Genomic DNA, 246,918 nt, shown 5'->3' on the forward strand with positions numbered 1-246,918 from the left:
GACCAGAAAAGACGCGTGTGACGTCATGGTAACATGACTCCCGATTGTTAAAATGAGTCTCAAAGTAACGAGAAACTTTAACAACAGAGACACACGTACGCACTACACAGGTACACAGTGTATTTGTCGCGCTGCTCTTGTTGTTTAATAAACGGACCGCTCCAGTTCGACTGTGGCCGCGCATTTAATGGCGCTAAAGGAGCTAACGGTGCCTGGACTCGAGTACTCACCGATATGGTGTAGGAATCGGAACAACTCTAGGTAAAAGGAAAGATGAGTGAGACACAGCGTTGGAGCAACTTACTTAGTTGATTCACAACACTACAACTAAACGGATTCTCACTCTGCGTGTGTCGCGCTGGAGTATGTTTTGGACATTATTTAAAGACGAACAAAAATTTTAGAATAACAACATTTATTACTCAAAGTTTTCGGGGTGCTGAGCTTCGCCCATGGTTCATATTAATATTGCCAAGATACTGTTAAACAAAATTATGTTTACATAGACGTGTTTGCTAATTAATGCATTAATTAGCTTAATTATTGATTAACATTTGCAGTGCTCGTAATGTTTAATGTCTAATGATGATCATCATAGCAGGGCAGAAGGAGCTCAAGGGAATCTTGTTGCATCTTTACTATTTTTTTGTTAAATATAAATTCTCATATTCAGGTGCAGAAGTAGAAGGCAGAGTTGACAGGAAAACCAGCCAGGTCCAGATGCTTAACTTCACTTAGCTACCCTGTAAAGTTCAGCATCACTGGCAGTGCCCTAAAACTGCACAACCATATGCATAATTCATAGGAATGGATCTGCAATATGTGTAAATACATTCCTACATACATACACGGACACAGATATGAGCAGTGGCAGCTTATGTAGGATATATCAAATCCAACCCAGGGCTGAGGCAAAGTTTCTCCTTAATTCCAGACTTGTGTTAACAGCACATTCTCACCTCAAGGTGGCAATACTGCCAAAAATGGTAATCCAAGTTTTCCTGGGTAAAAATAAGACCACCAGGATCTGACAAGAAAATAAATAAACCCTTGCCTTTTAAAATGTTGATCTCATACATATGTTCATATATTGTGTTTATTGGCATAATGTACAGTGGTTACTGGTATTCTTTGCAGTTGGTTACTTATCACTATGTATGCTATTTTTATGTAAGGCCTGAGGGGGGAGAAATAAAAAAGAAAGAGGCTTTCAGCAATGTTAATACCTCAATAAACAAGAGGGAAGATTGTAGTGAGTAATACTCAGGTGCAGAGGTAAGTAGAGAAAATATACGTGTAGAAACAAGAATTGATGCTGTTTCTTTGGTTTGGTTGTTCTAAAACCATTATGGCCTATAATGGTCTGTTATGTTACACTCCTAATTATCTGGCTTATGATTGCCACATTTGTTATTTAATTAGGCCCATTAACAGACAATAATGCCTCTTGATTGCAGAAGAATGACTATCTAGTTGTGTTGATTGGTAAAATACTGAGAAAACCTTTTCCAAAATTAAAGAAAGTAGTTTTTAGCACTTGGTGATATGGAGGTTACATTTACAGTTAACCATGATGTCTAGCGCATGTGCACGGAACTGTGATTACAGCGTAGGAGGAATGGACTGGAAACTTTTTATAAGCATCCTGAATTAAACTTTGAATGAATGTTGTTATCTCTCTGTGATTGCATTCGTACTGAGTTCTCCACTTAAGACATGCAGTATCTGGAGTCAATAAATTGCCCATAAGTGCAGTTGGTAGAGTTTATTTTAGTATGTTAGGGAGTTACTTTTTCCATTTGGAGAGGTTTTGTAAAATACCTCTCTAATACGTTTACTGTATATTCCAACTGTGGAACAGGGATTGACATAAATGCTACACCAGTCTCACTACCACCAAGACTTTGATGGCTCAGCTGATAAACAAATCCAACAGCCCCAGCAGGAGATTCAGGGATAAAAGCAGTAAGTTGAAGCACGTTAAGTCAGAGTTGGAGAGCTGGGCAAATGAAATTAGACACATGCTGTGATGCTACTGCCTAAGTTTCAATCAGCCAGTAAAATCTACCATACAGACAACATGAGAATTACAGAATTCACTGAATTAACTTTGATTTCAGGATTTAAACAATGTGTTGCTTGTCAAGTTATGTACTTATTATTTATATATTTATAGCAATATCAATCAATGTGAGTAGATGAAACATGTTGAATCCAGTGTGAAAGTGCCTCAAGCTGAAGTTCCTCTGATGCCCCTAGGCTCAAAGAAAAATACTATTAAATCTAAAAATCCTTTTAACTTTTCCATTGAAATATAGAGTCAGAAAACAAAACACGCATGGTATTATCATCGATTCACAACATTATGTCTGCAGAATAGAGGAGTTTACAATGCTTTGAGCACAACAAAGTACAGGTCATTCACTGATATTGGTAGCAGATCTCAAATCCTCTGCAAAAAAAGAAGAAAAAAAACTCTTCGTGCCTCACAACATACATCAGGAACATTAAATTAAACTTAAAGTTGGGTTTATTGTGCTTGTGTTTCTAGTGATCAGAACAGAAACAACAATGGTGTGCCCAAATTATAATTTTGCTTCACATATTTCCTACAGTAACTCAGCTGACTCAAGATATCCTTCTAAAACATCCAATGCAATGGCTTGTCTTCAGTGCATGTATAAATAGGTTTCACTTGATTTAAAAGTAGTAAAGATAAATAGTTTCAGGTCAAAGATAGAGTGAACTGAACGCTACTGTCATCTCACAAATGAAAGGAGTTTAAAGTTTTAGCACTGCTCCTTATTCTGTTCTCTGAACTGTGGACTTTTTGGTGCTATGGCTAACATTGCCATGCACCAAGGAGATGTGTCAACAACTTGCAGGCCTGTATCTCAGTGTTTACAACCCAACATTATAAAGCACAATGCCAGCATTGCACTCGGTCGCCCCAATTCTACCCAAGGGTGAAATTGCCTTTTCATAATTTCCATTATACTTGGTCGTTGAAAAATGGCTCTTACAATCTTGCGGTAAGATAGAGGAAGTTATTTTTCTTTCAAAGTGCGTTTTGATGATGTGCTGTTTGATGGAGTGTCTCAGCCATGCTTTCCAAAATGCTGGTAAGAGTGCTTTGTTTTTGTGTTTCATTTCTATGCTAGGTGGATGATGAATGAAGGATCTTATTATGAAAAGGCCTTGCTTGGGGACACCTGAGCCCCATGATCTGCAAAAGAAGCACAATGAAGAGACTGTGCCTACTGACAGGATTTTTGTACAGCAAAGTGAAAAATAAAGTATCTGAATGCTCGTTAAAGGCACCAGATAACTATTTGGATCATGTGTTTGCAACTAGAAAAAGAAAGGGCTTTGAATGAGTGACGGTACTTATTCATGCAGCCGTCTTTATTGAAAGCATTTACAACAAACTATTGTGGCTACTGAATAAATTTGGCAGTTGCACATAATTGATTTGAAAAGATTAAGTGCTTTCTCCTGTAAGATTCCATCTTTGAAAAAGCATCCCACAGCATACATCTCTTGATATAATATCTTGATCTAAGCCCCAGCCACTATTCCAAGCCACACTAGGGAAACACTTATCACCAAGATCTTATTTGTGTGCAGTAAAGAAAAGGTTTGCTTTTTACCAAATTACTTGCAGGGGAGTATGGGTGATATTGATTAATCAAAGGCCCAACAGAATAGAAACAACACATTTCATCATCAAGTCAAGGTAAGTTGGTATAAGTCATATCCTCCAAGAGCAAGCAAGTTGTAAAAATCTTGGATTGAAAAGAGGATGGAAGCAAGTGTCAATGACAATGACTGCGTCCGTTTCCTAATAGAACAGTGAAGAGACACAGGAAAGCAATCTGATTATATGTTTTATCCAGTTACAGGGCATATCAGTGCCAATTATAGCCTTTCATGCTGATTCTATCAGTTGAGTTTTAAGATAGTGTCGCCATTGTTTGGAAAGTTAAAGAAGCACTTTATTAGCATTTTATTGTTAATCCAGTAAAAGTACAAATTTAGACACAAAATCGTCAACGTTATCATAATTTCTTTTGAAGTGTTTTTACTTTCAGACATCTTTTGAATTCTGTCTTTGAGTGTTTCATTCGAGACACTAAATTATCTCCCTGGTCTTGTAATATAAAGGCTCATATTAATTTAGCTGTCTGAGGAATCTGGTGAAATGGTTAAAAAATAGTCTCTGACAAGGACATTTTACTGATGTTTTACAGGTCACAATTTGGTTAAAACTCCTCTAACACAGAGCTGAAAGCTTTTGGATTGTCAAGTGTACTGCATGTTGGTGTGTATACTGTCAAGGCATTCAAGCCCCTGAAGCACTGAGCTAAGGCAGTTTAGAGGATAGTAGTGTCTGCACATTGCAGTGCAGCCATATGTTCACATTTTGATTTGGACCTCTGGCAGGAAGGAGTGTGCCAAATAAATGAGAAAATACTTTGCTGTAGGTCTGTTGTCTGACAGAGCTGAATCCGTGTGAGAGAGAAAGAGTGATTGAGGTCATGTTGAAGTATGAACTAATGTGGTGGTGAGTTCTCCCTGCCAAATACATTATGGTCTTGAGTAATATACCACAATCAGAGGGCTCATATCTCTATCCTGAGTTAGCCTGCATACTTTTCTCTATTTTTTCTACCCACATGGTAGTTAGGCCAGGCCTGTTAGTCTGGGAAATTTTAGAAACTGTTTGGGCAGTGGAAAGAAGTGAGGGTCAAGTGGTGGTGGACCCTGTTTTCATGTTCCTGTTGGGAATCCTTTCGCAGTGTTCCTGGCAGACACGATTTAAGTGGCGAGCGCTTCAGACGACCAGAGGCTTGGTATGAACCCCATAAGTCTGCCTCATTTAAAGGGGAATGGGGACTCGTTCACTGGGAATAGTTTAATAATTTAGCATGGCCTTAAACTAATCTATTTCAAGCACCCAGATGGTATTTATATTGAGCAAATGCTCAGATAATTGAATGGAATAATTTACTCACTACTGTTGCTCAGTGTCAGAGAAACCCACACTGCACCAACCCTGGAAAAGACATAAAGTGAACCACTAAACCAAATCACCGGGAAAGTGTTTTCATGTGCTGCCATGAAATCAAAGCAATTGAAAAATCATATTGAACAGCATAGAAATCTGGTTGCAATCAGCCTATAGCTCCGGCTGTGTATTGGCCTGGACTGGATTTGTATGATTTATTAGTGTGTGTGTATTGCTGAAATTCATTCACATGTGCATGCTTTTGTGTGTGTTGTGTGCTTATTAATGCTGCCTGTCTTATGGGTATGATGGCTATCAAGGAGAGCTATGGGCCATCTGTCCGGTGCTTTTCCCTCCTGTGGGCATGACTAAGCAACCACCTGGGGAGCTGGAATGAGCTGGAGCATGGTGGAAACAAGACGGCTGCTCTGACCCTTCGGTATATATGTTTGCATGAGAGAGACAGAGGAGGTAGAGAGACGGTAGGATAAATGAGAGAGGAAGGGGTATAAAGAGAGGAGATAGACAGAGCAATGGAGGGGGAGAAAGAGGGATAGAGTAAGAGAGGAATACAAAGAGATAGAGGGGGAACGGGCGGCTGCTGATTTTTAACAGGCGTGTCCCTCCATCTCTGATCAAAGCGTCCTATCAGCCTTAGGGGCATCTCCACTGAGTGCCTCCCATAGCTGCTAAAAATTCTCCCTGCCTAGGAATCATTTTAGCACCTCTCCTCTCATATTTGTCCATTCATAGGCAATAGCACACGCATCATACCTGCTGCACATGAAAGCACCTGGACATGTCTCCATGTACCCACTGGTCCCACTGAATATATGCTAGAACTTTTGTTAATGAAAGAGAATGGAAGATGATTTGCAGTAGGTGGGTTGTCTGTTCTCACAGTCCAGCTCTACTAAAGTTAGAAATGTGACTGGCAGCTGGACATCAAAGCCAATGCTAAACTATGAAAGATGATACATTTCTTGTCTCAACCCTTTATTCTGGAGCATGATCTACAGTAATGGTAGTGCAGGGATATAGATATAGCTTAATAAATATAATAGAATAAATTTACAATTCCATATACACTGATCAGCCATAACATTATGACCACCTGGGTGGTTATACTATTATGCGGCCAAATATGCAACAAACTGATGCACTGTGTGTTCTGACACCTTTCTGTCAGAACCAGCATGAACTTTTTCAGCAATTTGAGCTACAGTAGCTCGTCTGTTGGATCGGACAACACAGACCAACCTTCACTCCCCACGTGCCTCCAGTTCACCATTTTCCTTTCTACCACTTTTGAACTTTTGATAGGTACTGACCACTGCAGACCGGTAACACCCTACAAAAGATGCTCTGACCCAGTCGTCTAGCCATCATAATTTGGCCCTTGTCAAAGTCGCTCAAATCCTCACGCTGCCCATTTTTCCTGCTTCTAACACATCAAATTTGAGGACAAAATGGTCACTTGCTGCCTAATATATCCCACCCACTGACAGGTGCCATGATAATGAGATAATCAGTGTTATTCACGTCACCTGTCAGTGTCATTATGTTATAGCTGATTGGTGTATATAGTACCTCACATAAAAACAGGACTTTAAGGCTCTCAATCACACCACAGGATTTACAGGACTTAAAAGATGAATACATTTGAATGGTACAATGGCACATACCCCTGACCATTTTTATTCACTTGCCATGTGTATCACAGGCTGTGGACACACTGCTTCACATTGTTCAGCTGACCACTTTGCAGCTGGCTTTGTGATGTCTGAATATCACAAGGTTTGCTATGCCACTGGGGATATCCAGCTGCATTTTCTTTCCACTGTGTCTCCATCAAAGATGGGAAATCAAACAATAGTATTCCGTATTGCACCAAGCCCAGAATTTCCCTGATCCCTGCCTGGGTCATTGTTCCAGAGCTGTCAACGAGTCTTTTAATCTGTCATGAACCTTTCAGGGCCTTGCCTCCTGAGTCAACCATGGGCAATACCACAGGATACTGGGGCCAGGACAAGGAAACCCCAGCAGCCACATAATCCAGAAGGAATGGACGGGATCATATCCCTGCCCTCCACAAGAATAACATTTTCCAAAAACGTATCAGTAATATTTTCTTACAAGCTAGTCCAGCAGGTGACAAGAGAATCTCTATGTCTTGATAGACCATTCTGACACAGAGGAGGTCCCTGGTGGCATATAAAGAGGGAATAATTTAATAGTTTTTATAAAGATTGGTACCACACTCAGTGGGTTTACTTTTTACCCTTTGCACCTTTACTCTCTTTCTTTTCTCAGTATAATTTGCATTAATGGGAAGTGAAGACAGGAATGTGAAGCCCAAACTGCGACCAAATCAGTTCAAGAAGAGAGATACAGAGAGAGACATAGAGAAACAGACAAGAGCAAGAAACAGAGAGACACACACACACATACAGAGAGACACAGAGAGAGAGATCCCTAATGATTTTAGTGTATGGGACATGCCTGGCATCCCAATGGGTAATGAAAGCATCATTATCAGAAGAGCACGATGACTGGGCCCCTTAGAATATGCTTACAGACAACTTAGAGCGATGCCGCCTGTCTCCCCTACTTTCTTTTACTGCCATTAGACCCAGGCTGTCTGGCTGTTTACTACTCCCTGGGCTTGAGTTTATTTGAGTATTTTGAATACAGTAATATGAGATGACATAATGAAGCACCCTACACACAGTCAGTGGCAAGCCTCAATGGGAGTTTGGCAGATAGATGCTGTTTTGAGGAAATAAGGGCTCCCATTGCTCCCAGCTCCTAAAACTTCTGCTGACAGATTTTGATAACTGCAGTCCATGTGTTTGTGTTGGGCAGTTCCTGTTTTAAAAATGGCTACTCGAGACATGTGCTCTGAAATGTGTGTTTGTTTGTGTGAATGATGAGTTAAATTTCACTTCTTAAATGAAAATGAGCATGTGTAGTACCTATAAACTGTAAAGATGGGATTAATTCAGTAATTCAATTCCACTGCCTTATAACAGACAAGAAAACCTTTGAGCTTACAAATATTTCTTGAAATACAAATTTAAATTTAGATTCTATCATCACGGTTGAATGGAATCCAGATTTTCGAACAGGACCGCCGCAAGGCACCCTGAATGATTCAAAGGTAACAAGACTTGGAAATATTTCTTTTTATCTGTTTTTGAACTGTTACTAAACGTCCTGTTTTTAAAAACACTTTTCAGCATTGTCACTGTACATTAGTCGTTTGGCAAATGCTCCATTAGTGGCCTTAACAATGAGCAATGTGTGTGCTTGAAACTCTGCCAAAGCCATTCTGAAAAATGTCCACTACTTAAAATCGCTGGCAGAATTCTGAAAACTGCAGCAAAAACCTTTGTTTTAAGAAACCTTTGGCAGTGTTTGTGAACCTGTTTTTCTTTTTTTTTTTTCTTTTTGCAGCATTTACAAAAACTATCCTGAGCAAATAATGCTCTTTTCTAATTATTATACTGTTATTGCAGGTATAAGAAATCCTCACACTATCATTTTCTACTCACAGGAAATGATGCAATACATTGCATGCCCCATTGGACGTCAATTTAAATGCAACTTTAATAAGCTACTGACAGTTAAACTTTACAAAGAGAAAAAAATAACTTTTTCTCGAGATTTAATATTAAATGTTTTTATATTAAAAATTGTTTCTGGGGCTGAAATGTATTTTTTTTTTCTGTTGTAAGTAGCACCCAAGCCCCCAGGAAGACCATTATTACAGAAATGGTGTCCATTACGTGATGCACACTGGCCTCAAAAGACCAATGAGCTTGCATAGTGAAAGAAGTGCTGTAAAATTGTTTATACATGTTTTGGTGCATCAAAATTCTGCAAAATGACATGTTTCCCTTTTGGAATTTGAAAATTCATTCCAGTAACATTTGGAAAGTCTTTTAATTGAGTTGAAGTCAGGGGAGGGCTAAACCGGAAGTCTCCAGTGCAGTGTTTCTCAAATGGGGGTACGCATACTTTAGAGCAGCGGTCCCCAACCTTTTTTGCACCACGGACAGGTTTCATGGAAGACAATATTTATACAACGAAATAAAATGATACGACCGACATAAAAGCAAATATAAAGTGCATTAAAATACAACTGACCATTACGCTGAATTAGTGGGAGCCCTGCGCTTGTTTCTCCACAACGAGCCAGTCCCATCTAGGGGTAATGGGAGACAATGCCACCCGAAGTGTGTTCCTTATGTCCAGTCTATTCCTTGATTTTGTTTGGTTGCTGTCACTGCAGAAAACCCCGCTTCACAAAGATAGGATGTTAGAAAGGGAAGCAGGGTTTTCAGTGCTTTTGCGGCGATCTCAGGACTTCTCAGGACGTTTGTTTTTTACTCATTTTAGCTAGCTTGAGGGCTTAACTGGGGTAACATATCCTGTGACCGAGACAAACGTCTTGACCTGTCTTAACCTGTGTCAAGAGGCACAGATGGATGTAATTGGGAGAGAATCCGGTTATTTATCAAAATAAAACATCTTTCAGACTCTGATCATCAATAAAATATTTATTAATCTATTTTTCTGTGCGGACCGGTTCCGGTCCGAGGCCCAGTGGTTGGGGACCGCTGCTTTAGAGTACTGCAAGTGGTATGTGAGATGTTAATTTAAAAATATCAGTCATGCATAATTCCTAAAATAATTATAATAAGTTCAATTAAAAATGTAAATATACATTTAATAAACCTAATTTTATATTTAATATTCAGATTTTTCCATGCCATTGTTACCTGCCAAACTGTCAACTGCCCTGAAACCTCTGGAAAAGAGTTTAATCACTGTAGTTACCTCTGTGCCACTGAAAATGAATGACTAAGATCCTGCACAAGCCCAAGATGCATTTTCATGCAACTCATGCTGTCTAGTATTATTGTATGATGACAAAAAATTGGTTTACCATAAATTTAGTGATGGATTCTAAAGTAAATTTAAAAAAAACTGTGGTACTAGGACACACTTTTGTATGGCAATCTATCTATCTATCTATCTATCTATCTATCTATCTATCTATCTATCTATCTATCTATCTATCTATCTATCTATCTATCTATCTATCTATCTATCAGCACAGCACAGGTTGCATTTATGACTCTAATGATGGCTGTGTTCCATTTAGGTATGAAACTTCTAAGACCCTCTGGTAGTCTGTCAACTGGCTCACTCGCATGGCTTATTGGGAGACTGAAACAGAACTGAGCCATCGTTAATGTTATTAGTTACACCTGTGCTTTACCTGCTACCTCAAGTCAAAATGCCTGTTGTGAAAAAGGTCTAGAGCCACGAGTGCAAATCAAAACAATTTCAGAGATTACTGGTGCACACTTTAACCTCGAGTTGTTTCCCTTTCTGCTGCTGATAAAAACAGAAGTCGTTTGGATGGGTCAACACAATGCCTGTACATCTGTCACCAAAGATAAGCAGAGAGAAACAAATGATAACAGGCACGAAAAGCTGACTACTGAGTGAGTGAGCATGTTTTCATATTTGTCCAACAACATAATTATAATGTCATCTCACGGGTTTAACGTTAATGATTGATAACCTAGCTTAGTGGTAGATGCTGACAGCAGCTAGTTTGCCGAGCTAATGTGTTCTAACTAACTGTTATCTGACACATAGTTAACTATACTTAAATGTACCCGTTGTGTTGTTGTGGTGTTTGTGTTGTTTAACTATGTATGGGTCAGATTGCAGTTTTTGATTGATTTATGTGAATTGTAGGAAAGAATGAAAAAAAAAAAAAACACAATTTGACCATAAGTAAAAAATATCTTATATTATAAAAAAAACTTTACTTAACATAATTGTACTGTCAGCATTACTGCTCAACAAGAAAAATCATATACAAAGTTGTATCTACATCACAGAGCAGTTCAGTACTTAACCTATTTATGAACAAAAACTGCTCTATCAATGCCTAAAGCTACAGCTAAGCTTAAAGCATAGATTGCTTTGATCTAACGTTATGCAAGGACACTGCACTAAATAAAACTTTTGCATTTTTTGGGGGCTTTTTATGTTTTATAGTGGCAGCTAATGGTAGACAGGAAAGAGGGGCTGACATGCAACAAAGCACTGAGACATTGAATTGAACCCGTGTGCAATCAGCGCTCATTTTCATAGCCCATATAATTGTGCATGGCAACAAGGTTATTAGGTAACCAAGTAATAGGTACACAGGTAATATCAAAATAGAGTAACAGATTGAATGAAGAACGGTTCAAATACAATAAAAGGGGGTACATTAGAACTAACAAAGGGTTAAATAAATATAAATAAACAAAATAACAATTATGTTGATAGCAAAACTAAATGAGTTGACCAGAGATCCCCTCCCCTCCTTCTCGTCCTCCCTACCACCCTCGTACCCTTCTCCCACCTCCTCCCTACTGCTCTTCCCTTACTCTCCATCACCCCACCAACCTGCCTCCCCGTACTGAATCATATATAGTTTCTTTACCAATAAAATCAATATCTCAGACATATGGTATGAAAATTACGTCAATAATTATAATGAAGGAAATTTGCATTCCCAATCATATTATTCTGATTGATTATCTGACTTTTTAGTAAATTTAGATTTTTTTGTGTGTTTTGGGCCATGTGATGAAGGCTCAACAGTACAGCATGAACTGTCCAAAGGCACTGGAAAACCATGTTTAAACAGTGAAATTCTGAACTTCTGCCCTTTAGCCGTGTAGTACCTCTGTTGTTTTTTCTTAAGAAATGCCACGAAGGGATACAGAAGGGCTTCAAACATTTCAAAGCAAGTATAACAAGTCCATGTCTGCATAGGGAGGAACTGCGCTGTAAAATCATCAATCAAAGATCATGCTGTTGGTCTTTTTCAAAAAATACAGATGTACTGCAGGACTGGACTTCTGCGTCCATGTTCAATTTTTCTTTCTACTTTTAGTACCTGGAAGAAAATGGCTTTTTTTTCATTAGCATTCCAAATGTAACACTTCCCTGAAACAAAACAAAAATGAGCAGTTATTTATTGATGGAAAGAAAGTCAAACAGACAGTAATAACTGCACTAAGAACTTGAATAATTTTGTTTTGGATGCAGTATCTGCATTTCCAGTGCTCAATAAAAAAGCATGATGCTTAAAGGTCTAGTGTGTAACATTTAAGAGGATCTGTTGGCAGAAATGGAGTATAAGCATAACTATGTTTTCATGAGTGCATAAATAATAACTGGAAATAGGAATCGTGATGTATTTAACCAGGTTAATCATTTCAGCTGCTTACCAGGGAGTCCTGGGTACATATACACTTCATTAGTCAACAGAGAACTATGCTTAAAGTGACGCTGTAAACCAACAAAACTGCAAAATAGTTTCTAATATTGCAATTTTGAAAATTTCATATAAATATTATAAAGACTGACTTACAAGTTGAAAAGCGCTGTTTCTCTGAAGACTTCTGGCTGAGATTATAAAGGCTGTCAATCTAAAACAGCTCAGTGTCCTAAGGAAGTTCATCTTTAGCAGCTCTGCAGCACTTAATTTACATGCATGCCGACATCCATTACGGCTGCAGAGGTGTTTAGTACATGTATGAACAAATCTTTGATAGATCTTCAGACTGAACTGACTACAGACTCCCCCTTGTCACTGAACAAATCAGTAGCTTTCAGCAGTGGAGCTCCCCTCACTGGTAACTGAGAGCACAGTTGTCAGCTCAGCTGTGATTAACAGTATTTATTACATGGTTAAAAGCTTACTAAAAGCTACAGAAGTGATTGTGAAGCGATAACTCTGTTGCAAATAGGTGGCTGCTGAGCTTTTAAAAGTGCTTGTATATGCCAGAACTGAATGCACTGCTGAACTGAAGACATTCAGAATGAACACTGACACCAGTGCTTGTACTGCCATCATAGTCAGTGACTACAACAGAACTGAACTTAAGGACATGCTTTGAATCAGCAAAGTGATTCATAATTTCCACCTCTAACACAATAGCATTACAGATGAAGAGTGTCATGTATGTGGCCATGGGAACAGTAAGCTAGAGGAGGAATAAAACTACATTTCCTGCTGCTAGGAGCTAGCACTTAGTTAGAAGTGCATTTCTTCCATACAAATCAGTCTTACAACAACAAGATGTGGACTTACTGTATTTTGCGTGATTTGTTTCACTGTATTCTAAATATTGCAAGGGGGAAAAGTACAAACAGAAACAGCCAGAGTGTGCTGGTGGATGAAGAGATTCAGATGACAGGCTGTACTTGGGTGTGTGTGCACCAGCACGTCTTCAACACATCGTCAAGGTAAACAACGCCTTTTAGCTGCTGCCCTGTGTAAACCATGCGCACTGTGCCAGCATGGCTTGAATAGTTACAGTTGCTCATGGCTCAGCTCAGTGCAAATATACCCACACCTATCCAAAAATGGCATTTTTTTAAACCATGACCACTACTCTTAACCGTGCCTTATCCCTACATTACCATTCGCCCTAACCACAACTTTTGTGCCAAGCCTTGACCAAGTCAGCCTTAACCTTAGCTAACCACTCTGTAGCTGCTTGGTATGGATATTGCAGGAATAAATCCAATTTTGCACAATCATCATATCATTATTCTGACGGGTGAAAGAGTTGTTCTGACATTACCACATAAACCTTCTCTGGGCCACACACACACACACACACACACACACACACACACACACACACACACACACACACACACAGCACACACAGACCGACAGAGTCAGAGAGAGACCTGCCAGTCACAGCATTTAACAGGACAAAAATCATAACCATGTCACAGAGCCTATCAGGAAAAAAAAGCAATGTGGATAGGGGTGTTGGAGCTCATCCTTGGGACTGAGGGACTGGGATGAGAGAGGTGGTAAAATGCCTGGATGTCACACAGAGGAAATTGGCTGAGCAGCCGCCCACTAATGCAGAGTCATACTCTTTTTGATAGGATTAGACCCCATTGGCTCACTAAGCAGATATGGAGACCAGTCTGCCAATCAGAGACAGCAGAATATAAAGGTCATTAGTAGCTCAAAAGGCCAGGCAGAAAAACCAGCCTCCATATTATTCAGTTTTTTTTTTTTATATGGTTTTATGTAGCCACAAGACACAGGCACATAAACTGCTAATGGTAAGAGCTTGTATTGCACTGCATCCACACAGATGCAAGGTAATACTCGGACATGGCCTTGTCAACCCTTTTTAGTCAGAAACATTTTTTTGGCAAAAGAAGCTCAGTTCAAAGAGAGCGAAGTTCTGTTTTTTGTGAGACATTTGAATTCACACTGAAAACCTTTTGAAGTGACCTTTGTTCAACTTTTCTTTTGATGAAACTCCTCTTTTACAGTCTCAAAGACAGTATTAGATTTGTTGAAAAAGGCAGGCTGGGTATTTGTGAGTTCATCAAATAAAAGCCGGTGAAACAAACCTGTGTGATAATCAAAGTCCAGCAGTATTAATTGCATACCTACAAACAGAAAACTGCTTCTGAACATTCCCTGACTTAGTTAATAAATGTCATACAAATGATCAAGGCCTACCAAGAGATACAACAGCTCCCACAAAACAGGGTCAACATCCACATACAGTTCTGTATTCATATAAAGTCTTCACATTTCAGCCAAATATAAACTAAAATAAACTTTAATTAGTGAGGTAGACAGTGGCGGTTGCACACTGTAGCCTTCAAGTCTGAACACTTAATCGAAAACAAATAATTAAAAATTCCATTTGACCACAAAAATCTACTAGTCTTATTATCTTATCATACAGGGACAAGCTTAAGAACCCATCAATTTGATGCACTGCTGTTCTGATTTTCTTTTTCTTTGTACAGAGTTAAATAAGTAGTCTGATCAAAAGATTAAAGAATGCTGTCCTATTTGTTCACTTGTGCTGATCATCTGCAGACTATGTGGAATAGGCCTACCTACTGCATCTGTAGCTACTCTGTTATTCTAAGTTTGTCTAAATGAAACCGTGTAGAATTTTGAAATCATAGTAATGGAAAGGTTTCAGTGCCCCGCACGTCTGCACGATTAGTTAACTGTCGAAATCTAATAATGAACATATCAGATGTTGAAGCTACATGCTTGTAAAGCAGTGTTGGAAGTTTGACGGCTAATGAGTTTGCCATACATTTGCGCATAGAGACCGGGAAATTATGGTTTACCGAGCCTTTCATTTGCAACCATACAACTAAAGAGAGGGGTATAAAATACCGGGGTCCTCTTAAAGACGTCAGAGGTGTGGTTGTTTGATCCAAAGCTCCAACCGAGTGTTTCTTTAAGTGCGTGTGTGGAGTTTTCCTGCACCGGGTGATAGGAGGGGTTGGAGAGTGACGCTGGCTGCGCCTTAGTGCTGAGCGGAGCGCTCACCTGCAGATGAGAGAGCCGGGGAAAGTCGGGGCAGAGCTGCAGCACACTCGCGGAGCGCAGGGAGGGACGTAACGGACAGTCTAACCAAGAAAAGGGGGGGATTTACACAATTATTGGAGAAGAATTACGAATCGACCCTCTTTTACTGGTTCCTCGTCCAGGCAGCCCTGGCTCGCTTGTTCGCCACGATGAGAACTGACTTCGCTCTGGTCCTGACAGCAGCCCTTCTTCTTGACACATTCTGGGTGAGATTTCTCTCTCTTTTTTTATTCTTTATGTTTTTTTAGTACAGCTTGATCTGTGTAGAGGAGTTATGAGAGTACGAGACGCAGCGTTTTGAAAGCAATAGCGCATAAGCTTGAATAAAGTCATGTAGTCGGATGGAGTCCAGTGTCAGTCCAGTGTGCTGCTGCAGCAGCGCAGCGCCGGGTCGTTATTTCCCTACAAGTGCGCTAATTGGTTCCCTAATGAATTCCACTGTGTAACGGGGGGGTACAAATAAAGAAGAACGTAAGAGTTAACGATCCAGTATTGTCCACTCTGATCCTCGTCAGGTTTCCTCTGGTTCTCTACGGGGTTCACCACCGGGCTGCAATATCCTACACAAGTTAAAATGACTGCACAATTTAATCGCCAAGGGTGATACCTCTTTATTCTTCATCAAACTATCATCATCTCGCTTATTATAGCAGCGCCTTCCTCCACAAATGCTTCTCCGACCAAAAAGTAATAGACTGCAATAAGTTCAACTTTAGTTATAGTAAGGTGCTTTTCAACCTTTTCTCGTCATTTAATCAATAAAAGGCTGAATTAAGTCGGCGGCTGTGGGCTACTCTGAACGGCGCACCGAGTGGCTCTGCTGAATCTTTCTCTCTGCGCTTTTGTGACTAAAGCCACGGCTCTCATATTTAGAAAAAAATTGGCTATTACTCAAAGATATTATACTCCTGTGTTATTCTCTTCCACTTGCGTGCGTTGAGCCTCCTGTTAATTCTCCAGCCAGCGTTGGCATCGGTGTTTGTGTGTGTGTGTGTGTGTGAGCCCGCGATGGCTCGTTTACTTGTGCTGTAGTGGGTCACATCTTTCAGTTTAACCATGTTAGGTGCAAAGTTTTCTGCAGAGCGTTTGAGTAGTGTACACATACACCCACACCCACACACACACACACACACACACACACACACACACACACACACACACACACACTTTGTACACTGCTCAGTTGCTCAGTTCCTCCTTAGCTCTCCGAAGCCTCTGCTAGTGTAAGTCTCACAGTCAATGAGAAAATTCTGCTGCATTCATGCAGTTTTCCTTTTCACTTAAAAACGGTCCTCGTTTCATCATGGCCTGGTTTCTTTAGGGAGCAAGTTGTGCTGCACATTTTATCAGACATTGTCATACAGCGATTAAACAATATTCAACTTGTTGAATATATTTCTGTTAACTGCTGCAACATATGCAGCTTTTCTCCAAGGCTCGGGTCCACAGACAAGCAAGATATCAATGCAATCCATGTTTATAGATGTTTTACATTGTATTCTCTTCCTTCCAGAGGAATAATGGGGAGCACGCTTCCAAAGGTCCCTGTCGAGCTGGCTTCTCACAAAGCTTCTACTCTGTGCTGATTTCAAGGGATGTACTGCAAGGCCAGGGCATACTTAAAGGTAAGACCTTTAATTGGTGGGTCAGTGCTTTTAAGTTTTGTCAAGAAGATTTACAGTGTGAGAAAAAGAATCCCCTCTTTGCATTAAGGCCATTGAAATGAAAAGTGTGTGGTGAGGAGTTTTCTTTTCAATGTGAGGTCATGTATGTCAATTTCAGATTAATGAAGTTGCAGTTATGCATCTGAATAAATTGATGTAGAAGGTAAAAGACTGAATTCTGTATTTTGATTCAAGTGTTTGAAGCTGAGGATGATTACAACTGTAGCTGTGAATTACAGGAGCAGCTTTAAGGTCACTACATTGGTCTGCTGTTGTAATGTGGTGTTGCAATGTAATAACTGAGGGCTTCAGACAAAGCACCACACAAACATGTTGTGAACAGTTTTATGTAAAAATGCATGTGGGTTTGATACATGCTTTTTATTCCACTCCAAATGCTTGTGTGTTACTTTTTGCATATGAGTGCTAGAAATGTTTTTGACATTGCTCAACCCTCTTCAAAATTATTATTATTATTATTATTATTATTATTATCGCCATCTTCATCCTCATCATCACCTTCACACTACGGCGTCTTACCCAGTTGTATGTGTGTTGCTCCAATTACACAGTGAGCCTACCAAGTTTGAGGGCCCGATAGTGCAGGAAATGGAATCGACATCCTGTGTCTAATCTGGCACTGCTCCTGCCAATGTGGGCTAATTGCAATTCTCTATTGATCCCAATGGTTTTTTTCTCATAGCTCAGCTAAGCTGTATTGTTTTGCTGTGGGCGCACAATAGCTCTTTTGTGGGTCGACTGTGTCTTCGGCAGCTGCACAGTATATATTTCTCACTCTCCTTAGCAGAGAGAGACCTGGCGAGGATACAGCTGTCTAGACTCTCTCTCTTGAGTGTGCGCGTGCACACAGACACTCACACACAGGCGTTTTAGACAAAGGATATACAGTACAGTATAGGGTTCAGTATATTATTTTTTGGTTGTTTTCTCTCTTGTGTTTATATTTGTGTTTGTCCTTTGCTGCAGTGTTATAAGTCTGGAGGAAGGTATCAGCTTTATTTTAGTGTTTCATTAACTCCAGTATATTGTAGCCTGGCAGGAAGTGGGATTGGATATGGGACATTGTCGCTGGTAGTGAGCTTGCTCTCCGTGTGGTAGTGATGTCTTCAGCCCAGCAGGGGGTGTCAACACAATCACAAACAATCACAGAATGAGCCATCACGGCTGCACAGGAGCCATTTATTTCAGAGAGCATTATTTATCTGGTTTGGTCTTGGGGAGATGAAATTGTCTCTGTGTCTCCTTTCAAACAGAAACTAATCTTTAGTGGTCTAACGGGGTTGTTTTTAGTTTCAGGAATTCAATTTACCACTAACAATAGTTGCTTTAGTGTGATTTTACTGCACACTTTTTTTTTCCTAATGTAAGCCACACAACACACGTCTCAAACATTGCTGTGTTATCAGACCAAACAAACAGTCTCCACTCATAAAACATGCAGACTTGTAATTCATTCATAGTATTCCCTTAAATCACATTCAAAGCATCTGCTTTAATTTAACATTTATCATTTGTTTCCTCTGTGTTGTTTGAAAGGAAGTAACATGTGACACGCTCACAGCTGCAATGTCGTCTTCATGTGCGTCTGAGAGCACAGCTGCAGTGGTCAGACACACACATATCTGCACACACACACACACACACACACACACACACACACACACACACACACATCGTATGTGATTTACAGGGCTCAGGCAGTTGATTTATAGTTGGTAAGGGTGTCACTGGAGGCAGGCAGGAAGCTACTCTGGAAAGGCTTTAATAATAACATTGTTTAACCCAAAACCGTCAGATGGGGGCAGGAGTAATGACACACTCACGCACACGCACACTAACGCACACACATACACACGCACAAACATATATATATTCATGTTAGCCACGAGGGTAATAATGGGAAGGACAGAACTAGGACCTTGGTCATGATGGGGAGGATGCCTGGGTCTAGACAGGAGGTCAGTAGGGAGGAGGAGGGTGTTACATTTCACATTTTATCATTTGAGTCAATCTGAAATACCAAATTGCCTAAAATGAATAATAACAAAAAAAATAAAACTTCTCCATTGAAACGGTCACAGCAAAAACGATAACAAAGCCACAACTAAATCTTTGCTACATTGCAATTGTTATGATACTATCTTAGATATATTCTCCAAAGTGTATAGATTTTGTTCAGCTCTTGCATTGCATCTATATGTAAATCTACTCCTCACTTTTTAATAATTCCTTCAGCTTCTCTGTTTGTTAGTCATTTTTATTTTCAGCCTTGTCATGAGTCATTTTCAGCTTTTCACGACTTTGATTAATCTTCCTTTAATGAGCAGCATTTAGATCACTTCCCAAAAATTGTGGGTGTTCAGGCCAACTGAGGCCTTCCATTGATAAACACAGTTGGTCCAATAAACATTTAGGAGTATAAATTCTACACCCTGCATTGTTCCTGCTCAGTGAATTGATTCACTCTCCATTTATATGGAAAACCCCTGCCTGTTACCAAAGTCAATGGCTGAAACGCACATAAAAACAGGACACTGCCTAGTTTGTGCTGGCATATTATTAAGTTGGATTGTAAAGTGGACATTTAATGATAACATTTGACTTGCATATGCACATTATGAGTTGAGTGTTGATTATGTAAGGTCAGATGGTAGTAGTTCTAGCAGCAAATTGATTACTGTTTCCCTAAAAAAAGCCTTTACATGGACAGCAGAGAAACAGCAGTCGGGGTGTGTGTGCATATGTACATGTACTGTATGTATGACACAGTCAGTGCTGAGGACGTCTGCTGTCTTTTATGCCTAGTTTTTATTAGAGTTATGACAGCTTCTTTACCCCTCACACTCTGGGCACCATTAGAGGTAAAGCTCTGCCTGGCCTGGTTAATGTTACACACTGAATGACTGACACACACACACACACACACACACTCTCTCTCACACACACACACACACACACACACACACAGACACACACACGTGTAACAACATTTCTGTTTTGTGGAGTCTGATTCAGCTGTGCAGAAAAGGACTCCGTTGTAAAAATAATTTGAAGGTTTGATATTTGGATCAACAATAATCACGATGTGTTTTGTATCCCACAGACGAGAGAGTATGAGTTGGGCCCTGGCCAGACTCACTCAAATAAACAGAGCCAGCTAACGTAACCTCATCCCATGTGTCCCTACATCCCTCTGCTGATTCTGTTCCTGGTAATGAAAGCCAGGGTTGGTGGTTTCAGCTCTGTGAGCCCACTCTGCTGACCTTGGACTTTGTTTGGGTTACTGGTGGTTTTGGGCAGCCCTCAATTTCTGTGTGTGTGTGTGTGTGTGTGTGTGTGTGTGTGTGTGTGTGTGTGGTGTGTGTGTTAGAGAGTGAGAGTGAGAGGTAATGGGGATTTTGGTCAATTCTGATGTGTGCATGCACTTCTTTTGGACATGTCAGTATCTGAGCTATAACGATGCTGACGTCCCCTGTGTAGCTTCGCAAAGGGATCTGGAGATTTTCTCTACAGTCATCACTTTGTTTTTAGAAACTTCACCGATGCTTGGCTCTATTTTGAAAATTAGATCCATCCAGTAACTCATCAGCCAGACTGAATGGCGTGAATGTCTGTATTAAGGTGACCATATCCGTCCGTAACCCTCCTGGCAAGGCTCAGGATTGCTATTGTACTCTTAAGTACATTTTCTGATGTGCTTTTCACTGTAAGCACTCTTTCTCTCTCTCACCCTTACATACACATACATACACACTCCCTACCCCTCTTACACACACATATACTCACACACTCAGTGTATATTGCACTGTGTTTATACTGTATGCTGCCATTCAGAGCTTCACCGTGCATTTGATGGCATTTAAATCTATGCCTTGCCTCTCTGACCCAGATCCCTACTCTCTCCCTTCATTGCCACCTTGTTTCTGTCATTCTCATAGCATATTCTGGCTGTCGCCCACTAGGAGGATAACCAGGAGAAATCGGTGAGAGAGCTTTGCATTCTGAATAAAACAAATTGTTCAGAGCTGTAATTTTCTCCAGGATATTATTTCCAAAAACCTCCTCCAGCGGGCATCCAGAAGGCCCCGGGTGATGAGTCTCACTTGCCTCGGTTGGTGAAGCTTTCTTGTGAGGAATTTTTCAAAATCCAATAGCCTGGCTGTTACTTCGCTCTAGGCTTTGTATTCTGAACATCATTTTGCAACTTGAAGCGCAGCAGTTGATATACAGTAAGTATCAATTTCACCCCCAGTTTAATGCACATAACTATTTTCATAGGAAAAAATTTCTCAATATCAAATAACCTTACAGAATCCTCTGCCTTAGATATTAATAATACACTGAGAATTTGAGTCAAATAACTTTCCCCTCTGCCCAACATCAGAGCTGACACACACTCTTCAGTGGTTCAGAGTGCTGGTGATGTGTGGACAGACGTCCTCTTCGAAGGAGTGAGTCATAGGAGCCTTAACAAAGGATACCATTACTTTTCACATGCTATGTAGGGATGGACAATACATCCATTTTCTCTTTCCCTTCAACCTCAAACAGAATTAGATTGTTTTGATTTCCTGTTTACCTTTTGCCCCAAATCTCATGATACACAGCCTGCAGTGTTATCTGGGTCGATAGCAGACAGGCGTCCTCATGGAGATTAGACATTGTTGGAATATAGCCTCCTTTGTTTCTTTCTGTTTCTGCCTAAATCACTCATTGTTTTCTCTCATTATTAGTTTTGAATGATGGTATCTTACTTCATTCTAATCTTTTGCGAAATCCTATCTCTCTTTGATTTTCTCTTTTTATTTTTTTGATTCATTCATGTTTTGTCTTTGCAACCCTCTCCGTATAACCATCTAATCTCTGTTATAATGCAAAATAACAACACAAATCCTTATTCTCTCTCTGCCATCTGTTTGAAATATTACATGGTTTATGGCTAATTTTTGTGAGGATGTTCAGTCATGGAGACAGGCGCAGACAACATCCGTTTTCCATGGTTATTAATTACAGAAACGCATGAGGCTGACATTTGTTGGATGTCTTGTGAAGCTGTGAAGACACTGCAGACATACTGAGGTGCTGGTTTATGCTCTTCAGGCCAAAGGCTAATCTGGCCTCAGGGAGATATTATAAATAGCCAGTTGACACATGTATTTACTTAACGTGTAACCTCAGGCCTGATGTATGTGTTCAATAGTTTTAAAGAACTGAGTGAGGATTTTCCAGAGAGGCTCATATAGATGATTTAGCCACATGGTTGAGTGTTTCTTTCCCTGTTAAGGTCTAGACATGAGTGGTTTATGAGACAAGCAAAGGGGGGCAGGAGTTACACCTGCAGGAGTTCCTTTTGATTAATACTGTTAGGCTTGGGAACCCATGCTGTAGAACAGTTAGTGCTTTTGTGTGTGCGTTCTGTGGCTAAATGCGCTGTGTACACTGAGGTAGTTGTTGCACTGTGCATGGTGGGTATCCTCCAGATTTTTCCAAGCTGGCCATTAGAAAGGCAAGCAGGAGAGAATGAGAAAAGAAAGAAAGCAGGTGGAGGCCATTATTTTTTAATGAGATTTTTGACATCTTCTCCCTTTGTTTTGAGAGCAGGGACAAAGGAGACGGGGAGGGAGGGAAGAGGAGAGTGGACGAACAAATGTGGGAGACTTCCTGCAGATTGAGTTACTCTGCGGTGTGTGTGAACTCTGCATCCTTGTCATCTGTTCGGTACATTAAGAGACCTCCTGCCTTGGTATGATGGGCCTTCTGGGGTCCTACAGGACCAAGGTTATGGCCCTCCTGAAGACATTAAACCCGTTTAAATACTTTGCTTGGACTCCAGCTCTTTAATGCACAGATGGTCTGTATGGGCTGTGGAGGCTGTGAGATGACAAGGGGACACTACTAGCTCTCTCTCTCTCGCTTTGTATCTCACACACACACGCGTGCACACACCTACACACACACACATGCACACACATACACACATACATTTTTTTTGTTGGTGGTGTCAGATTAAGACTCACCAGCGGCTGTTGTAAGGTGTCCCTGCTGTCTTTGGGAAAATAGTTTGTCATGAGGAGCAAGACCGATGCAAGGCGCTCCCAGGGCTGTTCTTTTGCTGGGATGTGGTGGACAGGGATTACACCAGCAGGATAACGATAAGCCTACAAGGCTTTTTCTCTTTGCTCAAGAGTCACACTGACCATTTCCTTCAGCTATGCTACTGTCAGAGGGAGGGTGAAATAGAGGGTGGAGTGGAGGGAGAGAGACACTTTGCTCTCAACAGGGTTGGAAAGGAAGTATAAGATAAGGCTCTGTACCCTAAAGCAGCTTGCACATCATATACTGTGCTGCTCACTGTTATTTCAGAATTCATGCAAACACACTCACATACACAAAGAAACACAAAAACCCATTATGGCTCTCTGAAACAAATGCGATCCAGATTCTCCTCCCCACCCACTACTCCAGTATAGTTTTGGCCTGGGCCCAAATACTGTGGTGTCCTCTGCCCACTCATTCCTAACTCCTCCATTGTCTCTGTTTGTCTATGGCAGCATTTTAATTACAGCCTAATTGATTAAGTTAGAAATGAAGCCACTGTGAAGGCAACCGATAAAGTGATGATTCAGCTATCACAGCTCCATCAGTTTATATTTTGTTGTAGGATGGGTGATATGGACAAAATCTTGTATCACGATAAGTCTAATTTTTCACGATAACGGTACGGGAAATGTCTGCCTTCTCTCGAATATAGTGGAACTAAATGATGGAACTGCTTGTGGTGCTCAAAGTGCCAAAAAATACATTTGAAAACTCAACAGCGATGTTTATTTCCAGTAATCATAACTCAATATAATCAACAGACATTATTGTGAGCAGTTTCATGTAGGAACTATTTTCTTTAGACACTATGGAGATAGCTCTCATCGTGGAAACTATATTGCCAAATCTCTACCGAGGGACACATTTCTACTGTCGTGTGGTTGTACAGTCTTATCGCCCAACCCTTTTTTATTGGTGTGCTGTGATAAAGAAAGTCAGTGGTAGTGGAAACGACATGGGTTTCAGCATTTATCAGTTGAAGTCTTGTTTTGTCTAGCTATTTCAACTTTCAGTTTCTATTCTGTTTAAGTGCTGAGGAAATTAAAAATGCATGAGCTGAGTTTGGATAATTCTCCTCTTCTCCTCAAAACTCGAAACTAAAACAAAACATAATTAAAGAGAAGTGGACTAAAAGCTAATTTGCAGCCATTTTTATGAAAACTCCTCATAACAGTGATATAAAAAAAGAACATGAAAAATGGTTCAGCGTTTTCACCTCTAACCCGGTCCTCAATTATTTCTCCACCCTGCCTAGTTTCCCCAAACTGAGATCAGATTGTTATTGTTAATTAAAGAGACTTCTGTCCATTTCTCACACTTTTCTAATCAACCACCAGAAGTGTATGATCTTTCTGAGAATGTGGGCAGGACAAATCCAAGAGCATTACAGCCTCATATGCTATTCCTTTTGCTTGAAGATCCCTCGTCTTTGTTAAGGGAGGATGAAACGAAGGATGGAAGCCCTCAGAAGACATGGCTGTCTGGTAATCACTAATTGTGTCCTGAACTCCCTGTGAATCTTCCCCATTAAGTTCTTAAGTTCAGCACACAGTCGAATCATCGCCTCTGAACAAGGAAGCCGTGCAGGAACACAGGGGACAGAAGGAGAAAAGGAGAGAGGAGTCAGGGGTCGACAAACAAGAGTGCCAGTAATGTTAATTAATCAGAAGACAATGATGAGTCCCATGGTGTCTTGGCCTGCGTTATTCAACAGGCTAAAAGCTAATACGGGGCTAACAAAGGCGCTTTCAGAGGAGCACTGGTCTTTGCAAACAGTGTCTGATGATTCATGTCAAGATAGATGGTGGCTTTTTCTGACAGACTTTATTGATTTCCCCAAAGGGGGAATCCTTATATCTCCCTGTGGTTTGGGGCAGAGTTGGCTGGCTAGTTAGGCCCTTTGAGGTTGTGGTTGAAGTTTGAATTGTTGCTCAAGGACATTTTGGCAGGGTTGGATGCAGGAGCAATTAAATGGGGACCTTCAAAATAATAGCTTTTTGATTAAGGGCATCAAGTGTCAGTTATTTTTTTCCAATTAACAAATTGAAATTTAACAAAATGGGGAAAAGTTACCATCACAAGTTTTGTGAGCCTGCACTGATGTCTAACCAAAAACTAAACAGATCTTTAAATAATTTTAATATAAAACAGATCTTCGAAGCTAAGTACTCCAGTAAATAATTAAGTGAAGACTCAAAAGATGAATTAATCATCAAAATTCTTGTCCTTCCTAGTGGTTCCAAAGCTACATGTTACATCAGGAGTCCTTATTTGATAAATATGATATTGTTTGATATAGTTTACCTATCCCTTTGTTGATAGAATTGTGTCTTGCATACTAATGCAAATAATTGAAATATCTCTATATGTGAGTGTGTATGTGTCATAGCTTGCATCCAGAAAAAAGCAAAGCATGCTTGTGCATTGCCAAAAATCAATGAACATGGTAAGCGGCACATAAAAGGCTATAGGTGGTATGTTTGTGGAGTCTGTGGACAATTTTTTTATCATTAAATGATGATTCTACTTTTAATTGACATCGCTGTCATTAAAGTGGAGGCTGCTGTAGAATTATACTGAATTTTCAAAACACGGTTAGAGTAAAAAAGTAACTTCTAAACTAAAACACTATGTGTGGCTGATTAATTATATGTGAAGCTATATGTCAGTGGAGATGGTGGCCAACTTCTTGTTCAATGGGTTTTTAATGCGAGGCAGCAGGGAATGTTAAGAAATCACATATTTTAAGTGTGAAACTCAGTAGTATACATATTTCACAATAAAAAAGTGTGATAGATCATTGAACTGTGGCAACAGTTGTCATGGCGTGTTAATAACTTGCACATACTTAATTACTCCGTTAACATTTGCACTCCATTGAGCAATGAATACATGCACTTATAAATTGATGATGACTATTGAATTAAGGGTTACAATGCAATCCACAGTGCAGACAGTGTATTGAGTCTGCAGTGGCCACAGTAGTGTAGTCATTTAAAATGTAGTACTGTGCTGCAAATATAAAGCCCATTCCATTTGGTGTCCAAAAAGTTCAATTATTTTAACACTTAATTAGCAGGATACAGATTTTTCAACAATCTGAGTGTGAACAGTAATTTGTTGTGGCGTTTCACTACGTGCCTTGAAGAACTTGAAGAATCAGAGGCATGAAGAATAATTAATACGTAACCTGTTTTTCATTTCAATATGAATATATCAATATGAAGGCTACATACTTATTCTAATATACAGTGGATGACTGCTGTGGAGAGCTGTAATTACGGTTTTTATGATATTTTATACAATTTTGAGCCAGGTGCTGAATGCTGAAGATTGGTATGTGACACTGCAGCATTTCTATGTCTGTAAGGCTAAAAAGGCTTTGTAATACTCTTGGTCAGACCATGAGTAAATGTAGTCTAGAGAACCAGTCGTTTCAAGCCTTGGGACCAACACACTTTTAAAAGCACACTGGCCAGAATCTCTTTCTTCTCCCTCTCCCTATCTGTCTATTGTCTTTTTCAGCACATCAGAGGAAGAGGCAAAGAGCGAGGGTAATAAAAGGCCCCGCTTTCCTCCTCTGGGCCTCGGAGAATGTAGAGAAGCAGATAAGTTGTCGAGCTCTGAATCTGAGAATGATCAAAAACAAAGTGAATCCTGTGGCCGCAGAGGGAACAGGCTCCTGTGAGGGAGCGGGGGAAAGAGGAGAAGGGGAGGGAGGGAGGGAGGGAGGAGAGCCAGAGGAGAAGGCGAAGGGCTAGAGGAGAAGCAAAAGAGAAGACAGTGTTTGCTCATCTCTGAGGTAGAAAGGGACAAGGAGCTGCAGACAGGTTGGCAAGCTCTCGCAGGGCTACTTTCTCTGCTCTAAGCTAGGACTTGAATGGGCAGAAAGTTGAGTTCACTCTGTACCATTCAGTGGTTTATGAACTATGTAGTTAGTGTTGGTGGTCTTGCATGATGATTGGCATATTGTTGGCCTCGGTGTACAGTGGAGATAATGAATGTTTTATTGCCCTGGCTTCGGGAAAGGTTAGTCACACATAGTTAAATATTGCACATGCATGAGCATTTTAATGCACTCAAGCAACTGTCATTGTTGACTGTCCCTAGAGGCAGTAGGCAAGGCCCTGGTCGGGGGGGATTATTATCTTCAACACAGGAATGAAAGGATTACAAAGCGGCGGTGTAATCCAGCTGTCAATCACACCTCATTAGCAAACATAGCTTTCAAAACCAGCGAAAGGTAGAAAGGGAGAAGAGGGGCAGGGAGTGGATAAGGGGTAATAGGTGAGGGATAGAAATAGTTGGTGGGAGGGGAGCTAAACTAAGTAAGGGAGGGATGACAAGGATATAAGAGAGTGGGAGAGAGAAAAAAAAAGAGAAAACCAAAAAAGGGAATGGAGGAGGAGTAGAGGTAACAACCTCGCTATTCTGCTCAGGGGCGCTCTGCGGAGAGTTTTTATTAAGCTTTCATCTGCCTTTCCTCTCCTCCTTTACCGCTCTGCTTCCCCACCCCAGCAGCACTAACAAAAGCAGATGCAGGGAGCACTAGCCATGTCAGTCACGTCTCAAACCCACAGTTCTGCTTGTAATTCCCCGATTAATTAAGAACAGTGATTTGTTAATTTAATTGTAGGTGTTGGGTCGTGTTTTTTTCATTCCCCTCTCTCTTGCTTTCTTTTGCTGCTTGCTCCCTCTCATCCTCTTGGCAGGCTAATTTGCCCTGCAGCTTTGAGGAGGGGAAATGAAAGGTATCGCAGCGGAAGCCTTCAGATGGTTTATTAAGAATTGATTTGCCATGGTGGCAGAGAGACAGACCATAGGGAGATACACGCTGACGTGCCTCCCAGGCAGACACCCCCAGGCTGTAGTGGAGAAAGAAAGAGGGCATGGGAGCGAAAAGAGATTATTGTTATGTTGTCTGGGTATCTTCACTGGGTGCATTTCAGACCCACTGCTGACCAACCACCTAGACCACAAAAAAAAAAAAGAAATCTGGATTCACTGAAAACTCTCAGCAGTGTTGATCCTTCAGCTTGTGGTCAGTGCCTTCTACATGATAAAGTAGTTGGCAGCCTTTTTACAGTGCGCAGTGTTAAATGAAAACACACTCTGTAAAAAAATAAACGTCAGCACACACCGCTGTGAAACATTTGATCTCTGTTGTTTCTAAACGCATATGCCTCAGATGCCTTTGGCAGGGGTAATCTGGACAAAATGACAAGCCTTGCACAGCAGCCAGCTAATATTTCACTGTCACATCAGAACCAAGTTCTTTAATGAATTTACATTAGCATAGTCTGACTTTTCCAAAAGATGGGCCTGGCCACCTTTCCCACTGTGCGTTGGCTGCCGTGCTGTCACATCGTCCTGCTCATAAGCAGACATGCACTGGACAGCATGGGAGGCAAGAGATAGATGACAGATCAGAGGCATTAGAGCTTCAAAGCTCCGGAGAGAACAGAGAAACAGAATCCCCCCAGCAAGGAGAGACGCTAAGGAGGCAGTGCATCTTATCTTTAGCGGCACATCTCCCTATGCCAACACAGAAGCCCCTGCCCCTTCGTTTACAGCTGGTCAGACACCAGAGCCGAGGAGGCTTATTGACTCTCCAGTCAGGTTTTTCATCCCTGCATGTTTCTTATGTCAGGTGAGGTTGTTGATTCTATTTCCAATCTTCATGAGTTGATTGGCCACTGCTGCGTTCCATTTCCTCTCATCACAGAAGCGTGGCATTTCTCATTATCCCTTCACTTAATTTATGCACAAATTATTCATAGTTTGGTAAATCACAAAGTTTAGCGACAGCAATTTGACAGTTCCTGTTGTGTTTTAAGAAAATACGTTTGGAATCAGGGATGTGTTCTTTGTTTGTTTCTTCACACGTCACAGTGTGTGCGTCTGTTTGTTTGTGTGCAAATGGCTGCAAGTGCATGCGTGTGTTAAAATGGGAGGTGCTGGTTGGTGAAGATTGAGAAAGGTTGTTTTTTCTCTTCCTCCAAATGAGATGAACAGAAGAAATTGAAATCGAAAAGCAGAATAAAGACACTCAGTTGGACAATGATAAAAGACTTGCTACAGCTCCTCGCAACAACAACATTGTTGGTATCTATGATGAAAAGGATTTACGGAACAAAAGCATAGCGTAATAGCACAGTCTCAGCCATGTGACAGGCAACATGTATGAGCTTGAATTTGCTGTCAGTCAGAGAGGCTTTATATAGCTTCACACATTCTCATCCTCATTACTGATGAACACCCTATTAGATATGTAGCAATGTAAACACTGACTGAACACACACTTGTCTCAGCCTCAGTAAAAGCATAGATGGTGTTTTCTTTAAATCAGGACCATCATTGAATTACCAGGACTGGTAAAGATGTGAGTTCAAATGACTATACTATGATTAAAATACTTTTGAATTGCTTCTTGCTGGCTGATTCTAGCTTTTACTATAACGTATTGTGGTTGACATGCTTCAGTATAATGACTCTGTTAAGTAAATAAGCATCTTAGTGGTTTGGTTCCTACCAAGCAACAGGCAACTTGTTGGCAACCTTGGTCCAGAATTTTGAATATATGTGGTCTTCTACCTTAACAGTAATCTCTTCTCTGGCCAGAAAAGCCCTAGAGGAGGGTTTGTCTCTCAGAGGAGGGTGTGTGGAAATGCTGAGTTGGCTCTGATACCCACTGGACAGAGAAAATAGAGATAAATGATACTGCATTGAAGGGCACAACTCTGTTCTGTTATAGCTAAAGTGGTTGAATATTCTTCATAGACATTTGCTACTTCTTAAAGAGAAGAGGTGGAAACATCTTTCATCCATTTGATCCATATTTCCACTCAAGCAGAGGAGAGACTAAGGCGCTCGGAATGTAACTGTGCCATAGAGGAAAAAAGCAATTTTTCTTTGAAGCACATATACATTTGCATATACGTGATTGCTGCAGTGTGCATTGCAGCACTACTTTACCATGTAGAGAGTTAGAGGGTGAGCCATTGCACGGTAAACAATTCATAAAGTTAAATATGATGTCACATCGAATTTATCAAATCAAGTATTTTCAGTGTTGTTTATCTCATGTCAATAGCTCGCTGCAAGTTTTACTTGGCATGATCTTGCTTGCGTGTGTGTTGCTTTTGTATGTCAGCATAGAAGTGATTTGTCCTGCAGATGCAGACTAATGAATCAGGCGTCCTGCTCGTGGGCTGATATTAGCCTGGGTAGCAGTTCCTTTGATGTGATTAGCTCCATGCACTCTCTTGACAAATTGGGCTGTCCTTTCCTCACAGCTGAAGCACTAATCTATGCCAAAACACAAAGAATCTCCTTCCGCTTAACAGAACATGTAACGCTGTATGTGTATATGTGTGTGTGTGAATAAGGTTACGATACATAGATACATAGTGAGTCTGGGCTAAACAGCCCCTTATGCATTAAGAATGTTTGTACCAAATATCATGACAATCCATCCAGTAGTTTAGATAATTCACTCTGGACGAAAGGGTGATCCACACAGCTATGCCCGCTAGCATAGCAAAGCAAATCCACGATGGGAAATCTCTCATTGTCATGTTCTGACACATGCATTATGCTGATAGATAATTCACACACTATATAAGCATCTTTCAAGCATCTTTTTTTTTTTAAAGATGAGAAATTAGTCTGGTCAACGTCAACTGATAATTGATGCAACCTGGCAGCAGCAGCCAGGCCAGTGAGCGAGCTTTGGGGAGGTTTAGCTGATGATAACAAGTAAAGCTGAGCATTGACCTTCCTCCTTGATGTTGCTGTTTTTTCCTGTTTAAAAAGCTGAAGAAAAACCCAAGGGCAGACCAGCTAGTTGGGCATTTGTCCAGTCAGGTGCAGGAAGTATTCATGTTGATGTTTCTGTGAGGGAGAGCTGAGATAAAGCCTGGCCTTATTGCCAGTTTGTAGATGAGTCATTTTCATCTTCACATTGACAGGGCCACTAAGCCAAGCCAATGCCTGAGTCTTGTCAGGCCACAATAAGCAAAGCAAAATGTGTGAACTCACTGTGTGAGGCTATCAACAGCTGCCCAGCTGACTAAAGTAAGGAACTGGATGCAATTAGCATTATTGATGGAAGGAATCGATGACTGATCCCCATTAGTTTTGCCAGCATCTTTTTTCACTACCCTCTGTGTCTAGAGGGTTTAGACTCTACACATTGACAGATTTGGCTCCTTTTACCAACTGGTTCAGCCATTGTGACTGTTCTTAGTCCAGTCCTTGTTGCATTCAAACACTCGGATCACCTTTATAGTCTTCTGAAATGTTGACAGGAGTCTCTGTCCTGTTGAAAATCCACCATCACGTTCTGATGGTGGATGTGTGGTGTGTGTGTGTGTGTGTGTGTGTGTGTGTGTGTGTGTGTGTGTGTGTGTGTGTGTGTGTGAACTGTGTCAGCCTTTGAATATGAACATGTACAAGCATGCTTTTTTTCCTAACCACTGAATGTTTGGACAGAGAACACCACAGTGCTCAGGAAATTCAGAACAGACTCACTGCAAATTATTTTCTTCTTCATCTGTTTGCAGTCAGATTTATCTTGGAAATGAACACATAAAACATCTAGCCCCATCCCTCTAGCAGCTTTAGGGAGATTTTCTAAATATTTAACTTTAATTTAGATACCACTGCTCAGAGGTAATTGTATTGGAGGACTCGCTCTGAAACTTTTTGAATAATAGAAGTCCATCAGTTCAACCACTTAAGATAGCGTTTAATGAATTAAGCAGGGCCTGGATGGGTGACCTGAGGTGGAAGACAAAGAGGTTGTATATATTACACCTATCTGATGGAATGTCTGCACATTAAGCATAAACTATTCTCATGTCATCATCAGGGGAAAAGGGATTTGCTTATCTTGGACTTGGAGGAATGTGCTCCTTTTCTCTTTGTCGCCTATTACTCGGCCACAGAGAACTGTGTGTTTGAACATTCAGGAAAATAAAGATGTGTTTACAACACTGGGTCTCATGCAGTGACATTATGATACTATGCATTGTTAATGGTTGTTGCAGAGATGAAAAACATGCTCCTACCCACACCAGGTTCAACACAAGTCAGACTCTCAGCATCACACTCCTCTCCGTATTCCCCTTTAGTCTGCCCCCAACTCCAGCCTCCTCAGCCTGTGCCCCCCCCCCCTACCTCAGTCCTTTACTGTGGCAAGTGGAGACTCTTATCATTGATTTTCTCTTTTCTCTTTTCTCCTCTGTTCATTCACTGCAGCGCCTCCCAACTTATCTGGCTCTGACAGAACAATGCTGCAGTAGGAGGGCACTCAAGGACAGATTAGATTGTTTGGGGATTCTCATTCCTCATTTCATACTTCTCGGCCTATGTGTTCCTATTCTGTAGTACATTCCTACCCCTGTGATATTGTTTATCCACCTCTATCACTTGCAATTGCAAATACTTCTACTCTTTTTCTGGCTTTTGGGCTGAAGAATAATCTCTGCCTTGTTATTATATCTTTTTTCTTTGTGTGCCTGTGTGCATTAGTTAAAAATGTAGTTCAGGTTAACATGTGTGTCAGCCTAGTTGTGTGTTTGTTTTTGTGCCACCACGGTACTGAGTGTTTGTGGTGGTAGCGCCTCCTCTGTCTGAGCCATGGTAATTACTGTGCTTCACTGCCTCTGTAGAAGTCAATGAAGCTGAACTCATTGTCTCTCTCTACATGGAAGTCAACAATTGTGTGAATTCCCTGGCGACATCGCAGCCACTGCTAAACCAGCTTCCTGCATTTTTTATCAGTCTCAATGTGTCTCAGTTTGTCCTTTGTCTCTCTTTTTCTCTCTCTCTGCCTCTGTCTCTTTTTTGTTTTTCCACATCCCATCGAGTTCTACCAGGGGTAATTGAGCTTAAGAGTGTTATTTAATTTCTATGTATGTATTTCTGTATTTAATTTTAATCATGCAGTCTATTTAAAGTTGCTAACAGCAGCTTAATCTAATTTCCAAACAACAACAGCTAGAAGGCATCTCAGTGAAATTTTTATGTTTATTTTTCCAGACTAGATTTTAAACATTTATAGTGATATTTCTTTTCAGTGTTAAAGTGCCAACAGTCAGTTTTGTGTCAGCTTATATCTTTAAAAATGGCAACCCACGCCGTACTCAGCCTGCCTTTGGCTGTGTGTACTTCAACTGTGTCCCAGTGCTGCTGAAATGGAGAGGAAATGTTACCATTAACTGTGCTAAAGCCAAAACCACTGTGGCCACAATGGCGACTTAATGGGAGTTTGCCAGTTGTTCTGAAACCCATATTCCCTTTGATAATGTTTAACCCTCACACTGCATTGCAGCCATTACATTCAATAGTGAAAAGGTTAGCCTCAAACCCAGGCAACCTCAATAGAGTGTGAGAGCAGAGTGTAAGGGGAAAGGGGATGGGGATGTGTGTCATAAAAAGGAGGTTAGTTGCATGGAATGTGTAATAGGATGGTGAACCATGGCCAGAGATGCTGGATCTGATTTAGACCGTGGTGGCCTGGGTTAGCTAATTGCTGTTTGGGATAGGATGAGATAAGCCGGAACACGATGGATGGTCTCGGAGCACTAGGATGGAAGTTGGCTCCTTTCTGAATGTGTCTTAAAACCCAGTGAGCGATATATTGCCATAGCAAAAACATCAGCCAGCAGTAGTCATTAATTTCTCCTACCCTTTCTTTGATGAACAGATGCTGTAGGCACTGTATGTAATATATCAATCTATCTATGAGGGAGATAAGGAGAGAAAAGTACGAGGGTATTTAATGTAATAAATATAAAACAGAAGATAGCTAGGGCATTCAAATTTAAACCAATAGTAGACACATAGTGTGCTACTAGTAATGATGGAAAGTCTTACAGTGAAAGGGAGCAGGGTATGGATTGGGGCAGGGAGTACAATGCAGATGTCGTTAATGCCTTTCTATTGTCCAACAAATTGGCTGGAGTATACTTATGCCTGCTAAAACAGCACGCATGCAATTAGTGCAGAGACAGAGAGTAAGAGAGCAAGTGCTTTGCATGCCAGTCGCGTGCTGTGTGAGTCTTTTGGCACCAGTTAGCTTCTGTTGCCATGTTTAGAGTGTATAAATTGGTCTGCAGTTGTGTGTTGGCTCACAAACTGTCTTCCTCTGTGTCCATTTGTTTCCATCGTTATGGCTCCTTAATAGACCAACTGTGGCATCTATCTTAAATAGCCTGCTTTGCAGAGGTTTACTTAAAGCTAAGTAAAAAGATTTTCCCCTTTAAGAGGTCTATTTAACCTCAAGTATGCATAACGCCTGGACAGCCTTTCACCAGTTAATAGTACTGAGAATAGAGCTTACAGGAAAAGTAAAAGGAGACTGGGAATTTCAAGTCAACTCTTGAGTCTGGAATATTGGCAGAAGGACAAAGATGGTTTTTTTGTGCCATACAAAGAGACCTGTAAAGGACAGATTACGATGAGGTTAGCATTTTACCAAAGAAGGTAGAGAATTTGTGTTGGTTCTCCTTGTACAGATGCTTTTGTTTGCAATGGCCTTTACCAAGAAATGTCACACAAAGCATTCAGGCATCAAGGGCCACTCTCAGGGTAGGGCCCAGGCTGCACCAACCAGGATGAACATACTGCATAAATACAAAAACACCCATGATAGTATATGCACTCATACATACATACACAGACAATTACACAGGGATACAAAAGCTTCCTGCTCAGCACAAATTAATGCTTGTTTGAGAAGGTTATAGATAACAAAAACATCTTGCAGTTATAAAAAAAACTTGGTCTTTTTCTCATGAGCACCCACTGTCTTCAATCCGTGGTGAAATGACATCTTAATGATAATTTTTTTCTCAAAACAACCAGTGTCGCCTCAAAAATTACAAATTTGCATGATCAGCAGGTGGCTTAAATGAGACAAACATTGTAGTTTGTTGTTATAATCTCACATGACATTTGACTTATTTTTTTCTGCTTATGTTTGTGTTTTTGCACTGTGGATCTTAGGGGGGAGAGGGGGAATAGCCTGCTGAACTAGGCCAGTGGAGACACTGACATTTAGATTCAAAGGCTAATGGGATGCCTGAGTCTGCCCTGCGCTTGCTGGCTCTTTGTCGGGGGTTCTCAGATCAGGACTGACTAGCTCATGCTCCTTTTCCAGACCGTCTGGAGCCTTAATGCGTTCTCTCTCCAGACGTTGCGTCTTTCAAATGTGCCAACTTTTTCATTCCGTCTCCACGTCTGAATGGTAGTAGCTGAAGTTAGTATGGCTGTCTGTGTGTCTCTCTGGTGGCTGCAGCTGAAGACTCAACTCATCTCACACTGAGAAACGGCCGTGGGGAGGCCACAAAAGAGAATCACATTGTCTCCTCTAATGGAGGCCTGGGACTCATGGAGTTCTGCCCTTACAGTAAAGCAAGGCCTTTTTCAGACCAGTCATTTATTCTGTCTAAAGGCTCATTTATTCTATCCCAAGGCTATGTTGTGAAAAACATCTCTAATGATGATAGTAATACCCAGTGGGTTAAGATGTTGGGGCGATCTTTCATCTCCCGTGAGATGTCTTAGCGTGACCTATTCTTTGACCCTCAGGGCCAATGCTGCCTATTGGAGCCAGAAGACTCATTTGACATAGCTCAAAGGCTGTCTTAACCCCTGTGGTAAAGTCATATATCACCATAGCACATCCTCAGAATACTTTATTTTCACACAGCACTTAAATTATTTTCTGCCACAGACAATTAGACACTGTAGGGTAATGGATACTGTACTTATACTGTAAACTGTAACATGCCTATTACAGTGGAAGAACTTGAAAGTGCAAGATAAATGAAAGATAATACAAAAATTAGGGATAAGCTGTTGATGATATACTTTTCCACATGTGGTTGCATGGAGGGAGGACTGCACACTTTCAGGGACAGTTTCCTGAACTGCTGCGTTGAAATGTGTTACGGTATAGGTGAACATTCGTCAGCTCCATTAGAACGGTTGAAGTTTTACTGCCTTGCCTAGATTCTTTAGGGAATGGTGTGTTTTACTCATTCATTTCCACCCCCTAGAATTTTTCCAGTCAGGTCTGGGGATTTGAGTTTGTGACTCTTAAGATTCATATAGACAGCTGTTTTAACTTTCAGGACATCAGTACCCAAGGATGTGAAAAGACGCCTGTTAGAGGAGTGTTCTTAATGTTAGATTTAAGTGTTAAGTGGTTTAAATGGAATTTCTCTTCTCCCTAAAAAGGCAGTACAATTTTGAATATAAAAACACATTTTCCAGAGAGCAAGGTAGAGAGGGAGGAGAGACAGAGAGTGAACGAGAGACGTTTGTTTTGCTCTTGGAAATATCAGCGTAATTAGGAGTAGCATATCATTTACAAATTAGGCCTGACATTTAGGATGCTGGCGGGTAATAATGGAGAATTGCATTTCACTTGTGTGATGAGAGGAATGTCTTCCTGATTGGAGAGGGGCAACATGTACAGCGCAGCCCTTTTCCCAGGTGTCACAATCAGTCCTGTAGTACCAGATGTTACGTAAGTCACTCTGTCCACTCTGTTCACCCCAGCAGCCCATCTAAGCCTTTGTGTCCTGTTCGAGTTCGAAGGGAAGTTGCAAGCTGAACTCCCACTCAGTCTTGTTGATCCGGATGGAGGTTTTCATCAGTAATGAGTATGATGAAGAGAATAAGTGATTGCTTCCTACTAGCCTGGACTCAGATAATTTGCCTCAGAATCATCTCAGTGACAGTTGAAATCTACAATCTAGATTGTAGATTTAATTATTGCATGAAAGTGAATGTGGAAAGAACACCACCCTTGCCAGAAGATTGACATAATCTTTGACTAAAAGCCACCTTGAACAACTCACAGAGATATTTCCAGTATAACAGTTCATACCTCAGAAATGGTCACCTTTGGCATTTTTGACCTTTCAAGTCTATTTCAGGCCTTTACAGGAAGCGTAGGTAATATAGAGTGAGCCTAGAACCATCTGTTCCAATCATAGCACTTCATCTGTGATCCAGTTAGGCTGTGGCATATTACTAAGAGATGCGTCCCAGATAAAGCATAAAACATCAACGCAACACAGCAGTGTTACATCTCTCCCAGGCATACACAGAGACAGAGTAGAGCAGACAGGCATTTCTTATAAACACTTAGTCAACCAAAGTAAGGGCTATGCTGGATAGGCGAGTGACTTCTGCCTCTGAACATCATGGAAATTGCCTTTGTGAATGAGAGGCACCTTAAGGCCCAAGGTTCACATGAAAAAGATACTGGGTGTATACAGAGCCAGAGCTGTTTATCATCTGCATCTGGGGTTAAATAAGTAGTGCTTACTAGTGGTGGTCCATGATTCACGTGGAAGGTCTGTAGATAACTGACATACATCCTTGCAACTCTCACATAAATGTACCGCTCTTACATTGAGATAAGGAATAAGCATAACCCCTGCAGTGTGTAAGTAATAAATACACATTACACACAATTACTTCTGTGCTTTATAACTTCAGATTTGGTAATAACAGTGCACTGGGTTTTGTCATGCTGTTTTATGATAATTTATGACAGTCTCTCATAGAGTTCTGCAGAGAACTCTACTGTAGCAGTTATATATCTACTCTAGTGTGCTTGCTGAAGGAGACTGCCATACAGCCCCAGAGAGCAATCTTACCTCGATACAAATCTGGCCTGCTTTGCTGCTGGTGATGAATGTCCTCTGATCGTAGGTTGTGAAGGTCTTCACTCTGGGTTAATCTCGGTATAAAAAAATGTGAATAAAAGCTGCAGAGCATGATTTGTTTCCTATTTTAGCTATGCAGCGTGCACTCTGATATCCATACACCTACAGTACTTGACTCATTTAAAACGACAGCTAAAATTGAGCTCACATATTCCTTTCAGTCGAACTGGATTGACAAATTCAGCATTTCTCAGACAGCAATGCTGAACACATTGCCAAGCTGTGATAGGTAATTTCTGAGGAAGCAGCCTTATCTGTCTCTCCTCCCCCTTCCTCACAGAAGAGGAGAGAAGTGGAAGTGTGGACAGGAGATGAGAGTAGTCGAGAGAGGAGGTAGATACATGTAGTGTGATCTGTGGTAGCTGTCTGACAGAGTCTGCTGCTTTGTCCTGCAGAGGCTGAAGCTTCAGACCCACACTGGAAACCCAATTCCACAGCTGCAAACACAAATCCAGTTCACCAATATATATCAAACACAGAGATGTACACTGAACCTTCCTATAGAGATTAGACCTTATTACAAATAATGAACTACTATTTCTCTGTCATAGTGTTTTGGGGAGGAGAGTAGAAAAGAAAATGATGAGGTGAAATATTTTAATGTCTGGGGGGAATAAGTGGCATTGTGGGTTTTGTATTCTCGCTGTCAATTTGTACAGTATAATTGTGTTTATACATTAATTATATATTTCTGTTTATGTCTAAATATAAAGTATTTTGCTAAAATAAAAATAAAAGAGTTGTAAAGTGTTATACAGAGAAAATTATACAGAAAATGAAGAAAAAAAGGATCTAGCTGCCCACACAGCAGCTCAAGTGAACATCTGTCACAGCGTCTTGTTTCTAAATTGTTTGTGAAACCATTCCTACCTTGTTTATGGATCAATTTGGAGGGATGGCTTAGGAGATAGTAAAGCATATTTGTTTAATTTAAATCTATGTTGGGTCTGTTTAAGTGAGAGTGTATTCTGTGACCCACCATGTAACACGCTCAGAATAGATCATTTGCCCTTTTCCTTTTAAAGCTCTGACACAGACATTGCAACAGTATCACTGGTGAAAACTAATGCAGGCAGTTGAGGATGGGCGAACCAATTTGTATGCTCACATTCTTCCTTAGTATTAACAGGGACTGACACTAATCCATTGTCCATTTACATGGCTGTCCATAAAGAATTTGGGCTTTGTTAAAGTTCATCAACCTCAAGACCTGTCATCAGAATCTGTCCTGTACTGTATTAATACAGTACTTAGTACCTGACCACTCAGGCAAGTATAACTGGTATGAAAAAATCCTAAATTACTCATTTTTGCATTTTGAGTGTGTGACATTCAAAATGGAAGGCTGAAAGTGACCTTGTCACTTCACACCTTTCTCTGCTGGAGTGAGATTGGGTTGTAGTATCAGCTGCAGGCGTAGAGCTTTAACAGTTCGACATTTTCCCTCTATTGGGAGGTCATTGTGCCTGAGATGCTCTGATGCCACGAACATTTTATTCAGCTCTGGACAAAAAAATATGTATAAATAGTAAATGGTGTTTTTTTTAACACTCCTCTGTCATTTAGATGGAATCTTACTTCCATTCAATTAGCATAGCATTTATGGGCTGTGCAGTTTCATATGCTTCACCATATGATTCCATCATTGGGGCTTCATCAGCGAGACTCATCAAGCTGAAGAAAGCCTCAGTATCAGCTGGCTAATTTGCATGCCACTCATGGCTCTCTGGCTGTGTAGTTTTGAAAAATTTTGAAAATATCCTTGAAATTATATAAGAATAAATGTATGAATTGATCATCAAAAATAAATCCTGGGCTTGATAATGAACTTTTAATACAACTTTTTAAAATAAAGAGTGGACCTTGTATGCTATGATAGAGGTGTTATGATAAAAGCGGTACCATTTGTTGGTACAAAATGGTTTAAGGGGGCACCACACTCTGTTGGTGGTAATCAATTAATTTTGGCTGTGAAATTCGATTATCAAAGATGATAAATAATAAGTTCCTCTGGTCACCACCCTTAAATAAGGGAAACAAATAATAATGGATCAATTCAGTTTCATAAAATTATACTAAACTATGAAAGGAGGGGGAGGAAGAGTTGCTGGTATACTGCGTCATTTGCTTTAGTTAATATTTCAGATAAAATATATATATAGAATAAGTGTGAAATGGATGTTGGGTGAGCTGTAGTTATAATGCACAGCAGCTGCTGTTTTGATCTGCCCACCAGGTTAAATGTTTGACGCATCCAGGGTGAGGAGTGCAAGGTGGATGGAGCAATAAACTCCACAAGCTCTGCATGTGTGTGTGTGTGTGTGCTGCACTGTGTAGGTCATGGCTAATTGCATAAAATACATCAAGGAAACCAATAATATTGGTGGCCTTAGAAGTATTAAATTACTATATACAAGAGTACAAGAGTCTAGACTTTCATTTGATGTGCAGAAGATGAACCATTTTTTCATTAAGAATACCTTTCATATATTCTTATCACTGTTAATATAATATGCCTTCTTAGCATGAGAAATATATATTTTGTAATACACCAATGTCCCCACACATTAGCTATATAGAGATTTACAATAACACACATTCAAAAGCCTTCTGTCGAGTTGCTTGAGAGAAAAAAGAGACAAGAGGAAACAGATGATGCTGACTGTTCCCTGTTGACTGAGGCGTTTCTGAGAAACTGATAATCTTTTTAGTTGCGAGGAGAGGATCAAAAGGAAGAAAAATGCCGAGAGGGCATTGCTATCTATCCATCTATTTATCTTTCTTTCTTCCCCGTCACTGGATCTATCTCTGCATATCCCCCATGTCCTGCCTTATTCTTTCTGGCCATTCATCATATTCCTGTGTCCAACTGCATTCTGATCGCTTTCTTGCTCTTTTGTCTTCCCATCTTGCTCCTTTCTTCTTTTCTTCACCATCTCCTGTCTTCCTGTCTTATCACACAGGCCTCTGGGCTTCTTTGTCTATCAGTAGAATTTCATACTCATATAATTTCCAGTCTTTCATTCCTCCCCCCTCTCACCTGCCATTCCTACTCACTTTCTCCTAAACTGGCCTGGATGGATACAGCATGAGGTATGCCATGGTTACATCCCATAGCATCAGAGTGGTTTAGATGGTGTGTATCATCCAGTCTCTGTGGCGGTGACCCTGTCAGCCAAGTCATGGATTTTCCTAGAGTGCCAGAAAGTGAAGCCAGCCACAGATATGTGTGGCCAGAAAGTGAAGACCATTGAATCACCATAGAGAATCAGTCTAGAGGGGTCCCCTTCACACAGCTAATTGCCATTCAGAGACAAAGTGTGACACAAGTGAAACCACTAGAGAAGAAGACAAGAAGATTAGAATCAATAGAGGAAGTGTGTGAGGAAGTGTGTGTGGGAGACAGTGAGTTAGTGACATTGGCATAAGAAGCATGTTAGATGTTTCTGTCAGCACTCCAGCTACAGTATTTCCTCAAGAGCTCCTTTCTAGGGTTCATGTCAGACCTTACTCATCATCTCTACAGTCTAACATATTGAAAGAGTTGGAGCAGAGAAAGACATAGAGGAGAGGAAGACAGAGAAAAGAGAGTGGTCATTAATACTAAGGGAATTGATCTACTCAGGTCTCCATGGGTTTGCCTGTCTGCCAGTGATTGTAGTGTGCTCATTATCCATCTCTGCTCCAGGTAATTACTGGCTTGTTTTGATCGGAAAGCTTTTAATTAGTTGCTCATTAGCATTGTTTAATTAAACTCACCCCATGCCTTTTATAACGCAGGAGTGTTCTTTCCTTATTTCATTAGATGTTGTTGAATGGGGTGATAGTGGGATTGAGAGATAATGGGTGGACAGGAGCACTGTATGTTTATGCATAACTAGCATTTAGTAAAGTCAACAGTATTAGACAATTCAGTCATTAATTTCAAACGTGTCCATTCCTGTAGCCCAACTTTTGGAGAAGTAGACTCTACTAAGGTGAACAGGTGAGGAAAAAGAGGAGGGAGGGAGATGCGAGAGCACTCACACATGCGGAAGCTTTCCCCTGTCCTAAAGTGTTGTTGGACAGTCACACACTGAGGAGCTGAGGGGGCAGTAGGGGGTTAAGAAACAGAGAGACAGGGAAAGTAAGATGAAGTGGGAGGAAGTGGAAGAAAATGTTGGAGCCCAATGCGAATGGCTATGTGAGAGGCTTTTGAATTGCGAGCTAGGCTGCACAGTTGAGTAGCTGGACAAGACACAGGCAGGACAGCGAGAAGAATGCCAAATACAAAGACTGATGCTCTTCTTTTTTGTCCATCTTTCTCTTTATTCTTTTCCCTTGTCTGTTGCTCTGACTGTTTCTGAGCTCTCACTCTATTCTCGTTCTTTATATTCCTCCATGTCGCCGTGCATCCTTCATGTTGCCTTCCTCATGAATTCTCTCCTACATATTCAATTCTTTATCTGAGCTTTTTTTTCTCTCTTTCTGTCTGTCTATCTTTTTGCTTCCCTCTCCCACCGTGCAAAAGCTGACACAGTATTCTTCCAGCTGAGTAGTTTACAAAAGAAGCGGTATGTATTTATGTGTGTGTGTGTGTGTGTGTGTGTGTGTGTGTGTGTGTGCATCTGCACGTGGGAAAGGGTATATATATTTGTGCCTACATATGTGTGTCTGTTCGCACATTGGGTGAGCGCTGACTGAACAGTCTTAGTTTTGTTTTCTTAGCACGTCCTGGTGGAGTGTGACAGTGAACAAAGTGTCAGTGTGTGAGGGTAGAATGAAAGCCAGCCCAGAGTGTCATAGCATGCCCCAGATCTGACACTCTGGAGCCCATAGCTGGGGACAGTGGCTAGCTGTCTGCATGATGTGGATGAAACTAAACTCTGTAGCCGTAGGCCTCATGAGGAGCAAGGGGAAAGCTGATAGGGATGTGAGGACAGTAGGTGGTCAGGGTAGACTTAGCTTGTTGGCTGTGAGCACTGTCTGGGCATCACATGGCAGACTGACTGGGCAGACAGACAGAGAGCCACAGAGCTACCACCCCCTGCCTGAGTGTCATCACTGCTGAGCTACTCCACAGAAAACAAATCCGTTCTTAGTTTATGATCCAAACATCTTGGACATCTTTGTTAACAGACCTTTGCTATTCATCCATCACACACAAACACACACACACACACACACACACACACACACACACACACACACACACACAAACACACACACACACACACGACACAAACTTGTAAAATGAAATTCACCAAAAAAAGATACTAATAATAATTAGTAACTAAATGTATGTGATGAACAATACAAAGCTATTGAAAGTAATTTTAAACACAACAATAAATATAACCTTCAAGTTTCACTTCCTAATCTGAAAGGACTTGGCCCTTGTTTATGATATTTATACAACAGATGGTATGTGTCCAGTAATGTCTTTGTTTTTACTTTCTAAACAATAGCTCTTACAAAGAAAAAATCTGGTTCTATTTTCATCTGCTTATCTCTTCCTGTCACAAGAAATCGACTCTTTATGACCCCTACAGCAGCAAACAAACAGCAAGCGTGCGCTGCTTAAGCTTTGGGGCTGTACATTTATACTAGGGTAGTAATATATTGAATTATCTTGTATTACGTCTCTGCTCCTTAGCTTTGAGATGGCCCTGATGATCCCCCATGCAGCAGCTGCCTTTCTCCCCTCATTCCTCTCCTTATAGTGCATTTATATACATTAAGCTGCCATCTCCTCAGAGGTGAATTAAATCTCTGCGCAATTCCACCACTCATTGCTCTCCTCTGCTCCATCCTCCCGCAGCTCAATTCCCAGCGGTGGTTACCACTTCTGCAGCAGAGTTTGTCTCTGTAGGGGGAAATAAGCAGAGAGCCGTCAGCATTGTGAATGCTCCCAGAAAGCTAAGGGGGCTGCTCTTTTTGCACTGGTACACAGGGTCTCTGGCGTGGTGATTTAGAAAGCCCGATCTAGAAACGGGAAGACCCATCAAGCCATTAGGGAGTATGGGAAAGGTGAAGAAATCAGCCTACTAGGCATTGTGGCTAAAGAAGCAGGCTGTACCTCTCCTCAAAGGAAAGAGAGGTAAAAATCTGCATGCCCCATGTGTACACGCAGACACGTGTGTGAAGAAACATACCTATGCACACATACATGCACACAAATACATGTACACATGCCCACATGCTTCCACACACACATTCACATAAACACTGGCACATTGAGGATGCCCTGCTCATCTGCTGGCTCACTGAGTTTAATGGAGAGCCAAACACACTGCCTCTTACAAATTCAGCTGAGCAGAACAGAGAGAGAGAGAGATGGAGAGAGAGAACACAGCCATAAGTCTGCAGGGTGGGATACAGGAGAAGAAGGTGGACAAAAAAGAATCAATGATTTTACTCCTATGTTTGAAAAAGGGAAGTGCATGGTGAGCGTCCGACCTTCAGGTGCCCTGGCGCCTTCCTTTCATGTGCAGAGCAGATTACCAAGTGATTTTCAGTGGGAAAAATGAACTCACTGATGCATTGCGCTAATTTCATTTAACATTTAAAGAAATGAGCGGGTACCAGAGAGTTGCCACGAGCGAGATGGAGGTGGGGAGGGGTTCAGGGAGGGAGAGGAGCTGGGGGAAACATGGTGCAGTCAGCAGTTTGTGTTGAATGGAGTGAGAATGAGAGATAAGCCGGGAGCCATCAATTCATTACTCCACATATTACTCATTTTCAACTATCCCTTTACATCTCTTGAACTCTAGTCCATCAATTCTTCCTTGGTCTTTCGCTAGCCAAACATGGACGGATCCAGAGGAGTGTTACAAATCACACCGAGCGGTTGTTTCCTGCTGCTCATCGACACAGCAGACAGCATGTGCGCTTGTGTGTTTTTGAGTTGAAAGGGCCAGAGCCGAGCGTCATGGAGCAGGTTGAGGATTTTTCTTGCACCATCAGCACAGCTGTGTCAGAGATGCTTCTCAGCGATTTCTGCAACATAAAGAGTTAAGATGGCCGTGCTCTTGACTTCCCCTAATCCTATTACTTGAGAGTGCTGCTCTTAGAGGGCTCCAACCTCACTTTTATTGGAAATCCTTTGCCGTTATAAAGCCTTTTAGCCTTTGGCTGGGCTATTGCTCTCATAAATCTAGTTCCTGGCCTTTGGGCGATTCCCTCATGTTTGTATTATCGCAGTGTTACTTATAGACATTTGTGTACTCACAGAATCCATTGCTCCTATAATTGTCATAGTGCTCTTATCGTTCATCTGCAAGTTTTCAGCTAAGATCAGCCTTGTACAATTTTTTTTTTATCAGTTGCCTTGTAGTTCTACAGTTCCATTTACAGTTTCATTAATGTCATTCGGACCGAAACAACTAAAAGTCAGACAGAAAGAAAGCATGGAAAAAAACAGGGCTGTAATGCTTCTAATTTCCTCCTTAGCTGATCCCTAAATCTTTGTGCTTTGTCACTGCCACTACACCACAGAATAAATGTACTCTTTCACCTCCCTGTGCCTCCTCCTTCCCACTCCCTAATTCATCTCATTTCCGCCTCGTGGTTGATTCAATCCCCACCTCCTTTCAGGGCTGACTCCTCCAGCGTCAGGCCTGCGCTGCTGGCTGCTCCGTATTCTGGGGCCGTTGTGTCTCCGGTGGAGAGTGATTGTGCCGGTGGCAGGGAGGTCAATTGGAAGAAATTGCGTTGCAGCCACCGTGGAGCTGAGGCGAGAGGGAACAAACTGGATATTAGCCCAATCCATGTAGGCTGGCGTGTTTACACCATCTATCCACCCCACCCCTTCTCCCCCACTGCCACCACCTCAACACACACATTTCTTCACTTCAGCAGCTGACTGGAGAAATGGAAGCACGCCGGGGCACGATTAAACATTATCATACATTCGTGCAAATCCAAATTTACATGTGCGAATACACTTGCAGTATTGGTGTGACAAAATACAGATTGTATTTGTAAGAGGCATTTCTGCACTTTCTGCCTTGTGACTTTTCAGCATGTCCCTGCAGCCTTGTTAGCCAGGCCAGTAGAGTAAAGCCACACAGCTCAAGGTTCCTGTGTGTTGGTGCTTAGCTCAGGATTAAAGTGTGAAAATTTCAGTTTCTGGGGGCAAAACTCTTGTTGCCTGCTCACTTTGTTCTCTCCCTTGGTGAAAAACAATGTTTTTCAAAGCGTGTTTGTCAGTACTCTGGTGTTATTCTGTTTATCCCATCTGATGTTGCCAGATGGGTTAAAGGAAGAAATTATTTTTCTAATACAAGTTACCAGACATAACCAGTCAGCCACAGTAAGAATTTATCCATGTCAATAGGTAGGTGAATATTTATGATTATTTACGTGTTTACGGTATCTGTCCATACAAGGATGCATTATGACGTTATATAGTTCTATTATAGTTCTATTATAGTTCTATAATTTTGACTCCAGCATGACGAAGTTCAGAAGCATCACAATCAGAGATAAATGTATATGTACATATATAACTAAATTGTTGTTAGGAACCAAACTAAATAAATGTATCATTTTGTAAATTGTACTGGCAGCAACACCAGTCTTAGCTCTTGGGTGACCTAATATTTGTAGCCTGAAAACAGACAATTTCCTTTCACTTCACTGATTTATATCAACTGATTAAATTCTACTGTATTGGGTTGGTTGCAGAAATCTTTGAAGTGGATATCTTAAAATGTTGGTACATGAAACCAAAACTACCTGTACTAGGGGTTAGTGCGATAAAGTTTTTTGTGATTTATGTAGGTGAACTGATCCTTTTATCCCTACATTCAATTTTTAGCATGCTGCCTTTTACCGGTTTGCCAACTTTGTTGAAGTCCAGTAGTAAATATGAACAATGCCTTTTGACTCTTCAGCATCTCAAAAATGTCTTAAACCTTTCTTCCTGTTCCTCCCAAACATTTTTAAATGTTTGCCTGCCAAAAGTATGTCCACACATGCCAAACACACCAGTTTAGCAATGTGCCCACTGTTACTCTTTTCCTTATTCTGGGTCAACCAGGGAGGTGTGCATAAAATACCTCTCAAACACAAGGTCAACCTTAGCTATTGTAACAGAGTGATTCTTGTTCATTTTCACACAAACTAGGAAATATTTAGCAGATTTGCCCAAGGTAGTGCATCATGTGTACAAATGTACAAATCCCAGACAGTCTCTGGCAAGGAAAAGGAAGACGTGCTGCCACCCATCTGATCTGATAGTGCTATCTGTAAGCTTCATACACATACTAATGGAGGTTGGCATTGGCAATTTCCGGTTGAGACCTTTTGTTGTTGTGATGAGTAATTAACAATGGCCTACAAAGATGTTGGTGTGAATATTTAATAGTGACAAAGCGGGGGAGTGAGCAGACAGTGTTAAAACTACAACTCATGTATAATTCATAGTCACTGACAGTGATTGGACTATCTCGCTTCTCTCTCTTCCCTCTCTTATGTGCCCCCCCACCCCCCAATCCCCTCCCTTCTCCCTCTCTCCCTCCATATCCCAGGGTACATTGGGCTCTCCTTGTATAGAGGAGAATCCAACGTGGAGTGGCACTTCATATCTTGTTAGGCGATTTATTCATGGTAATGAAGGGTTTTAATGTACTGTACAGCACAGAGCTCAGGCTTTGGTTGTAACATACTCAGCAATGATCTGTGGGAAGGATTATTTGAGCACTGCCTTTAATTTAGATTCAATTACAGACTGGTGTTGTAGAATGGGATGTGACCTCCAATGTCTGTCCATGCTGTCTCTGTCTGAGCCTTTACAGCCAAGCACGACAGAGCAACACCGGCTCAAGCCTCACAACTGTTAGACTATATGTCAGGGCTAGACAGCCTGCTTTTCCTCTCAGAATTTCCCAGGTATTCATGCCCACCCCGTACCTCTCTCAGTCTCTCTCTTTTCAACCCCTCCTTTTTCCATTACTTGGTCTGACTTGCTGTTTGCTGTGGCTCTCTTATCTCCTTGCCCTCACCATCTCAGTCTTTCTCAGTCCAGGCTTTCCAGTACAGTCCCTCATTTGTACAACTGTTCACCTCTCCGACACACTTCTCCACACAGGTTTTTTCGAGCACACTAACTGATACAATCACAATCACACACACACACACACACACACACAGACACGCACATGGAAGCACACACATATTCATGCCCACACACCTTTAGATGATGGCTCTACCCCATTCATCCTCCCACTCCTTGCTCTAGAGAATAACACTGGCATTTCGTCTGTAAAGCAGCCTATCACTGGGCAGTATCACCCAGGTCCACAGACCAAGTTTTACCCGATTAGTTTCCACCAGGCTGCTCACATATACCATACAGAATATGCAGCACATAGAGCAAGATGGATGGAGTGATTATGAAAGAACATATGGTTTGACATTTATTAGTTGCTTTTTAGTTCCGATATTTTCTCATTTCCTTGCAGCATTGGACTTATGTTGTTTTTTTTTTTACATCTGAAATTGATTGCCGTGTTACTCAGCATCTCTCTTTTACTCACACACATATTCCCTCTTGCTCTCTTTCATTCTCTTTTTTGTCCCCCGCCAGTTGGAGGGAGTAAATAACTATTGATTTGGACCAACTGAAGCTTGCTAGCTAACATGCTATTGTGCTAAGTGCTCCCTTTGCCTCTTGTCCCCTGTTGTTGGTGTGTAGCACTTGCTATGGTTGGGTGTTGTTTCAATTTTATCAGTTCCGATTCTGCTTATTGAATCCGGTTCTTATCGAATCTAAGCTCCAACTACAGTATTTCTTGGAGAGAAAAAAAGCCCACCTATTATTGGGACATTTATGCTATACCCAGAACAAACTGTCAATTGTCACATGAAGGTTTCTATTTCCCTTCATTTATAAAAATGGTGTTTTCAGACAATTTGTAGACATCATAATTTACCTTCAATATAAAAGACAAGTTCAAAACATTAACTGTATCTGGGGTGTTATAAACATGGTGCATTCCTTCAGATTCATGCCGTGTTGAAGTCAATGCTTCGTCATATTGGACATGCTTCCTTGCACAAAATATCCTTACTGCATGTGTTGCATTTTGCTGTGTTGTTATCATTTTAAGAAAAGCTAAGCCAAACTTTCAACAGCGGTCAGCCATGGTCAAGGATGTAAACAGAAGTATCTCTTCTTTCACATGTTTTGTTGACATACTGCATAACAAATTATGTACAACTTTTATGAACTGTAAAAGGCTCACTATAATTCACTCGGGAGTGTGTCTGGAAAAAAAGCAAAAGTTAGCAACCTATAAGCAGAATCAAAATGGATGTGTCTTATTCTATCAATGGTTCTTGGATATTTGGAACCAACTTGCAACCGGTTCTTGATACCAAACCTTAGCACTCACTTTGTACATATTAGACCTTACAGTTCAGTTCAGTTCAGTTCAGTTTGCAATTTTACAGAGTTTGGATATACCATATAAGTCCATCATCTCTGCAAAGGACACTGAAACAAAATTGCTTCTCTTTTGGTCCTTTTTTATGGTCATCATGCCGATATGTCTTTCTGTAAAGTATTGGCCTTGCCCTTTAACATCCAAAAATATAGGTTTACCAAATTGGTCTCCATCTGAACAGTCATGCATTTTAGTGCAGACGGAGAAAACGCTTTTTACAAAATAGCAACCTAGTCCTGATCTTTTCTAGAGATCTTGACCTTAAACTGACATCTCATAACAGAGAAAAAAGAAAAGAATGACTGAATGCATTGGTTTCACCCACATCCAGTAAGAGGATTCTTTACTCCGACAACATGCAGATGTCTGTGCAGACGCTTTATGGTGAGTGTGCTGATGTGCTTAATGTGCTCATTAAATCAGCAACAGCGACACATGTGTTTCTGCTCATTCTGCCCACATGAGGCAGAGACGTAATTCAATCTGCAGCCTCCCTGGTTAGCCACATGTGCTAATGCCTGCACCAGGCCTTGATACAGCTTGACACTGCCGTGCTGGAGATACAATCTGTATGAAAGCTGTGGTTGCCAGGAGGCTGTAGCGAGATAGTGAGGTATTGGACTGTCTGGCATGGGGAGTGTGTATGTGTGTGCGCGATGTCGGTTGGGGGTTTGAAGGAGGTTAGGGAGTGGGCCACATTTGGACACACTGGGGAAATTTGGTGGCCAGAGAGATATCAGCTTCATTAGAGTTTAATTTTTTTTAAATCAGGCAGTCCAGTGTAGTAAGAGAGCTAAAACAGTTATTAATAGAGACACACACTGTCAACCAGGATCTGAATGTCCTACAGCAGGGACAAAAAAACAAAAAACTAGAGAGGCAATTAAGTTTTTTTCCATGACTTTTTTATTTATTTCACCAGTCAAAACAAATTAACCTAGAGCTAGAAAATGCAAATGGCTGATGTTTTTACGCCTAACTTGAAAGGGTGAGTCATCCTTGTTATTGTGTCATCCCTGTCACCTTTGCTTTGGCGCAGACACAAGACAAATCTGTGTGTGCGTGACCTGGCACTAGCCTCAGTGACACACCAGTGATTGAGACAAGGAGACAATGGGATGAGCAGGTCATCTGCGGGCTCCTGTTAGAAAATAAGCCATCATTAGAAATTGTATTGTATCATTAGAAATTGTGTCACAACTGAGTCACACCGTTTACTCTTCCGGCAATAGAGTAATAGCTGTGGTTCAACATTTCAAATACACTATCCCTTCTTCTCCCGCCCTTCCTCTTTCTTTCCCTCCCTCACCGAGATTCACCGTTACAGTGTAAACCACACTGTTGTATCCTTCTGGATTCTACCAAGTGACCTCAGGCCAAATTCCTTACAGACTATCAGCACCTCCACTGCTCTGTTGCCTGTCACAGCAGGGAAACTGCTGTACTGGAGAGCTTTGTAAGTCCTCTCTGTTTTAAAGGAGCACAGAAAAGCCAGGGAATGCTTTTCTGTATCATTGACTGTTATGTCTTTAATAAAAGGGTCTCTCTTTAGTATTTCCTAGTATGATAAAACAGCAATATCATCATATTTGGTATCTTGTATGTAAACCTGAATTGAAAAGATGTAGTTTAACACTGAATTTTGGAAGATTTGGGAAGTATGTGTGTTTTATGGATTACACAATCCACATGCACAATAATCATAATAGAATATTCTTTAGGTAAAATGATAGTAGTCTATGATAATAAATTAGCATTCTTCAAAGTTTAGTAATTAAAAAAAGCAAACTGTGAAAGTACAGAATGTTTGCACTGAAAATGAATTTGAAACATAATAAAATATGATCTAATTTTCAGGCAATCATAAATCTTTTTATATATTTTTTTGTTGTTGATAAATGTCAGAGGTAAATGCTAATTCATGGATTTTTCTTTTCTTTCTCCAATAAATTTAAAAATTGTTTGATATTCTTGAAGAAAGCCTGGAATGGTTTTATAGTTTGACAGTGAAAGTTCATTCTATCACTGTCAAAGAAAAAGAGAGAAGAAGCAAACATGTAAATTGGTTCAATTTCCTTTTTCTACTCAATGTCAATGAGCATCTGGTCGTGCCTGCGTATGTGACGCTACGTGCATCTGCGCACAGTACAAGTAATGGAGGGTTGAGGATGGATTGCTGTTGAGTGCATACAAGCGGATCTGCACGGTTCAGCTGCCCAGTGTAGGGCTGACTGATGCTCTCCGCCTGGCCGCCACTGCACTTCCAATACACAAACACCAGCATATTTCACAAACAAGCGTTGGCTGGTGTGCATAGCCTCAGCGCCACCTCAGATCAACAATATTAATGCACTCCAAATATTAGTTTTCTCCCTCATTACCAAGCTGGGTGCTCTACGCCTGAACCCACAGCAGTCCTTGAGGATGGAGACAGCAAGATGTGTGTTTGTGTGCACACATCAGGCCAATTACACTGTAATGCCTCTGGTGTCTTTTACTTGAAGAGAATATTTTGTGCCTTTGTGTTTGCTGTTATTTATTCTTATAGACACAAGTAACCATATATTGCTGCTGACGAATTCATATCACTGCACTGAATGCAGTAGAATATGAATGTATTTAGACAAGAGCCATGACAGTCTCACTAAAGAGTTGCTTCGCGCTAAGCCTAAGTGGGAGAATAGTAAATAGAGAACGAGAGGAGAGCTGTGCATCGTGAAATCCCCATCTGCTGTAAAGTGGGGCGCTGACACTTTCAATCTGTTCGGCTTTGCGTTCGTCCCTCCCTCTCAGCTCTCTCTCCCCTCTCCATTATTGCTCTGATCCTTGATCTTCCCTCTGTGTCTGCTTTTGTTTCTCCTGGGCAAAGCCTCCTTGGTCTGTTTTATACAGTAATCACAGATCTATCTCAGTGACAAGGCCTTGGCTTGGGTCCCACAGTGTAGGTACTAGCTGTTAAAAGCAACCTAATGTATTGAATACTTTCTTAATGTTTCATAGTCCTGGCCAGCATAATGCATCCCTAGTGAGAGTCAGCTAACATGGCAAGTAAACATTTGTTTTTTGACCATGCCTTTCATCCCACTGTAATTACTTTGTGGGTGTACCAGTTTTCCTGCGGGGACCGTGGGAAATGTTTTGCACCGTGCGAATGTGATAGAGAGGCCAACATGACCACTTTCTCCTGGGGCACAGGGACAAGTGGTGGGATTATTTTCTGCTCCTTAAATGTTTGCGTCTTTAGCCTTTTTCCATGGTTAGAAGCACTGGGAAAGTTGTGGTACAAACCACTTCAAGTTTTCACATTTCAGTACCATGAGAAGTGGCTTGAGCTATGTTTAGGAATAAAGCACTTATTGTGTAGTATGAATAGATATTGCAACATGTCTGAAACAAATTCACATTCACTTTTCAAATGTGGGACCACAATGTGTGCGCTGTCTTTGGGAGAAAATATTTCCATTTGTGTCCTGTGTTGAGAGAACAGTACATCAATTCATTCAATTATCAGTCTTTTCAAGCTTTAGTTAGGTCAAGAAAACCGTTACATTGGATCCAATCAGTGTGAGGTAGCAGGTGAATTTCTACCCAATTTGCTGGTGTAAATGTGATTTCCACACATACATAGATACATAATACTCCTTGTGGAGATGTATTTCCTTTTTAGATTAACCTAAAAAACAGGAAAATATGTGTGGAATAGAAATATCAGCAGGTCAAGACTACCTGCAATTTGCAAGGAAATTGTCATTTAATTTATTTTTCTGAGTATTAAAAGACATAAAATTTTTTAGACCTTGATTTATCCGTATTAAATTTTGTCATGCACTGCCATTACCTATGTAATGTAGAGACCCCCTAACAAGCTGCATCAGCTGTGGTCTCTGAGTGCTACTAATCCAGATGTGTTTGTGACATATGCTATTCTGGTTAGCCAGAGAATTTCTGTGAAGCTGAAGTGAGAAATGAGGTTGTTGGAGAGAAAGAATGAGAAACTGAGGTACTGCGAGTGAAAGAGGGAGTTGATGGGTGCTAAAAGGGTCACAGAGGCTGGTCTGGAATGCACAACCACTTATTCATTGTTGCCTGGTTTATATATAGGTGTGAAGGTGTGTGCACCTGCTGCTTTTTATCAGGGCAGAGGCGAGTTCAGAGTAGCCACAATGGAAGAAAACTTTTACAGGTGCATTTGCGTATGTATGCTCATCCTCTCTCAGTGCATTTTACCTTATTGTATACAGTAGATCACAAAATATAGGAACAATTGCTTCACAATCTTTGTGAGGTGGAGTGCTTGAGTTGGAGTGGTTGAGTGAGGTAGTCCAACCTTCACTGGACAAAGAATGAGAAACAGAACATAAGGCAGGGTCATGGGAGGCTTGGAAACACCAAATGTATTGGCTTCAACCCTCAGCATTCACTACTGTATTGCTCAGGTGCATGGTGTAAGCACACAGACACACTTGCTCACACTTTTCCTTTGTTGGACATCCCTGAGGGAGGGCTAATTCCCCACGAGACTGTGGCAATAAATGAGGTCGGGATGACTGTAGAATGGGAGAGGATGGAGAAAAAAAAGGGTAGGGAGCAAACAGGAGACACTAATGAAGTATGAAGGGCTGAGCATGGCCGCATGGTTCCTGCCAAGCACCACCAACCCCCCTCTCCCTCCTGTGAGCTCCACCTGCCCCAGGGACACAGAGAGGGAGGTGGGTCACTTTAGCGAGAAAGGACTGTAAAGCCCATGCTGAATTAAAAAGAGCAAAATCTATTTTAACAATTACTCTTCATCTTCTGAGCATTTTCATTATAATTGCACTGCAGTTTTCACACAAGGGGAACATTTAAAGTTTCTCTCTTCTCAGCTTCTCACCCCTTTGTACCTGCCACTTTGTAGAGCTACATAAAAATGGCATTGCAAAAATGTCAAAGCTATTACTGTATCACTCACACAGTCTGCTCTCAACGGTGCTCTTTTCCTGTTATTTAAACATGCCTGTCTCCTTAAGTGCCTACACACTTGTGCATGCACTCAAGTCCACCCATATGTGTGGCAGGACCACGCTGCCACCTTGTCTTTCAAGCACAATTGTTTTGTGAAGAGTGCCGCCTCCACCCTGCCTACCACCTTCTTTACCCCCTTTTAAGTCTATTAATGTATGCTCACCACTTAAGCAGGAAGTGAGCTTATTTAGCTGACAGCACATCATCCGCTACATATCTGCTCCATCCTCTATTCTTGTGTGACTTAGAAATTAATCAGGTCCACCATAACAAGAAAATTCCAATTCCTTAATTCTTCTTGGAGGAGCAAGAACTGAAGATGCTTTCCAGAGGAGGCTTGACCAGGAAAATACAAGAGCATGCTACATGGAAGTGGACATACTCTCCATTAATGAATACTTGCTCCTTATACAGCGGCTTACCAGAACAGGCCAAATAACAGCGTCAATGTATCCGTATATTATTTCCATTTCTTAACATTGCACTTGTATAAGGATTCATTAGCTACATAGAAGCATTTAAAAAGTTGAGCTTTGAATGGCCAGGCCTAAGGGTGATCCAATTGATCGGTCACCGATCGTAATCGGCCAATATTTGCTTTAATTAGTTTGATCGGCAATCTCTATAAAGGCTGATCAGAAGAGCCAATCAGCTGACGCATTTGTTCTAGTCCACAGGAACGTTATTGAGTCTTTGACACACAGATTCACTTGTGTGCGGTTAATTAACGGTGAAGGACTCGTTTTAGCATTTTTTAGCAGAGAAACAGAGAGAGAGACATTATCTGGTGAATGTTTAACAAGCACAAAGCAGGTAAAGCAACAGTTGACATCATTAACAAGCCTCCTCTACTCGCGGCTCACCTGCTGTTGTGTGAATGGAATCGCGGGTGAAAACATTCAAAACATGAGTTGGGGGAGATCAGGCAAAAAGCAAGTGCACAAAGTATTTGTGAGCAAACAATAAAACACTGAATAAGGTGGATAATTAAGTAGATTTAAAAGGGTAAAATCAGAAATGACCTATAGAAATACAAATATACCCCTCCACAATTACACAGTCATTCTGTGGAAAACACTGTTCAGCTCTAAGCTACTTTCAATAACCAGCAACAGTCAATACATACACAGTTGTCAATTCATAATTTATTAATTAACTTTAATATTTAATATACAATGATGTTAAGAATAGTAAATCATAAAAAATAAATAAGGCTACACAATAAACAAACGGTTGTAAATAGATTCAGTGTTCGGTTCGACCAATCCCGCTTCTAGTGATCGGTGATTGGTGACCGGTCAACAGAGGTAGTTTTTAGAGGGCTTCGTATTTTCATGTGGGAGGACATGACTGAAAAAATAAAATATTGCCAACCGTGCACTCTCACTGTTTTGACAGTACATCACATTTATCTGTAAATACAAACCCACTAACAGCTGATCCAGCTGTGCATTCTCATCAGTTACTGACATACAGAGGAAACCTAAGTAGAAAGTATTTCTCATTTCACAAAATGTGTTTCTTCAATTCCTCACTACTCTCACACCTCTTCCATGCATCTCTTCTTTACCTTACCGTAAGTAGAAGAAGGCAGTGTAGTAAATGACAGTAAACACTCATGGAATGGAAAGAGAAGATGTTTTCACTGTGTGTTTGTCAGCAATATGACAAGTCGTGTCCAGTAAGGAAAAAACTATGGGCATTTTCTTTAAAAATGTCCATTGTTGGTAGTGCCAACTGTGTGTATTTGTGTGTGCACTTCAGTGTGTCTGTGTTTTGTCTTGTGCTGCACTACAGTACATACCTGTCAGTGCATATTCTTAATATGCATCAGTGAATCCACATCTGTTGTCATGCCTTTGTTTTGACATGCCCTGAACATGTCAGGAGTATGGTCCCTGCCTGTCACTGGTGTGTCAGCTGCAGGTGACTGACACGATGTTGATGTGTCCCTTTTTTGACCCTTGACTTTACCATTTGAAAAACAAAACAATCGAACAATTCCAGTATTGAGTGATATTTATATTCCAAAGCACACTATGGGTTACTAGAAATTCTAAAAACTGTTTATTAAAATATTATTAATGTGGCTTAAAGGTAGGTATGAAACTTATATTAAATTATCAAAACACCAATATATTTTTGCATTTTTGTGTAAGTGAATATGGTGTGCGTTCCAAGCTTGACAGTGATGGTGGTTTGGAGCTTTAAGAAGCCTGCAGCTTCATCTTGGCTCCATGCCAGACAGCGGGACAAATAAATCTCTAATGGGGACAAACATCCCACTGAGGATATGGTACTAACATCAAACAGCCCACCACACTTTGAATTGAATCCAGGTTCTCCTAAACTGGTCGACTAAGCTGATGACAGAAGTGAAAAATTAAATTAGCTTACACTGCTGACTGCGACGGGTAATCAACTACTGTAACCAAACTTCTTTTTCAAAGATTAAAAAATAGAGAGAACTATCTTGGTATCATGGTAACATCTCATATTTCAAAAGTCAGAATTCTGGTATTGTGACAACATCAGACCATTATGTCCTCAAAAAAGAGGCACAGAGTAAAAGAAATGTTTCTCTAAAAGTTGATCCTTGGGCCAGGACCAAAAACAGAGTAGTTCAGGAAAGATCGCTTGGGCAAGCAGAAAATGCCACTTTTATGCCATCCAAGCAGATGCATCCACCTCCCTGTTAGGACTGCAGACACATGTTGTGCTGTGTGTGTGTGTGTGTGTGACTGCTGAAACATTGTCAAATAAATGAGCTAGTGGTAAAAGGTGGAACAACTGTTTCCCTTGCAGTTTCAGTGCTAACTTGTAATAAGTGCTCTGTGGCCTGTTTTTCTTATCCTACTCATTAAAATGTCCTTAATCGGCATTCCCTTCTTCTCTGCTTCTCCCCCTCTCTCTATCTTTTCTGTGTGTATGTGTGTTTGTATGTATGTGTATTTTTAGGTGTGTGTGTTTATGTGTGTCTATGTGCCTGTGTATGCCAGCTCAGGACTAGGCCCAGGGAGAGATAATAAAATAATAACTCTTATCAAACCACTGCAGACTGAGTGGAGCTCTCTCTTTTGCTCTTATTCTCCTCTCTACTCTTCCTTGTCTTTGCTGCTCTGCCTCAGCACTCGTCTCTCAGGCTGATTTCCTGACTGATTCTTCCTGCCACTCAGATGCTGCTGCCAGTGCTTGTGATGCTGTCGCTGAAGCATACGGTGCTAATCCAGCTCTGGTATACCATGTAGCGAACACTACTGATTCTCATCCCAATGCTTAGTTGTGCTGTGGAGTCGCTTTCGGTGCACACGCATGTGCATATGGAGATACAGTATATAGAGAGACAGATAAAGTTACGCTGAAGCTTTTATTTGGTGATTTTAATGCCAAGATAAGGGGTCTTTAGACTGCGGAAGATGAAAGTCTTCCAAACACTGGCCTCCGCCTCATTATGGATCCAGAGCTGCTCCTCATCCTAGAGATAAATTATTCACAACATGGCCCAAATGAATAATATTCTTCTTACCCTCTCCCTTTATCTCTCCATCCCTCTAACCTGCCTCACCCACTGTGGTGAGGGTGTAGGACGGGGACTGTGGCGAGTATCTGGTGTCAGAACCTTGAATAAAGGACAGTTTGGTGTCTGCCCACTAATGAACAGTGAGTCTTTTATTACCAAAGCTTTAATAGGCTTCCTCTGGTTGCAGCACATCTCATTTGTGCTTCGACACCGGTTTGAATATTGGCTGGCACAATCAAGATGTGCCCCCCCTCCTTCCCTTTCGCTATTTTTTTTTCTTTGTCTCCCTCTGACAATAAAGTTCATAACAGAATAGTTTCTTGTAAGTTAACTTTTTTTGCACATTCTTTAACTTCCCCCTCTGTCTCCAACATTTTCCCGTCTCGCCCCTCTTTTGCCATTTCTCTATTGTCTATTGTCTTTCTCCTCATTCAACTGCCCTTTTCCCACCTCCCTCTATCCCTGTCTGTCTGCAGTGGCCTAACCATTTAAAAAGAACATTAAAAAGAGATGGGAGGGATAAGGTGAGAGACGTTAGAGAAAGAGAGAGCAAGAGAGAGATGAAGGAGAGAAGGTGAAGGAGAAGGAGGAGAAGGCAGAGGGAGGAGCAGAGGTGTGAGGCAGAGAGCAGCGGAAGCACTAAGTGATGCTGACAGGGACACATTTGCTCCAGAGCTGTGGAATTGTGTTGTGTGAAATTGAAACGGCGGAGCATCAGGAGCAGTTATTTGCAATAAATTTCAACTGCTTCAACACTTTGATGGCGCCCCCCTACCACTACCATCCCCACCATTCCTTCTCCCGCACACTTTTCTCTCTCTTATTCCCTTTGTCCCTCTTTCAGTCTCCATCCATCTTTCTTGTCTTTTAGTCTTTTTTTTCTCGCTTTTGTCCTCTGCTTCCTTGTCTCTTTCCCTTCTTCAACTGTCTTTGCACTGCTGGTATCCCTTAGGCCTGCTGAGCATCGTGTCCACGCTTGACAGTTGACGGTCCAGGCTTGGCTTCTCCACCACAGGCCCTTCTCATCCTCATCTCCCCCCCAGCATCACACTAAGCAGCAGTGACAGGCCCCGAGGCTGTGAGCCAGTCAAAGAGCAGAATTAATTTGTTTAATTTCATACCTTTTCATTTAGCCACCAACCCAGTCAAGGCACGGGGTGTCAACGCATCCAATAAATTTTGCACGCACCCTATTTTTTGGAGGCTCTGGCTAGAAGAGGGAGCTGTTTGGAGGGGGTGTCGGAAGGATGCCAGCCAGAAAAGGGAAACAGGATGGGGAAACATTAGCACCTTTTTATACAGTTCAGTTAATATATTTATATCAGGATGTAATGGAGTGTTTCTAATAATAAAAGGCAAGTTCCAAAATCATTTTAGCCAGCTGATTAAAGAAGTCCATTTGAGCTATGGGTGCCTTGTGATAACATTGCCCACAGACCTGTTACATGGGAAATGGGAAGTGACATGAAGTTTAGCACCGTGACCTCATCTGAGCCTGTCAGGTTTTAAAGGGGCTCACAGATGCTGTGATGAAAATATTAATTATTCTGAATTCCTCTAATGGTGTACCCCCCTCCCCCCTTCCCACACACACTTCATCCTTTGTCCACACACAAAAACACACACACACACACACACACACACACACACATAAATGCGCACACATGCTTACAATTGATAGACACAGACACACATGTAACTAAAAAGAATGGAGAAACATTTTGTGCAATTCTAATCAATCCTCTGCACTAAGAATGGCCTCCACACCACTCCAGAGAGCCATTCTGAAAGCAATATCCAATCTAGCCTGTGAATTTATGTACTACTTCCAGCAGCAGACAGTACAGCTAAAGTTGCCCATTGGGGCATAATGACACATTTGAATAAGATGTAATAAATGAGATCTATATTTACTCAAGGGACCTCGTCTCACTTGGCCGTGGTAAGGGGAAGGTTTTCAACAGTGACACAGTTTCCTGCTCGGGGCCTCAGTGCTGAGGCATGGTGCTGGGTGGAGTGTGCATTTCACACAATGATTCCTCTTCATTCAAGTGTCTGGCTGGCTGTAGACATGTTTGACTCGCAGGGAAATAGGGGGTGTGGGGAAAGTTTACCTCCAGTGAAGGAGAATTATAAAAATTATTATTTACCCTGGGAGCGGGGCTTGGGTTGTTAAATTCACTACAAGATAGCTAGAGCCAGTTAGTCAGCTGAAGTCGGGAGTCCCCTGGAGTCCCGTAAACTGTGGCAGGTGCACATATAGTGTAACTATTCTAGTCACTGTTTACAGGAATGTCCTGACTGAAGACAGTGACTGGAGCAGCAAACATTTTCACAATGTAGACATTTTACACATTGTTTAAAAACAAAAATCTGCATTTAATAACTATTTTTTATATATTGCTGAGCCCTATTTTGACACAAATGCAGCTGGGAGGTGCCCACTACTACAATTTTCACAGTTGGCTATTGACTAGCAACACATGAGCAGATAGAGCCTTGTGTTTTATGGGTTGCGCGTCATTTACTTAATCTTAGGTGTTTCTCATGCTAAATATATACACCGATCAGCCATAACATTATCACCACTGACAGGTGAAGTGAATAACACTCATTATGTCGTTATCCTGGCACCTGTCTGTTGGTGGGATATATCAGGCAGCAAGTGAACATTTTGTCTTCAAGTTGATGTGTTAGAAGCAGGCTGATCGGTGTATAATGTCATCACATCACAAAGCGCTTCTTGTCCTCTTATAAGCTTCATATGTATGGCAGTTTGAGTTTTTATTTGCAATTTGCAAACACATACAAGGATGTAGTTTGGATATACAGAAATTAAAATTCATATTTATTTGGAGCGTGTGTGTGTGTGTGTGTGTGTGTGTGTGTGTGTGTGTGTGTGTGTGTGTTTGTCCAAGTGTTTAGACTTAATTACACCACGTTACTAGCCCTGGAAACTCTCCATGGATTCTGTGACTCATACACATTCCTAAGGGGAATGTTAACATGCAATATAAGCTACAGTTTTTATTTCCATTAATTATACCAGGCCACAAAATCACTTGTATCAGCAGGCATTAAAGTTGTGTTAATCCACGCTTCTGTTTTTGTATTAATATTGATGTGTTCATAAAAAGCTGGGCGCTGATTAGTAAGACCTCCAGGCCTTTGATAGAGGGCTGTAGGGATTTCTGAAAAATGCATGAAACATAAAAGTAATATGAAAAGTTTATTAACTCTAAATATCCCAGTGCCAAGTGCACATGTGATTACACAATGTTAATTAAAAAACACTTTTACATCCCTGTGGAATACACTGTTTTATTTTACAAGCTTTTATTATTATTTCCTTTGTTTACCTATTACAGTACATAACATGTGGTGTGACGTTCATAGGTGCTCTGTGACACCTGAATGCATGCATAAAATTTGTGAAAGTGAAATCAACTGAGAAGTCAATTTGCATTTTGTCTCAGCATGCTCACTGGAGTTCTGTCACTTTGTCCTGAGAGACGCTGGGGTGAAGGCAGAGGTGACGCATCCCTGACAGGCTAGCACTAGCAGTTCTCTAAAAGAACTGCACTCGCTCAATGCAGGGAGCTAATGTGTTTGACCCCTCTTTCCCAAAGGAAGTGCTTCCCAGCGCTTGCAGATGAATGAATCAGCATGTTTATAAGAGCTCCTCATCAGTCACACCATTTTCTGCTTTCCGTTGTTTTTAATCTTAGCTTTCTGTCTTCACAATGTCTTGACAAAGTGATACTAAACAGTCATTAGCTGAACTCAATATATTGTCAGGGGAATTTAAGTTAAAGTGATATCATGCTTTTGAGTTCAAAATAAAAAACAAAACAAAACAGTTTGCACATAGCAATGGTAAAATAAGAACAGCAAACGTGCCAACTGGTCTCAGATCTCTGTTAAATAAAAAATAAAGTATTTGGCCTTTTGGATGTTATCAGTATCAGTTTCAAACCTCTTCTTAAGGCAGCTATGAACTGTTTGTCACTATTGTATCCCGTCTGTCTTCTGTCTCTTTAGCACCAGGCACCTGAGGCAGCTGTTTTAATATTTGTCCCATATGGATCTTTCTCTAAGATATTCACAAAAGCCCAGTTTATTCTTAGCATCTGCTCACATAGTGACAATAAGAGTTCATGAAATGTTAACTCTTCAGGCTAACTCGCCCGCTCTCGCACTACACTGCACCCTGATCTCTCTTCTTTTCCAAGACACTCTCCATTTCTATTGTGATCCTTTCCTTTCTGTTCTTGTCACATTTTCATACATATATCATATTCACTGCTCTTATTCATTTCCTCCCTTGGCTATACAGCAGGGAATGGCTTTATAGTATAACCAATGTCATTTCTTCTCTGTTGTGTTTGTTTGAGTCTGTGTTTGTTTGCGGTGGCATGTAGGATTCCAGTGTGCAGTTATTAAAAAATGAAGTCACCTTACAATACAGTGGTCCTGGGGTTGAATCCCCGTTCCAGTCTCTTTAGGTGTGAGGTTTTCAAGCTTTTGCCCCATGTTTGCCTCAGTTTCTTCCTTTTATATTGCAAAGACAATAGTTTAAGTAAAGTGGAAACTCCTACTTTAACCATAGGTGTCAGTCTGATTGTGTATTTCTTCGTATCTTTGTTCACTTGCCTTCCTGTGTGCTGGGATGTAGGCTTTTGAACCAATAAATGGGCCTGGCCAATATATCTGCCAATATTAGATTGTTGCAGATACATCAGCATTAGGGTTAGGTGTCGTTTGGGTTTGCCCAGAGAGAAACTATTTCAGTTGACATGTTGTAATATTGAGGAACAGTCAAGAGAAACTGTGCGAAAGTTAAGCCACATTTAAAGCCAACATATAAACGAGAGTAGTAGCTTGGATGCCGATAGCTTTTCATTTTGTTTTTTTCGAACGCTTAATATACTGCATTAGCTTCGTTGTTATATGGAAGCAAGAACTGGTCACTGCGAGAATACATTTTCTTGGCAATGTTGTGGTACTCTGATTAGCACTCAGCAGCTACCAGGTGGAGTTAACTGTAGTCAATTTAGTAGAAAAAACATGCAGAATAAATTTTCCCATCGACCAATCGATTGGTCAATGAGTAGGTGCTTTTTCAGTTGACCAAGACTTTCTTTGGTTGACTACAATCCTAGAAATGAGATACTGAAATCTGCATTGTGATTCAGTAGATTGCGATCTTATAGGAAATGCTGCCATATTGGCACCGGGTGTCAGCACCCAACACTAGTCAGAAGTGTGAGAGTGTCAGCTGAGAACAAAAAAACAAGAACAACAAGAAATTGCTTTACAGAATGCGAAAATCGTTCAAATACATTGTCTCCATCAGCGAATGTGACAAGTTTATTTTTCAGCTGAAAAATGTCTTCATAAATCTTCAATCATAAAAAAACAAAAACAAACTTAAGGCATCCTTTTCAGCCAATATCTTGACAAAATATCAGAATTTTGAAACTCTCCAATATAGATACCAAAAAGTCTGTATCTGCTGGGGTATAAAATACACCAGAGGGTAGAGAATTGATGGATATGCTGTATATATTTTCATTCCACTGTACATACTGAGCATTCAACTATTTTGGTATTTCGTCCTTGTGTGTCACCATAGAAACTTTATGTGAACAGAGCCTGAAAACCCAGACCTTGTTGAAAGATGTAGACAAGGGCAGTAGTAAAATGACCAGCTCATATGTATAAAAAGGACACAGCTGTGTTTATGCAAGCAGAATTCCTTCAGAATGGCTTCTTCATCATTATTACTAAACATGTGCACATAAAAAAAAACGCACACAGTCGCACACATTTACGTGATGGTCACACAGGCCAGGCAGTGCCCTGAACCTTGTGCGATCCAGAGGTTTTGACTTCTTTGTCCCTCCTCCCTCGCTGGAGCAATGAGTGATGAGGGTCAGTGCTCAGGTTAAATGACCAGGCTGAAAACCCATCGTCCAAGCCACCCGGTAACGGTTGCCATGGAGAGAAGCACAGCCTGTCAAATTCTCCTCTTTACACACACACACACACACACACACACACACACACACACACACACACACACACACGTATATTCATGCACACAGATGGAAAGATAGAAAACAATATCATACACTTAAACAGAGATAGCTAGGGATAGATAGATATATGTGCATGCACATACACATTCAGACAGAAAGGCACATTCAGGCCAGGTAAGTGAGCCTTTTCCCCTGCGGCAGTGACTGAGAGGCTGCTCAGCGATCAGTGAAATGGAGTGTTGCTCAGCTCTGTCTGAGCTTTATTCTCTGGTCTCTCTCCCACTGAGATGGAGCCAGGTCCACCACCAACACCACACAGATCCTCATCCTCTTAGGTGAGCCAGTCCAGTTGACTCAGGTCATAGCAGTTGGTGTTTCTCAGCCTTGATTGTGTGTCCTTGTGATTATCAGCATTAGTAGACACACAGTGAGTGAGTGTACACATTGATGTTGCCCATTGAAAAAAACCTTGTATCCACATTTATCATTTACATAATTTTAGTCATGACATTGGTGTCAGTCTGGTCATGTCTGTTGGTCCAACTTTTCTGTCCATATGGAAATATCTCAGTGGATTGAATAGATTTTGTATACACATTCATGGTCCCCTGAGAATGAAGGTCACTGACAGAGGTGCTGATATTTGATATTTCTTGCTTTTAGCAAAATGTATTGACAACTATTAGATGGATTGCTTTAAAATTTGGCAATGATGATGATGCTAGGGGAAGTACTTCTGGTTTATGACCAAATGCCTGACATTCCCCAATTCCCCAGCCTCTGCTGAGCATTGTGTTTAGTGCTAATTAGCAAATATGTGCATGCCATTATGCTAAAATAAGGTGGTGAGCATGGTAAAAGTTATACCTGCTACACAGTATGTTAGCATTGTTATTTTAAGGATGATGTTGTTAGCATTTAGCTCAAAGTACAGCCTCACAGAGCCACTTGTGTGGCTGTGGACTTTTAGTCTTGTTGGATGAAGTTGAATGATTACATGCTTCTCTGTGATTTGAGAAAATTATCCAACCTCCTTTAAGAAGTGTAAGAAAATGTCAAAAGGCATTTTTTAATCAAGATTTAAAGGAGGTCGTTAAGAGGTGACATTTTGGAGATGCAAGGTTTTCACCTGTCAGCAGTGTATGTCTAAATGTGTCTGCATGCACGTGTTTCTGTCCTGTAAATGTGTGTATCTGTGTGTGTATCTGTGTGTGTGTCTCTGTGTGTGTTGGTGTCAGTATGTGTATCAGTTTGGTCTGTAGCAGAGGGCAGTGTCAGTTCTAATCTGGGACAAAGGAGGGATGGAAAGGTCAACTCTACAGTGAAACACAGAGAGACAGAGACACACACAGAGACACACACACACAATATAGACAGAGACAAGCACACATATAGACATATTGAAAAGCAAGCACACAAAAGAAGATATTTATGGGAAACATGACTCATGTGAAAAGGTCAAGATTCACACTGGGGATTTGCAGGTGTATGCCACCTACCCGTATGTGTGTTCATGGATGTGTGCGTGTGTGTGTGTGTGTGTGTGTGTGTTAGCAGACGCAAGAGTGTAAGCGATGAGAATGGCTCTATGTGCTTTTTGGGAGTCTTGTGATATTCCTCATGGGAGGCAAAAAGACAATGTAACAGTGAAGTGAGGAGCGAAAGGAAGCAGAGAAGAGAGAGAATGGAAGAGGGAGGGAGACGAGAGAGTTGAGTGTGAATTTCCTTAAAGTGCTCCATTTGGTGAGTCATTATTTTCACTAAAGCCGCAAAGAGCATTTTGTTCCCCAAAGGAGTCGCGCCTACCCACTCCTCCCTGCCTGTTCTTCCCCATTCCTGTCTTACAGAATGCCAGCTAGTGTCTATCATTTGTTTGTTTTTCAGATGACTTTTCCTTGGAGCTCAAGGAATGTCTCTGATCTTTTAAGATTTACCTCAAACCTTTCAGTGTATCCCTCATAAATAATACATTGTAAAAAGGAACAAATTAACATTCCATATTCAGCACATGGTCTGCTGCCCCTCTTTGCTTATATTCATTTTTCTCAGTGAGGACTGCTGATCCAAGCTGATAGATTATGTCTGTGAATTCATAGAGCTGTATTGCTTACTCATGCATATCTGTCGTGGCGGTGATTGTGTCCTCTCTGTGGGATCTGGCCACAGCCATACAATCAGCTCACTGTGATAAATAGGAACACAGAGAGAACAAACCTTGCTGTCACTACAAATAAACATCTGTGGGGGCGCCTCAAGGCCAGCAGAGGCTTTCTCTTACACATAAACACACGCGATAACACAGATGCAGAGACGCACAGACACACACATTGACACACAATCCTCCTCCTCCCACCCATTCAGTTGTTCAGAAGGTTACTATCCTCTCCTGCGTATTATTTCGATCTGCAGAAACAAACGCCTTCGCTCCCTCTGGATTTTGAGATAAGCAGATTGGTTTGTCTTTTGGAGAAGACAAAAGGAGCTCAGTCAGCACAAAGGTTTATAAAATGGCACCACCACAGTGGTAGAGAAGAGACGGAGCTCACAGGAGCCTCCAAAGCCTACCTCTAATGCCAGAAAATGTCACATCCCATATCGACAATACAGACATGCAAATTCCTACCCAGGTACTTTTGTCATGGTTTTACATCTGGGTCTCCTGCTCCTCCTGTGACTCACCATGTGACTGTTTCACTGGCTGAATAATTCTGTATTGTTTGCTGGAGTTCTTTATTCATATTTAAAATCCCTGAACTGCTATCTAGATTTTTTTTTCATTTAAGAACAAGACATCAGTTTCTCTCCACTTTAGTTGTTGGATGGCAAACATTTCATTTCAGGTTTAACCTGGTGTCAGCTGTGTTTTGCTCTTCTGCCTCGCTCTCACTATTTCTGAGAACAAGGAGAAGTTCAGCAGACTGTGTGGCTCCACCAAGCGCTTGAAATGCTAATTAGAATTGATCTGGATGGGGATATTAAAAAAACTGGGGTGATTGCTGTCACAGGGCTCAGTGTGGGGCTGATTCAGAGCATCATAAATATTAATGGTGGATGCCCATCAGAGATGGCATGTCACTGACAGTCCCATGATTACCCGCTGAGTGCTGTGCACCGTAACCTGTACAAGTGATTGGTTCAGACACACACACAAAGCCACATACAAAGCATTGGGCGAGTGAGAAGCCTAATTGAAAACATAAACAGTGTTGGTGATGTGTGTAGTGACAGGGTTGATTAGGCAGCACGCTCCTACCTGGTTGAGCTTTATTAGAGAACTAATGGAAGATGTCCAGTCCCTTATTGGCACAGCTAGAAACACTAAGCCCATCTACACACACACACACACACACACACACACACACACACACACACACACACACACACACACACTCACACACACACACACACACCAACCTAGCCGTACATATTATTAACAGAGCAATATTTACAATGAAAATAGCAATATTCAGACAACTTGAAATACAGTTAATAATTTTCAAATATACATTTCTGGATACGTTTTTGATTGCTGCTAGATAGATAGATAGATAGATAGATAGATAGATAGATAGATAGATAGATAAAATAAAACAATAGAATAAAATACTTTGGTAGAAAAGATAAAAAAGATAAATAGGTAGATAAGGTGCAAAGAAGTTGTAGTTGCAAGACGGTGGTAATAGTACTGATGATATGATGGTAATGTTATTGTTAATAAAAGTATATAATAATAATAATAATAATAATAATATGTATATATGATGACTGAACAGATATACATGTATACACATAGATATAATACATTAATATTGATATAATGTAGATATATATTCCGCCTGTGCAAGGTGTGCATACATACATAATGCAATATATATACACAATATATAAATATAATATGTACACATGTATATATATACACAAGATATGATATGATATATAGCATATGTATAATAGATACTTGACTATACAAGAAAGATATACATACAATAAATAATATATTATAAATAGAAATAGAAATATGTAAATAGAAATGTGAAAAAAAATAATATTGTATAAATATGATATATAATATCAACATGGTTTGTATTAACACATATCACATATGATATGTAGTATATGTTTCATAGGTAGATTTAGTCCAGTTCTGTAATTGCCTGTAAACGCCTTAGAGCAGCGGGGTTGAATGAGTCTGTTGCTGAAGCTGCTCTTTAGCTTTGTCAATTGTTGTGTGGAGGGGGTGAGAGGGATTGTCCATGATTGCCAGCAGTTTTGCCAGCATCCTCTCCTCCACCACCTCCTCCAGGGTGACAAGCTTAGAGCCAACAACAGACTCGGCCTTCTTAATGAGTTTGTTCAGTCTGTTGGCGTCCTTTGACTTGATGCCCGCACCCCAGGACACCGCAGCAAAGAAGATGGTGCTCGCCACAACAGACTGATAAAACATACATCCTGTTGCAGACATTGAAGGACCTGAGCCTTCTCAGGAAGTAAAGCCAGCTCAGGCCCTTCTTGTAAATGGCCTCTGAGTTAGCTGACCAGTCCAGTTTATTGTCCAGTGTGACACCCAAGTAGTTATACGCCAACACCATATCCACATCTGTCCCACCGATGCTGACAGGAGAGGGCAGGGGCTTGTTCCTCCTAAATTCCACCACCATCTCCTTTGTCCTTTGTCTTTGCCACACTCAGCTACAGATGGTTCTCCCCACACCACTTCACAAAGTGGTCGACCAGGTCCCTGTACTCAGCCTCCCTCCCGCCCTCAACACACCCCACAATAGCCGTGTCATCAGAGAATTTCTGAAGATGACACGACTCAGTGCAGTACTTAAAGTCTGCAGTGTAGGTGGTAAAGAGGAAGGGAGACAGTACAGTTCCCTGGGGGGCCCCCGATGTTACTAATCAGATGGTCAGACACACAGCTCTTTAATCTCATAATGATTAATTAATTCATTAATTCATGATTGATAATAACAGTAATTGTTAACTTAATATTTACTGTAGTAATAAGCGTAACTGAAGATATATGTAAGGTCTTTTTAGAAATATTACTTTACAAGCTTTTGACAACTTCAGAGAAATAATTATTAACATAAAGTTAAACTTAAATTTAGATATTTAGTTTATTTCAACTGTAAAGCATCGCCTGTTTATATATATAGAGAAATTAATATTATATTTTAGGAATATTACATATATATATATATGTCTTATCTATATACAGGATAAGTGGGATAAGATCTTAAGTAGGTCTTGAGAAAAAAATTTGCAATTGTGGCTAGTTATGTCTTTGTTTACTTCTCCTAGGTGAGAGCAACATCTTGATCGTTGGTTCAACACAGACAAAACTGTTCTCTAGCAAGTGTAACATTGGCTTTTGAACATGTTATCTCTGTCAGTGTTTCTCACTCTTCTCCAATACACATACAACCACACATTTGTCCTTATCAGCCTGAAGACACAGAGTTCCTCATCGACTGCAAACTCGGGGCAAGTAGCATATAAGATGACCCCTGGACACAAACAGGCTCCATCCTCTCCCTTCCACCTTTTGAAGGGTGCCATTGGCTAAGCAAGGCACGTCTGTATTGATGCACATAGTTGGCAGTCTGCAGACAAGATCCACAGAACATCCAGGGCCATGGAGAAAATCAATGGTTCCCATCTATGCTTGCTCCCAACTGATCTGAGGGCAGGGGATAGATCCTGTTTATAACTTCATTATTGGCTCTGTCCAAATTATTCATTGAGGTACACCATCATAATCCACTGCCTCCTCAGGTCAGGTCTTATTGTCCATAGCTCACGTTACCATTAACTGCAAAATGTCTTTTGGCCCACTTTTGGCCTTGGTGATTAAGGTCTTAGCCAAATGTCCACATCTTACCAAGTTCAAGTGATGAAACATTATGATTCCGGTGGAGATGGAAAAATGGAAAAATCTGAGATCTTAAATTTTAGTTTGATGTTATGATTCAACGCCATGACTTGAGAGAAGTTGTACACAAATAATTTGACATGCTGTGCAGTGAGAAAACTTTTATGTGAATGTGTTGGTTCATATGATATGTTTTAGATCTGTCAGCACTCATATTCCAGTGAAGAGAGGCACATTCATTTTGTCAGAGAGTCATTCAATCAGTGATGTTGATGATACTTCTAAAGAAGCCTCCGTAGATGTTGACTTTTCCCACCTGATAATTCTGCAAGTGGCTGACATGTCACCTGCCACAGTAAAGAGAGGATGTATGTGCCCTTCGGCCTCCCCTGCCTTCCCCTCCAGCTGTCAACCCTGGCCCGGTCTAACGATGAGAGGCAAGGCTAATTGAATCCTAAACACTTTCCCCTTCTTCTTATCCCTGTCTTTCATTTCTGCCGCCCCTGAATCTCCCACCTTCACTGCAGGGATTGGTTAAAACCTAGGTTTCCAAAACAACATGACATGATTTTGACTTTTTATTACTCTAATGTTGTTTGTCTCCCCATTTATTACTCTCTCTCTCTTTTTTCCCAAATGTACCTCTCTTCCTCTCATCACTTTTATCTCTAGTGGTTCTGTCTCCCCCATGGCCTAGGGCTTAATTGCTGTTATCCTATTACTGTTTTAATGGTCCGTTAGCACTGAATTTTGTTGATGAAAATGTATGAGCATAACTGTTAGTACTTTCTCTCTGAAAGCTGAGACCGGCATAAACACATGTCAGCACAACTATCGCTCTGTGCTTTTTTTCTCGCTTTTCTTCTTTTGCACATTTAAAGAAAAGTGGGCTTTCAGTGATCGGCTCCAAAGCTGCTGGGGTTGCGATCTCAATCTTGGCACAGCTTGCTGCAGTTTGCTGGGCCTAAAGGCCAAAGCGCTTACTGGAGTAAAATAATTTTCAATAAAATAAAGTACATTAATGAATAAAACAACCACGGTAATTGCACGTCAGCTCCCTCTCAGTGCAAGCAAAGTTAAAACTCTTTGTACTTCTTTTTAGCCTTTTTTCAATAGTGGGCTTTAACCCCTGCTGTAGCAGACAAATAGGAGCTGCCATAAAGAAACCTCTATGAATATCAATCACACTTTGGAGTCAGAGTGAGCACCTGTGCTTTTTAAAGTCAAATACAGCTCCTCAGGCACTGTGATTCAATGGTGAAGGCGGACAAGATTACAATTGATTAAAGCTCTTTGCTCAGAAGGTTTGATCATTTTTATGAAAAACTAAGAAAACTGGGGGAGACCTTTAACTTTGAGTAACAGTTCCTTTGAGAAATGTCTGCATATTAGAGGATAGGAAGGCTTTGGTAGATAGGGAAAGCTTTCGTCCCTCCATCCTGAGGGTCAACTTTTAAGTAATGACAGATGAGCCAAGGCTCCACTCTGTCCCCACACCCTGCGTTCCCTGATATTAATGGCCTCTGATGCTCTGATAGACAGAAGCATGTCCACGGATAAATCATTCAGAGGTCATCGGTGAAGCTGTCACTCATGCACTCTGATGACTGCCTGTCTGATTCTTCTCCAGTTCCCTATCTCATTCTCTTGCTGTGTGTCCATTCTTTTCCTTCTCTTTCATTCTTTCTCTCTGTCTTTTCCAATCTCTGTCTCACTCCTCTTGTTTTGGGCCTCTCTTCATCTAGTCACCCCTCACCACCACTGCCCACTATGCTTGGCGAAAGTCAGGCTTCAACAGGCTACGGTGTCAGATGTAATTGGAACATTTAATTTTATTAAACACACTCACCACTCTGTCCATTGAGAAAACTTTTGTTGTTTTGATATATAAGGATAAATTATTAACAAACAACATTATTCTGGTTGCAGGCTGAAATGCTGATGAATACAAGCACACAAATTGGCACGTGCACACACACATACAGTACATACACATACACAAACAAACACAAGCATACTGCAATTTCCTATCGCAAACACATCTTATAAAATTGATTTGCAGTAATTACTGCTGTCATCCCATATTCCTTTTCTCTTTATTTTCTCCTGGCTGTTGTACGTTTAAGTGGCTGTTCTGTGGAACAAGACAAGCGGTGCTCCATAATGAAGTGTTTAATATTTGATGCCATTGGATTTCACAGCTAATAAAAGCTGCGTGTGTGCCTCCATTAGCCCTCTGTCCAGGCTTGAGAATAGTGCTGCATGGCTGCACAATGTAAATCACAATCTGTCCACTGCCAGCTAATGGGGCAACCCAAAAATCTGTCATGGTAGAAAGTAACAATACATACACTATGCTAGAGTTTTACAATCACAGATTATAAATTATTCACACCAGTACTTGATGGTGTTTTGGTGCATGGCTGTTTGTGCCAGGGGACATGGAGATATTTTGTTGGAGGAGAGCCTCTATGGAGTGTTATCTGTTAAAGAATATTTGAGAGGTGTGAGACCATTCCTGTGTCTGTGTGAGAATCTGTGCATGTAAGCGTGAGAGAGAGAGAGAGAGAGAGAGAGAGAGAGAGAGAGAGAGAGAGAGAGAGAGAGAGAGAGAGAGAATTAAATAAAGTAAGCAAGAGAGATGGAACAAGACAAAAGAGAGAAAACTTAAAATACAGGGCTTGATCTCTTGCAGTATTGATATTGCCAACGTTCAGCTGCCAGTGCAACTTTCAGTAGAGAAAAGAAATATAACAAAACTGAGGCATACCTATATTTATGATTGAATATCCACTGGATACATTTTGACCTCATATGTATGTATATTTTAATGTATTTCTGTATGTGTATAAGCGTATTTCTAACAAAAACTCTTTCTTTTACATGTCTTTCCTCCATTTTTTTGACTTCTCGGACACCAGGTAAGAATAACATTATTTATTTATTTAAAATGAATAGACTCACCTCCCATCCTCCTTGGCCATACCGCTCTTCTTCCTCTTCCCTCACTCTCTCTGCCTCCTATGTCAGTAAGCTCCCCAAAGAAAATGACAAAGGAAGTAAGGGCCAACAAATGTCAGTGCTAACAGCAGTGTAAAGTCATGAGAGCCATTGATTCTGGACTTAGTTGAACTGGTTGAGAGAAACCGTTACTTAGTTGGTTAGGTACACGATGGGCTGAGTCAAGAAGATTGCAAGGCCTTGCTGTGGCTTGTTTTGACAGGCCCCATATACATGTGCATCATTACCTCCAATGAACAAATGAGGGATGTAGTACACAGTGTGTAAGCAGTAATTAATAGCTACCTGAATACTGAAAGGAGTCACATTCATTTATTTATATCCCCTGTTAACCATCATTTTGTTAAAAGTACCTTCTTGTGCACCCTAAGGTGTCGCTCTGTGTGTTCATACAGTATGTGTCTGTGTGTGTGTGCATCACAGCAAACTATAGAGGGGCCTCTCATGAAATAGCAGCAGCAGTCACACTGTTATGATTTAGATGGTCTTTTTATCGGTGGGAGCCACTGAGCTGTACTTAGCCTCAGCTTGCATTTACTAACTATTTGGTATTCACCCATCGCATTCCCATTGCCTTTATCTAAAGCTCCAACAATCCACTCCTCACTACCAGAAGATCTTTGCACCTGTTTCATTAGAGTCACAGAGCGATTCACACAACCAGTGCTTTACATGGTTTTGTACCTGTAACAGTTGTACAATATCGTAGGATTCTGTATTTGTGATGCTGAAATGCTGTTTTATTCTAATCACGCAAAACAAGTATTCATTAATAACTAGTAATCACATGTATCACACACAAATAGCTTTTCAATGAAGATCCAATCCTAGAACCAAGCACACACACACACACACACACACACACACACACACACACACACACACACACACACACACACAAGTTTGCGTTATGAGGTGAGTTGGTGCACCAATCTCCATTCTGTGAGGCAAAGATAAATCTCAGTTCCCTGTATCAGCTAAAAATGTAATCCCGCTCAGCAAGATGCATATTAGTGTAAAAAATAAGTAAAATGTCTATGCCTATCCACAAACAGACTAAAGTGACAAGATCCCACAGTTACTATCACAGCACAACCTGCATTTGAGGCAATGCTGCTCAGATATGCAGGGGGTTTAATTTGAAGATACTAGCTTTAAAGACTCATATTCCCTGCTAAGGAAGTGGTGCTCCCCCTCCAATTATATTTAGATTACAGAGTTGGAACTAGCTGGTGTTAGAGCTATTATTTAGCGAGGAGTAAAGGTTAGAAAGACTCCCTGGAGTAAGCACATTCAGCACAGTCATTTGCTGGGGAGCTAGGGGCATTACAGTGCACGTTTTATTTTCATTTTCCTGCTCTCACTCTTTTACATTCCCTCCTTCTTGTGCACGAGGCAGCGCTGTATGATCATTACTGGAGATGCGGTAATAATTTTCAATAGCAATTCATAACATTTTTGTGCTGAAATTCGAGTTATTTATAGTACTAATCTACTAAGTACTAAAACATGCAGTTGGAATGCCTTGATTTGGCATGTGACACGCCACGCCACAAAAGTATTAGATAAGAGAAACTTGAGTGAAGTGGTGGAAATAACGAGGAATGTCGAGACTTAGGCAAAGAATTTCTCCTGAACTGACAGACCTCTGCTCAAACAATCAACCTTGAAGAAAACATGGTGACAATATGGAAAGCATGGACAGGTGTCCATTTCATCACACATATTGGTTGACACATATAGATACAACCACATTCACACACCCACGGTCAATTTAGAGTCACTAATTAACCAAACTTAGCACTGAGACATTAATTGAAAATAGTAAGTAAACTTTACATCAAATGTGCGCATTGGGCATTTGGGCTAAAGAGGGCACAGAATGAATGTCCCAGCTCGATTGTAGTTCATTTTTCATCGCGTTTACAACACAAAACACAGTGCTTCATGCTGCTTGGGCAAAAAAAGGTAAACGGCCGAAGGATTTATTTGATGAAAATTTTACAACCCAAGTGCTAGGAACAAGGAAGTTAGAAGACAATATCAAGACACGTATTCTTTTCCCTGCCAGACTGAAAATATTCGGGAAGGATTACATGTTCGACATCCTTAAAGCCATAACAGATGGACTACAGGAGTTTGGAAACAACATGGAGATTCCAGTTAAGGAACCAGACTTAGAGTCAACATTGCAGGCAGCTTTGAAAATATACACTTCACGTATGACAAGACTTATAATAATAATTCTGTGTGGTAGGACAGAAACACATAAAATATGGAACTATGTTATATAGAAATAAGTTGACAGTGATAATAAGACAGGCTAAGAATTAACATTATACTTAGGAAATAAGGACAAATTAAAATAAGATTAAAGCTACATGGAAAATTCTTAATAATGTGATTTTGTTCATGATGATAGTACTGGAAAAAAATTAATGAGTTGGCAAATAAAATGTATTATTATAATCTTGTTTATTAAGTCTACTGAGGCATGATATATGCAAATGTGGAACTTGGGGGAGTAAAATACTGCACTAAATGCATCTTGGACATGTATGTTCCAATAAGATTTGCAAAGTAAAGGAAGTAAAAAACATCAGCTGATTGTGATGGGATTGATCATATAAAATAAACTATTGACTGCATTATTAAACTTCTTGCCTACATTTGTAATTTATCATTTCAAACTGGTAGTTTTCCAGACAAGATAATAATAAATTAGCTGAAGTCACCTTGCTTTTTAAAAATGGAGATAAACAAGAGCATACTATAAATGTAGGCCTGCATAATATAGATTTAGAACAAACGTTAATGGAACTGAATTGTAGGTTTACATATTTAAATGTATTTGATACAATAGATCATGACATATAACTTTCTAAACTACAGGTATATGGCATTAGAGACAATGTTCAGAAAAGGTTAATTTGGAAAACAGAGGGAAAATAAGTTAATAAGAATAAGAAAATTAAAACACTCTATATCGTTAAGTAGTTCCCAAGTCTACTTCCTACACTGAGGCTTGCTGTCATGTTTCATATGTGACCAGAAAGCCCCTCTCTCCTTGAATCACCGCTGTCTGTGTGTGTCCAAGAGAGATAACCGGCAGTCTCAAGGGTTTGGCTCATGCCAACGCTCGCAGTAAACAATGACGAGGCGTAACATCAGCTGTCTTGCCAAGCTGTTGTTGAGTCAAAAGTGAGGAAAAGCAATGATAGTCATAGAACTGTGAATCAGTGATAGTAACCTCTTCTGTCAGACAAATTGAGTATTATTAAGTATTATGAATATGTGACTTTACAGAGGGCATGAAGGTTTGTCATTACGTGCTACACTACCCATCCGTCTGCTTATGCTACAGTCACAGCAAATGTCTTGAGCCTTTGACAGAATGCAGGGAGTTACATTTCCAGCATATTTCTCGCCAATGCTGTGACACAAGGACAACAGAGGGGCGGGAGGAGATGGCAAAGCAACTCGCACACATACTGTAGAGTGAAAGGATGTTTATAGTTTAACCTCCGCTATAGCTGACAAAGTGACAGTATGTCCACAGATTCCCTCTTTGATAGAAAATTCTGCTTTTCAAACCTCAGTCCCACAAGCCTTTGCAAAACATCCTTTAAAGAAGAACTGAGCATCCCTGCAAAATCAATATATTGTGCAGAAGTTTGTCAGCTCTTATAAAGAAAGGTGTTGTATTATTTGGTATCACATCAGTGTCAGTTTTAGTATCTTTAGAAGAAACATACATTTTGTCCTAAATCAAATCAAATCAAATGTATTTATATAGCACATTTAAAACAACCAGAGTTGGTCAACTCAAGATACAATTCAAAAAAGAAAAGCCTATCTACCATCAACTGTGACCATCAGGGACCACAGCTCTGTCCAAACACATTACACACTCACTCATACTCACAAGGTTATTGTTGCCTCAGACATCAGAAGCTTCATCATCAGGCCAAGACATATTTTACATCAACTGATGGTTTCAGACTGATGAATGAGATATGTCATCAATGGTAAACAGTTTGATTTATGAAGGTGATTTCACGCTCTACTTTCACTCACACCTCTTCTAACTGCCCTTTATTCTGCTCTAATATTTATATAGATTGGGGATGCATAAAATACTGCTCATGTACAGATTTTTTTCAGCCGTATCTACAGTTAGAAAGGTGACATATCTTCTCTCCTTGGCACTTAAGTTTAATATTTAATACCAGTGCTTGGCTCCTGCATAACAAAGCAGGTAAGCGGGCAATAGAATATGTTAATGTGGAAATAGTTATTCAGCAAAACAGCTCCCTAGGTAACAATGACCAGAGAGAGACAGAGTGAGGAAAAAGAAAAGGGAAGAAAGCATGGGGATCGTTCTACACGGAACAAACATTTTCATTTCTCTGTTTCTACAAGTTGTATTTTCTCCATTTTTTTCATGACTTTTATGTAGTCTGTGCTCAGAACAGAAAGAGTCCTCAAAATCAGAGAAGAAGGAATCCTTGGTATGTTATCTTCTATTGTGAGAGTCAGAAATGAGATGTGAGAGATCTCAGGATACAATTTCTTATGTCAGTGTATGAGTATGAAGAGAAAGCAGGGGTGAAAATTGAAATATTCAATAAGTGGAAAAATATTAAGGGCTGCTATATGAACGATTTCACAGTTTCAGTTATTTATTGGTGGAATTAACCTCAGATTAGATTCAGGGCTTTCCGGTGGTACATAAAACATACAAACCTTCAAACAGGCTTATGTGCCACCATATGTGTAGTATGTGTGATTTAGTGTTTCCGTTATACATGTGTTTGTATCCTCTGGAACAACAGTGTGATTATCTTCTTGGCAACATTTATCTCTGGATTCTAGGAGATGATGACTAATGCCCTTCAGCGGTACATTTGTCGCTGACACATCACTATATGCACATTATAGGATATAATCTAAAAAATCTACAATACATGCACACACACACACACACACACCCACACACATAATCAATTACACACAAACACACAAGGGACAGGTACAGGAAAGGGGTAAGAATATGGGCAGGAAGGAAGGAAGGAAGGACTAGTTATCTAATGCTTTCTAATGAAAATATAAATCAGTATTTGCTCTGAGGGATGAGGAGGACCTAATAGTAATTAACAATTGTCAAGTTCTGTCGAGTTCAACTATTGAACTCAGATTATTTGATAATGAGAAACCCAGTGAGTTGAGAGGAGAAGACGAGTTTCAAGAGAGAACACAAGAATGGCAGATTGTCAGCCATAGCAGCAGTAGCCTGGTTTGATTGATCCCCACATATACTATTTAGAAGTGGAATAAATGCGTGGATGACGCAAAGGCAAGTGTGTTTGCGTCAGTTTTATTTTTGTTTATGTAAGGTATTGTCGGCATGAATTGAGCGTCTGTCTTTGTGTTCACTCAGACTCGTGGGCTGATTTACTAAGCTGACTGCAAATTACCTTCAGAGTCACAAACCTTTGCGTCACCAAATGTTTTCAGTTTAGTGGGCTGTTTACGAATACAGAAGAGGTAAATGGGCACAGCCTGCCTCGAGTTACTTTAAATGCAGTTGCTCTATTGTTAATTAAGAGCTCGGGCTGGACTATTTACAGAAGAGAAAGTGCAGGTTCTCTGCTAGTGAGCTTTAAATATTGGTAGAAGAAAAAACCCATTTGGAACTGCAGTCAGAAGAAAATGGCTGTAAATGAATGCTGCTATTGTAACAAAAACTACTGAACTGAGTTTGAATCCACGAGTTAGAAACATGCAGAATTCCCATCCATCTTTGAAGTACTACAGACCTAATAGGTGCTACTGAATGTGTTTAGAAAGGCCTCCTCCTTAAACATATTAAGAAGGTTTGCCAACTTTCAAGGTTTGGCTGAGGCCTTCCAGAATTATGAAAATTCACTTCAGGGGATTTTTGATGGTTCTTAACTTCTTTAAATTTGTTGGAACAAAATCTCATATTTGCTTGTCCTTCAACAAACTCAGTAAAATAGATAATGAGCTGATTCAATCAGAATATTCAGGATTAGACCCACCGTAATCCACTTAATGCAAGGAAAAATTCTAATTCAAGTTGAAGGCAACAGAGGAACTGTGGTATGGTAAGAAAAATGTCCACGTGAAAAATATTATATATATATAATATTATATATAATACAATATAACACAACAATAACACATGACAGATGACCATTTCTGGTCTTTGTGGTGCCGAACATGCATACACATCTCATGCATGTGCGTATCAGATGTGTGTAGAAGCATGTGTTGGGACTCTCTCCTTGTCTAAATAGTAGAAAGAAAGCAAAGGAGCTCAAAATATAATTAGTCAGAAAAGCCAAGACAGCAGCTGTGAATAATTTAAGATGGCAGTTTATGCAAATGGTTCAAATCTGGGACATGGTGCAGAAGGTGTTAGCATTTTACTGCTGACAGGATGAAACAGAGCTGAGTAGTATATGAGGTGTACAGTCCGTGCACGGCCGAAACACTGCCAGCGTCACTCCATTAGTTTCACATTTGTTTGGGATGGATAATGTATCTTTTCACAAGGATGTGGCTCCTGTGTGCATGGCATTACTGCGATGCCTATAGTGCTAATGATGCATTTAAAAGGCAAAGAAAATACTTTCTCAGAAACACCTAGATGGCCTGTGATCATGCCGAGCTTTTATGACTGATTATGATACATTTAAATAAAATATCTGCCATGAATGTTTAGTTTATTTTGTAGTTTAGTTTTGATAGTCATGAAACACTAAAGTGATGGCAGATCGACAGACTGCTGTTACCTGGGGTCATTCTACATTAGTTATTGCAAGGTCTCTTGATGGCTACAGTCTCTCTTCATGAAACAGAACAAAGCTGGAATTCTTCTTAAATCTGAGCACTCACCTCTAGCACAGAAACATTCAAAGTAAAATTTGATCTAAGGTGAGCTGTTGTCACCATGGCAGCATGGTGAAAGCACCTTTTCTTCTACCTTCAAGTGCCTCGCGGGAGAAAAGTTAGACTAGACTTGCTCAGAGACGATTGCATTAGAGTTTTGAGTAGACTTTATTACCTCTCTAATTAGACTCCAATTATGGAATTTTAATATGCATTATTACATGCAGTACCCGACACACATCACCACCTACTGAATTCATTTGCTGGTGTTTAGCCATGCTCAGAGAGCTGACAGAATGGAATTCAAAATAGGAGTCAGTGAGAGGGAAGGGAATATGTGTGCAAATGTGCAAGATGAAGCAAAGCTACATTTTTATTTGATATTCCAGTATTATCGAGCTGCTGTCTTTTAAATGTGGGAGTTGACAGTTTTTGTAACCAGAGACATGGCGTATTGGCTGGATATGTTCAATAATTATTGCCCTTTAGCAATCAAGAAGAGTGCCGAGCTTTAGCCAGCATAAAAGGGCCATTGTAGCCGTGTCTTAGATGCTGACAACCACATTCATTTGCATGAATCAAGCTTATATATGCCTATGAAGCTCAAACACAGCAATGCTCCCTTAATCTCCTCAATCTTTCTTTCTTTCTTTGTCCTTCTCTGTGTCTTTCTTTTTTTCTCACTGCCTCCCTTTCTCAGTGTTTTACTCCTGCATCTCTCCCTCACTCCCCATCTACGCTTTTGTCTCTTGTGCTGTGCTAGTGGTTTTCTCAGTTTGACATTCAAACAGTATCCATAAAATATGCCTCCGCATCACTGCTTTGCCATTACCCAGGAATGCTATTTTGAATTCTAACATGTCAGCAGAATGAGGTTAAAAACATCAATACCCATAAATCCCCAATATTTGAATATGGATCCAAGTACAAAGAGACTGACCACAGTAATAACAGCAGCAGAGCTAAACTGTAAGCCAAAGCAGAAACCCCCTAACTTAACATTGCGTGCTATTATCTGTGTGTTTCAAAGCAAGCTGGAGCTGAGTAATAGGGTTTTCTCAAGGATAAATGGATTCCAAAGCAAGATCCTTCCTCAGCAAACTGCTGTTGAATTCACTGTTATAAGTATATTCAACGATACTGAAATTCATTTCCACTGTCAAATGTGGGGATGTTTTCCCATGAAAAGGCATGTAAATGAGGGCAGGAGGTAAAGGCAAAGGGAGCGACTGTTCAGGTATAGACTAGAAAGGCAAGGATAGATAGAAGACGGAAGAGAGGGAGGAAAAGTACACATTGTACCTGGCCTCACTATTACTCACACTTGTGGGCACCTTCTCTCTCTCTCTCTCTCTCTCTCTCTCTCTCTCTCTCTCTCTCTCTCTCTCTCTCTGTCTCTCTCTCTGTCTCTCTCTCTCTCTTTCTCTCTCTCTCTCTCTCCTTTGTTTCTCACTCAGCCCTTTCTCTTTATGGCCACTTCAAACTCACAACAGGGGGACTATTTGTTTCTCTGAGTGGATTTGCTTCTCTCAGTGGGCATCTAAGAGAACGGGACCCAGAATGACAGAATGAGTACACACTCGAGCACACACTCTCCCAGAAACACATTTATAGACAAGTAGCAACCAATAAACAGCAAGCCTGATTTACACACACACAAACATGCACAAAAAAACACACGCACACATAATCGTATTACAGGACTCCAGCACTGCCCTATTCAGCTTTAAAATTCTTGAGAAGATGTGAAGAAGCATGACACATCCTGTAGTTTTTAGCGTGATGAAAGGAGTTGAGCTAGAGAAAGACGTGCAAAAAAAATATGGAGAGGGAGCGTAGAGGTGATTCCTTGAAGTGGGTTCATTTAAATTTTTAGTATTTTAAGGATTGTGATACTGTGTGAAGTGTGCGAATGCCAGACAGTCTGTCTGGCTGCCATTCATTCTTTAACAAATCATGTCAGTGCCCCTCTCCTGGAAAACATTAAAACCACCCTCGCTTTCAAGGAACTAAGTAATACTTACATTCATTTGCAGACACTGTTTTGGCTCAGATGTGAATAAAAATCCAAATCTAGCTTTGTAGAAAATTGACTTTTTGAAAATTGATTTCAGAACGTTAAAGCAGTAGACTTTCCCAATTAATAAGAATTATTTGTAGAATCCCTTTACAGTTGTAGAATTACTCTCCATGAAATACTACCCATGAGGAGGGATTTAATTCAATCCAATCTGTATCAAGTTCCAATTTATTTGGATGACAGATACAGATGCAACATTTTGCCTACAGTGGTGCTTCAGCCATGGCCGATAGTGGCTGTGCCCATTTTGCACTTCATTTATGTAAAAGCTACAATATGGGTATTCTTTAAAAAAAACGGTCTCTGTATATTTTGATGAATATCAAGATCAATGTGCAGATAAGTAAGGTCAAGTAGCCAAGGTTGTTTTCTACTATAAAAGACTTTTCTTACCACATTTATCATTTATATCTGGCACTTTTAATGGATTTAGGACTGAAAACGCAGGCAGTGTCTCACTCAAAGACAGCTCAAAAACTGCTATCGATGAAAAGATTGACTGTTGCAGAACTCAAGCTCTAATTTATTACAAATGTAATTTTAATTTACAACACTTCAGACACATAATCTGTAATGGCCACTGTAGTACAGATGTAGGCATCTGCTGTGGTCAGCCAGTTTGAGGCTGCTGTAAGGATTTATAGTTAAAGGATTTATGTAGATATGCCTCTTCTCCCCTGGGCTACTCATTGCACTAATACTTTCAGCCCTGTAACTTTGTTGTAGACATGTTCAAATAGTTTGTACTGTACTGTACACAAACACATACACAAACAAACACACACATACATACCAGTCCTGAGGCAGAGCTCTACATGTTGACCCACTCTACAGTAAGGCTAAGAAGCACATCTCTAGTGCACTGGCTGAGTGGGTAATGGGAAACTAAGGATGGAATGTGTGGCTTTATGTTGTGAGAGTTTGTTCAATTCAGATTAGGAAGGAAGAGCTCTGAGAATATCCCCCCAGGCCTTAAACTATGTAGTGCATGCTAAAAAAGGCAAGAACAGACCATTATAAAATAAGACGCAGCATAGGTTCCTTTCTTTATCATGCTTAAAAAAGTATAGTTCAAATTCTCCCACTCTGCAGAGACTTTCTTAACCTGAGTGACATATTGAGATGAAAAGACCTAGGCAGAAAAACACCTTGAAATAAATTCACTCACTACACTTTAAAATACAAGCATTGCTTCAAAGGTTCCATCACATGATTTGATAAAAATATATATCAATATATATATATATATATAGTTTTTCTCTTTTTATTTGTTTCTTCATTTTTAAATCATGTAACCACTGAGCTAAGGCTGTGGCATACTGAGTCATACAGGCATGGTTTGGCACACAGAGGTGAGATGAACCAGTGAGGTGTAACTCATAGGCCATAATTGTATTTTCTCACTAAATTGCCCAGAGGAGAAGAACAGTGGCTGGTTGGGGATTAATTCAGTATAAACTGATTTAAACCCAGTGCATTTCAGCAGTTGATTAATCATCACCTATGAGCTCTTGATTTTATGTATCCATTAGCTTTTAATATGATTGCCCTGTTTTAGAGACGTAACCTTTTCCAAGATTACATTACTTATCTGAGGCAACATGTTGGGGAAAATGAGAAGGAGCGAGTGAATGTGAGCAGAGATGTGGGGGCTTCGCTTTGTGAGTGCAGTCAAATAAAGGTGAAGCTACAGAATCTGATGCTGTTAATATAATGTTTTATGTGCAACAAGAGTAGAATTTTAAGTAGTTTTCACTAGTTCATGATTCTCTTCAGCACTTTTAAATCTATGAGATTTATGCTGAGGTTGTTTGTGATGAAAGGCCAGTTTTATATTCATCACCATCATGTGTGTTTGTGTTAGTGTCTGGGCTGGAAATGTTCTGGAACACATCCAGCAGAGGCTGGTGTAGACACTTTCTTCCTCTGAATAGTGTGTTCTATAGCCAACTCTCACTGGTTGTGTAACACCCCCAATAAGTATCACTAATAAAACTAGACAGCACTTAGAGAGCATATAATTATACATAATACAAAATGCTTAAAAGTTTAGAAACTACAGCTGGAGCCAGAGATGCATCACAATACAAATAGTGATAGGTACTAAACATGAACAACAATTAAACAAATGTGTAAATTTTTTGACCAGGACTGTTGTTTTTGACCGCAAAGATGTTTTGTAACCTTAACTGAGTAGTCATATCTAACCCTAACCCTAACCCTCTTCCCCTAATGAATTTGTGTTTGTGCCTAAATTCAACCAAACCTTAACCATACTATTATCTTTAAACAGATGTATTTATATTTTAATTTGTAATGAAGTGACAAAAGACATCATCCTGCCCATAGTGGCGTATTTTGTCATTTAATTTGGAGGACTTGTTGGCCAAATTTGGAATGTGCTAGGCAAAAATAAAGCATAATGTAAATATGTAGACATAATGAGAAAAGTGCCTTCTAAATGGCCGCATGATGTTGCTACTAAAATTAGTTACTTCTTCCTGAGCCTTTCCACCAAGTGTTACTGATATTTGCTCAGTTTTAATTTTTTTAGTACGACTGGTAGCTGAGCTGTATTGTTGGAGCTGGGTTAATTGGCCATTTAAGGAAAAAGTAGTTGACGTACAACATTTTACCATTATAAAAAAAGGAATTTTTCAACAAATTCCAAAGAAATGTATGATATCTGAACAGAGTTTAAGAGAGGCAATGCAATCTTATTTCAGCTATTTCTTTTTGTAACCACTATAGTTTTGAATTATAAAGTTTGGTAATGTTCATGCACACAATGTAACATCAACATGAAAAGCTCTTTTATAAGGTTTCTTATACTAGATGTATTGGTCTTTGTATGTAAGTTGCTTTTTCTATTTAGAAGTAGAAAGGTCAAGGAGTTCCCTTTGCTATAGGTAAGATGTAAATGTCATGCACACAGAAATAATATAACTGTATTTTAAACTGAATGACCTTTAGGAATTAGACTAAAGAAAAGGCGTGCCTCAGTGATACATCAAAGGTAAACACATGCTAAGACCTACACCCTATGCAATTCTTTTTATTTTATTTTATTTTCTTAGGTGGTAATACCCTTGAGCTTACAGTAGCTTCCTCCAGTAAAATCTGACCATCTCTAACACTCATATGTGTGCATGTATTTGCTATGACCTAACTAAAGGGGTAGACTACATGCAGTTTTTTTTAATGAATCATTTAAAAAAGAGGTTGAATTATTAAGGTGGAATTATGCTAGTCTGAGTCACCCTTAATTAGCTGACCTTAGTCCACTAATTTACCCTCCATTAGGGGTTCACTGAACAACCTGAACTCTGACCTCCACTAACACTCCATCTCCCTCCTTCTTCCATTTTTTTAATTTCTCAAGTTAAATATGTGAATATTACACATCACATAATAATGAAATAGAAACTCCACTACTCATCTTAATAGAATAAGTGGCTGCAAAATGTCCATTTCATATCATTATCAAGAATCTTTTACAGTTTTTTAATGAGTAATAATGGTACAACATTTAAAGTGTAGACTTAATGACCAACATCAGCAGCAACAGCAGTTGGTTAGTGACAGAAACGGAATAATCTTTTGGTCATTAAATAATAGTGGCCTTGTAGAAGGTTCATGTGTGAGTAGAACAACAGATGTGAGATGGAAGTGAAATCAGAAAGAAGATTGATGGCCGCAAAATCTACAAGAAAGTCATGCTGTATGGCGGCAGAGCCTTTGGCAACATTAAACATTATATAATGGAGAAAAAAAAGTAGATGCCAGTGAAGACTAAAACCTTGCTGCAGAGTTGGGACTAACCTGATGTTGTCAAAGTGTACTGTAGTAAAATCATGATTGAGTTTCTCTTTCATGTGAAAGAGGGTCCATTTAGAGCTTTTACATTAAGAACAGCTGCCTGCTGCAGCTGAAAACAATGAGATTGGTGAGAGTACACCAAAACAGCAAGTTACAGGCCAGACAGCTAAACATTGACCTGGCACTCACTATAAAGCTCCATAAAGCACCAAGTCGATACCAAAATTCTGAAAAGAAAGAAAACCCAGTACTTGTTTTTTTTTACAGTACCATAGGTACCGCGGATGTAATTCTCCCGGACCCGACGGTGCAGCATACAAGCCTACAAATATTCTAGACTGCCATTAAATGCCACGGGAAGAAGAACATGTTGAAGACTGCGCCAACTACAGGGTTTACAAGTGATTCACTTGCAATTTCGTGTACATTGCTCCGTCATCAACTCTCTCCTGTGTGTCTCTGTCGCTGTGTGTGTGTGCAGGAGCTCAGCCCCACCCACAATGAAAAACCGCTGCAAGTGGGGCTGAGCTCCTGGTCAGAGGCGAACAGAGGTGGGAATAAGTCACACATGTGCAAGTCTCAAGCAAGTCTCAAGTCTTAACCTTCAAGTCTCAAGCAAGTCCCAAGTCATTTTTGTGAGAGTGAAGTCAAGTCATAGCTTAGGTCAAGCAAGTCACAAGTCAAGTCATAGAAATATAATAAGCTAGATGACAACCGTCTTAAAGTGCTGGTAGCGCATGTTTTCATTGCATAGTATTCCATTAAATACATAGGTAACATTGTAATAAAAATATTTTTAAATCAAAATCAATTAAAGATTTGAAAATGTTGTTCATGCTTTTCTACTAAGGTGTCATCTCTAATTTCTCATTAAATATACAGCCCCTCACTGTTATCTGGACACAGTATGTGGTAAAGTAAAACCACCAGTCTATATTAGGCTAAATTAGTGCATGAATAATGCAAAATGTTTTATCACAGTGTAATACCTAATACCAATTATTACTGTTTTTTTCATTGATTAAATATCTTACAAATTAATTATTAATCCCAATAATAGTGCATCCAAATCATAGATACACTGACATGAAGTGGAGCTTAACTATTCAGTGTAATATCAAATTCATTACATTACTGACGTGTACTGATTTAATATCCTAGACATGAATTATTATTGATATCGTCGCTGTTCTAGAGAAACCTCTTATTTGGCTAATGTAACTTTTGATTCTACTGGTCACCTTTCAAGTGTTATAAGAGTAGCGTAATTCCCTTGGGGAACAAACTGTGCGTAAAATGTGTGTATGTGCGTAAGGTGTGAGTGGACGGAAGGAGAGTGAGCGAGCGGGCGGGAGCGGGCGAGAGAGAGAGAGAGTATGCGCACACGGATGCAGGAGCTGCAGGTTAGAAAAGTCTCTGAAACCAAATTTTCTAATTTTGGGAACAGCTGCTGTGCCAGCAGCGCCTTCCAGTTCTATCTTCCAAGTGCTCCGCTCCAGCCTCTCTACAACCGCTGCAGTCAGTGATGGGTGCGTCACTTGGTTAGATTACAGGTTGCCAGGTTCGCCCACATGCAACAGGAAACATCCGATCGAAATAAAAATATATTTTTGATAATTCACATATTAATAAAGCCAGCAATGACTTGTCGAGTCATTTCATGCAAGTCTAAGTCAAGTCTCAAGTCATGACTAGCAAGTCAAAGTCAAGTCAAGTCTTTTATCACTGTTAATCAAGCAAGTCACAAGTCCTCAATCTGGTGACTTAAGTCTGACTCGAGTCGAGTGACTTCCCCATCTCTGGAGGCGAGACAGTGGGCGGTGGAGAGCTGAATGCTCACTACGCCAATGCAAGTGCAACTAAAGTCCCACAAACAAAAAAAGGGATACTTTATATTTTCGGTATCAAACATTCACCTTCTCCACAGTAGGCTTGACAAATAACTAGTTTTTTCATTCATAGAGAATTGAGAGTGTGCTCAGCTTCGATTCAAAGCAGTAATTGTATAATGGATTTCACCAAACACTGCCAAACCTCAAGACACTGACACATAAGTAACAGCGACGGTAGGATCTGCTTTATCTCGGAAGGAAGAAGAACTGTGTTAGCAGGATCCTTCGTAACACACAAAAAAACTGCTGTAGTAGACAACCTTGCTGAGAGGACCCCTTTAACAAGGTGCTGAGCTCTATACCCTGAACTGAACTACTGCAAATCTAGCCAAGCCTTACCTAAACCTACATTGCATACCCATTTGTCACATTAAAGAGACTTTAGTTAAATCCCAACAACATTAAAAGATGTAGATGTAGATAGAATAAAATGTTTTTATATTTAGATTTAGAGATGGAAGGAGAGATGGCTTTACTTTGTGGTAGGAGAAGTCTCTGTTGGATTTGATCGTCTTTCATACTTTGGAACCAGATTGACATCTATTTATGTGATTGTATCTGTAAGTGCACTTTAGTACTAACAGTGTTCTCTCATTTTGATTTCATCTTGAAGCATGAGGTTATGAATTATAAAGCTTGTATACACATAAATAATTGAAATGGCTGTCCCTGGAAACCGACTGATCCTAAATGCCACCTGCCACCTCAGTTGCTGTTGCAGTCCGTAGAAAAACTTACAACAATCATGACAATAATGACAGATGCCATTACCATGTTACAAAAGCAAAAAGTTATGTTGCAAATACAAATTAAGTCGTCAAAGAACAGTTAAAAATATATAAAAAAGAATATAAAACAGATACATATCTTATTTTCAAATACTATCTTTCTTTTTCAAACACAACTGTTTGCAGGATGCATAGAGATGAGGTAATGCATCTATTTGTGGCTTTGTAAGATTAATAACTGTAATACACTATGAAGATGGTGTAACAAGTACAGTTCATACACCTAGGTTACACGTAAGCCTACAAATTGGCAACACACCAAAGATTTAGTTCTCGGTAATAGTAATTTTATTGAAAAAGCTAAAGTTGCCAATATTTCCTAGTCATATGTCTTCATAATGATAATATATTTTAATCTATCTATTGCTGTTAACAGATACAACATCTGTCTTCAGTCATGGGTCAGACCTCCATCCTCTTGTGACACTTAACCTCACATTCCTTTCGAACGCTTAAGTTACAATGGGGGGGTGGTAGAATGACCTCCTGGGTGACATCTCCATGCTCTGTATGTGGAGGCATTAATGCTCGATGCTCAGTAATATATTTGTACAGTATGTGAAGCATTATTCAGTAACACTGACCTTTGGAGGATTTTGTTTCACAATCTTAATTCAGAAACCCATACATTGAGACATACAAACATCCCCACTAGTAGTATTAGTGTCATGTTATGGCTCGGTTCACTATGAGAGTCATTACAGTTTGGCTTGATATGATTGTCTTTAAACACAAAGACTGACAACAGCTACTTGGTGCCCAGCTGTGCTGTGATGCTTCTTTGGAGCTTTCATCAATTGCAGCTTAAAATGTGCAGTGGCTGGAGAAAGCAAAAGCCTCGGTTAGACATCAGCCACTGCTAGGTTGTCCAACTGTTCTGTCTTTATCCCAACTGTTGCTCAAGAAGTGAGACTCTTTTAACTCTTTGCTGTAGCTCTCACATCGTCCTCCTTTTGAGGACTCATCCTGCCGCCTCCTCTTAAACCTAACTTGACCAGTTGTTTATTTATACAGACTTTAACTGAGGACTCATTGGGAATAGACGTTACCACCTGCTCCGTGATCTCTCCTTACAAAAGACAGACATTCAGTGCTGGGTAGTTACCTCATTTATGACCAGTGGCATAAAGCAATTTCTTTTGTTTCACTTCAATGACAGTTGACCATTTCCGATGCTTATTGTGCTTTACACTACCCATAGGAGAAGTAATTACTAATCAGTTTTTGTTAGCCCAATTTACTGCATCTGTAGTGTTCAGTGTTGTGACTACAGCTGTCTTTGTTGTGTACAGTTACTATTGTTACCTGTGTTGTTCTCGTCTATCGCAAGGTTAGAGGAAAAGGCACTATTTAGTTGACACACATAGTATCCATGTCACTCAGGCTAGATGCTATGGCTGACTCTCCTCAGTAAATCCAGTTATCATTTCCCAATTCTGGCTGTTTGAATGAAACCACTCTCCCTCTGTTGTTTCTGCTCACCGAGAATTACCCCAGCTTCCTGTTCTCTCCACTGAAGAGCGGCAGAGCATTCAGAAGCTGGATTTACTCACTTGTTCAATAGAATACTGCTCATTGTCTGGGTTTAGAATGAACGGAGAAGCTAAAACATTGGATAATGTAGTGATATTTCTTCAGCGAACATTGAGATTGAGAGTAGATGGTTGACTGCCAACATGAATCCTGGAACTTACTCATTCCTTCCGATAACAACACAAAAGATAGCCGACTGAACATGATGTTAGCATTACATCCCCAGCAATTGGTAATGTGACATTAGCTTGCCTTCAATCTATCAATTATCAGTAGTTTTGTTGCCACTCACTGTCTATTTCTCCCCGGACTGTAGATTAATTTAGTCCATAAATTGACAGACAGAGACATAATGTTACTGAATGCAAGATCCTTCTCATTACATTTATTGATTGGTGCAACTGGTCAAGCTGCTAAATCAACTTCTGAATGAGCAATATTTTTGGGCAACGGAGAAAACGATTTCACCAATCAGGGCCTAGGGTACAGTATGTGATTCACACAGGTTGTTGAATAAGACTTTGCATCAAAACAGTAATAAGTAAATTTTTCTGTCTGTCATATTATTGAGTAGTTTTTATTCGTTATACATTTCATTATGCAGTTGCAGGTGGCATATTTCCTCAGGAAGTCAGCAATACGTCTGTTGCCCTTGGAGAGAACAAGAACATTTCGTCGTACTTTTCCTGTTAGTCCTTCAGTGTGAATGGAGAGCCAGAATAAGGTGGCTTTCATAAAGAGATGGGCCAGTTATGGATCTTGAAGTGTTCATGTGCTTGTTGTAAATGTCTCAAGGTTCTGGCTAGAGGACACTGACTGACTTCTTGTCAAGAGGCAGTCTCTTGCTAGATGAGAATGGGGTGGACCCCATCTGGACTCTGTTTGGGAAAGTGGAAGATCTGTTTGCCACAAGATAAAACAGAAACTATATGCTGTGGTTCTTGTAAGGCCTTGGGACCACTTACCCTTAGAGGGTGATCAGGATGGTGACATACTTTTTTTCTTACTTTCTGTCACATTTGTTTTCTACTGACAAGAGATATATTTGGCATACAATTTGTCAAATTGCTGTCAATGTGCTCAGCTAGTGAATGATTATTCACACTGTAAGTACCAAAAATGGCCAGTATACTTTGTGATACTGAAAATCTTTTGGGAAGGTGTCCACGTTTTACACCCCACTGAATTTTCATGAAATTAGTCATAGGGGATAGAGGTACAGGTGGTGTTCCTTGTGAACCTGGGGATCCTTTTCATTTGCCGACACAGTATTCAGCAGCAGAGAAATACACTTGTTTTTGGCACAATACATCTTCATTCTTATAAAGATAAAAAAAAACATCTGATTGGCATGGCTGGTTGCACTATGACAGGCTTAGACAAAGATGCTACTCTAAATAAGGTTTGCCTCAGTTTCCTCGTTTATTGATTTGTACTTTTATCTGCTTCCATCTTCTGTCTGGGGTTTCTGTCAAATTGTACAGCAGCAATATCGCACTCCCTGTGTCACCTCAGTTTTCACAGTTTACAGTTAGACAAGCAAAAACCCATTTCAGTTTACATTTTCTTTCAGAACATGTTCAATTCAACAAAAGGTGTAAAATCCAAAACATTGTACTTGAATCTAAATGGGAAAAAAAATGCAAAAGCAACGATGGGAAGTATCATACTTTAAATGTTTTCAACATTTACTGCTTTATAAATCTAATGCAGTTTATTCTCAATTCTTGAATTCTATTAGTGGGTGGACTAAGGAGAAAATGATATATTATATACATTCAGCAATGATTGATATGCATAGCTAGTTGATTGTTGTGTTTTCATTATTATTTTTTGTGATTAATTACTGTTTGAGTGTGCCATATTGGCCACATCAATATTCCCCTCTCAGTATTGCTTGTCAGTATATCTATATTCTTCAACTCTGCTGCAAAACCAATGGATGTCAGAGCTTGGCCGCTGTCACATAAGCTTCATGTGAATCTTGCCATTATTTTAAAATTAGCTTCCACTGATCACAGCCTCAGGTATATAGAGGAGGCATGTCTTTATCGTGTTTTTACACAGTGGCCCCAACGAACTCCAGGGTGTTTTTGAGGATTAACTACAGATTGAGCTTTGCTTACTTAAAGCTAACAGCAGTATGTCTTGTTGTGTCAGAATGCAACTGAGCTCATCCCCATCTAGTCCTATATTCTGCAGTATCGTGCCTGAATTTATATGCATGTCTGAGTATGAGGTTGGGTATATATTTGTTGCATTTCCATGCCTATCACTCATTCTTCCATGGTATACTAAAAGCACAAAAGCCTTTGTCCTAGACCAATGCTATCTCAGTGTCATATCGCTAGTATGCATCACTGTGGAAAAAAGCTAAACGAATCTCCCCAGCTAACGGAATAATTAATTTTCTTTCAAAGGAGATCACACCATCAAGGGGTTAAAAGAGGCGAGCTTGTGTTAATGTCGTTCATGACTTGAAATTATGCATTATAGGCAAGAGCAGAATGGAGACTCAAAACATAATTGCATTGATTTCTCACTGATGGCTACAAATAATGACATTTCTCTTGATCCAGTGGAAGAACAGGATGGGTAGTGAGGCCCAAGGGCACGCACACAGGCTCTTACATGCGCTTAGACTCTAGCTCATGATGCCTTTTAAAAACATTATATCACACAGACATACCCACATACACACACCAAAACATTTCCCTACATACACATTCAGGCCATCATCTTCTCCCATCTAGCCCAGATACAGACTAGATACGCACTGGCATGCATGCAGAACACAAACACAAAAATCCACGTGGACACACACAGACCCGCACACAGACTTATTGCTTCATCTCTTCCCTAGCTCTTAGTTTCCCCTGGAGGGTTCAGTTTAGATGAAATGTCAGTTTTAATGGAAATGGGAATGGAATAACAAAAAGCATGTTTTCTTGTATTGCATTCTAGTGAAGAGGGAGAAGGTGTTTCTGCTAGATGGCACAACTCGGGCATTTACTAGTGGCTCATATGGTATGTGGCATTAAATTCCGCCCAAGGCAAAGGACATTGCTTTTATAGCTGTCATTTCACAGTGGAGAGTGAAGTTAGACTGTTTTTCTGAGGTGCACTAAATTATGTAGAAATGGGGAGAGAGGTTAAAGTGTTGCAGAAATAGAACACACAAATAAACTAAAGAGTTGGCTTTGGCAGACCAATCCACTTGTACAGGCCATCCTGTTCACTTTATAGTCGTGGTCCCATATCTTTTCTTGCATAGACAGCAAAGAACACTACCGAGACGCCTGGAAGTGAAAGATCAAGAACAGAGAGGATAGAAATGGACAGGTGTGTCAGTCTTCTTAGATACTATTGAACAGATAGATGTCCTCACAGAGACACAGGCACTCGTGTTTGAAAAGGGGGCTATCTTCCCTGTACACCCGCTATCGCCACACACATATCTCCGCTCTCTCTTTGGACGACTGCTGTATCTCTGCATCTTCAGAAACACATTTCTCTTTGAGAGAAGATATCTCAGGGGCTGCCCTTATCGTTTCATCACTCATCATCACAGCTTCAAAGGCCCAATCACATGTTGAGGACATAAGGGGATGCACTTTATAAGGAGACACACGTTTCACTAGTGGGCTTTTGACATGTTCACTCTTAACCAGCCGCTCCCTATGAGACTGCATCCTAAAATGTCTCATTGATCTCAGACTTTTCTATTTCCTTCCATGCTCAACCCTTTGTTTCAACCTTCCTTTTCCTCTTGTTCCCCTTTCTTTCCTCATTCTCATGACCCACAGCACCTATTGTGCGTCACTCCAAGTGGCAGGTGTGTATGTTTGTGCGTGTATGAGTGTGTAACACCAACTCGCCTTTCTGTCTGTGCTCCATTAACTCCCTTTTCTAGTCTTTAGCTTTGTTTGGATTGGTGTCATGCCCCTAATCCCCACAGTGCATGAAAATGGATCCCCCCCCCAACCAATTCCCCTATGCTCCGCTATGCTTTGCGCTTTTCCCCTGTTTCTTTTAGCCCCACTTGTCCCAGTCTATCACTTTCTCTTTTTTTTTGCAATCTTTATTTTCCCCAATGTGCTCATTCCACAAAAAAAAGATTTGAAAAGATTATGAAATCACAAAGATAAATGTAAATTTCTCTGTAAATACAACTCCCCTTGTGTTTTTTAATTAGGTGTCATTTATTTGAATATTTGCCTTGGGATATTTACGGTTGTTTTGTAGGAAGAAAATCTGAAATCAATTGTTTTTTTGAGCATTCAAAACAGGTGGAATTATCACAGCCCATTTGGCAGGAATGTTTCACTCCTCTTAATTAACATAGGATTTACGACATATTTAAATATGTATGTGAGACTAAATGAGTCGTTAAGGTGGACAGTGCATTCCCTCTCTCTCCTCACTTCCTCTTTCTGCTCCACTAACCACTTTAACTCACAGCCCTGCTCCCTGCTCTCATCTGACAGTATCTGCTGAGGAGGGTGAAAGTTGGAGAGAGGGACAGAGACCCTTCAATCTCTCTGTCTGTCCACTCTGCCCTCCTTATTCTTTTCTTTGTTCTCTTCATTTTTGTCTGCACAGTTTGATCATATAGCTCTGCTGCAATGCTCTTCATTAGACATAGGCAGAAACATGTCATATTAAATTGACAGGTAGCCAGCATTGTTTAAGACATAACATCCCATACTCATTCTGGCAACCTGGAGGTAAGGTGTTTGGTGTGTTTGGCCTCTCACTGCAGTGTATCACCCCTCTTGTCTTCCTCTGAAATCCTTGTCTCTGTGAGTGTCTTCCTTTACTTTTCTGCCTGTGTGTCTGTCTTTGCCATTTTCACTAGCTGTCTTTTCTCTCTCTCTCTCTCTCTCTCTCTCTCTCTCTCTCTCTCTCTCTCTCTCTCTCTCTTCCTTTGTCTGTCTTTCTATCTCACTACTTCTTTCTGCATCCTTGTCGCTGAGAATGAGCAGGAATCCCCCAGTTAGCCAGTCAGGTTGTCCCAGTGCTCTGTGTTCAGTACCAGGACAGACACAGCCCAAGGTGACTGTATGTAGAACACTCCTCAGGAGATGGGGAACACCTGCTCGGACACACAGACACACAGACAGGCACACACACACACACACACACACACACACACACACACACACACACACACACACACACACACACACACACACACACACACACACGGACACACACACATGCATCAACACAATATTGTCCAGTCTGTTCTCAATCAAAACCTCTACAATGAAAAGATAAATTGTCATTGTGGGCAAAGCATTTAGGTTACTTTAGTTGTTTATTTAGGCGTTTATACAAAGAGACAGGTCAGACATGATTAACCCTGTCCTTTTTTTGTTTGACCATATTTTGAGCTCTGATCTTTATCTCCATATACCTTGATAAGGTCAATATGGGCTATGATAACCGGTATATGCAACATTGATTTGCTATTGAGCCTGATTGTTGCCAGACGGCGCCCAGCAGGTGGCCTTGAGGCATAATCAATTTATCAGCAACTTTAATCGACAAGGACCTCTGCAATAAAGACAGACAGTGTGTCCTCAGGTAATCCAATAGAGCCAGCCTTTGACACACACTGTCTGTGTGTGTGTGTGTGTGTGTGTGTGTGTGTGTGTGTGTGTGTGTGTGTGTGTGTGTGTGTGTGTGTGTGTGTGTGTTTGTTTGTGTAGGTGAATTTTAACATTTGTGTGAGTCTGTGCCTCTACTAGCTGTGTTTGTGTGTCTGTTTTTTTCTTCCCTTTTTTCTGTCTCCATGAGAAACAGTGAGTAAAATGTGCACTCAATTTCATGCAAAAACCAGCATTGATAGTATTCAAGCAATGGCACCAATGATCCTCTTCTCCACTATCTCTCCCTTTATTCTTTCCACTTTCTGTCTTCTCTCTCCACCTCCACATTCACCCTCCATATCTTGTTGTGTAGGTGAAGATGAGTTATAGTGGTCACAGCGATGCCGCTGATAGATGAAGGTGAACTCAGCTCTGGCCTACAACAGGAGACTTTAGAGGACACAGAGGCTGCCATCCATCCTCCTAGCCACCTACATACCCCTAAACTTTCACTGCACACTCTAGTGCATACTGGAGTTTGTACTGTGTACTGTTTAGTTTTGTGAAGTGTCTAGGTACTCAGCCACACTGTAGCATCCTGATATACCTTACACTGAGAATTTTCAGAATTATCTATAATTTGGTGCGTCTGACTGTCAAGACAATGTATCATTGTGTCTCCTTTAAATGTTACGTGTTGGCAGGATAAAAACCATATAGGTTTACTCAGTGTACACTATCTAGGATATCATTGCCACACTCTATGCATTGAAAAATATTTATAAGTTTGCTATATACAACATGCTTTTAAACATCGCCTCTACAGAATCTCGTGTAGCCATACCGAACCTCATAAGATTACAGTTTATTTCCCCATTCAACCCCAGTCAATGGTTGCTCTAATCAACCCAGCAACTGTTAACTCAACATATCCCAGCTTCAGTGTTCGGGCAGTTCATCTTGTCATGGTTTAAAGGACACCCCTTCTGCTACTATTATCAGTATCCTACTTCAGTGCCACACCTGCTCCTTTATCAAACACATGATAGCAGGGACGGTGAGCAGTGCCCCTGAGAGAGCCCCGAGTCCCACTTGCTTATCCTGCGCGCCCAGGTGTGGCCCTCTCCCACATCCGCTATCGGCAGGAAATTACACGCACCTTAAGCCCATTACCACTTCAAAAGGAACAGGCACAGGGAAGTGGAGTGGAGTCTTCTCGTTAGAGCCCTGCAGCATGCAGTTGTGCTGTACCTGTTCCCACTCTCAAGAAATAATTAATAATGGCAAATTCATTAGGCTGGCAACAAATAGCATATAGGTCGTCCAGGGGTCTGTTGGTATAGGTGAAGAAAGGTGCTGCATGTAAATGTTAATATGTCTTACAGCATTCACCATATTGAGCTCTAAATCTATTTTAACAGAACAGGAGTATGAGAAAAATCCTTCTCGGGATTTATTGCTTCCCTTGCAAGAGCTACGGATTAGAATTATTTATTGCTGTGCATGTTGCGTTTTTGACTCATGAGTAGACTCCATTTTCCTGTCACCTGCAGTTTTGATTGCACACCAGAAAGCCTGATGATTATACTCTTGCCTGTAACTAGATATTTTACCACTGGCTGACATGCGCTGCAGTTCAGTATGTAAAATGCATATCCATCAGTGCTAGAAATGTTTACATGTAAATGAATGGATGTGTGAAATGAGAAAATGGCGGTAGGGAGAGGGAGTTTGTGGCTCAGGAGGAGAAAGTTATCACTGCTGTCAGCAGAGTTGATCTGCGTGTCATCATGGCTGCTACGTTAGTTTAGAATCCATCACTGCAGAGGAAATGTTCTGTCGCAGTCACTATGGAAACAGAATCAGGAAGTAGAGACAGTGCGGCCCCAAAGTAGACAGAGTAGTGGTGGGCACACACATAAAATTGAAATTTCTTCCAAGTGAAGAAAAGAAATAGAAAAAGAGATGGAGAGATATGCTTGGTTGGACAAGCAATGCAATGCTTGACTGAAATTATTAAATTGTAACTGGCGGCTGAAGTATGTGTGTATGTGTGTGTGTGTGTGTGTGTGTGTGTGTGTGTATGTGTGTGTGGGTGTGTGTGTGTGGGTGTCTATGTGTGTTTGTATGAGCACATATGCTTCCATGTGTGAGTGTTTATATTTTGTGTGAGTCAGAGCAGAGGAGATGAAAGCATCCTTGGGTGTCATAAAACATTAAGGTCTTGTACTTATCTGGCTCTCATCTCTCTCTGTGTCCCAGCTAAACTGACTTGCCCCTGGGAGAGCCCTAATGCAACACACATGCTCAACCCGCTAAATATTTTCAGTGAGAAAGTTGATACATGTTGGCATAAGATCCAGTCTGACAAAGGTGACACACTTGGCTTGTCATCATTAGGCAGTAAAAATTTAATTAAGAACCCCTGACAATGAAGGAAGGATATCCGGACCAGATCTAACATATGGCTCTTCCATCTTCTTGCAATCCCCCCCCCCATCAAACACAGACACGTGTAAAAACTTGAATCAGAGAACTTTCCAGTACAGTGTTTAAAAATAAAACCTCATTTCCTGTGGGTGTATAAACAGAGCAGTCAATCTTTTTCATTAGTGCCATCATGTTTCTTGATTGTTTAATGTCTATGAAGGCAAGAGATGGTAATAAGACTGCTGGCCTCTGCACTGATCAGGCACTTTCCCTCTGAATGCAACTGCAGATAAGGTTCATTCTGTGGAATAGCCAAATGACTTAAAGTTTTGTGAGGAACGTACAGGAAGGGTGAATGGAAAATCAAAATAGTCACAACAGTCATTTATTCAAATTGTATTTGTGGTTGGTAAAATTGGCTCTCACAAGATGAACTTACCGACATTTCGATATTAAAAGAATGTAAAAGTATCTCTAACTGTATCTTAAGATTAGTTTGGCTGTGGAAGTAACCAGTGATGAGTCATTTCAAATCTTAATCTATTTACCACCAGCTTGTGCAGTTGTGTTTTCCCTCACACATTTTTTATGCATAAAAAAAGCATTTTGATGTCTTCTTACATTCAGACTATGAGGATACTACTTTTGAAGGTCAGGTTCAACAATTGGTTGTAACTGCTGGATTCATTTTGCATTAATGGTTGTAAAGCTTCATGTACAGTAACTATAATGGAAGAGCTGTATGGTATGGCTGCCATGATTCCTATGTGACAGTTCCGTCAGTGGAGCATTGCTATTCACTGTTGAGTGTGTTTACATGTGGTGGCAGATGGTTATACACCAGTGATACTGATGGGCTCTTATCCCTCATATTCTTTGTTGGAAGGGTTTGCATGCTGCTGGACTCAGTATGGCTTGAGCTCTCATGGCTAAAGACTCAGATTTCCAATTTCTGGGACTTACAGAGTATTAGCAGTGAGCAAAGCACATCCCTACTCTTGTATTTTGTATAAGTTTTTCCAAGAATGTGTTGTCTTTGGGTCCTTCTGAGTCAGCATTATACTCATACTCACTATACATAATGCTCTTCAAACAAAGCTACTGTTTTGTTTAAACGTCTCTTATGCCCTTCAAGGTTTTGAATGAATCTGGTGTCAGATTTAACAAATTCTATGAAGTTTTGGTTCAAATATATCAACAATATGTCAACAATGGGGGAGAAAATAAGTAAAATTATATATATTATAAATTATTATACGGTATTTTTTAACACAAAGAAAGAGACTTTGTATTTGTTTTGTAAGGATACAGCAACAAGTCAAGCATTGTGTTTCCACACCTTACAGAACCAAGTAGGACTCTCATAAATTGAAAAAACAGAAACAAAAAGGAGAGTGCTCCTGTATCTTGTCAGAACCACACTGAATTCATTATATCAGGTACAGCAAAAGTACATTTACATACTCAAAATCAATATATATTCTATATCTAGAAACATTTTATTAGTAGTAGTATGATAACAGTCTTTTATGCCACTGGTTCTTAACTTGGGGGTCCCGACCCCCACTAGGAGTCGCTAAAGCTTCACAGGGGGTTATGAGGCTGTCTTGATTTTAAGAAGTGTAAGACACATTTTTTTTCTTTTAAATATATACACAATATATACCTATATCTCAGGCCTGAACAAAAGCTGTATTCTCAGAGCCTTCACTCTCTACTAAACAGCCTGGTCCTGCTTTAGAAGAAAGGGGGAAAGGAAACACTGAATTTGTCAGAAGGAGGCCTATTAAGTATGACTGTTAAAATTAATGAAAGGATACATAATACAGAGAGCTGTATAAAAGTTCCTAAAATATCAGGAAAACTAATCTCTGATGCAATGTTCACTGGAAATGATCTGCTCAAAATTCCTCCAAAACATTCGTTTTACACAAACTTCCAGTAGTTAATTGCATTCACCATTTGGGTCCATTGTACAGTTTATCAGTTGTTCTGCACTGTTATTGTCATGGAATGAATATAATATGTAAGGGGTTGTCAGTTTACTCAATGATAGAAAAGGAGTTTTTTTCTGCAGTACAATACCACATCTATCACAAATGTTTGGTTGAATCAGTTTGCATATGATTTGGTGATTGAAGGAATGATTGACGATTGTTTTTTCCAACACCAATATTAAGGTGATTTAACTAACTTATTATCAGAACGAAGATGCCATAAAAATATGTGTAGAACCTGCGGCCTACTGTGCATATAGAGATGGCGGAGCAGCATGTCTGCCCGCTGAGCCCCGTTAATCAACACGAGTGACTCTTTTCTGTACATCTGACCCGCCGCATCTCTGTTTTCCATACTCCTGCTCGAAACTTTGCTCTGCGCTCATAAGAGTAATATTAGTTAACATAATGGATAGGATTTGGACTTAAACATAATTAAACAGGATGCTGTGAAATGCTGTCACCCTTAAAAGGGAGACATTGGTATTGTGTGCAGATTAATTAGTTGTCTGTCCTTCATGGTCACATATCTTCTGCATAGCTTGCAGATAGGCTGGTTAATATCCTTACCCGTGGTTTACACCGCCCGCATCTGCATCACATCTTATTTCAGCACCCATATTAAGAGATTAGAGCTGTCTCAGCTGCTGTAGTGACGTTTGCCTAGAGAGTTGAGGTCTTGCCTATTTTTACCGTGCGCGTCTTCCAGCAAAAGAGGACAGTGAAAAGGATCTATTAATAAGTCATATTCACATATTTCATTTCATTACAGGTAACAATTTTCAAAGTAAAAGCACTGTAGCTAACACTACTTCAATTGTTAAAAAGATTTCTGGAAGTGAACCGGTTAAAGGGCAGCATCGTTCCACTGCACTGCTTTCTTGTTACCACTCTTTACATTTACATTTAAACTACATAAAAATATATATATTTAACATCTGGGTAAAACCCATAATATTCCCACATGACACTAAGACTAAGTCTTCTATATTGGCATTTCACTGCCATGCTGTAACGTGACTACACCCTCGTCCTATATTCTTCCCCTGATAATTGGATCGGTTATCGGCAATCTTGTCTAACTACGATTGAATGATATGAAAATATAAACAGTTGCATTAATGAAATATATATATATATATATATATATATATATATATATATATATATATATATATATCAGGACTATCTCATTTTACAAAGCCATTGTTAATATACCTCTTATTGATGCTGAAAGACCCCTGAACATGTATAATATTCTGTCCTCTTTCTTCAGGTGTTGGCCACGCACACAAGCCTAGCATTATCAGTTACGACTACTTCCATTTGCAGTCATATTCATGCAGCACTCTAGCACTTATGTTCCACTCAAATTGTGCAAACCTGTCCCCATTCGTTTTATGGAACTGCCTCTCATTTCCTCAATTAGGAGGGGGGGATCAGCATCTTTCAGTTGGTCTGCGGGGCTCATTTAAAGGGCCTAGGGCACAAGATGCCTCATTTCTCCACAAGCTATGCTTCCTGCTGGTAATTATCCTCCGGGCTTTGCACGACAATCCAACATCTTCTGCTCAACAGTGTGTCGTCTGTGGATTCTCCATGATTCTTGTGTCTTTAGGGGATTATATGGAGGGTGTTTCAGTATCTGCCTGCAGAAGAGGATGCATTAAAATGGGCTGTAGATGAGGTTAGCCACATCTACATCAGCATTATCCCAACTGCCAAACTAATCTATTGTACATTTCCTAGAGAAAAACAGATCAACACTCTAAGTAAGCACGATATAGTACACATTTCTTTCACCGTATGAGCTTTGTTTATTGTAGAGAGACGGGTAAATTGATTGAAGTAATGTGCTGATGTCCCCGTGTTTTTATCTGGCAGTAGATGCAGTCTATGATGAGATGATCTTGCTTTGTTATCACATGCTAATTTTCTGTGTAATTTATTGTTTCTGGCACACATTGTTTTGCACACTTAGGTGTCTTGGCAGAGAATCTCTATCATTGGGCAAATGTTTGTTGCTTTATTTCCCAAACAAAATAAAATTTGAGCTTATGTTTTTGTCTGTATTTGGAGATTCCAGCTACTGTATGTTCTGCAGGCCTGTCATTCATGCAAAATCTTTTTCAAATTCTTAAATCTTGAATCCTACATTTTAATTTGTGACTCCATTTTGATTTGTGTGTATGTATAGCAGGTAGGCTTGGTCTCGTGATGTAATTTTACTACCACATAGATTTGTACCCAGAATATCACCAATCCTGTACCACTAGACCCCTACCCAGGGCTTCAGTGGCAGATCTTTAATAAAGAGTGAGCCTCCTGGAGTGTTAGTTATGTTTTAGAGAGGAGAGATTGGAGGTTTGAGGGTGTTGTAACAAACAGTCGTCTCTCTCCTTGCTCTCAGTGGGAGCTAAGCAGTGTGATGGATTAGGCATGAGGAGTGTCCGCTGGTTTAATGGCAGGTCCAAGGCAGCCTGAGGAGATGGTTTTAATCATATTTGCCTCCTCATTACCCTCCCGTCTGCTGCCTTAGTGCTGCACTGGGATATCAGTGGCAGCCAACTGCCCCCCCAATACAAGAACACAACGCCAAACACTAACACTCCTTATGAACTGGTGCCATTTCAGATAGCTTTTCTATGTTTACAGATGCTGACAAATAAAGGCAGCCACACTGAGGAAAGAATTCCCTCGATAAATTTGAGTAGAAATACTGTGTAAATGGTGCTGAATTATGTAAAGTGTTAATAACTACACCCATGAGATCTCCCTTGTTATTGCTGATGTAAACAATGGCTGTTTTGTGTTGTCGAAGGAAACAGCCATGTTATAATTCTTTACAATAACCCAGATTTTAAAGATTTTTTGGGTCACAAAGATATTTTTAAGCCACAAAAAGGAAGTAGTTATGTATTACATTACAAGAAGAGTTTTGTGATTCAGAATTAGCTTTGAGGAGTGATGGCTTTTCCATAATAAGCACAGTAGTGACCTTGACAACAGTGTATTGGGGATAGACAGCTGGTTCTTATCTCCAAGGAGACCTGCTGGAAGTCTGCTGTGTGACAGTGATGCCTATCATTCATTTAGCCACGACCTCATCCTCCTTCACTAACATCTAAACAAATGCAGTCTTACAACATCTAAAATCTGGATGAGAAAAAGACCTTTCAATGCCTAAATATATTTACACGACAGTTGTGCCTCTGTGAATGTCAAATGTGATTAGTAGCCTTGTCTGTCTGTCTGCGTCTGTGTTCCTATAGTCTTCCTCATACTTTAATTGTCAGTCAGCGTCTAGCACCTTCATTTCCTTTTTTTTTTGGTCTTGGCTCAAACAACCTTGTGTGTTCACAATTGATTATTGCAACTCAGGACCTAGATGATGTTTTGTTGTTGGAGCTAATCAAAGAGTTTGTTGTGCTTCTGCGTTGAGGTTTGGGGGCAAGGGGATTTAGCTCTAGCACCACACCCGAGTAAAATTAATAGTTAACTGGTGGCTATTGAAGGTTGTTCTCTCCCCTTTCATATCGCAGTTGTCAGTTTGCACTTACTGTATCTCCCCTAAAATGTATTCTGTCTCTCTATTATCTTTTTTTTTCATTTTCATGCAGTGAATCATTCTTTCAGGCCCCTTTGTCATTTTTCTGCAGTCTTGTTTCATTGAAACGTCTCCCTGCTTGTTGCCGTGAGCAGTGTGAGGGGGCTAATTGCATTTCCAGCAACCTTGTTAATGACAACGTTGTAATGGCTTTCAGCTATTATTGAATTGACTTTCAACATTGCCATTTTAGTTTACACAACTGCCATTTGCTTAAAAGCTTTGCCTCTGTACTTCTGGACAAGCTGGCATGGTTTAATATGTGCATGTGATAACAGGTTTAATGCTGTGAATATAATGAGTTTCCAGAAGACTCCATGGGGGCAAATTTTTCAAGTGTGTTTTGGCATTGTTGCAGTGTATATTATTTTATGAAGTGTGCAGGTGTCACTGTTGTTTGTCAATAGAAATTGTACTTAGGGGGGATGAAAACCTAAAAGTACCAAAGGTCTGTTAGAAGAGGTTTGTGTTTACTGCTTCACAGCTCATGTTAAATTGACTTTATTTATGAAGTAATGCAGTGACTTTTCCTGGATACAACTTTGTTTATGATCTGCAACAAATATTGTTTATCCTTTGTAAGTCATAGTTGATGCAATTTATAATTCTAAAGTGTTAATTTGTTTTCATCCTATTGAACTAAATGTATAAATATAAGGTGGATATTACAATGTTCTATGTTTCTGTGCCCACCATCATTAACCTTACTTGCTTTACACTCTGTCTTACTAATACACACATGCACATTAGATCCACCTTTTTTGTTGTTTGTGTTTGTTGGTGCACGGACATGCACACAAGTGAGGACTCAAAACAACTTGTATTATCAAATGTATGACTAAAGTTCAATGCAGTAAACCATAAAAAGAAGCAGGGAGAAAACTGTTAATGACTACTTTTATCACTGTGACTTTTTCAAGACAATCTTTGATCGTTCTGAAAGACGCAGTTCGTGTTCTTAACCCTCTCCCACACTGTTCCTCATTCTCTGTTTCCTTCAGTAATTGATGAAAGAAAACAGTTCATACTGATGATACTTGCACAGTTAATACATATCTGCATTTCACCTTTTTACTTGGATTAAGAAAAGATGTGTTATCCTTTCATACGGTCACTCTTTGGAATGTGCATATAAAAGATAAACCTAAAAACGGCTATCAGTGTATTATTTTCTTTTTTACTGGATATGAGCATTTGATGTATTTGTTTATTATTATACACATTGGGTATTTATACACACCTATGTGTATGTGCATTTTTGTATGCATGCTGCGTGGGTGTTTTTGTGTGGGTGTACTATTCCTTTTGGTGTTAAGTTTGTGTGTGTGTGTGTGTGTGTGTGTGTGTGTGTGATTGGCAGTTGTGCCTTTTGGGTGTGACAGAGTGTGCTGATCCCTCAGCTGGCCCTGCATCACCACATTTCCCCCACTTCACTCCCTTCATCTTCAACTCTGTATTTATCTTACTTTTCATTCCACGGAGCAAATATGTCTGGGTTGTCTTAACTTCCTGTCTTTTTGTTGTCCTCAAAGTGTTTTATCGCTATTAGCCATCTCGGTCTAGTCCTTCTCCCTCATTCCTTGTCACCATGGGAGTGCTACAGTTCTCCCTGCAGAGGCCAGCAGAGAGAGCAGATAGTCTGCATAGAACAGCTGTGGTGGGATAGTTTTACCCTCTTTAACCTTGTACATTGGTTTTGTACCTGAGTGAAGATAGAGAGAATAGTAAAGACAAACATGTGATTGTTGGAGCCAAAAAACACTAGGAGGTCCATCAGATCAACCAATATTGCATCTGAGCTTCAGCAGGACTCATTCACTTGATCGGTTGTCTGTTGAGCTGTTGTCTGCTCTTGTCTGGCTCTTTCTTTCCAACTGACTAACCATTCTTTTCACACGCTGTGCGATTTAAGGCTTCACTGATAAGATGATGGGCCTCAGGTGTGTCTAGGTCTAAAGCTGGATTTATTCTTTTCAATCAGGGTGTTACAGAGGCTCCTGGAGGTACTGTCTGATCTGACATACACCTCAGAAAAAATAACAATCATGCTATACAGTAACCACATCTTGAAGAAAGGCTCAGTAATTGCCTGTTTTAGTAATGTTAAACAAATGTATGTTTTGTGATCTTCCAAAGCTGTTTTCAGTGTGAACTGTAAACATGATTATTTCAGAATAAGTCCTGATGGTTTATTTGGTCCCATCTCATTCCTTCCAATAGATCCAATACCTATATTTACCTAAATAATACAGCTTCCAAATTCAGACTTGAGCTACAACCTGAAAATAAGATAAGATAACAACTGCATTCATGAAATCAAAAACAATTCATCTGATATGCATGAGTGGGGTAATGCAAACAATGGAAGTGATGTGATCAGCTAGACCTATCACTCTGTTTTGGAGCTTCAAAATGAAAGAGTGGAATTTTTTCCCTCAGAAATGAGCTGACAGTAGCCAAGTTTAATGTTGGTAAGGACAGTAGCTTTGCACCAGTAGCAGAGGACAGTAAAGAAAGCCATTTCGAGTTCAGACCTTCTCACCGAGAGAATGCAAGCAGTGTGCAAATTATATCATGGCTTTTGGGGGCGCTCACTGTTTTACACTGGGTGGCTGGTACTGAAATGAAGTCATTGACTAGGAAAGTTTATTTGTTTCTGATCTTTTCTGACCTAAAGTGAGTGAAGTTAATGATATTGTAGCGCCAGACTTCAATGGTGATTCAAGCTCCTCCTGGCTCCCCTATAGTTTACACCCTGAGTGTAAGCACACATTTCTTTAGGTATAAATAAATGCACAACATTGCTGAACAATAAATACAGTCCTAGAACAGAAGCTACTGCGATAGGACCACTGGAACACCTTGACAGAGAAGACTAAATCTGGATTTAACACTGTACTCGGGAGTGGATAGTTTCTTCCGTCAGCCACCTCATCCTCCTCAAGCCTGGGGAGCTGTCCTCGGTTCTGAATTAGACATTCAGGTAGCAGCCTCTGTCGCTGTTTCGCTGGCCCTGAGGCTATTGTGTGGCTGTTTTTTCATGTTCTGCTACATTGCATCCACAAGTGGTTTATAGAACCTCTGTCACAATGCTGGCTAAAAGCATTAACTGTGCTTTGTATGTGTCATGTTGTGATAGACAACGGATTGTGGAAATTTCACATCGACAATCCACTGGTACCCACAAGCTGAGGAATTTTTTGTTATAGGTCACCCCTATAAGGAAATGGGTGACAAAGCACTCACGAAAAGCAATTCATCCAGTGTGCATGATCAACCCACTATATGCTTGTAACAATACAGTTACTTATTCAATTTTAAAAATAAAATACAAACATTCACAAGTAACAAATCTGATTTGATTTTTCCACTTAATGTCATGTGAATTGCACCCAGTGGCTTGTGAATTACATGTAGCCCCAGTAGACATGACTCAGTCTTGTCACGCACATTTAGGTGTGTGGTAGTTTTCACAAGATTGGCTTCACCCACTGCATCCTCCAACATCCCGGAAGACAAAAACAAATAAATAAATATATGAATAGCTTGTTGCCTTTACCGTGGAAAGACCTTGAGTGTAAGGACAAGCTGTTTTGCACATAGTGTACGGGTTTCTGTATGCAGTTAGCATTTTATGCAAAGGGAAAAGCTGAATTCCGACAGAAGGAGAGTAACTGGGTAAGGCAGAAGAGCACAATGCCGCTGTCACTTAATCTGTGAATGAAAATGGCAGGTGACTAGATGAACCATCTGTCTATTACCTTCTATCATGGCCGTACTTAAACCAATCAGATCATCGAATCATATAATGTAGTCAGACCAGTCAGGAAAAGAACAAAAACATATTTTCCATTGAGAAAAGCTTTTAGTCCCTTTATTTACGTTATACATAATACTCTCCACTTCTGATATAACTGATGCTAGCAGCATCTACGATAACTATTCATAGTTTTCAGTCATGTGACTAGCACGGAGCCCTGGAGGGAAAAACAACGTTTGGTTATGCCGACTTACACTGGAAACTCTGTTGAACCGCAAAAGAGATGTGAATTATCTATTTATTTCTAGCCAATACAATTTATATTACCTCTCAAAAGAAGGAAAACAAAGATACGTGAACAAACTGCAAGTATTGGGTACTTTGCGATCCATATACAGCACCTGCCGCACTTTGCCAGAGCTCCAGTTCGAAGATGTTTACATCACTCTTGTAGAGAATCCCTCCCCCGCCAAAGTGAAAGCACACAAAAGTTCAGACTAGGAATGTCCCGAGATCAGTGTCGGCACCAATCAAGGCATTTTTTAACTCTACTCTGACCTCTGTGTTTGTGAGAGAGCAGGAGCAGCACCGCCCGCTGTGAAACTCCGCAGACACAGCAGTAGAGATCCAACACAACCACACTCAACACACCACTGCAATGCAACAAAAACCCTTGAACAAAAAGAACAAAAAGAGTAATTCATTAATGTAATACACGCAAAAGATGTAGAGGCGACAGAAATAAACTCTCAGCATAATACAGACAGTTCATTCAGATAATTCGGGTGCTTCAGTGCAGCCTAACATTGGAGAGAGAAACTCCCTCCAGACAGCAACACAGCAGAAAGATTACAGAGGTTTATTCTGTAAGCACAACCCAGTCCTGTCTCCTCATCGTTTAGTGCATCCAATTCCACAACTATCCGAAAATGTATAAACTTGGTCGGTGTCAAATATCACTACTGCATCCACAATGATGTTCATATTGCCTGTTATTTTGGCAGTCACACTAAAAGCAATGACCTTTATACCTCACTAATGCAGTTTGTGTAGCTTTTTGTCATGTTGTCAACAAGAATAGTAAAGTATATATGTTTAACATTATCATTATGTTTAATTCTAAAATGTTCCACACAAAAGATAAGCTCATAATGTCCTACACTTAAACACTGTGTGCTCTTACTGAATGAATAGGTTGAAGATGCACAGTCTAGCCTAAGGCCTGTGCAATTTTTTGTCTCATAATCTAGTATAGGCTCCTAGTTTTTATTATTAAGGTTTTTATAGAAAGTGCACCAAGGGTGAAGATAAGAACATGTGTTATGAATATTTGTTATGAATATGTGTGTGTGTGTGTGTGTGTGTGTGTGTGTGTGTGTGTGTGTGTGTGTGTCTGTGTCTGTGTTTATATATATGAAAAAGTAAGCAATAAACAATTATTAAAATATGCAAGGTTCACCAAAAAAGAAAAATTCTGAAAGCTATTTTGTGGTACATATGCTGCGGAGAGAAATGATTGCATTGGATATTATTTTGTGGTATAATTTATTGCAACAACAGCAACGAAAATATAGATTACAGGATATTGAAATAATTTGCTACAGCTGTTAAACCTTCAGATAGTTCAGTTGTCTTGACTCAATCCCTCTGTGTCCTCTTTCACCCTTTCATATGTCAACTGCAAAATCTGTTATTAGCATCTATTGCTACCTTTTATCTAAATAAAATGATTTCCCAGTATTCCTGATTAAAACAAAATGTTTAAAAGACCTTGATACATTTCTGATGATAATTTGGGAACAGCAAGCTTATACAAAGGGTACTGCTCATTTGGTACAATAACAAGTAAATAAAAACATTTTGTTTCTGCGGTCTTTGTTCTCATACAGAAGGTCTCTGTCAGTTTCTGTGTGTGTGTTATTCTTTCTACGTGTTTGTGTTGATTATGAAACACATGTCAATATTCTATTCCCTTTGAGATATTAAGCAGTGTTTTAAGAGAGTGTCAACTGCAGAATCTGTTATTAAGTAGAGTGGACTCTCGTCATCACTGTTTTTCACACAAACAATATCTTTGATGGAAGACAGGCTGTTAGATTTATGAAAGCCGCGGACAGGATGAGGGTTTAGGCTGTCGATCCAAGAGTATTAGCATGAGGGTTTTATACCTACATTATGTATAATGGGCACTCTTACCTATTGTGTCTTTTTGAATACTGTAATCAGACTAGCCAAAGCTGAGCTGCACATCATGGCTGATTCACTAAGATAAAGAGGATCTAACAACACAAATCATGGAACATAATACGTTAGTATTTTGTAGTAACATAATCAAACATTAAGTTAGTGGCACTGACAAAATACTAGCAGACAAGTGACGAGGCCACAGTGACTACTTGGATAAAGCGTTTCCTTTTATTCTTTTAACTTCCCCCTTCTTCCCTCTGTCTACTCTTTTAGTTTCTCACTTCCAGATGAATTGTTTGAATTGAAGTGTATTATATGCAAAACGTGTATCCATTATTTTTGCTCTCAAGAATCCAGCACTTATGCCAGATACTCTGCAAGCTACCTGTCAAGACTGTACATCTTGCAGAGAGGAAACAATGGGAAGAAGCGATGAAGAGAAAGGCATCAAGAAAATAGTTGCCAAATAAAGATAGGTCAAGGGTAGGATAAGGAGAGAAAGAAAATAAAAATGAGAGACAGGGAAGTTAAAAAAAAGAGAGAAATCTCTCACGGACAGCTGTGGGGGAGGTTAAAAAGGCAGAGTAGATGGGGAGAAGGACTAAGGGTGCCACTACTTCTCATCCACTGTCTGATCTGTGGGTGGCAGTGATAACTGATGGAGAACCACTCTAACTGAAGGTCATATCCGAAGCCCTGCCATTTTAGGCTGCCACTGTCGCAGGGGAAAGGATAAATAAAGCTTAAATTGTCGTGTTCATTCACCCCACTTTTTCTGTGGCTTTGTCAGTGGAGGAGGAAGGGACAGAAAGATGAGGCACAAACTGGAAAATAGGTGTCAATAAATGCCAATAGATGATTCAGAGTTGTCTTAGTAGAATTTATCTTATCATACTTATTTTTTTTTTACAAAAGACATTCACACACTGACACCCTCAGATTAATATTCCATTTTAATAACAAAGACTTGATCCTCCTTGTTAGTCAGTCTCCCATCGTTTAATACAACACAATTGATGCTTCAAATCACAGATTCTTTAAATGCATTCCTGTTATTTGAAGATTTATCTTTCCTCCAGACATTGCTACAATAGGGGTAGTGAGTGATGGAAATGAAAGGATGGCTCTTCTTCAAATCCAGCTAAGTAGGATTTTGGTTATCAGCGTGATTATTTTTACAAGAGAGAACAGACAGCGGTAGCAATTACATAACCATTTGTCATCAAATCATGTACAGCCCAAATAGGGTGAAACTAATTCCTGGAGGAAAATAAACTACAGCAGAAAGCATGTTTCTGAGTTTGGTTTGCCCAGATTGTCACAAGGCTTAAGGACAGCAGTCTGTCACTGCTCCAGTGTCCCTGCAGTCTGGCTAGGACACAGAGCTATTCGTCTGGCGCTGGAACCAGAGCTGGAGCCGGAGGTTCAGACGAGGTTGTTATCCCCCAGGCAGGGCAGAATTCTCATGGCCAGACGACCTCACTGCCCAGACTCTAATATCTGATCAAGAACCATCTGCTAAGGCTGCCAGAGCCCACACTCTCCCCATATCCCTGACCTCTCCAAGGAGAACCCAATGGGAGATCAAGCTATTAACAGGCTATTAGAATGATTCTGATCACCATTTGAAAAGAAATGCAGCACAATACAACTATATTATCATCACAGGGATGCCACTTTTGTTGCTATATTAATTTAGTAAAAGGCCTGGTCCTGCCCCCTCCCTCTGCCCTGTTTGATGATTAGCCATTTTCCCTTTTTTTTATCACCATGTCTCCACAAAAAATAGTTGACTGTATTGGATTTTCTTTAAATTCTTTTTTTGATTTTAGTTCACCTAGTGTTTGTATCCATTTTGATCCTGTTGATAGATGACAACACTTGCACACAATAATCAAGAATAATTTTCTTTTCAGCAAAGAAAAGGCTTTCATAACATTCATGCCCAGTGGTGAAATGCCATCATTATGATCTAGCAAAGTGTTTATGTCACAGTGACAAGATGTTTTTATGAGCGGACATGTGTGAGAATAAGCATGTATGCATCACAGAAAGTATGTAGGTGTCAAAAGTGCAGTTCACATGAAGTTTTAATGGCCTTTATGCAAACAGTTTCTGTTCCTACTGTGTATCGTGCAGCACCATTCGCCAGGCCCTGATAACAGTTGGTTAATGGGTAATGTGCCACACAAGAGTGATGCTGCACTTTCTGTTTTCATTTTGTTGCTGTAGTGCAGTAATTAATCCAGCTGAACCCTTTGTGCTCACAAAATAAATGCTTTCCATTTTCATTAATAGACAACTCATTAGTACATAATGAGCAAGAAGGCAGCACTCCCCGCGCTCCCTGTGCAGTATGTAGCAGATGAGCATGCGCTACACTCAGCTAATTAAAACCTAGGATTGTGTTCTGTCTTCTTGTTTTCTTGCAGAGACACGTGCATTTAAAACATCAGTTTAATGAATCATATGTAAGTGTTTTACATGCCAGTGGAAAAAAACAACACCGATACTCAAAGGCATGTACAGTATATTTAGGTGTGTCCGTATGCCCCGTAACAACTTCCTGTTCTTCAGGTGCAGATTCAGGTTACTTTATGACAAAATGCTTTAACAACAAATAACTCAGACAATAGACAAACATGATACAACAAAAATTATAAACGATAAAGATAGAAGTGTCCCAGGCTCTAAAAAATCAGGACTTACAAAAAGAACAATAAAAAAACACAAAAATAAATGACCACCAGAATTGCAAGCTGAAAACTGTTAATCACAACATAGTGCAGTTCCCTTTAGTTCATATGTTTGAATATAAATTTAAGCTCAAGTTTTTTTCAATTGGTTTAGAAAAAAATCCCACCAATTTAAAGGCTTAAGTCATTCTTCCATCAATGGTTAGACACACACTAAGGTTTAAATATAATGATTAATGGCAGTGATTAACTGTATCTATATAATTTTCATCTGGACTATTTCTTCCTGTTTCCTCCAATCATCTGCTGTCACTGGTAGAATAAGAATATTTTGTTTGTGGTGTTTAAGCAGTAAACATACATCTATTCTGTCTATATCATATATGATTTCATACGATTTATTTAGGTCATTTGATATGTAACATCACTTAGTCCTCTTAGAATCATCAACAACCAGGTCAATGGTCACAACTGACTGGTGTCACCATCCATCACATAGACATTCCTTAAGGTCATAACTTTAACTGATTGGCTGGCGCTGTCCACCAGTGGCTGTGATTGAGAATCTAACAGCTACAGTGCCGGAATTAATCCTAATTACATTATAGAAATGATATATCAATAGTGGTTAACCATCTGAAGACAACCACATTTGTATCCCCCTGCAGTATGCACACTTTACTGCACACTCTATTCTGTACACAGCTCACATGTGGCTACGTATATGAATATACTTACCTTGTCATACTCACACAATGACACTATATTCATACATGCACTTTTCCAGCACCTTCTAGTGATGATCTGGTTTTCATTTGTCTTGATGAAGCGATGATTAGCTGTAAGGATTCCTCACGTCATGATGGGGATAAAATCGAACCCAATTTCTAGCTGTAATTAAAACTATTCCCAGAGCGGACTGCTGGAAGGCCACAACTTTAAGAGGTCAATAGAAGACAGGTTTCCAATAGCAGTCTAATTCAATCAGTCTAGGTTGTATAGTGTATGTTAAGGATCGGGGGTGATTCGTTAACACCCGCATACATGGAGCGTACATTTGCAGTAGATCCAGCATGTATATACAGTCTCACCTGTGGGCCTGGCTACACATCTGTAATGGACCATCGGCATTACAGTATGTCAGTGACTGCTGTGCGTTTAATTTGAACTAACAATGTCTCTAAAATTGTGGTCTTTACCGCATTTAATGCTAATTATATAACTGTTTTGTTCTGTGTTCACATTATCTTTTGTCTGCTGAGTTTAATGAACCAAAAGCATCCAAGGACCTCTGTTTCCCTCAATTCCCATAAAGAGAATTTCAGAGATCTTAGAGTTTAAACACTATGTATATATGCCCCCTTAGAAACAGCTGCTCCACGGCATTTGTGTGTCAAAATTATCCAGCTGTCCTTACATCAAGGGTCACACTCGAGTAGTGTACACAATATCTGTCGGTCGAAAATATTAATTACAAAAGACAAAGAGTTAAAGAGGGCAGAATCCCCCCCAAAATTGCACTTTTTGGCTGAAATATGCTATTTTTGAATTTTTAAACTGCTCTCATCACCAATAATGATAGTTCTCACTGTCGTCATTAAGTTAAATCCATCACACAGTGTTTATGGCTTCAATCTAGTCTTGTGCAGGTGTGCCAATTCTTCATTTAGACATGCAGTAAGGGTAGAAAGTACAAGCTCATTGGTCACAAAATAGAGAAAGCATTCTTAATCAAATTGAAGTTTGCCTTGCATATAATGTCCTCTATTGTGATGCTCACATGTGACAGATGGCACAAAATATGCCAAACTGTGCAAAAAAGTGCTGACAACAAACGCTGACAATCATCTATGGTACAAAGTGTTTGTCAACTTTTACAACACAGCACTTTTTGCAACTTTTTGGTTATTTGTCATGTGAGAGCATTAGAGTGTAAAAATGCAACTTCTACCTGATCGTTTTTCTTTTTTCTCTAAGAACGGCATCGGTCTCCTCAAAATATTTGCAGACAAAGCAAGACTCTGCAGCTCTACTGCTGTAGAGTGACATTAGATGATGATGTAAAATCTACAATGGTTCCTTCAACTAGCTGGTGGTCACCGCTGCTGTTGACATGTTTCAAATATAAACCTCATCCCACTGAGGCAGGGTGAAGTGTCAAGCAGAAAAAAGATGGTAAGCGCTTTGTTGGTTGTTCAAATTTTCTAGCAACTCAGCTTGTTCATAGCAACCACAAGGGCCACACCAGTAGAGGAGCTAATTTTACTGGTGTCTGACCTCTTAATTATATAACATATCTTTACCGGTCAACAAATGCATTAAAAAACATAATCTAAAGCAACTAAAGTTGGGTTCCTTGTTAGCGACAAGAAACAGTGTTTATATATTTGTAAGTTACCTGTCTGATTAGCCAACATAAACCCAACATAAGCTGGGCTCCAATTGATGTGCGCCACAGGGGTAGTGCTGAACTATCTCTCAGTCAACATGTGGCAACATCCAACATCACAGGGTGGCAGAATTAGTAGTAAGTGTCGGCTGTGTGCAAGCACCATTAAAAATTATTTTATTTATGATCCTTCTTCAGATCCAGAGGTTTGGTTTAAACCCATTTCTATGGATGTCAGTCAGTGGCATTTAAAGCAAACCTTACTTAGAGCATTCACTAATTCAAGCAGATAAACCTCCCTATCTGCTTCAGTGGGAATACAGTAAATGTAGGCTGTCATTTAGTCCAATTTCAAGCTGACAGTTTTTCATGTCACAATGTTTTACTTCTTCTCTGTTTATTGGCTTTCTATGTATTGGATCAAAAAAGTAGCCTTTGGGCAAATAGATCTAATTTTAATGGCTAATGAGTGTTATAAACGTCAACATGAATATCTTGTAACCAGGCCTGATTAGCTATTAGGATGAAAAATAAAATGTAGTTTGGTCTATGTTTGCCTCTTGACTTGTTTTCCTTTCAAAATATATATGTCGTATTACATTAAAGTCTAATGATAAGAGGGTACATGTTTACCTGCTGTGAATTAATAATGAATTGTCTTAGTGTCAGTCTTGCTCTCTTCTCTTCTACCTCTGTCTTTCATCCTCTTTGACAGTGAGAGGCAGAATTTCCAAAAGGTAAAGAAAATAGTTTGAAGATGTTTGTTTTGTAAATGTATCTTGTAAAATGTAGCTTTTATTGTCCTCGGGCATGCTATTGGGCAGTCTTGGCTATAGTAGACTTGCATACATACGTTGCAGTGGGAAACCTGTATTGACATATGGCCTACTTTACATAATACTCAAACCCACAGGAGTACTGCTGTGGGTGCATGGGCACATCAAAACGCCACTCACATATTCACTGCAAATTAGTCTCCAAATCCATATAAGCCGCTGATAGCTGGGAAGAAATGCAGTAATCAATGACGGAGGTTTTCTTTAACTCTCTAGTTATTTATGTGTGCTGACATCAATCAGCATGGTGTCTCTGCTCCTACCCAGCAAGTTCTAGAGAGGGAGGAAGTGCTTTCTTTAGATTATTTATTATCACCAAGCTGGTGTGTGTTCATTATCTATCATTATCAAAATGCTGTTAAAAGAGATGATGTTACCACATTTTCTTCAAATTTCTCCCCTACCCAATATATTATATCAGAGAGAAAGTGACACACGGTGCAGCACCCTGCTGTTTACTGCAGGTAACTGTGCGTAAGGGCAATTAATTAATCCATAATTTAAATTATGCCTTGTTATATTAAAATGAATTCACAGTTAACTTGTGTTGTCTCCAGGTTTGTGTTAAGCCTATCCAAACTCTTTTCCAGGAAGCCTAATCTACTCAGTTTTATGTACTGTGTATGCACTGTACTGTGCTTTACTCAAATTATGTTAAACTGAGACTCAACGGTAGAGTTTAAAATAACTAAAAAGGTTTCTACAGCAGCAGTTTTTGCTGATCTCTTAATGTGCTGCAAAAATCCTGCTGTAAGTGCATGTAAATCATGAGAGGTGCTAGAATAAATTAAATGCCTGTCTGATGCCCACCAGTTACCTGTCAGTATTGCTGTCCTAGTCACTCAGATTTGTAAAACTTGTGGTTTTGGCTTTCATTATAATCCTTGTAATCTTCAACTACATTTACAGATCAAGAGGCTTTTGCAATAGTGTCATATCATTTTGTTTATCCCACAACCATGTTGTAAATTCACAGATTGTAGTCTGACACAGACCGTCTACTCAGAATAGTTCGCTTTTGACATAAAGAAGTCTTTCTTTCACATAACCAGCGACAAAAAGAGTAGGATGTGGCCCAGTGATTGTGACATGTTGGCTAATATTTTATCATCTATGCGGCTACCTCGAAGGCTTTAACAGTGGTGAGAGTTTGTAAGCCTTTGGGGTGAGAAGGAAATGGACCAAGGATTTTCTTTTAGTGATAAGGCTGACTGCGCTGGGCTGTGAGAGTGCTTCAGTAACTAATTATTTGAAGCCTCCTCTCAGATTAGGGTAGACATGCAGAGCTTATGGACAGTCGCATAGCAGACAATCAGACCATGTAATAACCAGAGGGCCAATATTTGCTCAAATCCACTGTAACACCTCACAAAACAAAAGTCTGTAAAGCCCTAATGCTCAGTCCAATCCCACGCCACAGTGCCTTGATAAACACCGACGCCACCCCCACAATGGGCGCCATCTTTACTCTGGCAATTAGGCAGAGCTTTGGATTATCACTTCCTCAGCCCAGCACACCACAAATCCACCCGGATTCAATTATTCCCCTCCCATGTCTGTGGCCATTTGGGATTTTTGGGCGCATGGCCAGTAGAGAAATGTTCTCCAGGATTTCAACTGCTGAAAGTTATAAAAAAAAAAGTTATAACAAAAAAAAAAAAAAAAAAAAAAAGAGTGCCCCTGCAAGTTTGATAAGTCTATTGAATAAAAATAAAATCTTGGGAGCTTACAAACACTGTCCTGGTAAATATTTTATGAGAACAATAAGCTAAATTTACTGTATTTTTCTCCTTCACAAACATGCCTCTTTTAGTTGGATTTTTTTTTTTAAATGCTCTGTGTTGTTTAAAAAACATGTTGCAGTACATCCTTCCCTCCAAGCAGCCCGTGTTTTGATCCACGCCTTGTGGGCCAGGAGTGTCTCTAGTGGGCTCTGAGTAAGAAACTAAAATGCTTACTGAAAGGATTTGATTTGCTCTGTCTTGCTGCACCTCAAAGGCATTATTTTTACTTATTAGACAGCTCACTCAGGATAAATTGTGTAAAAGATCAAGGGTTTCCAGGGGTCTGGAGACTCTCATCTTTCTACTTGAGGCCTCTCTTCGATGTGTTTGCTCAGATGCTTTTTTTCCCCTCCACCTGGTCTCTCCTTGTGGAGTGGAAAAAAAGCTGCTGTGTGTATTAGTGCACATATTACTCAGCACCCCCACTGTATGTGTCCCTATGTGTGTTTGCATATTCAGGCACAACTAAGAGTACATGAGTTTGTTGAAGTGGATGTTCTTTGCAGGTCTGAGATGAGAGACCCCCCCTTGGTTGTGTACAACCCCCACCTATCTGTTTCTTCTCTTGGGTGGCTAGTTTCCCTCCCAGCAAATCATTGCCGTGGCTGTCATCTCCTGCATTTTATGTGTGTGGTTTACAGCAGCCTGTCAGCTCCTAACACATTCTTCTGTGTGTCTCCTCTCTTTTATCTACAGATACCACAGTGTCATCACAAAAAGGTAAGACAGCACTCCATCAGTCACCTGTGGATCCCCATGAATTTTCAGATGGGTGGCATGTGGGTGTGTTGCTTTGTGTTTCTGAGCGTTCTAAATTTTTTGCTAATGAGATGAAAAACATTTCATGGTGTTGTTGATGTTGATTTGAAATTGAGTCATCTAGTGTTTCTGTTACAGAACAATCTGTTTGATTACAAAGTCAATCACTCACACCCACTGACACCTAGACTAAATTATCCTGCTATCCCGCAATGATAGACAGCCCACAGTCTGTGTTTATGCATGGCTTTCTGTAAGTCTCATGTTAAGACTAATCACAGTTCTGTTTAGACTCCTCCACACTTTCAAGTGTATGTTAATGTGAGATTGGGGGAGGTGATTGTTTTGCATAGTGGATCTTCGGGGAGAGACAGGAGATGTAGGAGGGGGAGATGCTTGTAGGAATGTACCTGTAGGCTTTTTTGATTTTGTAAGATGATGGGGCCACACAGTCAAACTGTCTAAACAGCTCCGGGGGTTTTGTTCTGAGTGGCAGCGTGCAGGTGTATGCACCGAGCAGTCCCAGCCCTCTATTCTTCATAGTGGAGATACAGTAATGGCAGAGGGTGTGTCACGCTCTGTGATTGCAAAGCAGGAGCAGACAATCAGTCGGGAGAACCCCCTGCTGATTTTGTTGAAACTTTCTTTGATTCCCTGCTGCGTTTATAAGAACTTAGGTGTTGTTTTGCACAAGCTCTTACCAGAGCAGAACAGAACGCAGGTGAAAATATTTTCATTGTCACCTGGATCTGATATAATGTGCACAACATGTATATTTGAAAAACCTAAACAGCAGGAGTGTGTCTTTGGGAACGTGGTGACATTTTTCACCTTACAGAGCTTCAGATCTATTGAAGCTGCTTGTAGATGCAGCGCAAGCAGCATTGATGTAGTACATCTGTGTGACAGGTTACACTTAGTGTGCCCTCACCCCCCGCCACAGACAAACACACACACACACACACACACACACACACACACACACACACACACACACACACACACACACACACACAGTTGTGAGCCCTGTGTGTGTGATGACTATGCGGTGTGCGATATTGTCAGATGGGCCTATAAAGGTAAGTGATGTGGGCTGCCCGAGCCTCACTCTCTGATGAATGTTGAGGGGGAGCAGAGGCTGGCATGGTGTACATCATCCCTCCGCAGCCACACTCGCATACATTTCTGAATGAGAGGGAGATAAGTCAGGCCACGTAATCCTGACAGAATGAATGCTTACTTTTGTTAGCCTCTGTCTATGTCCGACTTTTGTGTGTTTTTATGTCTTTCTTTTCTTGCCCATCGAATATGTCAAATTCAAATCCGTTTAGTCAGAAGCATCAACAAAAACATTCCTTGTCTCTTGGTCCCACACACTGAGAGCGCCACAGAGAAAAATAGCCCACCTTATTCATTCATACACTGTGAGTTATAGATGGCTACGCAGCTATGACAGTGCCATTGGTACTGAAGAGTCATGGGGCCTTGAGGCAAAGATACTGTACATAAACCATGTGTTTACGTTTGCACATCTCTGAAAAGACTGGCATGTAAGTGTGTGAGTATGCATATGTGTGTATGTTTTTGCGTGTTGCCTGAGCCTGAAAGATGGAGAAAGCAGGACATTTGTGCACACTGGCAATGTCAACTCCCCACAGTCTCAATTATGATAATATTCAACATGAGAGATGTGGGTCTCACATCTGTTCAAAGAGTACAATGCTGCAGTACATGTGTTAGACTGAAGGGCAGCACATAGTATTTAGGGCCAGGTAGTATTCGGGCTGTGGTTGAATAACCTTTACTGTTGTTCCTCACCAATATCATGATTAATACAGGACCTCATTATAATGTGACCTTATTCTTTAGTTCTCTACTTGTGTGGAACATCCCCACTATCTTCCCCCCCTACCATGACATCCTTTATCCAACACCTCTCCACCCCCTTACACTCCTCCTCCCTCTCCTCTGCCAAATGAAGTGTATTTATGGCACCTGTGCTGGAAAAACAGTCTCTAGGAGATGTCCCTCTAATTTCATTTTCAAAATGCCAGCAATAAATTTATCAAATGGGCTGAATCGAATCGGAGTCACACGCAGTGCCATCCGTCATGGGCTGTCCCTCAGGGGCCTGTGGGCGTACTTAAGCCAGCCAAAAACCTCTGCTGGCAGGAGAAAAATACTGAGTGTTGAGAGGGGAGGGGGGTCCTGGTAGGAGGGAAACCAGATGAATGTACTAGAGAAATATGCTGAGAACAAAGATGTGTGTGCATATCTTTATGTGCTTAGATGCATATGTGCAAGCATGAATTAGCTTATGCACGAGTGTGGATGCATATGTGTGCACAGAGGTCAATGCTAATTCTTCAACACATAGGAGCCTCACGTTGGAATCTCAGTAAAGCACTTTGTCTGTCAATGTGCCAGCGCAGTAATTGATTAATTGTAACACAGGTTAATTGATTGTTTTGCTCGTTTTTGCATTTGTAAATCCCTTTCAGTTCAAAAACCACTTTGAGCTTTATCCCCTCCCATGCCTCTGAAAACTCCAGGTTCACACGCTCTGTGCCCTCCCACTCCCCTCCCATTTCTCACTTTCTCATCCTCTGTACCTTACTTTGGCACCTTTGCCTCTTTCTTTAAATGCCTTTTTCCCCGCTTTCCATTTGTTTCACCCTTCTTTCCCTCTGCCTATCTTTCCTTCTCCTCACAGCATTTATCACTGTGCAGGTTAAGCCAGGCGTGAGTGAGGGTAAAGCAGCTTAGTACTAACAGGGCTAATGAAGTCAGGCCCTGTATTCCTCTGACGGGGATCAGTGGCGCTACTCTGTGAAGCCTGTCAGCGTTTAATGATTAGATGAAACATTCAGAGACCCGCGACGAGAAGACAGGCACACTGATATGTGGTAATACCCAACCGCAGTCTCTCATACGCAGATCCGCAAACATTTATGCATGTGCACGTACTCACTGCGCAGACAGATACAGTTCACAGTGCGCACACACACACACACACACACACACACACACACACACACTTCCACTCCTCCCAGTTTGCAACGGTGTTGATTTATGACTCAAACATGGCATCAAGGGTATACAGAGCAAAGTGATTGGAAGAAAAACAAATGACAGAGATATTCAGAGACGGCAATCTGGCTATTGATTCCTGCTATGTGCAGGAAGGTGGAGAAAAAAGTAAGCTGCATGAGAGAGATTTACCCATCGCCTTGATGAGCAGATTGTAAACAACTCTACATGCTCTATTCAGGATGCATACTGTGATCCATGATTTTTCACTGCCTCTTTATTCTGCTAAAAAAGCATGATAGAAGATCAATCAAAAGGCCAACATCTTAAAACCTTTTTGAACATTTCAAGATTCATCTCTGATTCTTTCTAAATTCGATTAAATCATATTATCCTTCTCTTCCCACACGCATGGCAGCTTAATGTGTGCTTGTGCTGGGGGGTGTGTTGTTAGTATGTCAGTTAAGTGTGTCAGTGTTAAAGTAGGAGGGTGTTTGTTTGTGTGTTTAAATGCTAAAACTGAGAAATGGAGTGACAGAGGCAGTGGTTGGGTCAACAAGCTGCCTGTTTGTCAGAGTGAAAGGGTGCCTACGAGGGCTTGGTTGATTTTTGCCCCATTAGCCACACATGCTAATTTACTTGTCAACTTACAATCTACACAAGGAAACTACACTCACTTTCTCTAGCCCCGTCCTCTCTGAATCTCTAAATCTTCAGATCCCTCCCTCATACATTTTTTTTCAGTATCTTGCTTCAATGCTAAATTGGAAACATATTCTGTCCTTACACCAGTAATTTCTTCCTCAAGTGAAAGTACCTGTTTAGCTCAATGTTGAGGAATCTTAAGACACAGGATTTGAATTAAATGTATGGGTATTTCTGCCAATTTGTGCCAATGTGGAGCTGCTGCTCCCGGGCTCTCGTGTATCTTTTGGTTTGCTAAGCTCCCTAAAAGTACTTGGAGAAACTACTTGAAAGTATAGTTTTACAAGGAAGCACTTTCTTCACATCCAAGTAGTTGAATTACATCAAAGCTACCAAGAAGAGAAGTAGACTAATAGCTAGTTAGTTAGTAGTTGGTTGCGTAATGCATTGCCTTACACTATCAGCTAAATTTACCACATAGGGTTAAAAATATTATGTCTCATGTATAATATAATGTGTTGAATTCCATACAAATGTTTGTGAGTTCTAATGATTGATGTATCCGTTGTAACTGATCATGGTTAAGGAATGTTATCTCATGCCTCAGGCTGCTGAGAACTTTTAGTCTATTACTTTACCTTCAACTTGATGGTTTTGTAACTTTAATAATTAGCTGAAGGCTACTTCTGACAATATAGCACAGACTTACAAAGAGCACATCCAAATAAGAATAAGGATATCTTTAACCTCAATATAAAATTTAATTTAAGCCGAGTGCAGAAACTTCACTGCTGCTTCATTTTGGCCGTCTAAAAGAACTCATCATTATTTAACAAGGCATTTATAGAGTTTCAAAATGTGTAACTGATAATCACAATGTAGTAATCCTCTTGTGATCTTTTTAGCTATTAACAGCCTCGTAAATTCAGCTTCAAAAAGCCTTTCTGACACCATGGCCACTCAGTGTGATGAGTTGCACTGTTGCTCAGAGATACAATAATAAACATTAATCGGACTTCTAGCTAGGGTGTGAATAATGATGTGTGAGAGACTTTGTCTTGGCTCATCAAAAAAGTAATGCAATTATAACACCATCGTGCTCCCTTGATCCTGTGGAGGTGTTCAGTGGATGAGGTGGTGGAAGCTGTAGTCATTACTCGAATGCTACTATTGCAAAACCAACTTCTGAACCTCTGAAGTTCTTTACAAGTGTTAAAAAAACATTTTACAACTATTATCATTTACCAGTGTTAGTAGAGAGTAAAAGTAGTGCGCAGTAGCGACAATTATTTTACATGCAAAGTATTGTTTTCTTTGTTTATGTTACACCAAGCACAGATCTATTACCATTTTATTGATAAATAGGCTGTAAGACTGGGATTTCGAAGTAACATAAAGAGATACAATTTATACTGTTTTTAATTCCACTGAATTTTAACTTGTGATCCAATTGTATTTGATCATAGCAGCTGCATAGGTTTGTCATTATTGATTCATCACTTCATTTGTTTCAACCGTGGTATTTTTATAAATGGGTGGGATCTGTTACTTTGACTTGATAAAAAATAATAATTGCCTTAACCTTCACAACTTCAAATTTACTTCATGTTAAGACAGGATTAGACAAATTTATTATCTTTAATACAGTTTTCTTTTAAATTGTGTCAAATGCCTTTATCCTTTGACAAATTAGACAGATAATACATTTATTTCTTTAATTCCTGTGTTAATTGACTTAATTTGTTGACAGAAAATACATTTATACAATTGTTTATTAAATCAAACATTAAATAACAAGCTGGATAATGAAAAAAGACAAATAATAAAAATAGAACATATCTATGTGGCGCATTGTCAGCTGACTCCCTTTATATCCTTGTGATCATATGTTATTATAATTTGAGGTGAAGCGAATCGGCATTCATAACAGTGTGAATCTAAAGAGCTTTGTTGATCACATATCTATCGTATGGTGATGCAGGTGGTGCTTTGTTTTACTTTGATTCATTAGTTTTCCCAACTGTCTACACTCTGTCTAAGTGTATAAGACATTGTCATTAATGTGTTTTGGAAAGGAACATAAGTTGGCACATGTTGCCACAATTCCACATCCTTTTTAGAATGCAGGGGTAGCTTTTAACAACATTCTGCACACAGGAGGATCCACCAGCTTGGCTTTTTTTAATGCAGTTTTGACTTCTTTTGTTTTTATCAAAGGTTGAAAGTGGTTACAGACAGTGTACATCTTATTCATACCATAGCCAATGCTTTAAATACATAGTTCACTTTATGATTGTTTGCCAGTCTAGTGGCATAGCTGTAGGCATGGCAACATGTGCATGTGTGTGTACATATACAATTATTGGATGGATTGCAATGAAGGATTTCACCCAGTCAGGGAAATATTTTAGCATCTATTGTATTGATTGGCACAAAATTCTCAACATTTGTGGTTCCGAGACAATCTAGGTTTTATAATGACTTTTCTTTTGCCCGACAGGCAGTTTGACATTTCTTGTTTAGAGGGAAAAATGTTCTACTGGATGTATTGCCATGAAATTTGTTTGCACATTCACGCCTACCTCATAAATCTGGTGATCTTCTGACATTTATTCTATCACCATCAAATACATTTAAAATGAAAATGATCTCACTAAAGTAATATAGTGAACATGGTAAACATTATAACTGCTACAGATCAGATAGCGTTGTCATTGTGAGCATTTTAGCATTTAATTTAAAGCACCATTATACACAGTTTGTATGTATTGCTGTGCATACGTACAGCCTCAGAGCCACTAGTATTGCTGTAGACTCATAGTCTTGCTGTTCATCTGCCACCTCTTATTCCAACAGCCTCCCTCTCCTGTCTCTACAATACACCAGTAGTATATTGAATGACACAAGCAGTCTGTGCGAGACTGGCATCACAATCCACTCTTGCAACCGCCTTAAATAGACTTTGTATAAATACTATTGCCAAGCTAGTTTAGATTGAAATTTTAATTCATTCCAGCTCAAAATTATGCTTTGGCTTTCCAAAACTACAAGGAAAACAACATTTTAATTTCAATGAATGTATTTGAACTACCATCAACTTACTCCCACGTTTTTCTTAGATGCTGCTCAAAGCCCTGTGTGTGCTGCAATAACAGGAGTTGTTTTCGGGGCTTCCTATGTAGCAGTAATGACTGAATGACTATGTGCGAACATGCATGGTTTGTTTTCTGCTGCGTTCTGCTCATGCTACTCCGGATCCCTGCGACGAGAATCATGATTACTTTGACCTTGAATGTGTTTTTTGAGACATTATAGGGTCATTATAGACATACTATTTCCTGTATTGACTCCCTCAATACAGTCCAGCATATATGGGATTTAAATACAAACAGAAGACACTATAGATTCACTGCGTACCCCCCAACTAGCATAATTGAAATCTCTGTGATGGGATGGATGAACAAGACATTAATGATAAACAGTGTCACCTGTTCATGAAGCTGAAAGTAGCTTTTTCCTGCAACAATGTGAAAGGCTCTTCGTTATTGCTCACAAGAGGCTGATAATGTGTTTTGTTTGCCAGGCTAAACCCTGCAACATGTCCAATTGAGTGTTAGCCAAAGATAAAGATAAAGACAAAACCACACAAAGAGAGCCTCAACAGACTCACATCTTAGACTCATTAGGGCTGTCTGGGCATTGAAACATTTCTCAGGAATAGACAGAGAGCAGATAAAAGCAAAGACAAGTATAACAAAAAGAATGGAGACGGAAGTAAACTGATCACCACTCTCTCTTATAGAATCCTGTTCTTAAGCCTCAACTGCCAATTAGATATGAGAACAGCTTGTTCCCTTGACGGATGAACTTAATTTGATATTCTGTGGTCTGCTCAGTAGGGTGCAACACTGATTGCACTGGTGGTAGGAGTTTTCAGGCCATCCATACGGGCTGAGTGTAATTGACTATGGAGAGAAAGACTGCAGCTTATCATAACTGTTCTCTCTTTGGTAGAGCGGTTCCATTTAAAAGGTGCGTTGGCTCTGTATCTGATGATGTGTGGCAGGTATCTGGAAGATTAGAGCGTAGTTGCAAGCCCAGAGATGCTTGCGTTGCTGTGTGGTGTCACCCAGGAACAGCCCTGCAGTAATCCCATAGAGCAAATAACTCTTTGTCGTGATTCAACAACATGTTATTGTCACAGGACTACCTGCTCCGAGTCACTTAGATGATTCATACATCTTTGTCTGTTTACTGACAAGACGCCACAGTTGGCCTTGAAGCCCTACGGGGCTGGCATTGCCAGGGAAGCGGGTGGCATATTGCACCCAGCAGGACAGCTCCTATGTAGGCCTGCTCGGCAGAGGGATTTGGCCAGCTTGGATTAGCTCAGCAGGGTGAAACAGAGGGATACAGACAGGGAGGGACAGACAGGGAGTGGAAGACAGACTACATCAATCTCTGCTCAGTACACCGACACCTGAGAACCTGAGAAAAAGCTGCTCAAAATCTTGTTCATGGTACACAGTACACACCAGTGAAATATGAAACAACTATCCACACCTATGCCATTTGCTAGAAATCCACATTAATCAGCAACAATTAGGCACATTAGGTTTCATTTTGAATTTTTTTTTGCCCTTTTTCACACTTTCCCCTTTTTACATTTAACAACAGCTATAAATTTCTGAGCGAGAACATGTGAATATTCATTCAAGTGCCTATAATGAGATAAACACATCTCCCAACTCCACAGTCACACTAATTAAGCAGGCTTTTTCCTTCTACAGTGCTGTGCTCTCAAACCTCGTCAACTACTCAAAGGCATGTCACCACAGTAATGGCAGATGGGTATTCTCAAGCCAAAAATAAATAAGTAAGTTGAAATGGTTAAAAAAACACACAAACAGGAAAGAAGGCAGAGCCAGTTGCCTCTGACAGACTGCTGAGGAAATGTCTCTTTATTCTTTGCTCAGGCTGGTTAATTTCTGTCCGAGGGATGGATCTAATCCAAGAGTTTATTACCAAACTTTAGATGCAAAGCCTATCCGTTTTCTGACACCAAAGAGGGCCAAGAAAATGAATCAGGGTCTGGACGAATTGGCATCACTCACACAAGCGCAGTGGGAAAAACATTCTCAAATGTAGAAGTTGTGCCTTCCTCCAGCTCTTCTTCAGAATCTTTCAGACTTTTTTACCATTCACACTTGCAGACTGTTTAGTATATGTTTTACAGTGCAAGACAACACACAGACACTTTTAAAGCAAAGCATTGTGTTAGCGTTGTCTTCCTTTTGGGCTCATGTAATAAGCTTAAGTTCTGTTAGAGCGGAAGACACACAGAGATACATGACCAAAGGAGAGGATGATAAAATACACCACATTTTGAGGTGCATTTGCTGCATAAGGTATTCACACCTCACATTCCCTTCTCCCAACAACTTGGAATTCCAAGGGTTCCCTCTGTGCTTTGAAACCAAACAAAGAAAGGCTCTAGAGGCATTCTCTGTTGGAGACCATTGTAGGGGTAAGAGAAGGCAACCACAGTGAATAAACAGACACCATAACCACAAGAAGGAGTAGAAATTGACGCCTTGCAGGAAACATTACAGTAAAGGGCTGAATATGTACAAAGATAAGTTGCAAAAGGGATAAGGGTGAGTGGAGTGGGTGATTAGTGCAATCATCAGGTCTCTTTGGGAATGTTGCTATGCTCCCCTGATGCCCTGATGGGATCAGGGATTACCTGTTGTCAAATAATAAAACATATAAAGCTAAAATCAAGGATTAATTAAAAAAAACATGTTAATTTATTCATCTTACATTATCCATGCATGTCTTGTGATTCCAGCGAAACAACTAAAGCCCTTTGGTCACCTTCCTATTGTGCTCACAGGGCCTGTCCTCTTAAGCTTAATTTTTTTGTGCCACTTTAAGGAACCAGTTTACACTCAGCAGAAATCAGGATAACAAATTACTGTGCAAAGCTACGTAAGTTTCTAGTCAGCCTGTTTACCCTGGAGAGAGAAATGGCACCTAGGAAGGAAGGTAGGCCCAGATGGATTATTCTAGGCTAATTCCAAGCACAAATCAGCTCGCAGCCATCAATAATTCATATGGAAGTGTTTGAAAAGTAAACACTGCTTAGCCCATTAAGAACCCGGATTGGCACAATGCCATAATAGCACGAACACTGTACACAACTTAACTCCACATACAGAGGGTCTGTAGCCTCCCCACAAAAAATGCTTACGCTCTATATGGAAATCCAATGCTCATTAGAGGAAGAATCTTTTGCAGACCCATAACCAGTATTACCTGGTTCGGCATTAGCATAGAATTGATGCTAAAGATGACAGTGGAGGGAGGCAATTAGAGTGACAGCTGGTTCTGGGATGTGTTGAGTTTTATGGATTGATCTTCTCTGTCAGCTCTGTTTCTGTGCAGTTCAGATACATGGGAGAGTTGTGCTCTCATTCAGTCATTAAATACATGTAGCTTAAATGCTAAAAAGGGATCACGCTCCCACTGTATAGTTCATTCACTCTTCTTTTTCTGATATCATTTGCACATTGAATTTTCCTCACATTTAGCCTCAGCCAATTTTCCCTTTCTTGTCTTTTATGAACTTTTAAGGTCTGTTTGTGATTTTGAGGCTATGGGGAGTTGCTGGGTGTGCAGTGTGTTTACGTTGCTTTTAGGAATTCCCTGTCCTCAGCACTGTAATTCCCAGCTGAGCAATGAAAGATAGGGAGTGGTCTCTGTCTCTCTGTCTAAAGAGGAGGTTCATGTACTATTCTTCCACCAGTGGCATTACAGTGTGTTTGTCTATTCTCCCTTTCTAGCTCTCTTTCTCTCATCTTGCAATGCTCTGGAGATGGTATACTCAGTACAAACAGCCTCTGTCCGGGAGAATAATAACATCTATAATCATTCCCCAGAGTCAACAGTGGAAAGCACATTTTTTCTCTTTCTTTTTTTTTTTACTCTGCAACACAAAATTTCAGATATTTGATTTATAGACAACATAGACTGGACTTAAATGCATGAGTTTAAAATTGTGCAGTGATAACAATTTTACATGAACTCTTGTATGATACTGTCTTTCTACGCATTTTACCTTTTCTCCTCCCCACATCTTTTGAAGCATTGTTTATTAGTCCCCCAGATGGGCTTCCATGTGCATTTGAACCTGAGAATTGCCATATTAGAAAGGGAAAGTATTTGCAATTGTGTTTTTCTAGTTTTAGAATATGTGGCACTCATTCCTTTCCTTTAACCTCCCCCTCTAACAGGGAAAATCAAACAGCAAAATCCCGGAAGGAAAAAAATCGCCTTCCCAACATCGTATGTTTGTTGGGGAAATTATATTCACATAGGATCATATCTTTATGGAAGGTTTTCAGTCATATGGATTTATGTCTGAATGCAGCGAGGAGTGAGATAGAAAAACCTGGAGGGGTTCCCAGTGGATTAAATGCTTACTTTGTACATGTGTGTAACTGTTTTTGTGTGTTAAAGTGCACACACTCATATGTTTGAGTGAACATGTATGTATGTGCACTGTATGAGAGTTATCACTCTTGTTGCAGCTCACTCCATTAGTGGGAAGGGATTCCTGTGCTCTGCTCCTAGCCAGAGGAGACCAATTAAAGCCATCAGGCAGCTTCAGGGGAGCCGAGCTGCTCTCAGAGCCTGCGGAGCTGGAGAACAGAGGGTTTAGACTGGCTCCTTCCTCCTCCATCAGTTCGGCTCTACCTACAAGACAGGCAGTATAGGGAGATTCTAGCACATTTACAGGTTAACTACTAAATGATACAGGTGATGTAACATTTAGTAGTGATGTTGATGAATTTATTGATTCTGTGGTTGTTGTTTAGTTTCCATCTCTTGTGAATCACATTGTACGGCATCTATTTGCATTAATGTGCTTTATACATAAAGATTTTTGCAAATTATTATTATTATTATCATTGTCTACACAGTCACAAGAGGCTCAGTTGCAGCATATACTGGCAGAATGTCAGATCAGTCTATTACAGGGTTAACACACAGAGAAATAATTGCTCACACGCAGTTTAGAGTCTCCAATCCAGCACCTTTAGGCTGTGAGGTGTTGTTGACATTTCTCACCGGCTTTATTGGTAATGCATACCACATAAATTCTATTTTTTTAAAAATATATTTCAGTTCTTTCAAAAAATTAAATAACTGGCATGCATACATTTATCTGCCTTGAATCATGAGTTTCAATCCAACAGAGAATTAATTCACCTTTAACTTGCTTATTTCATTAGACCGACAAAAAGTTCTGCATTCAAAAAGAGAAGTTTTCAATGCTATGAGGATGCTTGCTTGAATACTTTTTAAACATTCACATCTCCCTAATAGAAATGCAGAAAGAAGGAGCAGATATTCAACACAGTTTGAGGCCTTCCCAGTGGGTGTTATTATTGTGTGGTTTTCCTGCAGCCTTCCACACTAATGCTCCTCTCGTCAGTGATGCTCGACCATGCTTCGGGGCTTTGTTATAGAATGGAGGCCAGAGATGTCATACCCTGTTACAAAATAAGGCACCAAATATGAACTCCCCCTTTCCTTCTCCAACCCTCCCTCCCTCCTGCTGTCCCCCCTGCCCTGGGGATCAAGAGCCCGCTCCATAGTGTCTACTCAGTAGGTAATAACTCGCTGTTCAGGCTCAGATAAAGAGCTCCATTCATTAAAGTGGTTGCTCTCTTTCTCCACACGAGTGACACCTATCCCCCGGGATACTACAGCGTTGAAGCTACAGGCACTGCCTTCACTGGCCCTGATTGCCTCCCTCTGAGCTATTTGTTGGAGGAGCCTAACCCCTTCTACACCAGCTCCCTGAGCCTCATTCTCCATCTGATCTTCATTTGTTTCAGTGGGAATCCCTAATGTTTTTTTAAACTTCATCCTTCATTCCCCTCCCTTCCTCTTAATGCACTAACTCATTGCCTCTATTATCCCCTTCACCTGCACATCTCCATCTGCTGCCCTAATCACACCCCCCACTCTTTTTCACACCTGTCACTTTGGTGCTTCCCCCCTCTCTCGCTTTGACTTTCTCTTCCTTGTGCCAAATCTCCATCATCAGCTTTGATCATTTCTCTTTCTTCTATCCATCCTTTACCATCTCTTCTCCCATGGCTTTCCTGTTCTGTCTCTTCCTCTGTCTGTGAGGTCCCTAAGCACTGGAAGTCAGTGATGCGTGTACCGGTCAGCGGTACTCATGGGTAATGTGTAGATCATTCATCCTCTGGACAGGTATGTTATAGAGGCGGGACGAAGGGGAGAAAGGGGACAGTGGGAGATCTCTGGAGGTATGAGAATCAATTTCAACGGGAATCACAGGAGCAAAGAAGCAGAACCTCTCACTCTCTTTGAGGCTCTCTCTTTCTTCCCTTCTTTTTCTCTCTCCATCTTGTTCTCTCTCTTTTTCTCTCTGTCTTCATTTCCCCAGTCTGCTATCTCTTTCCTCTCTGACTGCTCGTCCTGATCAGCTCACAAGAGTCGAGCATTACACTAGCCAAGCAGCAGGATAAATCCCTACACAAATTAGAACATAGAAGCCATTATTTAAGTCAACCCCTTCTCTTGGCTCCAGTAAGAAAATTATAGTCCTGTGTTCAGAACTGCAGAACAAAGAAAACACACTCTCTTTTCTCCCTTCCACCATATCTCCCACTGAGATAGCCCCTCTACTGTTGCTAAAGCTGGCCATAGCGAATGGCCTGCACTGTACTGGAGAGCCAATGGAGACAAACAGCAGTTACATGCATGCCAGCTCTTTCAGTCACCTGTGAAATAGAGGTTTGGTTAAAACAGCCCGACATGCATGTGCTTGGTACCTGTAACAAAGACGTGCATGCTAATGTCTTTAATGGCATGACCATCCAGCACAGGTTCCACTCCATAAATTGAAATGAATGATTATTGGCTGACTAACACACACCATTTGACCTGGCACACTAGAGGAAACGATGATGTGGGAGACAAGGAGAATTGCTCATCAATCACGACCACGGATGGTCAGGCACTCTCATCTTGTAGTAGTAATGTTCAGCGAATTGATTATGGAATGATGAGGTGGAGTAAAATGCTGCGTCTCACGCATTTATAGCACACTGAACAATTTTTTTATTTATGATAGCCATAAAAGGTTTGCACAGATGTTAACGTTTCTACACAATGCCTGCAATGGAGTGTCAATTCTGTGTATTATCTCTTGTTTGGAAAGGAGACAGTGATGAAGTGAGATAAAGAATATGAGTGCGAGAATTAAAAAGAGAGAGACAGAGAGAAAGATAAAGTGAGTGAAAGGCACAGAGAGCTAAGGGAGGTTCTGCTGAGTGGGTTTTCCACTCTACCAGTACAGAAATGATGCATAACTCCACAGTATGCCCTTTAATTGGTGCTATTAATATCAGTTAAAGTTTTAATACCTATTTATTAAAACTTAAACTTTTTTCTGAGGCCTAATGTGAATAGAATTATGAATCTCAAGGGCTGTGCTCTATAAAAAGGCTCAGACATGAATTATTAATGCTCTACCACTTCATCTGCAAGATCTCACTCCTACAAGATTTGTTGAAAAGGAAATAGCCCAAAGGTCTAATATTAGGATGAATTTTCAACATTAAACACATGCAAGTGCCACTGTACACGTCACCTCCACAATGCTAAGAAGTTTTAGCAGTGTCTTGCTACTCATTATTAGCTTGTGGAACTTGACAGTCTCCAATTTCTGGAAATAAATTGGTCATGTATAAAATGTAAACAGAGTGTGGAGGCAGACAGAGAGGAACCCTAATGTACACAGCAGCCTAATTTGTCTTTTTGTATCATTACAGTTCTTGCCTCTGTCAGATAATATGTGATTTGAAAAGCTGTAGCATTTATCTGCTCAAAAAATGGCAATATGTCCAGAGAAACGTTTTAGTAAGGCACACATCCAGTTATCCCCCGTTATTATAATTAATTATGGTTCAAAGATTACAAACTTTCTGCTCTGACATGGCGTTATCCGTAGTTTCTAGTTTGAACTTTACAAACAAGTTTTACTCAGCAGGAAACAGAAACACCAGTAGTCTAAAATGCCTTCAGATAGCCTGAAGAGAGCAGAAAAGTGATCAGTAAGGGAATCTGTGACAACACAGTAGTATTTGTTGCATTAGTATGAGGAGTGAACGATAGATTATTGCACAGGACTGACATCAGCCTATTACCATTTAGGAGTATTATACAGGCCCTATATCATATGGTTGAAGGTTTTCATAAATGTAATTTGTAAAAGACCTTTGTCAGGTAATGACACAACTTTCATTGCATTTGATACTTTAAGTTGGTTCCCATCAATGGGCCTTGTCCTCTCGTTGGTCCACCACACACGTAAAAGTATTTAATTAACTTTCCTGGTTAAACTTGCAGCCATAATTGCACTTGCATTTTACTCCTCCATACTTTGTTTCCCCTTTTCTCTCTTGTATCCTCAACCAACCCCCTCAACCCAGTATTCTATTTCATCATTTTCCTGATAGTGGTCCCCTGTACCTCCATCTCCACCTCATGGTTTTAGCTAGAGAGTATGAAATGAAGCTTGTATAATTAAATATTAACAGCCTGCTGATGAGGGGATTGAGAGCGAGCGGGTGGGAAGAGAGGCACACCACTGAATTCTCTGCCCTACTTCTTACTGTTAATGTCCACTGGGAATTATTCATGTATCAGCTAACCTGCACTGGCACCTAAGAAGGCACAGGGGTAGCAGTGAACTGTGCCAGAGTGGCACTGAGTGAGCCAGGGTCAATCAACATTAATAGAAATCCTATTGGGGGAATAGAATTCCAGGGTAGAGGGAAGCTTTCATTATTAATTAGCCTGTCAGATGCTGTTCTTATCTGTTTGGATGAGAGTGTTCAAAAGGGAAGTGGCTGCTGTATAAAGTTTTAGCTATAGTGCAAATGGAAAGTGAATAGGTAGTTGTCAACATGCCAGTGTCTCCACTATGAAGACGAGAGAGTGCTGAATTTATTATTTCATTCAGCAATGAATGAATTAGCTCATACAGCAACACATTTGTACACAACTCACGAGACATGTTTGAATTATGAATCCTTTATAACATGCTGGTGAAAGATTCAGAGCCCTAACTTTTACCCAGTATTTGGTGCTGGCAGTCATGAATAAAGCCAGACGACTTTTTATGAGACAGCGCTAATTTTAATCCACTAGCTATTATCATGTTTGTCTTCAGCTGACTCGCAGCTTAACATGTACTAATAGCATAGGAAAGAGTAAACCCTCCTAAGGGACAATACATGTTCCAGTTTTTGTGTTTGTTGAGGCATTAACATACACTAGTCCTCATAATCTCAACAATTAGACTTGATTAAACCACGGTTTATGCAGTATCTGAGCAGTGTGAGTGGATCGGCATAATGTGCTGCGGTCTCTTAGTTTCGTTGTATCATCATAAGATGAGATTTTAGTAATGGGTCCCTCATTATAATATGAAGCATTAAAAGACTTGGAAAACTTGAAGCAGAGTGTGTGCTGAGTTGTGCTTTCTGTTTGAGTGTTAGTGTTGCGTAGCGTGCTTAAGCTCTCTGGTACTCATTCTGTTCCAGTCAGGCTATTAGAGACCTCTCTGCTCACACCTCACGGAGCACAGTCTTTGTTTGTGTGTGTGTCAGTGCAATGCTATGTGCATCGGGTTGTCTTTAAAAGTGGACAGGGCCAACGTTCCCCGCCACTGCCCCTTAATTCTCTCTGTGAGATATCCATGTTCAGAGTGAACGCATCACGCAGCTCAAGGAGGCCGTGAAGCAATTAGGGCTCTCTGCCGCCCCGGGCGTGTCAGCTCCAGTAAATAAAGCTCCCTGCAGCCCCAGGCGAGCTATGATGGGAGACAACACAGAACAGACTTCAACTTCAACCGCTCCTGGAATTCAAAGAGATGAAGACCCGCTAACCTTCCCCTCCTTTCCACTCCTGCTCGGCTGAATCAGAGAACCCAGCGGAGGGAGTGGGAGGTGGGTAGTGGCTCAGTGTGTTTGTGTGGAGAGTGTGATCTTCCATCTAGAAGTGACCACCCAGCGAGGCTAATGGTCCCAGCGCTTTCTGCATCTCCAGCTGCGTGAACAAGTTAACCAACCTACACACAACGTTTATGGCACGGCAAACTTGTTTTGGTTTCACTCTTGCTTTATTCCCATAGTGTTTATGTATTTCTTAACTCAGTGAAGTGGATGCTGGACTTGTTTTTCACGCTAAAACTGGTTGCCTGAGTGAGCGCTAACATAGCAAGACTTAAACATAATCAGAGATCAATCTACCAATAATGACAGGTGACGTTTTCACCATCTCTCACCTGCTGCCTCTGGATGATTACCATTTATCTATGCAGACAGACACAGCCTGCTATCCACACACACACACACACACACACACACACACACACACACACCTCCTCAGCATGCACAGCAAGTAATTATCCCGCCCTGTAGTTTTTTCCGAAGGGCCACAAACTCACCTCAAACTTGAAACTTAAAATAGCTGATGAAAGTCCTCTGCATGCCACTACAGATTTGTCCCCCTTTGGAGTTTTAAATTCCAAATGTGTTCATTATTTGGTTTTTAAACGCCTCCCTGCACCTCACAGGAGGCATTTGTTATCTATAGTCTCAGGAACAAAGTAGAGCCAGAGAGAGAAAACACAGGGAGAGAGAGAAATTGGCGGTGAAAGTGAAGAGTAAATGATTTCCCCTGCTACCACTCTGACTTTAAAGAGTAAACATAATAAGTGCTCACCTATTGTGTGTCTGGAGTTTTGCGAATGGCCCACTCACACTCAGTATTACTATGGGATGCACTGCTGCAAATACCTGCCTTTGTTAACCAACTCCACAGTGAGGGGAAGGTTGGAGTGAGGGTGAAAGTCTCACATCACACTACTACTAATGACATCATTACTAGAACTACTACTACCACAAATACCAAGAATCATCATCATTACTGGCACAGCCTTTTTCAAGCACATTAAGTGACTTTCTAACTAAATGACATCAGAAAAGATTAAATTAAGAAAAAAATATGATCATAAAATGAGATGGCAACTTAGCCAAAATAGAAATCATTAAAATAAACCATGAAAACGCAGTTCAAGGACTATTAAGTAAAGATAGTTACGTAAATGTTTGTTTTTAAAAATGAGCTATAAAAGATGATACTGACTGTGCCTGAACTCATTAGGAAGGTCATTCCAAAAACAGAAACTCCATGATGGCAAAGGCTCAATAATCCCTTGATTCAAGCACATCAGGAAATCCAAAAACTCTCTTTTGCTTTCATATTTGTGTTCTGTTTTAAATTGCGGCGATAGATCTAGGTGTGTATGCTGATGCCAGTACTTCAGAAGTGTTTTGTATGGGTATATTAGCAATATTGCTTGTTTGGTGTTGTTGATAATGTGATTCTGCTAATGACAGTGGTAATTGCAGTGGGAGAGAGGAGACTGGCCTGTTTGTTGCTGAGCTTGTAAAAGAATGGCTGAACATGCACCTGCCATCTCCAGAGATACTCATTAAAGAGGAGAGATGCCAAGTCCCAACATCTCAGTTCCCCTTGCAGACACACAATGGAAACTGTACACAATGTAGTTACACACACACACATACAAGCACACACACACACACACACACACACACATTTTTGTTAATCAAAATGGGATTTTTTTTTTCCTTTGGTAAGATTCTAATTCACTGTCCACATTTTCCAATTCCTTGGAAACAAAATTAAACATTTCTCTCTGTATTCACTCCCCAGCTGTGGTGAGAATAATTCAAGTTAAGGTGTGAAATTACAACCTAACACTTTCTCCTCCTCTCTAACTTAAAACCAGGGCAGCAGCTAATGCCGTGTAGTACTGACTCACCTTACTATCATTAGCTATTTTCAGAAACGTCCTCAAATGTATACTGATTGAATATGAAGAGATGAAAAAGAAGTATGAACTGTATTTCTGATGTAGTGCACGGCCATGTAGATTGATACTGGCAGATCAAAGCGTATTGAGTGGATAATATGTAAAGAATGAAATAAGATGTGCTTGCTCAGTGCGCACATATATGCCAACGGCTCCAATGAGATCACACCTCCGATCACGATTTGCATTAATTTGCATGTGGCATGTTTAATTTTGTTGTCCTAATGCCACATGAAAGAAACAGCATGTAAACATCATCCTGTTATTCATGCAACTCAATCAACGCAGTCCTATTGAAAGTCACTTGTAACTAAACTTAACAAGAATTCCTGAGCATGTAACTGCATTGGTGTGTGGAGCGTGTGTGTGTGTGTGTGTGTGTGTGTGTGTGTGTGTGTGTGTGTGTGTGTGTGCTCTTTCATGAGTGAAGAAAGCTCATGAAAGCAGAACATGTGAATAGAAAGAGGATTTTGAACTTTCAACTATTTCAACTAATTGGTCTGCTAATTCTTCTGACTTCCTGCGGTTTCTCTGCTGTTCCGCCATAACCCCTTTACTCTCAGTGAAATAAAGAGCACTCTCGCTGAGCCTGTCACCTCTGTCTTTTTACTGTCAATCACGTCTCTCACGTCTCTTTTGAACTATTGTCTATTATCTCCCTTTTAACTTTCCTTATCTCTGTCTATTAAAGCGCCTTGTCTCTACCACCCCCTCCTGAATTATTTGTTCGATGTCTTTGATTTCCTACTTGAAACCAGGAAATGAAAGGTTAGGTGCTGTGATTGTTAGCTGGTCGGTTCCAGTGTGGCCGGTTTTAGGCCTGTCAAACGATCTCTTCAAAGGTTCGACAGGAAGAGCAGGAAACATGGATGAAAGAGCAGAGGATGACATTTGTCTCTCACAAATTGAAGCATCGTGATTTTTCCACATTTTACTTTTTAATTCTTTCCATGTCATGCCCTGTCTATTGACAGCATTTTCCCTTTTACATCATCAAACAGTGTAACTAATTATGAGTCTGTATCTTACTGTGTGTTTTGTATCAAACAGTTTTCAGCATTAACTGTAATCTTCACTTTCTTCCCCACTTCTCAAAGGAAGGAAATACCCAGGGATCTTTTCTACAACCATCTTCGTTACTGATTTTCTTTCACATTGGGGGGTTGCAAAGAACAGATTGATCCCAGTCACTTTGTATCTTTGTGCTGCCTATGATCAAGACAATTTTAAAACTGAGAATGAAACAGAAAAGGAAGTAATGAGACACAGATACTGCAACCAGAGCTAACCAGAGGTTGAGAATGTAAGGAACAAGACAAAAGTGTCAGGATACACCATACAAAGCTTTGTATTTCAAAAGGTATGCATATGCTTTTTCATCTGTTTGCCTGTGTGTGTATGTATTAGAGAGCAAGTGTAGAGTATTTCCTTTTGTAAGAACAGTAACACACAGAGTGGAAAAGGCCTGCAAATGGCCCAATATGACATACAAAACATTACCAAATTGACTGTTAGATAGATAGATAGATAGATAGATAGATAGATAGATAGATAGATAGATAGATAGATAGATAGATAGATAGATAGATAGATAGATAGATATCCTTTATACCTATCCTCGTCACATTTATAGAAGCTTAATTTTTCATTCATTGCTGGATTATGGTCCTTTAATCTTTTTTTTAGTTGAAATTGAGGCAAGAGTCTTTTGCTGACACAGAAGCACCCTGTGCATCTTTCTTCCTGTCTGGGTCCCCTCTGGCCAGGACTGGTCATTTGGCCACCATGGCAACGAGAACCTTACCCTATTCCCATATCCGCCCCAGACTAGTTCACCCTGAAAATGTCATATCTAATATTGACTCATTTTAGCATGAAACTTTAATAAGCTGTCAGAGAGGGGAACCCAACCAGACACTGTCCATAAAGGGTATATCCGGTCTCAAATTATTGGCCTTGTTCTTCTTTTCCAGACCCATTCACATTTATCTCTCTCTTACATCCCTTTAATGTATGGCTGTGTAATATTTCATACTGTAGCTGTGCATGGATTTCTTCATCCTGCGTTGCTTCACATTACAATTTCATCCCTTAGTTTTGTCTTTTCTTTTTTTTCATTCTCTTTTTCCGTGCTGCTACTCCACCTCTCTTTTCCTTTGTTGTCTGTCCTCCTGCTGTCATCTGATTGATGCCTTTGCCAGTGTGCTGCGTACTTCATTACTCTGATTTTACCATGTCTCAGGTGGGCTTTGCACTGGGGAGACTGTGAAGCACTAGAAATGTGTCAGTGGTAGTTGGGGGCATGGTGCCCTGAGCAAATAAAATCACCCAAATAACATCACAAAATTGCCTCCTGTCAGTGCTCCTGTGACAGTAGATGGGAAGAAAAGGTTGCATGGAGACCGTTCTGGGAAGCTAGTGGAGACAAATATTCACATAGACTGCTGGGGCCAAAGGACGGATATGCCGTATGGTGGAAACAGACATACCATCCTCCTGGACACACAAATTACATCCCAACAGGATCTACAGATGGCAGAGGTGATACAGTATTTGGGATTACTTTAGATTCAAAGGCCTTTAACCCTCACTGTGTGTGTTGGAATGTGTTATGTGGAGCTCTTAGCACCAGGAAAGAAAAAAAAATCTTCTTTACAGACTTTTGTGCCGTGTAATTACAGAGTTAGTTGAGTTCCACTACTCTCTTATCTCTTCTATTGGGACAAGAGCCACATGAATGGACCCCTCTGTTCCCCATCCTCTCCAGCAAGCACCAAATCACTATCAGTAATAGATTTGCTCTCGGTCTCTCTCCCTCTTTATCTCTTTTTCTCTACCTCTTCCTTTCTCTCTCTGCTTCTTTTTCTCCAACTGCTTTCAGTCAGGGAGTGTGTAATATTGCTGTGTTAATTTATCTGTTAAAGAAATCAATTTCAGGCTTCCACACTTATGTGGCCTTTATGGTGAAGTTACATGTTTCCATGCATGTAGTTGTGTAGTTCGCTATAGTAAAGTCAGAGTCCAATTTGGTACTTCGAAACAATCTCTACGAATAAGGAGCAACACTTAATTGCATAATTTCCCAGTTCGGCAAGACTGGTTCACACACTATACCCTAAACAAAGTGCATCATAATGTTGTGTCTGTCAATAATGGCAATGTGGCAGCTTCATACCTGAGCCGTGTAGAACATATTGAAGGAAAGTCAGTCTTGAACATAATGCCAATATATGAAATCGTCAAAGTATTCCAATTACATTGACTGTCCGAAAAAGATGGACTGCTCTTTCCTCTCAAGTTGTGTGTGTGTGTGTGTGTGTGTGTGTGTGTGTGTGTGTGTGTGCCTCACTATGAGCTCTGTTTGTGCATTCAATAGGAACTAAAACACAAATGGACTGTGAATTTTGTGTTTACAAAAGCCTTCACTGCTGTTTTGCCTCTTTCTTTCTGCTGAGGACAGCAATGGGTGTCAAAACATAGTGGAGTTTGACATTCTGACGCTGCTTGAATCTCAGGCCAGAGGCTGTCAGTTCACTGAGAGAGAGAGGGAGTGCTCAGTGTCTCGTTTGAAGGCCTGTCTGTTTGACATCGCTTTCCTTCGCCATCTGACTGCATTATCTGTTTTCTCATGCAAAGCCTGTATAACTCTGTCATTCAGAGTGTGCAGCCACTGTGTTTGTATGCTTGTGTTCCTCGGTATGTGTGTTTCTGCACTTGCACACCTATAAAGAATCGGTGAGACCTATGAAGTGTTAACACAGTGGTTTGATTCAGTGAGGAATCATAATGAAGTATCGCTTCATATCTTCCAGCACCTCTGCGATCTTTCCATCTCAAAAAGAAATAGTATTACTCCTATTGAGGGGAAGCCAAGGGAGGAGAGGTGGAAGTAACGCTGGACATGTCTTTCACTGACATTCTCCTGACATACCTGTCATTTGAAATATTTATAATGGACGTCTTCTTGCTACACTGACAGTGTTAGAAGGAATAGGTCAACTACAATATCTGACATTCTCTCTCCCTTAATTAGGAGTCACCTGGTCACACAACATTTGAGTATTTCGAAATCACATGTCGTACGCTGTTTCCACACAAACACACTGCCACAGCCAGACCCAGTGAAACATGTTTACTTGACTCCGCTGACAGCTTCCCACTTTCTGCTGCATGTTAACTTTTTGAAAATGTGCTAACAAATACAGTATCTACTACAAACATTAGATCACGTGGTGGTGAAGATAGCAGCCATGCCAACACAGTTTTTGTGTTCTGTTGTCACCAAATTGACAAAACGTGATATTAGTGAGAGGGATGTTGTGACATTGTGAGTCAACGCTTCCTCCAGCACACTGTATTATTCAAAGCTGTTAAATTTTGTGGGAATTTGTGTCCTTGTTTTGTTCAGCTATTTCTTACATTTATAACTTTTTTTCTTTTCCAAGCAATTAACGTGTGAGTGAACTTGCCAGCTCTGCGGAATCCTAATAGCCTGTCCTTGACTTATTGAGAAGACAGAAGGGGAAAAAAGTGCACTGACTGTTTTGGAGAGCAGAAAACTGTTAATTGAAATCAGGAAAAGGGGAATGAGGCACTGTGTACTGCACATCACAGTTCTCTCTAGAAGCACTGTCAAACAAATTGTCTATCTGCTGATAATGTAATAACACAGCTGAACAAAGCGTTCTCTTCAAAGACATGGCAGGAATAGGATGAGAAGCGTTGTGTTAGCTTCATTTTTCCTATTTCCCCAGACATGACAGTTTATATCAACAATGCTTCAGCATGGATAAGAAAATCATGTTCATAGGTTCTGTGCTCAATCTACCCTCTGTCCAACTATTTGCTGAGCTGCGCAGCACAGGAAATGGGTGTTTTCCCCCTGTATAAACTGCTTTTCTATGGAAAGAGATTTGTGCTTGCAGAGGCTTTATTTGAATTGCAGAAATTTAAATATATCATGTGCATGCGTTCAGAAATTGAATAAAAGAAGATATGCTTCAGGAATATATTTCAAGATTGAATCTGAAAGGCACGATTTAAATTGAATATAATAACTTTCAGGCATTTTTTAAATTTGGTTTCCTAATTAAAATTTCTGTCTTTCACCCTAATTTACGTTAAGCTTTCTATGCTCACTTCTGGGCAGAAGGGGCATTTATTCCTTCTGTAAGTTGTGTATTCAACTTTTTTATTTTAGATGTAGGAGGAGGAGAAAATACATTTCCGAGAAAAAAAACAAATGCGTATGGAAAATCAATTAGAGTGAACAGTGTTGTAGACAAGTAACAGACTTGTGATGCTGAGTTGGGGATGTTGTGGATGATAAATATAATAGGAACTGGCAAATGTGAGAGTAATGTGAGAAAGATGCTTGCAATAATATAAAAAGAGAAAACTTCAGCTTACCAGATATACATGTATTGTTAAACTCAGTTATAAAAAACAGCCAAGTATGTGCGAGGTTGATTTCAGAGCTTTTACATTAGAAAGTTAAAGTATTATGGATTCAAAAGTACAAATCCAGTTGTTAATTGCAGGTACTGTGAAGATTACTACAAACAAATATAACAATTATTTATATTACTTTGGAATTAGCAAATATTGCTTTTCTTATTTTATATTTGAACAAATGACAGCATACATTTACATTCCTACTCTTTCAGAATCAACTCCTGAAATAACATTGCACTTCTGTTTTATTGAAAAGTTATTTTAGTAAGTTATTTCAAAAAATGTATTTGCATACAAAGTTAACACTATGACTTCTACACATTTTGTGAAATCATATACTTAAAACAGTAGGGATCAAAAGGTTGCTTGTAAGATACAGTAATGATGGGCAGTCTGTTCTAACTAACTTGTCAGAAGACTGTTATCTGTATCTTTCAAGAACTTCTAAGGCTTTTCAAACTCTGACATATGGAGGTGATCTTTCTGCTAAGAAAGCGCAGAGGATGGCCTGGGGCAGAACATTCACCTTCGACACAGAGAATCTATTTATTTTGCATATGCATGTTTTCTACTCAGCATACATCTCTTGCTTAACCAACGATAGGCAGCGGCAGAGTTGGTTTTTGGAACCCATTCTGTTTGTCCGGTCGGTCTGGAATGGACCGGGAAAAGCATAAGATAGTGTGTGTGGTGCTGGATGTAATTCAGACAATTAAGTACTCATTCTGAATGAAGGAGGTCTAATCCATTTAAGATGATTTGATCCATCCATTCAAGCCTTATTGGTTCATCTTAGACCTGCTATTCTGTGAGTTTTCCCGAGAGTGGATATTGAATCAGACTTTGCTTAGAACTTTGCTTAGAGGCATAATGAGAGGCGGTGTATTTGTGAATAATTGCAGACAGTATTCGGTAGAGCCGGTGTACTGTATGTCCGTGAGCTACTTTGAAATCTGAAGGACACTCAGCATTCAACAGAGAAATAAAGAGAAACAAAGAGGAAGGGCAATGAATGATGAATAGATGAAGGAATGTAAACAACATGGACACACTCAAACACATACACAAAATTCTATAAATTCTTACACACACACTCACACTACTGCACCATAGGAAGGAAATATACACACTACCCCTCTCTGCTTTAATCCTCAGATTCAACATGTGTGTATTTGTCACTCCTGGCCAGCACATCATCTGCTATAATCTCTCTGTAATTGCATTTTGGCACTACGCACACAAACAGACACACACACACACACACACACACACACACACACACACACACACACACACACACAGTATCTCACACACACACACTAACACAAGTCATAGCACCTGCATCAGAGGAAATCCCACTGCCCTAAGAGCCGCGGGAACAGAGGTGTTTTATGGATTACGGTGTGCGTGCTGTCTCTAAAAGTAATCTCAGCTCCAATGAAGGGATGAAGCTATAAAGGAGGAAAGTATATCCCTGATATCCGAGACATACCGCCAGACTGGACTTAACCACTGCCACCGCACACTGTACACTAGCAGAGCAATCCCTTGATAGATCTGAGCAGCCCTGGAGATCCCTCTGTTCACATCCATCCTCCTTTACACGCGCACTCATACACACTCACACAAACGCTTGTCCATCACAGTAGCGTCATGTTTCTGGATGTCAGCATTTATCAGGCCAGGGGCCAGACGTTAGGGCCCATAGAGGATTGTGCGGTGGCCTGTCAGCACAGTAGGATCAGTCAGTATTGATCTCAGCACTGCATGACCCAAACTGTACTTCTCAACCACTGTCTTCGATTACCAGAGTCCTGAAAAAGGTGCTGCAATAGAAATAGATCAAGAAGGCACTTAGCAAAATCAAAACCGATATTTTCTTGATGCACAATTTTTCCAATTAATTATTTGCTTACTAAATAAATAGAATAGGATTATTTAAAAAAATCAAAATATTCCTCTCAACCAGAGCAGAAGGGGAATTCTTTTACATTAAACACACAATAATTAAAATTCCTATGGTGTGAAATGAAAGCAGGCAAACACACATTTTTAATAAACCAAATGTTTGGTACTTTTACTTGAAGAATTAATTGACTCTCAAAATGATTAGATTCGTTTTCTTTATGGAAGAATTAGTTCATTAAACAATTAGTTGTTTCAGCATTGACCAAAAAAGCACCAAATGCTCAGTATCAGATGGTGACTTTGATCCAAATATTAACCACAAGCATGAAAATATTATACATTTGTTGGTCATTTTTGTTTATCTGTGTGAACACAACCAGCTTAGTTATTGTACCAGATGAGGAAAAGTTTTAATTTGAGTGTGTGTGCATGCATATGAGAGAGAGAGAGAGAGAGAGAGAGAGAGAGAGAGAGAGAGAGAGGAGATGAAAGGAGAGAAGAGAAATCCTGCTGAGGTTGCGTTTGTCAGGTAAATGGTGACGATGACAGCAATAAAATGGAGATACTAATGGTCATGAAGGCAATAAAAGAGTGTGTGAAGTAGCCTTCCCAGCAGACTAGGGGGTTGAGATGGTACTAAGACTAACTGCTTCAGAATGGTTATGGCTGTCATTACAACGCCTCCGCATCTCTAACAAGGATTATTGTACAGAAAAGGACGACCCAGGAGACACTTAAATCAGTGCACTTGTGTATGTGTGTGTGTGTGTGTACAGTAAGTATCTGTATCCAAGTGTGTTTTATGTTGCAGAATCAAAGACTATGAGCTCCTATGTGTTTTATGTGTGTCTGTAGCGCTCTCTTGTTTTTCAGTGAGCGCTCCCAGTAGTGTGTTTAAAACTGACAGCGCAGGGGAGAAAGCCTGGGAGCGATGTGTGCTAAAAGTACATGTCATCTTCAATAAATGATGAGTTCACAGGTCTACAACTGCATCCTGTTCCCCGTACCACTGTAGGCAGCAGCATTATGTAGCACACAGAGTGCCTCTTCACAACAGCAATGAAACATTACTCTATTCATGAAGTGCTGGTTTGAATGCTGTTGATGTCAGGGACGATATTCTGATGTGGCACAAAACTGTGCTCTCTTTGCCAGAATGTCTAAAGGGTCGGTTTGGTAGGCTAGATGAGCTGTCATAAATCAATCACAAGTCACAAAATACTATAAAGAGTGACATTTGTCAGTTTCAGAGCGGGGCGCAGCATGCGAGACAGTTAATCTGGTAGGAAGAGCTGAGAAGACTTGTGAGGCGGCAGATAGCCACCTATGGGCTGACAGAGCCTATCTCACTTCTGTCTTTCTGCCCATGTGTTATCTCTATCTCCCTCTTCCGTACTTTGTATAGCTTGTGTTCACCAGAACAGCTCACATACAGATACACAGGCACACACCAACAGGAGGGCACACAGTGATGGGAACCTTAAACAAATATTCAGGCACCGCAATCGCCATTTTTTGTGCATGCTTACACATATACAAGCTCACACAGGCATGTACGCACACACCAGAACATCCTGCTTACACATACAGTCCACACTAAAACACACATAGTGGCTGCTAAGCTCATCAGAAAACATATCATCTGGAGATTTTTCCATTTTATAAAACATGTAGCGATTTAAAATGGACTGATCAAGCTATTTGGCTAAATGTAAGCATGAGGCAGAAGCTGTGGTGGTTTTTTAACTGTGTGGGGAAGAGAGAGAGAGAGAGAAGCGTCTGTATCAGACCTAGACTGTGATTCATTTCAGTTCCTGGGGCCCGGTCCTATCTGCTCTTGTTTACTGTGTGCAGCTCTGATAGCATCTGGACAGGAGGCAGACTTAATTGTTCTAGTGTAGCCTGTAATTCTTTTGGCTCCTGAGATCTGGTGCAAGGACAATTCAAGAATGAATGAGAGCATCATCTCTTCAATTAATCTCTATTCACATCATACAGATGGAAGAGAACAGACTGTTTCACTTAACACCCATCTGCTCACCTATCTTTGAAGATAAGAGGGAGATAGTTGCTTTATGTTTTTATCTTTAAAAAGATATCATCTTTTTTGAGACATCTTTTTTAAAATATAAAGCATCTTTTCCAGCTTTAAAGATATTTAGCAGATTATGTTATGTAGACGAGATAATATACAACAAGTATTATGTATAACCACTTAATGATAGCTATGGCTGAAACAGTTGATTAATTGATTAGTTGATCAACATGAATTAATCAATCATGTTTATGATAATTTAATAGTTCATTAAGAAAAAAAGCCAATGATATCAGATTGTATCAAATATGAGAATATGCTGCATTTCAGTGTTTTATTTCATTTGAAACTCATTGTCTTTGGGATTTGATCTGTCGGTCGGACAAAACAAGCAATTCGAAGTGGCTCCATGGGCTCCTGGAGCTTGCAATTAGCATTTTTTCACCATCGGTCATTTTAAAGGCACAATTATTAATTAATTCATTCATTCATTCATTAATTCACTGAAAAAAAGAATGAACAAAAGAGAATCTTATAAGATAGACTGGTGATTCTATACATCCATACAGCCATGCACATTATACAAACACACACACATACACACAAACCAAAGAATTCACTCGACCCCCTGCCATGTTCTGATTTAAGAGTAAATGCGGTATCATGTTTGCTGTTGCGATGCTGATGTGTAGCACTGCGCCTGCTGCTGTGCACTCCTTGTTTCTCAACTCCAGATTCAGGGTTTAACAGGGGTGGACTTGGGGGCAGCAATAGAGGGGAGTAGGGAAACCATAGGCTCCTCCATCATCTGGTTTACCTCTCAGCGTCTCTCCGCCGGCTTCATACTATGAATAATGATGCACCACTCCCTCCCTCTGATTACACTCCCCACACAGTAACCCTCTGACAGACCACACATCTCCCCCGTCTATCTCTAGCATCCACTGCAGCACTTTTTTCTTTTCCTCTCTCTCTCTTTCTTTGTTGCTTGTTTTCAGTGTCCATTTCTGTTGATCTAGATCATCATGGGACAAAAAGAGGGATAAGAGAATGCACAATAATTATCCTGTACTGTCACCCGGACATTCATTTTGCACAGTTTTCACAGACACAGCTGGATATTTAAAGTTGTCCCTCTTTTCCCCAGCTGTGCAACCAACCTCATCCCAACCCTGTTCACTTCCACCAGTTCAGTTTTACAAGAGATAGCTTTTTTGAGCCTTTGTCTGGACTCATTCTTAATTTATCAGTCACTATTTGTATGGGGTAGAGTTTGGAGTTTGATTCTATTCCCGGTGTGAGGCAGTATCCAGCAGGTTTGTCATCGACAGCTCTATTCTGAATTACCAAATGTTCCCAAGCCCTCAGAGAGACTCCAAAAGGGCTGGAATCTCTTTCTTCCCTACAGCAGCCGTAGCAAAATCCTATCCCTATTCCTTGGGGGCAATGGCAACTGACTAAAAGGTAGTGCCTTTCACTTGTAGCTACTTATTGTAGTGTGAATTGTGTGTGTTTGTGGGAATAGGTGTGTTTTCACTCAAAGATGAGAGCTCCACAAGGATCACCTTCAAGTTTTGCTAGTAGTAATTTGTACTTAAGATTGGAGTGCTGCTTAGCAACATTAATTGCAAAAAAGTCTCTGTTGGCTCAGTCATGGCATTACATTTTATGTGGATGATAGTGTTGATGTTGGATTTGCATGTAACTGTCACTTCTTGTGTTATTATCTTTGCTTATTGAATACTTAGCTGAAGTTTCAGGTTAGTCTTAAACTATTTGATTTATTCATCTTAAAACACCAGTAACACCCACATTTCTCTTGACGTGGTGCTATACCAAAGACTGTAACATTTCAATCCAGTATCAACAGTATATTCATTATATTTTTCTCCATTGTGGGTGGATCATTTGAACCCAGCTTCCAGCTTCATATACTGTAATAATCCAATCTTCCGTCACCTGGTGAGACTGAATGAGGGTTTGTGAGAGGTGACTGCACTGTATACTAAATATAGTCCACCCACAGGGCATCATATAAAACAGCGTCCGCCGACTAGCAGCACACCTACATTTTCTCTAACAACAAATCACTAAATCTTCATTTGGTAATTGAGCCAGTGACTAATCCTGTTGCGAGCCATATCAATTAGATTTTGCTCCTCACCTCATTTTCCCCCCAGCACTTATATGGCAGTCAAGGCTTTTTGTGTTCCATCTCACACACAAGTATCCTAGATTATAACAAGAAATAGCCATTTGGTAGATCATATCAATGTGTCCTTCTCTCCGCCCCTTCTCATTCTTGACAAGCTCAACATTTACAGCAGCATAAACAAAAGTGCTGTTTTTGTCTTCTGTCCGGCTGTGAAGCAGCTGAATGGACAGATCAATGATCGTATGAAAGCAGTTTATACTTTCCACTCCCAGTGTGTTTATGTGTCTGTGCTCATGCCTGAGTGTACGTGGGTTTCTGTCAGTGTCTTTATACTTGTGCATGTGTGGAAGTTCACCCTTTTAAGTGTATCGACAGTTTGTGTTGCACCCAGTAATTATGGCATAAAGATACACTCATTATGTCTCTGTAAGTACGAGCCACTGCTCTAACCCACTGTGAAGAGAAAAAGCAGATTAAGAAAGCAAAATACACAAAAACAAATGAGCACACAAATTAGACTTCTACAGTTCTTTATTCTGTTATTCAATATTACCATTTATGTGTGAAAAACAAGTCAATGTGATTGGGGACTTAGTTTTCTAATGCATTTTACTTTATAATGGACTGTGGAGGGAAAGACTTTTCAACTTATATCGCTATTGCAGAAACCTTGCAGAGGATTTAAGCCAGGGGCCTACACTGAATGGTGTCCACATTTAAAAAATATATGTTTTAAAGGATGGTGTTTTTATTTTCTGCTTAATGAAAAGCCTCAGTCTTTACCTCAATGCACTGCATAACAAGAACTTTAAAATTCAAGAGTGGGCAGGAAAGGGAAAAAGAAAAAAAACAATGAAAAAGAGAGTGTGTCAGGGGGTTGTCTGTAGTGTTTGGGGCATTAATCACCCACAATTCTCCCTCACCTCTGACCCTGTCTTTTAATTGCATCCTTACCTCCTGTTCCACTCCTGCCTCCTGCTGTCTTTTCTCACCTTCCTCCTCAGATGCTTCCCCTACATGGCCAAAGTGTCGACTGGACGTATAGTAGATGACATCGACCAAACTGATGACTTTCTAGTTTTTAGTTACCCTCCCTGTTTTTCTTCATCACCTTTTCTTCCCCTCTCTTACCCAAACATCACTGTTCAGCAGTATTTCTCCCTAGATGTGATTTTCATATTTTGATTAAGTCTGCCTAGCATGTCCCTTGTCTGCTCTGGTGGGAAATGGAAGGAAACAAATAAATAGACTTGTTTGAGTACTTTCTATTCACTTCATTATGGAATGCATAGCAACTAGCCTTTCACAAAGAAAAACATTTTTTTAAATTTGTTTCAGTGTTTGTCTCTTTATCACTGTAAACAAATAGGTGACACATTTAAGGAAAAACCTGAATAACTGAGTAGAGAAACATAACAAATGTATGATTCTCCCATTTCAATGATGAAATATTAAAATGGTGGGAATCATATGCTATGGCCTTCGCAGGCAACAGAACACAATTTAACACCTATAGGAGATTCTGTACATGTTTTACACCGCTGGCTACTACCGCCTTGCATTTAATGAAGGAATATCTTTTAGAAGAATGGTGCTCATCCCTCTAGTACACAGCCTTATATAATCTATGTCAAAGACCATTGCTGCTAATCTGTAATGTGGTGGCCCAACAAGAAAACATATACAAAGACACAAATATTTCAAGAAGACAATATTGTAGCTCTGTTTTGAGGCAGCACACTACCGAGAAAAACCTGAAGGGTGAATGAAGAAATGAAAGAAGTTATGGTTGGAGCAAGAGACCTATGTATGATGAGTGAAGGTTATGTATACAAAATTCAATATGGATTATTTAGGGAGAGATGTGGGGAGGTGTGGGGGTGGGAGGAGGAGGGGGGGGGGGACTTCAATGCAGACTCAGAAGCTTTGCTGCCAGGCAGGCAGGTGCCAAACGCTAGGGCTGAAAGCTTGTTCTGGCAGAAACAGACAGTGCCACCTCCTCCACATGTCCTTGCTTGACTGCAGCCAATACTGGAGTACACAGCATCTGGGACCCAACCCACCAGACATTAACGCCATCTCATACTGTCAGACCTGATGCACATTATTGACAACTATGTTATTTTTACGGTAGTTCAGGTCAATGAATGGACGAGCCATGTACTGTACAGTATCATAGAACAGAAAGCAAGTGCTGGCAGTTGAATGGTCGAAGTGCGTGGTTCAGTTCCCATTATCGTGTCAGGAGCCTGCAGGCAAGGGTTATATGTAACAAAATGAAAGGAAGTGATTTACAGAATCAAGACTATGCAAAGTTGTATCTTAGCTAAGGTTAGGTGTGCAGACAGGCCTGAGGCTGTCTGACCCCAGGATCAGGTCGTTAGATCCAAACCAGTCATAGAAAATGTGATTGAACTAATAATGACGGATCCTACTGACCTCGAGCCCTCAGCCTTGCAAGCGAGAGCAAGAAAGATGACTTAGCCTTGACTCAAATGGTCAGCCCTGTAGAATGGTTGAATATACAGCCAGCTTCCTAATGAGCAGCCTAATGAGGCACCGACAGGGCTTTTGTCTCTTACTGTGCTGTTGTCCAGTCAGTGATCGGCTGTGACAGAGGGAGAAGACCCAATGACTCAGGGAGAGACTTGCCAAAAACTCAGTGATTTATTGAACGATAAACTTTTCTCTTCTTAATCCTGGCATCATTATTCATGTTAGCAGCTCACGTGATGCAAAATATGAATTGAATATGATATATGTTAGAATCGTTCAAACAGACATTGTGCTGTTGTCTCATGCAATGTAGGCATTGCCATCCCCGCTGACACTGTTACTGTGCTCTGTTGTCACAGATCTAATTATCCGTTTTCAAAGCTTTGCACTTTATGATTTTTTTCTCCCAGCTTATCGTTTTCCTGCCCCCCCCCCAGCCTCACCCCACCCCTCCCGGTTGCGTGACTATGCCATTAAGTGTTGTCTTTACTGGTTTAGTCGTAACTAAGCATCTGCTGGGTATCTGATGCGCAGCATGGGCGTTCGCAGCCACAAATCACATTCCAGCAGGACTTGAAATAAATTAGGCTCAATCTAACCCGTGGAGAACACATTTAGTATTTGCAGCGTGTTTGTTTGTTTGTTTGTCTGATGTTAAACAGCAGTGATAATTAGTACCAATCGTTGCTTTGATGGTTTCATTTGGTTAACTTTTCACAGTTCAAATCGCAGCCTAATAACAAAATGCAGGTTCCTTTTCTTTTTTTCCCCTCCACAGCGGTCAAGGCCAGCTCACTGGGGTCCACAATTCTTTTTTAAACAGACTGTAAAAATTGTCTCCTACTCCAAATAGTTATTACGTGCTCTTGGAGGGAAACTTTTCTCTTCCCCGTAATTGCTCTCAGCTTCCTTTAACTGCGGTGTAGATGGAGAAAAGCGGTTGAGGTTTCTGACCACTGACACTCTTGACACAGTGTGAAAGATCTCTTAGCCTGTTAGCTGTGTTTGTAGTAATCAAACGGCTGTATCAAATGCTTTTTTATCCTGTCTACGGCAGATGCCTGGAGACTTGAGAAACGCACGTTCGGTACTGTTAGCTTACAACCACACAGCCTGTCTTCCATCATACTGTCCTGCCGCCTCCCCCCTCTTTCATGTGCCAAGAGACAGAGCTTTAGGCCAGGGCTGACAAAACGGCGTCATTATCTTAGCGTTAGCGCCTGCCCACGCTCTGCCTCTCATTCATTTCACAGCTAGCCCTCCTGGCCCCAGAGGGAGAGATAGATCATGTGGGCGAGTAAGAGAGAGAGCAATCGGAAGAGAGGTCTCTTCATCTGTGATTCTACCCTTTCCCATTTCTTCCCCTTCTCTCTCCACGCTAGTCCCCATCTACTGCTCCCTCGTGATTTACCAAAATGCATGATGCCATTATTAGGACTCCCGCTAGCACTGAAAGAAGCAGAGAGTGAAAAAGAATCGGGACGTTGCAAGAGAGAAAAGAGGTTAAGCACACCTAGCTAGTCAAAAGAAAGTGTTGGAGTCTGTGAGGTACAAACATTTTTCAAACTAATATGGTGTGTTAACTGTTTTTTTTGTTGCACACAGTCAATGTTACAGCTCTTCACAGCTCAAGGTTGCTTCCATACAGTGTGATGCAAATAGGTTCATAGATGGAACCATCAAAGCACAACATAATGAATTCTGTATGCATTAACAAAAGCGGAAACACTTGCCAAATGTAAGTGGACACACAAAGTGAGTCTAGTGCAGTGATTGTCACCGGAGTTTCACTGGACTAAGCGTGGGCAGGAATGAGAAAGGACAGGGCACAGCAGTGGCGGCCATTTAAATCCAGCGGTGAAGTCTGAATCATTTGCTCTTTAATGGCAATCATAACTCATTGTGCAGTTGTAATGTGTTCCACATTAACAGTGTGGGAGCTGGCTGTGGCTCATCTGTGCCTAATGCGCTATAGCTACAGGCTAAGAGCTCTCATCAAACACTGTTCAACTATCACTTCCTCCTCTTAAAGTCTTTTGTTTACTTTGTGTAGTCCTCACGCCCACACTGCAACAAAACGAAAGGCCCAAGACACCTTGCACACAGTATGGTTTCTGCTCCATGTCTCTTGAGACCATGGTTACCTATATTTAGCCATTAGAGGTTGTATTTGCTCATTATTTTTCAGGATCTGTGCAGTGAAGTCTCACTTGTCAGGGAGCAGATCACCTTCTGATGCTAATGAGGTGATCCTGTGGCCATGTCTATAGGCCGTATCCCAGGAAAGTGTCAATCTGGGTGTAAACCATTTTGCTTTTGCTCTACTGGAGGCCCCTATAGTCTCAGAATAGAAGCAGCACAGGTGAGGCTTTGCAACAAGGCAGAGCTGAGAATGAGAGGCAATGTTTGTGTCAAAGGAATGATAGATAATGATTGATATGTCTGGAAAGAGATGCTAGCATTCACAGATGGAGCCAAGGCAATGAAGCTATGCAAACACACACACACACGTACAGCAGGTATGCTTTTTGCCTGCACTCGAACACATACACAAACACAGTGAAGTGTGTCCAATAATCAAACCCTGACATCCTAAATTCAAACATGATAACAAAATATCATTTGATTTATTCCACTTCATATCTTGCCTTTAGCTTCCACTGGGCAGTTTCCATGCTTTCAATGTAACATACATTGGATGTACTTGTGAGGACTATAGGTGGCATGCTATGACACAACACAAGTAAAAAAAAACACTCCTCCAACCCTGACCATGTTTCACCCACACCATCCCCCAGTTCAGTCCTTCCCCTAGGGTTAAAGAACCACCCCTTCACTTTCTCCATGCTTGTTTGCCCGAAGCGTGCAAGGATTAGCTAAAGCGATTATCACAAGCTTTTGCAGTTTTGTGAAGATGAATCATGGTAATGCTACACAGCGAAGCGCCTCATGCATTTCTAAACCCCTCTACTTGGTTTGTGATTTTCCAAACTCAAGCCAGTTGGCTTTGCCTCACTAAGCCAGGTGCAGGTGAGTCAACTGTAGCCAAATTGGCAACTTATCATAATTCAGTGTGTTTGTGCACACACTGTATGCACACATGTTCGATCACACACGTATACAAAACAGTACACGCCCACAGAGATGCATAGACAAAGCTGCGTGCACAAAACACACTTATACATGGAACACATATCACAGGAAACTGACAGACTGATGTTCAAAGTATTGTACTCTTTCACATTCCAGACTTTTAATACAACATTACAGATTTTTCGTAACATGTTTGACTCTGTTTCACTCAGTCAAATGGAGCTGTCACACACCCTATGGGGACAACCTGCCTTTGGCAATTTTTGACTTTGCTACAATGCTGTACATCACTAAAGCATGTTTGCCTAGAGGCTTTCTGGCTTCTAAGTCCCGTATGCTTTTTTCATATTATGATTGCATAGTGTGCAAATGTCCAGAGTAAATACAAAATCTTATTCCAGTTCAGTTTACATCCAGCCATTTATGTAAAACCTCAATTTCCTCTGGGCCTTCTTTCTCTACAGTATAGTTATTTTCCCTCTTCCTTTTTCCATTGCTCATAGTTCCAACTACACATTAGCACCTCTCCTGCAGATGGTGTGGTCTAATTGTGCAGGCTTTTTGCCTTTCTGCAGCCTCCCTCCCTCCATGCCATCTTCCAGGCTGAACAGATGATCACGGCCTCTGGTTTCTCTCCCCAGCCCAAAAGGCTCTGGAGGATGTTCTCATTAACAGGACTTGTCAGAGAAACCTGCTAGCACTGCTAATTTATTTCCCACACACAAAACATACCATAAGCAGACCACACACACACACTCACACTTATGCGCATGTGCTTATTTATGTGTAAATCCCTCACGCAGGGACACACTTGCCCTGCTCTCATGAAAGCCTACACACAGACACACACTGCATGGCCTCTCCAATAGAGCTCCAGGGCCCTCTCCTGCTAGATTGCACAACAATTAGCTGCAATGAAGGTTAGTGCCGCATCTCTGACAGTCTGACAAATGATATATGTGCATTTGTTTGCAGAGCATATGTGTTTGTTTGTGTGTACTGGAGGATTTGGTTTTTGGAGGTAGGGAAGAGGGTGGGCTGTTACACTGCTGTCTTTGTTTGTACCTCTGGGAGCCCTTCTCTGCCAGCCTCCTTCAGCCCCCAGCTTCTGTGATTCTCACTCCATGCTGTGTGTGTTTGTGTGTATGTATGTGTGTTTGAGAGAGAGTTTAAGGGTGTTTGCCAGTGTATAGGTGTTACCTGACAGGCTCGCCATATCAGTGTGCACCTTATCAACAGTTGCAGTAAAGCGTTCCTGTATTTCACACTTTCACCCACAGGAGAGATATCTGGACCATTCAACTTGAGTGTGCACACAAACACACACACAAACACATTCATGTAGACACACACTCACACTAAAACCAATATTTGGGCTATACCAAACTGTATTATTGTCTAGAAGCCTTAAAACACATTTAGCTGACAGTTTTAGGATCCATCATTCACTTCTCAGTAAAGGCAGCTCATTCAGCCGACAAGAAGGTTCAGTGCTGCTACAAAACATCATGTACTCACACACGCATAGTGACAAAGATGCCCTCAGGAAGATGTTGTTAGTAATCATCGGTGACTAAGGTTTCTCCTTTAGGTTGCTCTGTGACACTATACTCTAGCTTACAGGTTTATACACACATAGCTACCAATCCTATATGCACTCAAGGATGTACCTGTCATTAGTTGAATCTGTATTACCACAATTGCAGATATAAATTTGTTCTGAAATATGGGAAATCAATACACAGTAATACAATTTTCAACACAAAGTCTAATATGTGAAGACATATTTTATAGTGTTACAGTTCGACAATCGTTACTTAAAATTACTGCTCTGTATTTCCGGGCTTTTTCCTCATCCTTGGAGTCGTGTCACTGATTTGGCCGTTTGTTGAACTTTCAGCTCAGTTCCTATCTCAGTGAAACTTCAGGCCCACTAATTGCATGGTTCAGCCATCGTAGTCCACCATCAGCCCTCGGATTTCAGGGATCACAGCCTGATGGCTATCTTTCAAGGGAAAAAAGAAGTGATATAACCTCTTACTACTGAAAAAACAATGTTCCTTATCCCCCCATACAGATTGTGTAATTACATGTATGTTTTTCCACGGTTTAAAGGCTAGAGGGATTTCTCTGTTTTATGCTGTGACCCCTACAATTGGAAAAACAGAACCTTTTCTTAAAGTTTTGATGGAGAGATGTTGATTAGATTTGAGAAATACAGCCTCTATTTCCTGCAGCAGTTGGGGAAAGCAATTTTGTGCTGTTTGCTTCCTTGGGGAAGCTTGAGAAAACAATATGAAAATGATTTCTTTTTCTTTACAACAAGCATATTTGATGCTTGCAGGCAAACACTGAAATAAAGGCAAAGTTGAAGCCTTTGTTTTTTATGGCCTGTACTAAGCTGCCTTTTTTATACTAGTCTATCTGCATTTTTTGTTTTCCAGTGTGACGGAGAATATAAAGAGATGCAGGTGTTGGTGTAGTGGATCGAGACTGGGTGGTGACTGGGAACTGTTCCAGAGAAGGGTGATGGATGTAAGGGTTAGAGAGGAGAGGACACACACACGTAGGTGTGCTGACCTTGAGATAGTAGTCCTAGACAAGTGGTACCTGAATCTCGGTAGCTCTTGAGGATGGATGGAACAGACAAAAGGGGTGAAATAAGGTTAGCAAAAATTTGAATTCATTAAAGCAAACCCAAATCCTGTAGAGCCAGACTTGATGCAAACTGCTGACAGCAGCAGTCCCTCTTAGAGTAATCTGTACACTCTTAAAGACAAAATGGCCATCACCCCTCCTCATTCTTACTTCAGCCTCAACACCACCACCACCATCATCTCTCATCCTCAAGAGCCATGAGCAGTCCTGCAGACGCCGGACCATGTTACACAAACACACATGCTGACCTCAGTCTACAACACTCGACTGTTAAGTCCTGTTGGTCAGACTGTATCAGATGTCTTACTGCAGGGCGTTAGGCATTGCAGAATAGTTGTACATACAGTGGAGATACAAAATCTGGGCCAAGTCTCCACGGAACGCTAACTTTTACTGTACGTATCAAAGCCATCATTGAATTTGTAGGCTATCGATCCAGAAAACGCACTGAACCGCAACCACCAGAACATTTTAGTTTGTTTTCCTCCCCCTATAACCACAGAAAAACAGGGTAAAAGGCCAAGTGACTGCTCTGAGGGAATGAGAGGAGTATAGGGATACGAGCTGTGGTTTGCTGTGTAAATACCTTTTCACTGTTTAACTGTTGTGTGTGTGGGTGCGCTTCACAACAACTAAAGTTACTGTCCAGCAAAGCACAGACCCACTACTGCAAAGAAAGTTGGGGAAGTTTGTTCTTACTTTCATTCTGCTGTTATTTCCTCTTTTTTTTCTACAAAGGGGCTTTTCTCTTCCTGGGAGAGGCTTTATTCTGCCTGATCCCTCTCTCTCTTTCACTGCCTCCTCTCTTAATCACCACTAAAGCCAGCCCTAATTGCCAAAAGACGTGATTTTCTCTCCTTTTTTCATTCTCTCTTTTTCTTGCTGTCTCGCTCTCCTTCTGTCTGACTTCCATTTTTCATAACTCACCACAAACATACAATGTAGACAAGAAGAAGTGGAAGATGAATTTTTAATACAATACAGAATGAAGCAAATACATCTTTGGGTTTGATTGATACACATGTATTAAGCTGGACACTCAGCTACATTGTAATAGTAACAAGAAATCTAGTACCTATTAGGAAGGTTATGTTCATGTAAAACACTTTCTGTAGTTGGCAGTTTTTTTGCGTGAGACCGGAACTTTTCATGTTGGTTTGATGAAGTATAATTTTGGTCACGGTTACAGACATTTGTAGGCATTGTGTGTTCATACTATGTATGTTTTTGTCTTTTCTTTTCTTTTTTTCCTGAGTCATAAAGGCAGTAAAACACTGATTGTTTGGAGACCTGATATCAGCTCAAGCAATGGTTAAGTTCCCCTTGCTGGGAGAGATGGATGAGAATTGATGAAGGCCAATCAAGCACTTCTGTGCTTGTTTAGAGGAATACTAATCAGTCATTAGAGAGATGCTGATTAGTTAAAAACAATGTCTTTGTGGTCTTTGTGGTTGATGTGTATATGGATGTGCATGTGCCCTTGTGCATTATTGATTTGTGAGCTTATAAATTATTGTGCATGCATGCACTCTGGCATACTGTACTTCCATACTACAATACAGGAATGCCCTTTGCACAATCTTGAATTATATCCCCTCTTCTATCAGCCTGTAGACTACAGTAGTTTAATGATTTTTAGTGAAAGTTCCTTCCTTCGTACTGTAATGAAGATTAGGAAGTCCTCCACCCACTGTGTCTATAACCTTCCAGGAGCCTTAGAATTGTTTAAAATAATAGCTGAAATGCATCTTGTTCAGCCTACCCTCTGCCTTGAATTGAGTACTGGTGTTGATTGGGCAGTTTCACGGAGCAGAAAGTTTTGACAACTGAAACACAAACCTGAGAGCTGAACTCAAAGTAGGTGTACAGACAAGAATAATTATTCAGTCTGTTACCAGCCAACAATGTGCATGCCAAGTCTCCAGCAGCTCTGAGATCAGCCAGCCTGTTAGCGCCAGTCGACCCCCTTCCATGAGTAACCAGCCATGGTTGCAGCAGCAGCCCCTTGATTAGCCATCCAACAGTGCTTCAGCTCTACAAAGAGCCAATCTGAATGGTCAGGTAGGATAATTAATTCCTTTTACATAACATTTTACCCTCACTTTTTAAATGTGGACCTTTTAATCAGAATAATGGTAGGTTTTGCAGTAACGCTGGTTGGCAAGTGATAGTACTAATTCCGTACAAATTTAAAAAGCCCAACGCCATTTTAATAACACTTTAAAGGTCCACTGTGTAATATTTAGGAGGATCTATTGACAGAAATTTCATAGGTATGTGTATAATCACCTGAATATAGGAATTGTTATGTTTTTGTTACCTTTGTTAGCCGTTTTTATCTATAGACGCCAGGGGCATTGCTTCAATGGAGTCTGCCATGTTGAACCACTCGGTTTCTACAGTAGCCCAGAATGGACAATCCAAACGCTGACTGTAGATAGGGCCTTTCACGTTTTTTGTGAGTTTCATGGCCACCTTAGTTTCTCCTACAGGATTTACGGCTCATTCCCAGGTTGTCAATTACAGACCCAAGCGGTGTTCAGTTAGTTTCACTCTGCAGCTTCACCGCTAGATACCACTAAATCCTTTACACTGGTAATTCAAATGAAAGAAATTTGACTTTGCACTGTAACTCAAAGATAGTTTATCTAATCCATATTAGTCAGCTGAACTACAAATATAACAATATTGTTCATGCACAGCAACTGGAATTGGTGTTTAATTGTTGATTGTTGACAGAAAGGTTTAAAATAAACACAGATGTTGTGATGAGACGTTTGACTTCCACACTTGCAGCAGTGCCCCCAGTACAACCCACACATTGGCGGCGGTGTCGATGCACCGCCCCACAACACTTCATGCATCATTTCCAGCCTCATTGAGCCTGAAGAAATGTTTACTTTTCCAGAGAAAAGTCTGTTTTGTACTTCAATACAACATTTGCCCAACTACAGACATTATTAACTAGTTGCTTGCTTTTCACTGTAGTTTTAACTATTTCAGTTGTGTCTGTATCTACAAGATAAGTTAAACAAATAAACTCCACTGTCTCCTTGCTGATACATCCCAGCTCCCGTGGCAGCTCGACTTCCTCTCCTTACCTCTTGCTTTTGCTGTCTTTGTGTGTGAAAAACAGTGGATGAGGAGCTTCCTATTGGTGCTAGGGTTAGCGTTGCGCATCATATTATGCAGTGCAGCATATGACGGCAGTGTGTTTTCCACTTAAGCCTTCTCTCATTCATTCGGTTAGACTTCATGTCGAACGAAAGTAATAAGAGATTTCCAGGCAAAGCAAGAGAAAAAAGGTTGCCAAGCACTATTTACAGCCGAATATCTCATGCTGACATTTTGGATTTTCACCCAGAGAAAGCGGTGCAGTGAAGTAAAATGTATCAGTGTTCAACCAAACAAAACACAGAGTAAAGCTGCTTAATTTTACATAAGACACCACAGGCCATCCATATCCAGGACACACACAACTCTACATTCACTTTATGGTACACAGTTTGCTGCAGTAGTACATTGTTGCTGTATAAGCAAGGCTGGGAAAGTTTAAAGGAACAAAAACTAGGAAACAATTAAGTTGTTACATGACCAAAATTCAAAACAAGAAGATATTTCCATTATTCTTAAAAGCTAATAAGATAGTACTTTCTTCTCATTCCCATTCACAATGAAAATTCAGCTTATGCCTACAAACTATCTTTTTCCCTTGCAAGTTCTTTATTTCCTCTAACCAAACAGAGTCTCTCTCACCATTGAAGTGGAACAGTGAAACAACAAACTTTGTGAAGCTGTGATTAACATTAGCCATCACAGTTTTGTCTGTGGGAACTTAAAAGAGTTCAAAACTCTTACCTCATTAAAGTATTTTTTTAATTTGTTGTGCCTTTATACTTGTTAAACATGACAGCAGTTCTTTGAATTTCCCAAATGCACATGGACAGAAAATGCAGTAAAACATAAAACAGTTAGATAATTGAACAATGCAAGCGGGTTTGAAAAGTTGTACAATTACAATACCTTTGTTCTGATGCATATTTGACTGATAAGCTTTAATTTATGTGCAATACTTAAACGTCAAGTTTGTAACATTTAGGAGGATCTATTGGCAGAAATGGAATATAATATTCACAGGTACATTTTCATTGGTATATAATCGTGAAAATAAGAATAGTTGTCTTTACATTACCTTAGAATGAGCTATTTATATCCACTGAGTGAGTGGTTCACCTTCCACAGATGCTGGCATGTTTTTTTTGTTTTGTTTTGTTTTTTGGGTGGCTTTTATTGCCTTTATGATCGTGACAGCTGGAGAGAGACAGGAAAGGGGGAGCAGAGAGAGTGGATGACACGCAGCAAAGGGCCGCAGGCCTTATTCAAACCCTGGGCCACTGCAGCAAGGACTCAGTCTCGGTACATGGGTCACCAGCTCTACCCACTGAGCTAACCGGGCGCCCATGCTGGCATGTTTTGAAGCTCCATATTTCTACAGTAGCCCAGAAAAGACAAACAAAACACTGGCTCTAGATAGGGACATTCATATTTTTCCACGAGTTTCATGACTACCGTAGTTTCTGCTACACACATGGAAGGCTGAGCTGTATTCGAATGGTTGCAATCTACAACCTCACCACTAGATGCCACTGAATCCTAGACACTTTAATACATTAGTACTATGTACAACCTCCATTTTCATATAAAGGATATTGGAAATTACATTTGCTTTGATATATTGTCTCTGCACTCCGGATGGTCATACAAAGTTTGAAATGGCTCTGTGTCCAGTGCCTGTTCCCCCTCACTTTATGTCTGTGTGTACTTGCACACTGTCAGCATTTTTGTAATGGGAGTTGGTCACTGCCATCGTTCGTTTTTAGGTTTCTGGAAAGGAAGAGCCACTGTCTATGATTGGCTTCAATGAACAAGCTCCCTGGTGGGGTTTTAACATTGCTTTAAACACACTTCCATCACAAGTTTGTTCTCCCTTCATAGTCTATCAGTAGTGGACAGTGGACCTGGCTCTGTTTACTCAGTCACTGAGGGCCCAGCCCACTGTAGAGCTCTGCTCTACTCTGATTAGACTGCACACTCCCCATGGTGCCTCTGATCAGCAGCCATAGTCGACTCTCACCATCTATCTCTTCATCCTGCCCTCTGTTTCCATCTCTCTGAGCTCCATCGCTCTCCCTTTGTCGCTCTTTTGCTCCCTCTTTCTCTCCTCTCTCATTCTATCCATCCATCCATCTGTCCCGATCTCTCGGGAGGCCAGCCCAATTAACCTGTTTAAACAGCCATCTGAGCATCCCATCCATTCCAATGTGGCTGTGTGAGAGAGAGCCAGTTCACTGAGCCAGGATCTCAATGCCAGGCCCCTATCCACTGCCCTCCCCAGCCTCCACCTCCTCTTCACCTCTCATTCCTCTCTCCTCCTCCTCCTCCTCTTCATCATCTTCATCCTCTTCTTTCTACTTCTCCTCTCTGGTCCTCAATGGGCCTGATTGTAGCCAAGATCAGGACTGGTAATAATGGTTTCTTTACTGTTTTGTAGGGCAGGGTGACATCTGATGCATTCAGTGCACTACACTTTGAACAATTTAAAGCGGCTATAAACTCTGCTGCCTCTGGAGATCTCCACTTTTGCAACTGCAATCTGCCTGTGAGCATTTAGGCATCTTTTCTTTCTCCTCTTTAATGTTCTTTCATTCATTTCACTGTCTTACTGACTGCCACATACTCTCCATTCTATGATCAATAGTCCTTTTTAAACCGAAATCCTGCAATACTGCCATGGATAACACCTGTCACTACGCTTTGCTTTTTTACACTGAACCAAACAATGGGGCCCGGCACCATGAGGGGTCCCCTCAGTTGTATTGCCCCCTCTGATTAAGCTTCATATATCTATAAAAAAAAATTGTAAAAACAACTAAATTATTCGCTGACATACATGTCACTATCAGGCCATGCTGTTCATAGTCCTGAAGCAGAGGAGATTGATAGACAGACGGACGGACAGACAGAACACATCACTTAGTTCAGTTTCTTTGCCCAGTTCCTTTCATGCATTTAAATCTTTAAATCCATTTCCCCCTATCGTAGCAATCCACAGACAGGGGAAACGACAGGGTAGTGAAGGGACAGTCAATGAGAGACAGAGCGAGAGAGATCTGCAAGCCACAGACAGCTATTACATGCCTCCCTTCTAATTTTGACCAAGAATCGTTCTAAAATTTTACAAATATTTACTACGTTCTTAGGTGCTCTGATTAATAAATGTATTCTTTGATTTTGAAACTGTAGACTTATGTTGTTGTTATTCTGAGGCTTGGTTTTGGTAGCCATGCACATTTATGCCAAGTTTCTGTGCATCTTAAATAATGGCAAACAATGGCAAATTCATGGAGGCAGCATATTTGATCATGATAAGCTGCTAACTGCTGCTATCTGCTTTTTAAATCCACTGGTGGTGGGTCGCACACATACCATTCAGTGTTCATACGTCTTAAACAGAATGGTGAGGCGGAATAACGTCGCGACCTTCCCTCCTTATACAGGCTGTATGAAAGGGGCTAGTCTCTCTCCCTTTCTGCCTTTCACTTCTCCCCCTTCTCCTCTCACCTTCTTTCTGTCACTCCTCAGCTCCTCTCTCTCCCCTGACTGCACTGTATCCCTTTCTCACTTTCAACACTTGTCACCTACTTTCTGTCAGTCTGTCCAGAGAACACTCCAAGAAGGTCACAACTCTTTTCAGCGTTGCTCCCCTCCTTGTCCTTGTCTTGTTAGAAGGAGAATGGAACTTTAATTAGAAAAGTGGAGAAAATGTGAGGATGTGGCTTGGGGTGTGATGCCATCAAAGCAACACACCAAGCACAGTTTCACTGCCTTCTAAGCACTTGTAATGAAGAAATCATGGAATATATTCCCTCCCACTGTGGGAACACACATGGCATGGTGGTATTTGTAACATTGCAGGGGTGTGACTGCTCACATAGATAGTGGAGAAGTGCTGGACTGGCTGGTTGGCACACTGGGGTGTCTGTGTTATTTGCCAGATCAATGCACAACCTGGGCCCACTGCTTTAGACGACTTGTTAATGTGCAGCATTGTGCCGTTGGGCTTCATTGCTCTGTTGTTGGCCGATTTTATAATCTCTCTTATAGCAGTATCGACCCAGCTGAGTGAAAGAGGAGCTATTGGAGGTTTGTGTGTGTGTGTGTGTGTGTGTGTGTGTGTGTGTGTGTGTGTGTGTGTGTGTGTGTGTGTGTGTGTGTGTGTGTGTGTGTGTGTGTGTGTGTGTGTGTGTGTGTGTGTGTGTGTGTGTGTGTGTGTGTGTGTGTGTGTGTGTGTGTGTGTGTGTGTTTGTGTGTGGGTGTGTGTGTGTGTGTGTGTGTGTGTGTGTGTGTGTGTGTGTGTGTGTGTGTGTGTGTGTGTGTGTGTGTGTGTGTGTGTGTGTGCTGATGGAGGGGTAAAAATTGGCACTGTCTTTTTCTTTAATTGGTGCAAGAACAAGACCCTCTGGGTGCTCTATGCACAGCCTGTCACTCCGTTTGTGTGTGGGTATTGGTGCAGTTAGCTCAGCTTGTCATTCCTGAGATATGCAGACAATCATAGAAAATAAATGCCTACATCACACGTTGTTCAAACACAGGGACTGATTATACACATACACTATATACACTACTATCATTGATTTAAACTTTTACAGATTTTCACTGAAAGATACCTTTAGTTTTTATGTGTTATTCTTGCTGTTTGTATATCGTAAGCCATGTACTTTATTGTACTGTAGTTAGTTTTCTGTTTTTTTTACTAATAAACAAATAATGAAAAGCACATTAAATCATCATAACAGAGAGATCGTAGCTTAAAGTGACCCTATTTCCTGCACCATTAGTGTCTCTGAGCATTATAAATTCAGAAAAGAAGAAAAAAAGAAAGTAAACAATTATGAAATACAGACTTTATTGTAGTATCTTTGACAAACAAGTTGAGATGAAAATCTGCACCCTGACCAAGTTGCCAGTCAATCACAGGGCTGTCGAATATAGACACAAAGCATTTCACTCATACACATTCAAACACAGGGCTCTTTGCCATGAGGTCCTTAGCAGCTTGTAGCAGTTTTTTCTTAATATTCAAAGTGAACACAGCTATATTCACAGAATATTTTTAAAGGTACCCCCCTCGATTACCCCTCCCCTCAGAGTGAAATCTCAGCCTGCAGGCCTCTACCAGCCACAACCACAATACTACTGCACTGCTGGCATTGTGCCTAGCTCAGAGCTCAGAGAGACAGACTAGACAATAATTGGAGGACAGAGAGACAAGGGGCAACAGACCACCTGCTGCTTGTGTTGTGTGTTTTTTTTTTTCCAGAATTTGACTGTTTCACAGATACAAGGGCTTAGAAATACAATAAAGCATGATTTGAGTGTGAGTTTTGACTTTCTCATTGTTAATATAATCAGGCAGCTTTCCAAAACTCTATTTACACAGACACATGTTTGCCAACTGGTGTGTTTGTTGTTGTAGCCCCCACATTCAAAATCTAATCTTTGAGAATCTTCAAAAATAATGATAAAAGAAATGAGATTGGATTAGACAAAAAGGAAGAGAATGAGACAAACAGAAAACAGCAAGCAAGCTTTTTTAGAGGTTTGTTTGGGGTAGAAGTGTTCAGCTACACAAAGAAAGAAACAATTTGATGAACAGCAGAGGCTTTTCTGCCTCTTGGGTTGATGTTATCCATCTCTCATGTCCTGTCTCCTCTTGTCTAGACCAGGACACTTGTGCAGCACCTGCTACACTCAGTGGACTCAGTGTTGTTGAAGAGCTGTCTGCGCTGACTGAGCACTGAGTGGCTGTCCGGACATCTGGCTTTAGAAGGGTACTACTGACATGATCACAGGCATACTTAGGGCCAGACAGAACAAAAAGCCGGATTTACTTGCAGTTTACTTTCTGTAATGGAATCCTTGTTTCAGCTGTTATGGAGACGTGAGAAGATAGAAAGAGACGATTCGGCAGTGAGTTATGGCCTCAGCTCAGGGTTTCCTACGAAATGCCGTCTAGACATTGTAATCCCTGAGAGGGAAGGCTGTGGGTGCCATGAGGGAGGAAGGAGATGAGGATGGGAGGCTAGTATTGGCTACACTTGTGTGTGACTCATCTTCTCATGACCTGTGTTAGAGTTTCATAAGAGTTCAAACACAAGAGTGCCCTGACAATACAGAAAGCTCCATGCTGTGCTGGTACTATACACAGTACAGTACAGTCATTTCTAATGTGACAGAATATGTATTTAATGTATACAGCGGAAAACACAAAACTATTTTTTCCTGTCTTGACCTCCCTTTTGATTACATTCCTTTGTATACCGTGTTGTTCCTGAAGCAACTGAACCTCGGCACATCTCCTACCTACTGTAGGTAATATTCCGTTTTGAAGGAGGTGAATAAGCCACTGTTGTTGTCAGGCAATCAGAGAACCGTTTTCTATAGTACTGTATATGGTGTGAGTCTATGTGTCTTTGTTAGGCAGCAATTAAAACAAACCTTTCCTGTTCACACAAATACACAAAATGTTTACATGAAAGACATACATATGCACAATATTTCTTGTATGGGTGTGTTCTTATTTGGTCTCATACAATTGTAAAAAAAAAAAAAAAAAAAAAAAAAAGGCAGATGTGGTTGGGGGTGCGTAGTTTTGGGCTATATAAATAAAATTGACTTGACTATGTATATATATATATATATATGCACTGTGCAGATACAATATACCATGTCTTCTAGAGAGTTGTGGGCAGCACTAATAATTATGGTAAAAAGAATGCACGTATGAGAAAACAGTGGATTTGGGTCAGTAGGTGTGAAAACATATGAGAATATTACTAAATCAAGATACACAGGCACCTTGCAGCAATAGCAGTAACATTTGTGATTTCAAATAAAGGTCTGTCTTATCTTATTTGATGAAAATTTGGTGAAACATACAATGAACCTGTCCATCTTTGGAAGGGAAGAAACCATCCAAATCCTCCTGAAGCCATTCCCCTAAAATATATTTTACAGTGAGAGAGTGATGTGACGTGTTAAGTACTGTTTATGGTTTTCATATATGTCTTCATATGTCTCAGTGTAAATACAAAGTGTAGAGAAGAGGGAACGACCTGCGTGGCAATCATGGTAAAGGCAGATGACCTCATGGCTGAGAGCTGAGTCGAGCTGCCAGAGATAACTGGAGAAAGCGATTTGGCTTTCAGATTAAAAGCTAAAAGCATAGTATTTGTCACTCACAAAAAATGGATAGGACCATTAAATGCCACAACACTAGTAGAATCAATATTTCCTGACAGAACAGTAGGCTACAGTTTTGGGATATTAATGTACTGTGTAGAAGCTGACTTCTGTAGATTAATCCCTGAATATACAATATACAAAAAGTAGAAACTTTGTTTGATAATAAGGGTTTTATTTATATGACCAGATAGTCTTCTCTGTAATTCTAGCAGTTAATTACTAAACATTCTGCTTGGTCCGCCTACAAACAAATTCAGTTGCAAGTTCTATTAAGACCAATGTTTCACTCCTTACACAATCACAGCACACCACACTATCGCTTGGCTGTTTTTTTTTTTCACATGTAACTGGAGAGAACAGCTCTCTAGAGTCTTATTCTTATGATGGTTTGACCTATAACTAATGGAGACTAATGATGAGATGCACTAGTGTCAACCCAGACACAATGATGCAATCTCTCTATGTAGTCACTCAACCACTGTATCTACCTCCTGCATGTATACTGAGGTGTGTTTACTGTGGGTAGACTATGTGTGCATGTCTGTGAGTGAGAAAAGCAATTTTAATTGCATTCATACATGCCTACATGCATTTTGTGCGTATTTCATTCCTTAGTTGTCACTAAAATCAACTTACCTTACTGCAAAGCATATTAAAATCATGTCAATTCTCTTGTCTACAGTGAAGTTTGATGACTGCATGGGGAATGAAGCGGTGGTTTTCCAGAGCAGTGACCCTTTCTTCAGCGTGCAGACAGATGGGTCCATTTTTGCCAAGGGAGAGGGAGCCAGCCTGGATGAACCAGTCCAGTTTAAACTGACAGCAAGTGGTCCACACACACATGTCTGGGAGACTGTGATCCAACTGGCACTAATTGACCCACCTTCATCTCAACAAAGTGAAAATGAGGTGAGTTATACACTTACTGCACATGAGCACAGACAAACACAAATATCATGGTTACAATTTCACGTTATCATCCCAGAGTTTCTTCTTCGTGACAAATTTTCTCTAGTGGTCTGGTGATAGTAACAACCAAGAATCAGGTCAAAACTCCTCAGGGTTTTAGAGAGAGAGGGAGAGACTGGAGTAGGAAGAAGTAGCAGTAACACATGGTTAAAAGTGATAGAATCACACTGCCACAGGGGGAGAGTACGATTCCCCTCAGTCATAAGCTGTTATTGGAAAACATCCTGTGCCTTAGATACCCCAGGGGTCCTTGACTCGTCTTCTTCTATTTAAAAGCTGTCAGAGGTCAGACGAGGACTGAGCAGCCTGAGCTCAACCTTCCCCATAGCTACAGAACCACAAGGCCAGATCTGATAGTCAATATCAGCACGAGTGTTAATCAGATTAGGTAACGACAACACACATGATTAGGCGCCCGTGTTTCCTAACGCAGTGCAATTCTAGACATCTCATACAGGAGGTGGGCCAGTAAGTTCCTGACAAGATCAAATCAAGCTGAGACAGATGTATCACTTACAAGACATAATGACTGAAAAGGATCCACTAAGTCTTGATACTTGGTTCTTACTGGCCATAGAAACCTGCTAAAATTTTATAGCAGCCTAAACTTGTGTGTGAAAGTAATTGACAACATTTTGAAGCAGTTATACTCTATGTTTTTATAGTAACAAAAGATCAAATGACTGTTTGTAATGGGAAAGGGTTTCACTTTTTGCCCACATAGAATTATCCCCTGACTTTTTTAGTTCCTTTCAGTTCTACAGGGCTTTATATCTTCTTTCAGCTCAGTTTTGGTTTTGCAGCTCACAACTGTAATGTTCAGTTTCACGGTTCTCATAGTGTTATTTTCAGCTGTTTTCTGCAGTTGGTTTACAGTGTACATACCCAGCACCAGCAAAAAGACAAAGTTAGCGACTAGCTGGTGATCATAGTGGAGCATTTTGCTGAACAAACCTTTTTCTGTCAGGAGTTGGTGGAGTGCAAAACAGAGCATAAAGGAGAGTGAATATTGGACATGCTTTCATCAGGTTTCCATAAACACAACTCCAAATGCATGTTGAAGTTGCTCCGTAAATGCTGCATGTATATGTCAGAGTTGTGTTTACAGTTTGTTTTTGCTGCCCCCAAGTGGCCAAAAAATCTGTATCAGAAATAACAAACACCCTCTAATTCAATGTTCATTTGTGTATCAATAAAAATGAATATCAATTCCACAACCAATTCATGACAACAATTGATGACAAAAATGCAAATTTTGGCATTTAATTAAACTTCATGTACTTATTCTAGTCCAGATTCTGATGGGTGGCTACATCCCATTTACACTGGGCCATAAGGCAGCTCATCAGTTTATTGCCGTGCTAAGCCAGACACACAGACAAACACTCAGATATGTAAGCACACAGATCTTCAACATTTTAGATGGACTTCAGAATCAATTTTCAACTGTACTGTTATCACTTTGAGTCTTAAAATAATCATAACCCATAATAAACTGTGAACTTGAAACTGTAAAAAAGATGAACATAAAACCAGTACAAAAATCTAATGCAAGCCAGGTTAGTTTAATTGATTGAAGCAATCTGACTTTTCCAAGTAGTTCAAGTTTTGTTCATATTAGTATTTAGATTTTGAGAGCTAGCACATGAAACTATTTTATACCAGAAAATAAATAGCTTTCAGCTGGATTTTCTTTGCATGGCCAAAAAACAGAAGAGATGGCACAAAGTCAGTCATAAAATCATAGGGGTGGAGTGGGACATCAGCCAACAAAGGATCTATTAGTGGGAGTGGGTGTAAGGATGAGTATGCTGTTCTGGCTCTGAATAGGCTGGCCTTCATTCTCACACTTTTGTAGCTCAGGCTGCTTCAAACTATTCACTGCTTAGTATGGTATGAGCCTGAGTATTAAGCAACAGTGTGTCAGAGGTCAAGCGACTGGCTATTCTACTTAAGTTTCCAATGAGTCAACTAATGAAAGGATCCCGAGGAGTCATGAGCAGACAGACAAACAGTTGGATGGGTAGACTGGATCAGAGGTCAGAAATACGTTACATGTTGGAACAAACATGTTTGCAGGGAGAGCAGGAGCAGAAAGCAGGGCGCTGAGGCAAAATGTGATGTTTCATTATGGAAATGGCGCTTTGTGGCGTGCTCTGTTGAATAATAACTTCCAGATGTCTGGGTAGCCAGGGGCTGGCTGATATCAAAGCGTGCAGGGTTTTGGGGAGGCAGTGGCGTGGAGGGGAAGAGCTGGGACCCCGGCCAGCTGGCTAAGGCTGATGGCACCAGGGCTGGGGGGCCGCATCCATTTCACACTCAGTGACTCCTGTTCACATAGCGTTAGTGTGCGTAAGCGTGAGTCTGGAATGTGTGTGAGAATGCTATTTGTTTGTGCTTTTTCTGTGAGAGATTAAGTCGGATCAAGTGTGAATTATGCTAATTTTGCGTGAAATTTTCATGTCTTTGTGTAGCGCATAAAGTGTCTTATGTTTGGAGCCTATAGGTTTTATCCGTACTAAGTGTAGGGTTGCATGTCAAAGAGTGCAGGCCGCCCTCTGTGTTGGATTGAGGGAAATAACACTCTTTAAATCTCTGGAATCTGTGAAGCTGTCGTTAAAAAATCTGATATTTGACTCCTGTGTGCTTCTGCTCCTTATCCTACATCTTTCATAATAGTTTGAAGAACTGTTCAGACATCTCCGCTTAACTTGTTTTTTAATCAATTTCATCACCTTCCTGTACTTTCTCTTTTTCTGTGCGAGTGTGAATAAGAAAGAGTGAATAGGAGCTACAGGGTTAGATCAGAATTACACCATGGCTAGAGAAAAGCCCACTTAAGCCTTTTGCAGCAGTGATGGGCACAGCTCTTTCTCTGTCTATCCGTGTCTCTTTCTCTGTTTTTTTTCTCCATCTTTTTCTCTCTACATCTCTCCTCGGGGAACTCACTAGTACCTGTTAGCATGTGTAGATAAAAGGATCTGGAGCATGACTTATTTAGGCAGGGGGAGGAGAGGGGGGTCACATCTGCTTCTGACAACCCTTCTCCTCATCCCCCTCATTCCATCCCAAACATGTCTCGCTCCACCTCTGCCTCCCCTCACCGCACTGGTGGGATGTGGGGCAACCATCCCCTGCAGTCAACCCCACTAAGCCTTCCCCTCTCTGAATAAAAAGAATACATTTGTCCAGACCCAGCTCACATCTGTCTCCTGCTCTGCTGACAAACATTGTTTGCGCACACAGGCATGTTGCTCTTGGCAGAGGCTGGTCTCCTGAATATGGGCTGAATGCAAAAGATCATGTGCATGTGTCAGTGAACTTGTCACACAGTACAGTGAACATGAGATATAGCAACATGTGTTTTGGATTGTTAGTCTCTCATATAGACTGGTAAGTCAGTACAGTGGAGGGGGTGCTTTTTGGGCCATGAGCATGAGAGTGAGCTGCTCAGGCTCATGATTATGATCAAGTTTTTGTTTGTTTTGGGGTAATAGCACCCCTAGTGTCCAAACTGCTTCTTTCCCTCAAATATAACTGGAAACAGAAACAATTTTAACATTCTGTATGTTACTGGTATTGCACAACACATAACACATTTTTTTATTTTAATCTTACTGAAATTGTATATTTGTTTTATTGTATTTTATTACATCATTTTTCTAAGCAACAGTTGAGACTGAAATTTCATTTTTGACCTTGGAAACTAGTTTACAAATACCAACTTTTTGTAGACTTTCTATACCAGTTTCTTACCATATATTTAAAGCTGCTTTTAATAAATATTTTTCAATTTACAATTTATCAAATGGCCAAGTGTATGTAATGAGTGTCACTTGTAGTGGTAAACCCACAGGGAATTATCACCTGGCTCTGTAGTTCCCCTCAGCTTTACAGAGCATTTAAGCATTTTAAAACTGATTATTGTGGGTATACAACTTTCCTGTTTTGGTTCTGTCTTACAACTCTCATCAGCAGATGTTTCCAGATGCAGACAGCTGCTTTTAACAAAAAAATCTCAGATAAACCCACTGTAAGCTACACCAAACAGAATACAGTCAAAGTTAGGGACCAGCTGGTTGGCGTATTAAAGCATATAGCAACTAAATATTATGTAATAACTAAACAATTTTGTAACAAGCTGCCACATTTTGTTAGAAACATGAATGCAATATGTAATATGTTTCACTGTAATTTGTAATAAATTATTACATATTGTGGTAGTCATTACAAAATGTGGGAGTTGCGCTTTTCCTTTCTTATAAAAATGTTATAATTATGTAATAACCAATCATCACATCTTTACACGTTATATTTTTATAAATTAACATAAAAACTTATCACATATTAAATTAGACACCTATGAGCTATGGTGTTATATTTTACTCTGATCTTAGTCTAAATAACCACAAAAAAGCGGTAACAAGATCAGCTTATTATTATCTTACAAATACAGCCTAACTCAAGGCCCAAACAATGTGCCCAAATCCGGTACATTGTTACAAAATGCAGGTGTTATTACATAAGGAAATTAAATTGTATCACATTATGTCCAATTATTACTTATTATTCCCTCAGTAGTTGGTGGAGACCAAACCTAAAATGAAAATAGATTCAGGATTTACATTCATCAGGTGCACATAAACACAACTCTAAATTAATACTAATAGCTTTGTGTCTTTTCAACATTTAAATAGACTGTTGGATAACATGTTGGCCATATCACCTTAAAAAGTAATATAATGTCATTGTTGTTTAAAGCCAAAAAAGAATAACATTTCAAATTGCAGCCATTTGAGAGTCCAAATTTTGTTGCTGTTACATTTTTTCACCCCTGATGCCCAGATGGAGCAGCAACTGTCTTTCAACCTAATGCCAAAGTAGGATCTCCTCTTCTACATACCTTTACCTGTGTAACCATCTCTCCCTCTGCGCTGTTGCGTGCCCTAGATTGTACAGTACATGTTTGAAATGTAGCGCTCGGTTGATGAAACTGAACACGACACTTTAGACCATACCCCTCCACACCCCACATCTCTACCCACCCACACAAACACATACACACCATATGCCAGGTTGTTTGACACATTTCCTTTAAAGCAGCCTTAAAAGCTTTTCTCCTGGGCGTCCATCTAATGAAGTCAGCCTTGAAAGCATTGTTTCCGCTGGCAGATACAAGCCAACCCTCTGAGGGATCTTGACCAGGCAAGAACAAACGGAGGTAGACAAAGAGAAAACACTTTTTATAGACTGCATTGTACAGGACCCTCAACTTTCAATATGTGCCAGAAGCCATTCCCATCTTCCAACACTGGAGCCTGCTTCTGTGTTGTATTTTATTTTTATTCTCAAATGTCAAATGCTGGGGAGGAACTGTAAGGCTACATATTGCACAGAAGTAATATAAAATGAAAAATTGGAAGAGGTATTAAAAACACTAGCCTCTTTATATGTAAATGTATGGTGATTGAACCTCTTTCTCTTATGCTCACAAGCCCAGATCTTCTTGTACTCTGATATGAACACCTTCCCCCGCACACACACACACAGACCTACGCACACACACACACACCTACAGACACACACACACACACACACACACACACACACACACACACACACGTACATGGACACGGAGCATGCACATATTCTCCACTCTCTGCCTTCACTGTTTTCTTTACTATAACACAATCACGTCATCTACCTCACAACCAAACACATAATCAGGCTACCCACTCCCTTGGCCAACAAGACAAGGAGCCTTAATTAGGGTGAACAGATGTCTAATAGCCTGTGCTTGGATTAAACACACAATAGTAATCACAATTTTAAAAATCTTTGGTTCTAGACTATGGCTAGGATTGCTAAAATCTTATTGATAAAGACTTAAACAGCAAACATGTTTATTTTGTTTCCCTTATGGATGTGTTTTTCACTCATGGCTCAACTTCATGTAATTAATTTATACCCTTACCCATACATTAAAATAAAAAAGTTTTTTGCTGGTATATACACTTTTTGTATGTGCAGGCACTTAACTAGGTTCTGGTACAGATGATTTCCATTATTCTTGATTGCTATGTTAAAGGTCCAGTGTGTAGGATTTAATGGCATCTAACAGTAGTTGCAGCTCACTTCACCCTCCCTTTCCAAGCCAGGGGAGAAACTACAGTGACCACTTAACATGCAAAAAATAAGAGCCAGTGTGTGGTTTTCCATTCTGGCTACTGTAGAATGATGGTGGCTTAACATGGCAGCCACCATGGAACGTGACCCGTTGCATCTGTAGATAAAACCGGCTCATTCAAAGGTTACAAAAACATAATGATTATTATTTTCAGGTGATTATACACAAATAAAAACATATCTATAAATATTATATTAAATTCCTTACAATAGATCTCCTTAAATGTTACACACTGGACCTTTATACAATTACATTTGCAAGCATATTAGTGTGTGCTGTCCACCATTGTGTATCCCTGTATCTACAATATTTATTCAAATTTTTTTCATGTTTTTTCTCTCCATTTCATCTGCATATTTATATGCATTTATATATTAACTTTTGACAGAGCAACCATGCAAGAGAGAGTGCATTGCTATCATCATTGGACAACCCTATATAAATAATGGTTGAGCGAGTGAGTGCTCCATTGGTGCCCCCAGAGCAGGCATGAAAAAGACATGACTTGGGAATTTGTTGGGTCTTGGTGGTAGGAGTGTTTGGTAGGTGAAGCTCTGTGCCGCTGTTTTACCTGCTGGTGCGCCATCAGCCTAACACAGCCCAGTGCTCGAGGAATCACTGTTATTGAGACAAGCTGTCAGGAACCACTGACTGGGAGGAGAGATGGAGAAAAACAATAACACTGCAAGAGAAGGGCATGGGGGGGGGGGGGCACGGGAGCAAGGGATAACTCAGGAGAAAGTGATTGAGACAGAGAGTTCAATTGACACATAGCTTCAGCAATGATGTGACTGAAATTTTGACATGCAGGAGATTTGAAGGGGGGTGCTAAATGACCGAAATGCATCTCCGCTGGTAACCTGCCACCCGCCTCTCCATCCCCTAGTAGCAGAGAAAGGGGGGTTGTGCAAGTTAGAATCTATTGCCCTGACCATGGCTCTGAAATATCAGTAGCCTAACTGGTAAATCCAAGGCCCTGTCCGTGGTGCTGAAGTAGCAGATGGATTTGTAATTGTTCCTTTTTATTCCTATAATATTTCTATGATCATTCAGTAGTGTCTGTGATGCTGAAAATAAACCCATTGACCCATGGGGTTACCCTAACTGTAACCCTCCCACTGGGCCATCCTCACTGTTTAAAGTGAACAAATTATTAACTGCTTTTAACCCAGAGATATGTAGGTGAACTTGGTGCATCTATACAGCCCTTGCGACGCCAAACGTGTAGTATTTAAAAAGTAAGTGTTGAAATGGTATACCCTATGTAACCTTGACATAGAGGTGTTGATAAATGTAATGTACTTGAACATACAAAGCAACATATTTGATTATATTCCCTCAGGTGCCTTTGGTAGCCAGCTAGAAATACTGGCAATTAAAGCTCTCTTACTGTATTTTCAATGACTTTGGTTTGTTTCTTCCCACTCTGGAAGCATCTGTAATGAAGCAGAATCTCTGTAGTTCCCCTTCATGTGTTTTGCTGCATTTCCACATGAGGACATTCATTTAGGGATATGCTTGAGATAGCTTCAGCATTTGATGTAGCTTTTCTGACTCATGGGTGAGTTAATGTTCATGAGGAGATTGAAAATGGGCCCCTTTTCAAGTTCCTTATTTGAGCATCTTTCAAAAAGACAGGTTTGTGGTGGTCATTTCTCTCTGCCTGCAGGGAGTGTGTGAGGGGAGCGTATGATGGGAGAATACTGTATGATTGAAGCTTGTGTCTGTGACTCAGCTGTCACTGTCTACTGAAAAAAGCTGTAAATCCTACCCCAGACATGCTCTGTGTTAATAGACTTTTTATACCCGGTGTAAATGACAAAGTGTATAGTTTATGGCCTTTTTCACATATATGCACAAATACACACACACACACACAAACCCTCAGATGCAAAGACTTCACAGAGGCGTCACATCTGTGCTCACACTTTACAGCTCTGTCTTGCTCAGGCCTGATGCATGATGACTCAAATTAATTAAGAATTTTACTACTGCTATGACACATTTTCCTTTTCCATGCTTGTTAGTCTTATCATGTCAGTTACAGTATGGGTGCAAATAATGAAAGGATTCTCGTAGTTTTTATTTAAAATGTTTGTTTTTTCTAATGCTTTTGGAAGTATTACAGTTAACTACTTATCAAACAAAGTGGTAAATAGGAAGCAATTTTGTAGATAAATAGAACAGAAGATTTTTGTGGTCTGGTTTATTCAAGCTTGTAAGCTTGTAATTCATATTTAGTTTATATTTTCTCTTCTCATTGTAATGAATTTCTTAATTGCCATGTAGTTTCAGCTAATATGGTCAAATTATTAAAACATCAATGATATGCCTTTTGTTTAGCTCTTGGCCTATTTCGAAAATCTCTGTCATTCCAAACAATAGATAGTCTGTTCATTATAAATGTTAATTTACACTTCTTTCTTTTTATTTCTGTCTTTTTTGATGTTATTGTTATTTCAGGGATTTATTCAGAATGTATGAGGTCCAGTAATAAGGAAAATAATTCAACCAAATCCCAATACATAATATAAGAGGCAATATTGTCTGAAAAACCAATGCTGGTTATCTCCTAATGATCATTCAATGCCAAAGTATGATGTGGAGGAATTCCACCATGTGATGATTCCAGTGGATTTAGTGTATAAAGATGTCAAAAAGGCACACACTTAATTTACTTGCAACGTTTGGTTCTGGTAGTATACTACTATACAGTATCATCCTTAAGGTATTCAAGCAGTATTAGAGCAATGATGTGCGTGATTGATCCTTATTCTGGCTGCTATGCTTCCTAATCAACACTTAATTGAATTAGTGAGGGAGCAAGTGAGTAATAGAGTGAGAGATTGAATGAATGAAAGAGTGAATAAGTGTGTGAGTGGATCCATAGCACTTTGTTTCCTTGGCAACATCATGCTTTCTCTTCAGCTATAGTGATGACAGATATACTGTAGGTTACAGAAGTAATTAATAGAACCATGCATGTGTGTTGCACAGGCTGCTTTTCATGATGGAGACTGAGGAGCCAGAGAGCACACACACACACACACACACACACACACACTCTTTCCTCACTACAGTTATTGTTATAGCCTAACACATTTACTTATATTTAGAGTGATACGTTCGGACAGTAAGGAGATGGTGCAACCAACCAAAATTTGGTATTTGCCACTACCATCTGAGCTGATAATGGTTGAGGTTTTTCCCAACCTGGCGCCAAGGCAACCATAGAAACCACCCACAGAAAATGAAGCAGGCACCAATTTTGCTGGTATCTGAGTTCCCTGAATAATGCACCTCTTCACCAGCAAACAAGGACATATCAACAAATAAAATGGTCTTGATGCAACATTAGCTTCCAAATTTGATTATCCGTTTTTTTTAATATATATGTTAGTTAGATAAACTTGCTATTGATTTCCTCTATTTTAAGCTATGACCTATGATGAGGAAATGTAGGTAGCATATGGCGCAGTCTGTTAGTAGGTTCAGATGTAGCCCACAGTCACAGAGTCGTGCCCTACTGTTGCCCATTTGAAATACAGACCATATGATGTTGCCAGGTGGCTTACACAGCGCTTACTGTATGAAAAAAACCTTACCTCTTAATCAGTAAGACAGTGACTCAACTCCTAAAAAAATCACAAGAATTCTCACTACACACAGATTTTTTACCTAATTAACAATACTAAAATGTTATTCTTGTTGCCCTGTCAATTTCTGCTTTGAGACATCACATCAGTTACTGTTATCATTAACAGCCTCCTAAATATAGCCTTGTGTTTTCTTAAAGGTCACAAAGGAGAAGGGGAAAGTCGCTGAGAAAAAAGAGAGGAAGGAGGCATTCCAAGCACCACCTCCTGTCATCATGTTCTCAGGGTCTGGCCTGAACAGCTCCAAGGGTCTACGGAGACAGAAGAGGGACTGGGTGATCCCACCAATCAACGTGGCAGAAAATTCTCGAGGACCATTCCCTCAGATGCTCGTCAGCGTAAGTGACAGATTTGATGGGACGCATCGCTGATTCGTTCTGAATTTACAGCTGGGATTTCTTGAGGGCACTTCACGGATAATGCTGATTGTGGATGTGTGATGAACAGTGATAAAGAACAGAAATACATTAGCATAACTGGTTTGTTCTCCACATCCTCGCAGATGATTATGTTGTGTTCCCCTGATGTAATTATAGCCACAAAATCTTAAGGTATTTAAACAGCCCTGATTGGCCCTGAGAAGTTTTCCCTTCAGACACAGATCGGGCTCCACAACAGCTAAGCAGCTAAACTCTCCCACAGTGTGAGGTCCATTGGGTTCATAGTATAACGAATTATTATTTCTGCTTCTCCATGCAGCCTTTCTTTCCTTTATCAGGCCATTTCAGAAAGGTTGCCCGAAGTTCAGTACTATTTCTATTGCTTCTTTATAACAATACAATTTGTCACAGAATCTTTACTGAAGCCATAATGCTGGGCCTCCTGTGGGAGAATTTATGAAAAGCTTCTATTCCCAAGCCCAGTGGTTCATCCTCTATTCCCCATTAACAGCTTGATGGCTTAAATTACAATTAATTAGAGTTAATAACATGAAAAAAAACTTGCAACCATGTCTAAGGAAACAGGAATTATACAAATAGTAACACCTCAGCTGTTGGTGCCTAATGATTATTCAAAAAACCTCTCCTCATTTATCATTCAAGATTGCAATATGGCAACAACAACTGACTCCCATCACGGCAAATTTCATTTCTGCAAAACTGCTACTTTTAATAAGTGCAAAATATCAGCACAACATGGTGAGGGTTGGAGGTCGAGCCTGTACAAGCCTGTCTGAGAAAAAAAAACATGAATAAATAAACGTTTGTGTAAATGTGTTGTCGAGCTGCAGTGTTTAAAATTCAGAGATTCTGTCACAACAGAATGCGCAGTTTGCCTCTCTCATAGCAAAGCTCTATCCTCTTAGCTTGTGGTGTGCGTTGTAATTCTTCAAAAAAACATCATTCCACAAGACCGCTGCTTCATTCCCTGCTCCCACTTTCCTTCTCTCTTTATCTGCAATATCTAGCCATCAGCTTTTCCTCGCTGTTTACAAAACTCTCACAGTTTATCTCTTTTGGGTCTTAAATTGTGCAAAAGAAGCATTTTTTTTCCTTTTGTTTCTGTTCTTTGTTTTTCTACCGGGTTTCATCCAATCCCCAGGGAAAAGCTTGGGGAGCTGCTTGAAGGAAACTTTTTTTTATTCTCCCTTTTTTATAGAGACAAAAACATCAAGTCAAAGAGGGGAGAGTTTGTAAGTCTTTGTTTTGGAGTTGGAGTGCTTCTACAGCTGGAGTGTGTCCCATCAGCCTGGCACAGTGTGGCACTCTCATCTGAGCACGTTGAGCACTTCAGTAGTGCTAACACCAGCCATAAACTGGCAAGACAGTTCTGCTGATACCATGAGCTGGTCAGAACCAGGGAGAGAGAGAGAGAGAGAGAGAGAGAGAGAGAGAGAGAGGGGGTATCAAAGGAACATTTGGAAGTATAGTGTGCAACCAAACACAGTCCACTTTGTGCAGTAAATAGGTCCATCAGGGGCTGGTGGATTGCAGGGAGTGGAGCGTTCAGAGCAGAGGAGAAGTGATGCGTGCTGATGCCTCTGTTGGGCTCTCAGGCTCCTGCCGTTCTCTTTAATGATGGCTGGAGGGCAGACAGGGCCATACTGAGAACTAAAGATTTTAACAAGGAGACAGCTCTGGGGGTTGGATGGCATGGGGATGATTTTGCCATTCTTGTTGTTTATGTGTTTAGTCCGCTTTTATAACCTCTTTGGTCCTCTGTTGAGAATTAAGGTTTGTGTGCATCTGCTTCAATCAAAACAACAAAAAAATCCAAGAACTTTAATTCCGTCACACAGACGGAACCTTTTTTTCAGTCTCTGACATTTAATATGTTAATTGCAATTTTAAGTTTTATACAGAGCATGTTACAAAACAGAACTTGCTGTGTTTCTGTCATCTCCTCCCCTGTCTCTCTCCAACTGGGCCATTACTCAGTGCTCTGTGTGCTGTGGCTGTGTGATGCCTCCCCTAATGGCCTGTGAAGTCAGTCCCTTTCCTAATGGGCTGTTCTGTCATCCAGCGCACCACTGAGTGACGTGCAGGCAGCGGCCTTCCCCACCATCCCGCCGCTTTTCTCCCTGCCCTGACCAAGTTGCCATCAGTTGGACAGGCGGGGTGACAGCAGCCCTCACCTGCATCTCTGCGGGTCTGCAGGACTGTCACTTTGATCAGGCCAGCACAGGATCGGGCAGGTGTCAGGACAGAGGCCCTACTGACTGGCCTCTCAGCTTGCAGCGTGACATGGCTCGAGGGAGATGTTGACTGCTTACGTGAAGTCTTGGCAGAACTGTACTCCCACTGCTCTCTAAAGCCAAGACAGTGTCAGAGCTCAATGAGATGTTATTGACTGCTTTTTATTAATAGCGGTGCTGAAATAATTGCTCCCGCACTTCATACTCTTTCAATGTACATCAAGGTGTAGCACGCACAGGGTGTAACTCTGTGGCTTAATATTAGACCTTCACCATGTAGTGTCAGACTTGTCCTGAATGTAGCTCAGTGATAGCAACACCGGTTTCCACTCATTTTTTGTCTTCCTAGATGATGGACAGAGGTGTTGTGCTTTCTTACAAGCATAAGTAAAAAGTAGTCATCAAAATACCTACTGAAAAGATGACTTAAATAACTTGAAAAAAAGGAAAATATCTGCGCTCTACTGTCTTTCTCTGACTTCTTTTATGTGGGTACGACTGACATCATTTCAACCACTGCCTAAGGTAAAGATAAATAAGTAATGAAATGTGATGGCATCATCTCCTAATCTGCTGCAGCAGATATTCACCAGGACAATAAGACTAGTTAAATGGTTTATACAGTCACAAAGACACACACCATTAGCTCAGATATTTACATTCTGCCAGAAAGCAGGAGTAGTAGTAGTTTTGAAGCGTAATATATGATGATACATTCATAATGGTTCAGAAAGACGGCAAGCTAGAACCCAAAAGCATAATTCACAGAAAGACAGGTTAAGTTAAAAGTTCAAGATTACTTTGTTCAGAAGCAGGCAAGAGTCAAAAACAGGTAGACAGTCAGACCAGACAAACAAATCCAATAAGTAATACAAAAAATAAATGATCAAGCTGTGGTTCAGGCAGTAGATCAAGCAGGCAGAATTAGACAGGCAGAATGAATTCTGGAAAACTATGCACACTAGAAAATACAGAGTGGAAATGGACCGGTATATACCCCTAGATTAATCAGGTAAGAAAGTGGGCGGAAATGGTCAGGAGGATTAATGCAAGGCACGAGGGAGTGGCTTGACAGGGAGAGTTAGTGTATGACAGGAAAACACAGAGCAGGTAAGTGAATGAATGCTAAGATCTGGCTGATGTTGTGACAGAATGATAATGTATATATAGTATGAAACTTACCAGCATTAAGACAACAGATACACTTAGTGCTTTCTGTCAGTTATGCACTGACCTCACACCGAACGTTTACAACTGAGCTTGCTGCAAAAAAGGGATGCGAAGAATACTCCCCCCCATCCTATCTGAATCTCCCGCTGTACCTAAAGCAATTATTCTACTATGAGTCATGAGGGGGTGTGGCTGCAGTAGGATAACAGCCAGCAGACCTGCGATCAGCAGACTACAAGCCTCTTTTAACATAATTTCCATAAATAAAAGAGTGAATAAATAAAGTAACGCAATTAATATATCCAAATGTAATGGCGTAAAAGTTATGATTTTTCTCTCAAAATCTACTTAAGAGTAAAAAGTATGTTGCATTAAACTACTGTAGAAACATGGCGGTTCAACATGGCGGCCTCCACAGAAGGAAAAATGTAACTCATTACTCCCCCATTTCAGCATACAATATATGGGTATGAGTGGAGCATAACTTTTAACAAAAAAAATTAAATGAATGGCTATAAGATAGCATTGGAGAGGAAACAAAAACACAAGCCTAGATAAAACAAAGAGAGAGATCCAGAAAGACTAAAACAAAGCAAGAGGGGAGTAATTTTTCACAATAAACAGGTGTTCTTTGTCGTTCTCTTTTCTTCTACCGCCAAACAGCCATCAATAGCATGTAAGGGACATTGATTTTTCACAGAGGCTTTTTGAAACCTTCCATTGATCCACACACTTCTCCTACGGCAGAGATGCATCGATTTCTTCTGCTCGGGTAAATAAAGACTCAACGTAACCCCCCCTACCCCACCACCACCCAACTCCCTTAACCCCCTATTAGAACAGCCGTCAGCAGAAAAAATGAACAAAACCCCTTATGAAACAACAGTTTAGACAACGAGCCAGACGGGGTATGAATAAATGTTTGTCCAGTAAAATGCCTTTTTCATTGTACTCTTGTCTGTGAGAAAATAACAGAGAGAGAGACAAAGATGTGGTTTTGGCCAGAGTTGCAGGTGCAGGTGAGATCATTGTCACATTGTAACAAGTTTTTATCCACTTTATGTGACTATTTACTGGGTAAACAGATTGTAAATTGGTAAGCATACCTTCACTCCATCACGTACAGATGCTATTTTTATGCAATGGCACAATAAAGGCTTAAAGTGTTTTCAAGATTTGTATAAAGATGACGGCTTCTGCAGTCATGCAGATTGGAGTTCTCCACTGAATCTGCACTGCCAGCAACCTACCAATTATGATACTGCCAAGTCAAATATTGTGCAATTTACCTCTTTCCAAACTACCCCTCTATGCCCCCTAAGAACCCTGAAAAGATCTTCTTGAGCTAAATCCTGAACAAAGGGTGGTGTGGGAGCAGGAGTTGAGAGGAAAGGTGGAAAGGAGCTATCAAAAGGACCCATACAATTCTTTAAATTGCCCTTATATCACAATATGTGGTGGGCTTCATACTTGTAGTCTATTCACCACTAAACAGTTACATACCATAGCTTTCACATCTATAATAGCACAATGTCGTCTTCTACTGCAGTGGTGTCTCCAATGGAAAAGATCAGATATGAATGGATAAAACTGAGAATTTCTTTGGGAAATGACAAGCCGTTACAGCATACTTCAACTCACTTCAACCCCAGACTAAACTTCTATCATTTAGGAATAAGTTAACATTTTGAGGAGTATGCTTTTTAGATGAGAAGATCAATACTACTGTCTGGTATGTCAATTAAATATGAAGCTACAGCCAAGGACAACAAGCCTAGCTTAGCATTAAGACGACTGTTTAAGAAAACAGGGGTTTAGTTGCTGTGTTACTAAACATAATATGTGCTAATTAGTATTAGCTTCAGAGGCACAGTTAGGCTGTTTTTGTTACCTTTGGATTGTTTCTCAATGTTTTTTCTGTGCCGTCTTTAAGCTAGACGACTACTTCTGCTTGTAACCTTCATATTTAATGGACATATATGAGTGGGATAGATCTTATTATTTACCTCTCCACAAGACATTGAATGAGTGTATTTCCCAAATCGTCAAATTATTCCTTTAAGACTAACAAGCATAAAATGTGCCTTTGCTAGTTAGCAATCTCTGTCACATGGGACTGGTTGAAGTGTATTTCGTATTCTACAAAAAACGCAATAGTCTCTTGTCATCCTTTTTCTCGCCATCTCTTTTCTTCTAATTGTTCATCCGTTGCATCATTTTTGCTTTGGCCTTTGTCTCCTCTCTTCTTTTCAGCTTCTCTCTTCTGAAACCTGTTGTTGATTTACTTCCAAACCTTCTCTGCTCTGTGTAATATTTTAGTATTTGTCTAACGGAGATATTATTTTGAGGAAGAAGACATTTATTTTGAGAGCTGGAATAAAGGATGTGAAAATGACTGCAATTTCAGCTAAACTGTGGTTTTATTGGATAATATTTCTTTGGAAGAAAATTTTTCTGTCTGCCGGCTGTCCTTGAGACAGAGAAGCCAGATATTCCGATAAAGTGCGGCTGCACCCCTCAATAATCACAGGGCATTATATTGACAGGAATACTATAGAGAGAAACAGCAGCTGTGAGAGCATAAGCCAAATAAATGGGTACTTGTCTAAAGCCCTTTATTGACTGATATGAAGAGAAAGAGGTTTATTTGATATCCTGCACTTTTATTGACAAGTCATTTGTATCAGAATATTTTTTTGTAGGCATTTATTTCCTGGTAGTAGCTTCAGAAAGTGTCTATTAAAAAGGGGCCTGCATGTTAAACAGTGCACAAAATACCGACATTTGTATCAGATTTTAAGTGTGTGACAGTGCATCTGGTGATGTTTATTGTACTTGCTGCAGCACCTGTGCTCCAGTTTCTACATCTCTCTCCATGGAGCACGTTGAGAAAAGCGTTTTCTGAGCAGAATGAGAGAAGTCCCCCCCTGAGGTGTCTGCTTTTCCTCTGCGTACGTTTACCAGTGATTAATGACTGCTCCGCTTCACTGACAGACACGGCAACAACAAACACACCAGAAAGACAGACAAAAAAGAAAAAAAATCTCTTAAAAGAAAAGGAGTAAACAAAAAGCAACATACTGTACAAGTGAGCTGGCGCTGCAGCTTGGGCTGATTGAGAATTTGAAGGGGGGGGGGGGGGGACAAGAGAGAGAACAAGAGGAAAGCAACAGAAAGAAAGGAAAAGGAGCAAGAGAGGGAATGTAGGACTAGACCAGGATTAGAAGCACGTCTGTGTTTGTGTTTAGGTCTGATAGACTTCCCGGAGTACTGCTGTTCGTGGCCTCTTCCCTTGAGTCAAATGAAGCCTTCTGGCATCTGCCACCCCACCACCCGGCCAACACCAGCACTGCACTGCTCCAGTCGGCCCCCTTCATCTTTTTCCACTCTCTCCTGCTGAGATATATGCTCACAAACACACGCACTCAATCACAAACAAACATACACATGCATACACAAGCACAGAGAGAAATTACTTGTCCTACACAGGCAGCAAACAAAGGATCAGTAAAGCGCATGTGCCGCGTTGTTGCCTTTGTATATGCTCATTGTTTGGGGTTTTGTTTGGTCGCATTTCTGCTTTATCCCTAAACAAAGAGACGAAAAAGCTAAGCCAGAAAAACAGGACTCCATCTTTTTTTTTTTTTTAACCTAGTCCACCAGAGAAACCACAGGATGGTGAAACACAGGGATGTGAGTATTTAAGGATCACAGTCCGATACAGAGCTCGGCCACTAGGAAACCACATTGCTGCCCATATGGAATGCTTTATGAATGTGGAACTGCACAGAACTCCTTTTTCTGGGCTAAATAAATTCAGGCTGTGAAAACAGTGAAATGTGTGGCTACACTCAGTCTACCAAACATGAGCTGTACAGGATATGCACTGCTGTATATGTATTCAAGCATATTTTGTTTGGGGCTATATTTTGTCTTGTATTCCTTTCGAAGTTCTTGTGCAAGGTCCTTTCCTTGGCACATGTACAACTTAAACACACATATACTCCACAAACACACTACATAAACTCTATCAAGCTGGGGAAGAAAAGTAGGAAACCATAAACTTCTTTTAGATATGGGTGGACCTCCTATAGAGTATGAAGAGGGAGGAAAAAGAAAGGAGAGACCTCAGGCGACTCTGGGGGAATAGCGCAAACAGTCAGGTCGGCATTTCGTTTGCTTTTTGTTTTACTCAGTAAAACATCTTGGCTAGTCTTAAACCCTTGGATTTTTGTTTGATTTTACCTCCTGAAGACTTCACACAAGGTATTTTCTTTCCAAACCCCGGCTGGGAATTTTCTTCCAGCATAAGCAACCCCTGTTAGGAGACATTGCAAATCATTTGTCTAAATAAGTACCTTGATCCCCTTTTTTCAGACATTCTAGCCCAATGGCTCTTTGGATGCCAATGTATGTCGGTAGGTCGGTCAGGCTGTTGGTCCACAATATATCTACAGCTAGTGGTTGATTTTCTATTAAATTCGGTACAAACATTCATGACTCACTCAGGATGAATTGTAATAACTTTGGTAATCGCTTAACCTTTCCTCTTGCGCCACCATCAGATCAAAGTTTTATTAATCTCAGCAAAACTAATGACATCCCAATCAGCCCAATTTGCAAATGTTAGCATGGTAACATACTCAACTAAGATGTGTTGCATTGAGCTCAAAGAAACACTGTGTTTAAGCCTCAAAAAGATGCAAATAAACACATTTACACATTTATCTAAAAAGTGATCATCTTGGGCGCCCCGGTAGACCACCAGTAGAGTGTGCGCTTGATGTATCAAGGCTGAGTTAATTCCAGCCCAGGCCATTTGGTGCATGTCACCCCCTCCCATCCCATGTCTCTATCACTTTATCCAATAAAGCAGAAATCTGTCTCTCAGATATTCTAGTCATGTGCAGGTGCATCAAAAAGTGCAAAATAGAAGTATTCAGATATAATAACATTTTTTTTTTTTTTTAAGTCTTCTCTTGTGACAGCAAGGATGAAGCCACTGTAGATATGAGTTATGATGGCACGAGTAAAACAGTTGAGAGTGCTTTACATTGTTACTCTTGCTAATGGAGTCTTGCACTGGAGAAACATGCTCATAGCTGTCTTTTTTGACAGGTCATATCATTAATGAAACATATAACCATAAAAGCAATTTGACCATTTTCTGAATAGCGTGAGACCCTGGTATTTAAGAGAAGAGGTGAGCACCTGAGGGCACATTAATATCTCACGCGAGGAGGTGGTCGAGGGCAATCATGAAACGGGAAAGGAATAGCTTCATGCAATCTATGGCAGCTCCATTTCTGTATGCTTAGTTGTGGTTCTTGTTTCTCCTCAATAATCCATTATTTTCCTAAGAGCTAGACCCCCCACTCTATCTACCGTAGTCTTGTCTTGGCATATAACAAATACCTTGTGAACTTCATTTCCTTTCCTCTAATGAAATTAGCAAGATCAATGTAATTACATTTATCAGCCCCCAGGAAATGGAGTCTCCTACAATCTCCTGGTATTGATGAGGAAAATAAATTGTTACTACATTTATGTATTTGTCAACAGCATTTGGCCTTTGTTTTCTCCTGTGTTCGGGGAAGTGAGACTGAAATGTAATTTTCACTGTTTAATATCTCATTATTTTGAAATTAGTGGTGTGAAGTCCCAGTAAACATGTTCATCAAGCATACTCAGCTACGGTTTTATTTTCAAGAGAAAGATTTTCCAGACGTGTCCTTGCTGTGCACACCCAGGCCCAGAGCTGCTACTACTAGGGCTTTACAGTAACAAAACAAACAACAAAAAAACCTGCCTCAGCCACCCACTCTCTTATACACGCGCACACACACACAGATAAACACACACATGTTCACAAATCCCCCCTAACACATTCTTCTCTGATATGACATCAGGCAGCACCAGGCAGGCTCCCTCCTGGGTTCAGTTGGTGTTAAATTAAACAGTAAATCATCTCACCAAAAGACACAAGAGTTATGTGTGAGTCAAGGGCAACAGTTCTGGGCTCTTTAATAGGAGATGAGGAGGACTTTATGAAGGAGATAAATAACAGCTTAACAAACAGCCTCTGTCTGGTACCCTGGAGGTTGGCCTCGGCGACCCTGTGTATCAGTAGGATGAAGGAGAGCTGAATCTCTATTCCTCTGAAGACATGAAAAAATAATATGCAGTGAAATTGGACGAAAGATATTCTGAAGGGGACTCAGGGAGGTGGGGACCGGTGATGATGAAGCGGGGGGGGGGTGTGAGGGGTGGTAGTGATTGTTGGTGATATGAGACAAGGTCGGTCAAATAGAAAGGACAGGTTGGCAGTCAGACCGACAGAGGGACAGAATGACAGTCGAGCAGAAAAGTAGACAGAGAAGAAATCATGCAGGCAGACAAGCAGATCAAGCAGACTGGAAGGAAAAAAAGTCATGCAGACACAGGAGTTGTCCCATCAGGTATAACTTTCCTCCCACCTCTGCTCAGTAATGTTTGCATTTTTGCCTGAGAGACAGAGCTGACAGAATCAGATTGGATTCAACACAAAGCAACAGCATTTAGAGGAAATGAAAGAAAAAGAGTAATTGCGAGGAGGGAAAGTCCTTGGGCATGAGATTGAATTGAATTGAAGCGCTTTTGGATGCGAGTCATGTGATAAAAAATTCTAATCTCACTTAATGTGCTTGTATTTTTCCATTTTCCCCTCTTTGGCTCTTTTTTTCCTGGAGGTAAAATGTGAGGGAAATCAAAATCAAGGCCTGCACCAGAATAAAGTGATCCTATTTACTTTGTCATTTACAGTGAAAGGCCTCAGTCAGAATCTTTTCATGCAAGTATAATGGATACTGTCGTGGGGTGATCATGTTTTTGTAAGCTGGTAAAACCTCCTAACCACACACAGACAAACGCGCACTAGCACACACAGACTCACATGAAGGTTTGGTACAAGCAAACATACATCTCCACTGTGTATGTGTGTAATAAAATTCCTCACTGCACAATGAAATGCTTTACAGCATCTCAAGATGAAACAGCTCCTAAGATAAACAGTTTAGCACCAGATAAAAAGTTGCCAGTATTTTATAACTCATCCTTTAACTTTGCAGGTTTCTCATTGCTTTTATTTCCAATACTCCCTGATGCTGCTTTGCACATTTTTATTTGCTCCTCATTTTGAGAAGAAAAGAACATTTCCTCCTAACGCTCTATAAAAGCTTTAACATCCCACATTGTTCATAAAACCAAAGTGATACATAGCTCTTTGCACAGAGGCTGGCATCGCAGCATACAGGGGACGATGTTATGGTTCATCTGAGGCCAGGCAAAATGCTTCTTTATATAAGGTGATTTGTGCTGGTTGCTATGTAGTCAGTGTCACTTTAAAGAGGACTCAGCGTCAAGCCAAGCGGCTGGTGCATTTCCAGATTTTCAGCAATGTTTGCCTGATGACTTCCGGGAATAGAATGAGGTTCACAGAAACTGACCTCTGCTGGCTTTGATCCATTTTCTGATCTGTGTCAATCAAGGAATGACAGGCCAGCTGCTTTTGGAAAAGCAAAAACCACATGTACATCAGCCATCTGTGTGTCATCCTTACGATACACGTGCTTATGTTCGAGCAAAAATACACAGGCGTGAATCCACAGACACAGATGCATGGCTGCACAAACATACACACACACCTCCTCACTCTTCCAAGGTTCATTTGTCAAGATGACAGCTGGACTCTTGCTGAGGTGGAGTTTGCCAAGCAGAATCCCTCGCTTGGTTAGCGGGAGCCAGAACATCCTGGGAAACATTCTGACACACACTAAGAGGCTGCAGTGCGACCATGTATTTGTGTGTGTGTGTGTAGGTGTGTGTGTGTGTAGGTGTGTGTGTGTGTGTGTGTGTGTGTGTGTGTGTGTACACGAGTGAGGGAGTGCGTCTTTGTGTTGTGAATGAGCAACTTTTTCAAAACACCCAGCAGCAGCATGGCAAGGTCCAGCCCCTCTTCAGTTTCTGCCTGTGCTTGGCAGGGGCAGGCTTGGCAGGGAGCAGCCCATTTTGTCAGGCTTCCAGTCAACATCAAGCGTGCATACTGCTCCCGCCTCTACCTGAACACCTTTCCTCCTTTGCTTTTCCACTCACATCTGGGTCCCTGGACATCTGTTTACCTCATGATACCTCCAAAGTGTTTGCCCCTGCAGGCTTGGAGGAATGTACTGTATGCTTTTCCTTCCAAACAACCCTTCAGCTGTGTCCACTGGAAATGTGTCCATGCAGTGATGTAAGTGGATGTTTCTCTGACCAGATTGGAGTAGACAATGAGAAAAAAAATAATTTCACAGCAGCATGGGATCCCACAGAGGTCACATGTCTGTTCAAGGGGGAAAAAACTCTACCCAAAACTCTATCCTGTCCAGTCAAACAAGTCCTGGCAACTTCTCTAAACTTCCTGTTTCCAGGTTTCTAGCCAGAAGGACTCACGCTCTGCTACAGAGTTGTGCTGATGCAGTCAATTCATGGCCCCTTTCATTTTTTCCCCTCTTACTCTCACTCTCCTCACCCCTTCTTCCCTCCATTTTCCCTCTAGTCTGCATTTCTCCTCGTCACTGCTGCCTGATGGATTTAGAAAGTGAGAAGAAGAATAAGAAGGAAGGTGTAAAGTGGTATATGAAAGGTGAACAGTGCAAAAGTGTGTGTGTATGTATTGAGGTTGGGGGGAGTAAATGGCTGGGAAAAGTGCAATAACAGCAGATTTCTTGCCACTGTCACCCTCTCTCTCTCTGTTTTTCTCTCCCATACAAGTCTCCAACACTCTTTACTCTAATTACCTAGATTGGGTTTCCTGGGGATGAAGGGACGAGCGAGGAAAAGGGAGTAACAGGGGGTCCTTGATATTGCCCTTGTCAAAGCCTCGGGGAGCGACTTAAGAAGTTACTCATGCATCCATCACACTCCCGATTTCACAATTTAATCAATCTCCTAATGAAAGAGAGTGACACAGAAGGGGGAGAAGGGTAATAGTGAGATGGTAGCCCTCACACTCTAACCCTTCTGAGCGAAAGCTAAGGGGCGCGGCCCCTCTTTGTCTGCCACTACAATGGCTGCCTTATTTTCATTCTCCCTGCCTGGAAGAGGGGAGTGTGGAGGAGTCATTCCATTGTTACCTCCAGGGAGAATAGTACCTCTAATTTGCCATAAGCCTGCACTATTAAAGACCAGACTCCTTTCACACTGCAATAATTGGAAAAGTCATTTACTGCTTAACTTCCATTACTTCATGTTATTTTCACTAATGTGGAGGAAGGTCTTTTAATAATCTTACCTGCGTCACTCCTAGCTATCATTCAAATGACACAAAAGCATGTGGAGCACACTATCTCTCCATTTCATTCTGTCACACACTGACATAGACAACTAAGCCAGATCAATCTGAAAGCGTATCTTTTTGGGTCTGTGTCTGCAAATCTGAACATGGCATTCTCGCATTTTAGTGCAGATGGGTAAAACTGAGCTTTTTAAAAGACATAAGCCTGTCCGTAAATGCCCCGGAGCTGTGTGGCAGTGGTGGTAAAATTTATTTTAAAAAGTCCCTCTCTATCTGTGACCATTCATTTTTAAATGTCAATAAAGGAGATCACAGATCTCAGATTCAACACCAGGATGAAATTATGTGCACCAGTAATGGCAGGTGGAAGCTAAAGTTTATAATGATGAGAAAACTGATTTTTCTTAATATGTAGCTTAATTCAGTTCACTTTTTATTTTGGTGTCATCTTTGGTTGAATTCAACAACTACAGCAATGCGCTGTGTTGCACCTGCAACAACATATTTTGGGAATTTCGCTACCATGCTGATATTAGCTGGTTTACCATGCTCACTTTTTCATTTAGCATGTTGGCATGCTAATTATAAAAATGTGAAATACAGTTGAAGCTGATAGAAATGTCAGTAGTTCAGATTTTTTTCAAATTTTGATCTGATCATGGCACTGGATGATAGGTTAAGGATACCACAGTTATTACAATCCATTCACAATTTCATGTCAATCCATCCAATAGTTCATTGACACTTCACTCAAAACCACAAATGTCAGCCTAATGGTGGCTCGAGAGGAAAAGTCAGGGGATCTCTCCTCTAGGACGTGAAAGTCAGTACAAAACTTGACGATATTTCAGTCTGGACCAAAGCCATCCCTGGAGCCAAATAACTAGCATCAGAGCCAGTTCTGACCTCCGTGAGGCTATAAACAAAATTTGGGTCTTACCTGACCCGTGAGCCATGTAAACATTTGCCCTTATGACACAGCACAGTGCTCCCACTAAAATCCTCCCTCCTTTTACAGTTTGTCCCATCCATCGTTCTAAGAAATAAGTAAATCGATACAGAACAGAATGAGGTGTAAAGAAACAATATTTATTGAATTAAATATATATTTTTTAGATAAGTAAATATTAACATTAACATACTGGTAAATAAAGAGAAAATAAAATATAACACTGAGCTTTGGCTCTGCTGCTTGGTAATTAGTCAGTCCTCACAATATTATACAATTAGCTTTGGCTATACAATATAAACATAAACCTCTATGGCTGCAGCTTTATGTCTCAAAATAGCTGCATCAGGCCCATTCAAACTGGCGCCTCCAGCTTTCCTTTTATACATTTCCAAATTTGAAATGCTATTTATAATATGGCTTGGCAGAATGCTTGATGGTTATTTTTTACTGAGAGATGTGCATTTCCCAGTGTGCAGCTAATCAAGAACAATCAACAGTGAATGTCAGTCTGTTGCTTCCCATCTTGCATTAATCCACAGTTGTAACTAAATCTTGACTGAGAGACTAGATAATCATTGTCTTATTTTATAATTATGTGCGCCTATGGCCAGTGCCATCACACAATGCAGTTATCTTTTCTAAGCTGAATAAGAGCCCCTATGCAACTTGCGTCATGAGCGTATAGGGAGAGCCAACCACATCTGACTAGTGCAAACAGAGTGGATGTACATCATTCTCACGCATAAACAGCATTTTCAGCTTAGGCCACAGGTATGTCTGCTCATGCAGAGTCCGTGTAACCCTTGCCAGCTAATGAATACAAGATGTTATGCTGTTTGTGTTTTATGTTTAAGTTAGTGAGCGCATTTTTGAAAATCCCAACTTCAGACTGAGATACTCAACATCAATCCTGTCCTACCTTTTGAAGAGATACAATGCTCAACATCAAAGCTCGAGCAAAAGTCTGTGTTTTAAAAAGGCCACAGGAAAGCTTTTAATGCAGACACTTTGCTGACTCACAGCAAAACACACAAGGTGTCTTTTTATCTTTGTGCGTGCAACAGAGTGCATTTGACAGATGGAGTGTGTGTGTGTGTGTGTGTGTGTGATATGCAGTGCCACTTAAAAACCTTTCTCTTGTAGAGGCTCTTTCTCTTCAGAGTTAACCAGTCTGTTTGTGACCTGTTGGCCAATACCTGTATTTCTTGCCTGCCTGTTAGGCTTTACTGTACTGTTGATGAATGTCTCTCTGTTTATTCCTGTCGGCATATGTGTTTGGTGTAGCTGTCCCTGTTTGTTGGGCTTTAGAGGCGCCAAAGGCCTGGTTTCCAGCTCTTTAGGGGTTTACTGTGACTTTGCTGTCTGCAAGTGACTGTTTCTGCTGTCCTACTGCTCACTGAACCAGTGTCATTCTCTGAAGCAGCATAGCACTACAGTGCACCTAATTGGCACGCTCATGACAGGCCTCTGTGTTTATGTGTTACATGTTTGAGCCAGCTAGTGATTTACTTTGAACATTTTCTAGAAGTACCAACTGAAAGAAGCTGAATTCAGTTTTGCTCCATTTCATGGCATTGTTTTTTGTTTAGTTTGTTTTATTGTTTTACAATTTTGCATTTATTACATAACTTATATATATATATATATATATGATTTTTGAATATATATGATCATATTGTATATCTCTTGCAGTGTGCTATTTGGTTTGGTTCAGTTTTGTCATGTTTTTAAAACCTTTCAGCAAAAATAACTCCTCATTCATCTAAAATGTCGAGGCGTCTTCAGAGCTTCACAGCCTGCCAATCGTTTCAAGCTGTCCGGAAGATATAATGCACCAAGCTGCAAGACAATTCAAGTTGAAAGGACACCTTCTTTTTAATGTGTCTGGAATTGAAGCTTTTGTATGACCGGAGTGATTTCAGCAATTGTCTGTCTCACAGTATTTTTAGAGACAAGTCTTAATGTGGTTTATGTTTGCTCCATTCTCTGGCATGAACAGTAACATGCGGTTAGTTTCTTTCTATGTCGAAACCACTGTCAGCCACATCTGATATATGTGCTGTCTTGTGTCATAAGCTTCAGTGAAAGAAACAAAGTAAAAGCAAAATAGTCCTGAGCATTAATACTGTTCCCTATTAACAAATCAATGGAGAGAGAATATCAGACTATGTATAGGATCAATTATGTTTGGGTTTGTGACCATGAAAAACCTTAGCATGACCACAATGTGAACAAGCCTTAGGTCAGATCTTCACCGCACACCATCAGTTTCACTTATAGACAAAGGCACTTAATTAGTTGTGCTTGTGAGGTGCATGTTTCATATTAAGCTGTTATTATTCCTTGAGGAATGTTTGGCTATTGTGACACCAGCTGACTTCAATAAAGACAAAACAAACAACAAAAATGGTCAACCTGTGAACCAACTTCCCTAATACACAAGGATATACAGTACCAAGACTGTTGTATAATTTGTATGGTAATTGCTTCAATTTCACCCTCAATGCCCCAAGAACATTATATCAAATGGTATATGCAAATGGTAATTGCAGTTGTCTGTACATACTAAAGTGCAGATTATCTTCAACCTGCCATACCTGTACTTTTGAAACTTCCAAGTATAGGAAGGATAGGTTATATATGTATTGGCCCGATGTATTGTGGCTGTGCCCATACATAGGCCGACTCATTGAAGAACAAAGAGCACCTAGCAATTTCTTTTCATTATGTATCTGTGAGGCAGCCCTTAGGAAGAGATACTGTTAATCATATTTAGCAAATAAAAAGCTTAGAGCAAAGCAGTTATCATGTTTGGGCCTGAATTGTTGTCGATATAAAAGTACAGAATACACCATTAGATAATGTTAATACTTTTCTCCTGGACTGATTTTAACATGGGGTTAATTGTTTCATGAGCTCTGTTTTGTGAATTAGATGGACTGCTTTTTAATATGATTCATGGATGGATGGGCAGTTTTAAACAAAAGCGGTCACTCGTTATGTGAGATCATCAATCTGGCTGGCACACATTGACCTCCTCATCCATCATTAATACAATAATCTCTCCATTCTATCTTCTTGTTTGATTTAGGAAACACACATACTATATACTTCAGTGCTTCTGAAACAGTACCAGGGCTAGTTATAAACCTTCTTCTTCTTCCTTTTATCTTTTTTCCAGTATCATCACTTTCACAGTGCCTCCATCCTCTGGTGAGGAGGACAGACCTGCAAACATAATGACTATACTGGCATCAACAGTGTCTGTGAACACAGCAAATTCTATTTCGAAATGTGTATACTGGAGCCCTAAGCCTCTCCATGTTCCTCCCCTTTGTTTACATATAGCGCCTTCTCTCCTAATCTGCCATGGTGCGAGTTGCGTGGGCTGAGGAAAAGCTTGAATGCTGAGGCAAACAAATGCAATGGTAATATGCTCAGGAACACTGGTATCACACAACGCAGAGAGGCCAACCGTTGCCGGAGTTTGAGCTTGAAACCCCTAAAAAATAGAACCAGCCAAGACTAGCTAGATTAACATAAGTAGAGCTACCTAAAGTTATACTATGGGATAAGCAGGTAGGCACATGGTTATATCTGATCTGACTACATTATAGTTTGTTTTACACTATTTCTTTTTTGGTCATATATTTCTTATGAATGCTAAATTGGAGGACTTAAAGCAAATTGTTGCCGACTTGCCAGATAACTTAAATATAAGTTTAAATGTAAACTCACCTTTGCACACCTTTGTGTTTGATACAGTCCAGGACCCAGAAGCAAACTCGTCATTGCACCAGTCACATCTTTGGCATGGTGAAGGCCAGACCTCCCCATGACTGGCAAAACAGTAACAATAATTATATTGATGCACTTAATTTACTTGAATTAAATCTGTAGCAATGTGAGCTCAAACCCCAATTTACCTTAGTGACTAGAAAAATAGAAACCCATGTACAATGTTATGTAATCCCAATAATCCTGCAATACATTATACCTTTCTGAAACTTTCCATGTTAAACCTGCAATTACTGTATGTTTGTATTTTGTTTTTTTGCCATTTGGGGGCAGCAGAAAGCTTTGATTGAAATTGATATGGTAAAGCTGTTAGCAAACAGCTGATTCATTTCACATCCAGCTGATACGGAGCACGTGTGTCTGTTAAATGTCCAGTATTCACTCTCCTTTAAGCTCTGTGTTTGGTCTCCACCAACCCCTGATGGAATTATCGGTCTGTTCAGTTGGTAAATGGTCCACTATGTTTGCCAGCTAGTCGCTAACCTTGTCTGTCTGCTGTTTGATGCTGCATAGGTAGTATACAGTGGGTTTTTAGAACTTTTAAAAGTTGCTACTGTAGCCAAAAACAAAGCTAATATAGTGAGTAATACAGTGAAGCAAAACAGTGAAGTTGGACAGAAAATCAAAACAGCAAGCTCAAAACTGCTAGAAAGCTTTGTGGAGCTAAAGGGATTCATCGCTTAAAGAAATCCAAGTTGTCATGGGATCCATTGTTAATATATAAATATTGATTATATTACGACTGCCTTAAATTTGTATTGACTCTTAGGACTCTACCCCAATGTATGTTTTCGGGGATTTATTAAAGATTAGAAGCATCTACTTCTTTTATATTTCATTACACTTGACAGCACTAGTTGTATTGTGTCTTTTATACAACTAATATCTTTGTACATATCTGACACTAATGTTACCCTGCCAGCACACAGTGTAGATCATCTAATCAATACTTGCATTTTGGATGCATTTCATTTGAATATACAGTACATCATCATATTCTGAAAATATGCAGTGGTGTGTATCTACAACATTCAGTGCAGTCACACATCTAAGTGGTAGTAGTTGGATACTTTTTAAAGTGTTAGTTAACATGAATTTTTAAGCGAGAATTAATTCCTCTGCACCCCAGTAACTGTGGCAGAACGGCGCTTCTGTGTTATTCATTCCCCTCTCTTCATCTCCTCTTCTCTGTTTTCCCCGAAGACCCGGTAGCATGATAATTTCTCATTTGATTCAGTTTTGCCTGGCAGAAGGGAGCTAAGCTCACTGATAAGATCTCCTTAAGAACCAGACAAGTTGTCAGTAATGAAGGGAATTGCTTTGATCCGTCGACAAATAGGTCATTTAGACAGTGTCTGGTTTCTGATGCTGGATGATACAGTCATGCCTCTCTCTCTCTCTCTCTCTCTCTCTCTCTCTCTCTCTCTCTGTCTCTCAAAAATTCAAATTCAAAGAGCTTTATTTGCATTAACAAAAACATGTTGTTGCAAAAGCAATTAACAATAATCACAGATTTCCATGTTACATATTAAATACATTACAATACTTTTTCAATACAATACATTAATGTACAATATATATAATTTAGTACAACTACTCAATATCATATTATTAGTGGTTATGAGCCCTGCAGGCATGTAGCAGGCAGATACATATTCAGCTACTACAGGAGCTGTGGTCGGTGAACTACTCCTTTTGGTGGAAATCTCTCAGTGAAGAGAACTTCTCACAATGGAGGAGGAAGGGTATCTGTGTTTCTATTTCTCCTGTTGAACAATGATCACACACACGCTCCTCTCTAGGCACCCTTGTCTGTCTGTGTCTTTCAGTGTCTCTGGCTAGTTGGTGGTCACTGAGCCTGTATTTGGTCAGGATCAACACAATGGAGATATTCAGCCATTTTATATTCTCTGTTTAGGGTCAAATAACAACTTAGTCTACCTTGGGTTTTTGTTGCCTTCATCCAATGTTCTACATATAGGTCTTTTGATTGATTAATAATTCATTTAATTGTCTCAACTCTCTTAGCTGAGTGCTTCTTGTCCCCACTCCCTCTACCCTATAGACACACAAACTATCAAGAAAACACAGGAAAAATCAGAAGGAATGAAAGAAAACACAAAGAAAGAAAAAAAAAGTTTTTGATTTTTATTGGCGCTCTTGAAAATGAATTCCTTTTCCTCGCCCTGGAGACATTTTATGTGTATGTGACTGCGTGTTACTGTGTGTTATTGTGTGTCGTTCAAGATAGCAGTGTAGCAAGAGAGGGAGTGCGTTTCCCTCTTTTCATTAAAGGAAAAAAAAAGTACTTATGCAGTATGAGAAGCTGTTCGTGTTCATCTCATGCTGGGCTTTTTTCAGCACATTCTCTCCCTCTCTGAAGCTAAAATGGCAGAATGACAGTGAGAGCTGCTCACTATTGAAATGACATCCTGCCCGTCACAATATTCTGTGATAAAAGAAGGAGAATGATAACATGCAACAACAGCGAGCTGAATCAGTTCCTTGACATCCATTATTGGACCCCTTAATGCATAACCATGTATATATGCATGTGTAATGCATGCATGTCTTATTTCATACATTATTAAATCATGAGCCAGAGCTTTGAATGCCCATATGTATGCTCAATGCTCATGCAACCATGTACAAATATTTGGTAGAAACTGATGAGGAAAAGGATTTCAGGCACCATCCCACAATAGTTTTAAAATCGTTTACGTGAACGTTGTGGGAGGGAGAGCTAATTGGCTGGAATGACTGTGGAAACATGCAGCTGAATCCACCCCCCCACCCCTCACCCCAAGCAGGACGACTTGGAGACGGGTGGGAAATCAGGGGGGCGGGGAAAACCCAAATGGAATTATGGAGAGCTATCACTTCCTAACTGGTGAGGATTTATATGCCACTGCCAAGGCCAACGGATTGAAGTAATTTCATTTTTCATGCATGGCTTCTGTCCCCACGGAGACCTGAAGCAAAGAAAGAGAGAGAGAGTGATGAGAGAAAGCGGAGGGGAGAGATGAGAGGAAAGGGGAGGAGTGGAGATGAGAGAGAAGGAGCTGGAAAGGAGAAGGGAGGGCAGAGGAAAGGAGAGACAAGGAGAGGGGAGGAGAAAAGGGGGATGAATGGAAGGGGGGGGATAGTTTGGCAGTCGGATGTGTAATAATTGCTTGTATTTTCTAATGCGACAGGAGAGGTAGATGGAGTCAGTGTGCTGCAGTCTCTTTGCTTTGCCTATAGAGGAGGGTAATGGTGCTACATTGAGAGTTCAACAGAGTTGCTAGCTGGATATTTGTTAGTTTGTTGGTGTTTAACGGGCAGAGCTTCTTTGAAGTTATAGCAGTCGATTCCTGTAGCTCGTTAATTATCATAGCTGTCAGCAGTAATTTGCAGAGATATGTGCAGAGCATTCTGACGTTCTCCTTCCTCTAGTCCCCAAAGTAAACACACATGCAGACATGCACAAATAGCATCAGTGGGAAGTTGTGACAGCTCCACTTGCATTCTTACAGGCAAGGTGTCCATAACTGATCACATTTGTGTGACTAGACTGGATCTTTCTAATAGAGAGTTGAGGATAATGTTGATGCTGATGAAGAGGAAGAGAAGTAAGTGTCAGTGATGGTGACAGGTTTTCATTCCACCAGCAGGTAGAGTCAGGATGACACCTGTCTAATACTGTATGTCCGTCCCTTGTCCTTGTTAGTTGTTCCAGCTATTTTCTCAGCAGGGCAGAATTCCCGGTGTGTCAAAAGTGTGGCTAAATTGGTTCCTCAAGTGGTGAAAGATGGAGAGAACTTTGGACAGTCTTACTCATCTGGTGCACTCAGGCTCTCCACTGAAATAGTCATTGATTAGAAGAAAAAAGCTAACCATTCCTCTGTGTGTGTGCTTGTACGTTTGTGTACTTGTGTACAGCATGTGCCCGCATACTGCAGTAAGTATATGATTGAGTCATTTTGATACACCAGCTGATGTTCATGGGTTGTCATGTAGTTAATAGACAGAGATGGGATGCTTGGAGGTTTGGACTCTATTTGGGCACTAAATTGAAAAACTCCTCCAAATGAGTCCCAATTACACAGCACTTCAGTCCAAATCACAGACCTAGCAGTGCACTTAATGCACCTATTAACTGTGTATCTGGCAAGGAAAGCTAAACCAAAATGCAGGCCTATTTCTTAAAGAACATTCTGCCTCACATATCCCACAGTTATTAAATAATTCTCTTCTTGTGTGCACCCCTGGATTTAAGATTGTTATTTTCCTCAGGCCTATTTTTGCCTCCTCAAAATTTGTTTATTGTTGTGTTCCCTGTTGTTGGTTTCCTAATTACACAACAGTTACAACCTCATATTTTCACTTTTTTATCTAATTGTCATTTTTGTCCACAACCTGTCTGTAATCCCAGCTTGGCTCCAGCCAATCTTAATAAATCACGACCTGACTGTCAAAGTTAACAGTGAATATATGTTGATTTCATTTCTCCCTCCCTGAAATATTGAATTAAAATTTCTCTTTTGAAGCTGTCCAATTCTGCCAAACAGAATGCATAGCGCTCCCTGTGGCAGCACTAATAGAATCCTTGAATATGTGGTAGCTAGAAATGCCAAACTGTGATGAAAATGTGTGTGTGTGTGTGTGTGTGTGTGTGTGTGTGTGTGTGTGTGTGTGTGTGTGTGTGTGTGTGTGTGTGTGTATGTGTGTCTTTGTGTGTATGAACATGTTTTCCAGTGAATAATATGCAATATCAGGTTTCTAAGATTGTGTAAGGACAAAATTATTAAAATCCAGGGCTGTATATCACAAACTGGTCCTTGAATAATAAACACCCCACAGCACATGTTGCACCAAATTTCCTCAGTGCAAGAGAGGGATAGAGACAGAAAAGGTCATGTGGCCTCTGTGACACACAAAATGAGACTTTAATAAACACTTTGATTTACCTGATTGATTGAGTGTTCCTCTTTGTTTGTTGTGATGCAGATTCGTTCAGACCAGGACCAGGACATCTCGATCCGATACAGCATCACTGGGGTGGGAGCAGATCAACCACCCAATGAGGTGTTCAATATCGACCCTGTGCTTGGAAAGATGTTCGTCACCAAACCTCTTGATAGAGAGCATCGCTCTTCTTACCATGTGAGTGTGTGTCTTTCTCTCTCTCGCACACACACACACATACACACAAGAAGAGCTACGACATTTGAAAAGTGACAAATGTAAAGCACTTAAAGAAGAAATAAAGTTTATATATATAAATATATATATCTCTATATATCTCTGTTTTTCTGCTTTTTTATTTACTATTGAACTTCCCAATATAATATGTGCATATGATATTAGACAGTTGTTTTAGATTTGATTTATTCTTTCATTATTTATTTGGCATATATTGTTTAACAAATTATGAAAAAGCAAATCAGCTTTAGAAATGTAATTAAGTCTATTCAATACTCTTAACAAACAATATTGCATTGCATTATTACATTAAGCATGGACACACTTTAACATGGCAACATTTTCCAGAAGAGTAGTGTGTGTGAGTGTGTGAGTGTGTGTGTGTGTGTGTGTGTGTGTGTGTGTGTGTGTGTGTGTGTGTGTGTGTGTGTCTGTGTCCTTGTACTTATCACTGCGAAGAATAATACAAATTTTAGTGCATAATGATCATGGAATGACAGAATGTCCAATTTGCACCTTTTCACTTGTATAGATGCGACAGCGCTGTGTGCAAAACTTAAGTGGATGAAGTGAACCATAAGTCAGAGAATGTGATAATTAATCATTAAGCTCTCAGACAGTCACATTATTTATTTTTTTTCATAGCTTTTCCACTGCTCTGCAACAGTGGCACATGATAAAAAGACTTACCGAAGATGGGAACATATTTTGCCCTCTCCCTGAGAGTGAGATGAAAAGATCAATATCACTCTCATGTGACATTTTGGGAAATGTGCTTATTTTCTTTCTTACCAAAAGTTAGATGAGAAGATAGATAGTAGTCATCTGACAAGTCTGTACGCTAAATATGAAGCTACACGCTACAGATGCTAGCTTAGCTTAGCATAAAGACTGGTTGCAGGGGGCAATAGCTAGCCTGGCTTCGTCCAAAGTTAAAAAATTCTGGACCAGCACCTCAAAATCTTACTAATTAACACACTATATCTCATGAGATTTGTCTTGTCTCAAATTGAGAGGTGCTGATATGCAGATTATTTAACCTTTGAACAGAGCCAGGTTAGCTGTTCTCCCCTGCTTCCAATCTTTATGCAAACCTGAGCTAATCATCTCCCGGCTCTAGCTTTATATTTAGCATACAGTCATGAGCGTATTGATCTTTTCATCTCATTCTCAGAAAGAGAGCAAATAAGCTTACTTCCCAAAATGTTAAAATATTCCTTTTATTACTGTAAATGTGCCCTCTCGGCTCACCTTCGTGCTGTGCATGCTGGCATGAAAATGTCAGGCAAAGTACATTAAAAACAAGAAAAGTACTAACTTGTCATAATGTTGCTTAAGTTAGTCTTTCTGCCCCCATGAAGAAAGAGCCAGGAGGCTTTGATTTATTGAGCAACAACATTGGATTCATCACTTTATGTTTTTGTCTCTTGTTTTCTCTGTCTCTGTACCTGCCGCTATCCTTGTATTTATATGGGAATCTAGCCTGACTTACAGTCCCGGTGAGCTGCCAAGCCCAACCTTTTAGTGGGAGCTGGGCAGATTTATACCCAGGAGAAACTCCAATCAATGAAGTGATTTGTTAAGAAAGTCGGAGGCTTGCTAAAGGCTGTTTAAGTTAAACTCTGTGTTTGTTGTAGAGAAAAAGTGTTAGTTGGTGTGGACTACAAAGTGCAGGAAGCAACTGGATGAGACAAGGTAAAGATGTACGTGTAAACAGATGAAGAAAGGTGTTGCAGTTCAATTAAAGGCCTTTCACACTAGATGCTGTTAGATCAACAGGAAAGCAATTAAACTGTGTTGTATAATAAACATCCTCAATCCAAAAGCTTTAAAGATAGGGAAGATTTTATTTGCTGAGCAACAATATCCTGGAAAGCAACAACACACAAAGTTAGAATATGACTTTGTGTTCTTTCTTTTGTTTACTTTATATTTCATGCAAGGACAGAACAAAGTTACGGTCTACTTCTTTTTATTTCAAAAGAATGAGCAAATTCAAAACCAGCCATGCAACAACATGCATTCTTATGAGGAAAAAAACCTTGGAGCTTCTGGGTCTGCTGTTATCTCTATCAGGATGCTGCCTCTTTGCCAAATGCCGAGCGCTGCCTGGTTCAGTCTGTTTTCTCCCCCCTGCCTTTCAAGATAATAACTTTAATGTGGACCCAGAATTACATTTTGCCTTCTTTAAACATGGCGGTAATCTCTGACTCCTGCTGTTATTGAATTAGGGTGTTGGTGCCTGCGGGATGGAGGGATGAGGGTGGGCAGAGATAAGGGGCCTGGCTCCTAGCCTCTTACAGCACAGCGAGATGCGATGTGTGATGGCAGCGCACGGATATTGGGTGCAGGACAGATCAGACAATGCAGAGGAAAAAGTAAAGTCAAATTAACCTCAGGGAGACCTGAGGACACAATTTTGGTGGAGGTGCAGAGTGGAAAGAGACGGTGGAGAGGAGAGGATGGGCAGCAGTGGAGAGGATCTTCACCTCTGTGAGGAGAAGAAGCCGATGGAGAATGCAACTTACTCTATTTCCTGACGCAACAAGCCTAGAGGCTATTTCACTTATCTGGCTCTCATGTTTTTGCAGTGGCCAGGTAGCATTTTTTCCCATCAGCCATTCTCAGATGGAAAGACTACCATTCCCTCAATTTTCCATACATGACAGAGAAAATAATCTGCTCATGTTACAATTTTTCATCTTTCTTCCCCATCTGTTCCTTACATGTTTTCATTTCCCCCCCAGCTCTTTCCAATTCTGTCACTTTTTCTTTCCTTAAGATGAATATCACTAACATGAAATAAGGTGGAGGGTCTTTTGCCTGAAATTGATTGCTGACATTTTAACAGAATAAATATTTACCAGCCCTATGTTGTTAGAAGCAGGGTGTAGATAGTATCGGATTTTTTTTTTCCTTTGTATGATATAAACTAAACATCTCCAGTGCTTCCAGCTGACAGGAATATCACTGAATAAGTCATGTTCAGGGATATAAACATTCCCAGGTAAGGTGAAGTGAATCAAAACAGCTTTACAGAGAACCGAGGAATTCATTTTGAAATGCCACTTGAGTCTGTTAGTTTGACCTTCACGTATGGAGTGAAAAAACAAACCACAAGCGTTTATTCAAACTCAACATTTTCATGATTATTTTCCTCGCTCTCCTCTCATTTATTCTGTTTCTTTTTTTTTTCCTACAGACTTCATAAAAGAAAAAACAGTCAGGACACATTTTACAGCATGTCCAAACTTTGTGAGAAATTCTCGTTGGTGATTCCATTGATCCGAGTACAGCTGAGTTGAATTTGAGATGGGCTGACTGTGTTTGTGGAGTCAGAGGGAAGTGAAGAGATTTTCAAGACTGTCTTTCAAACAAAACCAGACAGAGTGTTGGCCTGGGATCCAACACAGTGATCCTGAAACAGACACCTTGCCTTTTACAACAGAGCCAATAAAATAAGATGTTTCTTGTTTTGGTTTCTGCTGAGATAAAAACTTCTGGGGACTAAATGTAAAAGAGATAAGAAGTCTTGAGAAAGTACGCTAAGGCAATTACTCCGCAAGAAAAATATCCTGAATTTCACGTCTGACCCTACTTAATATTGTCGTGTAGGTTTAGGAGATCTTTTTGAAACTTTTATACTGTATAATTCAATAATGCAGATTTTATCAGCCTGTGTATTCACAAGCAGGGCTGTATGCCAACTTCAAAAAAGAGTGCAGAGGTGTATTTCTGCTTAGAGTTGCTGTGAAAGTAGTCACCTTGAAGGGTAAAAAAACAGACTTCTTTCAGTTTGTTAGTGTTTTATTTATGTTGTGTGTGTCTTCCTTTATTTTGTCCACACCTGAGCGCAGACAGTTGGGAATGCACTGAGAGGCGTCTATACCAGGAGTGATATAAAGAAGTGGTACTCAAATATGCGAACTATTAAACTATTGTGTATAGGCAACTTAACAGCAGTTAATGTAGACCAAAGGTTTTGAGTGTTTCTAACCACAAACCGAAAATATAACATTTTGAATAAATACAGGATGCAGAGACTTTAAACTGAACTAGACTAGACTAAAGTAATCTGAAATAAAAAGCTGAAGATACCCCCTGCACAGATTCTCTCCTGGGTCCTAGCTGGTGCAGAGGAAACCACAGTAAACCAAAAAACACTACTTTATTGAAATATTACATTAAAAATAAAAAGGAATGAACTTTGTGTTTCACGCGTTGCTTCATCAGATTCGATAATCTGATGCAACAAAATTAGTTTCTTGGTTTAGTCTAAGATATAGTTTTAGTACACATGATTCAATGATGTCTCAACAGTGAGGTCCTTTGATGTCTTAGCTTTTATTAGAATAATAACATTACACACTTTTCACCTGTTAATCCAAATATAGATTTAATTATATGTTATCCACAAAACACAACCAGAAGTGGCCGAAGCATTTTGTCTCCAGAATTTAAGGTCAGGCTTGAAAAAAGTTTTAAAAAATGCACTTGCCACTGCTCCTTAGTCTTATTTCTGTGAGATCATAGTAACAATTGAATTTGTTTTTATCGGCTTCAGCTTCTTAACGTTTTTAGCAGCGTCTGGACTTTGGCAGCTGGACAGATGCTAGATTGTTTGGAGACATCTAGCAACTTTATCGCTAGATGCCACTAAATCCTACACAGTGGGATTATTATTATTATTTTTACATTAAAGATTTATCAGTTAATTACTGGCTTTTCCCGTAATGTAACCTGTAACCTGTTTTGTGTCTCCCAGTTGCGAGCCCATGCCGTGGACATGAACGGGAACCAGGTTGAGAACCCCATCGATCTGTACATCTTCGTCATTGACATGAATGACAACAGGCCCGAGTTCAAAAACCAGGTCTACAATGGCTCTGTGGATGAAGGCTCTAAACCAGGTAATGAAACATGAATGGATGGATGAATCGATGGAAGAAACAAGAAGTAAAGTGTGAACCAGGAGCAATTACAGGAGCATTTATTAAGAAAGATCAAAGAAATGTGTGGATTGGTGAGGGGTTTGGATGTGTGTGGACGGAGGAAGAGCGACTAGTATATCAGGAGTATTGGTGTCGTTAACAGTATGACTACACCAGTGAATCTTGGACGCAACAGAGAATTTTCCATTCCCCTTGATTTAGCAGACAGACAGAGAATCTGTCTCCCACAGTGGCTTTTCATTTAGCCGGCTACAGCAGTGGCCATAAACCAAAGAGGGTGCTCAGGCTGGAGAGGAGATTGAGGATTAAATGTACCACGCTGTAGCACCACTGGGTCATTTTATGTCTAACCTCAGAGCGGAAGAATCACGGAGATGAGCTCTCTGTGTGCATGCGTGTGTGTGAGTGTGAGCCTGATGAGCCAGAGTTTATTGCACCAGAGGTGATCTCAAGAGGTGTCCAGGTGCTCATTTCCTTTCCTCTTCTTTCTTTTTTCTCTGCCGTTGTCTCCTCCCCCTCAGCCTTGCCCCACACAGCAGACAAGTCTCTGTGGCATGCATGACATTCAGATGAACAATAATCATAAAAAAAGAGAGTTTTAGAATTTAGAGCTCCAGTGGTTTCAATGGAAGGCCAATTACAGACTTGAATTAGTTTGCAAATTAAAGAGTCATTATGGGGACCTAATCCTGTCAGGCACAGCTTAGGACGCCCGTACAAAGGGTCCACATTAAACCCCCTAAGAGTGCAGCTTAATGAAATTACCCTGGCGATGTGTGACACATTGTGATTCTTCATCTCCTACTCTCTATCCCTCCATCTTTAGAAAAAAGTGATGGGTGGAGGACTGATAGTCACTTCACTTGGAATCAAACCAAATATGGAGTCTGTCCTCTATTTCTCTCTTTTCCTCTCCCTCTGTTCCTGCCGGCTTTTTTTTTCTTGTCTCGCTGAGAGGCCTTTAGAGTGCTCCCTCTGGCCGAGTCATTGACAAATGTTGCTTTGAAATGTAATGAAGTTTGAAATGGGAGCTGCGGTTACAATTATCCTCGGACAGGGGCTGTCACTGGCATGATATCACTATCTCTGGCAATTAGAATCGGCTGCAAGAGAGGGAGAGCAAGAGGGAGAGAGATGGAGAGATTGGGTGACAGGCAGTGATCCCACAGAGTTATATGAGTGTGTTGAGGCAGCAAACAAGTGATGCATTCATGGAAGGATAGTGGCTTATTCTCTGCATATAATAGGCTGTATGTCTGTGCTTAGTTGTGCTTGTAGTTGGAGAGATTATTTACAGAAGAGATCCTTAACAATATTAGATCAACTTAAGCAAGGGTTATCAAACATCTAGATGATGTATTACCTTGTTTTTATGTAATCAGAATGATATGATTAAAGTTTAGCAATATCTGTTGTCAAAATCTAGTAGTGCATTCAAGGGCCTTCCATTTTGGTCAGGTAATAAATAAATGGTACACGTTATTATACATTTGCAGCCTTTTCAATGTACCCAGTAAATGCAAAATAAGATGTGAGTTATGTGGTCATAAAAACTGACCACAATTCTGCACAATATCTGCACATACTGTATACTGTATCTGTGCTTGTAGCTGATGGAGTATTATTTACAGAACAGGTATCATAAATCTGTAAAGCATAAATCTATAAAGATCTATTCACTTTATTGTTAGTGTTATCAAACTGCTATGGTAAAATCCAAGTGGTTTAATAGCCATATTTTAGGTGCACATATAATATCAGGTCATTGCCTACAGAGCAGCTTCTGCCTCTTTTTGTCTTACTTTAAACTATCCAATGCTAAACGATGCAATAGTACAAAATGATCAAGGTTACAAAGTGAGTCATTTATTTTAAAAAGTTGGAACAATTAAGTTTTGCTTAACAGCGGTTACTATGGCCACGAAAGGCAATTGCTGTTTCAGTTGCTTTTTTTACATTTATGTGATAAAACCAATATACATTTTTATCAGTGACAACACAGTGTACTGGTCGCACCAGTAAAGATAGTAATGTCAGTTACACAACAGTGTTAGCTAACATTTCCCACAATAAGCTTCTGGTCATACCAGGTTGCAACATCAAAACCCCTAAATATATTGAATTGAGTAAGGGTGTGTTTTAGTGCTTTCTTTTCTAAAAGATTCAAAGAAAATAAAAAGATTGTGTTATTTTATCTTTCAAAATTTACTTAGTGTTGCTTTAACAGAAGTGAAGGCTGAAATAAATCTGTTCAAACTTATTTAAATGGAAATTGAACTTTTACTTTTCATTTTCTGCTTGGCGGTTTGGACTCAAGTGTTGACAAATATTCTTTCCTTCATCAGGGACGTATGTGATGCACCTGTCAGCGTTCGATGCTGACGACAACACCACAGCCAACGGAATGGTTCGCTATCGTATCCTGTCCCAGACACCGCACAGCCCCATCCCTAACATGTTCACCATCAACAGTGAGACTGGAGACATTGTGACCGTGGCACCCGGTCTCGATCGTGAGGTTGGTTTTACCTATCCCAAAGCATTCACAAAAGGCAGCAACAAAATCGTGCAAAATTAAGCAAAACCATCAGCACAAATAATAATGCTTTTAGTTAATAAAATCTTTTGTTGTGTCCATACAGTCTGAATGAACTATGGCTACCCAAATGATTCACCTTTGTTTTTGTTTATGGAGCACAGTTGCTAACAGCATTGTTTACTCTGATGACACTTTCTAGCCATTTGTCACCACACACACCAGCACATCTTTTTTTTTTTTTACAGTAAATTGCCTTCTTCTGCGGTCACCTTGTTTATGGAGCTATAAAAGTTGTGACAAGATCCAAATGTGTTTATTCTCGCGACATGGATGTGCCAGTGACAACTCTGCAAAGAAATCTCCGAGACAGATCATCCTCCCAAACTGTCACCAGTGACAGACCTATTAACAACACATCACGCTGCAATGAGCTGCTCAAGTTGTGTTGTGTGTGAGTGTGTGTATGTGTTTGTGTTTGTGTAGTAAAGATAGAGTGGAAAAATCTGAGATACAATGCCCTTGACACCTGTCAGACAAACACAAAGGCCCATATAATCACATCTACACTCGATAAAACACAGGCAATTGAGGGGGAAAAAAGAAAACTGAAGGGAGCAGTAGAACAAAAACAGAGCGGGGCAGACGGGGTATTACAATGAGTTGGGAGGAAGTGAGTGTGAATTTGGCAATGAAGATAGGGTGATGGAGAGAGAGTCGCAGGATGAGACATGAGGGTGCCAGAGGGAGAGAGAGAGGGGTATGAGGGAAACATGGAGTAGAAATGTCTTAGCTGAACCTATGTTTCTTATTCTCCCTGTGTTTTCTGTATACTGCTAATCCAGCCACTCGCCCCTGATGTAGGATTAAACTCCTACCCCCACTATACACACACACAAGCATTGTTTGTACTAATATACTTGTGAAGGCCCATGCAGACAAAATTCATCCCTCAGCCCCTTACATTTCTACCTAAAATGATCCAGTTGTAGTGTCATTGACAGCTCTTTTTCAGGAGTACCCAGCTCACAGTCACTGCGTTATACACACTCACACCTGTAATATGCACAGTATAACCTCATTGGCCATTGAGCAGCTCCATTGGTGATTAAAGGCCTAGCTACCAACTAAATAATGACCCAATTTACTGGCAGTCATTATCAGGGTTTCTTAGTTTTGAAACAATTAGTTGATTAATTGTTAATCAACCAAAAAAAATTATATGAAATATGAGAATAATATGATTTTCTCTGTTTTACAGTATATCATTGTAAATGGAATATCTCTGGGTTTTAGACAGTTGGTTAGATTCTCTTAGCGTTTCATTTTTGGCCACAGCAGGCGGCTGTTTTCAGTGAAAAAGTTCTGAATGTACCTGCTCAGCACCAAGCAGCAAACAGACACGGGTAGCAACATAATGAGCATTTAGCAGCTAAAGAGATAGACAGAGAGTGAACATTGGACTTATATTTGTCAGGTTGCCAGAGACATAACTGCTGTATGAGTTAATAAGCAACAGTTTGCTGTTGTTTTTGACCCCTTGTTGCACTATGAAGCATTTTCTTTTTCATGAGTGGGTTCCTTTTTTGTTTATCTTGCACATGTACCTGCATGTGGGTGATGTGATACACACTCCTGCCAATGGTTTCACACTATTCTACTAATCAACAAGTGGCGGTAAGACGTGCTACGGCAGTGAAGGCAGGGAAGAAGACAGCAAGTACACATGGACATAAAAAATGCTGGATTTAAAATACTTTGTCTAAATTGTCTGTGTTTTATGAGGAAGGATATGCAAAAAAAATATTTTTGATGAATGCAAATTTTGAGAATACAATGGGGCACTCATATAAGGTAACTTTACAAACCAAGTCTTAACACCCAAACATAACTGAAGTGAGGACATCATATAAAACTCACAAAGACAGATGTACAAGAACATGCACTACACTATGATCTCCCACACATATTTGTTCATACATTTAATATATTCATGACAGCTTACACTCTGTACTTTCTGTATGATACAAATACATACTTCTGTTTTTGTTATCTGAGAGGAGATAAGAAATCTCAAACCTTGCAGGAAATAAAATGTCTTGGAGTTTATGTACTGTACATAAACTTCACAGGAAGATGCTACACAGCACACTACGGTGCTTCCCTGGTCCATTTTTAGTCAGCACTTTAGTCCTTTGAAACTTTGAAAGTTTCTGCATCTCCCTTCCCTTCTTGGGCTGGGGTGTTGGAGGTGTTAGGTGCTACGAGAAAAAAAAATGAAAAAAATACAGGCATCTATTTTTGGTAGTCCTCATCCCTTGTGCCTCAGCTGCATCCCCTGCTGTCTCTTATCCTCTCTTCTGTTCTTTACGTTTGAAATGTCTTCTTCCTCTACTTTATAAACTCCCACACTGATTCTCTTCTAAAGGTTTCAGCTGGTCTGCAGTGGACTTTTAAGAGCTTGTTGACAGTAACAGACCTCAGTCCTTTAGAGGAAGCTGGGCTTGCTGCGGTGTTGTTGCAATGCTGAGAGGTTCAGAGGAGCTCTACATAATTACTCCCTTGTCTAATTAGTGGGAGTGTTGTGTACATGCCGTACACTGGCTGATGGGACAGTAAGGGAAGCACTGCCTCTAGACAAGATATGGAGGAAGAGAGGTGTATGTGTGTGTGTGTGTGTGTGTGTGTGTCTGTCTGTGTGTGTGTGTGTGTGTGTGTGTGTGTGTGTGTGTGTATGTTTATGTGTGTTTGTGTGTACTGGTGTTAATGAGAGTGTGTGTACAAGGTTGGAGTTCAGCATCTCGTCTAGCATCACTATGAGAGGAACTGAGAGGAGCTGTCTAATCCTCCTGATGTGGCGTCCTGGCCTAATTGGGATATTTACTCGGTAATTAGCAGGTGAGAGAGACACTGGGAATGTAATTGGGAATCTCAGTGACGAGACACATTATCCAGACAGTCGGCTCCGGGGCTCCATCCTTCCTGCAGCCCATTAACTGCACCCTGGGACTGAAGAAGAGACAGAGGATGCTGGCGAAGAGAGGGAGGAAAGGAGAATGGGACTAGTGCTGCACGGCTAAGAGCACACAAATGCATCCAAGTACAAAAATACCAATAAGAGAACCATTTTTCAGCTTCCAGTGAAGTGATACTATGTCATTTCAAAAGATGAAATGGCATTTATCATTCCCTCATATTATTGCTCCATAGATAGTCGATTAATCTCTGTCAGTTGGATCATTGTCTTCACATCTGTCCATCAGTGGCACTGAATAAGCAGTGTCTTTGATGACATACCCATGGGGAGGCTTCACAGTGCAGCCTTCAGATGGTGTGAAGTCTGGATACGTTCCGCTGGGGAGGTTTCAACTCAGTCGAATGAAAGACTTCACCCTTGTGAATCTGTGTTTCAAATAAGACCATGGACAGCTACTATAGAACAGAACACAGGCTCAGCTTTTTGTTCCTCAGGGATTCACAGTCTGTGGCTGTTGCTGTAGACTCGAGGAAGAGAAAGCTCTTTGCAGATGAATAACTGCACGCTCTGATTTTCTTTTGTTTCTGCCTTTTACAGAAAGTGTCCCAGTATACCATCATCGTGCAGGCCACGGATATGGAGGGCAACCTGAACTTTGGCCTTTCCAACACAGCCACTGCCATCATCACTGTCACGGACATCAACGACAACCCTCCCATGCTGACCTCCAGAACTGTGAGTTGCAACAAATAAGGGAGTGGGGAAAGGGTAACAATTCGGAGGAGGAGAAGGTTTGGGTTTCAAAGAAGAGGGTGGAAATGATGAGTAAAAGAAAGAAAAAAGGCCAGAGAGAGACATACATGGGGGAAGAGAGGGAAGAGTGAAAGGGAGAATGAAAAGAGAGGAAGGGATGAACTGAGGAAAGAAGAAAGGAAATGTTATGTCGTTACACAGGAAGATTTACACAAGGACAGTGAGGGAGGGATATGAAGTGCAAAGGGTACTTACTCATTTCCTTGTACAGGATGCACACACACACACACACACACACACACACACACACAAACACACACACACAAACACGAGGAAAAACTAATCCATATCATTGACTTTCATCAGCAAGAAAACTAGGGCCAGCAAATCGTTAATGATTGTTGTCATGATAGTGATATTTAGAATGATGATTACATTACAGAAGGTCATTGTTGAGAGCGAGGTAAAAATTAAAAGCCCAGACTAATGTACTGTATGTAATGTATCAATGTGGTGCAATTCAGCAACGTCATCACTAAATTAATTACTGAAGCGGAAGATTTAGCGTTGTTAAAATGTTTACTTCCGTTTATTCCACTCTCTCCTGACTTCATCCTGACTCTAGGTCATTTCTCTCGCCGCTGCTAAATGTTTAGATGTGCGGGTGGAACAGCTGAGGTGGCAGCAGTATTTTTCACTGATGGCTGGAAAGTGGAAACAAATTCTGAGCTCTTATTTGCTTTTTTTAAATGAAATTCTCTAGAGTCAAAAGTTTTAGTTGATGTGGCAGGGACATGCATTTGTTTAGAGAAGTGAAGACTGTCAGCAGTGAAGTCAGCGTGTCTGCATTCTAATTTCATGTTATGATTAAAAAATCTTTCTAGATGTCAGTATGGCTTCAGGTGTCAGAATTATTCAGTATGTGTGCTTTCATATCAGTAGTGGTGAGAGTAACTGGCCTGTTGGGTAGATAAGGTGCTTAGCTCTGCAACTGTAGGGATAGCGGCTGAGGCGCTATCAGCAAGTACAGTAGTCCTGGGTCTTTGAGGTGGTAGCAGAGGAGCTAGCATTAGCATTTGCCCTGGGGGCTATTAAGACCCTGTGATGATGAGTTAGCGCTGGCGGTAAGCATGTGTCAGCCACAGAGCTCATCAGAGAGCTGCTACATCACACACAGCAGGATATGTGCAAAGAGAGGGCAGAGGAAGAAAAAAAAATTACACACAAAGGAGATGGTGAGCAAAAAGAGAACAAAGAGGGAAGAGGAGTTGATGGGTGGACCACCATGTAGACTCCAAGACGAAAAATGAGGAGAGGAAAAAGTGATGAGAGAATGATGGGGAGAGGGAAAAGAATGAGAGATTATTTGGTCACAGGAGCTATTTTCTACAGCAGCAGTGATAAAGCATAGACATGCCCCGTTGTAAATCAGCGGCCTTTCCGGATTCGGCATCTCCTCTGATTTAAGATTGTCTGCTGATGGCTGCATATTGATGATAGTGGCCGGTAATAGATTCATATTCTCTAACTGTATTCCACCGTGTTTAAGTGCATTTCCATCATCGCCACAGAGGGAAGTTAATACTATCATGGATATTGATGATAAACTTTATCGGAGGTTTTGGAGCCCCGATGAGCGGAGCACTTTTACCCACACCCTTCATAAATCACCCATTTTAGTGGTGGGATAACATAAAAGCCATTTTGTTGAGAATGCAGGCCATTATGCAAATATTTAGTGTTTGCAATAAACCCCATAGATCTTTCAACGTGTCCCAGAATTATAAAGTTTGGGGAATTCGTCTTTAATGTTGATGATTAATATTTCATCATGCCTATCAGAAACTGCCCTATTTTTCAGGGCGGCAGAGGGTGGTGCATGTGTACGAATGTGAAGGCTTTGTGTGCTTATTCAGGGCTGTATGCATGCTCTGCATTATTACTGTGATGCAGATAGATGAGATAAAGTTAAAAAATTTACTCATCTCTTTTGTTTGTTTGTGCATACAGTACAGCAACAACAACTGTATCTCACATGGTATGGGTTGTTTTGTAGTTATGTGTAGAGAGACCTACAGTCAATCAAGGGTGTGTCTGTGCAGGATTTACTGCAGTGCTTCCTTTGGCGTCCTTCCTTTACTATCCTCACAAAGTTCCTATGATGAAGTTCCTTGTCACTTCTCCTCTCTTCCACTTGCCTCCTTTAGTCTTTCCCTGCTGCCAAAATAGTGACAGAAGGATGAGGGTGTGGGCAAGAGTTGTTTTGTCAAGTGCTGTGAGAAAGCCAACTGCACTCTGTGCCAATCACAATCAAAGAGCTCCCCCTCCTTCCCTTTAGTCCAGCAGTTGTGGACAAGATGCAGTATCACAGAAAGAAAAACTACCTGATCAAAGAAAGTCTGAGCCTCTAAAAGACACCACGGTCATAAAACCTCAATGTTTTTCCAAGAGAGATTGAAATGCTGTGTTTTAAAAATCACAAAGTTTGAACCACAATCCATTATTGACAACAACGCTACCAGACATCAAAGCTCACTGTCATAAATATAGAACAATCATTAAATTGAACTGAATATAATGGAGAATTGGGAGGGTCTGATAGTTCTAGGGCAAAAAAAAAATGTTTTTCTCTTTAAATTCTCATTTGAAAGTTTACTCTTAAATATAACCTGAATATTACTCAGCGCAGAAATGCTATTGTCTCCTTGAAAATGTTCATGTCAACTACATTCCACAGCATTTTTTGGTGTGTTGAATGAAGTTCATACAGTATCAAAGAGATCAAAGCTGCTCAAGTTAGTTCAAACATATTGGGAACACTTCACAATTGCAATCTAAAATAACATGACATTTAACTGTGATGATTGGAACTTACTTACTGTAAAGTTCTTTAATTCCTATAGTTGACTTCGTAAAGTTGATATTTACACTCTTATAAGTTTAACTGGGTTTTTTTTTTAAACCATTTGCTAAGTGATTGTACTGATAGAGTTTTATGTGTAGGGAATTCAAAAACTGCCATGCCATGTAAGAATGCCTATATGATAAAAATAAACAACTTTTCTTTTATTACTCAAGCTTTGGATGTCTGATGTAATCCCTCCCACACTCCCACCCTATAAAGAGATAATGAGACAAGAAATCTTAAACTTGGGTATTGATAATAAGAGCTGTTGTGGACCCTTCAAAGTCTTCCATCAGCTCTGGTTAACGCTTGCCCTCAGTTGTTACTGTGTGCTAAGAAAGAAGATGCTCAAGGGCCCTGAGGAGCTCAACAGCCATCTCTTAAGTTTTATTTTATTGAATTGGCATTGGGGAGTCCCTGAACCAAACCACAGTAATAAACCACTCCAGCACACACACACACACACACACACACACACACACACACACACACACACACACACACACACACACACACACACACACTCTGACACAAACATACAACAGCCTTCCTACTTATCCAATGCAGGCAGTGCATCAGGACCACCCGGACTTGTCTGTTGTCTTAAGAATGTCATTGAGTCTCTGAACAGCTCTCCTGACGCAGCCCCCTAATCTGCCCGCGGCTGTCGGCTGTTTGCTGGGTGATGCGAGGGTTGCCAGGCAGGGTATTATGGTCTGTTGGAGTGTTTGGTCTGGGGCTTTGCTCTTTGATATCCTACGCTCACATAAGCAGCTCAGTGGCTCTTCCACGCCTATTATTCATGGTGACACGGTGACTGTATGGTGCCACGCCTGTTGCTTCCAGTTGAGGGGAAGACACACCAACATGCTCACCTTCTGACCCCACTTGATTGGTTAAGAGTTGATAGGTTGTTTGTGTAGGTGTGGCTTCGGTCGACTTGTGTTTTTTCATCGTAGCGATGCAGTTGTTGCTGTTGTTAGTTCGTCTTTGTTGACTTTATCCCCTGAGCCTGTACAGCTTTGATCAATCCCCACCATAACAGACACATGACAGACAGCGACTCACTCCTCATCAGCCTTATCAGGACAAAGCACATGTGTTTGTACAGCACAGGGACAACTAAAAGCCACTCATATACACTCTAACAGCTGTTTTAACCCTCCCCACTGCTGGCTCCTTTCTGCTCATCTATTCTCTCTTCCTTTGTCACTCTGGCTTTCAAAGGAATGAAATATTATTGCTCATCAAGGATGGGCCCTCAGAATACAGAAAAAAAAAACACAAAACATTGAATCTGGAACAACACCCCTGTGCAAATGTGTTTGCTGGTGTGCAACTGTGTTTATTGCTTGTTTACCACTCAGCTGTGTTAAATGTGAGATCATTAAACTTACTCTACCTGAAAACCTGAAAGGAGGACTGACTCTAAAAAGAAAAATGGAAAAAATAGATAGGAACACTTTTGTAGAAATTGCCACAGTCAAACAGCTCACTGAATACCAGTCAAAATAAAGATACTTTGAAGCAACAGATCAAGAGGTATAACATTTTACTCCACTTTCTGCAGTTTTCCGGTGAGGTACCAGAGAACCGAGTGGATGTTGTGGTGGCTAATCTGACGGTGATAGATGCTGACCAACCACATTCGCCTAACTGGAACGCCATCTACAGGATCATCAGCGGAGACCCGTCTGGGCACTTCACCATCCGCACTGACCCTGTCACCAACGACGGCATGGTCACTGTGGTGAAGGTAAGACAGCAGCCTTACATGCTCCGAACATGCCCCGCTTCTGGCCCTATAGAGGTCAGTGTGAAAGAAACAGTTTCATCTCTTTTTCTGTGCTGACTATCAGATCCCCTATGGATTTAAGCATGAGCAATGATAATAGACTATAGAGTTAAATGGGGACAGGCTGGGGTCTATGCCTTTCATATGCCCCTGTATGTCCAAATGAGAGATTGGAGGCCGCTGCGCCCTTCAGAAACAGCTCACACCCTCACACGCAGACTTAAACACAATGGCTGCCTGGACCACTGTAGCAAATTAGGTATTGATTTCTCAATTACAAAGGCGACGGTTTTTATACACTCATAATGTTCTAGCTGCTGTTTTAAATGACAGCAACAACAAAGCCATGTCTTGTAACAACCTGCTTTTTTAGTGTTCAACCTCTCAGAGGTCTGGAGAAAAACTACAGAAAATGCTAAACATAAAAAAATAATCTGTATGATACGAGTGTGTGTGTGTGTGTGTGTGTGTGTGTGTGTGTGTGTGTGTGTGTGTGTGTGTGTGTAAATTTGTTCCTGTTGGATGACCTTTAGCATTTGTATTTCTGTGTTCATCCATGAGCGGCTCATTTTAAATGTGCTTATCATGTTGCATGTGTTTTGTAGAAATAACTTGTTTATTTGCTTGACCCTGAGGACCCATGGGTTTTCTCCTCGTGTATCTGGCTCCTGCAAATCACTTCTCATATCCTACAATAATGTTTAAAAAATAGCAATAACATCTCCGTGTAATTCCCACAGCACCCTGAGCAATGAGCATTGGCATTTTGCTTCTCTTCATTATCTCTAGATGACTGCCTTTTATAATCCATTCCTCTCACTCCCTGATGTAAAATTCAGCAGGCAGCTGGGTAGCCGTAAGCTTCCACGGAGACACCCATGGGAGGTTATCAGGAAATCATAAAATAAGAGACAGGACACCCCCTGGGAAGAAACAAGAAATACACTGTCTCAACAAGTAAACAGAGGGGCTTCAGCTCACTCCGATAAAGTCAAGAAGCCATAAGAAAGATACCTTGTTGTTCCTATTTTTACCAGGGCGTCTGCGGCCACAGGTATAGACACATCGAATCGTGCTGACACCCAGGTATGCGGCAATCTCCCACAAGGGACCTGGGCTCTTCTGTAAACAAGGGCTAAGGTCTTAACCAGAACATGTCACACATTTACACTGCTCTCTGGGGAGTTTATGAGACGCATTCTCATTTTGCCACACCGTAATGGAGCCAGTAAACAAACAAGCACGCATAAAAACACACAAACAGAGCCTCTTGGTTCGAATGAGTCATTAAGATATGTAAATTACGGCTTATGATAAACACGGAAGATGACAGGGGAAGTGGAGAGGAGGAGAGAAGTTAAGTGGAGACATATTTTTGGGGATTGAGAGATGCAGACTACAAAGAGCACAGATCACAGACAGTGATGGGTTGTGGGTGGGGGCAGAGGTTAGAAGACGAGGGGGTGGGAAGTTGGAGTCCGGCGGAACAAATTTAGTTAAAGGTAAAAGAGAGGAACGAGTGAAGCGATACAGAGGAGATGTAAGACGTGATGGCTCATGGGCAAGAGATGGAAGCCATGTTATTGACCTCTCACCCCCCCTGGCTTCCCTCAGGGTGTGTGTGTCTGAGTGTGTGTGTGTCTGTGTTTTAGTTAGCCTACAGCTATACTCCAGACCTCCCTGTGCTCTGAATACCACTGGCTGCAGATCAAAGAGCCTTGAGCGTGGTTTGCCTTTAAATGGGTTCCCAGTGTACCCTGGGGTCACACACGAATTCACACCCATGTGCTTACATTTACTCATATCTACGTACACACGCATACACAGGCACGCTGTAACACCAACTAACACACACGCAAACTCATCCACTCCAGTGCCCTTGTCAACCAAGCTGCCTGATTAAGAATGCTTTTTTATATCAGGGCTGCGCTGCCACACTGTCTACTCATAACACTCAGGCAATACAACATACAGATGTGCTCAAAATCATTAACATCATCATCAAACACCACAGACATGAGCCTTGTGGCGATAATCATCATTCGCCTATTTAGAAATGTGCCAGCAGTACCTACAAGCACTGTGTTTGTTCTCTTTTTTTATTTCCTTCCTTGTTGTTGTTGTCATTTGAACCTGATCGTGTCGTCTTCATTAGGAGAGCAGAGAACTGTCACTCTGGTTTAGGCTCAGCCAGAAAAAACCCCTGTAGAGTACACATTCACACATACACGCACACTCACTCAGTCAAAAGACAGAGCCATGACAGCACCCTATGAATAGTCTAAGCCCTGCTGCCTTTTCTCAGGATGTATGTGTGTTTGTGTGTTGGTTTGTTGTTTAGAGAGAATATGCATCGAATTCATCAGGGGACCACTTGACACGACATCTGTTCATTTATCATGTCCTATATCATTAACAAGGTCCAATGCATACTCCCCTGCCATAGGCAGAAAAGACATGTTGACAGGGATTTTAACACTATAATCAGCATGGTATTTATAGCACACCCCTTAAGCTTGAATACTTGACATGATTTGCTCCTAAAAAGTTATATTGATAATAATACCACTAATAGTAGTAATAGTCATTGACCATACAAGAGAAGTAAAGCTGTAATTTTCCTTGATGGTAAATCGATAATGAGGACGGTAGTGCCAAGTAAAGAATGTATTTATTTTTACAATACTAAAGATACATCTATTTTTCCTGCTGAGTAACATAAAATGATAGGAGGACAATAGTCCAGAACAATGATAATAATGCAATAAATAGCTGTAATGTAATGTAGTGTCGAATTCTTGTTCAGACTATGTCAAAGAGGTAGTTAGTCACTTCTGTGAAATCTTTTGAGGCTGTAAGTTGTGGTGGGTCTTAAGGGTGTTCATGTTATTGTTATGTTGTGTATATCCATCGTGTAGCTGCATTATCATATGTGTGCAATCTTATAAAATATAAAATATTTGAAACGTACCAAACGAAATTCTAATAAAAAAGCACAATAATTTGATCCTTCATGTTGGATTTCATTATCTACTACTACTATCCTGTGCTGTTTATCAAGAGAAGGACTGAAGGCTATCAATTTTCTAATGTTAAAATGACTCAAACTCAGTTGAACTTTTCCTCTTCTCACACACTGTCATTTACACCCTTCCTTCCTTCCTCCAGCCTGTAGACTTTGAGATGAACCGTGCCTTCATGCTGACGGTTGTGGTATCGAACCAGGCCCACCTAGCCAGTGGCATCCAGTCCTCGCTCCAGTCCACAGCGGGGGTCACCATATCTGTCCAGGATGTCAACGAACCTCCTTACTTTCCCACAAACCCGAAACACATCCGCTTCGAGGAAGGTGTCCCTGCTGGCACCAGCCTGACGACTTTCTCAGCCTCAGATCCTGACCGACTACAGATGCAGCAGACAATCAGGTACTGAGTGAATTTCAATAGATCAGACAGAATGGGAATCCTAATTGGGCTAATTCTGACATTTTAATAGCATGTCATTAGTTACATTTTTTCTGGTGCAAAATCATTTAGATGTGATTAGATAAGTTCTATTACATATGGCCTGTCTCTAGACCCAGAAAAGTATTGTCTGATTGAAGTCTGGCTAGCTGCACTGTAAGTGTAAGCCTGGCAGAAATACCTCCATATGCACTAACAGCAGGCTAAAAAGCCTCTTGGATAGGTTCCATGTCAGTAGTTAGGGGTCAAAGTTCAACAAGGGTACTATATTTTGGCATCCCCCATCTCTCAAAGTCTTACCGTGCGAAGCTTATGAGCCAGAGGAGAACTCTAAGTAAGGAGGGTAAGGTTAATAGGGAGCAATAGCCTCTGGGGTAATCAGAAGTGTGTGCATTATGTATGTTTCATGAGCACATACATGCAGGTGCACACACACACACACACACACACACACACACACACACACACACACACACACACACACACACAAAAAGTAAGAGAGTGGGAAAGAACAGTGGAGATGGCGGGAGGGGGGGCACCAAAGAGAACAGCTGGCTGGAGCCCAAATGCCTGACACAGCATTATGTCCACCTGCAGTGTTCTTTCTCTGCGCTAAGCCTCTCTGGATCTTAAATGTAAACCAACCTTTAAATGACCAGAAGGCCTTTCCTCAGTCCTGCTGTCAACTTCACAGTAGCAGTGACTGCATTATGGCCTTTCAAACTTAGAGGTAATCTATTAAGTACACTTTGCTGTGTACCGATGTTGCCAGGAGAAACGCTTTAGATTATGATCTCGTGTGTGGTCACATGTAAATTGTCTTTATAGATTATACAGAGTGTATTGGTGTAATTTAACACCTCTTTCCAACCCCCACACTCCAACAGCCCCTTCTTCCCATTTTCTCCGGGGAAAAGATCTAAACAAATTTCCCAGCTAATTTCACAGCAAATGAGAGTAAATTGGGTGTACATTATAATTTAGGAAGATGCCAAAGTCACCAGCTGGGCTCTCTCTCTCTCTCTGCCTTCTCTCTGTCTCTCTCTCTGTCTCATCCTCTCTCCCTGTTGATTTGACTCCGGCCTCTTTGGTCTCTTCCCTGTTTTTCCATGACCTGTGCAAGACTGCAGTACTTTACATTTTGGTTTAAGTTAGCCCTTTGCAAGCATGCTGCGGTCTGTCACAGTCTCTTTAACACAAACACAAACCAAATCTCCTTCCTCTGCTGAAGCAGGACTGTAGAGATGGCAAATCCACCACGTCATTCATTTGAATCCATCTGGATAGGATCACTATCAATCCCCCCTGCTTTATACCAGTTCCAAAAAAGGTATCTACTCCTGACTGTTATGCAAGGACACTAATCACAGCTGTTCCCTCCGTCTTTTGAATTTTCATTATTCTGGATGGAGAAATTAATTCTTGCCAATCAGCTAAAGCCTTGTACACTGTTTGCATCACCCTTTCACTTTCAAACTTTTATCCTGGAAGACTGATCTCAGTGTGCATACCCCCCAAACTCCATCAATCAAATAGTTAGCTGCCATGTCTGTTTTCATGGGAGGGACATTTAGATATAACGCTACAGTTTGCGTTACATGTAATTTATGGCGTATGTCTTTGCATAGGACAAAGAGCTGTATGTCTTTGTAAATGGATGGTGCAGATAAAGAGAAGGAAGACTAGGAGAATATTTAGAGGGAGCCGTAAAAGTCGAAAGTAAGGTGAAAAAAGACCTAAGGGACTGTGGAGGGAGGCGGAAGGCAGCTGAGGATAGTGAGCTGACTCCAGGTCAAGGTTTGAACTTGACAGGTGCTTATCAAAGGAGGGACAGACTGACAGTGTCCTGTTGGGGGTTGCGGAAGAGCCGATGGGGACGAGAGCAAGGGGAGGGGGAAGGGGGAGAGTGAGGCATCATGCATCACCTGTCAGACACCCGACCAGTAAGGTCGAGACATGGGACTGGAGACACTGGCATAAATGATTACCCAAACCGCCTTGGCTAAGCTTGAGACATGCATTTTTCATCCTCAGGGTCGGGGGTTTGAAAAATAAATGTCATACCTCTCCCTGCTGCTTGCTAAGATCACTAACCTGCCAGGCCTAATCATACATCCAGCTATACTCACACACCAACCAACTCCCAAATGAGAGAAAACCTTCAGGTAGAGGAGAGCTCGGGAAAGCACTGGAAGGAAGACACAGGAAGGAATGGTAAAACTTTCACACAAAATACAACATTTATTTCAAAATATCGCTAGAGTGAACAAGAACTGTTTACCTTCCCAAAAAGACAAAAAATTGGCATGGCACTTCATTAAAAAGTTAGCGATGGCGACTGCCAATTTCCCACAAATGTTGTTGACAGTTGGGACTTGTAAACAAAAACACTGTGGGTGCTTTCACAATCATTATTCTAATGGCCAGAGTGCCCCTATCATTTACTGAGAAAAAGTGAAGTAAGTGAAAATTATGTTTAAAGCCAACCACATTCTGCCCTTAACTTATCCAGGGTTTTCTTTTAGCATAGAAATAATAATGCAGTGGATTGCCTATTTTAGTGTGTTGGAAATCAGCTTGGCCGCAAAGACTTTCATTCTTGACTTCATTTGCTTCATATAAGGTTTATTACATCTGCACTGAGGGCTGTTTAGGAGACTTAATTAAAGTGTGGTGGTGGACAGAGCCCTCGCTTTGTGAACAAACCTTTGTGTTACGGCTTTTATCGTCACAGAGCACACGGCCACTTGTGCTATCTTTCAGTACGGCTGGGAAAGAATATTTCCCGGTGGTATTTTATAGCCATTATGGAGGAAAAATTGCATAAAAAACACTTTTTCAAATTACAGAAAAACTAATTTCCTCTTACAGCTATGCAGATAATATTGGTTATATTTGCCCACGATTTAAGATACTATCCAAGAGTTACCTGCTTCCACCCAAACACAGACGTTTTTGGGAAATAATTATGATAATAATAATAATTCTTGCCGATAGTTAGATGACCAAGATCAATACCACTCTTATGTATGTACACTAAATATGAAGACAAAGCAGACAATTAGCTTGGCTTCGCATAAAGAATGGAAGAATGGGGAAACCAGGCAAGTACTTTCAAAACAATATTTTGCAGGTGATTATATGAACCGTCTATCAACAAATTGTGGTTTTACAAAGAGTTATGTTCAGACTAAAATAGTGTACTGATAAAACAAACAAGATACGCTGTGTTAAATAATGACCGTAAGAAGTGCTTATTGGCAGATTTTCTAAACGCTGGACAGAGCCATGGTAGCTGTTTACCCTTGCTTCTAAATGTCTTAATGCTAAGCTAATTGTCTGCTGAATTTAGATTCATATTTATTGTACATATATGAGAGTGGTGTCAACCGTCTCATTTAGCTGTCGGCAAGAATGCAGTATTTCCCAAAATGTCAAACTATTCATTTAATACATTTGACAGAACAGACGCTTTGATTTAAGTAACATTACCAGTTTGTCCACCTTCCACTGGAAGACAAAAGGAGCATTTCTTTCAGTCAGTTTGGCATGGCAAAGCCGTGCAGAGATACAGCTGGACATAGAAGAGCAGTAGGTATCAAGTCAGTCTTAATGAGCATATTATAACCAAATCATATAGCCATGCTGCTACTTCCGAATATCACCTCTACTTGTCCCCCTTTCCCCTTCTACCCATTCCTGATCATTTCACTCTTTTATCCCACCCTCCCACTGTGATGGACTCACTGTAGTCCTGGTGGTGATTTCACAGTCCGCCAGTTAGTGGCTGTGGGCTTGGCTAGCCTGTGTGAAACCGTCAAGAGTGTGGGAATGTCATCTCTGTGATCCCTTTCCCCGCACTGCGCTATGCCTGGGATCATGCCCACTGCCTGCTGGGAAAATCCCACCTCCCTCACTGCAGGAGAGAGATTATACTCTCTGTCCAACCCCCCTCCTCACCGCCACCCACCCCTCCAGCCTTTCATTCTGCGCCATGTAAATAGAAATGTACATGCAGCATTTAATGTTAATAAACAAGTGGGTCGTACACTGACAGTAAGTACACTACAATTCAATAAATATAAAAAGCAAGGTTAAGGTCAAATCCATTTCAATTTGGATGGATTTAAAAGCTGGAAGTGTATGTCACATAACAACATGCCCTTATTGCCCAAACTGACATTCAGTAAATGAAATCGGATTGATGTGGAAACCTCATTGTGTAAGCTCAAGGCGCTGCATGTCCACCGCTGATGATTCACCCGCAGAAGTGTGAAGCAACCAAGAGAGGTGGCAGTTAATGAACTTTGTATCACAGAGCAAATAAGACGAGGATGAGAAGATACAGACGGGGATAAGAAAATGTATGAATACAAAAGCACTGCAAGATGAGGTGAGGCAGCACGGGTCGAGAGAGATCAGATAGAATTGTGGAACAAGCCGAAAGCTACAAAAGCCCGAGAAACAAGAACAGTTAGATCAGAGTGAGATTGGGATTCAATCCTGGAGATGATTCCCCTGTTTCTTGCCTGCCCTTTATCCCCGGGGAGTGTCACCACCTGCTACCACATCAACTTTCCTGTTTGACGATCAGTTCCAAGATCCTATCATCAAATCTCCACCCTATACACAGCTGCCCCATGCCAAAGAACATTTGCAAACATACAAGCACAAGAGCATGTATGTATATGAACCTGTAGGGCAATATAGCCTCCCCTAGCATAAGCAAACACTTCCTAGAATATGTGCATGCAGTTGCAGCAGTGCTTAACTAGGGAGGTAATTGACTTCAGTGCTTGGTACACAGGAGTGAAAAATGAGGTGAAATTAGGCTGCAGGCTCTGGAGGAGAAGTCAATGAAGAATTAAACTGTGTGAAGGTCAGGCTGTTGTGATTTTGTGAGTGTGTGTATGTGCAGGCAATCTATGTATGCACAGACGTGAGAAAAAATGTACAAGTGTTTTTAAACGCTAGCGCTAACTTCTACATCAATATGTCCTCGTATGTCTTTAGGTATTCAAAGCTGAATGACCCTGCAGACTGGTTGTCCATCAACAGAACCAACGGTCAGATCGTAACCACAGCAATGCTCGACCGGGAGTCCATCTATGTCAAAAACAATATATATGAAGCCACATTCCTGGCAACAGACAATGGTAAGAGATGCTTTTAATGTGCATGTTTAATCAGTGTGCCTTTTTTTTTTTTTAAACCAGTTGAAGTGTTTCCTATCTACCATGTTTTGTCCTTTCCATTTATGTCCTCATTCCCACATTTTTTAGCATTCCTGCACAGTTAATTTTTCAGCCCTTAAAACAGTTACAGGAAGAGTTTGGGTTTTTGGGGTTGTACGAGGTATTAACTACAGTAGATGGCGGTTAGCGAGGCCGGAGTTTGGAGAAACAATGCACTGCTGTGGATGCGGATTGCAGAAAAAAATTTTTAGACACGTAAAAAAAAGGCTGTGTACGCTATTTTTCAAATATTTTCACTGCTTTACCACGCCATCAGACAGCCTTTTTCTTTGGCACTAACCATAGACTTTCCATATTCCTACAAATAAACCCAACTGTGCAGCATACTGTATTGCGCCGGAGATGAGCTGTTTAGCTATATAGTGCCAAAGCAAAATCTGTCTGATGGCAAGGAAAGGCAGCGAAAATATTCAAAATATAGCATATACTTAAAAAGATATTGAGGTGGACCTTTTTTATGCGGCTAAAATATATTTTTCTGCAACCCTCGTCCACAGCAGCGCATAGCTCTACTTCTGTCCCAGGACTCCTGTCTACTTCTCCAAACTGTAGGTAATACACTGACTATGGATAAGTACCTTAAACCCACTTCTAAAAACCTTAACTATCCCTTTAATGCCAAAACTGCCAAAACTGCTACTTTCTTTATTCTGAATCCATTTGAAGCTGATATTTTTCACACTCATTATTATGATTTATAGCAGAATATTGGCTGATCTTGGCTGCTCATTTAGTATTTTTTCTCTGTGGTAGTTTTTAAATCCAGTAATTGTGGTGGTGGAACACCGAGAATGAAACGTCCTAGAAAGCACCCTGAAACTTGCTCTAAGTCATTTTTAAAGCTATTTCACATTGCCTACATCATGTATGCCTCTTACACTCACTATGACTGGGGGGTTTTCTGTTCAAGCCAAATCAGCTGGAGACATGTGGGTGGGATAAGTAACTGAGTGACTGCAGCCCCTCAAACACAAAGTGTCCTTGAGCAAAATACTCACTGTTGATTCCAGTGTAGCTTGAGATGAATGCTCGTAATGATGTAGAATTTTAATCATTGCAGGTAATTATCCGACGTGTTGGTAAATACAAGTTAGAGTGATGTGAAATGTCAAAAATGTTGCTTACTGTTTGACAAAAATGAAGGCATTTGTGTAGATTTAGAGCAATATAAAGACATGAAAGCTCGGCAGCTTTCAAGTGCAGTGCAGCTGGGTTGGAGTTTGAGAAAATCCTGGATTCACACAACTGGTCACACTCTTGATCCTCTCCTCCTTCTTATCTTCTATCCATGACTGCCTTCTCCTTCTTTTTCTCACACTGTGGCATATATAGTTGTTCTGCCTCAAGTTTAACTGAGCACAAAGTCAATCACAGCAAACAAATAAGTTCCCCAAGTGGAAGTGAGTGCTTTTTTTCAAGTAAAAAGGGAACGCTTTTTCCCCTCCCAAATTGCCTTATCTGTGACTTGCAGAGCACTGGTGTGTTTACCTTAAGTCGAGCTGGCTTTGAGACATTGGTTTATTTATAGGTGTGAGCATGTGCGAAGAATGCACTCTTTTGAAGCACATTTATGTGAGCATATGTGTGTTTTTCTTTTGCGATGATTGACAATGTCAGACACCATGACGTGTAACCTGCTGTGCTGATGGGAAGGAAGAGGCAGCAGGATTAGAGGTTGTCTTGCTCCCGTTGTTTGGACAGCACAAACATCTGATTTCCTCCTCTATTTTCTTACCCTGTTATTTCCTGAACTTCTTTATCATTTCAATATGTTACCTGTTCATTGAAGAACCTATAGGCACTTTAGAAACTTTTTATTTTTCAGTGCAGTTTATGTTACTGTGAGGTTTGGGTGATGTTGGACCTGTGGCAAGTCCAAAATATAAGAAGGCAGTTCAAGTTCTGCGTGTGTACATCAGTCTGATTATTTGGGTGTTGCTGGAGTGTCATCCATCATAACGTGAGAGGGATTATGGTAAGTAGTACTATGAGACAGTGAGGATAGTAGACCGGGAGAAGTGGTGACAGCATGGTGAGAAGTACACTTGTATTTCTACAATATTTTCATGTCGCTCCCCCGACACAATCTGACTGCCCCAGACCCTTCTGACACACACCTATGTGGCCTGCACCTATTGTTTAAGTGTTTACGTGCTCTTCAAAGAACATATGGTAGGCTTGCTACAAGTCTTTTCACCATGCGTCACATCACTGAGCCACCATCAAAAAAAGGAGTTAATACAAATCCTTTTGAGGAATTTACACAAACATAATTATTTATTTAGCTGGTTAAAACCCACATAATTCTCCTATCAGCTGTGGCAAGCTGCTTCCACATGTCCCCCATACATGGCTGGGATTAACAAACCAGCAGAATGGGAAAGCCTCCGTGTGTCTGTGTGTGTATGTTGTTGTTGTAGTTGTTGTTGTTTGAATCTGAGTGTTTAGGGACCACGTGTGTTTATATTTCAGTGTTAAATTTGAATTCATGTGTATAACGTGCGCAAGAAGCAACTTATGATAAAATTATTGGGTAATGTTTAATTACTGATAATCAAATAAGATGTTCCTCTAAATAGCTTTTAATGTATTTAAAGTTTTTAGAAGTTGTTGGATAATATTTTAAAGAGTAACATTATTATATAACCTGGTTAATTGTAGTTATTCGCTTTTTATGTGAATAGTCCAGGTCTGACAAAACTAAACTATAAGATTTTCTGTCACTTGTCCATTTGATTCCTCTCTAGACAAAGCAACTTTAAACCAGTCTTAACCCAGTCTTTAAAAATATGACTACTTTTATGGGCGTTTCTTTTTCTGAAACTCTTGTGAAACTTGAGAGCCCCAGTGCTACATCCATCACTAATCACTGGATAAGTCTTTATCAATCATTTGAACTTCATGTAGGGATCTAAATATTAATTGTAGTATTACCAGTCAGGCAGAGCTCCAACTGTTGACGGACTCACTTGCAGTTTCTCTTTCTCTTCTTGTGGCAAATGTCTTGCTCTGTTGCCATGTTTAATTGGCAGATCTGTAAGCTTTGCATAAATCTTTGTAAATTACATCGCCCTTATCTCATCCCAGAGATGGGCCCTAGGGTCGCTTGATTCCATCCAATGGCTCAGCCAGTGGGGCATGGCGGGGAAATGACTCGTAATTGGAGGCAGCTAAGGGTCGTCACCCCCTGACACACACTCAATAAACAGCCCTTAGCCTCGTACTGCTAAGGGCTTCTTTTTTTTTTTTCAGATTCTTCTGTGCCACATTTTTATACCACACATACACAGCGATGCATTCTTCTCCCCACTCTGCTATGTCACTCACTGATTTTTTAAAATGTCTATTCTTTACACCCAATTGTCAATAAATGCTGTTGCCAATGGTCTGTTGCTCTGTTCAATCAATGCAAAGGCCTTCAGGATTGTGTCTGCAGATGAGGTGTGTGCATGTGTGTGTGTCTGTGTGCATCAATGCATGTTATTACAGTCCAAGGCTGACAATATACTAGTGATGCCTCCATTGTCATCAGACCAGATTTCTCCAATTGTCCTAACAGTTTCCACAGAGTTACAACATGGACCTGCAACATTGGTGCAAGGTACACAAGAGTTCATTTACGAGAATATCACAACATCATCTGTATTGACAGTATAATACGATTTTTAAAATATACATACAAAATGATATACATCTAGGCCAGTCCAGTGCTACTGCCACTTCCTGAATTGAGAATTATAATGTCAGTTAGGGCAATTTGAAATGGAACTTTTTTTTTTTTTTTTAAATGCCATAATTGTTGAAGGTTTAATGCAGTTGGTCCACTAACTTCAACCTACCCAGAGGAGAGCAGGCAAAAATGATATATTCACCTAAATCTGACCACAGAGTTGAGAATGCATTCATATTGTCTACGCTAAATAAATGAAATACATTATGTGATAGGCTGCTATGGCCTGCAGTGTGGGAAAGTCACACCAGCTTTCACATTGCTTTACTTGCTCAGGTAACAATGTAACAATAACAATTACTTTGGAGATCTTCCAAGGGTCATAGAAAGTTGAGTAGATCATTTTCAAGAGTGCTTCAATATCTGTAAGCAGAGAGTAAGTATGTATGTTAGCATGCAGTGGAGATATCCTCACAGGCATATAGTATTTACAAGTGTATTTAAGTGAAGATTGGGGACTGTGTGCACCGCAATGAGAATGCCTTGTTCATATTTCAGAAAGGCATTGTTAGTATTGCAGACAGAAGTGCCTTTATCTACAAAATCATGGATGGCTCTCCTAGTACTGTGTAAATACACACAGACAAGGACTTGTTTGATTGTGTTACAGTCATCATTATTGTACCTAAACCCTCTCTAGGCGATTGGATGTGCTCTGCCTGCATCTGGATCGACTCTGATGGTTTTGATTTGACTGTAAGGCTGAAAGAGGAGTTGGAAGCATAACTGTCAGAAGTGTTTTTGTCAAGGCCAGAAATTCTCCTCCAGCTTCACAGGACTCCTACATCAACACCGTGAATAAACAGTGTTCCTTTCACCTCCTTTTTATCTCTCTTTTTATTCTCTTTCATTATTTGCCTCCCCTCTGTTGGCCTTCAACTCATCTCCCTCTTCTCTCTCAATCGTCCTTTTCACTGCACACATCTTCCCTTGTCATCTTTTCTTCCCGTCCTGATGCTATTTTCTCTTCCCTCTTTCTGCTCCCAGGCTCTCCTGCAGCCAGTGGCACAGGCACGCTGCAGATATATCTGATAGATATTAACGACAACCCGCCAGCACTCATACCCAAGGAGTCTCAGATCTGTGAGCGGATGAACAGAAACGTCAACGGTGTCAACATCACTGCTGCTGATGCCGACACAGACCCCAACGCTGGACCCTTTGTGTTCGAGCTGCCCAATTTTCCCACCAGCATTCGTCGCAACTGGACGATTTCTCGGATCAGTGGTGAGCAGCTGCCCGCATAGAACAACAGTGCCACTGTATAAATGTGTAACAAAACACAGTGTAGAATTAGTCCAGCCATTTATTACCAAGCTTTATCCATTATTTTATGCCTCTGACCAAAATCTTTCTTGCCATACAGCCATACTACACTTTTAGTACCTTATTATACTAAAAAGAATAAAATATGGAAACAGTACATTATATGATTACATGATATTGATTTCAGCTGTAAAGCCTGGTCCTATGTGGAAGCATTGGAATATGTAGGCCCCAGGTAGAAAAGAGTTTATAATAGTTAAAATTCTTTTCTAAAACTCTTATTATAGTTAATAAATGAAATGATTATTTACATCCAGTATCTTTCCTCTTCAATCCACACAGGTGATTACGCCCGTCTGGGGCTACGGTACCAGGTATATTTAGAGCCGGGGGTATATGAGGTCCCCATAATTGTGTCGGACTCGGGGAACCCACCGCTGTCCAACAGGTCGGTCATCAAAGTGAAGGTGTGTCCCTGCGATGAGAACGGAGACTGCACCACCCTCGGGGCCGTGGCAGCCGCTGGCCTGGGCACTGGAGCCATTATCTCCATCCTCATCTGCATCATCATACTGCTCAGTGAGTATCAACTGTTTATATATCACATTCACCCACTGACGCCTCACTCTCAGACATGTTGCACACCCACACACATATTTACTAAAAGTTAAAGCTGTGATTTGACTTTCTGTCAAAAAAGTGCAGTTCAGGGCACAGTCATTAAACATTCACTAGGCTGTAATACAACAACATGAACAATAGTTTGTATAATTGATTAATGCCTTGACTGCTGGAATCCTCTCCAGTATCTCTTGACATGAAGATTTTCGTCTTCTTTTCCTGGTAGGGTAAATATCTGCTGCTATCTGTCTTGCTAGTGATTCATGCTGCTGGCTTACTTTGTTGCTGTGGGTTGCATAGTTCATACACATAGACAAGTTCTATAGACAAATTCACCCACAGCTGTAAGATTTTTCCAAAATATTTTTACATTTCATATTGTGTGTGAATGATCCATTCTTATCATTATTAATTCTGCCACCAATATAAAGTTTCCTTTATTTATTTTTATGCTTATTTGAACAAGTAGACAAAGGAAGACAGGAAAGGAAGGAAGAACACACAGGGAAGATACAAGATAATTAAATGCAACTTATAAATCAAATAATTCTGAAAAGAAAAGAAATACAGGAGGAATAATAAGGGAGGGAGATGGCATTCGGCTGAAATAGTTGAACAACTACAGGGTGGATCCTGAGAAATCTTGTTTTTAGAGGATGAATCTTACTGTCGTTGGGGATCCTCTGACTTTTCCTCTAGAGCCACCAGCAGACTGATATTTGTGATTTAAAGTGAAAAACAACTATCTGATTTATTTCCATCAAATTTGGTACACACATTTATGTCCCCCTCAGCTTAAATTGTAATAATTTTGGTGAACCCCTGAATTTTTGATCTAGTGCTATCATTAGGTCAAAATGTTATTTTGGTTTATGTACTTAGTATTTTGCACTAATTGTCATGTGACCATGCTACAGTAACTTAGCTAAAATGGTGAACATGGTAAACATTGTACCTGCTTAAGATCAGCATGTTAGAATGCCAACTTCACTGCATTTCTCTCAAAGCACCGCTATGCCTAAGTACAGCCTCACAGAGCTGCTAGTGGGGTTAGTCTTAGTTTTGTTAATGCATTTAACAATTAATCAGCAATTAATACAGACCTAAAAGTTTATTATGTTCATGTGTTTGTCGCTGTAGGCATGGTGCTGTTGTTCGTGGTGTGGATCAAGCGCAGAGAGAAGGAGAGACAGACCAAGCAGCTGCTTATTGACCCTGAAGATGATGTCAGAGACAACATCCTCAAATACGATGAAGAGGGAGGAGGAGAAGAGGACCAGGTGAGATCCTGAGAGACATACCCCAACACACACACGCTTTCTATGTATGCCTGCTTACATCTGTATGCCCCTGTGGCTGTGTAGGACTATGACCTGAGCCAGCTGCAGCAGCCTGACTCCTTGGAGCACATCATCAGCAAGCCACCTGGTGTCCGCAGGGTGGACGAACGTCCCATCATCCCTGAGTCCCAGTACCCGATCAGACCTGTCGTGCCCCACCCTGGAGACATCGGGGACTTCATCCACGAGGTGAATTTACACTCGCTCATTGAAGACGCATGTTACATCTCGTATGCACAAGAGTTCTGCCGTCATTAGATTGTTTCTCCAACAGAGAGCTGGCCTCTCACTCTCACTTTGCATCGATCTGACATTTAATGTGATTACTCATTTCTGGATGCTGTTCAATATGTAAACTCTTCAGCATGGTGATGGAAACAACGCAGAGTTTTGTTTTATTTTACAGCTGCTCTCACCGTGCCAGCTTTACACACACACACACACACACACACACACACTGTCTCACACACAACTCCAGCGTTGGCACACTGATGCGAGAAAATGCTGATTGACAGACTTGTGACAACACGTTCACACTCGAGAGGTGTTGGCAGCTGTTCAGCTTTGATCCATCCAGCCTTGACACACTCTCTCTCTCTCTCTCTCTCTCTCTCTCTCTCTCTCTCTCTCTCTCTCTCTCTCTCTCTCTCTCTCTCTCTCTCGCTCACACATTTACTCACCTGATCTCGCTCCAGCAGTCTGGTAAAACACAAACACAGCAAACACATGGTGTTCCTGCCACGCACTGTACCCCTGGGGTGACTTTTTAGGTTTCTATCCATAGGATCTCTCTGTATTCCAGTGAATGAAGTCCATTCTCCTCACCTGCCTAACCTTCAGGTCAATGAACCTCATTTGTCATTCTAAGACACAAGCGTATGGGATGAATATCGTGTAATATTTCAAAACAGCAACAAAAAAGCTTGGTTGAGACCTATTAAGAAAGGTTTGCAAGATTGAAATACAATTTTGAAGACTAACATAATGCTATGAAAGGCTAAAAATTTAATTTCAAATCTCTGCAAACATTATTTCCTCGGCCAGGGAAGTTAGCCGTTTGAGGATTTGTTTGTTTGTTTCTCTATCAGCAGGGTTATGGAAAAAATACTCACCTGATTTTAATGAAACTTGGTGGAAGGGTATACCATGGGCCAAGGAAGAAACCATATAATGGAGCAGATCTGAATCACAGAGCAGATACACAATTTAGTTTTCGGTGTCTATGGCCGGATTTGTCGCACATGCGCAAACCATATATTTCAAGTAAAAGTTGTGCCGTGTCTAAAACATACAACAAAACATAACGTGCACGTCGAACATCACTGTAGAAACAAATGCAGCAGGTATGTAGGATAAAGGTAATCGGGATATGATTTTTTTTTTGGGATTAATCTGAAATTCCAGATTGGGAGTTAAAAACTGGAGAATTGAGTTTGGAAGATGTATGCATTTACCAGAAAGGGAGTGTATAAGAAAAAGATGCTTTTGTTGCATCATAGGAAATGTAGGTTCCAGTGTGATCCATACTGCGGACCTGTCGTGTCAGAATATCTTTACTAATTTGCTGGAGTTGACTTCCAACAACTTGTTGCTTTTCCATCACTCATCAACCTGCCTTTTTTTTTTTTTTTTTTACATTTTTCACTGCAGGCATGTGAGTACTGACCACAACCTTTCCTTTTCTTTGTCTTGTTTAGGGTCTGCGAGCGGCAGACAATGACCCCACAGCTCCTCCGTATGACTCCCTGCTGGTGTTTGACTATGAGGGCAGCGGCTCTACCGCTGGCTCTGTCAGCTCCCTCAACTCCTCCAGCACAGGGGACCAGGACTATGACTACCTCAACGACTGGGGCCCCCGCTTTAAGAAGCTGGCCGACATGTATGGAGGAGGGGATGATGATTAAATCTGCCCAGTCACACATGCACACACACACACACACCCACACACACCCTCGTCCCGTTAGCTGGCCTGCCATGCTCTGTCCTTCTAACATATGAGGCTATTACAGCCTTATTGAACACTCGTTAACAATGACATGTTCACACTGACCAACTGACTGACCAACCAACCAACCAATCAAATTATCCACCACAGAGGACCAGTGCCGTGTGTCAGTTTCGGGTGCTCTTCTCAACCGTCTCCTGCTCTAAGCCTGTCTAAGACTGAAAACTGAAGCTCTGAATTGCAGGCTTCTCATAGTTTGTATTTTCAAAACTCTTGTGCTTTTGTTTCATTTTAGGTTTTATTCTAGATGTAGGTTTTAGGAGTCAGATTTAGTTTTTCCTTTAATTTGTGCAGGTTTTTTTTGTCCCCTCTCCCCTCTGATTCGAGCCATTCCCTATTCCTGAGGGTTTTCACTTTTCCCTCGCTGTCAGCCCCCGCCTGCCTCTCTGTAGAAGCTTTAGGTTGAGCAGCTTGCTTTGTCTGAGGGGAACAAAAGGAAAAAAAAAGAAGAACAAGAACACAGATATGAAAGTCCTTCTTGCACGGAGGGCCCTGGTTTATTATTTCTTGAACTTGAATTACTTAGAACAGAAGCACTGTTGTTTAAAAAGTGCCTTCAGTGGTGCATATTTTAGCAGACTCCCGCTAACTCAGGATTGGTTGCCATTTTCTGGGCTTACATGCCCCCATATGACCCCTGACCCTTTAACTCCGACCTTCCCTTCTCATTTCTATCGTCCTGCAGGACTGTGGTAGCTGCAGGAGATGTCAGTGCTGGTTTCAGAGGAGCATTGAGTGGCTTACGAGGGCGCTTTATGTAGACATACTGTACATAGGCCTACAGTGTGTCTGTAAGTTATGGACAAATCATTAACTTTTTCAAGTCAGGCATATCTGTGCTCCTAGACCACAGCCAACTTGAATGTGATTACTGAAATCACAAAAATACATTATGGGACTGTCTTAGAGAAGAAATGCATTGCGTGTCTTTTGTGGCTTTGCAGCTGTGTTTGTTTTGAGCTCTCGGTATTTGCACCTAAAACTTGATAAGGCTTGTTACTAAATTTTGAAGATCGACAAGTCACGTGTGTTACAATGTTAATGTATATGAAGTACAAATGAGGGTTATTTAAGGAGACTTTGCCTAAGATCATTTAAGGTCTGCATGTTTATCCCTTCACCCAAAGGTAATTAACATGGATCCAGTTATTGTGTGGTAATTGTGTCAAAGAAAACTATATAAACTGTACAAACATGAGGGAAAAGAAAATACAGGATTACTTCAAATAGCTTTGATAGCGTTACATACACAGTTGTGAGCCCCATTCCCTTTCTCTCTTTTTTTTTATTTTTCTTTTGTTGATTCACTGTTGTCTCTCAGCAAACTTTTAATATACAAACTTTGGTGCTGGTCCCTGTCACAGAAATGGGGGGGAACTGAGCCTCAGCCAGGGATTTAGCGCCTTCACAATCTGTTTCTCTTCAGGCAGCATTTCATTCATCTGAAATTTTCTCCTGAAATTTTTGGCTGCAAGTTCAAGAGGTTTTGAAAAGAAGTTAGAGGAAGGGAAAGTCTGTTATGAAGTTCTGCACTTTATCAAAGCAAACTTGCAAAACTAAAGCTTCAGTAATAGTGCTTTAAAAAACAGACATTTTGAAAGACAGTGTTGTTGTGACTTAATGAAAAAGTAGCGCTACCCACAGGCTTTTGTAATCATATTTCAGGCCCCCAGAACTGCATATAGAGAACTGAAAAAAAAAGAGCTTTAGTCTTTGTATTAAATTATTTAAATATGCAAAACATTTCACAGAGGGACCAGTGAGATGCTGGTGAATGATAGAAAGGTTTAATCATTCCTTATCTTCTGAGTGCCCATTGAAACACTACTCGGTTGCAGCCAGTTTCAACTTGATGTGGACTGACCAGATTTTCTATTAATTATGAATATGATGAATGTTTGAAGGGAATCTCAGAAATGACAATGTTCTTCAGATGATGTGATGAGAAGGATCCTCCACTCCTCCATTTTCCTCTACTGCTTTTCAACCATTTTCTCACCTGCTCATGGTTTATATGAAGAGCTATAGATAAAAACAGTCTTCAGTTTAATAAAAACTTGAAGGAGTGAAAGGAATGAACTTGTGGCAAGATATAAAGAAAAATATTGCCTGTTGGTGCAAATAGTCATCATGCCGTAACACAGAAATAAGGATGAGAATTTAATTTGATTATAAACAAGGGGACAAAGGTTATAGAATAATAAGGTTAACAGGGTCAGAATCTCTTGATTTACATGAATAGACAAATGGGTGATTTTCAGGATAGCTGTCAGCTTAGAGCAGAAACAAATAGACATGAGAAAAGCAGTAGTTTCTACAGCTTGCTGCTGGATAAGTAAGTTTTTTTCTATCTGATTGCTCCTCAGCCTACAGAATATCTTCACAAAATAAACACAGCTGTTACTTTCTGCTATTTGTGATTATTTCTGACATATAACTGTTGTATATACAGAACATTTTTATACATTTGGTAACACGATTTATCTGTTTCTGTGTGGTCTTTGCATTTTCTTTTACTCCAGTTTTGGCAATGTATATTTCACCACAAAAAGCCATGTGCATTTAAAAGAATCTGTGTGATTCTATATGAGCTTACAGCCATACTCATGTCTCTGTTCAAGTGTAGCTTCATCACAGTGAAAAGGTTCAACTTCAGACCAACTTGTACAGTCTATACTAGCACACACTCACTCCTCTAGGCCTTACTGTATATATGTGAGTGTTCTATATTATATGAGCCCTTTCAGCATTGTTCTAATTCAGCTGCAGGGCTCAAACATTACTGAAGGCCATCCAGCGTTGACAAAATAAACACATACATCATTATAATGCTCATGCTCTCTAATCAAACGTTCACACCGGATTCAGGGCCGAACATAGCAGGAGCCCCCCGCCACACTCACATACACCTTACACAAGGTAACTGACCTTTTATAACAGTGTCATGCATACGTGACACAATGCCATTATGATACTGAATGTTATCAATTACTTGCAATGACACATGGCAGCAAATCATCAGTGGAGTCGGTCAAACTTGACCTCCCATTTAAATGCAATTTGTGAGGGGGAAATGAAGGAAGATTGACTTGTTACATAGTTGGTCCACTTGTCTTATTGACGTCCCCTTGCTAAAGTGAGAGGAGGATTAGCAAATTATAGAATGAAGGTTGATCTATTGTAATTGTAATCCACCCCTGTCTTCTGGCTGTGCCAACAACGACTCTTCTGCCTCTCTGACTGGTGTTAGTTAAAGGACACTTGGTCTCATTCGGGACAATGCCTGACCATGGACACACACATGACGGGAGGCTCCAGCAGAAGACAGTTTTTTTGCTCTGCAATGGCCAGAACTACAAAGACAGGCAGGAGTGTTTTCATGTGAGTTCGCCCAATACTGCTCAAGTCCAAGTGTACATAATGTAGTATTTGCTTGAAGCTAAACAGACCAAGGTAGGCAAACTGTAACTGTACAATTGGAGCTTTTTGCATGTGTCTTTTTATAATGGACAGATGAGTTCTACTACAGTAACCATACAACATTTTAAAATGTGTCGCAGCCCGCATGACCGAGGTTGCAGTCCAGAAGGGATTCTGGTGTACCATACTCACATAGTTTCAAATGAAGGAGAAAAAAAGCTGAAAAAATAATTGCACAGTTATCAAGTCAAAAGACTTTTTTGTAAATTGTCAACAGCACAAATATTTTGTATTGTTGTTTGTACCATTTTGTAAGAAAATGAAGAAAAAAACAAAAAAAGGGAAAGAATCTGTTGTTTCAAGCGTGTGTTTATAGTGCCACTGCAATCTTGGTTTCCAAATACCGTACAGTAAATACGCAGCCTTGCAGATCAACCTTGTAATATAGACGCTGAGCTGGAGACTCCCTGTCAGCATCATGTGTTATAAATAAAATTTCCCCTCCTTATAAGAATACTGCCTCCTGTCTTTTCCTTGTCACCCGCTGATTTCTACAAGCGAAGCATTTCCTCACACTGGTGTTATTTTTAAAGTGGTTATTTTGACCACAGATTGTCTCTGCCACTCAGGCAACTTTGCACTATAATAAATGCCAATTTAGTTTAACATGTTTTCATTAGTACACACATTGTTTCTTTTGGTGAGGCCAAAAAGGACGATTAATAAGTTGTGATACATTATAACAAGGGCATAGAAATTACCTAAAATTAAAAACAATGTTACTTTTATCACAAAAAAGTCCTGAAACATGCTCAGCGTGTCGGCTCAGCCTCTTCTGAATCTCACCGTATCCCTACAGTATATAGAGTAAACCTTGATGGAAGGGTCTCAGTATACAGTACAGTGTACAGAGGAACATATGCCTTTGCAGAGTGAACATTCAAACTGTATGTTTACTGGATTATACAGTAAGAACACATCAGCTGAGCACCAGACTCTCTTCTCAGTTAGAAAGAGATGAAAAAACTGCATGAGATTTTCATGGAATGCAATAAAACACACTGCCATTTTTTCCAATTTCGTATTTTCACACTTATCAACATAACAAAACATGATTCACAGGAAAAATAAGTAAGTAGATGATCTTAAATAGACTCTTAAATACACTTGCACTGACAATACATCTCATTAACACAAACAACTTTATTGAAAGATGCATGCTATTGTGGCAGTGTACTAACTGAACAATACAACATGGTCCTCAGATATTAATGGTCTAGTTCTGCATAAAAACACACCATAATGTATTCCAGGAAACACTTTAGAGTCAAAAGATGAAATCTGAAAATTATGATCTGCTTCTATTCGAGCTTGTTCAATATGTGGATGATTGAGTTTCAGATTTAAAATTAGTTTTAGTGCCAGCTATGAACATAAGCTAAAGTGATCAACACAATTAAGGCTGTTCATTTGTCAACTGTGCTGGACAGAGCTGTCTTCCAAGGTTGGATAATGAAGTATCTTTCAGATGGGGCAGATGAAATGCAATGACAGATAAATTCAGAATGAAAACAAACTTTTCACTTTCTGCATGCTGTCCCCATGGAAATATGAAGCAGATGTTGCTGTTATATATATATATTTAATATCATACGTGACAATAAAATGTTCCTCTTGCTCTTGTTTTTCTTGTATCGTTAACTGTCTCTGACCTTGTTTACTGATGCTCCAAAAAAAAAACTTGTTTGACCATGGTTAAGTAAATTTTTTTTCATAAGTTCTTATAAACCATTCGTTGTATTTGCATTGCTAGGAAACAGAAAACACTGCAATAATAAAAATAAATTGGGAACATTTGGAAAGCTTCTGTCTGAATCTGTAAAATGGGTAGACAATAAAAAAAAAGGAATCAAATAAGTTATTTTCATCAAATAAATGCTTAAAATGCTTAAACGCCCACTGTATAGGATTTAGTGGCATCTAGCAGTGAAGTTTCAGATTACAACTAACTGAACACAAAGCCGCACCAAAATGGGCATCAGAACCGGAGCTGGGCGAGCGGGCAACATAAATGGGATCAGCAGCCTCTGGACATCATGGTAGAGGTGAAGAGACCAAAGAAGAAAAGAGAAAAAGAGAGAGTGACTGAGAAAGAGGCCAGACAAGAATAAATATCAGACTGGCGTTTAGTTGTTGGCGAGACCCTTGTGATGATAGACAGGCGGCAAGGGGCCTTTTTTACTGTTGGACTATTAGCTGGCTTACTATGTCTTGTGTAGTCCACTCGCTAGTTTTTTTTATTATGAGTGATCTGAGAGTGAACCGTAAGAACTTCATTACTGTAGTAGGGGTAAACAACTCTCAAAGGTCTCAAATGTCAGAACATCCTTAAATGCACTTAAATGAAGTTTTGTAGTAGATTATTTGTATTTTATTGGCAAAAACCACCAGTACAGTCCTTCGACAATTTGCTTCTGGTAGTACACATTGAAGTGAATTATCACTCACATCTTGTCGACTGTAAAATTGCTTTATTGACATTTCAGCTCTGTTTTGAATCTTGCCAAAATAAAAATAAAGGAAACCAAGGGGTAGAAAAGGGAATTAGTTCAGGCACTATGAGGAGCAGGATAAGTTGACCCTTACTTGTTCCCTTTAGCACAGCAGGTCAATGGACCAACAGCAGACTGCATCTCCTCCTCATTGATTGACCTGTCAGAGCACGTCAATGCACACGTCGACAGAATAAGCCCTGCTGCTACACACTGCTCACACATGAACACGCGGCGTCTCTCTCTTCAAACTACAAGAAAACTGAGGGTAAATTTAAAACCCGGTCCTGCCCTCCCACCAGCCCGACTCCAGGGTTGACAGGATAAGTCAGGATGGATTAATTCAGGTAACAATCACATGGTTATCAGAATCGCCCCATGCTGAATTTTGACCTCTTGTGGATTTATATGGGTGGTTTACAGATTATATAAATCCTTATTTTACCAGCTTTACTAGTGAATTTTTGCAGGTGACCATTTTCCCTGTAGTTATTTGGAAAGGAGATTAATTGTTAATAATGCCAGACAAGAGATCTCATATCAAAGGAATATTTGATTTCTTGTCTACAGTTGCCGAGGAGAAGATCAATACCTCTTTAATGTCCATACAGTAGCCTAAATGAGGCTACAGCCAGCAGTCAGTTAGCTTAGCATAAAGATTAGGAACAGCTAGCCTGGTCTGTTTAAAGGTAAAAAAAATGTCTAAATCTCACTATTTATCCACACAAAAATCTGTGTAAAATTTCCGGTCTTTATGCTAAGCTCAGCTAACCAGCATCATGGACCTAACTGTAGGTTGGCTTTTTTACACTAAACAAGAAATAATGTATTGGTTGGTGAACTTTAGAGGTGTTGGTAGGCAGATTTTGTTTAGATTAAAGCAAGCTGGCCGTTTCAAACTTCCCATTCTTTATGCTAAGCTAAGCTAACAGTCTCCAAGCTGTTGCTTCATATTTAACAGAGAGATATAATTTTTAATTTAACCAAGTAGAAAACCAGAAGAGAGAGATATAAGAATGGTATCAATCTTGTCGGCAAGAAATTGAATAAGCATATTTCCCTAAATATCAAACTCCTTTAACTGAAGAACAGCTTCTCTCTTGTGCTTCACGTGTCACGACACAGAAGCCTGGCTCTCTAACATTAAACACACAAAGTATCAGCGCACAGGAAATCTCCGTCTGGTTGGATTTTATATTGGCAACAGCTCTCAAGCTTGGATAAGGCAGACTTAGACTAAACACACACATAAACACACAAATGGTACTGTGACTGTTGCCAGGAGGGGTGATATTGTCATATAATATGAATGTGGTGGAGATTAAGTGCTGTATTTTCTTCCTTTGTGCACTTGACCAGAGCATCTCTTGACGTTAATGTACCACCAGTAACTGTATTTTGTGAAAGCTTATTATACATCTGCTGAATGAACAGGTCAACATTAACCAAACTCCAGACTTCATAAAAGCACCAATTAATCTCTCCATTTTAGTAAATAGACGGCATTTTTGAAAAACTGTAGCCAACACTAATCTGAATTAATTCATGTGTCCTTGTTCAGCAAATAGGCAGAAAATATTGGAAAAACTAATTCTCTCCTGAGAAGTGAATGTGTATTCCTTTTAAATGTTTTTGACTTGATAAAAGTCTATCCAATCTACATTAATGACCCGAAGGGACCGCATATTCTGCAAAAGTCTGACTCATCTATACTTAACTTTTGTCCTTTTTGACCCCTCTAACTGCCATTTGAAATTATTCTAAAGTCTGCATCTAAAAACAGAAATTTTAAGCAAAAGTTGAACCATGCAATGTTCCCCCATAATCACTATGATATATTAAACATAACAAGTTATGCTAACGACATCATTAACAAAACTAATTAATGCCTTAATCTTTCTGTCAACATACTTATCCTCATAAAACACATGGGTGGTGCCTACATAAATGCCATATATTAACGTAGTGGCTCTAAATCTTATTGACTTGTGACCAAATGATACAGGTGAACTATGTCTGTGCTGAATTCAACTAATTATGTCAGGCCGAAGCTAAGCAAAAAAAAACCCCCAATAAATTATCTTACAGCCCCTCAAAATTATCTTCTGACTGCCTGAAGGCAAAAACTATGTTGTAATGACATCTGCAAAGGAGGAATAAGTATGCTTTTCTTGGGTTAAAGTACTGATACCCCAATGTTCAAATACTCAATTACAAGTAATCTCTTTCAGGCTAGTATGGAGAAGAGAAACAATTGCAGCAACCAATAACTATTCAGTACAGAAGCCCCGTGAGGCAAGTTAAAAAAAGAAATGTTTTCCTCATGATCATATCTCAGGATCATATCATATGGCAGTTACATGACTTGCTATCAGACAATATGTGCCTTGTGTTCAGACTGCATTGAGAAATTAAAACTCACTTTGAAGAAAACATGAATGCTTTTCGTCGTCTTTAGAACACGGGGTAGTGGTGCACGAAATGAGTATTAAAACAACAAACACTTGATCTTGAGAAAAAAACCAGACAGAAACATAAAATATAAACTATTATGAGAAAGAAAAAATTGCTATTCAGGGATTCTGTTATTCTGTTTATTTAGACATGTCATTATTTATTTATTTAGTTTATTTTATTTTTATTTTTTAATAAAACTATTTGAGTAAATATAGGTAATTACATTCCAACAATATATATCTGTGTTTGAAGCACTTTATATTGAATCATTGTGCACAAATATGTCCAAGAGAGACACACACTCATGACATAAAACATTTTCTCAGTGTGCATCTCTTTGCTTCAGTGAGTAAACATCTGTCAGAGTTGCTGATTCCAAATTCATACTTTAATAATTTATCAGCTGAACCAGACAAGACTTATATAGTAGGTGCTGTTACACAGGGGAAATTATGGACTAACAATCATTGTTTACTTTATATTTCTTACTCAAGGCTTTGGTTAACTAATTGACTGAACAGACAAAATTCATAATCCAAATATTAACTTGTAGAGTGTCAGAGGGGACTCTGTCTCTGTCTGTGGGAAACCTCAATATGAGAGCTGACAATATGTATCAGACTGGTGAACCAGATGTTTCCCATTATTATAGATTAAAAAACACATTGCTGCAACATTAACAACATTAAATTTCCTCTTTTTCAAAACTGCACTTAAATAAGCACAGGTGTGCACGCAGTGTGTACTGATATATGTGACATAACATTAGCATATAACCAGGTATGTATATCTTCCCTGAGGGAGCTCTGTAGACACAGTCCGACCAGTCATCCATCCATCCATACCGTTTCCTCATATTCTCCATCAGTGACTTTCATTTCCTCTATGATGGCCGGAGGATGTGAGGGGACAGAAGAGGATGCAGGAAGGAGGGAATGGCCCAAGTCTGATTGGATATCTATCTAATGGCTGCTTTAGTGGACTGCCGGACTGCCTCTGGACCCAGACATAGCACACATAGAGAGAAATAGAAAAGGCAGGGGCGGTCTGTGTTCTGAATCATCTCCAAGTAATGCATTTACACGGAGTGATCCAAAGTGCGCCGCTCTGTGTAATAAGAATAAACAAATAGCCGTACCGCATTGGCTTTATTGTCTTACATCAATGTTGATTTATTCACAGCCGTGGTGGGCCATTGTATGCAGATTGGCTGATGCCCCCGCGGTGAACTCCTCATCTAATCCTTTCAGAGAGTAACTGCACTGCAGGGGAGGAGTGGACTCTCAGGAGAAATGAAAGAGGGTTCAAACAGTCAAGAGAGCCACAAAACCAAGCAGGGAAACAATTCTGAAACTTTACACTGGCCGTTCCACCGGTCACCACATCAGCTAAAGATATTCGATTCATACAGAGCTTAAGCACAGTGTGGATGGCAGTGGCAGGTAGGCTGAGTGTTATGATATGATGAGAGTCATTCCAAAGAGCCATAAAGGCGTCTAAAAGCTGAGATTGGAGACGATAATGTTTCCTCCCGGGTCAGTGAGACCACACCCCAGAGACAACAGCTGCAGCTGACCACATTATGGCTGGCGAGGGACAGAGATAAAGGAGTGAAGCTCTGGGCCCATAGTACTGCCTGAAATCAGATTTAGATTCCATTCTTACATCCAAATCATATTATGCTCCACAGCTATTCACAGAGTAGCTATCTATCACTCACACATACACACACACACTGTCAACATGAACCGACCATCTGTCAGTACTTACCTACACAGAGCTTCAAGATGCGGCCCTGGTGGAGCTACTGTATTAGCTATTGCTTTGACAGCTTCTCTGCTGTGTGCGTGTTTTGGTTTAGAGAACAAACTCAGAACTCAAAATTGTTGCATCAACACATTCATCTTTATTAACAAGCATGAACAGCAGCATTTTTGCCTCTTCTGATGAAATCTTCCGATTTTTTTTCATGCACGTTTGTGGAAGAAATAAACAATCCACATCCAGGCGATTTATTTCCCATTAAATGCTCGCCGAAAAAATGGACTGACATGTTTGATTTATGAGATCTTAGTGCAACAATAAACGTTTTGCTTTCATGACTAAAAGCTAAAATATTAATCTGAAGATACAGTATTGGGAATTGGAAAAGTACAATAGGCAGGCTGAGAAAACCCCTGATAGAAAACATGTTCTTATTGTTTTGCTGGGTGTGAAATGTCTTATATTCAAATCCCCTTTGTACTCTCTCGCTCGGTTCCAAATCTTCCATTTTCTTCATTTTCACACAAGATAGGCCCTCAAGAGTTTACAATCTCCCTTATGGGGGACTTAACTAATTGAGTCTCTATCTTCCTTTGGCTTGTTTTATGTTACTACGGCGCTCTTAACTAAATTTCATGATGGTTTGTGTAATCACCGTAGCCTCTAGCACTGGAAGTTTCCAAGTTTGAAGTTTTAACAGTGTTTTGTCCAAAAGATATCTATTCCAAATCTCTATTCTGCACAAATGAGACAATCTGTAGATAACTGATCCTCTCTACTTCACCCCCTTTCTCTCTGACAGTTAAAGATACAGATCAAACCCACGTTCCCCCCGCTGTGTTCCTGCAGTAAAAGGTCAGCTGCTGATTGGTGCACTGTGTGACCACATAATCAACGGGGAGGATGATTTGAGGTGTCTCTAAGATGAGACATCATTTGGCTCACGGAATATTGTGCAATATTTCAAAGGGTGAAGCTGGCTGCAGTGCATTTTTTTTTCTTAAAAGATGTTCCTCATGTCCTCATTTATTGCAAAATGTCCCCAGCTCCAAGCGAGCAGTAATGATACAAGCATTATTTCAAGTGATAAGTGAAAATATAAAACATACACATGCAGCTCTAATAAAGTTAGTGAGTACAAATCAATTACTGGTGTGTTGTTACTCTCCTCCTGGGAAAACCTGATTAGAAATGTTGCGTTTTAATCTCTTTACAACCATAAACAGACACCTGCAGGTTAAGTTGTGAGTTTTGTGCAAGATTATAGATTGTGCAATTAGTAAACTACAATGGGAGTTTAAGGAATTATACAGATTTAATGAAATATAGATGGGTGATGGACTCTCCATTCAGAATGTCACCAGTGAACAATGAACCTCACTTATTTGTTTTTTAGAAAAAGAGAGAGAAATATATCCTCCATTTGGAAAATAAATGATTCCTTCTCTTTAAATTTGTGGGTTTTTTTCCTCAGGTAATTCTGATGGTGTGAAAATGTATTTTCTCACTTTGTAGCTGACAGCTTTCTGTCATTGAATAAGAGGTACATTGTACTGTAAAGCTCTTGGGATAATAAAATTTAAAATAAATGCAGTTCATTACCATTTACCATTCATCATCATGATCTTTTTTTAGAAAAGTTCCAGAGACCAAATAACATTTTAGAAACGTTGCACAGAAAGTATGATCAATAACTTATGATGTGGAAAATAACATTTAAATGTGTTTTTTATGTGACTTAAACATGTAACAATGAACTTACAACAGACTGTAAACACAAAGTTGACAAAGTTATTATTTTCATAAGCTTTTAAGGTGAATGTGTTCACAAACATATCAAGCAGGCGCAAAGCAATATTAGCACATTTCTGGCCACCTAACAAATGTAAGTCCAGTATTCACTCTCCTTTTATAGCTCTACTTTGTTCTCCAGCAACTCCCAAGAAAAATATCAGAGCAGATAAATGCACCGGTATGTATGTATGTGTATGTTTAACTACAGAGGTCTCCTTCTCTCAGAAAAAAAACGAACACGGTGATTAAAAGTGGTAAAAACACTGAAGTTTCATCTTAAAAGTCAACGCTGCAAAGGATGCTACTCCTCATGTTAGTTCTGCTTGTTTCTGTAATAATTTCAGATCCAGAAGCCTGATGTCTAAAATCCTTCATCCGGTTAAAATATGTAGTTAAAAGCAAAGAAGATCTAAAAAATTTATCAAATAAATGTGGCTTGAAACTGGATAAAAAGTGTATTTATGACAGATTCTGGCAGGCAACCACAACACATACGCAAAGGGGATATGACAGGATTAACAGGCGACCAGTGAAATTACAGTTTTCTCTGGGTTCGAACATTGTTGGAAACATTTGGGATAATAGCTCATGGGAATCCTAATAATTGAAAAATTCAACAAAATGTATAACATTGATCAAGCGTTTTTAAACATTCTAATGCGGAAATGTTACATATTTTATCTTTAATCAGAGCTAAAGTTTTTTATTTAGTTATTTCCTTATTT

General features: G+C 40.4%; 1 protein-coding gene across 1 annotated transcript; it reads left to right on the forward strand.

Moving 5' to 3' along the window:
- The first annotated feature begins 15,395 nt into the window (after positions 1 to 15,395).
- LOC127377521 (cadherin-4-like) lies at positions 15,396 to 238,140 on the forward strand. The gene is made up of 17 exons (XM_051425475.1): positions 15,396 to 15,670; positions 16,978 to 17,089; positions 117,895 to 117,918; positions 167,426 to 167,652; positions 177,696 to 177,893; positions 200,413 to 200,568; positions 205,373 to 205,517; positions 207,905 to 208,077; positions 211,670 to 211,807; positions 216,301 to 216,486; positions 219,694 to 219,950; positions 225,003 to 225,145; positions 229,962 to 230,201; positions 230,583 to 230,819; positions 232,002 to 232,141; positions 232,226 to 232,390; positions 233,899 to 238,140. The coding sequence occupies exons 1-17, from the start codon at positions 15,614 to 15,616 to the stop codon at positions 234,103 to 234,105; spliced, it is 2,805 nt and encodes a 934-aa protein (XP_051281435.1). The 5' UTR covers positions 15,396 to 15,613; the 3' UTR covers positions 234,106 to 238,140.
- The last annotated feature ends 8,778 nt before the right edge of the window (positions 238,141 to 246,918 follow it).

Source organism: Dicentrarchus labrax, unplaced genomic scaffold, assembly GCF_905237075.1.
Source record: "Dicentrarchus labrax unplaced genomic scaffold, dlabrax2021, whole genome shotgun sequence".
NCBI classification, from domain to species: domain Eukaryota; kingdom Metazoa; phylum Chordata; class Actinopteri; family Moronidae; genus Dicentrarchus; species Dicentrarchus labrax.

Coding starts and splice junctions, on each gene's coding strand:
- LOC127377521 (XM_051425475.1), top strand. CDS start 15,614: ATGAGAACTGACTTCGCTCTGGTCCTGACAGCAGCCCTTCTTCTTGAC. Junction 205,518..207,904: donor GGATGAAGGCTCTAAACCAG/GTAATGAAACAT, acceptor TTCCTTCATCAG/GGACGTATGTGATGCACCTG. Junction 208,078..211,669: donor CACCCGGTCTCGATCGTGAG/GTTGGTTTTACC, acceptor TGCCTTTTACAG/AAAGTGTCCCAGTATACCAT.